The sequence below is a fragment of the Molossus molossus genome, unplaced genomic scaffold (genome assembly GCF_014108415.1).
Source record: "Molossus molossus isolate mMolMol1 unplaced genomic scaffold, mMolMol1.p scaffold_m16_p_18, whole genome shotgun sequence".
Lineage (NCBI taxonomy): Eukaryota > Metazoa > Chordata > Mammalia > Chiroptera > Molossidae > Molossus > Molossus molossus.
The window spans coordinates 9,685,689-9,923,321 of NW_023425353.1; the positions used below are offsets into that span (position 1 = coordinate 9,685,689).

The following is a 237,633-nucleotide window of genomic DNA, read 5'->3' on the forward strand; positions in this document are numbered from 1 at the left end:
TCTCTCCCTCCCCGCCTTGTCCCCAGCTTTGTTTTCCATGTCCATTGTTCATGCACACATGCATATAAGTTCTGTGGTTTATCTCTCCCCCATCACCCCTTCTCTTCTGGGGATTGTCAGTCTGTACCCCACTTCCACGTCTCTGGGACTACCCCATTCCTCAGACTGTTATGTTCATTATATTCCACAAATAAGTGAGATCATATGATACTTGTCTTTCTCTGTTTGGCTTGTTTCGCTTAGGATGATACTTTCCAGGTCCCTCCATGTCGTCTCAAAGGATAAGAGATCTTTTTTTCTTATAGCTGCATAGTACTCCATCGTGTATATGTACCACTGCTTTTTTATCCATTTGTCTACTGATGGACACTTGGGCTGTTTCCAGATCTTAGCTATTGTAAATAGTGCTGATATGAACATGGGGGTACATATATTCTTTCTGTTTGGTGTTTCGGGCTTCTTAGGATATATTCCTAGAAGTGGGATCACTGGGTCAAATGGAAGCTCAATTTTTAATTTTTTGAGGTAACACCATATTGTTTTCCATAGCGGCTGCACCAGTCTGCATTCCCACCAGCAGTGTATTAGAGTCCCCTTTTCTCCACACCCTCGCCAACACTTGTTGTTTGATGATTTGTTGATGGCGGCCATTCTGACAGATGTGAGGTGATACCTCATTGTTGTTTTAATTTGCATCTCTCTGATGATTAGTGATGTTGAGCACTTCTTCATATGTCTCTTAGCCATTTGTATGTCCTGTTTGGAGAGATGTCTATTTAGTTCCTCTGCCCATTTTTAATTGGGTTGTCTTCCTTTTGTTGAGTTGTATGAGCACTCTATGTATATTGGAATTTAACCCCTTATCTGATATATCATTGGCAATTATGCTCTCCCATACAGTGGGTTGCCTTTCCATTTTGATAATTGTATCTTTTGCTGTACAGAAGCTTTTGAGTTTGATGTAGTCCCATGTGTTCATTTTCTCCTTTGTTTCTGTTGCCTTAGGTGATGTATCAGTGAAAATTCACTGTGTATGATGTCCGAAATTTTGTTGCCTACAGTTTCTTCTAGGATTTTTATGGATTCATTAGTCACATTTAAGTCTTTTATCCATTTTGAGTTTATTCTTGTGTATGGTGTAAGTTGATGGTCTGGTTTCATTTTTTTGCATGTAGCTGTCCAATTTTCCCAACACCATTTATTAAAGAAGCTGTCTTTACTCCACTGTATGCTCTTGCCACCTCTGTCAAATATTAATTGAGCATATTGCCTTGGGTCCATTTCTGGGTTCTCTGTTCTGTTCCACTGGTCTATATGCCTGTTCTTGTGCCAGTACCAGGCTGTTTTGATTACAGTGGCTTTGTAGCATAGCCTGAAATCTGGTAATGTGATCCCTCCAACTTTGTTCTTCTTTTTCAAGATTGCTGTGGCTATTCGGGGTCTTTTTTGGTTCCATATGAACTTTTGAAGTATTTGTTCTAGTTCTGTGAAGTATGTCGTTTATATTTTGATGGGGATTGCATTGAATCTATAGATTGCTTTTGGTAAGATGGACATTTTAATGATGTTAATTCTTCCACTCCATGAACAAGAAATGTGCTTCTACTTTTTTATATCTTCCTCTATTTCTTTTTTCAATGACCTGTAGTTTTCTGCAAATAGGTCCTTTATTTCTTTGGTTAAGTTTATTCCTAGGTATATTAATTTTTTTGCCTCGATGACAAATGGGATTTTTTTTTTTTTTAGTTTCTCTTTCTGTGAGTTTATTATTGGTTGTATAAGAATGTCATTGATTTCTTGACATTAATTTTGTATCTTGCTACATTGCCAAATTCATTTATTAAGTCTAGTAAATTTTTGATGGAGTCTTTGGGGTTTTCTACGTATAGTATCATGTCATCTGTGAATAATGACAGTTTCACTTCCTCCTTTCCCATTTGGATCCCTTTTATTTTTTTTTCCTGTCTGATTGGCTAAGACTTCTAGTACTATGTTAAAGAAGAGTGGCGAAAGTGGGCATCCTTGTCTTGCTCCGGTTCTTAAGGGAAATGCTTTTAATTTTTGCCCATTAAGTATGATGTTGGCTGCAGGTTTTTCATATATAGCCTTTATTATGTCAAGATGTGATCCCTCTATTCCCAGATTGCTGAGTTTTTTTTATCAGAAATGGATGCTGGATTTTGTCGAATGCTTTTTCAGCGTCTACTGATATGATCATGTGGTTTTTATTCTTCATTTTGTTTATGTGATGTATCACATTTATTGATTTGCGAATATTGTACCAGCCCGGGGGGGGGGGGTCATTTTTTAACAGACCTTCAGGGGGTAGTGATTCAAGAGTCAGGAGTCCTGGGTCAACTTTTTCAAGAGCTCCCCCTCCCCCACCCTGCTTACATTTTATAGTCAAGGAACCTCTGTTTCCTTGAGTATAAAATGAGATATAATTGTACATACTTCATAGGATTATTGTAAAGATTAAATGAGATAATACTTGTAGAGTGCTTAACATAGGCGAATACTGGGTAAATATTAACTAATTACTATAATAATTTATTTTTACGATTGCTGCTCTTCTAACAACTATATCATGTTTCTTCTCTCTGAACCTGATGGTCAAATGAAGTGACGTGGGTTGCCCCATCTCAAGAATAGCCAGGGCTCCTTTCAGAACTAGCAACTATGGCTTCTAATCTCTCAAAGGCCATATTATCGTTTCAAAATCTTTTCACTGAAGTATAATATACATATAGGAAAGGAGTCATATCACAGATTTCAGCTCAATGAAATTTTGTAAACTGAACACACCTGACCCGGCACACAGACTAAGAGGAAAATGTCACCAGTGCCTAGAAGTCATTCTATGTCTCTTCCAGCCTCTGAACACTAACCACTACCCTCACTTCCAGTATCATTGATTTTGCCTGTTCTTATACTTTACATACATGGAATCATATAATATGTACTCTTTAGTATGTGGCTTTTCTTTCACTTAGCATTCTGTTTGTGTGATTTAATCATTTTGTTGTAGATAGTTATAGATCATGTATTTAATTTGTTGTATGGTATCCATTGTCAAATACATCACAATTTATCTATTCAAGTGTTCATTGGCATTTGGTTAGCTTTAGTTAGAGGCTATTACAGAGAATGCTCTTATGGACATTCTGATTAAGTGTCTTTGCGGGGGAACATACAATGCTGAGACCAAATCCATGTTACTTTTAGTGAAGAACTCTCCCCCCAACCCCTACCCCAGTCACCTGCTTCAATTGCTTTGCAACATGAAGAACTTCTCATGCCCAGTTGGTGTGGCTCAGTGGATTAAGTGTCATCCCATGGACCAAAGAGGTCCCTGTTTGATTCCCAGTCGGGGCGCATGCCCAGGTTGCAGGCTCGATCCCCTATAAGGGACATGCAGGAGGCAGCCAGTGGATGTTTCTTCCTTACATCGATGTTTCTGTCTCTCTCACGAATCAGTAAAATCATATTTTAAAAAGAGAACTTCTCAAAACCAAGGATCGTGGCCAATTTAAAGGAACTGATACCCTTCCCTGGCCTACCTGACACCCTCCTAAGCCACTGGCCAAGCCCGTGCCTCCTCGCTGTGTTGAACTACCACACTTCCCAGAACACTATCCCCGTGGCCTGCTTGCAGCGGGCTGGGACCTCATCCATCTACTCACACTCCACCTTTGGGGCCAAGGTAGCCCTTCCTCCCCTGACTGCCTTAAGAGAGACGTGATGGACCATAATGTCCTTCTCCATCTGGGGCCTGTGCTGAACTGACCCTACACACCTCTGCCTAATCCTAAATCAGGTATTTGGACAACCCAAAGTTTTACAGATTAGTGCATGCCACCTGAGGGTTGGGGTCGGGGGGTGGAGGAATTAGCTGGCACAGAGTGGCAGAATGGTGTGGGCATGAGCCAGAAACTTGATACCTTTGCCTAAAAAGGTAGAGTGCTGCCGGTTTAACTCAGTCATATAATTTCCCTTTTTGGGGAAGGTTGGAACTCAGCTTGAACTGGTCCTGGTTGAACTGCTCCCCAAACGGAGTCTGGTCATGGATGAAGTGTTACTAGCATGTGGTGAATGGTAGACTCACATATGTGACTTTGCCCAGGGTTCCATTAACTTGTGCCAGATAGGCAATTTACACATGTCAAACCTGGAATTAGCTGGGGAAGTATAGGATGGGTATTTGGCCCAGTTACCAGAATGTTCCGGAGAGAGCTAAATGAAATTAGGTTTGTTTTGTCCCTATATCTTAATCCATTTTGTCCTTCTTTGTTGTTTTTAGGTGGCCTTAAAATCATCTGTGACAGGTAGAATGGGGGGAGGCATGGGAAACAATAAATTGTATATGTCTTTGTCACGTTCTCCTGTTTATTTTGTATGTCTGGTGACCAAGAAGTAGGAAAGACAGTGGAGGAGTCTAGAAGGAGTGAGGTTGACTCTGGAAGATTTTTAACTGTGCAGGTGGACAGAGAACTAAGCCATACTTTAGTCTCTGACAAAAATAAACAAATAATTGAGCAACCTCGGTGGCAGACTCTTTTAGAGAATCAATTATGATAATAGCTGTCACTCATTTTCTAGGTGACCAGTGGTTATTTGGGACTTTTCTGCATGCGAGTGTCAACAGACTTTCTGTCAGCAGCCAGATAGGAAATATTTTAGGTTTTGTGGGTCAAGAGGTGAAATCAAGGACAGTGAGTAAGGTACTTATATAACAGAAAACAGATTTTCACAAAAAACATTTTTGTGACAATCAAAATTATATCAAAATATAATAATAATTGAGTATAATTTTTTTGTAATACAGGCCTACTAATAAGAAGCATGGAATTCTTTTTTTAGGGAGTAAGGATTAGAGTTACAGTTCCCTATCATCAGATGATTACAAATCTTCATCTCTAAAAAACCACTGTTGGCTCATGTGTACAAAACAGGTGGATGTGGTCTGCAGGCCATGGGTCTCCTTCCATTATTTCTGAGCCTTCTTATCACTCAGCTGGGCTGCACAGGACAGAGAAGAACTTACCAGTGGCACAAATGAGTTAGACATGTGTCCCTCTCCCTGTAAGAAGTTTAGAGGTGACTGTATAGGTTGGTCCAGCAGCTTCACTATAGCATAGTGACCCAGGTTTCTTTTTCCTGCCCTGCCCACCTTAGCATGTGGCTTCCTTCCTCAGAGTCATTCCATGGTCCCAGCCGCTGCCTCCACATCTGCATTCTATGCAGCGAGAAGAGAAGGGGGCCCGGCTAGGGTGGCTCAGTGGTTGAGCATCGACCCTGCACCAAGAGGTCCCCAGTTTGGTTTCCTGTCAGGGCACATGCCCAGGTTGTGGGCCCGATCCCCATTGCGGGGCATGCAGGAGGCGGCCAGTCGATACTCTCTCTCATTCATGTTTCTCTCTCTTCTTCTCCCTTTCTTTCTCTCTAAAATCAATAAAGAAAAAATATATTTTTAATTTAACTAGGTGAATTGTATAGTCTATGAATTATATCTCAATTTTTAAAAAAAGGGAAGAGAAGGGGGAGGAAGTACACATGTACTCTTCTTTTTAGGAGATTTCTCAAAGTTCCACCCAGTCCTACTACCATCCCCATGGCCAGACTCGGTCATAGGACCGCACATCTCTGCAGAAGAGACTGGGAATGCAGTTGTCTACTCCAGCTGCTAGTGTGCTGAGACCTCGTGGGAATCCTGCTGCTGGGGCAGGACAGATGTTGGGATGAGTGACTCTGCCATGTGTAACAAGCACGGAAAGTGAGTCTTGCATAGATTACAGTCTTCCCCAAGGCCTTGTGGTAGCACCAGGAATTTGGACCAGGTTTGCCCAACACCAGAGACTCCTCTCCTTCTCCCGTGTCTGTCCTCAAGCACTGGGAAGGGCAGATGTGAATAATATTAGTAATAAGGTGATGGGTGGCTTGTACCCTGGCTCCTTCCAAAGATGTTCCCAAAGTACCTATAACAAAAGGTCAAAAAGGTCAAACCACCATCCATCAGTGAGAAGCCCTGAGAAGCCTGAACCAGGACACACAGCTGCAGTTGAAGCCAAAATGGGGCCTCCTACTGCCCCCTAAACATGAAGGCATACGGTGACATTCTACCAAACCGTCTCTTCAATCACGTAGAACAGGACCCCAGTGCGTGGCCACCAGCGAGGTGTGCTTGCAGAGGGAAAGCGGCAGGCCCTGTCATCGCCCGTGTACCTACCAAGCTGCATGGGAGGAAGAATGTGGGAGCTAGAGAACAGTGTCTAGCTGTGTGGCCTTTTAAAGTGACTCTGCTCACTACTGTGGCTTAGAAGTTAGCCAACCGGCTTCATAGCTCTGTGTCCTTAATGGAAAGCTGGGAAGGTAGATATGAGGTTTGTCGTCTTCTATGCACCACTTATACTACACAGGACGTACCAGGAATGTGAAACCTCATATCTCTCTGTATGTATATGTATTTGTGTGTATATACATGTGTGTATATATGGGCCATATAGATATGAATAGCTATTAGAATGTTTCAGCGCTTGCTAAGTACCAAACCATTTATCTCACATAATTTCATAATAGCCCTTTGGGGTACCATCATCACCCCCATTTTGAAGATAAGTAAGTAGGCTGTTGAGAGGTTAAGTACTTTGCCCAAGACCGCCCAGCTGGCAAGTGGAGAACCTAGGTAGTTGGACTTGAGTCATCACTTTAAACTCTGATTCCTGACTATAATACTTGTCACCCTGTGGGATAAAAGCTATAATAGCATTTTCAACAAAGCATAAGGGGTTGCAACAGAGGGAATGATACATTTGACTTAGGGGAAGGATGGGGAAAGTCTCCAGGAAGTGGTGACATTTGAACTGGACTCAAAGAATGACAAGGGCCATGTGGGCGGGAAGAGTGGCGAACACTGAGACAAATGATTGTGGTCAAATGAATTACATAATATACTGTTATAATAACAGCCCTTGCTAGTTGGGAGGTGAGAACTGAATTCAGGGACCCTGTCTTTTTGTTCCCTTTGAATATTACCATCACTGTAAAAAGATCCCTGTTCCTGAGGGACTGCTTCAGTCTGGTCTGTCACACTGAGGGACCAGGAGCAAAGCCTCATGCCAGAGTATGACTTGCATCCCGTTGTGATGGTCTGGTGGGATCGAGTTGTTTGTTCCTATCTACTGTGCTCCTGACTTCAGTTTGTCTACACCTAGCTGTGTGTTAGTGTAAAGGAATAAAGTTCATAAATAAAAGAGGAGGTGAAAGTAGGGTTTAGTAATGAGGCTCCTGCTTAATCGCATCCGTAAGCTAAGGAAAGAGCCATTAAATATTTATTGAACTGTTGCATTAACATTTTCACTGTGCCCGCAGTGGACACCAGAACTCTCTGGAGAGTGCGGTAGGTTACCACTGAGCACGAGAAGAGAGCTGTGGCCGACTGAACCCTCTACTCTATTATTGCGTGCCTCCCTCCATCCCAGGGCCCCAAAGGACTGCATTAATATTCACCAGTGGCTCGAGGAGACTTGTTGACATTGAAGAGAGTGAGACAGTGGTGCCCAGGTGCTGACGGAGCACCGTGGACTGCTCTCAGGAGACAGGCTGGCAGGGCCCATGCGTGTCCCAGGCTGTCCTTTGTCTCTCCAAGACCAGTGTTTCTTGGGAGTTTTGTTTATGATTAGTTTAACCATGATAAACCACGGAAAGATGTAGGTCCTTGGTTCTTCTCTCTTTCTTCCCCCGAGTGTAAGGGATTCTCTGAGTGGGGCTGCATTGGTCTGGGTTCAAGTGCAGCCGGCAGCAGCAGACCCGGCCTTGTCTGGTGGCCGCCTTCCAAATAAGGCCTGCCGTAGGTATCGCAACCGCAGTAAGGCCTTCAGCCGGCCGGGGAGCCGATTATTATACATTAAAAGACAATTCATCATCTAGAGCAGTGAACTTGTGTGTTATTTTTAGGCCAACCTTTTAATTTATGTGGCATGCAAGAAGAGAGTTTCTCACGTGAACTTTAGAGGGTTCATGGAAGAATTACGGGGCGGGGGGGGGGGTGGAGTAGCAAGTGGGGGCAGGTCTCTGCACAACTTTATGGTGATCCCATAGATCAGTAGTTTTGAGCAAGGACTTCAGAGTCAAACAATTTGAAAGTTCAGATCCCAGCTCTGCCACCTCCCATTTGATGGTGTTGAGTGGGATACTTCAATGCTGACGTTTCAGTTTCTTTACCTGGAAATGGATTAATTATGGTCTACCTCAACAGATTTCTATGAGAACACAATGAGATAAGGCACATAAAGCCATCAGCACGATACTTGGTACATAGCAATCACTAAAAAATGGTAGCTGCTGTTATTATTTCTTGGACCTTCCATTTAACCTAGAACTTGTCTAGCCTTTGAGACTTTCTATAAGGCCAGATGGGATGTGAATCTTGGATAATTAGATTATGGCTATTCAGAACTGGACGGTACCAAGAAGAGGTCATCCAGTCCAGGGCTCTGTAAACTGGCCCTCCGGCCGAATCCAGCCACAGCCGTTTTCGTGAACAGCGGTGTGTTGGGAGCTTCCGTGCTCATGCAGGTGTGTATTGTCTGTGGCCACTGTTGCCCTGCCGCGGCAGCGCTGAATAGTTGTGACAGAAACTGCATGAAGGACGAGGCCCCAAAGCCTGAAACATTCACTGTCTGACCTTCTACAGAAAACGTTTGTTGCCCCCTGATCTAATCCACAGAGGTTTTACCCCTGAGAAAACCAAGGCCCAGAGGAGGCCAAGACTTGCCAAGATCTGCTACCGAGCGTTTCACGCAAACCCCTGATGCCCGGGCCAGCGCCCCCAGCATGGTGCACGCGGCCTCTTGCCTTGGGAGGGTGGGGTGACATGACGCACAGGGAAGTCTGTGCTGCTGTGCACTGGACACCATGCAGAAATGCTCTCGACCGGACAGGAGACCGATTCTGCCCCAGAGGAAACCACTGCTGGGAGGTGAAGAACCAGTATTGGAATGAGGCAGGACTGTGCCCACCACCGTCCCTGCATCAGCGGAAGGGGTCCGACCTCAAGCTCAGTCTTCTCCAACCAGTCAACCTGTGGGGGGGCAGGGGATGTGCTTCCGACCGGCCCCTCGAGTTTGTGGTTGACCTGGGTGGCATGTTCAGTGATGACCAAAATGAATTTTCCTGGGAGAGAAAGCTGGTCATGTTTGTTGGCCTTTTTTTGCCTCAGAGTGTGGCCAGGTGATGATTGCCTCATGTTTTTCATTGTTAAGTTTCCTGTGGAAGCACTTCACGTAATCTTCCCAACAACCTTTTAGGGTAGGAAACTTGCTGTCCTCATTTTACAGAGAAGGAATGGAGGCTAGGGGCCTTAGTTTGCTAGTTCACTGTCACAGGGCCAGTGGTAGAGTCAGGGTTTGAGCAAGCTCCATCAGATTCCAAAGAAAGGGAGGCACGTACCGGAGGAGAGGGGAGAATGTTGGCATAATGTATACGGTGTTTATTACTCTTTTGAAAGACCATCTTGGGTTGATTCAAATGCATTCTTAAACGTTTGCTACAATGTCTCCAGTATGTTCCCTTGAAGAAATATGAGTTCACCTATAGGAAGGTCTGGCCTGACAGGAATAAGTCATGTCTGCATGCAAGCCCCCAAAGACCAGAACAGAGCCTGGCACATGCTAGGAGTTTAGTAAACGCTTGTGTAGACTGGATGAACTAGAATTGGAGACGTGAAATGTTACTGGTTTAAATCACCAAATGTAACTTGGTCGCTGTGCAGCCAAAGAAATCCCAGGCTGGGTGAAGGAGTCCATTCACAGATTCGTAAACTGAAAGCTTCAGACTGTTGAGTCAGGATGAGCAGCCATGAGAAGCCGACACCAGATGAGCAGGCCCACGATCTCTGACAGTCGCTGCACTTCCGTCCTGTGGGCAAAACGAGCTCTCTGCCTATCCCCAGAGGACCTTTATTTTGTATTTATTTATTTTTTATATTTCAATTACAGTTGACATACAGTATCACTTCAGCTGTACAACACAGTGACTTAGGAAGTGATCGCCCTGGTAAGTGATCACCACCATAGTTCTTGTGGCTGCTTCTCTTCCGTCAGAGAAGGAGTGCTGAACGTAGACTTGAAGGGAGTGAGGCACGCTGATACAGTGGAGTGTCCCAGGCAGAGGGCTCCACACGTGCAGGGCATGACTGGTATGTCGAGGGACAGCAAGGAGGAGGACCCTGGGGCTGGAGCAAGGGTGGTGAGCTGGGGTGCGGGGAGATACCAGAGCAGGTCAGACTGCTATCCTGGAAAAGGACTTTGACCTTCACACTAGAAGGGAAGCCCATGCTGGCTCTCACTCACTACAGGAAATCAGGCCTCTCTCAGTTGCAGAGTTTGGATTCTTAAGTCAAACCAGTATAAGCCAAAAGGGAATTTATTGGCTCACGGAAATGAGAATTCTGAGGGGCGCAGCTTGTGTCAGGTACTGTTGGGGGAGTGTCCTTACACAGTATCAAGGGTGTTCTCCCTGCTCTCGCATGCACACTGCTTTGTAGTGGCTTCGTTTCTTCCCACCTGCTGTCAGGGAGGCCATTGGCTGTCTAGACAGCAGAGCCGTGCTCTCGGGGGTGAGGCTGTCACTCCTCCAGTGTCCTGATCAGTACCCTCCCCACCAAAACAGGTGTACTGATCGGCCCTGCCTGATGGCACACACTCACGGGCTGACCTCGGGCAGAGGAGGGCAATGGGGCATACTCTGTGTGGTTCATTTGGGTCATTTGCCCACCTGCAGGCAAAGTAAACTTGGCTTTTCTATAGCCCAGTGATTCCAGCCAGTGTGATCACGCTTCCCTCTCCCCTAGGGGATGTTTATCAACTTCTGGGGGCATTTTTGGTTTTCACAGTTGTGAGGAGGGGTGCTCCGGGCATTCTGTGTGTGGAGGCGAGGGGTTCTGCCAGGTCTACGGTGCACAAGACAGCCCCACAACAAAGAATCGTCCCGCTCAGAACATCAGTAGTTGAGGAACCTGATCTACCCCAATGAGAATGTAGCTCACAGGACAACTGTAATGTGGACCCAGTGATGGTCCAGCTCTCACGGCCTTCCACAGAACTTGCTGATTGGTGACACTGTGGGTGACAGGTAAAGCCCATGTTTGTTCTGGTGGTAAAGGGAAGGGAAACAGTGTGGCATTTGAAATTCCATGCTCAATTCTACCTTTGCTCCTTAATAGTTAACTGGTCTTGAGCATGTTGTTAAGCTTCTATTTACTCTTCAGGAAAATGAATGGAAAAAAGCCCCATGTCACCCAATGGCTGGGAGGTTGCATTCGAAGCTCCGTGTGCATGCAACTTACAAACTGATAAGCTGCAGGAGCGATGCATTCCAGGAGACAGGCTTCTGTGTGCAGGGCACTTCGCTTCACATTATGTTCCACAGAACAGCCGCTGCGCCCCCGGAGCAACCGCTGTAATGTGGGTGATAGGAACGTACTTGTAATACAAGGCAGCAAGTAGAAAAGGACCCCCAAAGGGGGAGGGACTCAGACCTGGACAGCAGAATGTTCCGGGATGGAGCAGAATGGATGAGCTGTAGGGTTCCAGGAAGAGGCTGAGCAGTCTCCAGGACACGGACTGCAGGCCGCACAGTCCGCTGTGTGATTTATTCACGAAGAGTCATCTTTTCCCTGAGCCTCCCTTCGACAAGACTGTCACTGGTTCGACGCTCAGTGCGGACACTGTTGTTTTTTTCTTGCATTGTTAATGTATTTATTTATGGAAAGGAGAAAGATTGTCAGCATTTTAGAAATAGTAAATCATATTGAGGAACAACTTAATATATTTGTAAATCCAAGGAATTTACTTTTAATCACAACCTTAAATAGTGGCTGTAGGTGAGGAATCCAAAAGGAATTTCCCTTAAGAGTTAAATTCTCAAGTTAGTTTTCAGCTTCACTTAAATTCTGTTACCAGCCAAGGTAGTGTGTTCTCGTGGTTTCTATGGAGTCTTCTGTTATTGTTTGATGCTGTTACCCAAGAGAGTCCATCAGGATAAAAGATTTGCCTCATTTGGCAGTATGGAATAGTGGGAAAGGGTCATGTTTTTACAAAGAGGTGACACATTATCAAATGAAGGGACAGATTTTCCAGCTGGATTTGTCTCATTGGCTTTACCTCTGGCTCCTCGGATGTGAGTGATGATTATCTGTGTGGTTCAAGTCACCACCTGCCTGACAGCAAGAAAACCTTGACCTTTTGCTGTTTATGTGAAGGACGTTAATTATTCGCCTGCAATTTACTGAGTTGTGGGGGTCCCTGCATCCATATGCTGGTTGCACATTAATTAACTTCTCCCTGCCCTTCCTGGTGGGAAACTTATTGGGGAAAGAAGACGATTTCCCCTTGGAGTTGACTGGCAAGGGTGTTTTTGGCCTAATTTTTTGCCGTTTGCCGGTTATTAAATGCTTTGCTTGAAATGAATAAAGAAGATTGAAGAGGAGTTGGGTGAAACCGTTTTCTGCCAAGACAGATCATTAGCAAGAACTTAGTGGGGATGACTCACAAAATTAACTGATGTTCAGCGAATTATTTCTAATGTGCATTTTAATTTTTATCTGGTAAGATGATGGCCTGCCTTTTTTAAAATTGAACCATTATGTACTCAGGTTTCCATTGCAAGAATTTTCAGTGAGTACAGTTTCAGTTACATAAGTTTTATAGAGAATAGCTGAGTCCAAGTTTTGTGGGTCAGGTGTACAGATCATGGAAGGCTGTCAGTTTTCCTGACCCGGCTGAGGAATGAATGGCTGATTCCTCTGTTGGTGATCAGCTGGTGAAAACCAGTCCAGACTTACAGTCACTTTTATCCCAAAATGACTTTACACAGCCACTTTGAGGCCCATTAGAAAATGAAATTCCATGCTGTAACTCCTAATTAAATTAATTTTCTTCATTAAGAATCAATTTAAGTTGTCAGCGCAGTGATATCTCCCACCAGAAGGCCTATCCAGGTAAAGGCTTTGCGTCTCAGCACATTGCTAAAGAAACTTTGGCGGGAAAACCGTTCATTTTCTCCTAGGTCCTGGCCATGGCCCAGGTTACTTAAATTATGACCTACAGTACTTAAATCTGTGCACTTCTTCTTTCGAGGTGGTGTCTTATTAAGTAAGGGGGAAACTTTCTGCCTTGTTCATAACTGCTGCAAAATTTTGCATAGCTAAACAATGGAATCAAAAGAATCCACCTACAATTAAAGCCTGATTCAGTAAGAAACAGGAGGTGTACCTGATGCAAGACAAAAAGATTGCAAAAATAAAACGTCTCTATTCCCTGAGGATAATAGTCATTTTGGAGTATTACTCTTTTGAAATCAGAACACTTAAAGGTAATCTGTAGCCTATAAATACATGGCCGGGTAATATAAATAGGTTGTGCCACTAAAAAGAAAAACAAAACCTCATTGGATCTTCTGTGCACATTGAAATGCATGCATAGTAATAGCTGCAATTATTAAACTATATTTTAGGAGCTTTCTATTCAAATGAGAAAAAAAAAAAGTGCTATAGATCATTAAAATGCATCATCTGATCAGGGAACCTAGAGAAAGATTCTGCCCAGCCAAGAAGCCAAGGGCCTAGGTGTGCCGCCTTGCCTGGTACTGCTAGCTGGCCTTGTGGCTGTAGACAAGTCACATGACCTACTGTGCTCTCAGGATTTTTATCTACAAATTGAGCTGTTCAAATATGTGATCCCAGATATGATTTTCATCAAATGAACTCCAGATAGACCCATGAGGACCTTCCTGTAAGTATTGATAAACTTGGAATGAGCCATGTGGACTGATCATGTCCCTTCTTCTTAGAGACCACTCGCTGTATTGGGGCAGGACAGCTCGGGGACACCTGAGCACGTTATGAGGGCACTTTCTGCCAGGAACGTTCCTGAAATGAAGGCAGGGCCATAGCATGAGAGAGTAAGACCTTTGACTGTAAACTTGACTGAGCTCTCCAGGAGTGCCCACCGCTCATGTGGAAGCATCTAATTCAGTGCTCCTCAGAGGGTGATGCTCCGTGAGCAGCAGCAGCCTTACAGGCTCAGCCTTACCTGGGAATTTGTTAGAAATGCAAATCCTAGGCTCCACCCACCTCAGACCCACTAAACAGCAGAAGCTCGGGGGTTGGGGCCCAGCAATCTGTTGAACAGGCTTCAGGAGATTCTGTTGCATACTTAATTTTTGGAACCACTTTACAACTGAACCTAGACCACAGGTGTCATAACCTGGAGAAACTATAAGATCTGAAAGGGGGGTCTATTCTAATGTTAAAAGGGGAGGGGGACAGGGGAGGCTGCAGGTTGGGTCAGGATTACCTGAGAGAGTCATAAAGTCTTCTCCAGCTCCAGAGCTGTTTTTAATAGTGTCACCAAGTTTTTAAATGGCAACTATGGCAATGAGGTGTTTCAAGGAAAAGAGGGGTACATAGGAGTAATTTTGTTTTTAATGATATTCTGGAGAACCCAAACTAATTGGAAAAGTCTCGGTAAAGTTTAAAAAGAGAGAACTTCATCTTCACAGAAATACCTAGGTTATTGGCAAAATGGAGAGCATGCACTAATTCACACACTTGGTCCCTTCACCCAAGAGCTCAGAGGCCAAAATTGGGTTTCAAACCACAGGATCTTCAGCTGAAGGATGCTCAGCTGCCAGGCACACTGGATTTGAAACTTTCTCAAGAATCATGCATTGGTACCCAAAGAGGAACCTCCCCAAGCCTCTCTGGATGTAAATGATGGCCCCAGTGTTGAAGGACAGTGATATCACATCAGAAACCCTGTAATCGTTCGGTGCATTTTCTTGGTCCGAGGAACACCTATCACCCCTTCAGGGTTCTCACTTTCCTTTAAGACCTTCTGTTGTGAGTGTGGACTCTGGTTCCAGATTGAAGCTGCAGTTGATGTGTAGGGCATGGGTGTCTGAGTGCTCTGAATGCTCTAGAAGTGGGATATGGCAACAGGAAGTGAGGGCTACTAGCATGTGTGAAGCCTTGACTACAGGAAGTTCTAATCCATTGTCTCCCAGGTTGAGAAACCCGGTATACGCCCAGAGGTGGCTTTCCTGGCTGTTCTCATTGACCCATCCAACACTTTCTATTGTGGAACACTTGAAAATACTAGGATTTTTGGCAGGACAGTTTAAAGGACTTGAATTGAACCTTTTTTTTAAAGTAAGATTTGGAAAATTGAAAAAAACATTCATTGTTATCTGTATAGTGAACACAGTTTTTCTCTGAGAAAAGCTAGCTTGAAATTGTCTTATGCGTCTTACCTCTTATCACGAACAGTGTACTTCATTGACATGAGGTGGCTAAATAACTTCATTCCACGTTCTTTAGGCAGGATATCGATGTTGCAGTGTACATCTTTGATTACAAAGATAGTGTACACACATTGATCAAAAATTGACAGCCCAGTTTTGAAAGATTCAGGATACACTGCTGTGTGCTATGACATACTGGTTGAAAACTGTATAGGTCTACTAACATCCTCAGTGTAATCATATATGTATATTATGTATGCAGTTATGTATATCCTTCTATTTTGAGTTGTGATCCACCTGAGTCAATGCTTGTGCCTTGGTCTTCCTGTATCTGGTGACCAAATGAGGCCAAGATCATGCTAATGTATTGTTTGTTGAAGGCATGTACGAATATATCCATCTTCTGTCTCTTTCTCTACATACCTCAATCACACACACACGTGCCCACGCACGCACATGCACAGGTGTGCACACCAGCCACATTCACTAAGTCCAGGGTAACTGAATGTCAACCCAGGCAGGAAGAGAGGGAGAGATCACCTAAATATGAAGTGATGATTATCCCCAACACTTTCAAGTGAAAGACTAATAACTGTACGAGTTACTATATGACTCCCTCCACCAGCTAGCTCATCTCATAGCCTCCCTTAAAATGACAAGGCACAAATAAATATACAAATTGCATATTGACATAGTGTTTTTCCACTTGAACTGAGATCCCAGGGTTTCTGACTGTGGTTACCAAGTGGTGACACAAACATTTCACTGAGAAAAATCAAACACCATGAGCTATTATTCCATGGGCAGAGTTGATTTCAATAGAATATAAAGGTAAAAATATTGTAACTTCCCAAATGCTAGAAAGGTCCTTGTAAGCCATACTGATTCTATATAAATTAAGACTTCTTTTCTCTTATTTGTTTTTCTTTTGTCTTGATTCAGTGCTCCATCAAAAGGATGGTGGGCACTTTCTGAAACACTCAACTTGTCCCTTTCCATAATTTGACTGCCACAAAGTGGAATACTCATGATGATGAGGTGAAAGAACATGGGTAGCAGAGAAATAACACATGAGGAGGCTCAGAGAGACCATTATATGGAGCAAAAGTGATCAAGGGCATTGGCCAAAAATGTGTGTGTGTTGGAGAATTCAACAAGGTCCTAATCAGGATTAAAAGCTCCTATTTCTGAGCCTCAATCTACTCATCTATATGACAAAGTGATTAAATGTGGCACCTTCTAATTCTGTTTTGCTTAATCACAGTAACTAACATTATTGCATTAATTATTGTGTCAGGCCCTCTGCTAAAAACATCTACATTGTCTCTCTTTAAAATTTGTTGTTGTTGTTGATTTTAGAGAGGAAAGGAGAGGGAGAGAGAAACATCGATGAGAGAGAACATGGATTGGCCGCCTCCTGCATGCCTCCACTGGGGATTTGGCCCACAACCTGGGCATGTGCCCTGACCAGGAATCAAACCAGTGACCTTTCTTGTTGCATGGCTCAATGCTCAACCACTGAACCACACCGGCTGGGCTGAATTTTCTCTTTAATCTGTCCCATTTTACACAGAAAGTCTCAAAGAGGTTGGATAATTCATCCAAGGCAGAGCTGAAATTCGGACTCGGTGTTTAATACCAGAATTGGCGAGTTCACCTCTCCCTTACAAAGCCCCAAACAGGCTGGAATAACTGACTGCAAGGTAGACTTTCTAAACTAGTTCTCGTGGGGATAGTTTAGTCTCCGGGGGGGCATTTGGCAACATCTGGAGACATTTTTAGTTGTCCCAGCTGGGGAGAGGGTGCTACTGGCATCTGAATGAAAGAAGCCAAGGATGCCAGGAAACACTGCACAGCAGGTGGCATGGGCCCTGCAACAAAGGATCATCTGCCACAAACTGTTCTATTGCCAAGGTCAGTCCTGCTCTAGACACAGCCTAGAAACACCCTCTTCGCCCTTTCCACAGAAGATAGATAAAGAGTGCCTCTCCTCAAGGGAGGCCACCCCTGTTTTTAGAGTCGTGCACACATGTGCATCACAGTTCACCCCACTCAGTACTCCACTACATTTGAGAGCCACGGGCTTCGGTACATGACAGCCCTAAGTTCAAATCCCTGTTCTTTTACTTCCTGTTTTTCTTTAGGGCCATCACCTGCTCTCTGAAGCGTCATGTTTTTCAACCCTCAAATGGAGAAAAGTATGCTCTATCTTGGGATGACTGGGACGTAGTAAGAGTTCAAGTATACATTATAGCATTCTCTCATTGTTGCCTCTCTGTCCTTTTACGAACATCTCAGGCAGCCTGTGCTCCTTTTCAGATGGCCAGGTATGCTCTTGGCTCCACTGTTAACGCTGGCAGAGCCACGGACTGTCACCTGGAGACTTGGACACACAGGGCACGTTGTAGGTGCAGTGCGCCCAAGAGAAGCAGTTGTAAAGTATTGGCACCCGTGCGAGTGAAGGGGGTGGTGGTAGAAGCAAAAGAATCCAGGACTCTCTGTCCCCAGCCAAGGCATCTGCTGGTTTTATTGTAGAATAAATCGTTGCTCTACACTGTAAATGGAAAATCAGCCTGTGTAACCCGTCAAAGAATCTTTGCGATCCTTTTGAACCATGCCACCCAGATGAGCTGAAGATTAAGGTATTTTCTTTCAAGAGACCTCTTCTTGGGTAGACAGGGTGGGAAAAGTTAAAGAAGGGGGGGTGAGGTAGGGGAAGGAACTTCCTTGATGAAAAGCCCCCCTCCACCCCCACCCCCACCCCTGAAAAATGTGTAGTTCCGAGTGCTGTGCCTGCTTCATGTAACCTAAGTTACAATGCAGGGTTCCAGCTAGACTGCTAAGGTGACATTAGATATGCCCTTTCCCTTCTGTAAGAAAAGATCATTATCATTATGTGCACATTATTTATTTATTTGGGTCAATGGGGGTATGGGAAAAAGAAGAAAGAAAACTGAAGGAGGGCGGAAGGCTCCAGATAAGACCCCTGATCCCTTAAGCTGCTTTCAGAAAAGAGGAGATGATTAGAAGTTGTTCTTGGCCTTCTGAGCTTCCCAAAGAGCCCTTCAGCGGATCTGAGCGAAATCATGCACGCAGAGGGGTCTCTCTGCGCTCTCTCCGTTTGTGCGGGGGAAGAGGACCAGCCGGTGGAATATTGGACCAGTCGGTGGAATATTAAAATATTTAATTTAAGGCAGAGTTTAGATACCTGAAGTAGGGGGAGAAATGCCTTTCAAACCCTGCCTGGCCAACTTGAAGATAGACTTTGGGATGATGACAATTAGGCCGCTCACTCTCTGTTCCTTGCAGGGCCAATCTGCTGGCTCGCCGTCCCAGCAGCCCCGGGCGGGGGGGGGGGGGGTGTGAGGCAGGGACGGTTTCTGCACTTGGACACAAGAGAGGCACAGTCTTGCTCAAGTTACAGCGTCAGGAGCAGATCAAGGGCTGGAGCCCCCATCCTGGAATTCTAAACCAGGCTTCCTACTACTGTGATAGTAAAGTTTAGAGGTAATCGAGATGTGTCCATAGTATAAAGTTCTGAAAACTGGTGAGTGTTAAAATACACATATTACATGTGCGTGTCTATATACAAACCATAGTTATGTCAATGTAAGTAGATGAATGAGAAAATGGGCAGTATAATGAATGTGAACTGACTCCGCCCCGGGATTTGAGAGAGAATAGGTAAGGTGAGACTGGAAAACGAGAGAGAGTGTGTCCCCAGCTAAAGGAGGGCTGTCCCATTTACTCCAGCTGGTCACTGCCTCTTGGGAACTTGAACTCAGAGAGGCCAGATTTTCTGCGGTGTTTTTGTTTTAGTTTTTAAGAGAAGCTGTGGCCGGCAAATGACAACCTGCAGGCCAGTTCCGCCTAGCACTGGTTTTGATAAAGTTGTATTGCAATAGAGCCACTCCCATTTGTTTACAGACCATGACAGTTTTCAGGCTACACCAGCAGAGCTGAGGAATTTCAATAGAAAGAGACCAAAGCGAATGGCCTGCAGAGCCTGGCACATTCTCCGTTGTTCCTTCACAGTTTCCTGACCGTGAGGCCCAGGGACACACATGTGGGTGAATCCACCTCCAGGCTGGACCCGTCAGAGGCGCATCCAGCCTCACTGGACACGAGTCTCTGAGAGAGGCACTGTCTTGCTCAGATCACAGCATCTCTTCAGCACTCAGCAGCAGTTGAGGGGGAATCACTTAGACCACAGGCTCTCAAACTTAAACCTGTAGGCAGAAATCCTTAGCAGGCTTGTGAAAACTGGGATAACCAGGCCCCTCTCCCAGATTCAGTAGGTCGGGGCGGGGCCTGAGCATCTGCATGTTCAGCAAGTTCCCTGGTGGAGCTGATGCTGCTGGTCCAGGGTCACACTTTGGGAACCAGGCACTCAGACACACCATGCTATTGGGGAGGTTGCAAAGCACCTGGTCTATCAAGAGGGTGAATCAGTTGACCCAGAAAGAGGAATGGATTCTGCAGAACCCCTAGAACAGACTCGCCGAGGCATTGCACAGCTCCCACAGGGACCATGAAGAATTCTGGATCCTCAGAGTCCTGCAGAGTTACTCTGTTTCCTCAGTTTGCAGAGCATCTCTTGGGACCCTTCCAGGACCAACTGCCAAGGGGCTCTAGCTATTTGTAAATATTCCGTATTTCCCATGTCCAGTAGTCCTGGAGCACCTTGTCCTCCCAACTGCTGTCCCTCCCCCTAGCCAGTCTCTTGGGGGTGTGACACACAAATGGTCAAAACCAAGATATCTTTTATTAAGATTAACCCCAAACTAGGATGGAATGGGAAGAACAGATTCAGCAAGCTAAATAAAAATTGTAAGAACAGCTAGAAATAGAAGAAAAAGGAAGTACATTCAGAGCTGAGAGGAAGGCTTGCAGTTAAAGTGATTTTGATTTCTCTGAGCCTCAGTTTCCTTAGTATCTATGGTAGGGACTGTTGGTGTAACCTTGAAGGGTTACCGTGAGAGTTAAGTTAGATGTTGTGTGTGGTAACTGTCCCCTATAAGTCTGGCTCAGATCTTCTCTCCACCTACATCCCTGTGGCTCAGCACTCCTGATGGCAGTCATCTCAGAAATCCCGAAGGGCTCCGTGGATCCCTTTGCAGAGTCTGTGGTAGCACCTGGTGCTCTGATCGGGCCCTGCTGGAGGCATCCTGTCTTTCCTAGGCAGCTGACTCCAGCCACTGGCTGACTCCAACCTCTTTCATTCCTGCTGTTTCTGGTTGCCAGTAATATGGCTCCCCTTGTCCCAGCTAGCTGAACCCCCTCTGTGTATCTTCTTTCTGGCTGGGCTCCTAATAGCCCTTCCTTCCACGCCACCGCAGCTGTGCTGAGTGGAGCAGCCAGCCTCAGCCCCAGGGGGCTCTGTGTGCCATTTAAGGGAAGAGAAATGTGGCTCCTGCCGGATGAGTCAGGGCTGCCACCTCAGAGGAGGGGTGCTAAATAATTCACACGGCAGCCTGCTCTGACATCCATGCGGGCCTGTCCCCTGGTGACCCCAGGATGCTCAGCAGGGTTCCTCCTGGCGGTGGTATCACGGGAGCAGGAGAAAAAATAAGGCAGCATGAGAACTGCCCGGGCTGTTAGGGACTCCACAGGCCCCAGGGCCAGGGAAGAACGCATCCTGGGTGGCCCAGCCGGTGTGCTGATGGCCACTCACATTAACCGTCCTCACTGTGCCAGGCGTGACTGATGGTATGTTATACTCAGACGCGATATACATTTGTACTTGGCAGTTTTACCTGTATTATCTCATACAATACAGAAAGTCCACGAGGCAGAGACTGTTAGATGAGGATCAGAGAAGCAAAATGACTTGTCCCACTTCACATAGCTCGTAATAAGGCGCAGTGTCAGGATTTTCCCTTGGACACGTCCCCACTGACGGTGCCTGTCATCCAGCTGTCCCTGGACACTGGGGAACTTTCCTCTCTCCTCCTGACACTGGCTCTCGGTAGTTCAGACTCCTGCATGTCAGGCCCAACACGACCAGCTTCTCTAAAGGGAGCGTGTTATGGTGTGTAAGTAAAGCTTTCCCACTGCTCATTTTGGCTGGAATTTCGAGTTCTGATACCTGTTTTTTGTAGTTTGGACCCTGCCTTGGCCTAGTCTTCTGCTGAGCAAGATGGTGGCTGGGAGGTGGTGTTCAAAATGATGGCTGTGCCCCAGGAGCGTCCTGCCTGAGGGAATTCACGTCTTCGGGTAGGACTCCCAGGTTGTCCTGCAGGGCCTGACTTAGCCCTGAGCTGAAGAGTAGGAACACAGGCCTGGAAGAGAATCATGGGCTAGAGCAGAAACAGGATAATGGGGTTTTGCCTCAGCCAGCAGGCCAGAAGACTCAGCTCTGTAACTCTAAGGAGGTAGTTTTGCAAAACACAGCACATGAACAATCTACTTTTATAACCCCCCTCTCCTTAGATGCATAGATGACCCCAGTGTAATGGATGAGCAGGTCTGTGGTTACTGTGCTGTGTGCAGAATGCTTTTTTTAATCCTCGCCCGAGGACATTTTTCCATTTTTTGTTTAGATAAAGTGGGAGGGAGAAAGAGAAACATCAACGTGAAAGGGACACATCGAATGGCTGCCACCCTCACGGCCAACCAGGGTCAGGGACAAATTGCAACCGAGGTACACGCCCTTAGCGGTAACCAAACCCGGGTCTCTCTGAACCACAGGCCCACACTCTAACCACTGAGCCAAACCGGCCTGGGCTATGAAGAGTATTTCAACTCATATAAAGTTATCACCACTATTTACACTTTTCAGAGGGATCTCTGAAGAACAGAGAGGTTAAGTAACTTGCTCAGTGACACACAGCATGAGCTAGAGCCCAGAATCAAACACAGACTTCCTGATTCCAATTCCAGGGTTAGTTCCATTATAGCAGGACTTAGATAAATTAGATGCCCTTTTAGCAAGCTATTTATAGATGTTAAAGAATATTTAAGACTAAAAGGAACAGAGGCAGCATCCAGCATGGTGGGTTGAGGGATATCTACGCCATAGCTACTCTTCTCATTCTCTTTTCTGCCAGTCACCTCCCTGATGACATTCATAGGTATGACAGTCTTCCAGGGTTGTGATCAATTTCTGAGGAAATTGCAAAAAAAAAAAAAAGTTATATGGAAATACAGAGCTGCAGTTATTCACAGTTGTCACCATCATCGGCCGTGGCAGTGTGTGGTCAGTCGTGGTATACATAGGACAGGCTGTGGGTCATGAGCGCTCCCTTCATTTAACCCATATTTATTAAGGGCCTACTGTGTGCAGACACTGTTCCAGGCTTTGAGGATTTTGTTTTTGAAACTGACAAACATTCTCCCTCTCCTCCCCAGAATGGAGCTTACCTTCCAGGGCTTCACAGGGACACAGACCATATAGCAACATGAGCGGGTGAAACATACAGTGATTTAAGAGCCCTAAGTGCCGGGCATCAGCTTCCACAGTGGCTGTGTAAGGAGCGTGGCAGACCCTTCCACCAGCGAAACACTCATTTCACTGCTGAAAAGTATTTATAGAAAACACTTAGGGTTTCCAAAAATTGTCCTAAGGTTACACAGCAAATTGAGAAACATCTGTTCAAGAAAATCTACTAAATCTTGGTAATGGCGAGTCTGTGGCATCTGAGACATACCACTCATCTCCCCCCTTTTCTCTAACACAGATCAGTGTGACAGAAACTCTACTCTGAGAGTAGGCAGCCAAGAAGATGGGGCTCCTTCTCTACCTGGCTCTCGGTCTAGCGCTATGGTTTCACCCAGGGAGGGGCCACTTCAAAGACTGGCAAGGCCCTGCCCCTGCAAAGGAGCCCCTACCTTAGGTCAGACTGTGGAGTAATCTATGCCTCAGGATACTGTTGGAAACAAGAGAACAATCAGCTAGCAATTAGTGGAGGGTAACATCTGGGTGTTAACCAATAAATACAGACCAGCCAGGGGCACAGGGAGACTGTGTTCCTATCCTCTGAGGAACCACTAAGAGGCTGCACACCGAGGGGAAACAGACTTCACTCAACTTGTCTAGCCATCTGCTAAACAAACAAGCAAACAAGAAGCTCCAGAAAAGGGAGGAGGGAGCCCAGTATTCATAATCGCAGCAATATATTATCTAAAATGTTCAGTTTTCAACAAAATAGTGTGAGTCATGCAAAGAAACAAGAAGTGTGACCCATACACAGGAAAAAGGTAGGCGAAAGAAACTGCCGGTGAGGCTGCCTGTCAGATTTTCCAACAACCTTAAAGCAGCTATTATAGATTCAAAGAACTATAAGAAGCTATCTAAAGAATTAAAGGAAAGCATCATGACAATGTCTCATCAAATAGAGACCATCAATAAAGAGAAATTATTTTTTAAAAGAATTATTAAAAGTGAAATTTTGCAGCCCTGGCTTAGCAGTCAGAGTGTCAACCCACGGACCAAAGAGTCACAGGTTCAATTCCAGTCAAGGACACGTACCTTGGTTGCGGTATGATCCCTAGCCCTGGCTGGGGTCGTGCGGGAGGCAACCAATTGATGTGTCTCTCACATCGATGTTTCACTTGCTCTCCCTCCCTCCCTCCCACTCTACCTGAAAATTGATGGAAAAATATTCTCAGGTGAGGACAAGAAAAGTGAAATTTTGCAGTTAAAAAGTAAAATAACTGAAATGAAAAACTCACTGGAGGGTCTGAACAGTAGTTCAATCTGGGAGAAGACAGAAGGAATCTGCAAACTTGAAGGTAGATAAATAAAACTTATACAGTCTGAACAATAGGGGGGAAAACGAAGAATAGCCTTTGAGAAATGTGGGATACCACCATCTTATGCATAATGGAGCCAGCTAAAGGAGAAGAGACAGAAAAAGGAGCAGAGACAGAAAAAGGAGCAGAAAAAAAAAAAGGATTTGAAGAAACAATGGCTGAAACTTCCCAAGTCTGATTAAAAATGTTAGTCTATACTCTAAATAAGCTAATGTGGTCATAAACTGAGACACACCATAGTCAAAATATTGAATGACAAAGAGAAAATCTTTAAAGCAGTACGAGAAAACAACTCGTCACTTATAAGGGAACTCCAGTAGGATCAACCACTGACTTTTTAGTCTTGGTAAAGAGTTTGATAGTTCCTTAAAATATTAAACAGAGTTTCCATGTGACTTAGCAATTCCATTCCTAGAAATATACCCAAGAAATATAAAAACATGCATCTTCACAACAACTTGTACACAGATGTTTATGGTAGCATTATTGTCAAAAAGTAGAAACAACCCAAATGTCCATCAAGTTGATGAATGGATGCATAAAAGGTATATCCATACAGTGGAATATTATTCAACAATAAAAAGAATGATGCTCTCATGCTACAACATGAATGAACCTAGAAATATTACACTAAGTGAAAGAAGCCAGTTACAAAAGATCACATATTATATTATTCCATTTACATAAAGAGTAATGAATGGGAAAATTTATAGAGACAGAAAGTATATTAGTGTTTGCCTAGGACTAGAAACAATAGAGCAAATGGGGAGTCATTACTAAGGGGTTTCTCTTGGTTTCGGTGAAAGTGTTCTAAAATTAGATTGTGATAATTGCATAACTCTATAAATATACTAAAACCTGTTGAGCCATACACTTTAAATAGGTGAACTATGTGATACGTAAGTTTTATCTCAATAAAACTTTTAAGAGTGCCAAGTGTGCCCAGCCAGGGTAGCTCACTGATTGAGCATCTACCCATGCACCAAGAGGTCACTGGTTCGATTCCCGGTCGGGGCACATGCCCAGTGGGGGCATGCAGGAGGCAGCCAATCAATGTTCTCTCTCATTGATGTTTCTCTCTCTTTCTCTCTCTCTCCTTTCCTCTCTAAAATCAATCAGTCTCTCTCTCTCTCTCTCTCTCTATATATATATATATATATATATATATATTTATATATATATATTTATATATATATATTTATATATATATTTATATATATATATATTTATATATATATATATGAAAAGGTGAGAGGGTGAGCTATGCTACTGTCTGCAGAAGGGGCATTTCAGAGGGAAGAGCAAGCGCAAAGACCTTGAGACAGATGGGTGCCCAGTGTTTGGGGACCAGTGCTCCAATGACAGCATAGCAGAGAGCAGCAGAAGAAGGGGCATAGATCTCACTCTGAAATGAGCAGCATTGTTGGGTTTGGAGCAGAAGCATGACATGCTCTAATGTTTGTTTTCAGAGAATCACTATGGTTGCAGTTACCAGGTGCAGGCAGAATTGATGGTGGCTTTTGTCACCATTCAGCAGAGAGGTGGCTTGGAGCAGGGTGAGAAGAGTGCAGGTGGTGGGGAGATGTTTGAGTCTGCATATGTTTTGGACTAGTTGAGGCTTACAAAATGTTCAGTGTACGTGGTCAGACAGCAAATGTGGCAGGCTTCGCAGGCCATGCAGTTTCTGTTGCAACTACTCAGCTCTGCTGTTGAAGCATAAATATAGACAGTGCAGCCTGGCCAGTGTGGCTCAGTGGTTGAGCATCGACCCAGGCACCAAGAGGCCGCCAGTTCGATTCCTGGTCAGGACACATGCCCAGGTTGTGGGCTTGATCTCCAGTGGGGGACATGCAGAGGGTGGCCAGTCGATGTTCTTTCTCATCGATGTTTCTGTATCTCTCTCCCTCTTTCTTCTTCTCTCTAAAAAAAAATCAATGAAGAAAAATATAATAAATAAGTAAATATAAACAGTGCATAGATGAATGGGCATGGCTGTATTCAAACAAAACTGTATTTGCAAAAACATGAGCAGACCGGATTCGGCCAGTGGGCTATGGTTTGCCAGCTCCTGGATTAGAGGTCGGGGCAAAAGAAAGAAAAGAATGAAGAGTGACTTAAGGAGTCAGTTCTTAACACTGGAAAGATGAAGCTGCCATTAACTGAAACAGTGAATAGTGCAGAGGGAGCGGATTTGTGGTGGATATAAAGACCTAAAATCTGGACTTATTAAATTTGAGAAGCCTTTTAGACATCCAAATGTAGACATGACACAGGCAGGTAGACGTGGAAGCCTTGAGTTCTCGGAAGAAGCCTGGCCGGGAGTCGTCAGCCAGAGGTGGTATTTAAAACCCTAGACCACATCAAAGTGAACGTAGATAGAGAAAAGTCGAGGTCCCAGCGCTGAGCCCCGACATTTCACTGTCAGGGAGATGAGGACGAACCAACAACAGAGCCTGCTGGAAGCTAAGAAAGTATTTCAGAGAAGTTACTTCTCACGAAATCATGTTGGAATACAAATGGGCAGAGGGATGTTCTTCCAGGAGGAACCCTGAATTCCCTCTAACTTCCAGATCAGAAAAATCACTGGCAGACTTTGTATTCATCGGCTGTCAGGTCTCCGGGCACTGTGCTCGTGCTGGGAGCAGAAGGGTGAGCCCAGGAGCTCTGCTCCTGCCCTCAGAAAGCTGCGAGGTAGAGAGCGATGACGACCGTGTTGTCACCAACACGCACGTGGATGGACCCTGCCCAGGCTGTAGAGCTATGAACAGGACACGATTTCTGAAGGGAAGGACACACCTCGCACTGCAGCAGCATGAGTTTTGTACAAAGGACTGACCTAATTGGAGGACCAGGACCCTTCTGCATTTCCCTCTGTTTTTTAATGATGCTATTTCCAGCATGCCACACTCTGATTGGGACAGCTAGTTTTTGAAAGGATGAATGAGAACCTTTGAGTTAGAGGAAGAAATATGGACTTTGTAATCAGACCCAGGACCAAATCTCGGCTGTGGGTCCTTGTGTCGTTCTTGTATTCTCCATGAACCTCCGTGTCCTCAGCTGTAAACTAAGGAATACTGAAAGCTAGTTTGGGATTTGGTGAGGACTAAAGCAGAGAAAATGCACAGCACACCTGAGATGTAAGTTCGTCCTGTTCCTTAAGAAAAACAGTATGTCAGTTTGTACATCTGTGACATTTTTTCTTCCAGGATAATTTTCCCAAGACAGGTATTTGCTGCCAATTGGCTGCTTTATGAGGCAGAGAGCTTTTTAGTCTTTTTCTAGGGTCTCTTCACTTGTCAGCATCCTCTCCTGAGAGAAGCATCCTCGGAGGTCAAATGCCTGCGTTTAGGAAGCGCTGGGAGACCAAAGCATCCCTGAGCAATTCCTGCTTGTTCTCCTGGCCCTTTCCATAGAGAAAATTCAGTTTTCCCTTCAGCTGTTTAATGAAAATTAGTAGTTCCCAAAAGCTACTATAAAAGTACAGCTTTCATTATCTCAAACAAAAGTAATGTTTGCTAACACATCATGTCAATTTTAACAACATTTTCATGGAAATGTGCAGTGGTAAGCATGTTTAAATCCCTGATGCAGTTTTTAATCTTTTTGGGGAGAGGAGCAAAATCTTTAGCATTCTTTCATTTTGATTTGCCCAGGGTAGCTTGTTTCTATTTCTCCTTTTAATCAATGTAAATAAGAGAAAATAAAAGGCTGTATTAAAATTTTGTAAATTTGGTGATGTATTGGGATCTAGGATAATTGAAATGCATGAAATGTGTCTGATTCCTAAGATGTAGGAAAAAAAAAAAAAAAAGCAAGGCCGCTTTTCTTGATGTAAAGTGTGCCGGATTATTTTACACGAGACATAGAAGGGCGCCCCCGGTCGGGAAGGCATTCATGATCATGGAATCTTCTACAGATGGGTGGGAAAGAAGGGGCCCGGAGGTGGGGTCGTCCCTCTGTCCGTCATGCCCCATGTTGTTGGTTCTGGTTGCACCTCTCTCTCTCCTTCCTTCTTTGAAAATCAAGTGGGGAGCAATAGTAACACCTACTCTATTCTAGGTACTGTACTTTATATAATTTAACTCATCTACTCTTACCCAACCCTTTGGTAGTAGATGTCTTCATTATTTTTATTGATTTTTATTTTTATTGGTTTTGTTTTGTTTTGTTTTTATCCTTGACAGTATTACAGATGTCTCCTATTTTCCCCCCATTTTTCCCCTCCACCCAGCTCCTGCCCACCCCAGGCCTTGACCACACTTATCTGTGTCCTTGGGCTATGCATATATAAGCCCTTCCCCATCCCCCACTCCCAAGGTCTGTCTTCTGTTCCATTCCTCCCTGCCTCTGGACCTATTTTGTTTGTCAGTTTATTTTGTTCATTAGATTCCACATATAAGTGAGATCAGGTGGTACTTGTTTTTCTCTGACTGGCTTATTTTGCAGCAGCATACTCTCCAGGTCTCTCCAGGTCATCTCAAAGGGTAAGAGATCTCTCTCTCTCTTACATCTGCATAGTACTCCATTGTGTAAATGTACCACAGACTTTTTTATCCACTTATCTACTTATAGACACTTGGGCTGTTTCCAGATCTTTGCGATTGTAAATAGCGCTGCTATGAACATAGGAGTACATATATTCTTTCTGATTAGTGTTTTGTGATTCTTAGGATATATTCCTAGAAGTGGGATCACTGGGTCAAATGGCAGTTCCATTTTTAATTTTTTGAGGAAACATTATACTGTTTTCCACAGTGGCTGCACCAGTCTGCATTCCCACCAACAAAGGGTCCATTTTATCCACATTCTCACCAGCACTTGCTGTTTGTTGATTTACTGCTGGTAGCCATTCTGGTGTGTGTGAGGTGACTTTTCATTGTGGTTTTATTTGCATCCCTCTGATGATTAGTGGAAGTCTTCATTTTTTGATGGAGGGACCAAGTCTTAGAGAAGGTGAGTTGCTGTTATTACCAAGGCCGTGAAGCTAGGAGATAACAGACCCAGATTTGAATTTAGGTCTTTTGTCAGGCTCTTTCGGTGACAACGCCCTGCCTGTGTTGGGGGCAGAGGATTATAAATCTGAACTGGAAGAGCAGTCAGAAACCACAGAGAGGATCTCCGTTGAGCATTTCTTTTCTTGAGGGCAGCTCCGCCTTTGTGGGTGCCTTATGGACCTTTACTTGCACTGTAGAAGTTCGCAAGTTTCATTCTTCTATATGGTTATGTGGGTTGATGTTGCTTATTAATAAAAAAGTTGATGAAAATCTAGACTGTTTTCTCCCTTTTGGGACAAAACAGATGCAACTTTGATTTGCAGTATTCGTTTAGGACTATCATTACTTCTTTGATGTTAGACATCCTTTTGTTTTAAGATATTATGGGTTTAGTAGATTGTGTTATTTTTTTAAAAAATGAACTTGCATAGCAAAAATTAAAATTAGCAACTGGGCTGTGGTAGACATTACCAAGGCTCCAAGTGACCCATGCCAGTCCTACATCTCAGCCTTCAAAAGTCTTCCACAGGTCCCAGGAAATCCCTCTTTGGTTCCATTAAAAAGTGTTTCTATGCCTGTCCTCACTGAAGCCTCCCTTCAGGAGGCCACAGTCCTTGTCGTCACTTGTCCTTGTCTTCTGGGAAGTAACCAGCCGCGGCTCAGGCCTTCCCCTTAATCCTCTAACAAGATTTTGACTCATGCCGGCTGGACGGGAGAGAGGGTTTGATTCTCCCCGCATGCACGGAGCAGGCTCTTCGTCATGACCTGCCCAGGCTGAGTTGGCCTGGTGCCCATGCAGACGAGTCTATTCATTCTGCATTTGTGAAAACACTTTTTTCTCATATTTATGTTCTTTCTCCTGCCTGCAACACCCTCTCTAGCAGCTAAAGTTTGACCTTGGCTATCTTAGCAGTCTTTTCATTTATGGTTTCTGGATGTTTCTTCATTATAAACAAAAAATTATTTGGGGCCTTCTACCTGACTCAAATCCGACTTTTCCTGATTTCTGATCTCAGCCACAATCAGTCTTGTCCCATGGACTAAGAGGTCTTTGCCCCTGTTCCTAAATACCGTATGCGGTTGTGGTCATCTTTGTAAACACCTTACTGTCATATCGAAATGGAAGTTCCGACGGTCAGCAATCGTATCCTCGCCTCCCAGCAAGAGTGTCCTGCATCCCAGAGATTCCCATTAAGTGTCCGAGTGTTTCATATGTAGTATCTGTTCTCCCCCATTCCCCACCCAAGAAGTTTGCTGTCACGAATGTGGTATTTCATCTGTTTTTGTGAAAATGGTGTGAGTTTTGCCCCTATTAGCCAGATCTCTGAAATTTCCAATAAGTAGTTATTACCCCACCTTGTCTAATACCTAACAGCACATTTTCAAAAAATCCTGACTAGAATGGGCTCCAGGATGAAGATGATTACCACGAGGGAGTATTGATCTATGATTGGGTTATTTCAGTGATCTGTGCAAGGGCGAAGCATAGATCTCCAGCTTCCCCGCTGAGCACAGTCAGAGAACACGCTGCCAAAGGACCTTGATGCCATGCTTTGTGCCATCCCCTCCTGACTACAATTAGACTTTTGAGAACGCTGCACCGGCGCTATCATAACACGAGTCACACTCTTCTCTAATTGCTTGCTTAATTGTCTTCCCCTCTTATTTCCAAGCCTTTTAAGGCATGGTCCATCTTTGTGTGGGTCACCATGATGTCCATCAGGCCTAACACAGTAACTCGCAAATTTTAGGAGTTCATTTAACAGGTGAATGGGTCCCTGAATGAGTGGATGAAGCACTCATGCCCCCCCGAAATCTAGTCCTCTCGTCTTGTAGTGCGGCTTCCGAGCAAGAGGCCCCAGTGCCTCTTGGTCATTTTTACTGCTTTCTTTCCCAGTTTCATAGCCGTTGAAGTGTCTGTGATGTCTCCTGCAGGAGGAGCGTGTCAGCAGCTCACCCACATTAGGTGGGATTTTGAACTGTGCCCTAGGACTGGGGATGATGTTGCAGTCTCCCACTGACCACTTCCTTCTCACCTTTTGAACGTCGTCTGGCCGGCCCGCTGATCAGTGCAGAGTCGACCGTGAAAGCACTCGCCTGTGCGAAGTGCTTCACGCTAGTTCAAACAGCCTCGCAGGGGTACACACATTATTGCTCCTGTGTTGTCCAAGAGAACCTAGAGTTAGCAAGTGTCTGAGCCAGGGTCTGCCCCAGGCAGCCCATTGCAGGTCCCCGGCCATCCTGTTACCTCGGGGGAAGTTGATAGGCGTGTGCCATGTCTATTCTGGACGAATTCGTCTCGTTCACGTTGCCTTCCAGCTTTCCTCTTTTCCTCTTCACTGACAATCGCTCACAATCTCATGTGATCATGCTGATGACAAGGAGGTCAGAGGGTAGTGGGCCCAGACGAAGAAACGGGGGCATAGAAAGTTGAAGTGATTTGTCCACGGCCACACTGGGGTCGATGTCACTGCTTCCCCTTGGCCATTGTGGGCTTCAAACGGTTAGGTATGGTTTTCTGTTTCTTGAAGGATGTTGCGGTCTGGTTGACCTAGCCACTTCCCCACGTGCTCTGAGTTCTGCACGACGGAGACCCAGAGCAGAGTATCACTCATTCAACTGCATTCTGTTCTGTGAATGAAAAGTAATAAAAGTTATTCCAGGTCCCATGTTTTTCACCATGAAAGGTCTATGAACCGGAGAGAAGCAGTCTGAAAGAAGTTATTAAGCACTATTAATACAATTACCTATAACAAAAGACACAATTTAACTTCTCCACATCCAACAAAAAAATTTGTTTGAAGCTTCAAGAGCTCCAGCTGGAAGGGCAGAGGCCATCAGAGTGTGTTCTCAGGTGGGGGTGTAGGCAAGGAGTGCTAGCTGCGTTGTCCTCAGGGCCGCTTCTGTGCAGAATGCAGCACACCTCTCTCCCGGCCCCAGCCCCCCCCCCCCCCCCCCCCAAGGAAGCCACTGCGCTTCTCATCACAGGCACAGGGGCCAGCATACTGGCTTGTGCTTGCCTCTCACCTGGCCCAGGATACTGCCTCAGCAGCAGCGAAAGAACAATTGATTTTAAACCATAAAAGGTGACCATGGGAATATTCAGAGGATAGGAACAGCGGCCATCCTAGTAGAAGGAAAGCTTTGGTGAATTTTTCTGACTTTGTCCATAATGTCAAAAACAGCTGTTATTACCCTGGCCGGTTTGGCTCATTGGTTAGAGTGTCGGCCGCAGACCAATGAGTCTTGGGTTCAGTTCTGGTCAAGGGCACATACCTTGGTTGCAGTTCATCCCCAGCCCTGGTCGGGGTTGTGCAGGAGGCAACTAGTCAATCTCTCCCCCTCTCTCCCTCTTTCCCTGCCTCCCTCCCTCCCACTCTATCTGAGGATGGATGGAAAAGTAGCCTCAGGTGAAGACTTGTTATTATGTACATTGTGTCAATCGTCACTACAGTTCCATTCAATATTTTTACTCTATTATAGTAATACATGAGCTAGGGGAGAGCAAACACTGCGCACAGCGCAGAGTAGGTGTCCAAAAAATATTTATTGAATGAAGGGATGGTACAGATGAAGACATTGAAGACCCCAAAGTTACTTTTCCAGGGCCACATTACTAGCAGAAAACTAAACCAAGATTTGAACCCAGGGCTAACCAACTCTATAGAGTTCTTTCTTCATGCTGCTTGGTTAGGCTCTTTGTTGGTGCAGAGAAATGGAGATTGGAGATACAGAGGTGTTTAACAAAACTCCAGGCTGAGGTTCAGGAAATGTGGGTTCTAGCCCATCCTTGCTGAAATCCTGGTGTGACCTTGGACAAGGCCCTTCTCCATTCAAAGCCTCAGTTTCCTAATCTGTAAAATGGAGAGATGGAAGCAGTGCTCCCTGAGGGTCTAGAGTCCTCCAATGCCCCAGGCAGATTTATGCTCTGTCATCTCCCATGTTCACTCTGAGCTGGGGTTAGGGATAGAAAGGGGGGGTGACTAACTCACCACCCAAGCATGTTAAGGAAAGTAGCCAAATGTGTTTTATTTCAGGGATTCACAAAAATTCAAGGACAACATCATTTCAAACTAAGAAACACCCTGAAATGAAAGTTGAGAAAAGAGAGTAGAGGCATTTGAAGGCTCCACAGAGCTTTTGGGGAAGGGGAAAAAAAGAGCTGATTTCACTCCTGGGTCGGTGCAGCATGTAATCTGAAACAGACACTCAGGTTGAAAGCTGTGCCCAGATCTGATACCCTGCACCCATAGCACCACTTTAAAAAGAAAAGAAATAGACGTGTATCTTTAACGCCTCCCTTCTTACACGTGCTATTTTCCTATGCCTTTGGGGGATGCAGAGCTGGAGCCTTTGCATCCAGCAAGGGCTTTCTTCTGTCGCCCTGGCTTGGGGATTATTGATTTGGAAGGCAGGGCTAATTTACATGTAAATAAATCTCAGCGCTGGGCAGCAGGGACAGGACGTCCAGATGCGGGGACTGACTTGCTGACGTCACGGCTCATTAGCATGCGGAGGATGCGAGCACTGCAACAGCGACTTCTCGGGCACCACACGCAGCTCTGCCGCCGACAGTTATTATTATTTTTTGGCCAAGCTGCACATTTCCTGGTTCAGCGTCTTGAGCTCTGCAACCAGCTGACTGGTTGCCCTGGGTCTGGCTCAGGATCAGTTGGTGACGCTGAGGCTGGGGTCTGAGACTTCCTGCAGATTGACGAAAGCGACGTTCTCAGGAAGACGATCGGATCCACAGGAAGGGTAGAAGTCACACTTTTCCCCCTGCCTGGTGGCTCCCTAGCAGGATTTGGATCCAGCCGTGCTGTTTTCTGTGAGTGAATGCTGAGCTGCTCAGGCTTGAGCCTGCTGCTGGCTTCAGGAAGCGTCCAGATTGGGAGAAGGGTTTCCAGAAGAAGATGCTTGGGCTGCCTGCGGTCCTTCTTGCATTCCTAGAAGCCAGACTCAGAGAGAAAGTGAACTGGGGCAACTGACAAGCTCAGAGGGTCTGGCGGAAGCTACGAAATTGGGCATTTCATCTTCCTTGGAGGTAGGTAAGGAATTTGCTGTAAATCACAAATTAAACGACAGTGTGTTCCCTAAGGAGGACAAGAAAGCTAGATCTGGAGGCTTTGCATTGGGGGAGGACAGCAGGCTTCCATTATCCTAGCTAGGTGGCATTTTTAGTGGCCCTGTGGCACATTTTGCCTTTCCTGTGCTTATTAGAAAGCTCAATTGTACAGTGACATGTCACAGCTATAGGGCTAAGTCCTATTGCTGTAGATTTAGAAGCAGCATCTCTCTAAAACAAGTGCAGCTATCTTTTTAAAAAAAAATAATAAAAGGGGAGAGGGTTTAAAAAGCAAACACCTGGGAGTGTTCTTGCACAGGAGTCATTTCCGCTCAGATGTCAGCAACCATTAGAACATCTGAGGAACGAGGACTTGGCCGAGACTTCCAGGTAAAGAAATGGCTCTCAAATTGTTTAGGTTTAATTTTAGCCGATGCTTTCATATCAGAAATGGTGACATAGCTCCAGAATGTGACTGCACAGCCTGGCGGAAACACATGACTCAGTGTGTTCTCTACATTGGGTCTCTTGCAGGAGTGTTCATAGTTAGGTCTCTGTCTTGGTTTCCTGAAAACCAATCGTAGCATTACTAATCTGCCGTGGAGATCCTGCGAAGAAATGCAGATATTTAATCCCATTATTGCAATGTGGTCTTAGAATATGCTGGGGTCCAACGGGACTTTTATGAACCATAAATAATCTAGGCTGGGCCAAATCATGTAGGGTTAGTGATCTGTAACAGATTTGATGCCATTGGCCGGGCCAGGCGTGGCTCTTGTATAACTTAGGCACAGAGATGATTTCCCCAGCGAGAGAGTTCTGCCTCTAGTCAGTGCACCCAGGACCACAGTCGGGGGAGGGCCCCAGCGTGCTGTGAATATACAGACACAGCCGTGTACCAGAGCTGCAGTTTGCAAGGCTGCAATTTGCTTTGCTTGAACATCATTTCCCGGAGAGTGTTTTAAACCATCTCAGTGAGACTTCATCTACCCGAAGCGGCCTGGCCCCCTTGCTGGAAGGCGCGCCGGCCGCTGATGGCTTTCACAGAGGGGTCAAGATGAGTGTTCCCATGGGCACAGAGTGAGTCACAACTTTGACAGAATTACCGTATTTTGAAATTTTGGATTTTAATGCCACCTCGAGGGCTTGTAAAGGTTTTGGCTTTCTGTCAAATTATTTTCTCCCTCGGGAATTCTTTTTTAATGTGAAAATTAAAGCACGTTGACTCCAGTCGGCACTGTTGTCTGTAAACAGTTGTAGAGCAGCCAGAAATCATAAAATAGCATGGGTTTAAATGGCAGGGTTGTGAAAGCTCACCACGCGATGAAGGGGTAAATGGAAATACAGGAAGGGAGATGTTTTCATGGAGGCTTAAAGAGTGAGAAGGGAACAGAGATTAGACAGAATGGGATGATGGTATCAAGGGCTCAGACTGTGGATTCAGAAAGAGCTAAAGATGCTGAGAGCTTTCCCTCTGAGCACTATTTTCTGGCTGCATACAGGGGAGAAGGAGAACCTATAGGCAGGGTGATAGGTGTAAGGATAACGAGAAGACATATGAAAAGCACCTGGCACAGTGCTAGCCACTCAATCAGTGTTAGCTGTTATTGATGTTGGCATTGTTACCTTTTCATCATGATGATTATATGCATTGTTGCTAAAAACAAAATAGTCTACTGAAAAGGCGATGGGTTCACATCCATTTGTCTGCAGAAAGGTCTCGCCAGCAGAAGGGGTGCCATCTCCAGTCACTCGTGTCCAGGTCCATTCCCACTCACAGGAACTTTCCACTCCGTCGACCGGGCTGACAGAATAAAGCGTATTGTCCAGGGGTACTGTACTTTGCAGAACTGAAAGAGACTGGATGATAAAATGAAAATCGTTTCGCCCAGGCACCCTGCGGGAAGCCCTCCTGTTTGGGCAGCTGACAGGTCACATGTCGAAAACTGCACGATCTGAACGGGAATCGAGGCATTTCTGGATTGCTGTTTGCATTTCCCTTTTGTTCAGACTTTGCGTCTGAGGGGCAGTTCTGTTCCTTCTTTTCAGTGTGGACTCTCAGCATTTTCTTCTCTATCCAGGGAGGCCTTTGAACAGGTGCTTTGCCTGCCTGCTCCTCAGAATTGATGCCACCATGTGGGTGACTTGTGTTGGTGGGTCGACTATTCAGGGAAAGGAGCAAGCCTCCCTGCCCACCTGCCCGTGACCCATCCTCTGCCCCTCATTGTGTCCCCTGACACTGTACGACTGCCAGACTTGTGTCTCTTCCTCCTCTGTCACCAGCATATTTCAGTCACATGATTCGACGGCTGTTTTTCCCTTTCCTCCCAACATCTTTCTTTTAAACTTAGGTGAAATGGAACTTTGATGCAGAGTCTGAAGGATAAACTAAAAGTGAATTAAAGGAACCCGAGGAGTCTAGCATAGAGTTCTTTCTCAGGAAGCTCAGTATTGGGACTTGATCATTTTTGGTTGCCGTTGGTTTTCAGTAAAGTTGTGTTTTTCGCGGAGAATGGCACTTATATGTTGATAATAGCCCACCTCCCTTGTTTCCTGATTGTATATGTGATCTTGAGAGAGTTACCTAACCTCTCTGAGCTTTGATTTCTTCACGGGGAAACTGGAAGTAACCTTCCCTGGACTCCTGGGGTGCTGAGAAGAGCCGGCAGCCGTGCCCCGCCCAGGTCCTGGTGCCTGCCCTGTGTGGGGCTGGCTTTCCTCCCGTTGCTGACTTTCAGATTTCCCATGTAATCCCAATCTGCGAACACCCGGGGGCAGTAGTTACAATGTTCATTTGACAGGAAACCGAAGACCAAAGAGGGAACATAAACATCACTGCCCTAAATGGCACAGCTGGTGACAAATCCTGTGCCCGTCTACTAGCATTGCCTAACCGGGCTGGGGTGGGGCAGGGCTCTGACCCCCCCTCTGCTGCCTTGAGTGAGCAGAAACCTCCTTCTTCAGAAGGCCCAAGCGTGGTCTGCTCTCTTCTCTTGTTTTCAAACACCCGAGTCAAATGCTGTGTCTCTGAGATGGGACTTCTGGGTGGCCCACTAGGACCTTTTCCTCGCCTTCTCCCATGTAATCAGTAGCTGCTAGCGATTGTGAATGGTCACAAACTAAGAAGTTTTGGCGTGGGGCATTGACAAAATCTGTTTTCTTCATTGATGCTCCTGACTGCCATTTGTTACTTTGTTCTTGCCCTAACCTGTAAAGATTTGTAATGAAATATTCTCGTTTTTATTGTACCTTGTTCATGTGTGTGTGTATGTGTGTGTGTGTGTAAGTGAAGCACAGGAGAAAATGTTGCAGTAAGATCACACTGAGTTTCCAACAGCCCAAGTCTCCAAATGTCCGCTGGGGCCCTGGCCAGCTGCGTGTAGACTTGGTTCTGTCTCCTCGGACGGCTGTTGGAGCAGTTCTTTGTTTGGAGTCTAAAACCCACAGGCTTGCTCATTCTCCCATTTCCCTGGGGACAAGGCAGAAGGAGAAAAGAAGCAAGGAGAGGGAGAGAAAAAGATTGGATGGAGGAGCTGGAGGAGGAGAGAGGGAAGACGGAGGGAGGAAGCCGCTGGAGAACAGCAGAGCCTTCTCCAATCACCGGGAAGGGCAAAACGGAAGGTTCGGGGGAAACAGCAACTTGGAAGACAAGGGCCTCTGTTCTCCTTCAGCTAGAAACTCCTCTCCTCTGCCCCATCTGTCCTACAGAACTCAGAGTGCAGCCATTTCAAACCCGCGGCCCTACACGTGGCTGAACACAGGGCGTGTTTCTGCCGGAGCGCCACAGGCCGTGTTAGAAGTGCGTTCATTGAAAAGCCCATTCTCCAGTGCCGTGTGGGCCTGCTTTCCTGGCGGGGGCGGGGGCAGCCTCCGGAGCACTCTGGCTCGAAGAAACGTCACGTTGGCTGAACCGAAGACTCGGTTTTCCTGGGAGCCGACCCAGGAGAGGAGCAGAACCCTGCAGAGAGCAGCGTCCCAGCATCCCCGGGGGCAGTGAAGGCAGCAGGGAAATCAGGCCTGGCCTCGACCGAGACCGTTTCCAGGGTCAGCCCCTGGGCGAGTGCGCCTGTGCGAGAAGGAATGACGGCGGTGTCTGATGTGCTCCTTCTCCCCGGTCCTGGCATCTGCGCTGCTGTGTGTAAACCACCCCGGGGCTGGGAGGGGCCCAGAGCTGGGGCCCAGGTGCAGCTCTCTGCCTGCCGGACAGATGACCAGCCTGAGTGGCCTCCACGCTGTGGCCTGGCAGTGCGCTGGGCCCAGGTCCCTAGCCCTCCTCGGCTCCTTAAAATCCACCCTTGCAAGTGCGATCCAGCCCCAGCCAGGGTTAAAAGTAACTGGGACAGGAATTCTTAGCATTTTGTTTCATTTGGGCAGGATGCCATTTTCCAGCTCTTTTCTTGGCATCCGTTCATCAGTGGGAGTCCTCAGAGATGCTTGTTCATGAAAGTTCCAGGACTCAGCTGAGAGGCAGCTCTGCTTTCTGTGGTCACTGGCAGATAGGCCTTCAGGGGAGCCCGTGTGTGTGTGCTTTGGGTGTCTGTGTGTCTGTAAATAGTCTGTGTATTAGTGCTTATGCAAGTGTATAGAAAAAAATAGTAACTGTTGTAGATTGAGCACCTACTGTGTGCTCGCTGATGAAGATGGAGAAACTAGGACTCCTAGAAGTTAAGTAATTTGGCCAAGGTTACAAAGACAGTAAAGAAAGAATAAAGCTGGGATTCAAACCCAGGGTGATCAGAGTCCAAAGCCTGAACTGTGTCCACCATTCTAGGGTTCCTTGCACTGTTCACTATAATATCCTCTCTGAATGTTTTACCTTTGCCTTCTATGGAACCTTCCTCTGAGAAATACCTCAGTATTTAGCTACTGAACTAAAATCCCCTTGATCGATCTTTTGGTAAAATTGGAAACATCTAGGAGAATATGTCAGGCATAAAAAGAACATATGGCTTCTTCACCCACAACTTTGAATGTGGCTTTTAGAATGGAAGGGGGAGGTTGGTTGGAAAGTCACGAGACACCCCGAGGTGAAGATGAAAAGCCGCAGACCAACGGAAGCAGCCCTTTGTTGGACAAGAGGCCACGTGGGACACCCTGCTGGGCCAAGCTGGTGGCCACGGCAAGCCAGCTGGAGTGTAGAGAAAGAGGCCAAGCTGGTTGACTCTTGATCTCCAGTTCCAGGCACGCTAGGGTCTAACTAGAATTCCTGTTTCCCCTGTCTGAGCCTCAGTTCTTCCTTTTCTAAAATAAAGGTCCTGAATCAAATGAACCCTAAGTTCTCATCCGGCACTGACCTTGGTAAGTGGGAACTTGAAGCATGAAGTCAACCCTGTCGGTGAAGACGTAGGATTTGCATCGTGGGCTGGGTGGGCAGCGAAAAGGTCAGGTTTTGTATGGGGACCTGACCTCTCTGTGTTGACATGAAAATCATTACCCTCCAGAGAATGACCCGAAGGTTTTTGGAAAAACACTGACCTTTGGATGTTTCAGAGGAGTGAAGAGGGTTTGATGGTCCCGCAGCATGTTGGTGCTGCTCGTGCCCGCTCAGAAGCCTCAGGGCTGTTGTGTGAGTACACACTCTGCAGAGTGCGAGGGACCAGGCTTCTCCAGCTCAAGGTGCACACACCTGCGGGCGTCGCTGAAACACTGCCGCTGCATTTTTGACAAGCTACTTCTTGATACTGATGCGCCCTTTCTCAGCCACCTTGAAAATAAGAATAGAGTGTTTCACATGGAAAGAAAATTTGATTCGATTCAGAGGCCCAGGTTCTAGTACTACTGACAATTTCTTATTTGAGTAATCTCAAAGCGATCATTTAGTTGCTCTATGACTCAGTTTCTCCTTCTGAAAAGTAATACAAATAATTAATAACTAACATTTAATGACTGCTTACAGTGTGACAAGCAGAGTATTCACTGTTCCTCATGATTACCTTGTGAGGTAGGTTATGTTATCAGCCGCATTCATCAGAAACTAAGCAATGAGGTTAAATAACTTGTCCAAGGTCACACAGCTAGTAAGTGACCAAGGTGGGATTTGAATTTATCCCACATAATTCTGGAGCCTTCGTGTGTGTGCATGTGTGTGTGTGTGTGTGTGTGTGTGTGTGTGTGTGTGTATTACACAGACATCATAAATATATTAACTTACAAATACCTTGGGGCACCTGAGATTATAAGAAATAACTATTTGCCAAATGAGGTTGTATTTTTTTCATTAAAAAAGTTGTTTTGGTTTATATAAATTAAAATAAAATGCTCTGTGAAGTTTTGAAGAACACAGGCATTGGCTCTGTTGTCTTGGATAGTTCAACTGAGGGAGAAGGTTAGCTAAGAGGAATGTTTAGAAGAATGGGAAGTTATGGTTAACTGAGTTTCTGGTTATTTAGAGTTAGATCCCTTTAGTTTTTTATCTTTTTTTTTTTTTTTTTTTAATTTTGACAATATATCTGATTACTTTTCTGCCTTAATAGAAACAGCAGGTTTACCCAACTGAGAGTATCTTGTGATTCAGGATTTGGCAGTATGTAAATAATTATCCTGAACCTGAATTCCCAGATGAACCTGCCTTGGGAGAGGAAGTCGTAAGTGGTTGATCCTTAGCATCATATGAGTTTGATGTCTCTCACCTCACCAGACAGCAGTCGGTGACCTTGCAGGATAAACAGATGTCCGCTTTCTTCCCTTATCCCCCCCTCCTTGGGATTCCCCCCAGAAGCTTCAGTTTAAATGGTAGGGAAAACCTTCTTCAGTGGGGAAAAGGATTCTTATTTGAATGTGTACCCATGTTTGAACTCCATTCTCAGAAATGTCCTGACTGTAGTATTAATTAGTATGGCAGAAACTGGCACCTTCATCAACAGGTCCTTGTCCAATGCAGGTGTCACTAATGACCACCACACTCTTTCGATCAAGACCCAACACAACCTCCGACTCCTTCTCAACCCAGCACTCAGGCAGCCTGTACCCATCAGTTATAGCTGGCCCAGGAGATTTAACCTGCATGCCATGTCTACCCTGGCAAACTTCCTAGAAGTTGATTCTCTGTTCGGTTTAGTAAATATTTATTAAACACTTATAAATTGCTTAGGCATGCTGAAAAGGAATTCTGTTTTCCACTTACTCTGCATTTATTTTTTTCTCCCCAAAGTGGATGACCTGCAGACTTATTGAAAGTTTTAGTTGACTTTTTCGTTAATTAAGGTTGTAATAGATTTTTTTTTTATTTCTCTGGGATATACATCCTGTTGTTCTGATTAATACGGTTCCTATTCTTAAGGCTCCTGTCGCTTTTCACTGCCAGTGATTATCCGGCTTCCCTGCTATGATGGTCCCAGAGGTGCCTCCTTTGCAAGGAGCTGTTCTCTGTCGGCATCCTCTGGGCAGTCCAGCAGCCATTGGCTGGGTGGTCAGTGCAGACAGGGTGGCTGCTCTTGACTCAGCAGCTGCGTGGCTCTCCCCTGACAGCTTATCCATCAAGATTCAGGAGCTCATTTAAATCACTGCTTAAGTCTGCTACTTGCATTTGAGTTCATCATCTCTGAAGTCGCTTAGAGAGCCTGTCAAGACTAGATGCTTGCCATGGATGGGAACGATGTACATTCCACCCCCGAATCTCCCCCCTCCCATGCTTCCTGTGCAGGTTGGACCAGTTTGAAACACCTGCCTCATAGGAAGCAGGGTGGAAATGCAAAGCAAAGAATTTGCGTGTTCCTCTCTCAACAAGAGCTTGGGTTCTTGCTAGAATGGCTTCTGAAACGTGAATGGGTGGAAAAGGACCTAACTGGATTTGGTCTGGTCAGACGAGCTTGAGCTTGCCTTCCTTCCACGTTGTCAGTGTGGCCGCCCGCACACCAGCGTGGTTTGCCTTCGCTATGCTTCGAATCGTTTGGAATCCTGTACCACTGAATTGCTAAGATTCAGCATCGTAAATGGTACCTCTGACATCTAATGTACTGTTTTGAATTTTTAAAAGAACATTGCAGAGAGTGAGAAATAGAACAGCTGCAAGCTACGAGTCACTGACTCTGGCCCTACGGGGAATGAGAGAGAAGACCCTTTACACGTACCGTTCTCTGAACCAGGGGGTTTAACTTGGAATCCCTGAGCATCAAAGGACCAGAGAAGAAAGACTGACGGACTTTTTAAAATTAAATGCACAATTCTCTGTGAATGTGTGTACGTTCATTTTCTTTGAGTGTCCCGGCTTTCATCAGATTCTTAAAGACATAAAGTCCCAAAATGTTAAGAGCTGCCAGTGGCTGGAAGATCGCTGTAAACGCATCCAGAAAAATCTCTCTCGGTTGCGTGGGACTGTCCTCCGTGGAAATAGACCTTCTCGATGGCTGCCCCAAGCTAATACCGACCTCTGTGAAGCTAGGGGGAGAATTCCCTGCTTCTCTTTCATTTTACAAATGAGCAAATTGAGGTCCGTGGTCTCAGATACCAAGGCCACAGGTGTACTTATTTTGTCCGTGTTTCAGATACTTTTGTATTATTCATTTAACAATATTTTAAACATTTACTTTGGGTTAGGTCAGGGGTTTTCAGTCTTTCTATATTCAAGGCATTCTTTCAAATATTGGACATTTGCAATACATGTGACAGAATTAAATTACACTACACTTAGGGTATGATTCTTGGTCATTCTCGACAGTAAACAAACACATGTCCTCTTCCCTAACCTTCCTTTCTGGCATACTTTCATTTAATCCAGGAAAAAAGGCAGTTTTTCTCCAGTGTAGTTTTTTTGTGGTGGTGGTGGTTTTAATCCTCACCTGAGGATATTTTCCCATTGATTTTGAGATAGAGTAGAAGGGAGGGAGGGAAGGGGGGGGAACATTGATGTGAGAGAGACACATCGATTGATTGCCCCCGGCATGACCCTGACCAGGGCTGGGGATCAAACCTGCAACCCAGGTATGTGCCTTTGACCAGGAATCTAACCCATTAACCTTCAGTTCTTGGGCTGACGCCCCAACCACTGAGCCAAACTGTCCAGGGCTCTTCAGTTTTGACGATGTACTACTGATCATGTAGTTGACTCACACTCTGCATTTTTGCATCAATGCAACAAAGTTATGCTTAATTATTGCAGAAAATAAATCATAAAAAATGTTACACATTGATCATATCTTGTTTGCATGCCCATGAAGGTTTAGTACCACCAAGCTAGATTCTGGGCTTGGACATTTTAGATTCAACAATCTTTAAAACTACCTATTGAATGCTCATTGTCCTAGATACAAGATAAGTTCCTTGACCTTACAGAATTTGCATTACAGTACGAAAACATAATACACACATCAATAAGTAAGATAGTTTCTGATAGTGAAAAATGTTAAGAAACAAATTTTAAGGGTAACAGAATAGATAATGAATGAGAGGAGGAAGTAGGTTATCTTTTATAGGGTTCTTGTTGGAGGTACCTTTGAGTGATAGCATGAATAATGAAAAGTAAGCCAGGTTATAAAGTGTGTGTGTGTGTGTGTGTGTGTGTGTGTGTGTGTGTGTGTGTGTGTGTGTGGAGGGGGTAGATATTCCATGCAGAGGAACAGCCACTACAAAGAACCTAAGGGAGGAATGGCCTTAGCAAGTTCAAAACACAAATGAAAAGTCAGTGAGGCTGAAACATGGTAGACAAGACGGGCAGTGGGACAGGATGCAGCTGGCGAGAGAGGAAGGGCCAGATTATCTGTCAGATGGAGTAGACCAGGGTTAAGGAGTGTGTGCTTCATCTAATTGCAAAGGCATGCCAATTGCACATTTGAGGCAGGATTTTTGAGTATTATCACAATTGTTTTAAAAACAAACAGCTGCCCAGCTGGTGTTGCTCATTGGATTGAGCGCCGTCCCATGGACTGAGAGTCCTGGTTCTATTCCAGGTCAGGGCATGTGCCCAGAATGTGGGCTCAGTCCCCAGTGGGGGGTGTGCAGGAGGCAGCTGATTGATGTTTCTCTCTCACATTGATGTTTCTATCTCTCCCCGCTTCCTCTCTCTCTAAAAAACCAATTAAAAAACATATTAAAAAATAAATAAAATGCAACAAAAGTTTAAATAGAGAAAAATAAAAAACAAACAGCTGGTAGAAAATAGATTCTAGAAGGGCAGGGTTGAAAGCAGGGAATTGGAAGGAGCTGGTGCAGTAGCCCAGGCAGGTGGTAATGACAAAATGGACTAGGGGAGTAAAGATATAGAAATGGTGGGATGAGGTGATGAAGAAATGACTGAGGCTCATCCCATGTACAAGGAAGTCCCAGTTTGAGGCTTGTGGTGTTCACTGTCTCCACTACATCAAGCGTGTGAGGGCACTGAGCTGGGGGAGGGGAGGCCTCTCGGGGGCTTATATCCTTCAACCATCACCTTGTCAAATCTGAATATAACAAATTTTAAATCATTTCAAAACCTTATTCCTGTAGACCATGCGAATTCAATTCATCAAGGGCTTTTTCCAACAGAACAGGAAACCAGGAAATGTTACTGTCTGTGTGTGCTCCTGTGTCCTCACTGATGCAGACCGAGGGAGCCAGTGTGGCTCATAACAAAACTGCCAGAACCTTTGCACAGATCCGGCTCGAGGAAGGGCGGCAGCATCTCGCCTTTCTTGGCCTGTCCCTGCTATGAGAAACCTATTTTGTTTTTTCCCTTGGACTTGGCTTAAGCCAGGTCTCTCCTGAAAATAATCTTTCCCTGTTGCGTCTAACTCAGTCTGAATTGAGAGGCTTCCTTCCCAGCATCAATTTTTGGTAAATACAATTTCTTGATGCTCTTATTTCCCAAGTCCGCTGGGGTTATCTTGAGCCTTTGGCTTCATTCACTGAGGAACAGGGGTTTCTGGGAAGTTTTTGCCTTGAGCCCTTCAGCACAGATAGTAAAGGCCCCTGTCAAGTTTTGAAGGGTGTGACCATTGCCAGAATCCCCACAAGCCAAGCCCCTGAGGGATGCTCTTGCCAGCTGGCCCCCGTCCACTCCAGAAATGGCTGGGTTTCAGTGTTCTCTGTGCATGGAGCTGGCGGAGTTCCCGCGGATGAAAGGCGGCCTAATATAAACTGAAAATGTTATTAATAAGCAGCCACTTAAGAATTTCCTATGACTTGTGAGTGATTTGGGGGCCTCAATGTGAACAGAGAGAGAGGCACAGCTTGTTTTACATGGATTAGGGACCAGAGCAGTCGAAGGGCCTCAGAAAGGCGCTCAGGTGTTTGGTGACGAGCTCTGGTCCAGCAGATTGGGGTTTGTGTTTTCCTTTTTATTGTCTCCTGGCTGTGAGAGCTTGGGTACGTTTCAGAAACTCTGTGAGCCTTGGTTTTCCCATCTTAAAATGAGGACATAATAACTTCTATCTCACACTGTGTTTTGAGGATGAAATAAAGAATACATGGAAAGTGTAACACGGAGGCCAGCAACCACTCAGGAAAGGTTTTCTTCAAAAGAGAAGTTGGGAAACTCCTACTCTGGAACTGGAGTCCAACCGACTTGACTTTCCCTGTCTGGGGGGAAACACAGTAGGTTTGAAGTTGTAGATGCTCCAGCACTTGGTGGTACAACCACAGCACGTGGCCTCCCTGGCTTCACCTTCTCCATCTGTAAAATGGCCATAACCACCCTTGCTCTTCTGATCAACCTTGCAGAGATTTCTGGCAATTTAAAGAACTGCCTGAATTAAAAGTGTGCGGTAAGCTCTAAAGTACTTGATTAGTCCTGGAGTCATTCATTTACTATCCAGCGTGTCTACCTTATTATATCTTGGTAAGGAAAAAAGGGGTTAATTGTGTGACCTTGAAATATTAAAAGCATGGTAAAAGTTTAGTAATCCTTTGGTAAGGATGGTAATCAGATTACTTTGCTCAGTGTAGCACACCCTTAATATATACTGTTTCATAAAGACGTGAAAATAACTTGTTCATCCCCTATTTTCCATTGGTTTGTTTCCATTCTAACTAAAAAAAGTGATTAGGGCCTAGAATGACTTCTAGAGAGCAAGAACCATGACAAATTGTATGTACTTGTTTGCTTTACTTTATATCCCTGCCCATAGCATAGGGCCTAGCCAGTGTAATCAGGTTTCACTCTACCAAGCATGCTGTATGTTTAAGTTATTTAATTCTAACAGCAATTCAGTAAAGTGGCAGAGTTAGGGTTCGAACCCAAGTCACGGTGCCTCCAGAATCTAAGGTGTTAATCCACTGCACTGTATATGCTGCCTTCAGTACTTGAGAGATATTTAATGTCTCAGATCTTGTCTACATGAGGTTAGCCAGCTTCTGCCACAAGGCAGGTGGAGACTAAAGTCCCTCAGCAGGTGGCATGGAAGAGAAAGAGAGAAAGGCAAACGAAGATTTTTGTGACATCTTCCAGTTCTTGCCTTGAAGTTTGGAGGTGGGGTGTTAAACTGTTTGCCGGCACGTCCTCAGAAGGGATCGTCTGCAAAGGAGGTGCTTTAGGAACTGTGCTAAGTGTCCCAAATGAAGCAAAGATGAGCACGCAGTAAAGTCACGCTGAGCCTGTGGGCAAAGCGAAGTGGAGGAGTCTATGCATGGGGGTAACCACCGTTCATCCACCTTGGCTTATTCTTAGCAGGACAGTGTGTCTGACAGCAGCTGAGGAAATCGGAGATTCTCTGGGTACACACAGCTTTTGGCAGAAACGCAGTGAGGCAGGTAGCCGCGTTGCCATGGAGACACTATCAGTGGCCAAGCTCTTCTGCTTTGCAGTACTTGGCTACTCATCACCATGCTGAATTAGCTAGCTGGTGTTTGGTGGGCAGATCGCTCACTGACTGTGAATATGTTTACAGTAAAGTCAAACTCCTTCCCATGGGTTATATGTGTCATCTCCAGCTGCCATCTTGTCACCATCTAAGACTCTTCTCATATCTTGATGGCACCATGTTCTCTCCCACCTGCATGCCTTTATTGACCTGTCGGAAATACCCTTCCTTCTCTTTCTGCCTCGTGACCTGCTGCTTAGCAACTTCCAGGTGCAGCATCCTAGGGAGGCCTGCCCTTACTTCTCATTAACAGGCATCTCTGTAGCACAGTGCTTGGCACGTGGGAGGTTTTCTGTCGGTCAGAGACCTAACAGCAAAGTCAAAATACGTTTCACTTTTGTTTGTTTTAATACCTATTTTCAGAAATCACAATGTTATGTAGAACTTGCAGAATAATATAAGGAATTCCATATACCCTTTTAGATTTCCCCATTAACATTTGCCACATTTGTGCTTCTATCTCTGTCTTGCTCTCTCTCTCCCCTCCTCCTCTCTCTCTCTTCCCTCCTACTCCACACTCACGCATTATTATTATTATTGTTGCTGAAGCATCAGAGGATAAATTACAAACATCATGCTTTACCTGTGTAGAGTTCAGCACCTGTCTCCTCAGAACCAGGAAATTCTCTTTAACAGCCCACAGTGCTCTTCATTTTGAAAGTCGTGGTCCAGCTCTTTGTGGCTATAACTTTGTGCCCCAGTGAGACAGGGACTTCTTACTGTTTTCTTATTATTTATTTTGTTTTAATTCTTTGCAACACTTACTGGAAGGCACAGCTCATAGATGTTCGGTGAACCGTTGTTGAATAAGGAAAGCTGCCTGCAGCAATGTGTTCGGCTTTCCCTTCTTCCCCTTGGCGCGCACCGCTCCAGCGTCTGGCCCATGGCTCCTGCCGCAGGAGGAGCTGCGGATTTATGCACGAGCTGACCTGTCTTGCACGTGGGGTAGGCCAGAGGCCCAGGGTGGTCCTTACCCAGTGACTGTTGGGATTTGGTGGGTGCGTACACCTGTGACCTTGACTCTTCAGTGGAACATCTCTGAGGAATGTTCTGTACCATCCTGTACTTCCTCAACTGAAACGAGTCACGGTTGCCCAGAGCTGCAGCCTCCCACTGCCTTGTCATATGTTGGCATCCTTCCCTTCTCCAGGTCCCTATCAGGACTTTTGGGGATTACCTCTCAGTCTTCTTTATGCTCAGATACCTTTTGAGGATCTGGTTCTGGGGAAACCTGTAAATCCAAGTATGGTAAGAGATGTCCAAAATAAGGAAAGTCATCCAGCAGGCTTATTTTTAAAAGAGAATGTGTTTCTACTGCTCAAAACTGGCAAGATAATTAATCTAAAGTAGGGCACTGTATATTTCTTAATTGAAGTATGAATTGACATATGAATTAGGAAAGGGAACACTGCCACTGAAAATCATCCTGCCCCAGCTTTGGCAGTGCAGGGAGAGAGAAGGTCCTCTTGGCGCAGATGGCCAGAGCCGCTGGAGCCAGGCGGAGGGCAGGGAGTTGGACAGACCAGGCGGCACGGTTTGGCTCTCAGCACACACCCGCCTCGTACCCAGCTGGCCTTGTCACAGTCTCCACCCTTCAGCTTCTGTGTTTATTAGGAAACCATTTTTCCTTTCTCACAGAGATAGAAATCTTGCTTCCAGACATGGCAAGTGTCAAGGTTCATGCCTGGGTCCCTCGTTCAGACTGAGTGTTTGCCAGAAATGGGAAAAAAACAAAATAACTGTGGCTGGGCGAGGGAGTTAAGGAGCCAGTCAGATGGCAAATAACAGGATATGCTGATGTCTGGGTATCAAAACAGAAGGGAATTCAGGAGAATGGAGGAACTTTCCTGTACCCACTAAGATGGCACCATCCTCTGAATTTTACATCTGTGCTGGAGCTTTGGGCCAGGCAGTGGCTCAGCCAGTTTGGTCACTGTCATCAATGTAGACAGTGATGGGAGAAGGGAGGACACACACCACCTCCTGAGAATGACTCATGCCCTGTTCTTCCCCACCTCACAGCCTTTGTGCTTGCTTTTCTTCTGCCCAGAAAATACACTCCCTGTTTTTCTCTCATACTCAGTCTTCTCATTGCAACTCAGATGTCACTTCAGTAGAGAGACCTCTCCTGATCCATCCTCAGTCCCTCTCTTCCTCATCTCGTTTGTTTCCATAATGACACTTATCCCAATCTATAAATGGCAAATGTATCTGTTTGTTTACCTAGCCATTATCTGTCTCTTCCACTCTACTCTGAGCTCCATGGGGTTGGATATTGTCTGTCTTAATCACTGCTCTATGCCCAGCATCTTAGTACAGTGCCTGGCACATAGTAGATGTTCTACCACTGTTGTCTACTTGGATGGTTGGTTGGTAGTTGAATGTATCAATAGATATGGATGGATGGATGGATGGATGGATGGATGGATGGATGGATAGATGGATGGATGAATGGATATGTATAAGTGGATGGATGGATGGATGGATGGATGAATATGGATGCATAGATGGATATGGATGGATGGATGAATGAATGAATATGGATAAGTGGGTGGATGGATGGATATGGATGAATATGGATGGATGGATAGATATGGATGGAGGCAATGATGGAAAGATGCACAGAAGAAAAGAAGAAAGGAAGATTTGGCCACTCTACTTAAAACATGGTAATAGAAATAGCACTTATTTTGGAATCAGAGGACATAGGTTCTAATTTGTATGACTTTAATCAAGTGGCTTATGAGTTCATAGTCCAAATTTTTATATCTGTGAAGTGAGGAAAAATGCTAATTTTACAGTACTGGTGAGAATGAATCAATGAAACAAACTATGTAAAAATAATATGAATATTATAAATCTTCCGTAAATGTAAGAAATTATGGTAATAGTAGAAATATAGCCTTCCCTGCCATCCTTCAGTATCGAAGCGCATGTTGGAGTGGGAGGCAGGAGCCCGGCCCTGGAGGTCACACCTGTTGTGTGGAGTCCTTGATCCACTGGGGACAGACTGGCACCTCTTGGAGCACCTCATTTCTTTCAGGCCAGCCCCCACAAATATATTTTTTGCCCTTCTCTCTGCCATTCTGATCCTCCTCTTGTGGTTTGGGGGATGGGGAAGGTGGAAGCTGGAGCCTATGTGTAGGTCGTATAGTCCTGTGACCCATGCAGTGTTGGAGAGGACAGCTTGTGTTCCTTTGTGATAGCTCAGTTTTGACAACTCTGACTTATTCACAGTGGGGGCAGGATTATCTCAGCAATATCTTAGGGCAGGTGGACCCTGCTTCTGGCTCTTACTGGCTCACTTAAGCACAGCAGAAGATGCCTTTTTGTTAAGTACAACCACTGTCTCCTTACTCGCTTACTTCCTGGCAGCCTGCAACCCAGTAAAAACTCTTCACCCAAAACCCTATTTATCTCCTAAAGCCTGGGAAAGGTGTTCCCAAAGGGCAGTAAACTAAAAAAAAAAAATGTTGGCTTATTTTAGACCAAATTTAGGCTGGTGCTTTGCATGGCATGTGAGAAGATGATGCTCTCACTGGAGGTCCACGGAAATGGGCAGCAGAGCAGACTGAGAAAGCAGACTCCTGCCCAGCCGCTCCTGAGCCTATCCTGCCAGGGCACATCCTTCAGGTGGTTTGAGGTGACGTAAGTTATTGCAGCGCTGAGAGTGTATGACTGATGTACAAAGACGCAATTCAGAGCCAAGGCATGGTGGTTTTAAATTATCTGTGCCCCATCTCTCCCCACTTGCACAGAAAATTGAAAGTCAATAGATGTTGAAATCTGGTTTTCAGATGTTTTTTATCTGAGGGACCTAACTTAACTCTGAGCTACCCATAAATATATATGCAATCCCATGTTGCCGGCATCTTCCAGGCTGTAAATAAGTTCTCTGATCCTGCTACAGGGAACCAGATCAGAACAGACCCACTTATCAGGATTGAATAATGCACATCTATTTGCTGAGAGCGTTGTGTGTGCACATGTGGGTGGCTCTGGCTCATGTCTTGTCATTCCAGGCCAGAGTCTCGTCTCTCAGTACTTGCTGATGGGGAATACATAGACTGAAGTCTGGTCTCCAGTTTCTTAACATGAGGGGGAAGAGGACTAGCAGCTGTTTCTGTTGAACAGGGTTATCTCTGGGACTGAGTATTTGGAAATGTTTTTCTTCCTCTAGCTTATCTGTAATTCCTGACCCTTTTCTGCATTGTGTGTTGCATTTTTTTTTTTTTTTCAAGAATAAGGAAGCAGTAACTTTATAATAAGGAGGAAAAGATTTCCTCTTTTCTTCTTATTAAAAATAAAAAGAGTTATTCCTTGCCTTTAGTGAACTGTAGTCATGGAAGAATTAAAATACCTGGGACACTCTGTTATTTAGCAAAAAGCTATGGAGGCGTTTGGTTTTTTTTAGCCCTTTGTCTTTAACAAAAGTGTGTTTTCCCACACCTGATCTCGGCTGCCTGCGGTGTTGGCACGGAGAGTCCAAGCGCTGTGCAGTCCTCCTCGGTCACTTGGTTTGTGTGGGGACTGAGCCACTCTAAGCAGTCTGCCCCTTGACCCTGTGCATGATGGCCATGGACTTGGGACAGAGAAGCCCATCCCACGGGAGGTGGAAGGCAGGAGGACAGATGGCAGGGCTGGCAGTGAGAGGCACATTCTGGTGGCCGGTGTAGTCCTGCCTCTCAACAGCACCTTTCACACGCATGCCCCAGTGGTACCCAGCTGAGTGACAGGTGAGCTTAGTGATGTAAGAGTTTAAGACATGGTGGTTGGGAGGAGTTGGCATAGATTCCCTGAAACAGTTTTTTAAAATCATTTATTTATTTATTTTATTTTTTCATCTTTATTGTTGAAAGTATTACAGCTGTCCCTCTCCCCCCCTCCACTGAAAGAGTGTTTTGTGTTTGTTTTTGTTTTTAATGTACGTTGCCCAGAGTTGCTGAGACTATCAGCTATGTGGGTAGAAACCACACTGGTTTTCAGACTATACTCTGCCTCAGGTGCTGCCTTCTGACTAGGACGCTAGCTATAGAAAGGTGTCCAAGTGTAGGTCAGAATCACCTGGATGCTGGCAGAAATTCACTGCCCGGGCCCTGCGTCAGACCCTCCAATCAAAGTCACTGGGGTGTGTCACTACTCCCGAGGCATCTCCCCAGAACAGTGGTTCTCAACCTTCCTAACGCCGCGACCCTTTAATACAGTTCCTCATGTTGTGGTGACCCCCAACCATAAAATTATTTTCGTTGCTACTTCATAACTATAATTTTGTTTTCCAGTGGTCTTAGGCAACCCCTGTGAAAGGGTCGTTCGACCCCCAAAGGGGACATGACCCACAGGTCCTTCTAGGGCCTAGAAGGTCTCGGCCACCAGATATGCACTTTCCCATGATGAGATCATTGTTTACATGCAGACTTTCATGATTAGGAATTGTCTTTTAAAAGCCATCGATAGTCTCTCTCTCTCTCTCTCTCTCTCTCTCTCTCTCTCTCTCAGTCTCTCTCTCTCCCTCATCTTTCTGTCATCTGTACTTGTGTCTGTAGAACCTTGGGACCTTAGGACCATGGAAATGCCTGGAGTTTGGGAAGGAAATTAGCTTGAGAGCAATTGAGTTCCGGTCTCCTTCCCTCACATCAACTTGGGCAGCTCTGTGTTATATATTGAATGTATTTCCATATATGAGTCCTTCTGGAAAACTTATTTTCCTCTCATTAAAATATGGGGAGCGGGGAGTGAAAGAGAGGAGAAAGATTCTGTAAAGGGACTTAATGATGATTGCAATCCCCTCCAAAACTAGAATGCTGCATTTTATGACTTGAACTTGTCAGAATCATGTGATAAAGGAAGATCCCTTTTTTGCCTTCATTCTATCACTTGTCACGCAAAACGAGTCATGATGGTTCAGAGTTTAGTGTTGTAAATAACCTGTCCACATCTTTTTATCATAAATCATTCCATATCATGGTATATAAGTTAATTGATACAAATTGTTAGTCAGCCTCCAAACAGTGTAGTCACCGGTGCAAATGACCAGACTTCTTTGAAATGGTTGGAAAGAGCCTCGGCTTGCAGGCATTGTATATTCCCTGGAAGAGCAGATTGTAGCTTCCGAATGTGGAAGTGAATGAATTACTAGCTGCAGCTTTTGTATGGGGGGTGCAGGGCTGTTGCTGGGTAGAGGGAAGGAAGAAAGGGGAATGCGGGATCTCTGCTCTCTGAATCATGCCTTATTCCTTGGAAACTTGTCATTCACAAACCCAATTATATGCAGGTAGAATGTCAACTCTGACAGAATGAAACCAATGCACACTTTATATGGTCGGATTTTTTTTAAATGAAATCCTGCTTTACTAGCAGGTTCTATTTTCATAAATGTCTATTTGAAGGGGGGGGGGGGGAGACCAAATCATATACTTCCCCATGCACTCCTCAAAAGCTTTAACCAGTGTGTCCAAAGAGAGAGCAGTTGGGTGTTGCTCTGTGCATTTCGCCAAGAGGAGGAGCCACATGAGGACCAAGAGAAATCGTCTTGGCTTTGCCTCTGACCCTCTGCTCCTTTCTGAGCATCTGGGCCTTGGGCTCCTCATTTGTAAACAGAGGTTATTAAATTAGTCTTTCCAGAGGCTGTGAGGGAACCACTCTGAGGTTGAAATTCTTTGCAAATAAAAGTGCCTTGCCACAGGAGTGCCTATTACAACTGAGGATGGAGGGCAGGCAGCTAGCAGGGAAATACAAGGTCCTCTGGTTTCGATTTACCACTTTTCTTTCACCACTCTTCTTTTCTTTCCTTTTAGGTCCCTCTTTGGTTTCGATTGTTTCTTTTTGGTTGATTTTTGGAGAAAGGGGGAGAGAGGGAGAGGGAGAGGGAGAGGGAGAGGGAGAGGGGGAGAGAGGGGGGGGAGAGGGAGAGAGAGAGAGATTGATTTGTTGTTCCACTTATTTATGTATTCATTGATTGCTGCTTGTATGTGCCCTGACTGGAGATCAAACCCACAACCTTGGCGTATTGGGACGATGCTCTAAGAACTGAGCAACCCAGCCAGGGCCTGGTTTTGATTTTTCTGAATGTGTTTGTTCAGGAGTAAAGGCTATTCTGTGGTTGGAATCAGGTATGCTGTCTATAGGTCATTGTTTTTGTTCAGGAGTCAGATAGATCCTACTTTGAATTCCCATCCCTCTTGCTCTTTAAGGCTTACTTTGAACATATTGCTTAACCTCTCTGAGACTTTCTCTTCTTCTCTGGAAAGTGGGGGTGTTATTTTCTTTCTCAGTGTGCGAGTCTGGACTCCTGTGTATGGCGTTTAAGAAAGTCCAGTGCTGCCCTGGCCGGTTTGGCTCAGCGGTTGGAGAGTCGGCCTGCGGTACAGAGAGACGCGGGTTCGGTTCCCGCTAAGGGCACGTACCTCGGATGCAGTTTGTCCCCGGCCCTGGTTGGTCGTGCGGGTGGCAGCCACTCGATGTGTCCCTTCACATCGATGTTTCTCTCTCTCTCTCTCTACCTCTCTCTCCCTCCCGCTCTATCTGAACAAAAAATGGAAAAATGTCCTCGGGTGAGGATAAAAAAAAAAAAAAAGAAAAAGAAAGTCCAGTGCTGTGGTTCTGCTCAGAACGCCCCCACCCGTCCGGGTTGCCCTCCTGCTCCCGTCCTGTTTCCGTAGCACTCAGCGCCTTCCACACGCAACATGACGGAACGATCTGCTATATCTATCGTTTACAGTATGCCCCCCCCCCCCCGCCCCAGGAAGGTAGGGTCCTTGAAGGCAGGTATCCCAAGGCCTAGAGCAGGGCCAGGCACACGGCAGGAGCTCGGTAGTTATCTGTTGAATGAGGACATAGGGCCCTTAGCCCTGTCCCCTGTGGTGTCCGTGCTTCTCAGTGAGACTGGTTCTGGAACTGGTTCTAGTTCTGTGGTTTGCTGCTTATCTTTTCCTTCTCCTGGAGATTTGTTCATTAGATCACATCCGTCCAGCAATAAATATTGTGCTCTTCCCTGCATTGCTGAATAAGTGTCACCGATGAATATTCTAGAACCTGAATTTGTTAAAAAAAAATTTTTTTTTTTAAATATGACTTTCTAATAAAAACTATTAGTCACCCAAGAACTTTCTAAATTTGCTTGAACACACTAAAACTTCTTTCTTAAGTCATAAACTGGCATAAAAAATTCAGGAGGGAAAAGAACCTGATGACTTCCCCAAAACCCCGACGTCTTCAAAGTAGCTGATTAATCCATCACTGTAAAGTGCGCTCTGACTATTTGTGAAGAGAAGAGCCAGTTTTAGGGTAAAGTGTCCGAGTGTGGAGGTGCAAACAGATCCGCCTGTGCATTCCCTCTGTGTCTGTCGGCCTGATGAACACAGGGAGTGGGAGGATCCGACAAACCTCGTTTGACTGGACTAAACTCAGTACGTTTAGGTATCAAAATTCAGGCACAGGACATTAATACAATAAAGACAAAAACCAACTGATCACAATAGATGCTTTAAAAAGCATTAAAAATCCAATACCCTTTTGTGATTAAACAAACAACAAAAAAAACATTCAACGAACTAGCATAGCAAGACATGCCTTCAGTTTAATAAAGGGCATGTGCAGAAAGTCCCCATGACTAATCATACTTGATGGCAAAATACTGGCTGCTTTCCCTTAGGTCAGGAGCCGGACAGGAGTGCCCACACTGCCACTTCCAGTCACCATTGTAATGGGGGGCCAGGACAATAAGACATCAGATTGGAAAGAAAGAAAAAACTGTCTCTATTCACAGAAATCCTAAGGAAAATGCACACACACTGTTAGAACTAATAAACAAGTTCAGCAAGATTGTATGATGTAAAGTCAGTGTACAAAGATCATTTGTGTTTCTGTACAGTAACAATCTGAAAATGAAATTAAGCAATTTTATTTATGATGGTATCAATAAAAATAAATGATTTAGAAATAAACTTAACAAAAGAACTTCAAGATATAATAAAAACTACAAAATAACATGAAAAGTAATTAAAATATACTGAAATAAATAGACATCCTTTGTTCATACATTGGAAGACAGTATTGTTAAGATAGAAATATTCTGCAAATTGATGTACAGGTTCAATGCACTCCCTATCAAAATCCCAACAGGATTTTTTTTCCAGAAATTGGCAAGCTAATTCTAAAATTTATATTTTATGATACAAATGCTGGGGATGCAGAAGAACCAAACAATTTTTTAAAAGAGGAACAAAGTTGTAGGACTCTCACTTCACAATTTCAAAATTTACTACAAAACAATAGTAAAGAAGACCGTGTGATACTGGCAAAAGGGTAGACATACAGGTCAATGGCATAGAATTGAAAGTCCAGAAATAAACCTTTAAATTTATGATCAAGATTTTTGAGAAGGATACCAAGACAGTTCAATGGGGGGAAGAATAGACTTTTAACAAGTGGTGCTGGGACAGTTGGATAGCCACAGGAGAATGAATCTGGCCTCCTGCTTCATGCCATATGTGAAAATTAACTCAAAATGGAACATAGATCCAAATATAAGAGCTAAAATCATAAAACTCTTAGATGAAAATACAGGAGTAAATTTTTTGACCTTGAGTCAGGCAGTGGTTTCTTAGATACAATACTCAAATCACAAGCAACAACAGAAAAAAATAAATTGGACTTTATCAAAATAAAAGAATTTTGTGCTTCAATAGACATTATCAAGAAAGTGAAAACAACTTACACAATGGAGAAAATCTTTGCAAATCATATACTATCTGATAATGGATTTGTATCCAGAAAATATATAAAGAGTGCTTACAACTTAATAATAAAAGAAAACTAACAATTTAAAAAATGGACTAAGGATTTGAATAGATGTTTTTCCAAAGAAGATATATAATAAGCACATGAAAAGATACTCAATGTCATTAGCTGTTAAGAAAGTACAAATCCAAACCACAGTAAGATACCTCTTCATACCCATTAGGGTGGCAACAGTCAAAAAGAAAGACAATCACAAGTGTAGCAAGGAAGTGGAGAAAATGGAACACTCATTCTTTGATGGTGGGAATGTAAAATGTTGCATATATATTTTTGGAAAAACAAAAACAGTTTAATAGTTCCTCAAAGTGTTAAGTTTAAAGTTACCATATGACCCAGCAATTCTACCCTTAGGTATCTACCCAAGAGAATTGGAAAGATATGTCCATACACACAAACAAAATCATGTACATGTATATTCAGAGCAGCATTAATTCACAAAAGTCAGGAAGTAGAAATGACCCAAATGCCCACCAACTGATATGAATCAACAATATATACAGTGGAATATTATATTGCAATAAAAGGAAATAAAGGTTGACACACTGTCCACGTGGATGAACCTTGAAAACATCCTACTATGTGGAAGAAGCCAGTTTCAAAAATCTACATATTGTAGGATTTTCTTATGTGAAATTTCCAGAATAGGCAAAACCATAGAAACAGAAAATAGATGAGTGGTTTTAGGACCTGGGGGAGAGCGAATGTGGGAAGTCTCCAATGGGGCTTCTCTGGGGAGTGATGGAAATGTTCTCAAACTAGATGGCGGTGATGGTTTCAAAACTTTGTAAATATACTAAGAGCCAGTGAACTGAACACTTTAAGATGGTGAATTTTATGGCATGTGAATTATGTCTTAACAAAGCTATTATGAAAAACTTCAGGCACATGTGGAGTTAGGGTTCCAGACTTCGCTGCCTTTATAAGGTGCTACCGGAACATTATAATCATAAAGAGGAGAGTATATGTATAACAGCTTATTTTCTTTAAATGTTCCTCCATTTCTTTCTTTTCTACTTTATTAATGGAAGTTAGAAATGCTTTCGTGTTGTTGACATGAACCTTTTTACTGTTCCATCATTTGTGTAGCCGTGGAAATGGAACAGATGGTAACCTTAAAGAGGAGTGTTCGATTTGGGGGAGAGATTTTGATCGTTGGCTGCTACCTTTTGAAAGAATGCACGTGCACAATACCCTTGCACATTAAAAGTAATGACCAGTGTAGGGAAGATTTGGGTCTCTAATTAAAATTTCAAACCTATGGGAATCTTTCATGGAGATGAAATGTCTTTCTTATGAAATCTTAGGACCAGATTTGTTTAGTGGGAAAAATATGTTTGCTCTTCTTAAAGAAAATCTCACCTACAGTTTTTTAAAACCACATTCATTTTCCAAGGTCTGGGAACCTTTTTAAAAAATGGTATGTTGTCAGTATTAGTTAAATCTACTGGTAATACTTCTGGTCAGCATGTGTGTTATGTCTATTTAATTACTGTGATAGTCAAGGAAATTGTGGTTGTGGTCTTTCTCCGGTGTTCTACCTAGAAAGATAAAAGAGATTTTGACATTCCTCTTGGGGTACTGATTTAGAAGGAAAGGTGGGGCTTCATGTTTAAGCTCCCTTAGCATGCTTACCTGGTGGTCTCTGACCTTCCACGGTGTTCCACATGCTCAGTGCCATGCCTTCTACAAAGACAGGCGTGCCATGCTACGTTCCTTTAGATGCTTTTGCCAAAAGCCAGTTGCCAAGGAATGTGTTTATAGTTTGGGATCCAAGGGCTGGGGACCAGCAGACCAGTTACAAACATGATTCTTTTGCCTTCTCTCACCTCCCGCCTTTGCTCCTTGCAGGAAGATCTGTCTGCACTGCAAGTGCCCTCAGGAGGAGCACATGGTGACAGTGATGCCCCTGGAGATGGAGAAGACCGTCAGCAAACTCATGTTTGACTTCCAGAGGAACTCGACTTCAGATGACGACTCAGGATGTGCCTTGGAGGAGTACGCCTGGGTCCCGCCTGGGCTGAAGCCTGAACAGGTACCGATCAGTTGTGGTTTGGCTTTTACCTTTGTCTTGCCCGTCCTGCCTCATTCCCGTCCAGAAGGAAGAGCTGGCGTGGCTAATTCAGGGAAGGGCTTGGGGCTCTATCGGTTGAAGATGTCGGAGGCCGCAGTAGAAAATGAGGAAGAGAAATGAAACAGTCTTGTGTGAGCCATTAGTCATCTATTTGGTATCACCATTAACTGTTAACAGAAGATCATCTAGAAATGTCTCAGAAATGTCGGCTTTGAGACATTAGATAGTGAAACTTCAGTTTTGGAGAGGGAAGGGAGTTCCACCTTGATCATGAATCTTCATGTTACGATTCTTTGTAAAACAGAGTGAGGAAATGTGGATTCGCCTGTTCTCCCCAGTGATATATATGTGCTGCGTTTAAATATTACGCTTGGCCTTGCTTTACAAAGAAAGACATTGGCATTTCCTGAAATATTTGGCACTACCCACAGGCTGTAAATATTATTGGCTCGATGAGATGAACTTAGTTTTTTCCGTTTCACTGCATTTTTCTCCGTGATATACAGCCTCTGCTTTGCATTTCTCAGTACTTGGAATTTTCTCTTCCATCAGCCTCATTGTTGGCTGAGAAGCCTTTGCTATCAGCTGGATATTTTCATGATTTTCTCTGTGCATCTGTTACCAGTGACGTGCTGTTTGTGTCCCCACCTGCTGCCGGTGGAAGTGAGCTTTTTGGGGTGCCGTGGGAATAAGAATGTCCTAAGAACCTCATGGGAGGATGAAGTATTGTAGAAAGCTTTATTTCTGTGGAGTTAAAACCCTGAGTTTCCAAGGTTCTATCTCCCTCTGTCCTGCCATGGAAAACGTCTCATTTGGTCGTCAGCAGGGTTAGATTCCAGCCATTGCCCAGAGTTTCTGCTCCATATTTGCACAGTCCACTCCAGCATCTGGTTAGCTTGTGTTCCCAGCTGCAGTCCATTGTGTAGGGTCCACATGGCCATGAGCCATGCAGCTTTGTGGGCCACATGGCTATGGAGGGAGCATGAGTGAGTGCAAGGAAGCAGAAGCAAAGCAAAAGGAACAAGAGAGTAAGAATGGGGGATTTTACCCTTTTAAGATTTCACATGCTTTCAGTGGTTTCACCCCCTAGCCAATTATCTTTGTTCCCAGGTTAGACTGAGAGGCCAGCACCTTTCCTATGTTACCCAGACTTCACTGCTCATACATCCATCTTCCCCTTTGTTGGACCCCTTCCCCCAGTGATTTGCAGGGAATAGACTGGTGGTTCCCTGGGGAGTGTGAACTTGCATCTTCCTGGTGAAGCTGCCCAGATTATCATGTTTATAATGCCTGGCCTCCTCTGTGCTCCTTTTCTATTATTAATATTAGCTAGCTAGTTATGACAGTAACACATCTTTAAGAGACAGGTTTACCAGAATCTTAAGTGTTTTACCACAGTCCCCTCCTCTGACACAGAAAGTTTCTTGCTCTGGAGATCTTTATGTCTAACAATGTTTTGAAGCTTATAAAGCCTTGAAATTTTATGTTAGGAATTTTAGATGTGGTCATGCTTTTAGAAGAAGTTCCTTTGATTAAGGAAGACCCAAGAATTCACCAACTTAAGAGTGGGATGCTGATAAGATCTCTTTGATTGGCCATTTCTCACTTTCTTCTTCCAATACTAAGGTTGCTTATTGGCTGATGAAATCAATCACACGGGCAGGATTTCTTCAGCCAGCAAAATATTGTTTAAAATTTTGAATTAGTAGTTGGGATTGGGGGAAGTAGAGGAGGACATAGGGGGAATATATGGTGATGGAAGGATACTTGACCTGGGGTGGTGAACACACAATACAATATATAGATGATGTGTTGTGGAATTGTACACCAGAAACCTATTTAATAATTTTATTAACCAATATCACCACGAATAAATTCAATAAGAAAATAAGATTCTAGAGCCATGAGGGAAAAAAAAAAAAACTTTTTTGAATTAGTTACTAATGCTAAATAAGAATGTTTATTTAAAAGTTCATGTTTATGTCTTGAAATTTTGAGAGTCTAAAAATCTTATTCCTGCCAGGGTTAGGGTTCCATTGAGTCAAGAGCTGGCCTTCTTTCTAGACAGTTTGCTCTCTCCAGGTCGCCCTAGTCTCCTCTGAGCCCACTTCATCCATTTGTGTTACCTTCCTAAACCCTATAGATTCTTCAGTTTTGAGATCTCTATTTCAATTCTTACCATGGAGAAAATATCTCAGAATAAGAACATTCATGGAAAATAATCTCCATGAGAAGTGAAGGGAATTCTGTGTTGTATATTAGTGGGAAGAAATAAGAGCATTTTCTCTCTGTTGGTAGGTTGTGGTTATATATTTTCTTCTGTTTCAGTAAGGATTGTATTGTTTAAGAAGAATGAGATATTTGAGTTTTTCAGGAAACTCAAATGAGGTGGTGGGTGACTGAGTATCTTTGTTTGACATCACCATTCTGTTCCAGGTACTTGAGCAATGAGTTTTCACACCTAGATGCATCTGTGAGCTTGTTTCATTTTCTTGCTAACCTCATTTCCAGCAGCTTCTAAGAGACCCATCTTTTTTTTTTTTAATTGCATTGGCCCATGTTTTATTTATTTATTTATTTATTTATTTATTTATTTATTTATTTATATTTTTGTTGAAAGTATTACAGATGTCTCTACTTTTTTTCTCCCATTGACATCCCCCTCCTCGCCCCCCATCTTTATCACATTATTGTCTGTGTCCATTGCTTATGCATATATGTATATAAGTTCTTTGGTTTATCTCTTCCTGAAGTTTGTCAGTCTGTTCCCTACTTCCATTTCGCTGGATCAGTTTTGTTCATCAGCTTATTGTGTTCATTATATTTATATTTTATTAGGTAAATATAGAGCCCTTCAAATAGCTTGAAGAAATAGTCTCTCTCTGAAGAACTAATACTTGTCTTTCTCTGCATCACTAATCATCAGAGAGATGCAAATTAAAATGACCATGAGGTATCACGTCACACCTGCCAGAATGGCCGCCATCAACAAATCCTCAAACAAATGCTGGCAAGGATGTGGAGAAAAGGGGACTCTAGTACACTGCTGGTGGGAATGCAGACAGGTGCAGCCGCTATGGAAAACAATATGGTGTTTCCTCAAAAATTAAAAATGGGACTGCCATTTGACCCTGTGATCCCACTTCTAGGAATATACCCTAAGAAGCGTGAAACCCATCTTTCTTTTGTTCACTTTGCTTCCTGCTAAATTGGGCCCTGAAATTGCAAAGTTAAGCTGTTTTCATTTTCCTACTTAAGTAGATTCTTCTTTAAGATGATCAAACATCAGTCTATAATGTTCAGATTCAGAAGATATTTTTTTTTGAGCCAAGAGAACAGACATTTGCAGAAGCTAGTTCTTGGTTAAATTCACCAATTTGAAAAGTGAGGCCACTTTGACTCATCCGAAATGAGCATCTTTGGAAAGTCTAAAACAACATTCTTTGATTTGTTTTGAAAGAAAATGATTAATGTTATTAAACAAGTGGTTTGAATTACATCAGATGAATGGATATTCCTATCGGTTACAATTCTATTGTTCTTTGAATAGTTTTCTCTATTCCCTTCACTCACTCAAACCTCTATGACACAGATGATTAGAAAGGGAAATTGTTCTTCAAAGAGAGACTGTCTCTTCAAGCTATTTCAAGGGCTCTATATTTGCCTAATAAAATATAAATCCATATTAAAGGTATTTGTTGCATGAAGGAAATGAACTTCGAATTTTTAAGTTATGAGATATTTTTTTAATTTTTTTTCATTGATTTTTTTTAGAGAGAGTGGAAGGCAGTGGGATAGAGAAAGAAACATCGATGCTGAGAAAGACACAAGTATGAGATCTTTTGAAGTTTATTACTGACAGAACTGTTTATAGATTTAAAGATTTTTTAAAACCTTATCCACTGTGTTCTAAGATTAGAAAAGTTTGGGTTCTAAATGCCTTTCACTAATAAAATCTCTGGTGTTTAATATCATGTTAGTTGTCTCTGGTTTGAGAAAAACCATTTTTCTATCAAGAGGAATTATAGTGAACATTAAAATGCTTTGTGCTGGAGACAGAACACCAGGCTAGGTGGGGTGAGAGTCACGTGCTTTCCTTTCTGTTAGAAACCTTTCGAGTCCTTGACTGTTGGCTTGGTTAACAGATCTTCAAGTGATACTCTTTATTATTCTGTTTCTTCTGAGAAATGCCTTCAATTAAATATAGTGCAAATGGCCCAGCTTGTGTGGCTCAGTGGTTGGGTGTTGTCCTGTGCACCTAGAGGTCACTAGTTCGATTCCTGGTCAGGGCACATGCCCAAGTTATGGGCTCGATCCCCAGTAGGGGGTGTGCAGGAGGCAGCTGATGGATGCTGATCTCATCAATGTTTCTGTCTCTCTCTTCCTCTCCCTCTCTCTCTAAAAAAAAAAAAATCAATAAAAATAAGAGTCACCTCCCATTTTGGGAGATGCTTTTAAATATGAGCATTTATTTTTTTAAAATCTAGTTGTAAAACTCAACTTTCTTAAAACAGTATGAAAAATAATCAATATAACAGATGATGCCAGAAAGGACAGGCACTGATCCTGTGATCTGTAATGACTGGCCTGAAAAGTAGCCAGGGAGGCCACTCAGATCCTGTGCCTTTGCTTACTCCGAGCACGGTGTTCAGTGTCGTCCAGAGAGCCTGTGGTAGCACAACAGAGAACTGCAGTCCTGCCTGACTGGCCATCCAAAGTCACCTGTTAGGATCCAGGTTCTTTTCAAACTCAAACAATTAATAATGTGCTCTGTCTCCTAGGGATGCCATGGATATAAATTTACAGCACACAATACTTCAGGAAGGACTTGAAAAATATTCAACAAGCTTATAAGGAAGGCAAAGGGAGAAAAGGGTTTCTCAATTTCAGCACTAGTGACGTTTTCTACTGGGTAATTCTTTGCTGTTGAGCCTTCCTGTGCGAGACTGATTAGCAGCACCCCTGGCCTCTACCCACTAGATGCCAGTAACATACACCGCCCCTTCCCCAATGCTGGGATTAGCTAAACATGTCTCCAGACATTGCCCAGTGTCGCTGCAGGGAGTGCAGGGAATTGAGTACCAATTCGATATTAAAACCTGGAGTATCTGTCAGCAAGATTCTGGTCCAATCGAGCCAAAAAAGGATGGCTCAGTTCAACAAACACTTACTGAACATCTGCCATGTTCTACCTCCAGCATGATAGCTGCTGCCCTGTAAGGAGGTCAAGTATTTGGCAGAGTGAGGAAGTGACGACCCCAGGCTGTGTGAGCAGAGGCAGTGCGCCCAGGGCTGACCTTGCCGTCCCAGTGAAGAACTGGGCAGGGCTGGGGAGACAGACGGCCACTCACCATTCGTTCTCCAAATCAGAATCGCTTTTTCCTATTTTAAAGGGAAGACTACATCATTAAAAAAGGAGAGAGAGAGAGTATATGAGCCACCTAAGAAAGCAGATAAAAATCACTCATAGTTCCACCAACCCATAAAATTTTTCCAACCTTTTTTGCATGTATAGAAGTATCTATGTATATAGTAGTACATTTCTGTTTCATTTGGGACAAAAATATGACGACGCTATCCACTTATTGTGATTTTTCTTTCACTTCATGTATTGTGAAGTTTGTTCTCCATCAGTATATTTAGATCCAGATTCTTCTTCTGAATAGGTGTGTGGTTCTCCATTGGCAGTTTCTAACCCGGAATGCTACCACCCGCCACTAGGGGGCATTTGGCTATGGGTGTTGAAGAAGAGATAGTTACTGTCAAGATGACTGGAGGACTCTACTACTGTTTTAATGGGTAGGAGCTTGGGATGCTCAACGCCCCGAAAACTACCATATAATCCTGCACGAAGGAGAATTGACCCCTCTCAAATACCAAGATCCCACACCAAGAGTGCCACCATTGAGCAACTCTGAGCCAAAGGTTCATTTTTGAACATGTGTTTTTTGGGCTGCCTTCCTCCATATCAAATCAGGTGACAGCAGCCAACCTCCCTGTACACTTGCCTGTTCCTCTCCTGAATAACAGTTCCTACAGGTGAGTGGTCCCCTGCAGAGCTCTTTAAGGCTTTTGATTTATTGTGCCCAACTGCCCTCCAGAAAGGTGGTCACCGCCACCTCCTCTGGCAGGACGGCTTTCCCTGGTACGTGTACGTGCATGTGGCTTTCCTGTTAGTTCTCGCTGTCCCACGAACGTCTGAAGAGGCCATCAGAGTGTTTTTCCTGAGTGAATGTCCTTGTCATCCATTTTTCTGGCACCCCACATGTCTGCGGAGGATTCTCAGATACAAATGTCCCCAAATCCTTGGTCATCACACATTGGTAGTTTTACCTTGACCTTAACTGTGTTTTTGCACATAAAGAGTAGTAATTAGGTTATTTGTCCAGAATTCTCAAGTTTCACTTCAAACTATCCCAGGAAGGATGAAGAGTAGATACCAGGAGTACTTGACCAGTCTTTAGCTCTCAGAGCATTCTGCTATAAGTGGCAAAATGAACCGTCCAATACTACCTAGAGATGGGGGTAATTAGTTGTTGAGCCCCATGAAAGACTAAATGACCTTTATCAGGGTGCATGGTATTCTGTATTTACACTCATCCATGAGTTCCCGGTAAATGTTTCTTCAAGGAGCCTCCCTGACCTCCTTCAGACTCCCAGCACTTGTTTATGGCAACCCCTGAAATTTCCTTTGTTAGCATTATCAGACTTCTAATTAGATCTTTATTGGTGTGGTTTTTTGTTTACTATTTGGCTGCCCCACTTTGTTTTAGGATCCAGGAAGCCCCCCAGCCCCTAGCACAGTGCCTGACACGTGGCAGCCATCCAGTAGATACTTGTGAAGAGCAGGCAGAGGACGGTTCCTCTGAAGAACAGAAATGTTCAGGGTTGCATCACACACAAAAGATAAAAGACTTAACTTTTTCTAAATAGAGAATTATTTCATATCAATTATTCCCACCCCTATGCTTCTCTTAAAAGTTTGCCTTCTAAGGAGATTCCCCTGACCAGCCCAGCTGCTTTCAAAGATGTCTGAGGTAGCAGAGGGGCAGAAGATGGGTGGCATCGTGCAGAGGACCTTGCTCCAACGTCAATGGCCACAGCACTCTCAACGCCAGGACTGGGGTCTGGAGCAGGGGGAGGGAGCTGAGGGTCTGGTAGACAGGTGCCCTTTGTGTTTCCACACCAGCGGACCGTGTAGGGCACCGTCCCAGTCTAGGGGGCTGTTGGGAGTGCCCTGGTGAGGAGGAGGCAGCAGTGCCCAGGGCGTGGGAAGAGCCTCACTTCTGCAGTCAGGCAGATCCGGCGGCTGCTCCACTCCTCTCTGACCTCAGGGAGGTTGCTCGACTTCCAGGAGCCTCGGCTGCCTCTTGGCAATGATGACGACCGTGGAGGAAATGATGCTCTCTTCAAACACCTATTATGCGCCCACCCGCATTTTAACTTTGTGTGCATTATTTGATTCTCATAACAACCATATTTGGTCATTATTGTGGCTGTCTGTTTTAGAGGTGAGTCATGTAAGGCTCAGAGAAGTTAAATAACTTGCCCAAGATCACACAGCTAATGAGCAGCTGGATGCAGTCCCAGACAACTGGCCGGGAGCTGATTCTGAGACCTGTGACCACAGGGCTGGGCTGGACCCAAGTGAGGGAGCATACGCGTACAAAGTCCTAGCGTGGTGTCTGCACACGGAGCTGCTCCGTAAACCGGTTGTTTCCTTACCGCCCTTCTTGGGGAGCTGTAGTGACACTGGTTCCTGCTGCCTGGTGGACAGGGAGGGGGAAACTTTTGGCTGTCCAAGAAGAGGAAGGTTAGGTGGGGATGGAGGAGCAAGATTAAGCATAGATGTAACAGGATTCTGGATTCCTTCTCAGCCTTCTCAACCGCTTTTATTAAATGCTTTTGAATTCTACTTGCACGGAGCCTTCTGTGCCCCAGGTTCTCTGGTGTGGGGTTTCTGTAAAGGTGCACCGACATTCAGGTGAAGTTTTGACACTGTGGAGCCAGAGCAGCTGGGACAGGGGCCCGGGCGGAGCCACCTGACTCGGACTTTGATGCCCGAGTAGACTTCAGGCTGGCTGCCCAGGAAGTGAGCTCTGCCACCCACCGTGCTGGCGCCCGAGTTCTCCCGCAGCCGCGCCGGCGCCCGAGTTCTCCCGCAGCCTTGCCGGTACCCGAGTTCTCCCGCAGCCGCGCCGGCGCCCGAGTTCTCCCGCAGCCTTGCCGGTACCCGAGTTCTCCCGCAGCCGCGCCGGCGCCCGAGTTCTCCCGCAGCCTTGCCGGCGCCCGAGTTCTCCCGCAGCCTGCCTGTGCCCGAGTTCTCCCGCAGCCTTGCCGGCGCCCGAGTTCTCCCGCAGCCGTGCCGGCGCCCGAGTTCTCCCGCAGCCTGCCGGCGCCCGAGTTCTCCCGCAGCCTTGCCGGTGCCCGAGTTCTCCCGCAGCCTTGCCGGTGCCCGAGTTCTCCCGCAGCCGTGCCGGCGCCCGAGTTCTCCCGCAGCCTGCCTGTGCCCGAGTTCTCCCGCAGCCTTGCCGGTACCCGAGTTCTCCCGCAGCCGTGCCGGCGCCCGAGTTCTCCCGCAGCCGTGCTGGCGCCCGAGTTCTCCCGCAGCCTGCCTGTGCCCGAGTTCTCCCGCAGCCTTGCCGGTACCCAAGTTCTCCCGCAGCCGTGCCGGCGCCCGAGTTCTCCCGCAGCCGTGCTGGCGCCCGGCACCCGAGTTCTCCCGCAGCCGCGCCGGCGCCCGAGTTCTCCCGCAGCCGCGCCGGCGCCCGAGTTCTCCCGCAGCCGTGCTGGCGCCCGAGTTCTCCCGCAGCCGCGCCGGCGCCTGAGTTCTCCCGCAGCCTCATAGCCCCCAGGCCTGCGGGGAGTGAGTCCCTGGGCATTTTCTGTGGATTACGCGGAGGGCAAAGAGAGCTATCCACCCAGAAGAACATGCTACAAGCCTCCCGTGGGGACGAACAGATCGGCAGGAGTGGCCCTGGCACTGGCCTCTGACTGGGCCACTCAGAGCCTCTTCAGCGCATCCCTAACATTCCAGTGGATTTCATTCCCCTTGATGAGGATGTAAGGAATGAATCAGATACTATACTGGACAATTTTGTGAAAAAGGAATAGCAATCAGTCTTTCCTCATTCATTCATTCACTTACTCAACTGATACCTAATGTGTACCTACTATGCGTCAGGCACTGTTCTAGGCACCAGGGATAAAACAGTTAACAAGATAATGGAGATTTCTGCTACCTTGTAGTTGTAAGCAGGATACTGGAGACATATAAATTAGAAAACAGCCAGGCCGGTGTGGCTCAGTGGATTGAGTGTCGTCCCATGGACTGAGAGGTCCCGGTTCGATTCCCAGTCAGGGCATATGGCTGGGTTGCAGGCTCGATCCCCTGTGGGGGGCTTACAGGAGGCAGCCCATTGATGTTTCTATCTGTCTTTCCCTTCTCTCTCAAAAAAAAAATCAAGAATATATTTTTAAAACAAGAAAACAAATGATCAAGATAATTTGCAGTTGTGATTTTTAAAAGAACGATGTAGATGATAGTGATAGAAACTTCTAGTGAACTCTTACATATACTGGGTGTTGTCCTGGGGGCTTTCAAATTGTGTCTCACATACTCTAGCCTATGAAGAAAGTACAGCAGCTTCAGTGGTAATGGCCCTGGACCCGGTGTTGGAGGAATTGCTAATTTAGACTGATTGGTGAGGGACAGCCTCTCTGGGGAGGTGGGATTTGAGCTGCTACTGAATGACATGAAGAAGCCTCCCATGTAGAGGTCTGGCTTGTTGCAGAAGCTATTCATTTGTGTGCTTGTCAGAAGTGACATGAACTCAGTACCAACTTTGTATCTATACAAATAATTTGGGGAGAGTGATGTTGGATGATCTGAGAAGAAATGAATGGAGCCCGTTCAGTGTCCAGTGCTTGCCAAGGCATCCACGGGCCTGCGGGCTGGGACGTCCCAAGGCCATGCTTGCCCCTGCAGGGCAGAGGAGCCCCATCATCCACTACCTTGATATTTCTGTCTGCAGGCGGAAATAAGGCAACAGAGAGCCCCATTTAGAGACCAAAAAGGTACTAGGATTCCATATGCCCAGTGCATAGCAGACAGTCCATATACGTTTGTGTCTGCTCCTGTTGTCACAAGCCCTACCTTCTGAACTGTGAGCCTGTTGGAGGGAGATGTGCATTGTCTTGTTCACACTATTGCTCGGTGCCTAAAATAACGTCTGATACATAGTACTCACTCAATAAATATTGCACAAATAAACAGTCACATTTATTCCTTGTACAAAATACCCCAGTTTTCCAGTGAATACCTTGCAGCTCAAGGAGGATCAGGAACTTGACCAGGATGCCACAGCTGGTAAGAGGCAGAGCCAGGACTCACACCAGCCCTCTGTCCCATCCGGTGCCCACTCAGACTCTTCCTCCTCCACCCGCCTCTTCATGGAGCTCCACCCAGGATAGCAGTTCTAAGGGAGCTGACTTGGTGTGTGTCAGGAGAAGGAGCATCACATAGGCTCTTTCCTTCCCAGGGGAAGGAAGTTTCTCCTAATCTCAGGTTGACCCCAGTGACTAAGGCTTCCTCTCTCCCCACCTCCAGCAGTTTCCCCATTGCGTCAGGAAGCAGCATGGCCCTGCCTTCCGAGGCTTCTTTTCCCATTAGCAGTTGTTCATCTGGCTCTTCTCACCCCCTCATGCTGGCTAGGAGCCCACATGGCATCAGCTGCATTTCCTCTACTTCCTCTGTGGCCCTCCTGGTCCAGGGTCATGTACCTGGGCACTCAACAATGGTATTTATTCCTTCAGCAAATATTTGTGGAGTGCCAGTTAGATGCCAGGCACTGGGGGACAGCTGTGAGCCAACAAACAAGTATCCCTGCCTTGTGGAGCTGACAGTCTAGTGAGGGTATTGTCAAATTAGTGCTTGAATGAACAAGACGCTTTCCGAGAGAGATGCATGCTGGGAAAGCAGTAAAAATGGGTGGTGGTGTGGAGCCAGGATCGGCAAACGTTTTCAGTAAAGAGGCAGGTAATAAATATTTTAGGCTTTGTGGGACACACAGTCTCTTATTGCAAATACCCAGCTGTGATGTGGTGTGAAAGCATCAACAGTACGTACATGAATGAGCATGACCATGTGAAGTAAAACTTTATACAAAATACGCAGCAGACCTGATTTGGTCCACAGGCTGTAGTTTGCCGCTCCTTGATTTCGAGAATCTACTTTAAAAGTAAAACACCTCTCTGGAGAGGTGATATTTGAGCTGACTTGCTACGTGGAATGATGGTTCAGTTCCGCAGATTTAGTCAGCTTAGTCCAGGGGTTTTCAGAGTGCATTAGCACCCGCAGCACAAGCATCACATGGGAACTTGTTAAAAATAAAGGTTCTCCGGCCCTGGCCCAGACCTCCTGAACCTGAGCTCTGGAGGTGGGCCAGCAGTCTGTTTCTGCAGGGCCGGCAGCTGTTTCTGCGGCATGCCCAGTGGAGAACTGCCATCAGGCAATGGAAACACCCGTGTTGGAAACAGATGGGGCCACATCTTGGCTCTTCCCCTTACCAGCTCTGCAACCTAGCTCCCCTGTAAAATGAAGAGGCTTATGCTCATGCCTAAAGCAGCTGTGAGAATAAACGAATTACTCTGTAAAGAGCCTAGGAGATGCAATAGGTCCTCATCAAATGGTAACTATGTCATCACCATCATCATCATTTGGGTCTTCAAGACACTGAAGCAGGTTTGCCATGGGAGTAACAAAAAAGTAACTTCCATTCCCAGAATCTTGCTCCTGACTCGCTTCCCCTGAATATGGCTTGAATACAAGGCTGTTTGTTAAAAGAGAATTCAAAATGCTTTTACAATTTTTTCATTGGTCTTGCTTCCTTGGCTGTGCTTGGCCTGTTCCAAAAGATGCTCTGTGACCATGAATTCAACAGCTGTGACTCACCGCTGGGCTGGGCCATAGTGCCAGGCACCCAGCTTTACCATCCACTTTCAGGCAGTTGGCAGTTTGCTCCTTTTTATATGAGAAGCTATTTATATCAAGAAAGACAGAAGCTGGCAAATGTGGGGGGAAGGAGAGAATGACAAAGTAGTTCATCTCTCTAGGCCTGCTGGGTGGTCTGGCTCATAGGGAGGGAATGCATAATCTAATAGCCCCTCCAGAAAATGCACCAAAACCATTATTAGACTCACCAGCCATTTGCAGTGTCATCTTCATTTTTACTCCGTCAGCTCATGCTGAGTTCCAAATGGATTTCACGGCTGCAGTGAGATGCACGCTTCTCCACCTGGATTGGATTAAATTTCTTCTAAGTTGCATCTCCTGTGTTAACCTTCACTGCCACTCAGCCCAGTGTTTTCAGTGCAATGCCAGAGATGAGTGGGGAAGGGAGGTAAGAAGGAGATAGGAGACCCCAAAACAATCTCCTGAACAGTTCTCGGGAAACCGGTCACATGAGTGATGTTGTTTATCTTGGCTCCAGAAATGCACTGAGTCATTGGATGGCAATGGGAAATATGCCTGTGTGTACAGGATTCAATATAACTGCCTGTTAATGAACTTGTTTTCAACGGAGCTGTCAGAGATGGGACGAGAACCCAGGTTCAGGCTTGAGAGCCTCTGCCAGATGAAGTCAGCAGCAGCGTGGCCAGATTCCACCGGCAGGGTCTTGTCAAGGATCGCGTGCAGAGCGTGAGGCCCAGAGAAGCCAAGGCTCATTTGCAAACGCAGGAAGGGAGACCTGCCATTGGAGTTCCCAGCTTCAAGACAGATGGCTTCACCCTTTACAGTGAATGAGTCTGGGATCCTTCTATTGGGAGTGGGCCCTGGACTTGGACTTCCTGCATGAACTCACAGCTGCACACCCTTTCTGCTGACGGAGCAGCCTACATGTGGGCTGGTGTGAGAGTTGATTTACTATCAAGATGATCCCTTCTTCCTTATGATTCATGAGATATTTTGAGTAGTTTCATAATGGTTGGATGAATCTACCATCAAGTCAAGTAATAACCTTCCTCCATTTATCCATCTATCTATCCATCAGTTTATTCATTCACTTGTGAGTTCAGCCATGTATTCATTCCCCGGTTATTTGTTAAGAACCCATGTGTGCAAGCCCTTATTCTGCATGTGATTGGTGTGGCTGTTTTCCAGGTTCCCTGTAAAACCGGAGCTCCCCAACCCCTGTCTTCCCACTGTGCTTTGTGTGGCACGGAGTTCATAGGCAGATGTAGAAGGTCTCCCTTTGTGGAACACCACACAGACTTCAGGCTTTGTGCTGGCCTCCCGTAGCTTCTAAGTACCTATCCTTCTGAGCTCATGGTGTTCGAGAGTATAAGCTTTGACACTGCGTAGCTCTGTGTTCAAACTGGACAAGTTAATCCACCTCCATGAGCTTTCATTTCGTCATTTGAAAATAAGAATGTTATTAACTAACTACAGTGTGGTTGTGAGGATTAAATAAAACAATACCTTAAGCATTTGACTTTAAAAATGACAGCTTTCACCCTGGATGATTTGGCTCAGTGGTTAGAGCATCAGCCCGCGGATCAGAGATACCCGGGTTCAGTTCCTGCTAAGGGCATATACCTTGGTTTCAGTTTGACCCTGGCCCTCGTTGGGGTTGTGTTGGTGGCAACCAGTCCATGTGTCTCTCTCACATCGATGTTTCTCTCTTTCTCTTCCCTCTCTCCTTCCCGCTCTATCTGAAGACAAATGCAAAAAAAAATGCCCTCAGGTGAAGATAAAAAAATAAAAATGGCAGCTTTTAGCTTTCTTTTATTATTTATTTTTTATTTATTTATTTATTTTTAAATATTTTTTCTTTATTGCTTTTAGAGAGAGAGGAAGGGAGAGGGAGAGAGAGAGAGACAACGATGAGAGAGAACATCGATTGGCCACCTCCTACGTGCCCTCCACTAGGATTGGGCCCACAACGTGAGCATGTTCCTGACTGGGGATCGAACCCGCAACCTCTTGGTGCATGGGTTGATGCTCAACCACTGAGCCACACTGGCTGGGCCTTTCAGCTTTCTTTTAAATAGCCAGCAACAACTCAAATATCCATCAGCAGATGAATGGATATAGTAGAATACTACTCTGTAATAACAAGGAAAGAACTCTTACTATTTGCAACAACATGAATGAATCTTAAAATCATTATTCTGAACAAAAGAAGCCAGGCCAAAGAAAAAGTATATATGGTAGGATTCTACTTATATGAAACTCCAGAAAATTTAAGCTAATCTGTAGTGACAGAAAGCAGATCAGTGGTTACTTGGGTACAGGGGAGGTGGGGAGGTGGGGAGGGAAGAGTTTCAAAAGGCCAGAGGAAACTTTTGAGAATAATAGGTGTTTTCACTGTCTTGATTATGCTGATGGTTTTGTGAGTACTGTATATGTGTATGTCAAAACTTATCAAATTATATACTTTGAATATGTGCAGTTTATTATATTTCACATACCTCAATAAAATGATTGATTGAATGAATGAATGAATGAATGAATGAGTGAAGTTGCTCTTCCACAAACAGGAAGGCAGGTCTCCTCTCTCATGTCAATGATGGAGTCTTCCTCAGGTTCCATGGTTGCCTCAGGAAGTCACCTAGCCTTTGGCCAAGAAGCACTGTTAGAAAGAATTGCTCAGTACTAATTATGCATAATCAAAAGGAGATTTGGGACAGAACCTCATCAACATCCAGATGGATGGCACTAAAAGACCATTTCCACAGACTGGCTTCTTCCATCATCTCTGTTAATTTCCTAGGACGTGCCTAACATGTAGTTGGCACTCGATAAATAGTGATGGTAGTTGTTATACTATAGCAATTAGAAAGACTGATTAAAACTCAATGATCAGATCTTGCAAAGGGAAGCTAATTATCCAGGCAGTTTCTGACCCTGCATTTCCTGAACCAAAAATATAAATTCACAAGCTCTCAGCTGGAGAGGGGTCAGGGCTGCCACATAGTTGTATGGTTTGTGCACTGCACGAAGATGCCTGGCCAAGGGGGTGATTGGAGGCTGACATTCACCTGAGCTCTGACGCCTCCCAAATGGAGGAGTACATTTTGTTTAACATAAGGCACCTCAGAGCTTACCTGGCAATGATGTAGATCTTATCTTCCAAGGTTGGGGACTTGCTTTTTCCAATTTGTAGTTGGGAGGGTATCTTTTTCTTATTTCTACAAAGGTAACAAAAAGTCTAGCAGCTACCAAGGAGAAACTGTAAATATTAGCTAGCCTAGCTCAATGATGACTTTTCATTTCTTACTTCCTTGCAATGCTGGGGTTCTGGGAAACCTTTTTTCTGACTCTTGACCAAGGGTGTTGGGGGAAAGGTGGGTCTCCATCCTCACTGGAATTGAGTGATTGGTACAAGGAAGAGGGTTTTGATTTTCCTGGTTTCGATGCTCCAGATTCTGAACATCAGATCCTTTTTTGTTCTCTCCTTCATCCTTCATGATTTTGCAAGTCATTAGAAGCACCAAAACCTTTGATAGAGCGGCAGGCAGGGAAAGGAGCTAAAATGCAAACCAACTAATTTTGCCAACCACTTGGCAACTGTGCTCATGTTGTTTGAGGGAGAGGGTCAGTCAAACTCTGTGGATAAGTTTGAGGTTGTGTTGTACATGGTTTTGAAGCAGCCATCCTCCCCTAGACCCCCTTGCTGTGTGGATAATCAAGAATTCATCTGGATGGTGAATATGACTTGAGTAACAGCTCTGCTGAAATACGGTCAGTGGGTGGTCTTTCCCAAGCATAGTGATTATAAGCCTTGGCTGTGTTATCAGATCAGACACCCTGGGGACCAGATCCAGCTCTGCCACCCTCTGTCTATGGTTATGATTGGAGCAAGTTATTTTACCTGGATGAAGTCATTCTTTCTCTTCTATAACATGCAATAGCAATTTAATGGTTCCTGCCGAATAGGGCTACTAATAGAGCCTGGCATGTCAAGAAATGTTAGATGTGATTACTGATTGGACAGCCAATTGGTATATGAACACTTTTCTTGGAAAGGCCCATCTGGGAAAACAAAACTGAGATCTAAGTCTGAAGCTCTTGAAGGAGGAGAAAACTATAGAAATAAGACTGTGGGAATCAGTCAACCTAAACCTTGTATTTTATATTTAAGAAAACAATTTCAGAGAAAGTATATGACTTGAACATTGTCACAAAGAGCCAGAATTTAGGAAACAGGGTTAATTTGCTGCACTATTATTCCCCTTGCAACATATAAGGCAAATGCCCAAGGACAAGATCAGGGGAATCATGGAAAAGGAGGTTTTCAAGTCCAGAATGAGCTGTGAGTTCGTCAAGTTCTGTTTCAGACACTTGTGTATCTGAGTGGCCTTGGCTAGGTTTATTAGCTCCTTCTGGCTTTGGTTCCCTGTTTGAAAATAAGGATGTGAAACTTGTCTTCCCAATATAAAATAAGAACAAACAAGGTAATGTATCCAAATCATTATTAAAAAGGTGATATAGTGGATGCACAATAATTACTATTCATGTACTCTATGGCCTTCATCATTTTTGTCCTTTGATCTTTCAATACCTGAAAGGCATCTTAAAATCTCTGATTATGTTTATAGATTTGTTTCTCCTTCCATTTATTTCTTTATATATATTTTGAGGCTTTATTTTTGGATGTCTTTAAGTTTATGATTACACTACATATAGATATGTATTTTTTTTAATCCTCATCCGAGGATATTTTTCCATTTATTTTCAGACAGAGTGGGAGGGAGAGAGAGAGAACACCGATGTGAGAGGGACAATCAACTCGTTGCCTCCCACACGACCCCGACCCAGGCCGGGGACCAAACCACAACCAAGGTGCATGCCCTTGACCAGAATTGAACCCATGACTCTTTGGTCCGTGGGCTGACACTCCAACCGCTGAGCCAGACCGGCCAAGGCCCTACCACTTTTTCTGGATTTTTTGTTTGCCATCTTTTCTCCTCTGCTTTTCCCTGTTTTCTTGACTACTATTTTTAGTGACGTTTTCCCAGTTTCCTTCATCTCCCTTTACCTGTTGGAGAGCTAGAGAACACGTTTCTGTTCTTGTAGTGGATACCCCCATTTTTAGCAGTCAGCCACACGGGTCCCGTACCCCTCTTCAAGCACCCCCAGCTTCCGCCAGCTGCAGGGCTTCCACCGGCTAACTGAAGGCCTTCCTTCCCCACTTCATCTGCCTTTAACAAGCCCCAGTTATTCAGTGTTTCTGTCTTCCTTCAAAATATGACAGGGACCCGATGTGATGTCCCTTTTAGGAACATTTCTTAGATTACTCATGAAAGATTTTTCCTCGCATTTTGAGTAGCCTGCTTCTCAATGGAATTCTGAGCCACCTTACCTGACTTTGAATTCAGATTTACTCTGGCCTAAGTAAATGTGATTTTGAATAGTTTCTCTTTAAAACAAAATCATCCCAATGTTAGGATCATTTCATGTCTTTGTTTCCTTCATTTAATAGAGATAACAACTAATCCCGAATGTCCCATTTTTATAGCCCAATTTCCTAAAAATGTATGTGTAAAATTAGAACTGTTTTTTTTCTTTTTCTTCCATTTCTTGCATATTTCCAAAAGGTTTAGAGGAGCTTTTGATAGAGTAAGTAAAACAAGGGTAAGGAATGCTGTAGGCAACAAAGAGAAAGGAGATCACCGTCACAGAAGACCACAACTAAAGGTTGCTACTGACCTGGGCAGGGTCACTGGCTGAGTGTGTAATGATATCTTCTGGTTTTTGGATGAGACTGTGATAGCATGTGGATAAGCATTGTTTTAAATAGATGTCAGAAATGTCAGGGTGCAGCAGAGTGCTGCCTGGACCTGCCTGTTTGTTCTGAGCCCAGCTGGTATTGAGTTCTCTTCTCTTGCAATTATCCACTAATACATTTGGTTGCTTCTCGGGCTACTTCAAGAGCAGTCAGATGACTGTCACGAGCTAGGAAGAGGTGCTACATAATGGGAATTGTATGATCTGTAAAATGTTGAGTTAATGCCCCGAGGCTGAAAATGCAGGAGCAATAACTTACCCTACCCGTTGTCAGGGGCGATTTATCGCACAGATCTTCTCGGTGGAAACACTCTGAACTCAGTTCCCAGGTCCTCTCATTTGTCACAGAGCCTGAGGCTGGGGCCAGAGTCTCCCCTGCATTCTCTAATTGTCTCAGGAAAGTTGCTTATAAAAGGATTTAAATGTAAGGATAGGTATATTGTCTGACTCGCTTTTCCCCCACTGATTTCACCGTAGTTTCGAGAAGTGTTACCGCAGAAGAACATTTGGTCCTAACATGATATAATAAGAATCACTCTCAACTAGTCAAATTCATCAAGACAGAGAGAGAACGGTGGTTGCCAGGAGATGGGGAATGGGAGTTCGTGTTTAATGGGTACAGAGTTTTACTTTGGGAAAAGAGAAATGTTCTGGAGATGGATGGTGGTGATAGTTGCCCAACAATGTACTTAGTACCATTTAAAAATGGTTAAAGTGGTCAACTTTATATTATGTGTATTTTACCACGAAATAATTAAGTACCTCAGATAGAATAAAATAAATTATTAAGATTAAAAAATACAGTCTCAGGAATTGAAGCAGTCGCTTCAAGGACCAACTACAAGGTCTTTCTTGAGCATGAACCTGAGCAGATTGAGTTCTCTTGCACAGACCTCACAGAAAAAACTCAGAGGTTGTCAAGCCTAAGTCAGCTCACATGACCCTTCCTGTGAAACACATGCACAGACGTTCAAAGCGCACACGCTTCCATATAAGGTGCTTGATTTCCACTTTCTCTGAATTCCAACTGGTCCATGTGTCTTTCATGATTAACAGCCACTCCAGTCTGTTTATTATTCAAGGTTTTAACAGGGATCACAGGCTTGAAGAATAAACTGTGCCTGCACTGGCCACGGACTCATCAAATGCTCAAGGCAGGGGTAGCCCTGGGACTGGTTTATGGAGATGGTGCGGTGAAGTAGGGAAGAGCGGGAGTCTTGAGGTCAGATCTCAGCTTAAATCCTGGCTCAGCCTTTCTCCTGAGCGGGTCAAATACACAGTGATCTAGTCAATCCTCATTTTTCCTGTATTCGCATATAAGCAAATTCACCTATCTGTCGAAATTTTTGTGTTACCCCCCGAATCAATTCACGGCACTTTCACAGGAGTTCCAGATGTGTGCAGAGGGGCTGAGACTTTGAATGGTCCCCCGTGCATGTGGCCAGTGGAGGTGAGCAAGGCGATGTTCCACTGTCATTTCATCTCCCACACAATAAACAAGTCTGCTTTGTCACCTATTTAGTGCCACGTTTTTCACATTTGTGCTTTTTGTTGGGGATTTTGCTCTTTAGCCCCTAAACTTAATGTTGAAGGGCAAGAAATCTTTGATGCCTCATGAAGAAAATAGGTGTTAGATAATCTTTGGTCAGCATGAGTTATAGTGCTGTTGATTGTGAATTCAGTGTTAATGAATTAACAATATATAGTAAATAGGGTGTCCTTAAATAGAGACGCACATCAAACAAGGACATGGATTCATCCATTGACAAAATGTTGTGACCAGAGGCTAGTAGGAACCTACTCCTGTATGTCCTTTAGGAGCAATGGTTCAACAGTCACTAAAACAGTGTTCGCTGTGACTTGGCAGAAAATATCTACCACGAATGACAAGAACCAACTGTATTTCCCTTTCCAAAAGGTGATCTCTTACTCACACATCACTTCATTCTTTCCTGCTGTGGTGAGAAGTAGGGCTATTCACAAATGATTGGCTTCCTCTTCTTCCAGGCACAGGGAGTGGGTAGGAGATTGTCATTCTCACCCCCATGCAAATTAGACATGGCCATGTGACTTGCTTTAACCAGTGAAATGTACACAGAAGTCACATGCATCACATCCAGGTAAAAGTGTTTCATTGCCAGTGTTCAGCTCCAACTTTTCTTTTCTCTGCTGATATGGAAACAGCAATGTACATGTAGTCTCCATCTCCCAGGTCTCTGCCTACCCATATCAGAGACAGAGTGAGTGAAAAATAAAACTGGTGTGCATAAGGGTTTAATAGACAGAATACATAAAGAGCTCATACAACTCAACAACACAGTAAAAACCAACACAATTTTTATTTTTTTATTTTTATTTTTGCAGTTTAAAAGGTCTCACATTTATTACTGAACCAATCTACTGCAGGAAAAAAAGAAAGAAAAGAAAAATTGTGCCTCCAATAATTTCCCAATGAAAATGCCTAACTGTCGAGACAGTAGTGATATTTTCAGTGATTATGGTAAGATGCAGGCAACCTGGATACAGCATAAATGTGCGAGCCATCTCTCATGTGTGATTCCTTATAGACCCAGTTTGGTTCTTCTCCAATGTCTCCTCTTGGAGTTGTGCCTGATTTTATTACCAGTTTTCATCCTAATCCATTGGGGAAATGGGCCGATTCTTCTTTTGTTTCTTGGCCAGGAACCTCTTGATCCTGAAAGTCTTGTGAGAAGACATGGCGAAAGAGAGTCAACTGCATGCACCATGATGGTGGAGAAAGAGAGGGAAGGAAACGGAAGGACCCCAACACGATTTTTAAATGGGCAAAGGACTTGAATAGACATTTCTCCAAAGAAGATATTCAGATGGCCAATAAGTACATGAAACGATCCTCAACTTGACTAATCATTAGGGAAATACAGATCAAAACAACAGAAAGGTACCACTTCACACCTACTAAGATGATAATAACTTTTTTTAATGGAAAATAACAAGTATTGGCAAGGATGTGAAGAAATTGGACCCCTCACACATGTCTATTGGTGGTGGGAATGTAAAACACCACAGCCACTGTGGGAAACAGTGTGGCTATTCCTCAAAACAGAATTACCTTATGACCCAGCAAGTCTACTTCTAGGTATACCCAAAAGAACTGAAAGCAGAGATTCAAACAGATAGTTGTGAAGCATTACTCACAATAGCCAAAAGGTAAAAACAACCCAAGTGTCCACAAGCAGATGAATGGATAAACAAATATATTGTCGTATATTCATGCAATGGAACATTATTCAGCCTTAAAAAGGGATGAAATTCTGACAGATGCCGCAGAATGAACCTTGAAAATATTATGCTACATGAAATAAGCCAACATGAAAAGAGTGTGTGATTTCACTGAGATGCAATGCCTAGACTAAGTTAATTCACAGAGACAGAAAGTAGATTAGAGGTTACCAGGGGCTAGGAGGAGGGGAAATGAGGAATTGTGAACTACTGGGTGGAGAGTTTCTGTTTTGGGTGATGAAAAGTTTGGAAATACAGAGTGGTGAAGGTCGCACCACAATGTGAATGTGATTGATGCCACAGTAGTGCACTTCAAAATGATTGAAGTGGCAAATCTTATCAGTGTTTTCCCACAATAAGAGAAATTAATTTTTTTAATTTAAAAAACAACTATAGTGCAAAGCTGGTGGCATTTTGGTGGTGTTTGTTTCTGTGGCATAATCTAGCTCATCCTACCCAACCTTCCTTCTGTCTGTTTCTCTAAAATGGCATAATATAGGACATTTAGAGCTTTATGGCTCTAACATTAGAGCTTTATGACCATATCTAACATTGAACCTGTAGACCAAGGTATAGCCTTCTCTGATCTTTTGGCCTCTCAAAATAGAAAGACGAAATTCTTGCAATTTTATCCTTGATACATTTGAAACTGAATGGGGCAGGCAGTGTAACCCAGTGAAAGTGGCCACAGTAGTCAGAGATACTTAACTTCGTAGCATATAAGTGAACTCCTTGGTTTCCATACTTTTCCATGGGTTCTCACCTTTGGTTATTTTAATGTGCAAAAATGAAACTGCCTAAAATGAACTGATTCCAAACAAACATCACCTGTATTTTTAAATGGGTTTCCAACAATGTCCTGTGATCAGCAAGCTCTATTTAATAAAAGAATTCTTCTTGGAATCACAGCATATCTGTCATTATGCATCACATTGGACAGTTAAAAAGTTGAATTTGTCCTAGGATTTCTTCTGTTGCTGCTTTCCAAACTTTCTTCAAAATGGTTTAATATGACATTGTGAATCTGCTTACTAATAATAGATGGGGGAAATGGACTAGTTATGTTTTATGTGAAGTATTGAATCAAAAACAATGATTTAACACAGGAAAGATACCATATCTTCTAAGGAGTTTACCTAGTAAAGAGGTAATTTAAAAATCAGATATTTACTGGGGACACACATTGCCAGGTGTTCACCCAATATTAGTGTCTCTTCCTTTCTTACAGACAAATCCTGATTTTATACAGGGCAGCAATATGTTTAACTAAGGATTCCATTTTCCAACTTCACTTGGAGCTAGGTCTAGCCAAGGTCTTATAAATAGAAGTTGTATAGAACTTCCAGGAAATCTCTTTAGATGTTATTGATCCAACTGGGAGATAGATCTTTTGTCCCTTCCCTTACCCATCTTCTTGCCTGGAACATGAACTTGATGGCTGGAGCTCCAGCAGCCATTTTGTGATTTTTGAACATAGATGCCATGAACACTTAGGGCATTGGTACAGAATGATGGCAAGAACCTAGATGCTTAATGGTTTTTACAAAATGTTACATCAACTCTAGACCACTGTACTTAAATTGTTACTAGCAGCCAATGCAAATCTTATCTCCAATGTTGGTACTTTCAGTAATACTACTAATATGACAATTATATACAGCTTTACAGTTAACAGTGTATTTTCATTCTATCATCATCTTTGACCTTCTCAATCCTGTGAGATGAGTGCAATTACTCTAGTCTTAGAGATGATGACGCTGATGCCCAGAGAAGTTAGAGAAATTGGCCAAAGTTGCAGACATCGTGTTTGTCATTGTCAAGATTCAAACATTAAACACCAAATGCAGCTTCTTTTTCCTACATTGTAGGCAAATATTAACATAATTGATGTTTGAGTAACTAGCCCAGAGTGGAGGATGTTTTTCATTTTTTAAGTAAAGAATCAATCACCTACTAGAATGCAGTTGAATCACATGCTAACTTTTTAAAAAGAGTGTTGTTTATTTAGGTTTGAGATGGGGAGTTTTGTTGTTGTTTTTCTTCGTCATGGAGACCTACGATATGTTCATCTCACATCCTTTTTGACTTTAAAAGACAAACCAGCCGATACATAAATGACTTTAAATCTTTTTTCAGTTCTGTTTTATGCCTAGGGATTCAAAAGGAAAGGAGAAGGGAAGAAGTGAAAAGATATATAAAGAGAGGACAAAATCTGGGGAGAGGGAGGGAACATGGAAAAGACTGGGAGACAGAAGCTGTAATATTTTGAAGTCTGTTGGCTGAGGTGGATAACTTGGCTTCCCGTGCTGTTTGCTAGAACCATTGGAGGCAGAGTAGGCAACACAGTTGCTATTATACCCTTTGCCAACAGGCTTGAGGTGTTGACAGCTCTTCTTTTCTTTTTACCTTTTCAAAGAGAGTTTGCTGAAAAAACTGACTATATAAGTTTCTGTTATCGCTGTGATCATACAGTATCACAAGATCCAATGAATTGGTCAGTTTTCAGGAATTTTGTAAGCCAGTTGTTAAATGCAGCCATTTTAAAAACTGAATTGTATAAACTTATAATTAAATTATATTAAAAGCAAAGGTAATACATAATCAAAACTCGTCACTTTGTAGTTCCTTTCCCGTATCTCACTATTCGATGCTGTCGAGGTCCTGCCCTCTGGTCTGTCCGTAGGGTGGAACCACTGCAGTGCTGTGCTCCTGTGCCTCGCTTCCCACCCCACTTCCGGGGCCGCACCTGGGCAGCCTGAAATCAGCCACAGTGGGAGTACTTACACCATCGCAATTGGCAAATGCTACAGATTTAGGAATTTAATCTATTGTTTTTTGAGCCTTGTAGTCTTTTTGTCTGCCTCTAATGGCTTTGGCACTATTTTAACTTTCATTCTAGTCATTTGCCTACTTGTCTTATACACTCTACTGAAACATAGCCTCCTTCAACCAGGAGTAGTTTCTTATTCATTTGTGGGTCCTTTCCCCACAAGCACTCAACAGTTCCTTGCGTATAGTAGACTGCTGTAGTCTGCTCTGGCTGCACTATCAGAATATCACGGACTGGATGGCTTGAAAAACAGAAATGTATTTCCTCACAGTCTTGGAGGCTGGAAGTTCAAATCAAGGTGCCAGCAGGGTTGGTTTCTGCTGAGGACAGTCTTCTGAGCTTGCAGACAGCCACCTCTTCACTGTGCATGGGCACTTCTGGTGTCTCTTCCTCTTATAAGGAGTCTAGTCCTTTCTGATTACAATCCCACCCTTGTGACCTCATTTAACCTTAATTACCTCCTTAAAGTCTGTCTCCAGATACAATTACATTGGAGGTTAGTGCTTTAACATGAATTTGCAATGGGGGAGGGGGCACAATTCAGCCCATGACATTGGCAGTTATGACTTATGCATTAGATTGCTTAAAAGCAAAGAAGTACAGAGCCTTCACTGTGTCGGTCTCTGTGCCAGGTACATTATATCATCTGAGCCTCAGAGCATTGCTTCAAGGTAAATACAGGGGTTGAGAAAGGTAGGTTTACAGTCATTCATATGGAAAAAGACATGCAAGTCATGATTCTATGATTTTATAAGAATAAACTGTGTTTTTCGTACTCATAAGTGTAAACCTACTTTTGCCTACCCCTGTATTGTTGTCCCCATTTTACAGGTGGAGATATTGGCTCTGTAGGAGATAAAGTAGCTTGCCCAACTATGTACAGATGGTAAGTGTTCAATTCAGTATACAGACCCAAACAGCGTGACTCCAGAGTCCAAACACTTAACCACTGTGGGAAATTGCCATCCTGCTTTTTTCATACATATGTATGTGTGTATTTTGTCTAAGGACAACATTGAAACTGTTACCAAAAAAAGTAAGCAACTGTTGGGTAATTTTTAGTAGGGCATATATGCGAATGTACAGACATTCTGTGAAGAGCGTTTTGGTAAAACTGGGGTGGGGGAGTCTTTATGTAACTGTAGCTTAAAAGAGAAGTGTTTAAACTCCGAGATCTTCCATTTCTGGGACCTTTTCTTTAAGACAGGATAAAATAAATAACTGTCAGATAATGCTCCAAACTAACTGGAAAATATGTTCTAACTAAACATTGAGCTTTAATATTCTAAATAAAAAGTTTAAACACTGAAAGGTTTGGAAAGAGTAAGCGTGTGAAAGAGAGCAGGCCCAGAAACAGAACAACTCGTGATTTAGAATTACAGTACCTGCTCAGGTCTCAATGTGATTATTCAATTTGTTCCAACAAAGTTGACTCATCTTGAAAGAAATTCTCTGGCTTCAAATACAAATGGGTGTTGTTTTGTCCCTTCCTCTTAAAGAAGCTACACTGACAGTTACTCCTCCCATTCACCCTTCTCTTTTAATCCCCTGTGTCCACCCCTCACCAGTAATCTCTGGTGAAAAGGCAAGTGCGTGGATGGAATGAAAGGGACGCTGCATGAGTTTTACTTTGGTTCATCCTGAAACCTCACCTGTGTATTCTCTTGCTTCACGTTCCTGTCCAAATCCTTTGTTAAGCCAGAAAGTCAGAAAGATGAGATTTGAATACAGCTTGCATCCATTCAACAGACATTTGTTGAGCACCTACTGTATGCGAGATCCTCTTCTGGGAGTATATGGTGAACAAAATCCCAGGCATTCGTATTCTACAAGGAAGAAGGAGACAGTGAACAAATAGATTATGTATCAGCAACTGGTAAATTCTTTGAAGAAAAGCAGGTTAAGGATTTATCAGCACTATTGACATTTTGGTCCAGATCATTCTTTATTGTGGGAAGCTGTCCTATGCATTGTAGGAGGTTTAACAGCATCCTTGGCCTTGACCCACTATATGCCAAAAGCGCGCGCGCACACACACACACACACACAGTTGTGCCCACCAGAAATGTCTTCAGACGTTGCCAAATATCCCTTGGGGGTCAACAGTAATCCCTGGTTGAAAAGCACAGGTCTAGAAAGTAAGAGATGGAGGTACTAATTTATTAGTAAGGGAAGACCTCTCTGATAAGGTGACCTGCGAGCCAAGACTGGACGCAGTGAGGATGGGCATCATGTAACTATCTGGGGGAAGAATGTTCCCAGCAGAGGACGTGCTAGTGCAAAGGCGCTAACATGGGAGGATACAAGAGGATGACAGGAAGTGATATGGTCAGCCAAGTCTTCGGGAGCAAGATCATGGTCCTACATTATAGACTGTGGCTTTGAATCAGAGGGGGATGGGAAGTCATCAAGGGTTTTGAAAAGAATAGCAACATGACCCTTTTTATATTCAAATAGGGTTGTTTTTGCTGCTGAATACGGAATCAACTGTGGGACCCAAAGGTGAAAGCCAGCATCCAGAGCAGCCATGCAGTAATCCCAGCAAGCACCTAGTCATGGTAGACGGTTGTAGAGCTGTGGGGCAGTGACTGGAATCTGGATATGTTTTTCATCGTTGGTTTGTTTTTTATTTATCTGTATTGTTGAAAGTATTACAGATGTCTTCCGTTTTCCCCTCATTGACCCCCTCCTCCCTGTCCTCCCTACCCCCTTCCCTGCACTGTTGTCTGTGTCCATTGGTTATACGTATGTGCATATAAATTCTTCCTGCTCTCCCTCCCCCCTTCCCTCTGAGATTCGTCAGTCTGTTCCCTGCTTCCTTGTCTCTGGATCGATATGTTTTGAACCTACATCTGGCACAGTTTGCTGTTAAATTAGACATCAGATGGAAGCAAAAAAAGTGTGTGTGTAGGGGAGTGGGAAGTGTTTGAAATACTCCTCTTTGAAAATACCCCAAGTGAGCTTTTCTATCTGGTTTTTGCTCCTAATCCTATGGGAGTTTAAGCATGATGGAGACATTGTTTAGACATTAGATTTTAGACTCTTATATTCCAAATTACTTCCTGAGTAAACCGATTAAAATTACAACGTGGGTCTCTTGGAGAAACAGAAAGGAGCCAAACTTGGTAAGATTTTACCTCTTAGATGCCACTTAGCAGCACTTCTCCCCTGTTGCTTGGGGAATGAAATTCTGGCAAGTGGGTCAAAACGAGCAAACAGGCCTCCACCCGGCACCGCCGGCTCACGGCTGCCGTGCTGCCCGATTGTTCTCCAGGACCCCATTTGGGAACTAATAGGCACTTTTCATAAAAACTGCCACATGCTGCAAATTCAGGCAGCATCTCCCCTTCCTCTGCAGCACCTGCCTTCCGAGACCTCGGGCTTATTCGAGATATTGCCTCCTCCTAATTGGAGGAGATTAACCGAGGTTCTAAACTTCTCAAACTGCAGGAGAGGGAGCATGTGAAATAAAGGCCCAATCTTCTAGTTAGTGTCTGGGTTAAGGTGGGCTTTTTATGAAACGTTCTAAATGTGTCAGCCTGCATTGCAGATTACGCTCCGGGAGTTTTGTGGGGTTTTTTTTTTTTGTTTTTTTTTTTTACCTTTAAACCTTGTGGAGTATGTTTGCTTCCCCTTAAGGCAGTGTTTCTGCTGGTGTGGTGCAAGAGAGCGATCCACTGAGAACATGCTACAAACCTCCGTGGGCACGAACAGATCGGCAGGAGTGGCCCTGGCACTGGCCTCTGACTGGGCCACTCAGAGCCTCTTCAGCGCATCCCTAACATTCCAGTGGATTTCATTCCCCTTGATGAGGATGTAAGGAATGAATCAGACACTATACTGGACAATTTTGTGAAAAAGGAATAGCAATTAGTCTTTTCTCATTCATTCATTCACTTACTCAACTGATATCTAATGTGTACCTACTATGCATCAGGCACTGTTCTAGGCACCAGGGATAAAACAGTTAACAAGATAATGGAGGTTTCTGCTACCTTGTAGTTGAGTGCTGGAGACATGTAAATTAGAAAACAGCCGGGCCTGTGTGGCTCAGTGGATCGAGCGTCATCCCAATGGACTGAGAGCTCCCGGTTCGATTCCCAGTCAGGGTACATGCCTAGTTGTGGGCTCGATCCCCTATAGGGGGTGTACAGAAGACAGCCAATCCATGCTTCTCTCTCATCAATGTTTCTATCTCTCTCCTCCCTCCTCTCTCTCTAAAAAATCAATAAAAACATTTTTAAAAATGCTGGATGCTGGGCTCCTTTTCATACCCAGGAGGGTGAAAATAGGAATAATGTTCAGTAAGGGCTTCACATGATTTTGGAGCATGCATGCTAACGTTTGAGAATCACTGCTGTATCATGTAGGAATTGCATTCATTGTCTCATAATCAAGACTATAAATAAAGAACAGTTTATTTCTCTCATTGGTAAAAGAAGTTCAGAGATAGGCAATCCAGGGTGGTATGATGGATCCATAGCATAATTAGAAACTTCCATTCTTAAGGTTACTTAATGGTACAGGGTGGCTGCTGGAGCTCCAGCCATTGTACTTACATTCCAGACAGGAAGCAGGAAGAAGGCGGAATGGGCAAAAAGGGCCTTTGCCAACTGCTTGGCATCCTTTGAAAGAACCATCTCAGAAGTCACATCCTTACATATTATTGGCCAGAATTTATTCACATGTCCACTCATAGCAACTAGCCAGGTGCAGAAATATTGTTCTCAGCTAGCCATATTGATGGTCAAAGTAGAATGATAGTATTCTTAAGGCAGAAAGAAAGACGGATGGTGGGCAGCCATATCCATCACAACTCTTACACCATCATGCCATGGTGCTGCGGAAAGACTGTTTAATTTGGAGTACGTTGTTTTTTATTTACTGTCAGTTTATTTTGGACCATGTGTCAGGTATTGTATGGAGAACAGCAAAGGAAAACATATTCAGCATTTCTGCAGTCAGTCATACAAATGTATTGGGAGTCTTCTATATCTGATTCTTTCTTTTCTCCTGTCCTCAGCCAGTCCCTTTTTTCTCGATAAGGAAGGCTAAGAATCCACCATGAACAGAGCGGGAGGAGGAGGAAGCCAAGGCCAAGGTGGCTCTGCTACTTCTTATTCTGTGACGTTCAGTCTGACAAGTGTAACATACCAACCTCCAGGGTGTGGGTGGGGTTCACAAGATGTGTATAGAATTCAATAAATAGGTACATTTATGGATCCTTTTCATCATTTAGACAACGAAGGATAGTTGAATCTGAGATCAACTGAGAAAGTCTGACTTCTTTGTTGGGTTCCCACTTCAAGAAATTAGGGATGCTTTTGCTATGGAAAGTGTTCCACCCAAAAATATGAGCCCTTTCCCTTAGAAGTTTTCACTCTTGCCAGAGCTGGTGGAGTTCCCTTGCTAAAGTGTTTACGTAGGTTTGGAAGGAGACACCTGCAAAACTGAGTGAGATTGCACACTGGACACGTTCTTTCCCCTTCTCTGGGTTTTCAGGATCCCTTGGAGCCACCTCCTGGGGTTGATGTGGAGGGAGAACACTTGGGTAACTCTCAGCCTCTCCAAGTGTGGTCCTGGACCACAGCAGAGGCATCAACTGAGAAGGGGTTAGAAATGGGAATGATCAGACCCCACCAAGGTTACTGAAATAGAAATGTGTGCTTTTGTTTGTTTGTTTTAATGTGTTTTTATTTATTTTTGAGAGAGAGAGGAAGGGAAAGAGAGAGAGAGAAACATCAATCTGGGCTTGTGCCCTGACTGGGAATGGAACCGAGACCTCTCAGTCCATGGGACAAGGCTCCATCCACTGAGCCCACCGGCCGGGCTAGAAAGGTGTGTTTTAACAAACCTTTCAGGTGGTTCTGAAGCAAGCCAAGTCTGAGACCCCCACTCTACATGAAGCCCTGGGCCCACTCTCTAAATCAGCACACTTTTCTCTGCAGTGAGGAGGCGGCCACTCCCCATCTGTGCCCAGGCAGAAGCGCTGTCAACGTGCAGACTCGCCGTCTCCCACTGGGCGCGCCGTGCTCCGCTGACTTGCTTTGCACACTGACTAAGTTCTGACAATCGTCAGACAGACTGAAGTCACTGCCAAACCTTCCTGTTGGCAGTAACACCTTCAATAAAGGCCTTCAGCTACTTCATTTTCATACGCCTGTTTATTGTATTCAGAAGGCTATTAAGAAGGGGGGCAGGGTGGAATGTACCTAGCACAGCTTCACCCAGGGCAGAATCGCAAGGCATCTCTACCTGGGAGTGTTTAAAGGGGCCAAAGTTTCTAGAACATTCAGCAGACCTGCTCTTGGAGAAGTATGCTCAGTACATCAGTAGACATGAGAGGAAAAATAAAGAGATCAACATACCAGGTAATAGCTTGGTAATGATCATCACTGACAAAATTGTATTGGTTTTGCTTATTTATTTGTAAGACTTAACAAGTGAAACATGTTTGGACTCCAGTGGGCAAGCTGCAGGGTTTCTGGGGTGGTGTCCTGTTTAATTTTTGGAGTGCCAGAAAGTGTACTGAACATTTGCCCTGAGTGCGTTTGGTCTGTATAGTGTCATTGCAGAGGGTGCCCGAGGCTACTGCGCAGCGTTTCTGTGTTCAGACAGACTGGGAATTCAGGAGAGTGGTTTCTCCCTCATTCCCTCCATCTTCTACTCCCCCTTGCTCGACAAAGAGCTTGGAAAGTCTTGATCATAACCAGGCGGAGACACGGAGGCCAGCGTGAGATGGGGGACTCGCTCCTGGACTTGAGCAGGTTCAGAGCAGGAACTGGTGAAGGGTCAACGCATTGTCCCTCCTCAGGGCAAGTCAGATCACCTACCGCAGAATATGGGGGTGGTTTGGTAGGTTGTTAACATTATCTAATTTATTTTATTAAAGGGGCATCTCAGTAACTAGGTAAGTTTTTAAGTCATCCACCAAATTATTGAGAAAATATTTTAGCACATTCCATATTAGAGGAATTATTGGAATACTGGTAGAAAGGACACATTTTCAGTGGAGTAATCAGTTGGCTTGAATTATAAAAGGCAACACAAGATGTCTGGCCAGGAGAAACAGCTGTGCTCCCAAAGAGCAGTCACTGCCTCTGCTGATTTAAGAATTCAGTCTTAGGCATGCACCCGGTGTTCAGTGCAGCGTTATTTACAACGGACAACACGTGGAGACAACCCGAGTGCCCATCAGCAGATGAATGGATAAAAATGGGGTGGTACATATACATAATGGAATATTACTCGGCTATAAATAAAAATGAAATCTTACTATTTGTGACAACATGGATGGACCTAGAGAGTATTATGCTAAGTGAACTAAGTCAGTCAGAGAAAGACAAATACCATATGATTTCACTTATATGTGGAATATAAGGAACAAAACAAATAAACAAACAAAAGAGAAACAGACTCATAGATACAGAGACCAGGCTGATGGTTGACAGGAGGGGAATTGGGAAGCTGGGTGAAAGAGGTGAAGGGATTAAGACGTACAAATTGGTAATTACAGAATAATCATAGGATGTAAAGTACAGCATAGGGAATATAGTCAATAATATTGCAATAACTATGTGTGGTGCCAGGTGGGTACTGGAAATATCAGGGGGACACTTTGCAAAGTGTGTGATTGTCTAACCACTATGCTGTACACCTGAAACTAATACAAAATAATATTGAATGTAAACTGTAATTGAAAAATTAAATTAAAAAAAAAAAGAATTCGAAGTCTTCAGGATGGCTCTCAGCATACCAAGATATGTACTAATCTCCCCAGAATCTCTGGAGGTCTCGATCGCTGCATGCTGGGGACTCCTTCACCCTCCAGTGTGAAATGTGTGGAACTTCTTTAATCCAGGTGTGAGCCTTGCCCAGGATGGGCAGTCAGGGTCTTTCTCTGGGGAGTTTGGATTTGAGCAAAGCACGTCAGTCTAGGAATCAAGGTGCATAAACTCAAGTTTTATGGGAAACCCTAAGCTTTGAGAATGTGAGCAGCAGATCTGCAGAGAGGAGAATAGAGGACACTAGGTGCAGAGAGATGAGAACCCCTGACTGATCACCTTCCAGTGGCAGGTTCTGTTTCCTCATGAGGCCCTAGTATACTGCTGGGTTTCTGGAGAAAACATCACACCTTTATAATGATTTGCCATTGTTATCTCTGACATTAAGCTAACTTAAAAAGCATTTTACTCCTTACAGCCTCCTAGGTTAGACTAAGATGGGGGAGGGGAGGTCCCCAGTTTTGGTCTCCCTATAAGCTGACAATATTGCCCTACATTTAAAAATGGGAGAAAGTCCAGGAAGACTCTGGGCAGTTCCATGCGGAGTATTCCAAGCTAGATAATATACTGATTGCTATGCATGCATGCTACTTATTGAGGGGCAGATGCTCTGCCTACACTCTCATTTCATTGCCCCAGTCTTATGGTGAGGCTTCTGGGCGGTTAATGGAACTTGCTGAGGACACAGAGATGGCACATGGTCGAGCCGGGACTGGGGCTGCGGATCTCCCGGCCATGCAGGGCAGACTCCAGCCCAGGCCAGCCATGGACATAGCAGAGAGGACTTGGCTCAAGGGGCTAATTCAGAAGAGCTCTCAGGGATGACTTTGTTTTGGGCAGTGAGTGAAGAGGGAGCTGTGTGAGTAAAGAGGGGTGATTGAGAAGGGGGTCAGTCTAGCTTGTTCGTGAGCAAGCATCCACAGTGATTCACGCCACATTCGCGTGTGTCCTTAACGTTCCGTAGCTTCCCGGGAGCTGTGAGAATGGCAGAGGGATGTTGCCACAGGCCTTTCCACAGGCAGCTCTTTGACGTGAGAGGCAAAGCCCTTTTCCAAGACACAGAAGTGGGGTCTGCTTTTCATGCCTGGCACTTACCTGAGGAGCCATATGGTACCCATCTCTGATGGGCTCAGCACCAGCTTCTAATTCCAAACTAACTCATCATCTGGGCTTTTATTTCTTCTCTGGGAGAGTGCTGGTAACCTGTGGGCGGCTGCAGAACCTGGAGCGGTTCCTTCCCATCCCGGGACGTGGCTTCCTGCCAGGTGCCCTTCGGGAGCAGTTGCAGGGGCCCCGCCTCCCAAAGCCAGCTAGTCTAGGACAAGAAGTCTGTTTATGGTTGCCTTTGGAATTTGATTAAGGGAATGATATGCACATGATGGTGAATGGTTACGATTATTTGTTACGAAAATAAAGATGGCTTTCCCATGTTTTTAAGGCCTTGTCATTGCAAAGCTTTTCTCCCTTCTCTTCTAACACTTACGACTTCGTTTCTGGAGATCAAAGTAGACACAGCTTTTGTAATTTTTCACCCCAGCATTTCCAAAACATGTGTGCGCATCCAAGACTCCTTAAACTCGGAGAATTAGACCAAGTTTATGGAGTGTAACAAACAGGATGAACTTAGAGCCCCTTTCTTCTCTGTTTTGTTGAATGAATGCCTCGTTTCAGAAGACCTGGTCAGGATGCTGCTGAGATAGTTGAAAAGTATTTTCCATGATGTCATCTGAGCTTGTGGGTCTGTCGTTGATTTTTGTTTGTTGTGTTGTGTTTGTTTGTTTTTGTCTCTCCTATATAATAGCATACATTCTGTTTCGGTCAGTTTTTCTTTCCCTAGTTTTACATTCATCTGGATGGTAGAATGTTTTCTTTTCACGGGCAAAATTAGATGCTTGGTGTTAGGGTTAACTGAGCCTTAGAAAGTACAAGAATCTGTCCTGACTGTCATAAACAGGAGTATTCTTGGATGTACAGAAATACTCTGATTAATGACGACTTTTGATGACACGCTCTGTATCCCGGAGTCAGTGGCTCTTTTTCTGACAGATGGGAGCTGCTTCCAGTCTTCACAAAGGGCGCGAGACCTGGAGGGCTTTTGTGTAGGTGGAGGCTGAGGGCCCTAGAGTTTGCTGAGTGCCAGGAGCTGGCTTTGAGTCCAGCGCTGCCAGGGCAGGCACTGGCACATCCCGAGGGCTGGGAGGCCTGCTGCGTGCTGGAGAAGACAGAGAAAATGGTAACGTCAGCTCTCGGGAGCCTGCGAGAAAGCCCTACCCTCCGGGTTCGCCAGCGTGTTTGCCGATTTCTCTTTTTCCAGGAGAATTTGCTGGCTTTTTTTTTTTTTTCTTTAGAGAGGGAGAAAGCCCCCAGGAGGTGGGGATTCCGGACTCTTTCTGTAAGGATGAATGTCTCTGCCTGCAGTGAGAAGCGCATGCTGTGCGTCCACGCGGGGTGGGGACAGTGGGGAGCAGACTGTGTCCTGCTGGGGAGGTCCTCTTCCCCGGAAGTGGGAACGGGCCAGTTACCTGTGCGATTTCCATCTGCAGGTTCACCAGTACTACAGCTGTCTCCCAGAAGAGAAGGTCCCTTATGTCAACAGTCCCGGGGAGAAACTGCGCATCAAACAGCTATTACACCAGCTGCCGCCACATGACAATGAGGTAAGGGGCTGGAGGGACCTTCCGAAGACTTGTCTTAGAACCTTCTCTGAATCGCTACCTTTCCACAATTACAGTGCTGTGATCAGTGAGATCTCCGAAGGAAAACTCTGGCAATTTAGCTCAGGTTTTAGCTTCCTTAATTAGAGCCAAAACAAACTGTCAGACACCTTCTGGAGAGTGTTACCAAAAAGCAAAATCTCACTATGGGCTGGATTCGCCCCTGCGCCTGGCGCTGCTAGCCCTTTGGGATTAACCAGGGAGCACTGAAATTTAAAGGGCAAGTCCAGGTGTTCTTAGTGGAAGGAGAATGCGCGAGGCTGGTTTCCTGAGCTTGTGAAACGATGGAGAGTCTCTGGGCCAGTTCAAACCCCGCCAAACTCTGTGACTCAAATCTTTAGCATCGTCTCATGTTAAAGGAGTGAGGCCATTTCCCATGCCATGCGGCAGCAGAATGTGTGTGTCCAGATTCACAGCTCTGGAAACCTGAGTTTTTGTCATTTAAAGTCCAACTTGCTAAGGTCATCCGCTGTACCCTTGAAAGTGTGGCTGGCGGGCTGTCCTTTGTCTAACGCAGACCCACAGCCCGGTAAGCAGGCATTTCTTACCTTTAAAGATAAATTGGTCATAGAGGAAAATTTGTAAATATGCTTTTAAAAGATCATCTCGTTTGAGGGGTTTAAATTTGTAAACTAGAAGTCAGTGTTTAAGTATCTGGTGTGTAAAAATAGTAATCTCACAGAATTGAATTGTCCACGGAACTCTGATTGCACTTTAAGCAAAAACATAATTTTCTGTTGAAAAGAGCAGTAACCCCTTTAGAGACGGAGACACCAGCCAGATCCCAGGGGAAATGACTGAGTGCTTTTTTTAGTCTTTACCTTCCCACATTTGAAAGAAAAAGGATAAATCAGGAGCCATCAAAATGAATGTGAATAAGTGGAGCAAAAGTGTATACACTAAAGCCACTCCTAGAAAGAGAGCCAGGGTTCCCTGTCCTATAGTTCATATCAGGCTTCATAAAAAAAAAGTATAAATAATGCTTTTGCTTTAAAACTGAACGCAAGCCTTGTAACCTGATGCCCAGTTAGCTAATTTGTAAGTGAAAATGCGGGTTTTTACAAGTAGGAGGGGTGTGCCTTTCCTTAAAAGCTTGTCCATAAAATGTCAGTGTTGTGACCATTTATTTGGGGCTGTTCAGGTCCCTGCAGCTCTCCCTGGGACGTCCACATGAAGGGGTTTCTTTTTCTTTTAACGGCTTCTACATGATAGACCTGATCTGCTCGTTTTTGCTTTTCATGGTTTATTCTGTTTAAGGTTTAACTGGTTTCATGAAAAGAGACCTTTCAAATGCCTTCTTCCTGTGGGTGAGGATTCCACACATGTGACCCAGTAGGCAGATTTCACCCATTTGACATGGCCCTTTGGAGAACAAAAGGTGATGCTAAAGTAAACATTTGATGGTTCTTTTTTTTCACCCAGAGAAGACCATTCTGATACCTACAGCTAGCTGCCTTGGTTTTCTAATTAGGATGCACCAATCTAGTTCAAAGGGTTCCCTGCAACCATCTGGATGACAAATCTTGAGCATTTCAGTTAACCTTTCTGATGCTCAGATTATTCCAAAGTGAGATAGGCGATGGGGTTAGGACAGTGTTTCCCAAAATGTGGTAGATGCGGGACTTTAGCTGAAAGACAAACAAGGCAGTAAATAAAATTGCACCACGTAATGAGAGAATCACTTCCTTTTCTATTGTATTTCATTCCTCGTGCTTGACCGGTTGAAGGATGAAGGGGGATTTCAGTCTGGTGCTAGCATTGTATCGTACTTCTCCGAATCCTCCGGGGTTCCACTTCGAAGCTGCAGCATTAGGAATGTGCATTTCAGGATCTCCCAAAAGCAGAAGCAGCCAGGGAGAAGCTGACAATGTGGTATTGTTCTCACTCTGTTTAGTTTATGGTCACCCTCTGTTTTTTACAAGTAATACTGATTTTCCATTTATAATCATAATATACTTTCTTTTTAAGTAAACATGTTTAAGTTTTTAAAAGAGAGTCCATTTTAAAACAGTATTACATAAGTAATAGCTTAAGACTATGACAGACCTCTCAAGGTGCACAGACATAGGGGAGATGGGAACACTGACCGAATGCCGTACCGTCCCTCCCGTCCTGGCGCGTCCGTCTGACGGGAAGGGGCGCATCGTAACGCAGGCGGACGCGTTACCCACAGCCCAGGCGCAGCTTTCCTCACAGAGGAGCAGGCAGGGACCCCCAGGAAGCAACACAGATACTTTTGAGCCAACTCTTCAGCCTCAAGCCTTTGTTCCCCACTTTCCCAATAATGAGATGGGAGAAGGGAAGCATGAGCCCGTGGGCCACAGTCTGGCTCTCTGGCCGGAAGCCGTCCATTGGTGTCAAAGACCAAAGACCACTTTCGTGGGCACGTGGGCATGAAAGTCCAGGACGCCACAATCGATGTGAAGATGCAGATCCATTTGAAAGAAGGAGGAAGCCCTAGATCGGGGATTTGAGTCTTAGTGTGTGAGCAGAATGGGGCAGGGGGGATGAGGAGCGGCCTGGGCTCCCGCCTGTAGTAAGCCGTCCTGGCTGTCGGCAGTCTCAGGTGAGAGTCACTGAGATGTCCCAAGTCCAGTGGTGGTGAAGTGCAGGCCAGGACCATAACCCAAACAGGAGCATGTTGAACGAGAAAACTGGGCCTGGGCTTCAGGAACCCTTGGGGGCAGCCGCGACCCCTCCACGCCATCCTCTGTGTCTGTTCAGGTCCGATACTGCAACTCCCTGGACGAGGAGGAGAAGCGGGAGCTGAAGCTCTTCAGCAACCAGCGGAAACGCGAAAACTTGGGCCGAGGGAATGTCAGGCCCTTCCCAGTCACCATGACAGGAGCAATTTGTGAGCAGGTGAGCATGCGTTCCGAGCGCCAGGGGGATGGCCCTGGTTCACTTTTCTCAGCGGCTCGCTTCACGGTCATTGTATTGAGTGCTTTGGGCCAGGCACTCTCCCGGGCAGGAGGTGTAGCAGGGAACAAAAAATGTCAGAGCTGGATCTTGCCATTGTAAGGACTTATGTTCTAGGGGCAAAGTCAGACAATAATGTAGGAAGTTAGAGAGAGGAAGAGCCTGGAAGACGCCCCCTTAGAAGGTGGCTTCTGAGCCAGATGAGCAAGAGCCGAGAGAGAAGCATGCGGCCTTGGGGGACGGGCGGTGGGGGCAGAGGGCACAGGCCGCCCAAAGGCCCTGAGGCAGAAGCATTTCTGTCCTGTTCTCCAAATGACCAGTTGGCCAGTGTGGGGGGCAGAGGGCACGGCGGAGGAGAATTGACCAAGGACCAGGTCCTGGGGAGTTATGTGTCCAGCAAAAAGAGTGAAGCCAAGGAATGACCTATAATGGATTTCTATTCTTAAATGAGTCCTTTAGGAAGTGGGGTTTGCCTTGACCGTGGGTCGGCCTCTTTCCCAGGATCATCCCAGGATTATCCCAGGACCCGTGACATTTAAAGGTGGTAAATGATCATCTTCTTGGTTTGAGGGTTCTTCAGCAAAGCCCATGAAGCCACTGCATTCTCCATGGGGCCTCACGGGGTTGAAGAGTCTGGCTTTATTTTTTCCTATCTCCTGTAGAGTGCTCAGGGCGTGGCGGAGGAGGGTTTCAGGGATAGCAGGACAGTGGGGATTGCCCTGGCTCGCATGGCCAGTTGGTTGGAGCATTGTTCTGCACACTAGAAGGTGGCGGATTTGATTCCCCATCAAGGGGGTGCCCAATCGATGTTTCTCTCTCTCTCTTATTCTCTCTCTCTCTCTTTCTTTCTCTCTCTCTCTTATTCTCTCTCTCTCTCTCTTATTCTCTCTTTCTCTCTCTCTCTTATTCTCTCTTTCTCTCTCTCTTATTCTCTCTAAGATGAATTTTTTAAACAAGAAAGAAAGCAAGCAGGGCGGTGGGAATCCAGCCTGTCTGCGTTCACCCTGCCCTCCTCTTAGATGCCAAAAGCCTTCCGGTGCTGAATGTCATTTTCCGCCCTGCTGCTCCTTGTACAGGCCCATCTAACTGCTTAAGCTCTGAAGAGACCCATTCAGGTGTTGAAGATATGTGAGCCGAAACGGTGAAGAGGAAGCGAGATAGTACCTGAGGGGACTGGATGCCGTTTGGGGGCTTGTGTGTGTGTGTGTGTGATGTCAGAGGGATAGAGAAGGTTCAGGAGGAGGGAATGACGACACTACTTAATAGGGGGGCCAGAGGGCCAGATTTTTGGCAGTGGGGTCTTCATCCTCAAGACCCACCCTTGAGATGCAGGTCATTGGTGGTTCAGATGTGAGATTCAGTGTGCTCAATTCAGAACCTTGGCCACTGTCAGGTCCTTCTCCGGGAGCCCGCCCAGCTGGGCTCACCTAAGACAGAAGGAAGGTTGGGCATTTTGTGGGCAGATTTCTAAAGTAGTAAAGAATCGTGATTCGAGCATGGAGGCCGAAAGACAGTCTGACTCATGTTTCTCCCAGATGACCTTGGCCATGTTACTTTCCTCAGTTGTGTCATCAGCAAAACAGGGGTAACAAATGCCTGCATCATAGAATTATGTTGAGATTAAATGGACTTCTATATCGTTAAAGTAATTAAACAAAGAGGCCATTAAAGTGAGGTGGCTCTAATACTTTGTATGTAGCCTACGTAAGCAAACCAAAACCTAAGCCAGAACCAATGTACTGGAATCCAAGAAAAGACCAACCAATCACAAACGCCAACTAGGCTTCCCCAAGTAAGGCAACGGCTTAAGTTACAGTCAATCAAATCCTTCCTTTCTTTGCTCCCACCTCTTCCCTATAAGAACCTCTCCCTGAGCTCCAGTCGGTGGAGTTCTGCTGACCACCTTCAGTTTGGTGCTTCCCAATTTGATTCAATATTTGCTCAAGTAAACCCTTGACATTTTTCATGTGCCTCGTTTATCTCTTAACAGTCTGCTACCCCAGTTCTTCTAATGTTATAAAAGGAAGGGTAGTACTTTTTGTAACATAATGTCTTTCTTTTGTCTAGTCACATATGAACGAGTTCCCAGAGACATTCCATGAGATCTTTACTTTTTCCATAAAGCATTTCAACCCATATGAGTTACATGAGGTGGGAAAGGTTTGGAGGAAGGTTTAGACATTGTTTCCAGAGCTCAGCCCCTCGTGTGGGGCAGAGTACTGGACCCTCAGGCTGGGAACCTCATGGCTAACGCCATGGTCAACAGAGAGCCTGTCCCTGGACCACTGCCTCATACTGTATTCCTCCCTCAAAGACCCTCAGACCATATTTGTTTGATCCCAACCCCAGCCATAAGCACAAGTTATCAGGGATTCTGCCTAGTTCCTTTCTGGATGAGGAAGGAACTTGGAATGTGAGTGAGAAGATAGGAGAGGGGAGAAGCCCTTTCCAGAGTCCGGTCTTAGAAGTGGTACCTTTTCCATCAAGATTATAGAAAAAGCTGGCAGAGGAAGCAGGCTAAAAGCATGCCTGAAAGACTTTCAGGGAAATAGCTAAAGGTGGGCATATTTTAATGAACCCACTGCCCTTATCATCCTACAGCCCCCTCCCCCACCCTCCGCACCCACAGCCTGCTCCTCCTGGTGTTAAACTTGGCTGTGCTCTGGATGGAGTTTGGAGGAGCTAAAAGATAATGAGACCTTCACTCTGTGTAAGTTTGCCTCCTGCCTGCGAGAGTTTTCCTTTCTTTCCCACCTTGGTGAGTCCTCATTTTCTCAGTTACTTTATCTTCGTCTTCCTTGTCAGCCCTACGAAAGGAGAGTGGAGAGAGGGCACCTATGTAAAGCTGGTAGCACAGGGCCTGGTTGGAAAATAACCCGCTCCGTAGTCAGCTGTTGGTGGAGGTGGTGGCGTTCATCACCTGTGATGGTCCTGAGAGGTGGGAGCCGGTGTCCACCTTTCCGTTTGTTTCACAGTGCGGAGGCCAAATCAACGGTGGGGACATCGCCGTGTTTGCATCGCGCGCTGGCCACGGCGTTTGCTGGCACCCACCCTGCTTCATATGCACCGTCTGCAACGAGCTCCTGGTGGATTTGATCTACTTCTACCAGGATGGGAAGATCTACTGTGGCAGGCACCACGCCGAGTGCCTGAAGCCGCGCTGTGCAGCCTGTGACGAGGTCAGTGCGCTCTCCACGGGGCGTAAGCAACACATTGTCCTATGGTTTCCTGCAGAGAAGAAGGCCACAGGCCACTCCGAGAGAGAGAGACAGACAGACAGACAGGCCCCAGGCATCCTGGTTGCTATCGTCCAGGACGTGGCCGCTTTACTGAATGCGGAGGTAGTCTCTCGGACATCCAGGCGGGAAGGCAGGCAGCTTCTGTAGCTGCGGAGACCACTGGCATTAGGTCAGTTCAGAATGCTATTGTGCAGCTTTAGATTCCAGCCCGAATCCCAGGGAGTGGTCATCAGTAATGAAGTGCCACTTACATCTTTAAAAGTTCCGATTTCCTGAGCTTCAAAGGGACAGATTGGTTTGAGAAGAGAAGAAAACTGGTAGCATTATTTAATTTTCCCGCAATTACAAAAGTTCTGATGAGGATTCAGGAGGCAGATGGATATTCCATTTGGAAACTCTGCCCCGCATTCTGAGAACTGGAATTTGCTCCCCAGAGGAAGAAAGCGAGGCAAGAACACCAGCCCAGGCCCGGTGCTTTCTCCCGCCGGAAGCACACCTAGGCATGATCTGGGAACCGGAAGAACAGAACACCTGCTTAACTTTAAAGGTTTGGAGCTTATAGCTCCATAAAAAATTTTAAGAGTTTGGAGCAGAAAGGGGAATGTTCTAAAGCTGACCATTTTTATGGGAATCATTTGGGAAAGGGTCTTGGACAGGGGTTTCCTCCTGCACAGAGTGGGTTTGGTTCTCTCTGACCCTATAAACAGAAATGTGGGATATATAAACATTGCTCCCTTTTCAGCCAGAGTTCACCATTACATGGGCATTTCTCCCTTGAAAACTGCCTAAGAGAGATTCACTTCTAGGAGGAAGTTGATGGCCTTAACTAATTTGGATTCTAATGCAAATGTGATGTTTTAGAGAGACAGGTAGCTGGGAAACTGAATTCGGGTCCAGCTCTGTGATTCTAGGCAACCACTTGACCTTCATGCCTCAGTTTCCACATCTGGAAACGCGTGCTCGTGATCAACATTATGCTATTTAATGGCAAACAGGGTATGATGATTTAAGTGCTTTGATGATTTTGTTTATTGAGATATTATTTGCACAGCGTAAGGTTCACCCTTTTAAGGTGTACACATTCAGGGATTTTTAATATAATCATGAAGTTGTGCAACCATCACTACTATTTAATCCCAGATCATTTGTATCGCCCCCAAAAAGGAAGTCTGTCTATTGGCAGAAACTTCCCTTTCCCCCTTTGCCCCTGGCAACCACTAATCTAGTCTCTACCTCTAAGGGTTTACATATTCTGGACATTTCATATAAATAGAATAATACAGTCTGTGACCTTGTGTGTCTGGCTTCTTTCACATAGCATGATGCATTCAAGGTTAGTCCATGTTGCAGCATGTATCAGTACTGTATTCCTTTCCATGGCTGAATAATGTTCAGTTGTGTGTATATATCACATTTTGCTTAGCCATTTTTCAGTTGATGGACATTTAAGTTGTTTCCACTTTTTAACTATTATGAACAATGCTGCTACGAACATTCATATACAAGTTTTTGTGTGGACGTATATTTTCCATTCTCCAGGAATGGAATTGCTGGGTCATATGAAAATTCTGTTTAATTTTTTTGAGGAAATCCAAAGTTTCTTCCAGAACAACTACACTTCACATTCCCACTGTCAACACCCGAGGATTCCAGTTTCTCCGCATTCTCAGTGCTTGCTGCCTGTGTTTTTGTTACAGTCAGCTCAGTGGGTGTAAAGTGGTTTTGATTTGCATATCCTTAGCGACTAATAATGTTGAGCAGCTTTTCATGTGTTTATTGGCCATTTGTGTATTTTTCTTCTTTGAAGAAATATCTATTTAGATCCTTGCCCCATTTTTTCCAATTAGGTGATTATTCTTTTCTTGTGGAGTTGTAACTGTTGTTTACATATTTTGGATATTAGTTTCTTATCAGATACATGATTTACGCGTATTTTCCCCCATTCTGTGGTTGTATTTTCATTTTCCTGATGATGTCCTTTGAAGCACAAAAGTATTTAACTTGGATGAAGTCCAATTTATTTCTTTTTTCTTTTGTTGCTTACGCTTTTAGTGTGTCATAACTAAGAAACCATTATCTAACCCAACGTCATGAAAATTTACCCTTGTGTTTTCTTATGAGCAGTTTATAATTTTTGGCTCTTTGGGTCTTTGATCCCCCTTGAGTTCCATGCAGTGTGTGGTGTGATCGGGGCTCTGACTCATTCTTGCCTGTGGACACCCAGTTACCCCATTTGTCGAAGAGACTATTCTTTCCCAATTGAATGTCCTTGGCATCCGTGTTTATAATTGGCCATAAATATTTGGGTTTGTTTCCTTCCTTCAGTTCTGTTCTGTTGATCCCCATATCTGTTTTCACACCAGTACCACACTACCTTGATTACTATAGTTCATAATAAGCTTTTAAATCTATGCTTTGAAATTTTAAAAACTCTGTGTTAAAGGTCAAAACACAAATGCTTCTGCGGGCTAGCAGATTTTACACACGAGGGTGGCTCTGTAAGGTAACAGTGAGTGGTGAAGAGTGTGACCCAACTGGAGAACTCGCCATTCACCTGGCCGGCAGCCCCTCTTCCAGCTCCAGCTACTGGGACCACGTAGGAATGTACACTGAGTGTTGCCAAATACGATATATTCAAAAGAGAAACCAAGATTCCAGGTGTTTGTGTGACATTTCCCAGTGTTCAAAAATACTGTGTATAGGCTAAACAAAACAGATATGTATGTTCAAAGTGCCCATGAGCTGTCAGTTTTTGGTCCTGCTTTACAGTTGAACATTCTTTCTCATTAAAATATGGTTAAACTAGCCCTGGCCAGTTTGGCTCAGCGGTTAGAGCGTCGGCCTGCGGTCCAGAGAGACCCGGGTTCGGTTCCCGCTAAGGGCATGTGCCTCGGTTGCACTTTGTCTCCGACCCTGGTTGGGTCGTGCGGGTGGCAGCCACTCGATGTGTCTCTTTCACATCGATGTTTCTATCTCTCTCTTCCTCTCTCTCCCTCCTGCTCTATCTGAACAAAAAATGAAAATATATCCTCAGGTGAGGATTTAAAAAAAAAAAAACTAAAAAAAAATATATATATATATATGGTTAAGCTAATTACAAGCCAGACCAGAAACCATGTTTAATTGTACTTTAGGCAAATCCAAGTGTGGGAGCTGATTTAGATATAGAATGAACATACACATAACCACTTTTGTTTAATAATGTGTGGGTGGGCCCTGGCCGGTTTGGCTCAGCGGTTAAAGCATTGGCCTGCGGTCCAGAGAGACCTGGGTTCGGTTCCCGCTAAGGGCATGTACCTCGGTTGCAGTTTGTCCCCGGCCCTGGTTGGTTGTGCGGGTGGCAGCCACTCGATGTGTCCCTTTCACGTCGATGTTTCTCTCTCTCTTCCTCTCTCTCCCTCCCACTCTATCTGAACAAAAAATGGGAAAATGTCCTTGGATTAGGATAAAAAAATAAATAAATAAATAAATAATGTATGGGTGGGCCTGCTTTCCCACCCTTCTGGTGTGGGCCCCAAGCTTCCCTCAGTGCATCTCGTGGCTGGGTCCTAACCATCTGGCTTCCCGTCTCCAGATCATCTTTGCTGACGAGTGCACCGAAGCGGAGGGGAGGCACTGGCACATGAAACACTTCTGCTGCTTCGAGTGTGAGACGGTGCTGGGCGGCCAGCGCTACATCATGAAGGAGGGAAGGCCCTACTGCTGCCGCTGCTTCGAGTCCTTGTATGCAGAGTATTGTGACACCTGTGCCCAACACATAGGTGAGGCAACGCTCGGGGCTCAGCTCGGTCCTGCTGGGACTGGACCTTCATTTGTCTGGTGTCTTGGAATCTGGTTGAAATGATGGAAACCCAGCTCATACTAGCTTAAGTGAAAAGGGGAATATCTCGGCTTATGTTACTATAAAGGCCAAGGAGTATGTTGGCTTTAGGTAGGGATGGATCAGAAGGTTTAAACAAAGTCTTTTTTTCCTCTGTGTCTGACCCCAACTTGTCTTCTGTTGGTATCATCTGGGAGCTAGCCGCCTTCTCACGGTGGTCAAGGTGACCCTCCAAAGAATACAGTCTTAGCACCTGGGTTCTGTAAAGGAGTGGGCTGTCTCTCCCAGTATCCAAGTCAGGCTCTCTGTATAGGAATCCCTTAGCCCTGGTTTGGTCACGTGGTCTGCTCTGGAAACAAGAGAATAAGGGATTCCTATTGGTCTGCCTGAGTCGTAGGCCCACCCCTGTGGTGGGGCTATGTGATGAACAGCCCCACTACCAAGGGGAGGGGGAGTGGTCTCAGAAAGAAAATCTAAACAGATGTCTTCCACTACCCCCCTGGAAAAACTCGAGTGTCAACAGAGGGAGGAACCAAAACAGTTTTCTTGGTAGGAAGGGATAGTCAAGAAAACCAAATGGTTTCTCGTAAGCATGTCTTTAAAAAAAAAAAAAAAGCTGACCCAGCCAAATACAAAGCAAGAGAACCTCAAATTACTCATAAGCTACAACTCCCCAATAAGTGGCAGATCAGAGATGATGAAAATCAGTTTCCCTTTGCCAACACTAACAATGCATTCACCCTCCAACTGTTCAGGATCATCCGTGGCTTCTTCCTTCAACGTGCCAGTCTGGCACCTTGAGAAAGAGTCGCCCTGTAAAAAGAAAAAGTTGGCAGTGGGTGAACTCTGAGGCCAGCAGCCTGGTCTTCCTGTGGTTTGTGCGATTCCAAGAAGTGGGCTCGGAAGCTGCCAGCGTCTTACCTGCCGTGGGTAGATGTGGAGATAGTCTGGGAGCCCATTTGCCCCACTTCAGAGATTTTATCAGGAACAGAGAGAAGTGGCTTTGTCTCCTTGGTTCATCAGAAGTGATTCAGTCAAATGAAAAATTAGCTAGTGATTTGGAGGGTGTTGATAAAAATCACAGCTTCGTGGACAAGGCACCTACATGTGCTGAGTGGTCCTTTGTTGCTGGGCGTCCGTCCCAAGCGACCTGCTTCTGAGGCCTTTCCGGGCGGGAGGCCCTGCTGTGCCCGCCTTCCTCCAGCAGCGTCCCCAGGGGGCCTTGAGTGATGCACAGATCCCCTTGCCCAGCCCCTAACCAGCTCGCTCTTGTGACCTGAGGCCTCAGCCAAGTCCAGCAGCTTTCGTTCTCACAGGTCGGAACAGTCAACGAGAATAAGCTTCCTTTTATAGTAAGAGTTGGGGAATGGGGACCTTGATGTGGACAGGTGGCTGGGCCCGTGAGGCAGGGTGGGGTGGACACTGTCAGGGGAGACAGTATGCTGTGGGCTCTGGGTCTGCTCCCTACGAGGGGCTGAGTGTGCAGAAAACTGCCCCAGCCGCGCTGGCCCTTCTCACGAGTGGTTCTGTGTCTCTGCCCCTTTCCACGGAGGCTTCAGAACGTCTCCAGAAACAGCCACCCAGAGTTTCGCTCAGTGTCACGGGAGAGAGAAAATCTGACCATCACCACAGCATGTCCACCTCAGAAAGCCTGTTTTACCTCTTTCTCACTTTGTCTAGTTATTCGAGAATGGTGATTGTCATTCCCTCTATTTTTCTCTTAAATCCATAAAAAGGCATTCATGTTTTACCAGAAGAGAGGACCTCTGTGGCCTACAGAATTATCACTGCTGTGCTTAAAATGCTGCCTCTGATTTTTTTTTTTGTTCTAAATCCACTTTCCTGTAAAATGTAATACCCTGCGACAGTGAGAGGGTATGATCTGTGTATCCTGCATACCACTGTCTCTGGGCGCTTTACTCTGTAGTCTACAAATATTCCATATTTATATAGCTGCTCAGCGCAGACCCCGCATCAGGCAGCTGTTGCTAGGGCAACGGTGCTTCTGCCTGCGCACAGCAAACAGTCCTCTAAGCAGGGCGGCTGGAGCTGCAGACATGGCCCTGGAGAGGTGCTCGAGGGCTCGAGGGGAAAGAGCACGCAGAGGTGGACCGGCAGAGCCCTTCTCCAGATGTGCAGAGTTCAGGAGCAGTTCAGGGCACCATCTGACTGTCGCTGATGTTTGTCAGGGACCACCTTCTGCTGCCTGCTGGGCCACTTTGTGACAAGCCTCCCCCCTCACTCCCCACCGGCCCAGCCTTCTGGGAGGCCCGTCCCCAGAACAGGGCCCCTGCTGCGCATCTGAGCGCCGGTCCCTCACAGAAGCGCGGAGAAGCAGCGGAGGAGGACAGGCGGGGACGGCCCTCCTGAGCGCCTGTGACAGGAAGCGGGGCGGCTGGGGACTGTGCTGAGCGGGACCCACAGGAAGGATCCAGGGCAGCTGGAAGGGCAGCCCGGGCTCCCTGGAGCAGAGCAGGAAAGCGAGGAGGGAAGACCAAGCAGCCCCAGAGTTCTCTCCTGGCCTGCGTCTGGGCAGGGCCCTCAGGTCCAAGGGGGAGACAGGCATTAAGACCTAATAAAAATACAAGAGCAGTGAGAATGGTTACAGCCATGGGGCTTAGCGCTCTCTGCATACTAACTCAGTCCATCCTCACAACATCCCTATGAAGTACTACAATTGTCTCCTATTTCATTATGGAGAAACTGAGGCACAGAGATGAAGCCACTTGCCCAGGGTCACACAGCCAGACAATGGCAGAACCAAGATTTGAACCCTGGCTGATGGACCTCAGCATCTTCACAACCAGCTGGAGTGGCAGGGCACTGGGATTTGAACCCGTGTTGGTCTGAGTCCGGAAGCCTCTCTCTTAACTGCTAGAGTGTTCTGCCCCCAGGTGCTCTGCCCGCTTCCTGCCAGGAGCCAGGATGGACTTGTGGGAGGAGCCTGCCCAGCCAGCTCTCCCTCCTCCTGGGAGTGCTGTGCGGAATGAAAGCCAGTGATTTCAGTCCCGCTGCCCTTGTGGCCCTTGTGACTGCCCCTGCCCCTCTGAAATTCCCTCTTCGTCCCTTAGGCCTGACTCCTAATGAAACCAAGCCCCTTAGCTTGGGGAGGAGCTAAGAGGAGAGGAGTGTGCCTTCTGCCTCTCCCTCCCTGGGCTCCAGCGACAACGGTGGGAGAGCACAGAGCAGCCCGAGCGGGCTCTGCTGTCTGCCTGTGTCCTTCTCTTCTCTCCGCCTCTCTGGACACGCCTCTGGAAGTTATTCCTGGAAAGGCTGAGTTAGATTCTCAGCCACCAAAGGGATCCCATTAGCACTGCCTTTCTGGAAAGATGTGCGTGGTCAGGCACCAGGAGCCTTGCGGAGGTGCCCCTCCCTCCCGCAGTGACTGCGCGGGCTTCGGGCGTCCTGCGCAGGCTGTCCCACAGGATGGGCCCCGCAGCTCCTGCCTTTCATGCTGCCAGTTCGGCAGCTGCTGTCAAAGGAGCGTCCCTGCGTCCCTGTCTCAGCAGCCCCAGGTGGCCTGGAGCAGTCCCATACCTACCCTGAACCCATCAGGACTGGGAGATACGTTTTCTACTGGCTGTTGCTGGGTCCAGGTGTAGCTTTAGCCCCACCCAAAGCGCATGGCCCAAGGGTGGCAGGGAGATGGCGCCCCCCGGGGAGATGAAGTCCTATAACCAGAAGGCAGAAGGGACTCCGAGAAGCAGGTGCGGCGGGGGCTCTGGGAGGGGCTCATACAGGTGTAAGGAGATGACGTAAACCAGGCACAGCCTTGGCACAGCCCTGGCACAGGACAAGATGTGTTTCTCCCTTTCCTGAAGAAGTTAGGCGAAGGGTGTGGACGCTTGTGGAGGGTTGATGTATCTAACAAACCATGTCCAACTTTTTCCTAACCAAGAGCAGATTTTTTCTTACCAAGATCTGAAATCCACGTTTTTTTCTTTCACACTGAGCTGCTACGGTGACTGCCCTTTGGCATGGCATCGAGTGGTGGTGGGACTCAATTCATCCATCAAGTCAGTGTATGAAGAGCCCCTACAGTGTGCCAGGCCATGCTGCGGGGATACCAGAGAAGCTGAATGACCCTGTCCTCACAGAGTTTCACTTGTAGTGGGAGAGAGAACTAACTGACATGCGCCTAGGTAGCAGTCCGCTGTCAAGCGGTATTAAAGCCGAAAGAAAAACGCAGCTGGTGTGGGCGGAGCGTGATGGAGAGCGTGTTGGTAGGATGGACAGGATGACTTCTCCAAGGAGTGGACCTGCGCTCAGACCCCTGAGTGAAGGAGGCAGTATCAGCGTCATGGTGAGGAGAAAGATCCTGGGTACAGAGTTTATCTGATTCCCAGCTGTTTTACATTAGGCTAGTTATTTAACCTCCTGTGCCTCTGTTTTCTTATCCGAAAAATGGAAATAATATTAGGAACCTCCCTCATACAGTGGAGGGGTTAGATGAGTTTACATATATGCAAAATACTTATCCTACATTGATGTCACTAATGTTGTTTGTCTGGAGAAGTGTGTCCCAGGCAGAAGGACTCTCGACGGGCCATTTTAATCTAGTTTCTTTACTCAAAGCAAGTGAGTTAAGAAGGAGCTGCTGATACAACAAGGAGGCGCTCATGACAGGAACTGAATACCATTTACTAGGGGCCTGGTCACTGATTTAACGACATTGTATTCCGCCACATCTGGAACCCTGAGCCACACCCGCATGCTGTGTGTTTCACAATGTAATGCAGTCGTCTGAGCAGCTCATCAGCCTCTTCTGTGTGTCTTCTTTCCGCAGGGATTGACCAGGGCCAAATGACCTATGACGGCCAGCACTGGCATGCCACCGAGACCTGTTTCTGCTGCGCTCACTGCAAGAAGTCCCTCCTCGGGCGGCCGTTCCTCCCCAAACAGGGCCAGATCTTCTGCTCACGGGCCTGCAGTGCGGGGGAGGACCCCAATGGCTCAGACTCATCCGACTCGGCCTTCCAGAACGCCAGGGCCAAGGAGTCCCGGCGCAGTGCCAAGATCGGCAAGAACAAGGGCAAGACGGAGGAGCCCGTGCTGACCCAGCACAGCCAGCTGCAGGTGAGCGCCAACCGGCTGTCCGCCGACGTGGACCCCCTGTCGCTGCAGATGGACCTGCTCAGCCTGGCCAGCCAGACGCCCAGCCTCAACCGGGACCCCATCTGGAGGAGCCGGGACGAGCCCTACCATTATGGGAACAAGATGGAGCAGAACCAGCCCCAGAGCCCCCTGCAGCTGCTGAGCCAGTGCAGCATGAGGGCTTCCTACAGCCCGGGAGGGCAGGGGGCTGGGGCCCAGCCGGACCTGTGGGCCAAGCACTTCAGCAACCCCAAGAGGAGCTCGTCCCTGGCCCTGAAGGGGCACGGTGGCAGCTTCATCAAGGAATGTCGAGAGGACTACTACCCGGGAAGACTAAGGTCCCAGGAGAGCTACAGCGACATGTCCAGTCAGAGCTTTAGTGAAACCCGAGGCACGATCCAAGTCCCCAAATATGAGGAGGAGGAGGAGGAGGAAGGGGGCATGTCCGCTCAGCAGTGTCGGACCCGTCATCCGCTCAGTTCCCTGAAGTACACTGAGGACATGACGCCCACGGAGCAGACCCCTCGGGGCTCCATGGAATCTCTGGCCCTGTCCAATGCAACAGGTAGGTTCTGTCCACCTGGCCATCAGACAGCATGGGGTGATCTCGGGGTGACCTGATGCCGGTCCAGGGTGTTCATGTTGTTCCTGCCGTGTGCCCTCCCCCAGCAGGTCACTGGGGAAGGCGCGCCCAAGTTTGCGATGGCGTCTGTGATTGGGTTGCCTGAGAGCAGAACCTGAGGCAGACGTTCGATGCCTGTGAAGTGGGGAGAGGGGCTTCCAGGGAGGGGGAGTGAGAGAGGCAGGGCAGGGAGGGGGGCAGTGAAGGCTGCTGTCTGGACTGGAGCCCAGCTTCAGCCCGACCCCATGACCCCACGGGGGCTCTGGAGGATGTTGCCACACGCAGTGGTTCCCTCTTGCGACACGGACTGACACAGCACCACCGTATCAGGCAGTCACTGGCCTGGCGCTGCTGGCGAGCGGCTGGGGGGTGGGGCACGGCAGCGCCTGTTGGCCAAAGGCAACGTTCAGGAGCCGGGGCAGCTGTGAGCTGGAGGCAGTCTCACAAACCGGGTGCTGCCTGGGGCACCCCTACTCCACACCCGCTTCCAAGGCTGTTCTGAACCCCAGTGTCGCCTGAGGGAGTTGGACTTCATGTGCAGATAAAGCAAAAAGAGGTGTGAACAGAGCTGAAGGGACAGGAGTGGAGAGGACAGGAGGACGAACCCGATGCCCGCCCTCTCCCCTCGACTGCCCAGCTGGTTGGTGTGCATGTGAAGACAGGTGGATGTCCTCTAGGATGGCACAGCTCGAGGGCCGTCTGAGGGCCAGGGCCGGCCGCAGTCCACAGCGAGATAAGTACTGAAAGGACAGTGTTAGGGACTCAGCAATTTGACAACATCCAGTGCATGTTCGCTGTGCTCATTTACTGGCCCAGCTACTGACCAGTGAGGGCGCTGCAGAGCCCGTGGGTGAGCAGATGAGCTTTGCTCACATCGGTCATGGTCCGGAAGGCACATGTCAGTCCACCGTGGTTCAAATACTCTGACCTTCACCACGGTTAGCTGAGAAGTACTGCTCCACGATGCCCTAATGCGTCTCCCTCGTGGGCTGGACCCGGTACAGCAGGGTCCAATAGTCAATGAGTATGGGTGGAGATTTGCTCAGCCCCAGATGCTTGCGGTTATTTATTCATTCAACTAACAGTGACATAGCTCTTACCAAGTGCCAAACGTTGTTTAAGCACTTTGTAAATGTTAACTCAAAGTATCACTACCCTATGAAAGAGGAAGACTATTAAATTCTCATTTCAGAGTTGAAGAAATTGAAGCACAGAGAGGCTTAAGGACTTGACCCAGCTTTTGAAAGACAGAGGAGGGATTTGAACTTGTGCATATGACCCCAGAGCAATCAGTGCTTTTAATCACACCAAGCTGCAACCTAATATGAGCCCATGCTGTTAAATCTCCCACTTGTTTCAGACAAGGTAGAAATGTGCATTTTGCCCTGTCCGGGAGGCTCAGTTGGTTGGAGTGTCATCCTGCGCATGGGTTTGCAGGTTTGATTCCTATCAGGGCACATACCCGGTTGTGGATTTGATGCCCGGTTTGGGACAGTGCAGGGGGCAGCTGACTGATGCATCTCACAGTGATGTTTCTCCCTTCCTCTTTCTCTGAAATCAGTAAAAACATATTCTTGGGTGAGGAATAAAGAAAGAAACACACACACACACACACACACACAAGAATGAGGCTCTCTTCTTGTGGAGATAGTTTTTAAAAATGTACAATTTTTAAAATGTGATATTGACATAAACTCTGCTAACAAGCAGAATATGTCTCTGAGTTGCAGGATGTCTACACAGTGTTTTTAACTGCTATCCCCCTCAAATGCTTTCACATCTGTGTTCCCATTTGTTTTAGGGGACAAATAGCATGTGTCCTTACCCCCGTGTTTCAGATGAAGAAAATGAGGCCTTGGTGACGAGGCACCTTGCCTAGTGTCACAGAAGTGACCAATTAGTGCAGAGTGATCATGGCCTGGCTTCCAGCCCAGTTTGTGCTATTCTCGAAAGATTTATGTACTATATTTAAGAGGCCAGGAGATAAGTAATTCAGCCTCTGAAGCAGTTTCTCAAAGTGGGACCCACCTGCATTAGAATCACTGACTGCCTGATTCAAACATAGGCTCCAGGGCCTCCCCCCAGATCCCTGCATCAGACCCGATAGACGGGGGGGCCCACGAACCTGCATTTTAACCAGCTCCCTACTGTTGCTGATGCCAATGCATTGTCTGAGAACAGTTGTTCCTGGGTTTTTCTGTTCTTATTTTTCTGTCCTCACACTGTGACTTACAAGGCGATCAGAAGATCTGGGGTTTGGAGCGTGTTGAACAGCCACATGGTATGCTTGAAGAACATATCGTCTCTGACCTTAAGAATGTGGCGGGGACTTGATCCCCGTGATTTTTTATGGCTCCAGGGGCAAAGCAATGAATGCCCCCAGTCTCAGAGTTTGGAAGGCAGTGTGGGCCAGTCCTCACAGTAGAATGCCCAACGTGGTAGCCACTAGCTGCGTGTGGCCGCTGAAATTTGAATGAATGAGAATTAAGTGAAATTAAAATTTCAGGCCATCAACTGCCATATTTTAAGTGCTCAACAGCAATGAGCTGAATTTCAAATTTCCTTTTATTTCTAACCAATTTAAATTTCGATAGCCACATGTGGCTAGCAGCTACCCTGTCAGAGGGCACAGACGAGGGAAGTGAGCAGTTAGCATGGGCTCGATTTTAACCCCACAGCTAGTCTCTTTGTAAGTTCTCAGAGGAGCACTGGTTTTCCGGATTCTGTTAATGGATGGTTTGGAGCACCAGTTACAGAGTCAGTCCCTGGGTTCAAATCCAGCCTTCTTCACGTAGGAGCGATGTAACCTGGAGTGGGTTCCTTCGGTTCCATTAGCTTCCATTTCCTCCTCCACAACGGTTAGTGACTAAAGTACGTCCTTTGTAGGGCTTTTGTCAGAATTAAAGATAATGGATTTAAACTCACTAACATAGTTCTTGACACCTGTGGCCCTCTGAATGGTTACCTGATACGTTTTATTATTATTATTTGTTTCTCGTCTCAAACACACTGGTGCCTAATTTGGGCCTCCAGACATGTCTTGGCTGCTGACACCTCCCGGCACTGCCTGCTGTGCAGGTCTGCATTGTTTCAGGTGGGAAAAGGCTCCCCGGGCTTCTCTCCCTCCCAACCAGCAGAAGACGGGCAGGAGGGACAGGGGACCAGAGAAACCCGTTCTGTGCTCCTGTGCTCCGTGGACCTGTCAGACACAGTAGCATAGTAGAGAGACGGTCACTAGTGTTCGAAACACGGCTTCACCATTTGTCCCTGAAACAGACCTGAGCAGCCCTCGCCCCGACGCCGCGCACGGCACACGAGGACGCCGTGTGGCCTCGACTGGGAAGAAAGCCTTTTTGTGGCCAACCCTCTGACGCATATGAATTTTGCTAGAAAACTCAGTAGTCTTTTGAAGTGTTCTGAAGTGAGTATCTCTGACTGCTAGAATCTCAGCTTGTGAGTAACATGCATGTCACAAAAGGCTTAGTGAAAACACCTTGATCCTTTGGTGAAAGCCAGATTTCAGGATAATGGATTTTTCCCCTTGGTCAGCAACTTATCTTATTGAATAAGTCTGTAGTGTTTAATCTGGCACGAAGCATAATCTTTCTGTGGGCACCGTTTTTCTTAGAGCAGACCTGGGAAGACAGATCGCTGCCGTGGCGTGCCAGCCTCGGACGTGGGCTGTGGCACCTCCTACCTTGGTCAGAGCTGGGAGTGCACCGGCCCTCCTTGAAACAGTCCAGCCCTTCTGCTCACAGGCAGTGAGTCAGCCGGGCACAGCTGCCATTCACACCAGCGCCACGTGGAGCCCAAGAGGCTCTCCACCCTGCCGTTCCCTAAATGAGACCCCAAAGCAGCTTGCAGCCTGGATGATCACATTTTGAAATGGTAGTAACAACATCAACAACAACTAATATGATCGGCTGTTTATCATGCACTAGGTAGAGTTCTGAGCACCTTATGTGAACTCACAGCATCCCTACGAGGTAGATAGAGATGTTAGACCCGTTTTACAGGTGACATAAGTGAGACACACAGAGGCCACACAGGTTGGAAGTGGAAAAGAGAATTCAAACATGGGTGTTCCCACTCCAGACCTGTGCCTGGCAGAGGTGGAGGATGATGGAGACAGTAACTGATGGTCATAATCATGATAGACCACTGACTGTGACCTGACATGCTAATGACTTCACGTGTAACTTTACTTTAACCCCCCCCACCAACAACCCTGTGAGATAAGTCTGATTATTATACCCATTTTACAGATGAGTGCACTGTCACCGCCCCACAGTCACCTCTGAGGGCCAGGACCTGAACTGGGGTGTAATGCTCTGCAGAACCTTTGTTCTTCCCCTGTCTGGTGTACATCCTCATGTGAAGGGCCATGATCACAGCTGGGATATTTGCACCATGACTTGATCTGAAGGGACAAGGACTCCTTTCCCTGTGACAGCCAGTTTGTTGATGTGTCCATGTGGCTCTGGCTGGGCTAGAGGGGAGCCTTGAGGGCACAAGTGCCCAGTGAGAGCTGAATGGCAGGAGGCAAAGGTGGCAGTCCCCAGATGATGTGCCTGGGTCAGAGGCAGGAAACATAAAGGGAACAAGTGCAAGTCCGGGGTTGGCCCCAGGCAGGGGGCACCGATGGAGAGTAGACCACGGCCGCAGTGCAAGTTAGGGTCAGTTCAAGTCACTCACTGGGACCAGGTGGACCATACACTTGGAATTGGGACTGGTTGCTGCCACTGGAGACTGTCAGCCGGTCCCTGGAGAAGGACCCTGGTGTGGAATGAGGAGGCCGGGAACATGGCTGTTTTTGCGGATCAGCCAGAGCCTGTGAGGAGTGGTTGGGCCGTGGAGAGCTGGCACCTGTAAGAGTGGATGCAGGTGTGGATAGGAATGAGGGAAAGAAAAAGATGTGTCTGTTCATTCATGCATTCAGCCCGCCAACCAGCAAATGTGACTTTAGTGCCTACTCTGTGAGTTACAGCAGAATGAATGAGTTGGAAACTGGACTTTGTAGTTTAATACCTATATAACCTTGGGCAGCTAGCTTATCTATTCTGTGCTTTAGCGTCCTCATCTTTGAAACTGAATGACAACAGTGCCTTGTAGTTTGTTGTGGAAATTAAATGAGTTAATCCATATAAAGAAGTTAGAACGGTGCCTGATACCCTCTAAGTCAGTGGTTCTCAGCCTTCCTAATGCCACAACCCTTTAATACAGTTCCTCATGTTGTGGTGACCCCCAACCATAAAATTATTTTTGTTGCTACTTCATAACTGTAATTTTGCTACTGTTATGTCTTAGGCGACCCCTGTGAAAGGGTCGTTTGACCCCCAAAGGGGTCGTGACCCACAGGTGGAGAACTGCTGCAAGTGTTCAGTGAATATTAGCTGTTATTACTATTAGTTGGTGCTATGGCCTCTACCAGGTGCTATGGGTGCAGTGCTGAGCCAAAGTAGACATGGGCCTTGCCCTCCTGTTTCTCACAGTCTAGTGGAGTTTAACAGATAGTGACAGTCTAATTGTATAATATAACATGGCATCTGTGGTAAAGTGGGGTTAGGAGGGCATACAAAGAGGGATATGGCTGAGTCAGGGAGCTCAGAGATGGCATCCTGAAAAAGCGATGCTTAAGGGATGTGAGGCAGAACATTCCAGGCAGCAAGAGTAGCATATGCAAAGGTCCTGTGGTAGCAAGTATAAGGAACTAAAGGAAGGCCCCATGGCTGGGTGGAGCACAGAGAGCAATAAGTGGGGAAGGATGGCATGGGTTAGATGGTGCAGAAGCATTCAGGATATTTTAAGGGTTTGAGCCTTTTCACTAAGTACAATGAAAAGCCCTTAAAGTTTCAGGATGAATGGGAGGGGGAAGTAACAGGATCATATCTGCATTTTGAAAAGATGGCTCCATCTGCTGTGTGAGGAATTGATTGATTGGAAGAGAGCAAGTGCTATGCGCAGAGACCCCTTAGGAGGCAGTCCAAGGCTTCGGCCAGGAAAGAGGTGAGGATGGCAGCGCCCACAGGTGTAAACAGAGTGAAGACTGAAACCAGAGCGTGGCAGTGACTTAGGAGAGGAAATTGGCAGAGGTTTCCCATGCCCCTGGGGGAAGGCTTCTTGGAGAAAAAAGAGGATGAATCTGAAAACAGAGAAGTGGGTAAAAGTTTGCCTACTCTGATCTCTGACCAGGCCAGCACCCACTGCCATTTGCCTGGATGCCAGAGGCGCTGCAGGAACAGAGGTGCTGCCCACTTGGAGCTGTGTTGCATTGTTGTGGCACGTCCACGCCTTCAACATGCATCACCTACACACCTTGTCAAGGAAACTCGGTTGTGCAACACCGAGGGGGGAAAGCGGGAGTTTTCAGGGTTGCTGGCCGACTGGAAAAGGAGAAAACAGCAGTGTGGGGATCTGGAACAGCTCCGTCCACCAAGAATGTCTGAAATGGTTTTTAATCCTTGTAATGCAGAACATTTCTGTAATTAATTTGGGGCAGGAACATTTCTCCTATTCTTCTGCATAACTTGGACGTCTATCCTCTAACCCAATTTCTTTCTTTAAACTGTTGGTTGAAGCCTCCTAGACAGCTAGCAGGCAGTACTTGAGTGGCCCCACCTCAGACCTCCTGGTTCACGCCCTTCACTGGGGAGGATGTGCCGCCCATCTGGTTATACAGATTAGAGAGCCGCCCTTCGCTTTGAGCCCTGGCCGTTGGCCCCAGGGCCAGTCTGGGAACTACTTGGCACATGCACAGGGATTGTCTTTGTTCCCAGGAATTACAGAACCCCTGTTTGCAAGTGTCATAATCCCAGCTCCAACTTGTGTAAACAAATAAGATATTTTTTAAATCCACTATCTACAAAGTTCACAGATTTTTGGTTCCAGGCCCAGCTGGGTGCAGGTGTCATCAGGACTGATGTCATCAGGACTCAGCTTCTTTCCCCTCAGATTTTGCTTCCCCCGCACGGGCTCCTTTCATAGGCAGGCTCTTCCCACAGGCTGCAGAGGGGCCTCTCCACAGCTCCAAGCCCTTAGCATCAGGTAGAGGGGAATGGGAACTGCTCTTTCTTAATTGTGTCACCAGAAGTCCCAGAATGAAGTCACATTTACCTGATTTGAGTCGCCTTCCAATTGTTAAACTAATGCCTGTGGCCAGGGGGATGATTGCTCTGATTGGCCAGGCCCCAGTCACAGGCCCATTCTGGGAACCAGAAAATGGGGTCAAGGCCAAAAAAAATTGCAGGGATTGAGATTGGATATGGGGGTGCACTTCTCAAAGGGAAACCAAGATGGTGTCTTCAAAGGAAGAGGGATTGTGCTGCAAGGAGGTAAAGCCACACACCTGGCACTGAGTGCAGGCATCCCACCCATCTGTGGCTGACTCCCCGACCTGGTCCCTTCTTCTAGAAGCCCCATTTGAACTTGACATCAAATGTCCACTCTGTATGGTAGCCATGGTTTTCTGGAGTCAAAGCTCTGGTCTTTGGGGCATGTACCTGTGGTGACTGTAAGGGGAGGATTTCAGACCAGCAAGGAGGTGTTTTGGAGGGGCAGGTTGGATGGATCCCAACCCTCTCCACTCATTTCTGAGGATGTGATTCAGGAAAACCTTCTAACTGGTCCCATGGGGTTATTTCCTCTCTGCTTCTCCAGGGAGCTCTGCCCTCTTGTGGGCATTTCATGGCTCTGAACCAGGTTCACAAGCACCAGATGAAACCAGCCAAGTGATAGTCATGGGAGAAGCTGTTCATCTCTCGTTTCTCTTCTTGGGTTCATTTCCTGGGTGTGTGGGGAGGCAGAAGACATTCTCCGAGCCAGGTCTCCGAGGCAGGAAGCAGTGGACAGACAGGACAGAGCCCAACCCAGAGAGGCTGGTGCACTGCTGTGACATGTCATGGTCTCGCTGACATATTCTGGGTTCAGAGAAATTTTCCCAGTGTCCTGGTTTTTAATAACCATTCAGAAGGCTTATTTATAACCTTGGGCACGAGCAGTCAGTCATCTGTGCTCAGAATAAGTAACCATGGTTGCTGACAGGAGAGAAAAGTTTGCTGATTTTATTCATTTTATTACTGAAAAGGCAACACTGGAAAAATGGGTGCAGGGTGGAGGCTGGTGGGTAATGAGCTCTCTAGACTGGTGCAAGATTTGATAGAGTAGATTTTTGAAGAATGTGTATACATGTCTCTTAGAACCTCTGAATTTGGGAATCTTAAAAGATGAAATGAGAAAGCTTCTGACCACTTCAAAATGGCTTTGAAACTCAGGTTTTTATGACTTTTGAAAAATATGGGCAGTTAGGAAAATGTAGAGGAGAAAAATTGAGAGAAAAGATAGAGGTAGGGAAACATATCCAAACCCTCACCACTTGAGTAGTGTTAATAGTTCAGTGAACTTTCAAGTTATTTTCCCCCTATATCCTGGTGAGGTTTTTTTCCCCCCCGAGTTTTGAACATACTGAATATTTCGTGTCCTGAATTTCTTCATTTGCATTCTGTCATCAGCTTATTTTCATAGCTTTTGTAATAATTATTTTAATGACTGCAATAATTTTCAGTTGAATGAATGTTACCATTGCTCTTGAACTAGACACTTAGGCAGTTTCCAAACTAATTTATATTTAAAGCTTGATTTCCTTTGACTTCCATCAACAAACTGTCTTTTTTTTTTTTTTTAACCCTCCCTTTTCTCATAAACATAATCAAACTTTTTAAATATTTTGGCTGAGTAGCTATCAGATTCTTGACCATTTAAACTTGGCCACCTGGAAAAGCATCTTTAGCGTCTCCCCCACAAAGTGTCCTGGTGGGATGTGAGGCCAATCAGCAGTTCTGTGCCATCCATCATTCGTCTTAACAGCCCCTCTTCAACCCACATGTGCCCTGCCTGCCAGGGCACTGGAAGTTCATGTGACTAAAACCCTGCTTCCTAGCACAAGCCCTGAGCCAGCATTTAGGAGTGTATTTCTCCATGTCAACTATCAACCAGCCAGTCTATCAACTAGAGTAATCCAAGGACCACGTACATTGTATTCATCTGGGGTGTCTGTCAACAATGCAGATTCTTGGGCCTGTCCCAGATTCACAAAAGATTCAGGGCTTAGACCTGGGAATTAGCATTTCTAACAAGTGCTGAGAACTCTGAGGCCCACTAAGGTTGAAGACCACTGAGCTAGAGAAAGATAGGCTCCTCCCTTATGACCACTCAGTGATCAACCATACTGTCATCTCATCTGTGTTAGAACTTTCTCTTCTCCTTGCCCTGAGTCCAGACTCCTGTTTAGACAAAAGAAAATTCGATTATGCTTGTCCTGGAAAACTCTGACGATGCCACTGACGGCAAATGGCTCTTAGTACAGTAAATAACATCTTAATGAGTTAAGAGCACATTGTCTGAAACATACGGATGGTGTATTCCTTAATTACATAGTGTGGGTTAAATATGGAAAGGGGTAATACTTGCCAAGTGGTTTCGGTATTATCACTGAATGCATTAGGAAAAGTGGATAGTAAAACACTCTAATCTTCTCATAGGGCGTTCCAGTTCTAAATTAATGTGAAAATCAAAAGGCATGAAACCAAATTTCATAAGAATTTGAGGTGGTTTGATGTGTTGTATGTTTAGAATAATTTTCACCAGCCCTCCTCATTTTTTTTTACCATCATCACCTTGAGCACACAGGTAGCTGGCTGTGTGTGTGCGTGCGTGTGTGTGTGTGATTTCCTAGCCTGGTTCTCCCAGGCATCTCCTCCAGCCTGCCCTTCCCACATCAAAACAAACCATGACATGTTTCTGGGAGGCAGCTGTCACAAATCAGGCTGTGCAAATAGGTGGGACACCATCTAGAATATAAAGGCTGGGTCTTACAACACAAAATTACTAAGAAAAAGCCTAGTGTTTTCTTTGCTGTAAAAACTTTTAACAGCTTAAAAATGTCATACTGAATTCCCCATCCACTCAGTAAAGCAGGCATACACCCCCATTCTTTTTCTCTGTTCCAGAAAATAGCCTTTCTAAACTCTTGGCTACCCAAGGGCTCGGTGTTCCAGTTTGCAGATTATCCAGCTCCTGTCTTCTCTTTTCTGTCTCATTTTTTCCACGCATAAGAAACGGGGGCAAAAACGAGTTCATTTTGCTCCTTGCACAGAGGAGTAGCAGTTGCCCTTCTGTGCATTTCTGTTCTCTGGGCCTTTTCTTGGAACAAATCCTTGACTCAGCTGCGTGCCGTCTAAGGGATTCTTCCTTCTTGGAGCCAGTCGTGCTGCCCAGTCTCATCTGCCTCCCCGAGGGTGTCACCAGTCCAAGGACACCTGTGGGGACTTACTTCCGATTCTGGTGGTGTGCTTCTGGCGAGAGTCCCTGGCCATGATTCTGTCCTGTCGAGCAGCGAGCCGTCTGGATCCTGCCAGGAGCAGATTCTTGATGGCTGCCTTTCAGACCAGAAGTGCCGGCTTTCAAAGGCAGAGAAGTCCATTTCAGGCTTTACTTGTGTCTTTTCCTTGGGAGCAGATTGAGCTCAGGGCTGGAAGGGAGAGGAGAACAGAACAGCCTAGAATAACTCATCCTTTGTATTTCTTTCTTTGGTTTTGGATGCAGGGTCTTAGGTGAAAAGACAGTGAGCATCTCTTTTTACTTGAGATGCTCATTTACTAGCAAACACTGCCCAGTGTGAGTGGGCTGGTCTGCCTCTGTGGTTCTCAGCAGGCGTGGGTGGAGGTGGGAGGGGGAGGGATTCTGCCACCAATGGGACATTTGGCAATGTTTGAAGACGTTTTTTGATTGTCCGTACTTGGAGTGCAGAGTAGAGGTCGGGGTGCTGCTAAACACCCTACAATACACAAACAGCACCTTCCCCCCAGCAAAGACTTGGCCAGCCCCATAAGCCCTCAGTGCCAAGGCTGAGAATAGGGTTGAGAACTGGAAACCATCAGTTCCCATGGAAACCATTCAGAACACATCAGAGGCGGGCATGGTGTCCTGTGCAGGGCCTGTCTGGCTGGGCATTTCAGGAGCCCCTGCAGCTGAAAGAACCTTCTACTTCTAGTTCTGACCACAGCGGCAGCGCTCACTGGGAATTGGTGTGTTAAGGTCAAACCTATCGAGTTGAAATCCCACCCATCTCTAGCAAATGGCTTAGAACTCGCAGGCCCTCAGCTTCCTTGAGAGTGAATGTCATGCCTGCCACACGCAGGTGTTGTGAAGCATGAAGTGATGTGCAGAAAGCACTTAATTGCATGCCTGGCACTTGGCAAGCTCAATATTTGAGAGTTATTATTGCTCTTATTATTAGGTACCCCTGAGTGCCAACCCCCTGCCACCTTCCTTTTAATTCTGTCTCAGTCCATTGCTCACTTACCAGGGAGAAGGAAGATTGAATGGAATGCAGGAATCATCATAATAGACAGGGATGGATGGGGCGGGGGGGGGGGGGGCAATGGAGGGGCATGAGGTAGGGCGGTTCTGGAGATGCCAATGATCCAGACCCCTGTGATGTCGCCCACCACTGGGAAACTCTGCCTAGGTGCCTAGGCACGCTTGCCTCCAGAAAGATGAGCCCTTTCTGCCTGAATCTCGATTTCCAACCTTGTCCCAGCTACAAGAGGCTCCCAGTATCTGCAGCTAATTATACCCATGTAACACCTATTAGCGCTAATGGGGCTGGGCCTGCCATGTGAGAAAGCCCAGCGGCTGCTCCCAGACCTCCACCTCTCCTGTGATGCCTCCTCCCCCTAGTATCAATTAACTTCTCAGATAATTCCCATTTGCCACAGTTTAGAGGAGTTAATTTGTTCTTTGAGTCTGAGGATGAGAAAAAGGTCTGCAGAGCTTAGGCCTTGAGCTGGGAAGACAATGGGAGGGTACAATGGAAGTTTTCCATTGAGATCCTTATCAGCTCCAGAAAGGAGCCCAGCCAAGCCCTTGTCTGCCCGGCTGTCTCAGGCTCGGCTCCTCTGCAGGGAGAGGAATTGCAGCCTGGCCCAGCTTTTCATCAATCTCTGCTCGATGTAACCCAGAGCTCTCATCCTTGAGTGACCAGTGACCAGTAACCAGTGACCAGCCAGTGTCGGGCTTTCTGTCACCTGAGCATTGTCCTTTGTGGCTCTTGTTCTGTGCAGGAGTAGGGCTGCCCAAGAAGCAGAGGCCTCTGTCACTTCTGCCATCTGAAGCCGGTGACTGTAGGGAGACTTTGTAGTAGGGACATATGAGCGCACACCTTTTATCTGGCAAGGGATGGAACACATCAGATTGGAGGACATTTTTTATATGAGCCCCAGATTTGCTGTAAAAGGACGATTTTGGACACTCTATGGATTCACAGAAGTGACATCCCCTCTACCCCCATTGTCATCTAGCAGCTGAACCCAAAATTCTCCTGGGAACACTGATGTAAATATCATTCACTGTCAGCCCAGCCCCTGATACTGGGAGCCTCAATTGCAGAAACTGCATGAGATGTCGCACTTCCCCCTTAAATCTCTCTCCTATGCTGGGTTCCTGGAGTTGCCATTTAAAAGGATGCCCTACTAGTGTGTCTCCCGCACCCATTCACAATCCCAGCAACCCTGTTTATCTGTTTTCTGTATCAGAGTTTGATACAAGACTTTTGGAAAGAAAAAGAATGGGGAAGAGAAAGACATTTTTAAAGTCTTGATTCTGAGTTGCTTTATATTCATTTATTCAACAAATATTTATTGAGTGCCCACCCTGTGCCAAGCACTCTGCTGCTTGCCAAGTGTACACTGGTGAATAAATCAGACCCAGCCCCTGTGTGGGTCAGGCCCCAGCAGGAAACAGATGGCACATTCAAAGGGTAATTAAAGAAAGCCTAGTGAAGGAGGGCCACTGGGCAGGACCTGGGGCCTTAGCAAGAGAACTGAAGCCAACCTGCAGCCTGACAGCAGAGGGAGCCAGGGTGATAAATACCTTGAGAGAGCTCACTCTCTGCTCTCTAATCTCCTCCCATGAATCAGACCCAACGAGGCGCCAGGAGGTAAGAGAGCCAGCCATTGGCACAGCTTTCAGGGAGACCAGGACGGAGATGCTTTGTAATCTCGCAGAGGCCAGCTTTATAAACACACATAAAGGATGGATTGTGATTAAGGGCCATGAAAGACATGAGCAGGGTGAGGCATGGAACACTGAGGGTTAAGTACATAAAAAGGATGGTCAAGGAAGCTCCTGAAGGGATATTTCAGATGAGAAGGACTTGACCTTGCAAAGGAGGGGAGGAGGAGAGGAAGGAAATTAAGGTTTTAGGAGTAGCATATGCAAAGGCCCTGAGGCAACAGAACTTGAAAGCAGGCCAGTGTAATGAGAGTTGTCAAAGGGGAGAGAGCTTTATTTAGAGCTGTGAAGCACTCACATTTTATTGCTGGCTCAAATTCCACCTCCTGGAATCCCTCTGAGAGCACTGTCCTGGTCCCCTATTTCAGTGGGGTGTCTGAAAGTAGAAAAAAGTCAGAAGAATGGCAGAGTAGGTTTAGGAAGCAAATGCAAGAGTACAATGAAGCATTAGGTCAAAAATATCATGTGTGTTGGGGCATGCAGGGGAAGAACATGCTGTTTAAACCAAAATGTTTTGTTTAAAAAAAAAAATCTGTGAACTCTTTCTGTTGACCTTTCTATTGCTATATCTTTTTTACCCTTCAGTGCTGATTTCTGGCTTGGTCATATCCTGGATTTCATATACATGGTACATTTGAATTTTACCCCAGGTGGCCTGGCTTAGCCGGTATAGAACTCTGATTAAAGCAGAAGCCTTTTCTTAGGCAAACAGTAAGCCTTGAACAGGTATGGCTAAACAAGTGCATGATTCATAAGTCCCCTTCTTTTCTTATTGCACGAATTAGCCTGTGTTAGCCATGGCAAGCTGACTCCGGGGCTCTCTGGATGTGTCCATTGGTCCTTAGGAGAAAGATTGAGTGGTTGTCATTTTTCCCAGGTGGATATTTCTATAACTACAGAAGGCTTTCTCCTACCTTCAAAGGCCTGGATCCTTCCAGCCTGCCTCAAATTCCTCTCTGAGGCTGAGGTCTGAGCTCAGCAGGAAGATTTTCATTGTTAGGGGGAAGTCATCATGACACATTGTCCTTCTAGAATCTCATCACAGTGTCTGAGGCAGGAGGTGAGACAGAGTTCACAATTTGGGACAAATTCAGTGACGGCTAAGCAAGACTTACAGATGTCAGGAGGCATCACATGTTTGAGCCCTTGGCTGCCATCAGCATTCTGGATGAGGGAGCCAGGATCTCAGGGGAATTCCTACCTCAGACTCAGAAGGTTTAGAGTGAATGCTTCCCTCTTATTCTAAAGAAAATGGGCACCAGGTCTCCTCCATCTCTGTTTAAGAGATAGTTAGTTTGGGCACCTGTTGGAAGCATGGAAGGTAGACGCTGAAATATTCAGACACTGGTCCTCAATCTTGGTCACCTGTGGATTTGTCCGGGAGGCGACAGGAATCTCGAAGCCTGGGCCCCACCCGAGATTCCAATGTAAGTGGTCTGGGCTTCGGCCTGGATGAGGGGATGTTTTAAGGCTCCCCGGTAATTCTGCAGAGCGGCCACAATTGAGAAGCACTGTATGAAGGCAAACCCAGATTCTCCCCCAGGTGCTTATGTTTCTAACTCCCAGGATGGCTTGTGGGTGGTTCTAGTGCCCTAGTTTGGTCCTTTCTTTCTGTCTGTAAAGTAGCGCACACCCTAAGGGAGCGAGCGCTCATTTGGAAGCATACAAGATGCTCTCTAGTAACATCTTTGCTTTACCTAATTCTGCCCAAAGCACCTGAAAATTGCCATGAAGGTGAAAATCTCCAGAGTCAGACAGACCCCTGTTCAACTCTAAGCTCTGTCTGTTACCAGCTCTGTGACCTTGGAGCAAATTACCTAAACTATTTGAGCCTCGATGTTCTCACCAATAACAACTCTTTTGTAGGGTTAAATGAGAAAACAGTATAATACCAGGATCCCAGAAAACACTCAAAAATGTTGGTGGTTTTCATCATCAACAGCGAGGGGGACTGTTCTTAAGACCCACGCGTTTTGATACGGACAGTGAAGGAAAAGTCCAGTGGACTACAGCAGACGCCGGCAGTCACAGCTCCTGCCACGTCTTGGCGAGGAGGGAACTAAGGAGCAGAGAGTTTAAGGACACAGCTAGTGAATGGTTGAGTGGGGTTCCCGTCTGCACAGGTGACCACTACTCTGTATTTCCCTCCATAAAGTAAAAGCTAATGAAAGAGCAGGAGGGGCTCTTGGTGACATCGGCCCTTAGTCTTGGCTGAGAAAGGGGAGTTTACACAAAGCTCCGGTCTTCCCCTGATGGAAGGGTATCCAGAGAGACATCCTCGGGTGAAGCCCAAGTGAGTCTGCCAACTGCCACAAGCACCTTGAAAGATCATCTTTTACCCGTTTTCATTGTTTGCTTCCTTCGTCACAGCTGTCCAGCCCAGATGGCACCCACAGCAGCCAGGGCACCCGCCAGCCTCAGCCCAAACCACCTCAGCAGCTGCCGTTGCAGGATTAGGGTGCCCCGCTGAGACAGGTCTGCCTCGTCTCTCCCTGCTCTTCGCTTTTCCTCCTTCTGGTAGAACATCCTCCAACTCGGCTTTCAACAGCCATGGTTCAGATCAGGGTTTCTCAGGTTCATTGTTTTAAAATAAGGCATGCCCCTTTTTGTTTAACAAACCAAACACGGGACCCTCACGCCCCCTCCCCACCAGAGTTTGTGATGGTTTGCACTCCCACGCCCTTGTCTGGACACATCCCCTGGACCCCCGCAAGGCAGTGACGATGTACGGTCCTAACAGCTAAGAGCTGTGTAGTGTGTTGAGGGACACTGTGCATCTACTAAGGTAGCTGTTTCTTAGTGAATCTTTATAATAACACTGCAGAGCAGATGTATCATATCCCTTCATCTCACAGACAAGGAGCGCAAGACTTGGGGGTGTAAGTGACGTTCAGGATCACAACGTGGCCTGTGGCCAGTGGCTGGAACTAGGGTCCCAGCGCCTGTGTCCTGTAGTTTTAACCATAACGCTGTGGTTCTCAACCAGAGCGATTTTACCGCCAGGGGACATTTGGCGGTGTCTGGGAGCATTTGAGTTGTCACAAGAGAGTGTGGGATCTGCTGGCATCTGGTGGGTTGTGGCCAGGGATGCTGTAAACATCCTACAGTGCAGAGCCCCACCCCACAGCAGAATTGCCTGGGCCAGTTTCAGGAGTGCCGAGGTTGAGAATCTCTGCCATGGCCCTAGACTGCTGAGCTACCTATTTGGAGTTTGTAGTGTGAAGACAATAGTCGCTTTGGTATTGGAATGCTGAATGTGCTGTTTCAGGGCCCATGCCCGCTCCCCGCTCCCCGCTCCGCGCTCTCCCACGAGCAGGGTGTGCCCAGCCACTCCACTCCCTACTTGATAATCCCCGGGTTTGACTTTGTCCAAATCACTGTGTCACTTCAGCAGCAGAGGATGAATCTGTCTTCAGACGTTTCTTTTTGTGGCGGAGAAGTTCCATGTACACGCTGTAAGGGCCAGGATCCAGCTGCTCCCGAGCCGAGAGGCAGTCGGGCGCTCAGTGCACTGCCCACAGGCTGTGGCACCCACAGGCCGTGCCAGCCCTTCCCTCCCTCCTCCTTTCTGCTCTTCCCTCCCCGGCCCGCGCCTTCTCCGTAGGCTGGAGCTCTTCCCGCGGGAACAGCCTGCGGTGCTGCAGGGACTGGAAGGGAGAGGGGCTTTTACAATCATGACCTGGGAGGAAGGCACCTGGAGACCTCACATCAGCTGTTCGGTCAGATGCTCCCCTTGTCCCCACACCCCTGTCGAGGCTTCCAGTGCAGTCGAGGCCTGCTGCCCTCTTCCTGAGGCTGTTCACTGGGAAACCCCAAGTCACCAAATGGGACCGAAAGAGAAAGGGTCAGGAGGCCAGGTTGGCCTTGGCCAGCTGTCTTCGGCATCGTGGTCAGGCGCGGCTCACCAGGCAGGGAGTGCTGCCAGAGGGCACAGCTGCCAGGCCCTCGGGAAGGACACTGCCCGCTCCAAGCTAGGCAGGTAGGACCCAGCTCTCTGGCCTGGGAGGCAGAGAACCTCTGCCTTCTGTTAGGTTAACCAGGATTTGAAGGCTCCCTCTGCGATCTGGGGGACCCCACCTCCTGCCATCCTCTCTAGGCCCAAGATTCCACCTTTAAAAAATGAGAATCACTATATTTGCTCTTGGGGGGTTCATGAGACTCAGTTAAAGCTGGATATGTGAGACTGCCCAGCGTGTGGGGCGGTGCTGGCTGGAGTTACCGCGGGGCCGCCGTGCGTGGGGGCCCTGCTAGAGCGGTATGTGCACGAGCTCGTGTTGTAGGGCAGGGTCTGTGCGCATTCCCGACGCAGCCTTCTCTTCCTCCTCCCTGCCCTGTCTTCCTGTAGCGCTCAGCCCCTTCGACGCAATGCATTGATTTGTTCACTGTCTCCCCCTTGTTGCCCCAGCAGCTGGAATGCTGCCGGACACAGAGTAGGTATTTGGTCCTCTGACACATGGTGGGCATTTATGAAATATTTGTTGAATGAATGAGCCTCCATTTTACAGATGAGAAAACAGAATCTCAGATCAAGAGATTTGCCCCAGAGCATGTGATTGCTGAGAAGCAGCCCTAGTCCAGAGCCCCTGGCCACGACGACACACTGCCTCCCGCAGCATCGTCTGGCCAGCAAGGATGCCACAGGAACATGTGCGTGTGGCTCCGGCCTGAACCCGGCTACGCGGCCAGCAGGCCTTTGTGTGGGTTCAGGGCTTTGGGGTGAAGCATGGCTTGGGATCTGCAACCACTTGCCCTGGTTTCTCTTGCCTCCCCTATGAGCACCTGATATTTTCAGCCACAAAACAGCTCAGAATAACTTAGTACAAGATTTGGGGAGGAATTTATCTTCTCTGCCATGCCTCACGATGTCCCAGAAATGATGGCTTTGTGCCTGCCTGTCCGTCTCCGTGGCAGCCCCAGAGAAGAGCCTTGCGTGCAGTTCCCCTGGGGGTAGCCAAGGTGAAAAGGGGTAAGCTCCCAACTTTCCCCATGTAATACTGTCTTGCTTAATTACAAACAAATTTTTTTTAAAAAAAATGAAAAGGCTATAAAATTATAAAATGACAAAATATTTTTTAAAAATTACTAAATTTGCCCTGGCCCATTTGGCTTAGTGGTTAGAGCATCGTCCCAAGGAAAGAAGGGTTGCAGGTTCAATTCCCAGTCAAGGGCACATACCTGGGTTGCAGGTTCAATCCCTGTCCCCGGTCGGGTTGTGCGGGAAGCAACCAATCAATGTGTCTCTTTCACAGTGATGTTTCTCTCTCTCCTTCTCTCCCTTCTACTCTATCTAAAAAAAAAAATCAATGGAAAAATATCCTCGGGTGAGGATTAAAAGAAAAATTACAAAATTATGAAACCATCTGTACAATTGAGATTGTCCTGTAATTTGCTTCCTTTGCCCATTAGATGACTATTTGTCTCTGGGAAAATAAAGATAGATGATAGATAGATAGATAGATAGATAGATAGATAGATAGATAGATAGATAGATAATTGATTGATAGATAGATAGATAAACACTGACAGATATATAAATACAAACAAAAAGTTGTCATTACCATTTTGCAGGGGTTTTTTTTACCTAAAAGTATACTTACCACTGTCCTCCACTGGTGCACAAACCACGGGAGCCGTGCGCACCACCATCCGGAGCTGTGTACTGTTTCATTGTATTATTCATTATCGTTCTTTTAACAGCCCCTATTGCTGGGCACTCGGATAGTTTTCAAAATTTTTGCTGTTAAATTCTGTTTTTTGAACATCTTTTTACTTGAGTTTGTGTGCTTATTCAAGTTTTTCTGCAGCAAAATTCTTAGCAGTGGGCTTTCTGAGTCAAGGGTCATGGCAGGTTTCTATAGATGCTACCAAACTGGCCTTCTCTAGGTGGTAACGTGTGCTTCCATCCAAAGACGGGGGCTCTGAGCTAGGCGCTCGGTAGAAGCAAGTCCAGCTTGGGGATGAGGACCGGCCCTGACACCTTAGGGTCTGAAGTGCTCACAGAGCAGAGAACAGCCCTGATGGCCTAGGAGTTGGAACCACACCAAGTAAAATTCCTTGCTCTCTACCAGTCTCCAGCATCCTGATGGGTTTCTCGGGTGCCAGCCATCTGAACAGTTTCCAGGGGAGCTCGGTTGCCATCCACCCTGGCCGGGTTGGCGCAGGGATCACATTTAGCAATGGGGCCTGGGAATTAAGTCATCAGTCTTCACCAGCCAAGATCTGGCGGGAAAGGTAACAAATTGCCCTGGAAATCCTGCGTCTGACAGCGGCTTCGGGCTTGGCGGTCACGGAATCCTCGCACCTGGCTTGGTGCTGGCACGATGGTTCCTTAACACACGGGTTTCCAGACCCCGAATTCCAAGGGTGCCTGCAAGCGAGGGGGCCGGTACGGGGGACCTGTTCACCTAGTCACGTTCACGTGACCTCAGAGCAGCGGGGTTTAATTTTTAAAGGCACCAAAATCAACTGAAGAAGTTGTTGGAAAATGCAGATTCTTGAGCCCCGTTCCCAGAAGTTCTGACGCGTCCGTCTGGGACAGGAACCAGGAACTTGCATTGAAACACGCCCCACGGGCCATTCCGACACCTGGCCCACCCTCCTCTACCCTGCGCCTTGGCTGCTCACTTACGACTTTCTGGGGCAAAGCAGCGGGCCTCACATGACCTACTGAGGCCTGGCGGCAGGTGAGGCCGCATGAAAGATGATGATGTCGACAAACCTTGCGTTCAGCTTTCTTCTTTCTATCAACAAACTGTACCCCTAAACGTTCCCTGACTGTCTAAGGATCCGCGAAGTGTTTTCATTCCTGACCCCGCTGGCAGCACCCCCTGCCTCTCCCCTCTCCCTGGCACCGTTGCCCCCGGGCTCAGGCTCTGCCAGGTACCTGTGCGGTACCCCACCCTAATCTGACCATGGAAGGGATCTTTCTTGGGTCATAGAATCAAAGTCCCAGGCTCTCACAGAAGTGAGTGCACATGAGCAAAGGTATAAACTTGCAGTTTTAGAATAACTAGGTCCTGGGGGTATAATGGACAGTTGGTGACTATAGTTAATGATGCTACATTGAAAGTGGCTGAGAAGACAGGTCTTAAACGTTCGCATCACAAGAACAGATGTCGTAACCGGGTACAGCGGTGGGTGCTAAGTACACTTACTGTGGTGATCATTTTCCAACACATACAAATATTAAATCTTTGTGTTGTAAACCCAAAACTAATATAATGCTGTCAATTATATCTCAGTAAGAACAAAATAATTTTTTGAACCACCCTCTTTCCACCAAAAAATCCGACTTTCGGCTGGGAGAAGCTGGGAGAGTCTTTGGTGGAGTTCAGGAGAGGAGAGGAGCTGAGGCTTGGAGAGGAGAAGTGATATATTTGGGGTTTTTGCAGCAGAGTTGAGACTCCGGGTCCCTTGCCATCCAATTGCAGATGCTCCTCGACTCCACTGGGGTCACCTCCCAATAACCCATCATAAGTTGAAAGTATTGTTAAGTCCAAATGTGTTTAGTACTGCACTGTGGAGTGTTGGTCGTTTACTCTCATGACCATGTGCCTGAGTGGGAGCTGTGCCCACTGCCGCTGCTGCCCAGCATCACGAGCGGGTATCTCACCACATACCATTAGGCCAGGGAAAATCAAAACTCAAAATTTGCAGTATGGTTTCTACGGAATGCATAAAGGTTTTGCAGCATCGTAAAGTCGAAAAATTATAAGTCAAACCATCGTAAGTCGGGGACCGCCTGTACCTTTCCCACTACTCTAGTAAACACAGTTCATAGGAAGTAAGCAATCCGTGGGATTTCACAAGTGAAAAATCAAGATTTGACTAAGGGGGAAGGCGAGTGGCCTGCCTGGTGGGGCCAGGACCAGGGAGAGGCCAGTGCTGTGGGCATGTGATTGAAGGGGGTGCCACAAAACCCAGGAATGAGGATAAGCAATATTTCAGTGCCATATTTCGAGAAGCAAAACCTATGCAAAAACCTAGGATTAACAAAATGTCAAATTTGTAAATAAAGTCAGGATTAGTTTGTTCCCTTTTGCCCCCAGCTCCGATTTCACTGGGCATGGCTCTGTCACAGTGACAGGGATGGAGACTGTAAGCAGGCATGTTCAGATTTTAATAGGAATCGATGTTGTCAAGCCAGTATTTCTCAAAATGTGTCCTTTTGAGTCAGGGTGGATCCAGTTGGGCAGGGGTTCTATTGTCGAAGTATTTTATTTCTGAAAATTCCTACTGTACGGAAGCCAGTGAAGGGTTTTTTTGTTTTGTTTTGTTTTTGGTATGTGCCCCTAGCAGGAATCAGACCCAGGAGTCTCTGGTCCGCAGGCCGACGCTCCAACCACTGAGCCAAACTGGCCAAGGCCAGTGAAGGGTTTTGAAAAGCCCTTCAGTAATGTCAAACTTACTGCAAACAAACTACAGAATTCTTTTCCGCACAATTCAGAGAGGATACTTTGGAGAAGCTTCCTTAACCCCCAGGCTGGATCCTGGGGCTGGCAAAGTGGGAGGGGAGAGCGGTCTGAGGGCCTTGGAGGACGCTGGGTTCTCAGCTGCTCCCAGGTTAGCAGCTGCGTCCCCATCTGCGCGGACCTGCGCTCTCCAAACCCGCATTGCCTCAGGAAGGTGGTGAAGGCACAGGCGGGCTGAGACAGGAACCGGAGATGAGAAGTTTCCATGGCCAGTTTCAGTGATTATGCTTTCCAAGAATCCAGTCCCAGCTCTGCTGGGTCCCTTGTCAGGAGCAGGGAATAGGTTGGGGGCAGCTCCGGTGCATGAGAGAAGGAGGGGACAGGACGAACAAAGCCGCACTTCCTTCTCTCCGTCTGAGGTTCGCTGGCTCCCTGGCTGAGGTCTGGGGTCCTTACATGCTCAGATACAGCCCCCTGGATGATCTCTGTGACCTCAACTTCCTGGAGACGTTAATGAGAAACAAGGGATGCCAGGCGTTGTTCCCAAATTCCTGAGCTAAAGAAAAGCACCCTGTTCCCTTGCTGTTCATGTGTGGTCTGTAAACCAACCACATCAGCATCTCCTGGGAGCGCTTTAGAAATCCAGAACCCCAAGCCCAACTCCAGGTCCGGGGATGCAGCCTTCATTCCGGAAGACCTGTGCCTTCTGTCGCTCTGCTCTCTGCTGCCAGCCCTCCTGCCGTGTCCTCTTGTCTTTCTGCTCACAGTACCAGGCAGGAGGGGGAGCTGCTGTGCTACTTTGTAGATTCTTCCCACTGTCTGTTACCCACTTCAGAAGTGGCATCACAGTGCCTAGCAATATGTATGGCACCACGCAGGAAAATGTTTCCAAGGTGACGAATAACGGTGAAGGACACGAAGAACATTGCTCCTGACCTCCCTGCAGCGGCGCTGTTCCGAATCCTCTGTGCATTGACCCACTGACGCTCACTCACCTTCACCCTGAGGAAGGAGCTTCTGCGGCCTCCACTTCCACGCGAGGGAACGGAAGCACAGTGCGGTTCAGGGTCCGTCCGAGGAGGCAGCGCTGGAGGGCAGGGCTGGCGCTGAGCTCCGAGCCCTTCCTCATCCCCTGTGCTGTCTCGGGGCTTCATTCATCCCGCCCACCAGCGCCGCAGGGACACCCCACCTCCCTCCTGTTCATCGCCCTGGCCTTGTCCTTGCTTCTCTTCTCCTTGCTCACGGCGTTCCAGGGACACACCCTCTGTCACGTAGAGCGCAGGGCATGTTCTCGGGCTCCTTCCGTCCTTCAGGCCTCGCCCTAATCACCAGTGCAGGGTTCTCTGCCAGCACTGTGCCCGGGGGGAGCCGGTCTTCCCTTCTGTCACAGCCTCGCGTGTCTCCCCTGCCTCGCGACTGCTGTCCGTGACAGCTGCCTGTCCGCGCTGACTGGGTCACACAGGTGTTACCCTCCCCGGATAGCAGCACACCCTGTGAGGTGTTCCCGAAAGGCCCTGTCCCGGAGGCCACACCGCCTGGCAATGGCAGGGCTTCGTCAGAAATCTGAAGAAACCAAGTAGGTGTCCGGGCCCCGGCTGCCCGCTCCCCACCCCTGGAGAGCCGTTCAGCTTCTGCCTGGAGGGAAGTGTTTCCTGCGCAGACACCCCAGGCGGCTGCTTGCTGACCGGGCCGAGGGAAGCAGCGTGGACCGAGCCCAGAACAAACCCCGGCGGACACTGGTTTGACCGCTGCACTTCCTCTCAGTTAGCAACGGGCCTGGCTCCACAGCCGCCAGGCCGCGGAGTGGCAGTCGTTAAAACCACCCCGCGTGTCTCTAAGTGTCGCTTCCTGGTTTGCCCCTTGACTCCCCTGCACACGTCTGTCTTTGGTGGGGTCACGTTTACCAGGAAGTTGAATGAGTGAATCAGTGATACAAGGCAGGAGACCTCCAGTCCCATCTGAGTTTTGATGTCAACCAGACTCGTCCTGGTCACTGCCTGGGTGGGTGGGAGAAGCGACTTTGGTCCTGGTGCCATGCCTGTCACATCCCAGCCAACTGGCTCAAAGACCAGTCCCTGGAACGCAGCTACCAGGAAACAGCCTCTAGGGTCGGGAACCGGATACAGCCATGGCCTTTGGAACCAGCTCGTCACAAAGACTGTTCTTCGGTTTGGGCCAGTCTCGTGGAGTGGCCAGGGTGGGAAATCCCTTCCCTGAGTGGGTTCGGTAAGCCAAGCCTGGGATGGAGGGGGTTCAAAAGCAGAAGTACCCACCTCACCCCCACCCCACCCCGGGGGCAGCTGCTGATGGAAGGAAGCGTTGCCTGCGTTGCCGGCACTTTCCTGCAGAGGGCAGTGTGGCCACAGACACGCGTGACCACAGGGACCACTAGATGGCTGGAGAGAGTAAAGAAGACACATCAAAGGTTCAGAAGCTTCCGCCAGAGGAAGGAAGACAGCCAAGGCCTCAACCACAGGGAGGTCTTGAAACTCACAGAGGGAAGAACAGGCTGTCGAGAGCGGGTTTGAGAGGAAAACACTGCGCAACCCCCCCATTTTGGAGACAGCAGTAGTGGACACGTCTGTCCTTCCCTAGGGAGGGGCGCCTGCCCTGTCTGGACTGGGTCAGGCTGGTGTTTGCGGGATGGGTGGGGCAGGCCTGACCCACAGCTGCTCCTGGAGGATCCAGAGCACAGTCCTCGCAGCCTGCTGTCGGCAGCTGCCCCAGGGACGGATCTGCTCGGCGGTGGTGCTTGGCCGGGCGATCTTGCCCCCAGCGGACATTTGGCAATGTCTGGAGACAGGATGAGTGTCACACTGCAGAGGTGCTACTGCATCCAACGGGTGAGGCCAGGGAAGCTGCTGAACACCTTACAAAGCACAGGACAGAGCCCACAACAGACTATTATCCTGCCCAAGAGGCCAAAGTACTAAGGTTGAGAAGCCCTGAGTTAGAGTGTTGAGGGTATGAAGCTGCAGTTTCCCAGAGTAGAAGCACCTTCCTTTTGAAGGACATTGCCAAATGTCCGCTGGGGCAACGTTTTCCCTCTAGCCCTTGAGGGCGCTGGGTCACCAGGGCTGCTCTGCAAACGTAGATTCGGATCCTGCACATCTGCTGAGGGTGCCGTCGCCGCCGGTCCACGGGCCGTGCTTTGAGCAGCAAGAACTTAGACTGTGGTCATAGTCCCCCCCTTCCTTCCCTTCTCCCTCTCTTCTCTTCATATCCCCACCCCCTGCCTTCCCTGTCATCCTGTTTGAACTATTCCACGCCCTGTCACCAAAGAACATGTGGTGGTGGTTAAACTCCACTGCCCAGATGATAGCTTCTCTCCAGCTGTTGCCAATTTGAAATTCAGGGTGTTGATCTTATCAATTGACTTAATTGGAAAAAGGATCCCAAGGGACCTGATCAAAGTTTTCCCCACACTGGCTTAAGCTGATACCCCAAAGACATTGTCTGCGTGGCCTGAGACACTTCCACAGTGTAGAGGTCACGGTTTTGAGATGCTCAAGCTTCACGACACTGTCATTTTAAACCAGAGCTTGGCTGAAAGGACATAGAAAGGACCAGAGAGGAAATATTTTGCGCTGTGTGGGTCATACAGTCTCTGTCACAACTACTCACCTCTGCCATTGTATCGGGAAGGCAGCCACTGACAGTGTGCAAATGAATAGGTACAGTTGTGTTCCAATAACACTCCATTTACAAAAACAAATAGTGAGCTGGATTTGACCCATGGGCCATATCTTGCAATACTCTATTCTGAACAGCTCCTATTTGTTCACATCTCTGCTTCAGCCCCCCAAAAAACAGTCATATAGGGAAAACCTTACTGAAAGGGAGCGAGATTGTCAGTGGGAGTTGCAAATGTCTAGAGGAGAGAGTAAGCAGATATTATTTCTTTTACTGCACAGAAGTGTGAAGTGTGATTGTGTTCTAAGTTGGCAGAAATACGGCTCTCTCTCTTCCTATGCCAATTGTTTTTTTGTTTTGTTTAGTTTGGTTTGGGGGGCAGTGAAGGTAGAAGAAATTAATAAGGAACAGAAAGATGTACCAAAGGGCTGCCATCACCATGAAGCTGCATGTTATTCTCTGGACTTGAGCTCCTGGCTTCTGCTCTTAGAACAAATGGGGGAGGGGGGCACACCAAACATTGCCTTTCTCTTCCATCAGACCCCAGCATTCTTTGAAGGCATTGCTTTTTCTTGCTGTCGCTGCTTCTGTGAGACCTCCTGTCTGCAGTGAGCGGACACTGCTCGGACAGAAATACAGTGCAGCCTTGGCTGCATGTTGCCAATGACAGTTTCTGCAGAGTCACAGGCTGAATTCAGCCCTGACCTCTGCTTGTTGGGGCAAGGCCTGTGGCCTCTGTGGGTTTCTAGACATTTGTGTAGCTTTTGGCCACACTGACCCCTAGGATAAGGACGAATCAAATCGAGGCCTTTACTCCACAGGCTCCACCTAACACCTCTCACAAAGCCTGCATTATTTGGAGTCAAAAAGCCCTCTTTGTCTGTTAATAAAACAAAGTTCCACTTGAGAGAAGAGCGACCTGGCATCCGTGCCTCGTGCTGTCCATGGGATCTTCTGCCAGGGGCACCGCTAAGGCGGTCATGTGGGCTGCAGCCAAAACTCCTTGGAGAACTGGGTTCACAGTCCCCACGTCCCCTCCACCCCTGGCTCCTGCATACATGCACACTCACACACACAGTGTGGTTGGGCAGCAAGGAAAGGAAAGTACATTTATCGCAGGATCGCGCAGTGGCTTTCGGGAGCCCCAGGTGATTGGACTATATAGATTTGTGGTGTTTTGGCACACGGAATGAGTTGAATTTCATCTGAGGAGCAGTCTGCAGCTGCAGTTCGGAGGCACAAGTTATTTTACAGTGGCTCATCAGTGGTGAACATTGCCGTGTGTGTGTCGCCCAGTGTGGGTCGTGTTTCTCAGATTCTTTCGTTCGTATGATCATGCATTCACCAAGTATTTGTTTGCCTTGTTGGCTGGGTATAAGATTCTTGGGACATACCCTCTTTACTGGGGATATGAGGCCTGGCATACTTTCCTCCAGCACATTGAATCCCAGGCATGGGGACGAGAGCCCGGCGAACAGGAGCCAGCCCCTGCCCTCTTGGAGCCTGTAGACTAATCCGGTCGATGGGACGGAAAGCAAAACCAGACAGATATACTCCCATTTTGATAAGTCTTGAAAAGGAAAGGTATATATTTCCTTATCTAACAATCACTACAGCTTTCAAGCTCGGATGCTATTGTGCCATTTTACAGATGCATCTTAAGAGGTTCAAAAGTTGCCGCAAGTCACCCAGCCGGGAAGTGGCTCTCCGGTTCTGCTCAGAGTTAGAGAGGAAGATGGGGTATCACGTGGAGGCGTGAACTGTGACTACAGTTCCATCTTGGGGACATGGAAGCTGCTTATTTAAATGGATCTCCAGAGCTATGATCAGTGAGGCAAGACATTTTTTGTAGATCAAGGAGCTAATTATAAATAATGTGTTCTTCAACTTTAAAACTGGAGAAGCCCCAGATGGTGGGCCATATAATGAACCACCAGAGACAATGAGATTGACAGGTGTGACCGTGCTATTTTTGTTCCTCAGGGTTGGAGTCCCACCCATCTGAATCACAGTCGCTTGTTCTGTAAGTCTGGTCTGCTCCTGGTGGTGGCTCTTTCCTGGCAGTGTGGAGTGTGAGGGTTCATTTATCTCAACTCCACAAATATTTACTGAGCGTCAGTGGGGTGCCTGCTCCAGCCAGGAGAGCATAATGGACAGGCGGGAACAAGACCCCTTTCCCACAGGCATTCATTCAGCTACAAACAAACACATTCACCAAGGAAAATAAGTCAGAAGGGACCTAACAAAAGGGCCAAGTGCTGCAGCATGACTGACTGGTGGGGGACAGCTTTACTACTTTAGAAAGAGAGATCTGGGCAGGCACCAAGGAAGAGGTGACATTTACGTGAGGGCCTTGATTAGCGGAAGTCAGCTTTGCAAAGGGAGAGTTTTCCAAAGGGCCCGGGATGAGCTTGCTGGTGTGTTGGAGGAGGAAGGATGTAAGTCAGGCTGAACAGGGAAGCGAAATCACCGTTTAGCCAGTGATTGTGGAGAGACAGAGGGCCCTGCGTGCTGCATAACAACTCTGGAGTTTGCCAATAATGAAATTAAATACAGTGCCACCCTGTTGAGATGCAGGTGCACACTTATTGCTCATCTATAGGCCATTTTGTTCATGTCTTGCATGCAAGAAGCCCCTGAAAAAAAATTCTGAATTAATAAATGAGAACAGACATTTCTCCTCGTTGGAGTGAGCAGGCAGCATTTCCAATCCCACCCACACAGTCGCCCCTCCTGCTCATAGGTAGTACTGACAGTCGAAGCTGGGCTTGAGCACAGGCCCTCCTGTTTTTCCAGAGCATTTGTTTAGTTGCGGGGAGGGAGGGAGGGGTGAAGTGCATCCCGAGATTCCCAGGATGCAGAAGCACCATAGAGGAGAGGGCAGGATCCCTCCCTGAGGAACTGAAGCTGCCTGTCTTCAGCGTTACCTCCTCAGTGAATCATGGCTCTCTTCACATGCAGGACATTCTCAAAGATACTTGCTTCAGAGCTTGAGACAGGGTCAGGAGAACAGCGTGTCTGGGGATGTATAGTACTTGCTAGATTGAAAATGCTGACCCTAATTCCACTCCAGGGCACAAGTAGACAGCTGGGCAAAGATTATTGCTCCTCCCTGTATAGCTTTTGCTTCTACATGTCACTTTGAAACATTTTTCCTTCCTTACTGAAGTTGATCTGCTCACGCTACTCATTCAGCATCTCAGGTTCTATGGCTCCTTCAGGTGGGGAAGGTTCTGGGAGCGATACACTGTATCCGCCAGCTAACCAGCAGGGAGAGCAGGAGTCAGGACCCGCTCCTTTTGTCCTGACAGTTATCCCAGCAATGAAATGAAAATAGATACATGGAAAGGCAGTGTGTTTGTCAGAGTACTTTCTTACTAGGCATCTCCTACATTTCAAATTGGCTCTTTAATGAGAACATTGCTTTATGTATATCTTATAGAACAGTGGTTCTCAACCTGTGGGTTGTGACTTCTTTGTGGGTCGAAGACCCTTTCACAGGGGTCGCCTAAGACCATCAGAAAACACGTATTTCTGATGGTCTTAGGAACCGAGACACCGTCCTCTATGTCTCTAGGCGGGTCCGCCCACACGCAGACACGCCCACGACAAGGTGAGGAATGTATTAAAGGGTCTCGGCATTAGGAAGGTTGAGGACTGCTGTTATAGAAGGTAAAGCACACAAGTGTTAAAATTACACCTCAGAGAAATTTTACATGTGCCTGTTCTTTTATAACCATCACCCAGATCTAGCTGGAGAACATTTCCAGTGCCCAGGGATTTCCCTCATCGCCCCTCCTGCTCTCCTGGCCTCTGTCACTAGCCTTAGCCTAGTCTTGAACTTCAGGTAATCATGGTGTGTTCTCCTTTATGTCTGTCAGCATTTTCTGTGGGATTCATCTATGTTGCTGGGTGTAGTAATTCATTCTATTGATGTGTAGTATCCCATTGTATCATGGTTTCTCAACTGTGGCATTATTAATATTTTGAGCTGGATAATTCTTTCTTGTGAGGACTGTCCTGTCCTCTGAAGGCTATTTAGCAGCATCTCTCTGGCCTCTACCCATTATGAATAAGAAGCATCTCCCCAACCCTTGTAATTTCCCCTGGAATTAAAAACTATGGTGTCACCTGGCTGGCGTGGTCCAGTGGATTGAGCCTCTCTCTCTCTCTCTCTCTCTCTCTCTCTCTCTCTCAAATCGATAACATTTTTTTAAAAACCATGGTGTCATATACTACAGTTTTTTAAATACATATTTTTATTGATTTTTAGAGAGAAAGGAGGGGAGGGAGAGAAAGAGATGAAACATTGATGTGAGAGAGAATCCTCAGTCGGCTGCCTCCTGCATGCCCCACTGGGGATTGAGCCCGCAACCCAGGCATGTGCCCTGACTAGGAATCGAACTGGTGACCTCTTGGTGCATGGGTTGATGCTCAACTGTTAAGCCACACTGGTCAGGCTATGCTACAATTTTTAAGAAACTTTTTATTTGGAAATAATTTCAAACAGTGAAAAGTTGCAAAAATGGAACAAATAATACTCACAGTGTATTCTTTACCTAGATTCATCTATTGTTAACATTTGCCACATTTTTAAAATCATTTTCTCTCTGTTGCCCACACACAATTTATTCGTGAACCATTTGAGAGCACGTTGCATTCACCTTGGCCATTTACCACTGTGTACTTCCACGTGTATTCTCTAAGAATAAGGATCTTCTCTAACACTATCATAATGATCGATTCACCACAATAAATGTAGCATAATACGTTTATCAATTGCCTATGTCCCATTTGTTGTCAGTTGATCAACAGTTATCCTTATAGCATTTATTGTGCTGCAGAACAGGTCCAGGATCAAGCATTGTACATGTCTGCCACGGTTCCTTAGTATTCTTTGGTCTAGAAAGCCTTTCTTGGTCTTTTTTGATACTGAATTTTTTTTTAAGAATGCAATTTATTTTCTTCTTAATTGGACATTACTCATTTGGAGGTCTGTCTTTCCTCCTGACTACATTCAGAATATGTATTGCTGACTGGAAGACATAGTGCCATAGTGTGTCCTTAGAGCATCCTACTCAGAGGCATGTGAAGTCCAGTTACACCTTGTCAGTGATGTTGAGTTTGATCTCCATTGTATAGTTACTAAATTTTCCCTTACAGCTAATAAGTAACATGTGGGGAAACACTTGGGACCATGGAAATATTCTGCTTCCCCTTTAAATTTAGCCTCGAAATTTAACATACTTTTTTTGGTTGTTGTTAATCCTCACCCAAGGATAATTTTCCATTGATTTTTAGAATGGAAGGGAGGGAGGGAAAGAGAGAGACAGAAACATAGATGTAAGAAAAACACATCGATTGGTTGCTTCCTGCATTGCCCCCACCACCACCACCACCGGGGCCAGGGATCTAACCTGCAACCCACGGTACATGCCCCGACCAGGAATCAAACCTGAGACCCTTCAGTCTGAGGGCTGATGCTCTAACTGCTGAGCCAAACCTGCCAGGACAGCATACTTTGACTCTTGCATGACGCAGTCTTTACCTATGAAGGTTACAAATCCAGCACTCCTGTCTGCACTCACTCCGAGCTTTCTACATATACAAGAGGCCACTCTTCACTTCTTTTATTTATTGAGGTTTTTATCTGTCATCAGTATGGATTCATGAATTCCTATTGTTTCAGTGGTTTATAAATCATTACTGTTTTAAATATTGTAATGCTCAAATTGCTCAGCTTTGGCTGGTGGGAACCCCTTGAAGTTGGGCCCTGTGTTCTCCTGACAAATTCCCATCTTTTTTTAAAATTTCTAATACTTCCTTACTTTTCGTCATAACAAGATGTTCCGGGCCCATCTCTTAATTTCCCTTCTCCTGTACTAGAATCGGCCATTTCCCCAGAGTCCTAGCCCCTTTTAATAGGGAAGAGTAGAGAGTACACAATTTATTTATCCTTTTCCTGTTGATGAACATTTAAGTTGTTTCTTGTTCTGAGATATTATAAAGAAAGCTCTTCTGCTCTTCTGAATATTCTTTTACATGTTTTGAACCTATGAACTGATTTCTGTTGAGTATGTAATCAGAATTGGTGATGGAAAGTCACAGACTCTTCACTCTGGTTTATATACCCAACAGAAATGAGGAAGTCTATAAAAAATGACACATATTCAAAGAAGCTTTTTTCATAATTTGTATGTGTGTGTACTTAGTTGTAGTAGATACTGATGAGTAGTTTTTAAAAGTGCTCATAATATTTGTTTATCAGAGAGCAGAAGGAGGTGGTTGGCCCCAAGAGGTGGGGAGGAGTAATCAGTGGTAGGGTCATAATGGGCCATAGCAATCCCAAGACATGTTTGTTGTCTGCAACCAGAAATGGCAAAATTGCTGATCCTTTCAATAGATAGATAACAAGTGAAAAAGTATGAGATTTGCCACCTGGCCCATTCCAAAGCTTCTCTTTAGAGCGCTGCTTAAGATGAGCCAATGGACGTGACTAAAGTTAGGACTCTCCTGCGACCTTCAACGTGGCTTTTGTGTCAGTGACACCAGTGACAGCACTTAGGGAACGCAGGTCCATTGCCAGGGGCACCTGCTGTTAGAGAGCATTAGGGTCTCCACTTTGTTTTTAAAAGTGCCTCCCAGGGGGAAGGATGTCTGTCCCCAGAGTCCCATTCACATCTCCTGCCTGCTGGGGGCCCATTTGGAATCCTGGAACAGTCATTTACTAAACAGTCTGGGGAAGTAAATTTCCTTCTGTCTACACCCAGGGAGTCACTTAGTTTTCAAGACATTTGAGATGGGGGCTGAGGGACAGCAGGCAGATCAGGAAACTGCTGGAAGCTAACAAGGGACTGAACTGGTCCAGTGTCATGAGACTAGATTCCAGGCTCGGTTTTGCCAGGGAGTGCTGGGCATGACCACCCTCCACAGCTCCAAGTCTCCTGGTCCGAAAGGTCTGCCCTAGTGCTGATGTGCTTCATTAGAATCAAGAGGGACTTGAAGGAAACAACACACAAGATAAACCCTGGGCTCTTAGTTTCTCTGATGAGCCTTTGGAGGAACTAAACCAGTGAAAGGCATGTCTGAGGATGCATTTTAGCCGGGCGCCCCTCTAGGTGGACACTGCCCACTCTGGCGTGGGGGAGCCTTCGTGCAGTGTCCAGCGGGACAGCATACACAGCGACCCTGAATGGATGACCATTCAGATGACCCACAGCGACAGAAAGCCCCACTGCTGCCCGTGTCTAACCTCCAGGGCCCTCTCCTCTCTCCCGCACAGGCCTTTCGGCGGACGGCGGCGCCAAGCGCCAGGAGCACCTGTCCCGCTTCTCCATGCCGGACCTCAGCAAGGACTCGGGCATGAACGTCTCCGAGAAGCTGAGCAACATGGGCACGCTCAACTCGTCCATGCAGTTCCGCAGCGCCGAGTCCGTGCGCAGCCTGCTGTCGGCCCAGCAGTACCAGGAGATGCAGGGGAGCCTCCACCAGCTCGGCACGCCCATCGGCTACAGAGACCTGCAGTCCCGCGGCAGGATGCACCAGAGCTTTGACTTCGACCCGGGGGTGGCGGGCAGCAAGCTGCCGGGGCCGGAGGGCGTGAGGATCCAGCCCCTGAGCGAGCGCACGCGGAGGAGGAGCACGTCCCGCGACGACAGCCGCCACTTCCGCCCTCACCGCTCCCGGCGGTCGCGCCGCTCCCGCTCGGACAACGCCCTGCACCTGGCCAGCGAGCGCGAGGCCGTCGCCCACCTGAAAGAAAGGCCCCCGCTGCGGGCCCGGGAGGACTACGACCAGTTCATGCGCCAGCGCAGCTTCCAGGAGAGCCTGGGCCCGGGCGCCCGGCGGGACCTGTACGGCCAGTGCCCGAGGACTGTGTCGGACCTGGCCTTGCAGAACGCCTTTGGGGAGCGATGGGGACCCTACTTCACCGAGTACGACTGGTGCTCCACCTGCTCCTCCTCCTCGGAGTCTGACAATGAGGGCTACTTCCTAGGAGAGCCCATCCCCCAGCCGGCCCGCCTGCGATACGTCACCAGCGACGAGCTGCTGCACAAGTACAGCTCGTACGGCCTCCCCAAGTCGTCCACGCTGGGTGGCAGGGGACAGTTGCACAGCAGGAAAAGACAAAAGAGTAAAAACTGTATCATTTCTTAATCTGATAGGGGTCAGGAAATGGGGGAAAGTGGGAGCTAAGAATGTAAATGGAGAAACTTGCACTGTTTTAAATTTTAAAGCGCTTTTCGGGGTGGCGACGGGGAAGAAGGGACATGCTCTCCGTGGATGAAGGCAAGGTTACAGATTGACTCCGTCGGCAGTCACCGTTCTTGGCATGTTGAATATTATTTGCACATTTCACTTTGGAAACGCGATAGACTGTGGAGGCCAGGGTTGGTCACCTCCCTCCCATCAGTGTGTTGATTGCCAGTCCTAAGATAGCAAATCGCTTCCTGCTCGCTTGTATCCTCTGGTTCTCTTACTTTTAGGACCCTTTTTCCAGTAAGTAATTTGTTTATTAGCCAGGACCCAAAACTAAGTTATTTACATGTCCATTGTAAATGCAATGTAAATGAGAGTTCTGATAAAATATTTTTGTATTTTGTAATATCAAAGGAATTTCTATATGGTAGACTCAGTGGAACCCGCATGCACACCCAGCATTGTCTTTGAGTAGTAGTATTCAAAGGACCACCTTCTTTTTCTTTTTTTCTATACAAAGTTGTTACATGTCAGTGAGACTTTTTTCATAGGACTTGATTCAATTTGGCTTTTTGTGGCTAAAAAAAATTATTATACCCAAAGCATTTTATGTCCTATTCCATCTTAAGGAGCCATCCTTAAATCTGCTCCCACCCTCAGTAGAATGTATTCTCTACAAAGTGATAGTCATTTTTTTAACTAGCAAACATAACTTTTGCCCATTAGAGAAACCAATCAGTGTCAGTCAAGTTCGGTGAGAAACGCCATCCCTGCTGGGAACATGGAAGTTGCTCACTATTGATCTCTTTCTTGGGGAAAATACAGTGACTGTGAGTGGTGCTGTTGTGTGATGTCAGCATGATGTTGTTTTGAATGTGGCATTATTTTCTGGTGCTCATGTTTCCTAGATTGTATTCTCTGCTTTCCTTTGCCAAGGCAGACGGCACAGCTGCCTTAGCCTGACAACCGGTTGTCCTCAGTGCAAATGAACTTAAGCATTAGACGTGGGCAGAAAGGTTCTGACGGGCTCTGGGAGAGGCCGTGTGTTCTAGGTGGTACGCGATGCGTGGAGAAGGAATAAGGTGACTTGAAAACAAAGCAGGTCAAGGGTAAAACAAGGAGAATAGGAAAGAAGGTCAGGGCGAAGAAGAACTTCTGGAAATGAAGTAGAGGAGCGGTGACAGCCACCTGGAGTGGCCCCAGTGCTTGTGGAAAGAATTCAGCTTAACACACTCCCTAACCAGAGTATCTGGTGACCCGAACGGTCGAGCTGCTCAGGAGAGTTCAGTGTAATGGTCAAGAAGCAAATGTTGTTGAAAGGAAGGTTTCCATTTGGAACTTCGGGGACCGCTGGTGAGACAGAAAATGGGCTCAGAAGTGAGTTTGCTTAAAGAAGACATTTAACGGTTGTGTTGTTTATAGTAAAATAAAACTTTCTACCTTGCTTCAGTTAAAAATGAAGCGCTTGCTTTTTCTTCCATTCTCCTCCTCCCCTTAATGGATTGCGGCAGCTGAAATAATCCATCGCAGGACCCTTTTAGTGAGATGTACTGTCCATGTGCTACACGGTGTATCTCAGTGGCCATCTGCCGTGGTGAGGTGAGCGTGGTCTCTTTTCAGTATAGTAGTTAATATTTTCTAGTATTTCTTATGGAGAGGATGTGAGAAGTGGCTTTTCAGACACCATGCCAAATGGGTCTGGGGAAAGGAAGGCTGTACAGGGCGTGGAAATGGCGCTCCATTCAGGATGTAGTAAAATAATTTGCTTTTCAGGTATTAATATGACATTTGTCATTGTCACTGAGTTAAAAATAAAAGCAATGCAAGTGTTGGTTGTGGCTGTTTTCCGCATGCTATCTTCATATCTAAATGCTTCCTTAATTATCCAAGCCTCTGGAGAATTAACTCTATTACATTTGTATAGTAAGTTTGTAAACTGCTTGGCAAACTGATTTTAAGAAATTATGTGCAACACCACACGACTAACGTGGCAGGTTTCTGGTAGAAATCAGGCAAGTCCAATTTGGATTTTTTAGTTCCTTGATCGATGAGAGTAAAAAGGCATTTTGGAAAAAGGAAAAAGAGAAAAAAGTAGATGACTTAACCTAGCAAAAAGCTGAATACAATATCTGTCCTGTGGCCTGGAATCCAATGAAAGAAATTCTCCTAGTAAATGTTGCTTTCTAACTCTGTCCTTTCCAGAGTACCTCATGCATTCCCCAGGTGAGGCTTTTACCCCATCAGCACAAAGAAGGTGGCCTAGAAGCTGGCAAAGAGCTAATGTCCAAAGGGACTGGTAGAACGAGCAATTTGAGATCTAGTTGCCCAGGGAACACCCAGCAGCCGCGCTGGTGGAGCCTGAGATGTAATGGATGTAAGCCTCAGGGTGGAACTGTCTACAGGCAACATCACCTCCATCCGATCAGCACTGCAGAGGTCTTCCGGCCCACAGCAGCCAGGCGCCTTCCCGGGAATGCCCACGGAGGACGGCTACCTCGCGGTGACGACGGAACCCCCGGTGGGTGCCCGGAGAGAGCAGGGTGTCGTTGTACGGGGAGCTCCACCTGTTCGTGATGACTTACCCATAACATCACAGAATCCCAAGTCCCCAAATCCCGTGCATTCTTGTCTGAGGCAAGCACTTAGGGTCCTTACCTGATTCCTCCGTCATAACCACCGACTCTTCTTGGTCAAGTTTCGTGTGAGTGAGGCCTGCACTCACCTCTTCTTAGGCCATTTCATCTTCAACAAATTGTTTTTATCAAAGTAATCTTTTCCCAGTTTCCTCTCTGCTCTAAGGCCTTCGAGTTGCGTTTGTTTGTTTTTCCACCTCTCCTCGTATTGGTCCTCTCCCTGTCTTTCGGTTAACACCGCAGCTTTAGAGTGCAGTTCGTGTCCTCTTTGCTGCTCAGCTCAGCAGCGTCGGAACTGGCTCTTTCCCGGGAAACTGAAGTCATTGGCAGTGTCCTGAATGGCCCTGCCAATACGCACCGCCCTCGAGACTGTGAACAGGTTTCTTACCAGGCTGGTGGCATTGAGCGTGGCATTCAGGTACCCTTCCTTCTGTGACATGGTTCTGGGATCTCTACAAACGTGAAGGTGAACGAGCTGCGGGGAACCAGGACTGTGCTGCGTGGTTCAGAGGCAGAGACTCCCTAGTGCGGTTTGACGGCTTCTTTCCGTCCTCATCTTGTGTCCTCCGGTCCTTCCTTTCCGCGCTCCGCAGGCCCAGTGACCATGCAGTTCTTATTTCTGATGCAGGACCTGGATGAACTCTTGCTCATCCCCTTTTTCTTTCCGCCGGACGCTCCTACACTGCGTCGAGCTTACACTTCCTTCCCCCCAGCCTTCTGCGTCTCAGGTCCCTCTCGCAATGAGTTCAGGTGGGCCAGTGATGGCACATACTTAGTACACACTCTGCAGATCGGGCAGATAGAACCAGTGTCACTGTGTACCTTCCAGAGAACATGGATACAACCTCAAAAATCTTGTGACACTCCAGCCGGCCAGAAACGGGTGATCAGAGCTGATCTTATTTGTCTGATAACACATCTATCTTATTTGTGAACTGATTCTTGTCTTTCCACCCTGGGCTCTTTTACCATTGGGCAGAAACAGTACTCTAGCCACTTGGGAAGCACCATTCATAAATAACTGTGAGACTCCAATTCCTGTGCCCCCAGATTGTGGATGCGAACGGGAGCTGGCTTCTTCAGGCTAAATGAAGACAAATCTCTCTGGCCTCCTTTTCCCTTCTCATGTTCTTGGCCAGTTATTATAGGCAGCCCCTGTCCATCCTCTTGCAGAGGTCAGAGAAGAGTCCATCCTGGTCTTCATCTAATTCCACCTTCTAACAAGAAATAACACAAGTATTTAGATTCCAAGGGGAAGTGTGTTCCTAACAGAAACCAGATGCTGACACCTAGGAGGGAGAGTCCATGGGAGGGAAGTGGAAGATGGAACCAGCTATCTGAGTATCTTGTGCCAGAAGAGCTGCTGTTGGTAACTGTTTAGCACCTTCCAGGCTCTGGAATGGCTCAGGATGGCATCCCAGGGTCGGACTCAGCCGAGCCGCCTCTGCCGTGGGGAAGTCTCGCGCGCTTGCAGGTGTGCGCACGCTCAGCACTGGAGAAGTAGAAGGGAAGAGAGCTCTGCCTTGCCTCCATTGGTCGGTCCCTCTGGGACCTGGCAGACACCAAAACTTGTTTGACCACTTGGAAGCAGTCACCAAGGTTAGGATCAAGAAAGGATTTGCTTCTTTTCTCATTTTCTCATAATAGTAGCCCAGTCAACACAAGACTCATAAAACATGACTCACTGTTGGGAGCTCTGCTATTTCGTAGGCTGACTTCCTGCCGACAAAACTACCTCCTCAGCAGGAATGAAAGAGGAGGGAAGCTCACGCAGTGTTAGGAAAACATTTCTGTGATTTTGATGATGAATGTTTAGGCTAGAACACTGTCGTGTCTATCCTGAGAGTTTTCTGAGACATCCCTTCACCCTACTGGGCAATTGGCCATTGATGTTCAGTAGGTCACTGACCAAAGTTTTCTGAATTTTTTGGAGAGAGTTACTCACCAGTGAGGTCTGTTCTTAAGCCTTTCTGGTGATTTCCATATTTTCCCATAAAGCGTTTTGGTTCTATTTATGGACCCAACATAACACTCTGTGGCCTACGAGTCCTCCGTTTTCCTTAGCAAATTCGGACTTGGGCAGTTTCCCCTCGCAAACACATTCTCTCCTGTGCAGGGTTGCTTTGCCCATCCCCTGCTTTAATTCCAAGTGCATACACGAAACCTCAGAGGGCCCGGGAAGGCGAGGCAGGCGGAGTCCTGTGTGTTTGTTAGGAAGGTCTGCGACAGGCCTTGGGTGTGGGCTCTGCCAGAGACTGTTGTGAACACTTTGCTTGAGATCCGTGCCCTGTAAAATGGATATGATGTTTTACTGATGTCTGTAGTACATTTGTAAACTTCCAATAAAATTTGAATAAAAGAAATGTTGCCATTCCTCCCTTGCTTTCCAGATTTTTTAAATCTTTGCCTTTGAGCATCTCATCCGAAAAGGGAGAGGCTGTATAAGTCTGGGCTGAGAGTTACTGTGCAAGATTAACCTGATTATTTACATCAGAACGTCTCACCCTCGGCCCTCCGGAAGCTTGGGCAGTTCATTCTTCGTGGCAGAGGACTGCCCTGCTTTGTGGCTGGCTAATAACACCTCTGACCCCTACCACTAGACGCCAGCAGCACCCCTCTCCCTGAGTTGTGACAACCAAGTGTCTCCATACATCACACCCATTAGGATGATTACTATTTAAAAAAAAAAAAACTAGAAAATGGCAAGTGTGGGCAAGGATGTGAAAAAATGCACTTTGGGTGGGAATGTAAAACAGTGCAGCCTCTGTAGAAAACAGTACGCAGTTCCTCACAAATGTAAAATAGAATTACCATGTGATCCAGCAATTCTGCTTCTGGATGTACACCCACATAATTGAAAGCAGAGCCTCAAAAAGATAGTTAGCTGTACATCCATGTTCGTATCAGCATTATTCACGATGGCTAAAAAGATGGAAGCAACCTAAATATCCATCAGTGGATGAGTAAACAAAATGTGATATATACAGAGATACATACATACAATGGAATATTATTCAGCCTTTTAAAGGACTTTTTTTTAAATCCTCACCTGAGGATTTTTTTTTTTTTTTTATCCTCACTCGAGGACATTTTTCCATTTTTTGTTCAGGTAGAATGGGAGGGAGAGAGAGGAACAGAGACAGAGAGAGAAACATCGACGTGAAAGGGACACATCGAGTGGCTGCCACCCGCACGACCAACCAGGGCCGGGACAAACTGCAACCGAGGTACATGCCCTTAGCAGGAACCAAACCCGGGACTCTCTGGACCGCAGCCGACACTCTAACCACTGAGCAGAACCGGCCAGGGCTGAGGATATTTTTTCATTTATCTTCAGATAGAGTGGGAGGGAGAGAGAGAGAGAGAGAAACATCGATGTAAGGGAGACACCTCGACTGGTTGCCTCCTACACGACCCTGACCAGGGCGGGGGACTAACCCGCAGCAGAGTTACGTGCCCTTGACCAGAATCAAACCCACGACTCTGGTCCTTAGGCTAATGCTCTAACCATTGAGCCAAACCAGCCAGGGCTAAAGGAAGGACCTTTTGACACGTGTTGCAATACGGATGAATCTTGAGGACATTAAGATACGTGAATTAAGCCAGTCACAAAAAGACCAATATTGTATAATTCCGTTTGTAGGAGGTACCTAGCATAGCCACATTCATAGAATGGGGTTGTCAAGGGCCGGGGGAGAGGAGAATGGGGAATTGTGTAATGGGTATAGCGTTTCAGTTTTTCAAAACAAGAATTCTGAAAATGGGTTGCACAACAGTGTGGATGTACTTAACACTACTGAACTGTACATTAAAATGATAAATTTTATGTTGTCTTTATTTTACCACAATTTAAAGTAATATCACCACCCATAGCTGAATGTCCCCTGGGGACAAAGTCACCCCAGGTTGAGAACCACCCGTTCAAATGCTTTGCCACCTTAGCATCTCTATTCCCTGAGGACTCTTGAAATTGACTCCCACCCGGGCCACACAGTCAGTTTTCAGTTATTCGCATGAATTGAAACCAACAGATGACCCTAAAATATTCGTATCTGCTGTTAGGCAAACCGTAAGTGGTCTGTCTAGAGAGCTATGTCCACAGCTGTGTTCTCGTTAGGGGATCATTAGTATGGTCTGGGAGCAGAACAAAGTAGCATGTAAATTAGATTTCCCATGTCTGATCCACACATTTAGGAATTGCTGGACACTGCAATATCATTCATTCATTCAGCACATATTTGTTAAGAGCCTGCTCTGTGCCAGGCACTGTTCTCCGTGCTTGGAATACAGCCGTGCACAAAGCAAACAAAACTTCTACCCTCCTTTAAGGGGCTTAAACACTTCGCTTTCCACTAGGCCAGAGCATGGAACAGCAGGTATTCTCATCCACACTGACCGTGAGGCCTTGGGAGATGGAGAGGTTACTCACAGCCTCTGAGAGCCTTTGGATGAAGACGTGGTTGTGCCTGGCCGCTCACAGGTCCTCGTGGGGGGCATGCCCCTCAGGCAGCCACGGTTATCCTGTTCGACCCCTTCTTCCTCTTCCTCAGCCAACGTGGTTGGCGTCAAGAATGGCAGCTAGCCAGCGACGTATAAGTGGCCTCACACCGTGGTACGCTGGACCAGTGAGAGGCCCCTTCTCGAGATCACAGACAGGGACTCTGGGAGCACTGTGTCAGTGGAAGCGGGGCTGGGGAGGAGCAGAGAGCAGCCGGAGGGAGGCCTGCAGCCATCCTGGTAAGGCGAGGGACGAGAGGCAGAAGCTCGGGTGAGAGCGAATCCAGAGTAAAGGTGGAGGCGAGCACAGAGATCTGAAATGGCCCAGAAGGGCTGGTCTCCGGGCCCTCCTCCCCTCCACACAGATTCCAGTTCCTGCCCCTCCAGGTTACCTGCGGCTTCGGTCCCTCGCACAGCCCTTCCCCTTTGTGCTCATGTATTGTTACATTACACACCTCCATAAACTCTTATTTGCACACAAGTGATCCTTGCAGCCCTAATTAAAACCTGAGGATGAGTTCTGAATGCCAGCTACCACAACTTTTACTAGCCTCATGCCCCTTCAGCAATTTAACCCCATCTCAGCCTCGTGCTCATTGTGTCATCTTGGGAGATGTCTGTGTCCTCTCTAAGCCTCAGTTTATCTATCAAATGGGAGAACAATAACTTGTGTGGATTTACTGGAATACTGCATGTGAATCTCAGTGCTGTGTCTGCCACTGTAAGAGCTCAAAAACATTATCTGTTGCTATTGTTTTATTATAGTTGATTATGATTATTATTATTATTTCTATTCCACTCAAAGATAAAGGGTGGCAGGAACTACATACCTTCGGAATCTGGTCTAAGAGTGCTCACTGTCCTTTCTTCTAAGGTAAGCGTTGACTAGGACTTGGAGACACCCCGGAGGCCTGGAGCCTCACCACGTTTAAGAAACGTCTGCAGAGCCTGTTCAACCACGCAGACCTCCTGGCCCTGCGCATCGAGCCTCTGGGTCAGGAGAGACTCTGCCTCTTTCACAGGCCCCCACTGTGTTCCGATGCTGGTCTGAGGATCGCACTGTAAGAAATTCTGCCTTGACATTTGCTTCCTTCCAGGTTTCTGGGGAAACGTATCCCCAAAGCCAGCCTCCCAGTCCCACTCACGGCAGGAGAATCCGCTTACAAGCCCAGCGGTCAGGAGGGAGATCGGAGCCTGGGGTTTTACTCCAGTTCTGGGGAGCTAGAGGTATAGTCACTTTTCCCAGGAGTGACAGTCTTCACACACACACATACACACACACACACACACACACACACACACAGTAGTTTGCTGCTGAGGAGAGGGAGGGCTGATCCCGACACGCCTCACAGCTGTGTTCGGACTCAGCGTTGCTGCCACTGATTCACAGCCGCTGGTTTGCGCCTTAGAATTACTAGGTAGGTCGTTTAAAATGCAGAGTCTCCGGCTCGCTTCTTAGGAAGTCTGATCAGCAGGTGTCCAGCAGGAGAAGGAAATCTGCAATTTCCTGAGGGCGCAGGGACCGGAGACCACCTTTTGGGGAGAACTGCTCTGAGCCTCTCTCACCATGGGAAGTCCTTTATTTTCTGTGAGCCCTTATGTGCTAAATGCATCCAGCCTGTTACCAAGCTTCAGTCGAGCAGGGTCTGCTTCTCAAATATTCATCCAGCATATGTGTATAGTAGACTCTGATAGACTTCTGACCTAGAATAAAAACATAAGCCCCTTTGTTCCCAACCTGTGATTGTATAACTTCTAAATACAGCGAATTTTGTCTGAGATGTCAAGACGAGAACCCAAGATAGAAAACTTATCAGAAGACGCTAAAGAGAAATAAAGACAAACACAGGCTGGAGACATGATCAAGCCATCAATGGCACGATCTCACCCAGCACAAGAGATGATGTAAGAGCTCTCTCAGCAAAGTATTGGCACATACTTGTTTCCCTGGGTTGGTGATTCCAGACTTAAAGCAAATCATCGAGGATCTTGGAAGGCTCTGTGCCATCAGCACACCAGTTCGCAAACGGACGGCACTAGGAACACCAGAAAGTTAGCCCAATAGCGTGAGGATTTGGGCCTTAAAAGGCACTGTCTTAGGCCAAGTCTTTTGGGATGTAAGTGGCCAAAACTTACTTCAAACTAATGAGCAAAAAGGACAAAACAGAGAGAGATAATTTACTCGCAGGACCTCGTGGGTCTCGTGAGGACGGCCCGGCAGCCCTGCCTGAGGACGGGCAGCGGGAAGAGGAAGACCACCCGGGCCTTGGAAGTACCCCTCCCACTTCCTACGTCTGTTTCCCTTCAATCGTCTACTTCATCTCCCTTCGCTTCTTCAGCTTTGGGGAGCTGTGGACGCACATGGCTCCTCACATGTACCCCCTTATTCTCAGGAAAGAAACTGATTGGCCCCACTTGGATCAGGTGCTCCTCCCGTTCTATGGACTGTTGGAAGAAAGGGGGCCGTTCCTGGGTGCTGGCAGGTGCTGTTCACATGGTGCGGAGGCTTCAGGCAGAGAAGATCACGGGCTGAGCAGACTCCCCAAAATGTATTTCCTGCAGGAACTGTCCTACTAACATCCCAAGGGGGAGAACCGAGCTTATTATCTGTGGCTGTACTGCTGAAGAGTTGTTTTCATTCTACTTAGAGCTGCATCCAAAGGAAAGTTTCCACAACCCCCCAAACCTGACTCCAATTGGCCCACTCTCAGTAAAGTAGTATATTCAAAGGAACACCATTAAGGAACCAAAAATATTATAAATCTATACTATTTCAAATCTGTACTGTAGGAGGAAATGATTTTTAAAATTTTTATTTTAGAGAGAGAGAGAGAAAAAAAAACATCAATGTGAGAGAGAGATAGCGATGGGTTGTTCCTGCATGTCCCCAATTGGGGATCAAACCTGAAACCTGGGCATGTGCCCTGACTGGAAATCGAACCCACAACCTTTCTGTGTACAGGATGATGCTCCAACCAACTGACCACACCAGCCAGGGTGGAAGAGATGAATTCTTTTTATTTTTCTTTATTGATTCTGGAGAGAGAGGAAGGGAGAGGGCGAGAGAGAGAAGCGTCCATGAGAGAGGCAAACGAGGCTATTTTGGGTTTGCGTGTGTGGAGAGATGGTCCCCTTGCTACAAATGCACGATTGCAATGGGCCTTGACACAGAAAAACCGCTACACCAGAACTTAGGAGACAAAAAAGTCTTGAGAAAAGAGGGGAACTGAAGAAGGGTGAGAGGAAGCTGAGGAAGGATAGAGCAGCCATGATACCAAGAAGGAACGAGATGGGTGGGAGCAAAACCTCTGCTTCAGTCTTTTTCCAGCTGAGGAATTAAAAACGGGTCGAAGAAGCCAGAACTGCTGCGGAAGAAATGGAACCTTCCATAGCAGTAAAGGAAAACACCGTGTCTGGGAAGATGACCAGGAAAATGTATTTAACTGTGAATATGAAGAAGATTTTGAAGTAGATGAGGAGAAACAAGATGCGAAAGCTAATAAAGAAGGACAGGCTGATGGTCAAATGAATGCAATGTCAAAGTCACCCTCGGACAATGAAAAAGGTCATTTAGACCCTGGAAACGGAAGTGGACGCTCGTCGCAGAAGGTGCCACCAGGTGCCGTGACGGTGTGAAACGAGGGTGGTGGACGCTCAGAGGGTGACGCGGACGAGGACAAACAAGGCAAGTCTCAGCTTATCGCACGACGTGGCTGCTGGACAAGTGTGTGTGCGCCTTTCTTTTCCTCACAGTTAGTGAGATCCGAGTGCAGCATGGTTTCAGAACCAGAGGGTGCCGATCGGTCGGTCTCCTGCAGACAGGCAGAGTGTGGAGGCCTCTTTAACCTTCCTCTTTCCTTAGCTTGCTAAGACTTTCCAGCAGGGTGTCAGGTAGTGACACATCTTCTGTTTACTTAGAAAATTATTATTTTTTTAATCCTAAACTATCCCCCTTTACACAACACACATACACACATGTACACACATGTATACGCACGCACACACCCTTTTATGGCTTTGAAAAAATGAAAACTAGCTTGGACTCAATTAAAGGAAAAGGTGACGGTTCCTGTCTTAGGTTCGCGGTTTTGTTTGTTTGTTTTTCACCTTACTTGAACCCAGGACACTGACAATGAGTTTCATGGACAGGATGCTCTCGGCAAAGGCCGCCTCTCAGTCCTCGAGCCTAAAATACCTGCGTGGTCGCGGGGAGCACAGCTCTTCTCAGGGAGAGGGACCCTCACACACTGGGGCATAGCTTAAAATTTTAAGACTTTTTAAAAGACTTTAACTCACCAAAATAATGTCCAATCGAAGAAAGAATCCATTTACTCTGGACTAGAGAATGAGATCACATTGCGATGATGTTTTAGTTACTCTTCATTTCCCTACCCTTTTCACCTCTCAAAACCTTTTCTGTATAAAATCTCAAAACTTCACATTTAAGGACTATATTAGAATATATATGAGAGTTAATTAAGTAATCGCGTAATCACCTGAGCAAATATTTAGAAAGAAAGAGAGAGAGAGAGAGAGAGAGAGAGAGAAACATCAATGAGAGAGAAGAACTTCGATTGGCTGCCTCCTGCATGCCCCCCACTGGGGATCGGGCCCACAACCTGGGCATGTGCCCTGACTGGGAATCGAACCAGCGACCTCTTGGTGCATGGGTCGACACTGAGCCACACCAGCTGGGCAGGAGGAGGTGAATTCTTTTTTTTTTTTTTTTTATCCTCACCCGAGGACATTTTTCGATATTTTGTTCAGATAGAGTGGGAGGGAGAGAGAGAGAGAGAAACATCGATGTGAAAGGGACACATCGAGTGGCTGCCACCCACACGACCCAACCAGGGCTGGGGACAAACTGCAACCAAGGTACGTGCCCTTAGCGGGAACCGAACCCGGGTCTCTCCGGACCGCAGGCCGACGCTCTAACCACTGAGCCAAACTGGCCAGGGCAAAATTTTTTTTTTTTTTTCATCCTCACCCGAGGAAATTTTTCCATTTTTTGTTCAGGTAGAGTGGGAGGGAGAGAGAGGAACAGAGAGAGAGAGAGAAACATCGATGTGAAAGGGACACATCGAGTGGCTGCCACCCGCACAACTGACCAGGGCCGGGGACAAACTGCAACCGAGGTACATGCCCTTAGCGGGAACCGAACCCGGGTCTCTCAGGACCGCAGGCCGACGCTCTAACCACTGAGCCAAACCGGCCAGGGCAGGAGGTGAATTCTTAATGCATAGCAAAACCCTTTAAATGCTCTCTCCATCGCTGCCTCTCCCACCACTCTGCACACGGATGCAGCTCCCCCTCACTCTCTTTCCTGCTCTCAACTGCCACCCAAACACACCAAGTGCGCAGACCTTTTCTGTCCCATTTCCCTTCTCCCTCACCTGCTCTTGATTATGTAAATCAAATCAGTCAGTCTGTGGGGTTTAGTTTTACCTCCGCTTCACCCACTACCAAGACTGTCCTGTGTTGTTTCTAAGAGTGGATGAATTTTGTCTCCCAAGCTGCAGGTGCCCCAGAGGTCTCTTCCTCTGACTCTGTAGCCCATGTGACTCCGCTCGGCTGGTAGCCTCATGCCAGGTAAGAGGATGCTTCTGGGAAAGCCACTGTGTCTGTTCTCATGGTCAAGGTCCACGACCTTTGTGGTAGACCAGGGCTCAGGACTGGCCCCTTCTATCTATCTTCAGCTAATTTTGTCTCTGAGACCCATCCAGACATGAACGTCCAAGCCACGTCAATGGGAACCACTGTGTGACGGACATATGACAATCAATGGCATGAAATCCAACCAAATTAACCTTTCTATTAATTCACCATTGTCTCGCCCTCGCACCCAGACCTTGGTGCTTGCTGTTCCATCCACTTACCACACTCACCCTCCTATCTATTCTGTCCCACTGTCCTCCACCCGACTACTTATTCTTCAGCTCCCAGTTTAAATATGCGTCCCCCAGGATGAAAAGTCTGCTCCCTGCGGGTTGGAAATAGGTACCTCTGCCTGGGCTCCCTGGGCCCCTGCGTTCTCCACCACCATCTTGTAACTGAGTTCCCTCCTCTCCCCCATCACAACCTGTGCTCCATGGGGCCTGGCATTCTGGCTGTCTTTCAGCACTGTTCAAAAAATATTTTGAAGGAAAAAGATACAAATATATATATATATATATTTGTTGAAGGAACATCAGAGGGGAGATTCCTAAAAATCCTGGTTCAGTAAATCAAAAGAGCGACAGGAGAGCACGCACCTAGCCTCTCACGCCTCTGAGAGTTCAGTTGGTTCCCTGCCAAACCCCAGCCTTCCTTCTAGTGAGAGGCTCTCCTCTGGGAGATGAGTGGCTACAAGGCAAAATTTCCCTCAAGCTCCCTATCAGTGGCTGTGGTGTGATCAAGTTTGCATTACTGAGTTTCCCCCAAATTGGTACTTTTTCAAAAGCTCCAGCTAAGCATAGTGTTTTCCAGTTTCAAGGAGTAACAGTGCACTTGGACTCCAAAATAAAGCTTCCAGCATTTCAAGTACTATCTCCCATAAATGCAAAAACCAAAGTCAAGTGTTCATGCCACTGAATTATAATCAGATGATTTATGATACCATGAAAGAATCCTCATTAGGAAATAAAGGATTAAGAATAAGCAAATCAATATCGATCTGGAAAATGCTACCTAGGAATAAACTTATATTAGCAAATGGAATAAATTATCATATTTTAACATGCTTCTTTCATGGGGCTACACTAATTGCACTACCATTGTTCATAGGAACACGTGCGTGAGCAAGCCAGGACAGAATCAGGGCACACTTAGCAGGCAATCGGAAGCCGTGGCTGAATTAGAAATAAATGTGATGGGACACTTAATAAAAACCCAGTGGTAGAAGATACACAGAGAAAAAAGTTGACACTTGCTACCTAGTAAAGAAAAGTAAATCTAGCAAAAGCAAACGGTTTTCTAACATTTCAGATACAATCAACTATATTTATTGTAAACAGGAGCCTCATGGACAAAGGTTCACAAAGGCATACATACAAAAGGCAGATAATGCTACTGCCACAAAATTTTTAGAGATATTAAAACCAACTTACTTATTCTACAGTCTAGAGCTTCGTTTCATCTCTTTTCACCAGAGTGGAAAGACAGACCATGTCACCTGAAAATATGCAGAGTAAGATTAAGTTTTCCTGGGCTATAAAAGAGATGGAAGAACTATGGATATACACCAAAGTCAATAATGAATTTCTCTAAGGACTTCCGGTCAAGATGGCGGCGTAGGTAAACACGGTATCGCGTCCTCCCACAACCACATCAAAGTTACAACTTAACTACAGAACAACCATCATTCAAAACTGCCTGAAATCAAGCTGAATGGAAGTCCTACAACTACGGAATTTAAAAAAGCAGCTACATCCAGACTGGTAGGAGGGGTGGCGGCGCGAGGGGTGGCAGTGGGTGCCCACGTGTGGCTGATAAAATCAGGAGGCTCCCGCGGCTGAGAAGGTCCTCCCTGAGGACTGAGGGGTCCCCGTCCCACACCAGGGACCCCGCTCAGGGTTCCAGTGCCAGGAAGAGAATCCCCATAACTTCTGGCTGGAAAAACCAGCGGGAACTGAGGCTCAGGGAGGCTGAGGCATCTGGAGCCCCAGGCAGCTCCTTAAAGGGCCCGCGCACGGACTTATTGGACTCTCTCCCTCTAAGCTTGGAGGGGAGGCAGCTCCAGGGGCGCCAGAGACATACAGGGAAGAACTGAGCTGTTTGGCACTGGAGCGAGGGCTGGAGAGGGGGCTTTCTCGGGGACAAGCGTGCTGTAAGAGGCCTTTGTTCCTTTGGTGAGCCCTTCCCGGCGGCAGAAAGCCGCCATATCTGGGACTCCAGCAACCTGGCTCACACTGGTAGCCCCGCCCTGCTGACTCCCTGAGGCCCCGCCCCGCCCCACACAACTTTCAAGCCCACTCAAGCTGTTGGCACTTGTTTAACCATTGGATTGGCCGTTCTTGGATCCTGCTTCAGGTTTTTCCTAAATTCTTTCAAACGAGCAGCATCGGGTCTCAGTGATCCCCATACCTCTCATTAAGTAATACACAGAAACAAACACAGGGAGGCAGCCAAAATGAGGAGACAAAGAAACAGATCCCAAATGGAAGAACAGAACAAAACCCCTATAAAAGAACTAAGCGAGCCCTGGCCGGTTTGGCTCAGCGGTTAGAGCGTCGGCCTGTGGTCCTGAGAGACCCGGGATCGGTTCCCGCTAAGGGCATGTACCTCGGTTGCAGTTTGTCCCCGGCCCTGGTTGGGTCGTGTGGGTGGCAACCACTCGACGTGTTCCTTTCACGTCGATGTTTCTCTCTCTCTCTCTCTCCCTCCCACACTCTATCTGAACAAAAAATAGAAAAAATGTAAAGGGAGATAAGCAACCTAACAGATACTGAGTTCAAAATACTGCTTATAAGGATGCTCAATGAACTTAGTGAGGGCCTCAACAGCATAAAAAAGGACCAGTTAGAAATCATGGATGCACAGTTAGAATTGAAGGAGGCATTAACTGAAATAAAGAATAATTTACACAGCTTCAATAATAGAGTACGTAAATCCAAGGAGCAAACCATCGATTTGGAATATAAGGAAGCAAAAAATCCCCAATCAGAACAGCAAAAAGAAAAAAGAATCCAAAAAAATGAGGATAGTGTAAGGAGCCTCTGGGACAACTTCAAGCGTGCCAACATTCGCATCTTGGGGGTGCCAGAAGGAGAAGAGAGAGAACAAGAAATCGAAAACCTGTTTGAAACAATAATGGCAGAAAACTTCCCTAACTTGGTGAAGGAAACAGACATACAAGTCCAGGAAGCACAGAGAGTCCCAAACAAGATGAACCCCAAGAGGCCCACACCAAGACACATCATCATCAAAATGCAAAAGGTTCAAGACAAAGAGAGAATCTTAAAAGCAGCAAGAGAAAGGCAGCTAGTTACCTACAAGGGAGTTCCCATTAGGCTGTCAGCTGATTTTTCAAAAGAAACTTTGCAGACCAGAAGGGAGTGGCAAGAAATATTCAGAGTGATGAAAACCAAGAACCTACAACCAAAATTACTCTATCCTGCAAAGCTGTCATTTAGAATCGATGGACATATAAAAACTTTCCCAGACAAGAAAAAGTTAAAGGAGTTCATCACTACCAAATCATTATTATATGAAATGATGAAGGGTCTTTTTGAAGAAAAAGATAAAATGTATGAACAAACAAAATGGCAATGAATACATATCTATCAAGAATGGAATCTACAAACAAAATGAACAGGTAGAACAGAAACATTCTCATAGATACAGAGAACATTTTGTTGGTTGCCAGTTGGGAGGGGGGTTGGGGGAATGGGTGAAAAAGGTGAAGGGATTAAGAAGCACAAATTCATTGCTAGACTGACAAACCTCAAAGGGAAAGGGGTTGGGGGGGGGGGGCGGGGGGGAAGAAATAAACCAAAGAACTTACATACATAACCAATGGACACAGACAATAGTGTGGGAAAAGGTGGGAGGGGGGCCGGAGTGGGGAGGAAGGGGTCAATGGGGGAAAAATGTGGAACATATGTAATACATTTTACATCCAACAATAAAGATTTGAAAATAATAATAATAATAATGAATTCCTCTGACCTAAAGAGAGGGGAACTAACTTCCTTTCATTTCAGAATTATTCCCAGATAAAGAGCCCAGGACAGAAATTGGCGCATTCGTCTGCAGAGTCTATCCTCTAAATCTCGTCTAGCAACTCTCTGAAAGCGGTTTCTCAGTTCTGCAGAATGATGATTCAGGGGGAATGTTGTGTGAAGAATGGTTGTGGCTGAGACATTAATGCTCACTGCATATCCATGTCTTCCCTCCCACTTCCCAGCCCCCTTACAGTTGGGTGGGGTCATGTGACTAGAGCTGACCAAAGAACCAAGGAGAAGGAAAGTGTCACTTCCAGACTAAGTCAGTAAAAGCCCCTAAGCACTTACCTACAATCTCTCATCCCATGCTGTGGTGACCTGGGTACCACAGGCAAAGATGCTGAGTCATTGGCTGTAAGCAGATCAGGTCCCTGAGTCACTGTGGGAGAAGCCATCCACAACAAGCTTGGTTTAAGCAATAACTACACCTGTGTTGTATTAAACTGGAGAGATTTCAGGGTTAATTTGTTGCTTCAGAACAACCCAGCCTAATGACTAATACATGTCGAAAATGACCTCTCAATGTTCTTTCTAGCCTAGACAATGTAGTCCTATAAGCCACTTGATTGCCATGAGAAGTTCTGAAGGCCAAAGGGCTAGTGCTTTGGATGCCGTTTCTTGGTGTGGTTGGTTTGGTCAACCGGTTGCTTTGGTTTGGTTCAAGTATTCCATTAGCTCCAGCCTCCAGCCATGTGCTGGCCTTCGAGGTCTACCTCTGCAGGACTGCAGCTCTGAGCCCACGCGCACCTGTTTTGCTTCCCATGGTAGCGACATGTGCTAAGCTCAGTCCGTGCCTGCACAGAGCAGGTTCCCAGTAAATGGTTAATGAGCAAAAAATAAATGAAAGAGCTAATTAAATAATTGAAGTGATGCATGCAGAGGTTACCTAGATTGCACAGAGCCCACCACCACCCCCAGTGCTGCCCTTGAAACACTGGGAAGACCCCCCCCCCCCCATGGGAAAACAGGCCTCTGAGCTGAATTCATTAGACAACATACTCAGGCCTCAGATATTTATTGAGCGCCAACTGTGTGCACTCCTCTAGGGTTGGGAGTGAAACAATGAATGTCAAATTTCCTGTTCTCATAGAGCTCTGCTTGGCTTTTCTCACATGTCTATTTTTTAAATTAAGCCAAAGTTTGACTTGCAAAAAAGACAAATTATAATTATCTAGCTCTCTGAGTTATCTGAGGCATGGCAGACGGTCCAAGCACCCCCAGGTGTGCCCTCCACACGTCCTGCAGGTCACTGACCTTCGGCCTGCCGCCACTCCTGCTGCTGTGCCTTGCAGACAGCCACCTCCCCGGCTCTGTGAGCCTGGGGGACTCCCCACCTCCCCACCTCCCCAGCTCTATGAGCCCGGCGGACTCCCCACCTCCCCAGCTCTGTGAGCCAGGTGGTCTTGAGCAAAGCTGTTTCCTTCTAGGAGCTTCTGTTGATCTGCTGCTGGGTCAGTCCTGTGGGTTTTTCTCATCAGTGGTTTTGGAGATGGCTCCACAGCCTGCCCTGTGTTAAACTTCCCCAGCCAGAGGCTCTGAGCTATGAGTGTCTTCAAAAGGGTCACTGCGTCTCCAGAGAAATTCTCCCAATGGTCCTAACTGAAGTCTACCCTGAACTGGCCCAAGGGTGGAAGAAAACAGTGGCTTCGTCCCTCTGGTCCTCAGGTGCTGCTGGCCACCACCCTGAGTGCAGCACTCAGAGAGCAGCAATGCGTGCACAAGGCTGAGTGCGCAAGGGCCCCCTGGAGTTATGCGACAAGGTGACCCTAAGCCAAACAGAGACCAAGAACTGACTCAGTAGGAGAAACTGGGACAGGTTTGGGCTTGCGCATAAACTGGGAGGGCCTGCAGCCATGACTGGGATGACCTGGCAGAGAGAGACCATGTTCCTCCCGCTGCTGTGGTCAGACGGGGGAAGACAGGAGCAGGGCGCTGGAGTCTGGGATACAAGGTCAGCGCACAGCGAGCTCTGAACAGAGGGGGCAGGGTTCCAGGCAGTGAGAATTTAAGACAGCGATTGCTTCCTTCGGCTTCATGGCATAAATATCACGTGGGAGCAACCAGGCAGGTGGGTGTGATTAATTCTTGGACATCCAGAGTGAAGGAAGAAGATGGGCTCCCCTGAGCTGTCAGGGACAAGGAGTCATTGTATTAGTGTGCATCAGCGTGGAGCATCAGTGTGGTGATAACATCTGTACACCTAGCTGGGGAATCAATATCCCAATTATCTGTGACTCTGTTGGCTTGTTGCCCATGGAGAAGAATGAAGTATTCAGATGGTTATGGATCTTAGGTTTGTTTACCTGTAAAAGAGTCTGTTGAGTTTTTTGAATATATTTGGTTCTAGTACGTTGGACATTGCCATGGGATGGATTTTGACCCTGCAAATGAGAACTTAATAGAGGGTCTTTACAGAAGTGATTAAATCAAAGAGCTCCAGGTGAGATCACACATGATTTCGAGCAGGCCATGAAAATCCAATGACTGGTGTTCTTATAAGAGAAAGGCGAGAGATGCACACAGACAGAGGGGAAGGCCATGTGGGGACGAGACTGAGATTGGAGTAGGGTGGCCACAGCCAAGAGGAGCAGGAGCCACCAGAAGCTGAAATAAGGAAGGGTTCAGAGGGAGTGTGGCCTGGCCGGCTCCTGGCTTTTGGACATCTGGTGAGAGAAAGAATTTCTGTTGTTTAGGCCCGAGGTCTGTGGTCATGTGTTACAGCAGCCCTAGGAAACTAACACAGGCATAGTCAGTGTTTGCTGGTGTAAAATGAAGGCTGCGTCTGGATGCTATGCCCCTTTCTCTAGGGAGATTGGTTCTAAGATTGAAAGCATGTGACTGATTCATTCTAAGGCAGTAGTTCTTAAACGTGGGCATGCATTGGAATCACCTGTCTTTAGAATAGATTGCTGGTGCCCTGGCTGGTTTGGCTTAGTGGTTAGAGTGTCTGCTCAAGGGCCGAAGGGTCATGGGTTTGATTCCTGGTCGAGGGCACGTAACTGGTTTGCAGATTCAATCCTTGGCCCTGGTTGGAGTTGTGCAGGAGGCAACCAATGTGTCTCTCTCACATCAACATTTCGCTCTCTCCCCTCCTCCCTCCCTTCCACTCCAAAAATCAACAGGAAAATATTCTCAGGTGAGGATTGCAAAAACCAAAAACAGTTTGCTAGGTCAACCACCCAGAGGTTCCAGAGTCTCTGATCCAGGAAGCATGGTGTAGGACCCAAGAATTTGAATTTCTGAATTTCTGACTGTTTCCAGGCAGCACTGAAGTGTCAGGGATCTCACTCTAGGGTCCCTTGAGCCAATGTGTGTGGCTTCCCTGGGGCAAAGGGGTGCTTCTAACTTTAGCAACTAGTGGAAATTCTGGGGAAAGAATCCCACTTGGGATAAATGGATGATGGGAAGAATATTTTATTTGCTGTGGTTTACAGGAGGTCAAAACTATAACTCAAACAAATACCATTCATTTATGAGCAGGAAGGATGCTTCCGCAATCAACCCCTGTCATTTTTTTTCAAATGTAGACAAGTCTGTGGATTGAGCCAGTGTTTCATGAGCAGCCCTTCTGGGGTCCCCAGGATGATCTCGGATCCATGGGGGAGTCACAGACTTCATTAGAACTGCAGGCTCACTAGTTACCAGATCTCTCTTGTACATTTCACTCCTCTCGGCCCAGCCTCTAGCTGCACCTGCCGCTCGGCCAGCCAGGTCACCCCAGGTGTCAGAGACCGTCGGGTAGACGCAGCCTGACAATGCTTCCCTCTCGGGTCTTGGCCCTGGGCCACTTGCCGTTTGCTTCCTGGCTGGGTTTTCTCTGAGTTCTTGCACACTCAGCCCAATGGGTGTAATGTAATAAGTCAATGCTTATAAGGTGCTTCTTGACAATAAGGAACTGAGCTGGTGGATAAATATTTCCCCTTTTCAATTCCTAGGTGGACAGTCTAGCTTTTCATTTACATGGCTTCACAAACTTCATTAGAACTGTAGGCTCACTTGTCATTCTGGATTATTTATTGCCCATCGATGTATCCAACTAAATAATGATTCTTAAAATAGACTTTCACTCCTTCCTGTTTATCCGAATCCCTCACTCCTGCTCCTTGGGACCAGTTCCCAAAGAAACCTACCTGCTCTCAAGACTCTGTTTCAGACTCTGCTTTCTAGGGAACCCAGGCTAAGACGCTCACCTGTACCCCCTTCCTCCCTTCTCACCTTTTGGAAGTTGATTAAGTCCAAAGATTCAAAGCACATATGTGCATAGGAAATTTGGGGCGCCAGCCAAAGGGGATGTGGCAGTTTGTTGGTTTCTATTAGGTAGCTGTGACACTAACACATGGAATTCCCATGAGTGATTCATGGACGACAAAAGCTGAAACACTCCCCACCTGCCACCTCCCTGGAGAAAGACCTTGGACTTCACTGACTGTTTTCCTAGAGGGCGCCCTTGACCAGCTCAGGCAGATATCAAACAGGCTTGCAAGGCCCTACTGCTTGTTTTTACTTAGTGATATGCAAACTGTGACTGTTTTAGCCTCTGAAACGCCTAGTTCTGTATTTGCCACACTGCTCTGTGGGCCAACTTCTTCAGCCAGGCAGCTTTTTTTTAATTGTGGTAAAATATATGTAATATAAACTTTATCATGTTAACCATTTTTAAGTGTATAACTCAGTGGCATTAAGTACATTTACATTGTTGTACAATCATCACCACTGTCTATTTCCAAGCTTTTTTCTTTACCCCAAATAGAAACTCTGTAATCGTTGAGCAATAACTCCTAGACCCCTGGTAGCCTCTAACCCAGTGGCTCTCAACCTTCCTAATGCCGCGACCCTTTAATACACGTCCTCATCTTGTGGCGACCCCCAGCTACTTCATAATTGTAATTTTGCTATTGTTATGAATCATAATGTAAATATCTGATATGCAGGATGTATTTTCATTGTTACAAATTGAACAGAATTAAAGCATAGTGATTAATCACAAAAACTATGTAATTATACATTGTGAAATATTTATTTCTAATTATAAATAAATAAAATTTTGTCTTGAAGCATGGTGTAGCATGGGTGACAGTCTTAATATAACAAGAGTAAACTGCATTGGTACATTTTGCGACAGTATGCGTAAAAAGCCAATGTCAGTGCAAAGGTTGAGATTGCTTCTTTCTCACCAGATCAGAAATTCTCGGGGCAGTCTTTGCAAGAGCACAACGAAGATCATCTTCCACAACAAGTCTAATTCTGTATTTAGACTTGATAACCAACAAGCTGGAAAACCCTGTTTCACAAAGATATGTTGTTGGAAATGGAAGAAGAAGGCGCAACACAGTCTCAGACAGAGCAGGATATGACTGCAAACACTTGATCCAGAATTTTGTAACTGGCATTGTAGAGAAATCAGTTCTCAGTGCATCACTGTTAATAAGTTCAATGAACTCCTCTTGTGCTATCTCAGGAACATCTTCAACTTTGACTGAGAATGAACTTCTGGCAAGTGCAAATGGAGTGTCAGGTAGATTTGGAAAGTACAATGAAATTTCATCTGCAAGCATGTGCAAGTGTTCTTTCACAGAAATTATCATCGTAATCCTTTTGTCTGGTTCAATGTCATGTTTCTCAAAGAAAGCAGATAAGGTAGGCAACGTAAATTTTATTTTCATCCAATTTTTTTTGCCAAAGCTGAAGTTTTATTTGGAATGACAAGATCTTTTCAGACAAATCGAGGCATGTTGCATTTGGTCCTTGCAGTGATAAATTTAACTCATTCAAGATGGCAAAGATGGCAATCAAATAAGCTATTTTCTGTAGTTCACTTTTATCGCTGAAAAGTGCTTCCAACTGCGGTCTTGCTTTCTGATTGAAAAATGTTTTGAGTTAATCACGAAGCTCAAAAAGACTTTTTAAAACTTTTTCTGTCAACAACCATCTCACTTCAGTGTGAGATAGCAGAGCATTGTTTGGCGCATCCAGCGCGTTGCACAGTTGCAGAAACAGTCGACTGTTTAAAGTGCTCGCCTTTACAAAGTTGACAGAACTTATGATGCTTTTTATTACTTCTTGTAACTCTTGTGGCAGTGTCTTCATTGCTAATGTTTGCATATGAACCATACAGTGAGTTTCGATGACTTTTGGTGACTCATTCAGTACCAAACGTTGAAATCCAGATCGACATCCTAGCATAGCTGGAGCACCATCTGTGCAAATACCATAAACTTCTTCCCAAGAGATCTTATGCTCTTTCAGAAATGAACCAACTGTGTCAAATACACCACATGCAGTAGTTGTCGTTTCAAGAGGTTTGCAAAAAAGAAACTCATTTTTAAAGTCTCCATCATTGATATACCTCACATAAACCAGTAACTATGTACAGTTTGCAACGTCTGTAGATTCATCAAGCTGGATGCTAAATATTGGAAGTGGAGCAGATTTAATTTCCTGGATTACCTGATCAAGAATATCAGCAGACATGTCAACTATTCTTCTGCGGACAGTGTCGTTAAATAAGAAAATTGCACTCAATTTTGTAAGAAATTCGTCTCCGATCATAACTCGCAATGGTGTGAGGTTTCATAGCTCTGGTAATTCTGAGTACCACCAAATATGAAGCTTCAACAGCTGCTACATTTTGATTGTGGTACTTGCCACCAGTGTCAAGTCTGGCTTTCTTGAGTCCATCAGCTTTGCTTCTAAAATAGTTGGTATTCTTGCCAGCAAAGCTTGGATGCTTGCTATCAAAATGGCGTTTTAGTTTGCTCGGCTTCATAAATTCGGCTGATAGAACTTCACAACAAATAACACATTGTGGTTTCTCAATTCCTGCTGTAATTATTGAGGTAAAACCATACTGTAAAAAATCCTCACTATATTTTCTTTTCTTAACTTTCTTCTCTACATGATTCATTGTCATAGGATGGTTTGCTAATGAAAATAATATATAATAGCTTTAATGATACAAAAGATGATACATGGCATAGTTTAGTCAATACAGTTCATTAAAGTCTCCTATGATTTACCATTCTGTGTTGTTGGTTTTTTTTTTTTTTTTACATACCTGTTACTGTCACAAGGGGGCAGTATTCACATCAACCGCAGCTGTATATAAAAAGGCTGATCAGCATCTAGATTAAGTTCCCATGGTACAGATATTTTGTTTTGCAGTAGTTGATGATTTTATAGTACATGATTTTACATTTATCCAGTAATTATAATTCATGAAGTGTCATTTTACTTCCAATACTGCTGCTTTCAACACAGTAGCTGCTTTTAACAGAGTAGCTGCTTTCTACACAGTAACTACTCTCTACACATGTGTGACTGGTCCGCAAAAGTACATTATGGTGCCAACCCTGTCACATACACCTGTATTTGTACAGGGTGTATGTGATGGGGTTGGCGCGATGATGTCATCCCGCTGGATACTCGTATGTGGGCGTGCCTGCATGTGGGTGAACCCGCCTGGAGACAGATAGAGGAACCGTGTCTCAGTTCCTAAGACCATCGGAAATATGTATTTTCCGATGGTCTTAGGAGACCCCTGTGAAAAGGTCATTTGACCCCCAAAGGGGTTGTGACCCACAGGTTGAGAACTGCTGCTATAGACTGTTTTCCGTTGCCTAGTCTTGATATGACATTTAAGTGGAATCATACAATGTTTGTCCTTTTGTGTCTGGCTTGTTTCACTTAACATGTCTGAATGCGGTAGCATGTATCAGAATTGCATTCCTTTTTATGGCTGAATAACAAAAACTTTATTCATTCATTCATCTCTTGATGGAGATTTTGGTTGTTTCTACTTTTTTGGCTTTTGTGAAGAAGCTACCAGGAACTGAGGGGGCACGAATGTCTGAGTCTGGTTTCAGTTCCTTTGGTGTATGCTGGCAGAATGACTGGATGCTACCGTTCTGTGCTCAGTTGTTGAGGAAGCACCACGGCTGTCCACAGTCGCTGCACCATCTTCCTTCCAACAATATGAAGGAATCCATTATTCCACACCCTTGCCAGCAGTGTTGTTTTCTTTGTTCGTGGTAGCTATCCTAATGACTGCCTGACCCTAATGGGTAAGAAGTGGTGTCTTATTGTGGTTTTGATTTGCCTACTGACCCACTAGAGAGGTCTAAGCACACTCCTGAGTTCCGCCTCTAGAGATTTGAATTGGCTCTGGGACTGGGGCTATAGACCCAGTACCACCTCTCACCCAGGAGAGAAATCTACTTATATAATTCCCCCAAACGTTAATCCAGTCTCTGCACACTTCTCATAATTTGGAACTTGCTGCTTTCTGGAGAAGCCCATTCTACTTGTACACAGTTCTAGGTATTTACCTCCTAACAGAAACGTGTGTACTCCATAGCTGTGGACATTGCTACGCCATGCATGCTTCCTTGGTCTGAGGTGCTCCTTGGCTTCGCCTGGTCCCTGCACCCCGTATCTCCCACATGTTCTCCTCCTGGAAGCTTTCTCAGACCATCCCTGTCTTCAGGCTGAACCTGGGAACCCCCTTGTGCACCACCGCATCCTAGTCTCCCTCTAACACAGTGTTTTCATGAGTACCGTGATTTCCTGTTTACCGCTCTGCCTCTGCCACTTCACCCGCACTTCCTTGAAAGCTCACAGCTGTCCCCGGTGTCTCCCCCTGTCCTCTGCCCAGTGCATGAGGCAGGCACTCAATGAACAGAGGGTGACGCGCTGTTTGAAAAACCAAAGTTCTGCACTAGACACATGGGAAAACATTTTGGGTATTCTTCAGTAGGAAGTTATGCTTGTTAACATCAGGAGGTCCTCAATCAGCAAGAAAGAGAGAGGATTTACTGAAACCTAGACAGTCTTCAAATCGGGTGACGGAGTCCCAAACCACTGAGAAATGTCATTTGTAAGCAAGGGAGCTGGGGAGGATCCTGATTCCTTTCTCCCGCCACAATTTCTCCAGAGACTTGCTGTGAGCACATACCTTTGCTCAACCCGAACTTTCTTTGTGCTTGAGAAAAATAAAGCACCTTAGGGTGTATTTAAACAACCACAGAGTTACATTTTCACTTGTGCATTTTACCTATGCATTGAAAAAAGCAATTAATTTGTCCCAATTAGAAGAGGACTTTTCAACTCCTGACACGTGTTTACGGAGCATCTGGACATAGCGTGATCAGCACCTGCTGTCAGGCTGTGAGACGCTCTCCACAGGTCTCTGCAGAGGAGAGACATAAACGTGCATTCATTTGGGGACATCTGTGCTGGGTCAAGGCACCCGGCCTCTCATGCTCCAGCACTTTCCCAAGTTCATCTGGACAGAGAGCGTCACCCTAAACTCAAGGTCTCACTTTAACTGGAGCAGAAGACAAATGTCAGCACTCGGGCCAGCACGAGAGTCTTCCTGTTCCTCTCTCCTGGCCTCCTGCACACACCGTAGGCCTGTGTGGAGTCACCACGCACATCAGGGCAGGGAAGGAGCGATCCGGGGCCTCTCCCACCCCGGCCGCAGACTCGCAGACGCTTTGGTCCACAAATTCCGCGGTCACCTTCAGCTTGCATTCCCGAGAAAGTCGCGTGATTCATCTTGAGAATTCCCGTCTTGGTTTTGCTTTGGTTTTGTTTTTTCATTTGCACGGCAGAGGTTTAAAGGAAAATGGTTTCCTCCAGTTGTGTTTATTTTTGTGTTGCTTTAGGTTGGAGCTAATGGAGCTGGTTTCGCAGATGTCCGCTAGTGGGCATCCTCTCCCTGCAAACTTAGGTACTGATGTTCCGTGAGGACGTTGAACTGAACTGGGGGTGGGGGCATCCGCTCCCCATCACCGCCCGCACCCACGAGCGGACCTGGGAAGGCTTGCAAAGGCTGTTCTCAATAAGGAGGAAAGAGAAAGGGGCCTCGTAGGCATCGATAAATGACTAAGTGGGCAGGATTTGATATCATTCTAGATTTGTAACTTTTGTGATGGGTTTGGGGAGGGAGGGTGGCTTGTGTTTTGCTAAGTCTCATGTAGCTCTTACTGGTTTAAGGGGGGGGGCAACAGACCCACTGACTCACGTTAACGATTCAGGCAAATGAGTGTTTGCCATGTGCCTCTGTTGGCCCCGGAATACATGTACCGGGGAGCAAGCCCATGTGTCCCCTTGTCCTCACTGCAGATGGTCTCGTGAGGAAGACTGGCCATTAGAGAGGGGCACACACATCAACCTGGTGTCCTCAGCGCTACTAGTGATTTTGTCATTATGCATTTCTATCTTCCAAAATTGCCCCTTTACTGCGCGAATTATCTTTAGAATATTTTTCTTGTTTTCATAGCTACTAATCTTTATTCCCTTGGGAAATTATTGGTACAATGGTGGAAATAAAATTTGTGAAAACAACTACAAAAAATGGTATCCTCGCCCTGGCCTATATGGCTCAGTTGGTTGGAGCGTCATCTCGTGCACAGAGCGGTTGTGGGTTCCATTCCTGGTCCGGGCACATACCCGGGTTGAGGTTCAATCCCTGGTTGGGGTGTGTACGGGAGGCAACCGATGGATGTTTCTCTCTCACATCGATGCTTCCCTCTCTCTCTCTGTTCTTCTCTTTCTAAAATGAATAAAAGCATGTCCTTGGGTGAGGATTAAAAAAATTATAAATATTAAAAATAAATGATGTCCCCGACTATGGGGAGCTCATGAGTGAGAATGTGGGCCCCAGAGCAGTGGGGGATAGAGAGGGGCTCTGACTGAGGCGGGGGGATGACCTGAGGAGGTGACATGTCAGCTGATGCTTGGCGGCCTCAGTCAGCTGGGGGCAGAGAGCTCAAGGCAGGGGCAGCTTGTGCAAAGGTGGGAAGGAGCCTGGCACAGTCGAGGGGCTGAAATCATGACGGCCCAGGTGGAGCAGAGAATAGAGCGAGAGGGCAGAGGATGAGACTTGGGGTGAGAACGAGGTGGGTGGTACCAAGTCACACAGGCATTTCAGGCTTTAGGAAAGCACTGGTCTTGTCCTAAGGACAATGGAAGACATTAAAATTGGAGAAGATCATATAATCCAATTTAAAAACAAGGGTTGTTTGGAGAATAAATTGTAGGAACAATAGTAGGAGCAGGAGAACAAGTCAGTAGGTGTGGAAGAGAATGTTAATTACCCACTTAATAACCATTATTTCTTCTACTACAGAACCCTGATTTTATCGTAGCTGGTGAATTGATTACATCTCCCTAACCCCTTTCAGCTGGAATTAGGCGATGAGATATAAGTCAAGTAAGTGAGGTTTGGGGTAAGACTTCTGAAAGCCCTCTGAGAAGAATCAATTCATGTGGGAGCAGCCGTTTTGCACTTCACCTCCTTCCCCAACCTGCTATCTAGAGTACAGATGTGATGGCTGGAGCTTCAGCAACTCTATTGGATCATGCAGCAATCAGACTTAGTACAAGGTGGTGGCAGAAGGGATGAAGTGAGAGGTAGTGTGAAGTGAAGGGTATGTCTAGGAAGTCTTCTCATTACAGATAATGTTATATAGCATTTGAAGGGCCAGAATGATTTGATCAAGTAAAGAAACATCAGAACAGCTACTATCAACATTTCTTTCTTTTTTTTTATCCTCACCCGAGGACATTTTTCCATTTTTTACTCAGATAGAGCGGGAAGGAGAGAGAGAGGAAGAGAGAGAAACATCGATGTGAAAGGGACACATCGAGTGGCCACCACCCACACGACCCAACCAGAGCCGGGGACAAACTGCAGCCAAGGTACATGCCCTTAGCAGGAACCGAACCCGGGTCTCTGTGGGCCGCAGGCTGATGCTCTAACCGCTGAGCCAAACCGGCCAGGGCAAACATTTCTTATTATTTTTATATGTTTAGTTTTGTTCTCATTTCAACATACACGAAGAATAAAGCCAGAGGTTGAAAATGGTAGCTTACAGTGAAGTATAGTCCTATGATATCTTCTATTTGGACAACACTTGATTTCAAATTTTCAAGCTTTAAAAAATTTCTACAAGAGTTCATATTAAAGTCTGGATTGGAGGGGGTTCTCTTGAAGATCTAACAAGATTGGGGCCCTATTTCTGCAAGGCAAGAGAGCTAGCGGAGTCCCAGGAGTAACTGCCCCACTTGCTGGCTCCTCGCTTGGCTCGCTCACTGCTGATGTTCCCCCCCGACCCCCCGGCCCCCTGGCCCCTGGCCCCCTGGCCCCTGGACCAAGGTGCCGTGCCATCATGACCAGCGGGAGGCTCCCTGGACTGACACTGTCTTGCATTAAGAGAATGCAATGCAGATAAATAAGGATCACCCCCCTGTTGATTTCAGGCTTGGGTTGGTGGGAGATGAGGTGCAAACCAGACTGGATGGCTGTGTGGGCCAAGCTATGAGGTTTAAACAGTTGCTGGCAAACCATGGGCGACCCTGGAGCATTTTGGACATGTGAAGCCCTTAATCAAGTATGATTTCAGATGTTCACTTTGAAAGCTGGGTGAAGGATGAGTTGGAAGAGACTGTATTTTTGTTGTAAATGAGTATAATTACCATTTTATTTATAGTTTACAAGTTTGTACATTTCTCTTTCATTTGACTTTCATACACTGCAGGAGTCAGGCATTGTGTATATTTACTTTAAATATCAGAAAACTGAGGCTCAGAGAGGAAATGAGAATTGTCCAAAGTCACACTAAGTAACAGAACCGTGACTTCAAGACCAACACCCAGGTGATATTTCTCCCAAAGGCCTAGTTCAAGAGCCAAAAAAAATAAAAGAAAAGAGACATTGATGTATTTTAGTAATAAATTAGCAATCAAAAAGAAATATGTATTTTAAAAATTGATTATGATGAAATGAGTATATTTCCTCATCCCGAAACCTACTTTTCTTCCTATTCATCTCATCAAATCTAAACGCACTGTCTCGGTCGCGATGGCCTTTCATTTGTCTTTTATTTCATTGTCCATGTATGTCACTTTTCAAAGATCCTCCCGCCCATTTTCCTTTGCTTCTCACTCTCACTTTGCTTTGCTTTCCTTCTCTGTCCCTGGCTTCTCCTCCCACTGGGCTCGCGCACACTCCAATATGGAAGTTTCATCGGCGTTTCCAATGTGCTCCCTGAGGCTGCCAACCCCTCATAGAGCCATGTTACTTCTCCCTGTCTCATCCCCTCCCCCCTGCGCCTACACACAGACCTAGGGATCTGTGAGTGGGACACACCTTGAGAGGTCACCCTGGATGCCAGGGCTGGCTGAGTCAGGCAGGAGAGTCAGAACCGCTCAGGCAGCCCTGGCCTCCACAGCGCCCCAGCACCCTGCTGCAAGGGTCTGTCCACACCAGCCGACCCTCAGGGAGTTTTCTCAACCACTCACCTAAGCCATGCCATGCACATTTGGCGAGGACAGTGGCCATTCACACCAGCCTCACCCTGTCTTCCCTTCCTTTCTAGAACTGGAAAGCTTGGCCGTCCCCATCCATACACACCCTCCACTGTGCTCCCCCATCAGTGAGACATTTGCCTCAGGAACCCACTCAGGACTCCCAGCATCAGCTGGCCATCTGGCATGACTGCTGCCTCCAAATTATGTTCCTGTCCGTGGATAAGAAAGTGGATTATCTCCAAGTGTCATCCTCTCAGTGAGAAGCGAGGGGGCAGAGTAAAGGGCACGGTCACTTGCTTACCTGGAAAAGACCAGGGACATCAGCTATGGCCCTTGCTGCTTTGTGATGCAAAGCCTGTGGCAGGTCTATTGCTGTGCAACTAAAAGGCCCTGAGGGGCAGCCAGGGCTCCCAAAACTCGAACAGCCACGGAGCTGACAGGCCCCAGCTTGGGGAAGGCCGGGCCACGAATGCCTCCCTGACCCATCAATGACCGCAGCTACAATTAAGATGCATGTCCTTCTACTTCTGGATGCCATGCGCTTGTTGGCAAATCAGTCAAGAATGAAAGCTAATGTTGAATGATTAGACCAAGCAAACCTTGTTGGGAAGGCAAACTGGGAGAAGCACAGTGTCTTGCTGGCCTCCTGTAGCACAACAGAATCGATGTCACTGCAGATAGCTCACAAGAATCTCTGTTCATAAACTCAAGAAATACAACTTTTCTCTACTTTCCCTTAAATCAGTGATTCTCAGTCAGGTGAAGTGTTGCTCCCCAGGGGACATTTGGCAATGTCTAGAGGCGGTTTTGGTGGTCAGACCTGGGGACAGAGAGGGATGCTACTGATATCTGGTGAGCAGAGGCCAGGGATGCTGCTAAACATCCGTCACGCACAGGACAGAGCCCACGCTCAGAAACCCTGCCTCAAATCAACGTAATTCCTCCTCCCAGCCCCCTGCTCTGCTTCTAAGATGATTGAAATCAGTTATTATTGGGGTTTTGACCCAGGGCTCCACCATAGTTCTGGGGTCTTGGGCTGAGCCGAGATTGGGTAGGGGGTGCTATACTGGAATGGGGAATATTTGAGGAGGCAGCCAAAGGTCCCATCTGCCTAAGAAAGAATGTCTGTCCCTGTTCCTGGAGCTCTTGTCTCCTCTGCCAGGTGTTAAGTAAGGTGGCCACGGCTCCAGGGCCACCGTGCTCTCTCCTCTCGCTTGGTGAATCTCTCGATTCAGCTTCTGCCCCCCGCTTTCGCTGCCACTCAGTCTCTGCTTGCACACCGCCTTTTCCTCTGAGCGCTGCGGAAATCTCCTACATTCTCCATGGGACAGGAAATCTTCCAGACCGCTTCTACTTTCTTCTTTGGCACCTACTTTCCTCGACCTCGCTGCTAGAACTAAGGGAAAGAGTAGGACAGAGGAGAGAGAAAAAGCAAACCGTAGATTAACATCTCAAAATACTATCCAGCAGTCACAAAGGGTATAGTGAGGTCAAATTAAATAGTTTCTGCCATCCTTGACCTGGGACGCTAGGCCTCCTTGCCTTCTTCCCGCAGCGCCGCCTTTCGCGCCGGGGGTCACAGGGAGCCGTCCGCATCGGTTATTAGACATGCTCACCTCGGTTGTCATCATGCTTGAAAGAGAAAGGCTTTAAGTTCTCAGCCCTGGAGAAAGTTTCTTATAAACATCTCCACATTGCCCGGCCAGTGGGGCTCAGTGGTTGAGCGTCGACCCATGCATCAAGAGGTCGCCGGTTCGATTCCTGGTCAGGGCACATGCCCAGGTTGTGGGCCCAATTCCCATTGCGGGGCATGCAGGAGGCGGCCAATCAGTGTTCTCTCTCATCGATGTTTCTATCTCTCTCTCTCCCTTCCTCTCACTCTAAAATCAATAAAGAAAAAAAATTAAAATAATAATAATTTTTAAAAATAAAATAAACATTTTCACATTGTCATAGAAAGAAAAGGCTTAATTTTTGAACTCTCACTGATGAGAACTGACCTAGCTATGCCAGAATGATCCTAAGAGGTTGCTTTGAACAATAAAAACTCCTTTCAGAGGTGATTCAACAGCATCTGTTAAAATTACAAATAAGCATTCTGTTAGACCCAGTGATATTTTTTCTGGGATTCTATTCTATAAAAATAAAAGGATTCTGAAACATGAGATTATAGAGGAAAAAAGAATATAGGAAAAAATTAAAAATCTATCAGTAAAGGAATGAACTGGGAAATGAATGATAGGATATGTGATGGTTAATTCTATGTGTCATTTTGGCTGGGCCACAGTGCCCAGATATTTGGTCAAACATTCTTCTGGATGTTGCTGTAAAGGTGTTTTTGGATAAGGTTGACACCGAGTAAAGCAGATTACCCTCCATAATGTGGGTGGGCCTCATCTAATCAGGTGAAGGCTTTAATAAAGCAAAAACTGACCGCCCATAGCAAGAGGAATTCTGCCAGCAGACATCTTTGTATTCAGACTGCAACTCTCCCCTGGATCTCCAGTCTGCCAGCCTACTCTGTAGATTTTATATTTGCCAAGCCTCTGTTATTGCATAAGCCAATTTAAAAAAAATAAAGTGACCACTTTATCAATCCATCTATTCTGTTGGTTTTGTTTCTCTGGATAACCCTGGCTAACATATCATAGACTATTGTGCACCTATGAGTTATGTTTAACCTAGAAATCTGGAGAGATTTCCATGATGCATTAAGAGACAAAAGCAATATATGGAGCTACATGTTGTAAAAGAAGCAACAGCGTGTGTGTATTAGCATGCTGTATATAAGCACAGAGATACGTGTGGAAGAAAACCTAAGTTTTAACAGTGGTTATCTGGAAGGGGAGTAGGGAGGTAAAATAAAAGAAACGAGTGAAATAAAAAATAGTCATCAGATAATGTCAGTGAAAGTTGTAGAATACTAAATTCTATCTGATATTATTAAAAATAAGAAAATACTAAATATCCCCATAGGCAGAGATTAGAAGTAAACATGCAAAATTGAAAAAATTATATGTTCTTGAACTGGGTCTTAGGGCCACTCTTCTGCTTGAATTTCTGATATTTTAATATTATAATAATTAATAAAAAATGGAGTCTTGGGTCCAGTTCCCAAAAATTTTGATTTGGGAAGGCAGGGAGAAGACTGGGGATGTGAGAATCAGTACTTTGTAAATAAAGTACTTTGTAAAGGAAGTGATTGTTGGTGCATGTGGGAACCACAGGTGTGGGTGACAGAACACTCCCACTCCCGCGAGAGCTCATTATAAAATGCAGAGAAGCAGAGAGCGTTTGCACAGACCACCTGCTGAGGACTTTGGGTGGGTGGGAAGGGGGCATCCCCCAGTGCTTCTGTTCTTGGGTCTTCTGGTGGTGCCCAGGCTGAGTCCTGAAACTTCAGGGAACTTCCTTCTACTCCATACCTAACCCAGTGCTGGAAGCTTGCCCCAGTATCACGAAGTTGATTGTCGTGTGAATTTCGGGACTGGGGGGAAATTCATCAACCTAAGCTTTTCTTAACACCCCAGACCTGAGATTTCACATCCCTCTGGCTTCCTCTTCAGGAATGACCTTGGCTCCTGGCAGAGAAGACAAACATAAGGCACAGATGTCCACACATTTATATTCCTACATCCTGTGGCCATAGAATTGACTTACCAGCCATGGCCATGGGGACTCGGAGAACCTGAGCATGTGACGTAAATTGTGGGAAGGAAGCAAATGACACACTCTTGCTTTGCCAAGTCAGAAGAGGCACTTGCACTCCTTGGGGGTGTCTCCCCTTCTTTTTCTTTTTTATTTCCTTCGTGATTTTTCCCCCTTTCCCTTCTTCCTTCTTTTCTACCTCCTTCTGCAGCCCCAAAGTGATTGGAACAGAGTACACAGAGTTGGGACTACACCATTTCAGGTTAGTAATTTCCCACTTCAGTCCCTGATTTAAAGTCCCAGAGAATCTCAAAGCCATTAACATCACCCTCATCAACACTCCAACCACCCATAACCAAGTCTGCTGCTAACTCAATTACTTATTGTTTCAAGTTTGGACATATCTGACTCTCCCCTGAAAACAGTGAAGGAGGGTTCTCATTTGAACAAGAGGGACACCCCAGGACCTTGGTTAGCTCCACAGCCAAGTGGCATGCCCCATCATCTCTCCTGCACCCCACTGGGAGATCTCATGAGCTGGGATCTCCCAGTGCAGGGAGGTAGGAGAAGGTGCATACCCTTCCCAGCTCTCGCAGGTCACACCCGCTCACTCACCACCTCTGCTCTTCCCAGTGAAACCTTTGCAGCAATGCGGATCTTCATAGTGCGCTGTGGTGACTTCAGGTCCCTTAGCTCATTTGATTCCACTAGTGGCCGCAGAGCTGTTGTCGGTGTGGTCCCCATCTACAGATGGTGGGACTGAGGCTGGAAACTAGTTGGGTGACCTCCAAGACCCAGCTCATGCAGAAGAAAAAATGGTACTTGAACCCAAGTCTGACTCCAAATTTCTTTTTCCCCAAATCCACCACACTGCCTTCTCACCTTACTTCAATTATTTCTTAAGAACACCCTTTTTTCCATTCCTTAAATATTCAGCCTTTAATCTTTGATGAGATGTGAAAAACATTCTCTTGTGATTGACGTGACGCGCGATGCGGGCGGTTTTATTTTTGTGTTTGCTTTCATTGCTAGCTGCTTTGCATCTGCCTGTTAGTCATTCCACGTGGGGTTTTCCTTTATAGTCTGCGTCGTGGCTTATTCAGGGCAGACGGTTTTACAAACGTGTTGGGGACCATGTGAACTGAAACTGGCAGGGTGTGTTCTCTCCCTCTAAGTGGGAATTATTGTTCTGGTGATGGGATGGTTTGTCTTCTTCGAGGACCCCTGAACAATGGGTGTGTCAACGCTGCTGAGCGGGCGGAGCAAGCACCTGAGGACAAGCGCAGAGCGAGGGGCGGCTCGTGCGAGGGTGTCGTTCCCAGTTAAGGAACATGTGCCGGGTTCAAGAAAAATAGAGCATGGACTAGATCCACACCCACGGGGAGGAGAGAACAACCTCACTGCTAGCAGAACACTCTGGGGCCTGGATTTCGTTCCTGAAAAAATGAGAAGGTCTGGGAATTGGACTCGTGGAAACATTTCCTAATAGAAAGCCCCAGTTATATTTTTCAAAGTATTTCCCGGGTGTCAGTATCTGGTAAGAAGTAGAAAACACTCAAGCTATGAAGAATGGAGGGGAAAAAGGCTCAATTTAGGATATTCACTTGGATGATTTTGATAATCTACAGTGTTTTGTTTGATTAAAAGCCAATGAATTATTATATAAGACTGATTATCCAGGGTAGAAACAAAGAAGTTGAAAATTTTCTTGGTGAACTGCAAGGATAACTGACTCATGACCAGAAATCTGTCTGATGACCAAATTCCTTCTGCGCAACCCAAAGTGTACTTGAATCTGACCTTTAGTTTAGCCTGTAGTTAAGGTCCATGGAGGGTGGAAACTGATCCCGCAGCCTTGCAGTGTTCCCTCTCAGCTGCAGGAAATATTCTTTTTTTTGGGGGGGGGGGGGTACGTGCCCCTAGTGGGAACCGAACCCAGGGCTCTCTGGTCCGCAGGCCGACACTCCAACCCCTGAGCCAAACCGGCCAGGGCGGAAATATCCCTTCTTGAAACACTGAACTTCAATTGTCTGTTTCCTTTCCTCCTCCTAAAACTCAAAAGCCTTGATTCTGTGTCATGGTCTTTCTTTAATGCCAAATTCAAACATAAAGTTGCTGGAAACATTGGCTGCTGCATGTGCAAATGAGCCAGTGAGCTAGGGCTGGGCTGCAGCCATTCCAGGGGTAGAAGGGAATCTATCTTTTGTCAAGAGGATGGACTAGCCTTGTCTTAAGAAGTGAGATGCCACGGTATTGTATGAGAAAGAGAGCGAGCACAGAAATGACCCTTATTAATCTGACCTAGGGGTGACTCTCCTTCAGACTCTTATCTTCCCTCTTGTTAGTGGCATTAACCACTTATAAGCAATCCAGACCCAGTGCCAGTTCCCTTCTCTGAGGGCACTGAAAGAGACCCAGGCTTCCCCTCTGTTTCATCAGAACTGGATGAGTAAAGAAGAGCCGTTGCATCCGATGGCTTCTGCCTCCGTGAGCACTGGGCGACCCTGCACAAGGGAGAACAAGGGCTCTCGGAGCTCCATCCGTGCGGAACTGACTGCAATGGAGACGGGCAATCAGCTTCGTGTAAATGAGTTGGTCTGACGTTCCCCAGGGAATTGCCCAGCGCATGTAAGCAGCTGGCAGGGCAAGTAAACAGCTACACGTGCCTGTCCGGTGTCAGCTGTGGTCATTGTCCAGCCCGCCCAGGGCTAGTAGGAGGCAGCGTCAGGGTTTGCTTTGCAGTTTGCGGAACGCTTCGCTGTCTGAGCTCACGGGATCGTCACCATAACGCTGTACGGTGGCGTTCTTCGCCCGTTTTATAGATGACGTTCTTGGGTCTTGCAAGAGTGTAGCATGTGCTTGCTCACATTTGCTCCGATAGAATGTGAAGAACTGTGTCTGCACCTCTTTCCCTCCTCAGACTGGCCACTTACACTAGTGTTCATCCGACACGGAAAGTCCCCGCCACTGTTGACAACGAGCGCCCCCGCCCCCACGTGCACGCTCGGGGATTTGACACAACACTGAGCAGACACTGTGAAAACACAAGTGCGTGTGCTTATGTGTGTGGCGGGGGGGGGGGGGACAGAAAAGTTCTGGAAGCATGTTCACATGACTGGTGACAGTGGCGACAGTTTGGAGATGCAGAACGGGGTGACCTTCACTGTCTTCTCTGAATCTCCTTCCCTCTCTCTCCAATTCTGCAGGCCTGCAACAGGCAAGAAGAATCTGGTTACCCTCCGTGTAAAAGGCCCCTGGCCATTGCCCCACCCACCGCACCGCTCCGGCGGGAGGCAGGCAGTGAGTCCAAACACGGAAAAAAGGGACACTGACTCCTGTGCATGTGCGAGGCCCTCCCATGGTCAGCCAGCTTGAGCCTCCCCGTCTGTGCGGGAAGGCAGAACCGGCCCTGGTTCTAGGTGACAGATCAGAACCCCGAGGGTAAGTGACTGAAGTGCCCTGATCGCAGATCACAGTGGGGCAGCTGTGCTTCCTCGATACCATGGCGCCCCCTGGAGACAAGCTGAATAAAATTCAGTGGAATATAAGATCCCGAATTAGTATCATTTGGTTCTGTTTTTGCTTTGGTGAGACCTTAGAGCTTAATTCCCCTTGGAGGAATTCATCCCCAGGGAGGGAAATAGGGGCCATTGGTTGTGTGATTTTGTTATTGTTCGATATAAATTTTATGAGCTAAATAGAATGTTTGGTAGCAAAGGCATTTTGAGGGAGAGTTGATGATGGCAGCTCACGCATCTCAAGCTGCCTCTCAGCCCCAGTGTTCCTTCCCACATCTCTGTCCCCAAGCCCTTTCCTGGCTCCACCCTTCTCTGAAGGCAGGAACTCAAAGGCTTCTGCCTGGGAGGGGCTGAGAGGCATCCCTGTTCCCAGGTAACACTTTCCTTCCCCTCCACACCCAAGGGTCACAATAAAGATGTCAACTGGAAAAAGAAATCCACTGAATTTTTACTAAACTACCTGACTGTTCCAGGAGGCTTTCACGCGAATCTTGGTTAAATGGTAATTGGACACTTAAAGAAAGGCCCTGCTCTCTCAAGTGAATCCACAGGTTTGTTAAAGACCAGGAGAAAAAATCCTCCAAGGGAAGGTCACCAAAATGTTCCCGGAGCCACTGGGAGGGGCTGGATTACTCGTGATGCTTCTATTTCTTGCTTCATAGTTTTCTAGTTTTTGCCAGATTTTTACAGTGAATGCATATTCACATTTTAGTCACAATAAAATATTATTTTTTTAATTCTGAAAAGTAGTATACAAAGGTCTACTCGCAGTGTTATTTATCCTCGCTATGTAATAATGTGCTTCCAAAATTACTGGGGAGAAATAGCCAACATGTTTATGTCTGCTTCTAGGTAAAAGCAGTATGACTGATTTTTTTCTTTATATTTTATATTGTTTCACATTCTCTCTAAGGGCCCTGTAGAGGACTTATAATATTAAACAATAAACATTTTTAAAGATTTAACATTTGATGAGGAGTGTGTGTGTGTGTGACATGACAGGGAGATTCTATTAAATTCCAAATTTTTGTTATTATTCTTATAGTTACGACATATTCCTTAGTTCCCTAATTGAGATTTCTTCAAGATATCTAATTTATACTTGGGGAATAAAATATCGATCTTTCAGGATCTAGTTCAAAAATGCCCTCATTTCTCCCAAACAGATTACGTTACTTTGAAAGGGGTGGGAGAGAACAGTGAAGAGCTGATCAGAGTGGGGTGCTAGCCACAGTTATAAGAAGCGTTGAACAGCCTTGCTCTGTTCATCCTGATTGCTTCGTTCTGTAAAGAAAGCCCATTCTGACCTGGCTGGGAGCTGTCCACCCTGGGAGTCTGCCCTGGGAATGCTGTCAGTTCTCCTTAAAAGAGAGCCGCCCACCCCCTTCATGGAAAGACTAACGACCTTGGAGTCCTGGTGGCGGGCACTGGCGACAGCCCGCATTCCCAGCCCAGTGACTTTCCTGTGCCTATAATCTGTAACCCTTTTTTTTTTTTTTATCCTCACCCGAGGATATTTTTCCATTTTTTGTACAGATAGAGTGGGAGGGAGAGAGAGTGAGAAACATCGACGTGAAGGGACACATCGAGTGGCTGCCACCCGCACGACCAACCAGGGCCGGGGACAAACTGCAACCGAAGTACGTGCCCTTAGCGGGAACCGAACCTGGGTCTCTCCGGACCGCAGGCCGACGCTCTAACCGCTGAGCCAAACTGGCCAGGGCTAATCTGTAACCCTTTTTCCCACTGCTTCTCCTTTGCCTACTTCCCCAGGTGGTACCCAGTATAAGCGCATGAAGGGAGCGGAGAGCAGATTCTTGCAGGATGACCTGGCTGCTCTCCCATACTGCCAGCAATATGGGAATAAACGCTCATGTACAGATCCAATCTTGTCTCTGCTTAATTGGCTCAAGTAGTGACAGGCAGCCCCATCCAGTCGTTGTCGGGTTTTAACTTCACTCACAAAACATATCCTGAGCCTCTGGACCGTGCTTGGTGCTGTTTGAAGCCTATTACCATCTTCAGATGTCACCCTTCCTTGGAGCACCCCAATTACCCCAGTGACCACAGTTACCCCCACTTCCTCTCTGGATGCTTGTCTCCAGGGCCACAGTCATCAGAGGGGTCCAGACACCAGACACTGCAAATCCTTTTGTGCTCTCCCTGTTTGGGATTTTCTCCTTTTCTTTCTTTTTAATGTGCTCCACAGCTGGGCTATTTTGATGGGGTCAGTCCTATTACCATAAATGAGAGGTCACACCTGGAACAACAGGATGACCCTTTGATTTAGCAATCATGGTCTAGCTCTGTTGTAAAATGGCATTACATGCTGTCATTGGAGGTGAGAGAGGAACCCAGATCAAGGAGGTCACACAGGAAAGTCAGCATTACCTTCCTAATTCTGTGAGTCGTCTGCCTCTGTTCACCATTGAAATTCTGACTGATTCCCACACAGCAGTCTTGCTGATGTCTCAGGCCAGCTGCATCTCATTTGAGACCTTGTTACATTAAATACTCTAGCTAAGGTCTTTGGCAAACCTGTGAATTAATCTATTATGCCAACTCATTTTTTTTTTTTTAACATAAAAAGAGTTCTGAATTTAGGGCTTGGTTTAAAACCAGAATTCTTTGCTTTAGGTTTGTTTTTAAAAAAGAAGAGGTATTTTTCCAGGACGAGGACTGTGCACGGCAGATGTAAATCAGAGCAACTTAGCAGCATAAAAAAAAGAAATCTGTTTATGGAGCTAAATATTCCTTCTTTGACACAATACAGTAAATGCAATATGGTGACAAACCGTTTAAGTAAATACCAGCTCTAATAATAGCTGCGAATCAATTGGAAAGTATTTTTATTATATGTGTGCTAGCTCCCCAGCCGTAGCCTTTATAAAGCACAACAAAACGTGTGATCACTCTGGCCCAGTTTCAGAGAAATGATTGATTGTTTGATCCCTGGAAGCATCAATGCCACTTAATGGGTCCTTAGCGCTAAGAATAATGAAGGGAGAAACCCTGCGTGTCGGCTGATAACTGTGGCTAAGGAGAGGAATTTGGGAGGGAAAGCAGTAGAACAAGCAAATGGGAGATTTAATTTCCCAATTAATCTCACTCTGCTGCTGACACGGTCTGGACGGCACCGAATACTAACAATCGGCGCGCCCACACTCGCGTCCCTCCTCTGCACCCGCCTCCGATCCATCTCTGTCAGCCTGTCCCTGTGGATCACGGGAGGATCCCCAAGGACCCGTGACAGCGAGGAGGAGAGAATGGGTCCCCCTACGTCTGCAGTATTCCTCTCGGTTTTCACCTGAAGGTCACCCGGAGGTGGGTGTTGGGATTAAAGGTGTTCCTGCAGTGGTTTTCAATATGCCCACACTCTCCGCATTCTCCTTGAAAAGTCAGCTTAATTCCTGTTCCCTTGAGTGCGGGTTGCACTTAGTGACTTACTTCTAACTAATAAAAATGGCAGAAGGGACGGCCTGAGGCTTCTCTCAGCAGTCCCGGGGAAGCCAAAGCCATGCTGTGAGGACACTCAAGCCATCCTGTGGACAGGCCTGTGTGGAGAGAGAGGAATTTGCAAGCAACTGACACCCACTGCCAACAGCCACACATGTGAGTGTCTTGGAAGCAGATACTCTGACCCTGTTAAGCCTCGGAGGACTGCAGTCCCAACCAACAGCTTGCTGCATCCCCAGGAGGGTGTCTGAGCCAGACCACCCTCTCAGCCCCGCTCTCTTCCTAAGAAACGGTGACATCATGAATGTTTGTCAACCGAACTGCTAAGATACTGTCCTTGATACTTAGAAGTTAGTTCTTCACCTTCCCCTTGAGAGCTAGACAATAACACATTCCTCTTGAGCACATTGATACCAATTTAAATCTTGGGCTTGTGTTCTGACTTACTGTGGAGATGTGTGTACCTTCGTGTTCACATACCTGGGTGGTGCTGTGTTCCCTAACTGCTTCTGGACCAAATTAATCACCTTTACACCTTTCAACCAGGTAATTGTCCCATGTCGGTTTCACAGACAGCAGCAATCATCTTGATTGCCTCTATAGATATTTCAAAAGTGGCCCAGAAGTGCCCCAGATGACAGACGTAGTGGCAGAGATGCCAGCATTCTGATTGGGTTGGTAACTTTAATAATTTACATGTGGTGGGTCTAAAACTGGGTTAGTAGCTGGCACTAGAGTTCCTCCTAAAAAGATAACTGTCTTGGCTTGGAAAAATACCTTGATGAGTCCCCAAGCGAAAAGATAAAGCCCTAAGAGTTTAAATTTTGCAAGAATAAAGGCAGCACTTGGCTAAGCACCAGTGGACATGGTGGTGAGAAGAGAAAGACCAGGTGACCAGGAGGGAAGCTGCGACTCCAGCCATGGAAATGGCCATCAGTCTTCTCAGAACAAGGTCTTCTAGCGTTAGACTTTCAGCAGTTTGAATTGCTGCAGTAGAAATCTCTATATAAATCTTCTCTAGACTTTCAGTAAAATGCTCTAGTTGGGTGAGAGATTCACTTAATAAAAATTAAGAAGAAAGAACTGACAAGATGTGAGAATGGATACAGGAGAGGATAAATTCCGAATTTAGCGACATCTTGGGGACAACACTGGACTTCTCAAAATCCATGAGAAGCAGGTCTGGTTCCAACAAGGTGACCTAGCTGACATCCGTGTCATGTGCATAGCTCATCTTATCAAGTGATGATCAATTCTAAGCTGGAGCTTTGCTCTTTGTCACGTGGTTTCCTTGGTTTGTATGTTCAGAGTTTCTTCTCTCCAGATGTGATGTTACTAGACTTAATTTTTCATGATTTTATCTAAAACACATACCTAGTGAATATCATCTAGTAGCGTGACACCTGTGTGTGTGTGTGTGTGTGTGTGTGCGCGCATTTCTTGGCTTTTCTAAAGTGTTACAAACTTCAATCACATGACAACTCTATGAGGTAGACCATATTACTGTTATCATTTTACAGATGAAGAAACTGAGACTTGATGAAGTTTCATAAATGTCCCAAGACACATAGCTAACCAACAGGGGGGTCAGCTGAACAGCCTGCACTGCTAAGGGCTGTGCTGAGCTACCTTCATACTGAAAAGGGGTGACATTTTGCCAAGGACCCCAGGAATGACAAAAGGCCTGATGACGAGGTGATGGGCTGGGAGTCAGAGAGAAAATAGCAGAGGGCCGAAGTGATTAGAACAATGTGTTATATAAACACTTGAACAGAACAGATTATTGTCACCGGGGCCATCTCGGAAGGCTTCTTTGAGGAGGTGGGGCTCGAGATGGAAGCTGCAGAATAGACCGCACTGCGGGAGGCAGGAAACACGGGGTGATCACAGCCAGAGAGGGGGCAATGATCTAGCTTATTTGCAGAAAACCGACCCATCCAGTGTGGAGGATAGAGGCTGGTGTGTTGGAAAAGAAGGTGGATAAAAAAAATGGCAAATTGCCCTGGCCGGTTTGGCTCAGCAGTTAGAGCGTCGGCCTGCGGTCCAGAGAGACCCGGGTTCGGTTCCCGCTGAGGGCATGTACCTCAGTTGCAGTTTGTCCCCGGCCCTGGTTAAGGTCGTGTGGGTGGCAACCAGTCGATATGTCTCTCTCACATCAATGTTTCTCTCTCTCTCTTCTTCCCTCTCTCCCTCCCGCTCTATCTGAAGATAAATGCAAAAGTTTCCTTGGGTGAGGATAAAAAAAGAAAAGAAAAGAAGAAGGGGTGAGTTTCATTGAACACTTTACAATATCTCCTTGTAGGAATTCATCACCCTATACACACAATGAAGGCTGCCCCTGACTTGCCCAAGTTCCACTGTATTTTACAAAGAGAGAGAGAGAGAGAGAGAGAGAGAGAGAGAGAGACAGACAGAGAGAGAGAGAGAACAACTGTAAGACAGCTCTCATGTTTACATTTCATCCGCACTCTCCACCCTGGATTTCACCATGGATCTGAGAAGGGAAAGTTTTGCCACGGGGAGGCCCATAGTTACAGTAAAAATTTCTGTGTAACAGAAAGTCTCTCTACCTCCAACTGATAACCCCTTATAAGATGTAAGATGCAAAATAAGTCAATACTGGAATCAAATTCCTACCCAACAAAAGAAGCAATAACTGGATTTGGCTTGTGTGTGCCTACATGCATATGTGTGGGTTTGTGGGTGTGTGCATCGCCCCAGTAGACACACACAGAAAAATACACAGACATAGAACACAAATACTTTAGAGAACTCCCTTTTGATCGTCTTAGTATCACCATGGTAACAGGAACAGAAGCAGTGCTCCTAATCATATAGGGAAAACCTGCCGTTCTGCTGTACACACTCGGGGAGAATTTCAGCCACTGTGTGAACCATCGCAGCATATGATGCTCGAATAACCTCATGGGCTCTGTTCATCTTTGCCTGCTTCTCATCTTTCTCATCTCTGCGGTGTCAACTAGCCTTCCCAGGACCTCAGCATCCCAGCTCTCATCCCTGTTCTTGCTGCTGAAAAATGTTTCCCCACAAGGTTCTTTTGGCCACTGTGAACGGGGCCTTTTCCCCCTTAGAGGACTTGAGAAATAACCTAAACAATTCTGCTATGCCTTAAAGTGATTTGAATTTATATATAACTTAAAAAATAATTTTTTAAGAACACGCTTCAAAATGCCACAGCGTTCTGTTCTGGAGTTATTTACGTACACACTCATGAATACGATATGTCTGTGACCTACAGACTCGAAATACCGAGTCAGAGGTCAGCTACCTCGGGCAAGGCTGCAGAAATGCCTACTCAGTCACTCCAAAGAAAATCAATCTGGCCTTTATTATTTTCCTTAGGAGAATTGGAAATAGCATTCATTAGAGAAATCCACTTCCCCCCAACTCCAAGGGGACTTCAAATTTTCCAATTGCACTTAAAAATTGTACCTTTGGTAACAGTTGTCCTAAGGGAGAGCTTTCTTTCAGTAACATTCAAATAATCTTCAAAGGCATCTGCTAAAACTAATATGAAAATTGCATTTTACTTAATAATTCATTCTTAAGTACCAAATCATTATTTTTGCTGGGCCATCTGTATACAGTATCATCTACATCTGTTCAGAACTTTTAAAAAGCCAATGATTGCCCTGGCCGGGTTGGCTCAGCGGTTAGAGCGTCGGCCTGCGGTCCTGAGAGACCCGGGTTTGGTTCCCGCTAAGGGCACGTACCTTGGTTGCAGTTTGTCCCCGGCCCTGGTCAGTTGTGCGGGTGGCAGCCACTCGAAGTGTTCCTTTCACATCGATGTTTCTCTCTCTCTCTCTGTTCCTCTCTCTCCCTCCCACTCTACCTGAACAAAGAATGGAAAAATGTCCTCGGGTGAGGATAAAAAAAAATAATAATAAAAAATAAAAAGCCAATGATTTCCCCCTGGCTAGTGTGGCTCAGTTGGTTGGAGCATCATCCCATACACCAAAAGGTTGTGGGTTGAAAGGTTGCCAGTTTGGTTTGATCCTCTGTCTGGGTGCTACTGATTGATGCTTCTCTCTCTCTCTTTCTCTCTCCTTTGCCCCCTTTTCAATAAGCATATCCTTGGGTGAGGATAAAAAATAAATAAATAATTTCCTATTTTGAGTTCCAGGAGGAGTCAGGGTAGGAACAGAGGGCAAGAACGTCCTTGTCATTGCGATGCTGTTTCCTCAAATACCAATAATCCTCACTACAGGCAGTTGTCTATCTGTCCGTGGATCTGGGACTTTGGGGTCCCTCTGCACACCCCAGCAAAGGGCTGTGTTACTGCAGCCTTTCCTGGTCTTCTCTGTTGCCATGTATTGTTCCAAAGCTGGCAGCCACCTCAGTGGACCCTCTCTGGACCCCCAAACCTGCTCCCTCCCACCCACCCTGGCTTTCTCTGTGCACTGCCCTCCTCCGGCTCCTTCCAGGTCTCCACAGTGCACCCGGTCCCTTAGCACTGCCACGAAGATCCTTCATCATCTTGTATCAGCCTCGTCCATGTTAACCTCACTCCTCACTCTAGTCCAACAAAAGGGCCCGAGGGCCAGGCTGCAGACAGGCCATGTGCTGCTGCCTCTTCTCCCGGCCCCCTCAGCTCCCTCCATAGCCGCGCCTCAGCGCTCCATCTCCTACCCTCCCTTCCTATAAGGCTCAGGCTCGTCACCCCGGTGCACATGCATGTGCTCTCACACACACACACACACACACACACACACACACACTTCTAGCTATCCCAAGGCCTGTGATTCTTTTTCCCTCTCATCTTTGAGACCACCTATTGTCTATCATCTGGTTCTTAGTAGAAGCCACCTTGAGCTGTTATATTTTTATTATATTCCTTAAGAGTGAGGCTCAATTTCTTTTATTAGGATATCCTTGGTGCCTAGGATATTGTGATGCAGGCCTTTGGTCCTTACTAAACATTTGCTGATGCTTATGGCTATATGACGGTCACAGCAAGAAAGAGCGAGAACACAGCCCCCGGGTTTGAGTTGGAATACGTGAACATAATGCAGCACCGGAAACCCACTGGGCCAGACTGCTTCCCAGCCCCTTTCCACACTGAGCCACCGCGAGCTCCTGACCCTCTGGCGGCTTCCTCGTGTGTAAAACAGGAATGAGGCTGCACCGACCTGGGAGAGCTGGGACGAGAAAGGTGAGCTGAGTCGTGTAACGCACTCTCGTGTGCGGGAGCTGGCCGCTGACGTCCTGGCCGGGCTGTGCACTCTGCCTTCCAAACCAGACGGGCTCTGGGCACCTCCTCTCCGGCACTGTTTGAGCTGGGTTGGCTGGAGGCAGGAGGATCAGGCAAAGCCTCTGTTGCTGGAGTGTGGGGAGTTGGTGGGTGGGCTGCCCCCTGTCGGGCAGGAGGTGGCACAGTGGTGCTGGGATGTGTGGGTGCTGGGATGTGGGGTGGGGGGGCTGCAATCAGTTCTGTGCACCGTGGCGACCCAGGGATGGCACGGATGTGAACAACTTTGGCTGTTAGTTTGGCCATGACTTTTACAGAACATCAGGGCTGATAGTCCCAGCAGCGAGCAAGGCGCCTCCTTCGGTTCTCAGGGCCGCTGTGCTTTCCATCGGCTCGGCTCTTCCTCTGCTGGGTCCCGGGCTTGGGCTGAGCTCCTGCTCTTCGGCTCATGTTGGTTTCTCTCCTCTATGCTTTGACTCCGCGTCCGTATCCCTGCACACAAAACGGGTTGTCAGTGTGCACGTCTGGTCCGGGCGCCGGCTCCTTGTCACAGATAAGCCCCGACACCGGGCCGCCGCCGCAAGCGGAGGCTGGTCCCTGCAGCCCGGCCGCGGACTGGCCGGCCGCCCCGTTCACCTTGCTCACTCAGGGACTGGCGGGTCCCGAGAAAGGGCGTCCCCAGAAAGTCTTTGGGCGGGAACTGAGGACGCCTGACCGTGTCCCTGAGCGGAGACCGGGCTCGGGCCCTGCCAGGTGCGATGTGTGCGATTATCTCCCTGAGACACAGGACCCGACCACAGCCCCACGCCTCACCTCACCCCACCTCACCCCTCACCTCACCTCCACTCCACCCCTCACCTCCACCCCACCCTACCCCCACCCCTCACCTCACCCCACCCCTCACCTCCACCCCACCCCCACCTCCACCCCACCCCCACCCCTCACCTCCATCCCACCCCACCCCTCACCTCCACCCCACCCCTCACCTCCACCCCACCCCTCACCTCCACCCCACCCCACCCCCACCCCTCACCTCCACCCCACCCTCACCCCTCACCTCCACCCCACCCCCACTCCACCCCTCCACCCCACCTCACCCCATGCCTCACCTCACCCCACCTCACCCCTCACCTCACCTCCACTCCACCTCTCACCTCCACCCCACCCTACCCCCACCCCTAACCTCACCCCACCCCTCACCTCCACCCCACCCCCACCCCTCACCTCCACCCCACCCTACCCCCACCCCTCACCTCCACCCACCCCTCACCTCCACCCCACCCCTCACCTCCACCCCACCCCCACCCCTCACCTCCATCCCACCCCTCACCTCCACCCCCACTCCACCCCTCCACCCCACCTCACCCCACCCCTCACCTCCACCCCACCCCCACCCCTCACCTCCACCCCACGCCACCCCTCACCCCACCCCTCACCAAGGCCCTCTGTTTGGATGAACATGAGGCCCCTAATGTGCAGCCTTTCACTCTGAATTGATTGAACTTCTTTTTTTCTCTTTTTCCTTAGGGAGAAAAACAATATCTCACGATATAACCCTTGCTTTACTATTTGATTTTTTGCTTTTGTGTGTGTGTGTGTGGTAGAAAGATGTATTGGTAGGTAGCAACGTCTCTGGCTTTGACTTCTGTTCCCTTTGATGGGGTGGGGAGTAGGTTCTTACCTGACTGCACCCTTTCATGATGGTGGCTGCAGAGGGGAGGAGACTCTAGACTTCTAGAGGGACCACATTCCTTATTACATAATTACAGATTCAACAGGAGGCCTGGAATTGACATCGTAGTAATTGTCTTGCTTTGACTCCAGCTGTTACTTTCCCAACCCGGGCATCCCGCTGTCTGCAGGGTCCTTGGCCTGGAGGCCAGGCTGCTGGCAAGTGGACCGGGCAGAACAGAGCCGAGCCACCCGTGCTTGTAGAGGACCCCGCAGTGGCCCAGCGCGCCCGGCCAGTTCCAGTGACAGCTGGTCTCAGGGCAGTTCCGGCCACAGCACAGTGCATCCTTCCTTCATTTGACTGAAGCAGATACAGTCGGTTTTCATTTTCTCTGACATTTATTATTTGGGGGAGGGACTGTCAAGGGAAGGAGCATTAGCCACAAATATGACAAGGTTAAAGGCCAACGGGTCTGGACTGACGCATTGTATTCAGACAGTTGACTTCCTGGCTTCATCAATCAATGTTATTGACTGGGCCGAGCTGCAGGCTGCAGGAATTTCTATAATGTGATTTAGTCTATGCCACGAAGTGCTGTGTTGGGGATAAACTATCTGAAGCCAATCGTCTGTAAGGAACATTTTGGGAAACGTTCTTTAATCTTAAAAATAGAACTTGAAGTATTTGCAGCCAGGAAAATGCTTAGATTCGTACAGGAGCCACCAGCTGTTCGTAAGACAAACAGAACTGTCTGCGGTCTCGGGCCCGCGGGCATGGGAAATGGCTCCCCCTCCAGCCCAGTCTGAGAGCCCTCAGGAAAGCTCTCCGGCCGAGTGGCCAGGCTGGGCACACAGGTCCAGTTTTCTCTTCCTCTGGCTCTTGCTCTGCTCTCCAAACCGGAGGAGTTCTTGGTCACAATGACATGTCCACAGAGGGATCCTGCCATGTCCCTCGGCTTCTCTCCACACTCTCAGAGGTAAATCTGCCTTTGCAGACTACTCCCTGGACCTGGGGCGGGACACTGAAGGCAGGAGGAGAAGGTGGAAAGATGTCATACAGGCAGAGTTGATCTATAGAACCGTGATTAGAGACAGAAGAAAAGTACGTGGGGGGAGGGGCGGGATCACACAGGAAGGGCTGAGAGTCATGGTTTGGTAGGTCTGTGGCTCTTGAATGGAGAAGGATAGAAAGGAGACTTTGAGAAGCTCGGTTCTGAGTTAGGAGTTAGGAGCTGATTTCAGACTTACCAGCCTCACAGGTTCTGAGGTAAAAGGGGCCTTAGAAATGATGGAGCTCAGCCTCCCATTCGATGCAGAAAACTCCTCCAGAGTGCTCCTCCAGAAGTGACGGGCAACGTGCTGTTCCGTGGGCACTACAGAGGAGTGGTAAGAAGGCGCAGCTAGAGCCAGACGGCCTCGGTTCGAGACCAGGGGCCATCAGTTACTGGTTGTGACACCTCACATATGTTATCGAACACCACTGTGCCTTAGTTTCTGTACCTATAAATTGGGGGTAGTAATAGTAGAAGGTTTTTATAAGGGTTAAATATGTATATTCCCTTATTTGTAAAGGATGTGTATCATTTAGAACAGTGCGTGGCATATAACAAGTGATGGATACGTGTTTGCTATTATTATCACTATTGCTAGATTGTTCTAGGTATAAGAAAGCTCTTTTTCAGATTAAGTGTATTTGGCCTCTTTTATTCTTGCCTGATCATCCCATTTCTCAGCCCTGATGATGCAGATCAAAGCTGCCCTGCCTTCCACTTGGGTTCCCTCCACACATCTGAAGATGATTATCATGCCTCTCTTTGTTTTCAACCTTATGTTATAGAGGAGAGCTTTTGCAAATGCTGTCCCTCCTGCCTAGAACACCTTTCTCTCACATGTTCTTCGTGTTCTAACTGCGGCTCCTTCTCCTTCAAGATGTCTCCCCTATTATGAGTGATTTATACCCTTTACCCATGTTCTCTGTGCATAAGTACAAAGATAGAAGAACGCAGTACAGATTCTCATAGCCACTTGTAGTGTTGCCATTTGAGTATACATCTTATTCTACTTGGTAACCCAGCACCGAGCACAAAACAATCATTGAGTGAATTAGGTGAGATACAGAAAATGGATGGGCATAAAGTAAAGGTCTTTTAAAAAACCCTATAGCATTTCCCTTTGAGAGTAATAGTAATTGGAGCAAGGAGACAGCTGGAGAGGGTTGGCCTTTTCAGACAACTGTAGAAAGCAGGCATGTCTGTAATTTCATTAACTGATATTTTTGTCCCTCCTGGAAAGGTTTGGGGGATTCTTGATTTTTGATTGCTGGGTCAGCTTTCAGATTCGACTTGGTTGTGCAGAATTTTACTAATGGGAGAACTGAAAAACAAAAGACAAAGTAGCAAGAGGGGTAAGTTGATCCACATGATAACAAGGCAGGAAGTGAAGATCAGAACTGAGGTCAAAGAGCACTTGGGGTCCGGACGTGGACACAAGGTCCTAGGAAGAGGAGCAGAGAAGACCGGGTTTCGGTCAAGTCGCCGGCAGCAATGTAAAAGTTTGAAAGTGGAGAGTCAATTAGAGAGACTTCATAAAGGAAATTTGCTTTGCACTAAAAATGTCCTCTTTTATTTAGTGTTTTCTTGTGAGACTGAATAAAGATTGCAGTGGTTTTTTATGTTCATTTTCCTGCAGACTGCTATTTCTTTGATATGACATGGCCCAGAGCCCCAGCCACGTGAGATCCCATTTGTATTCGGGTTGTGCTGGTTAGGCTGATTGATTGGGTTGGCACCACGATCCATGGGTGTCCCTGTTCTGTGGGATGGTGAGTGGCCCCTCACTAGAGCACAGGGCAGCCCTAAGGAAGAGAGCAGCTATTATATAGGGGCAGCAATGTTTACATCTGCTAATGTGTGAAGTAACCATGGGTGCAGCTCCAAGCAGCCCACTGACCACTGACAGTTTCCTTTTTGTATAAATATGGGCTGTTTCGCCTAACTTCCCAAACTGAGTCAATCCTTACAATCTTTACCTAGATACTGGTTCAAGGGGCAAATTATTTGAGGGTAAGACCAGGGGGGAACAATGCTGTTTGTCTTTTTTTTTTTTTTCATAAATGAATGGTAGAAATGTTACCTAAACTATCAGCATTCTTTCCCATACTGGGCTACTGATTGCCTCCAATATTTGGGTAAAATCTTTTATTCATAAATCTGTAGTGAAACCTCTGCCTATCCTTGGAAAAGCCCCCTGTCATATGTACAGTATGCCGGCTTTCCAAAAAGTAAGAAGATTAACCATTCCTATCAAATATTGGCCAAGAGTTCTTATTTTCAGGTTGCTATTTTAATTGTACAGAGAAAAGAAAGTCGACATTCTCTAGCTGTTCAAAGGAAATGTGATATATATATCTTTCCCAATAGGAAATCACAATGCTTTTAAGGATACCATCAACCAAAAATATGAAAGAAATTGCTTTATGGTAATACATGGAAGAAAGGAGGAGCCTTAAAAGCAATTCCCTATTAAACCATTTCTCAGGGGACACAAATTTCTGCTTCTGTTACACAAATCCAGTCTTCTTACAGTTTTCGAAGCTTGTCGCTCTTTCGAGGTTAAGCCTTTCCACCTTCATTATAGAGCACGTCACGTAAAAACCATAATTAGAAGCTTAGAATTTCATAGTTTATCCCCAGACAGCTCCATCAGAACTGGCCCCAGCTTTTCAGGAATAAGATCGTTTTGAGTTAATTTATTATTTGGCTGTTGGAACTATTTCAATTTGCTACCAAATCTTGACTTCATTTTACCATTAAATTTGATTTTATAAATTTGCGGAACGTTTTACCACATTCTCTTTGTTTATAAGAGACTAGAAGTCTGTACACTCACATGGTAACAGTGATTATCTCTGAAAGGCAGAATTACAGACCAGTTTAATTTTTTTCTCTTCAATAATAGAAAGAAGTCTAATGAGAAAAAATAAATGTTTTTTTCTTAAATAGATTATGAAACGAGACCGCCCTTGCGTTCCCAGGCCTCCTGGAGGCGTGAAGCTAGTTCTCGGCCATCACACACGTGCTCCACGTTGTAAAAGGACCGAAAAGGAAACTGAGCAAAAGGAGGGCAGACAGAGGATGAGAAGAAGTTGTGTTTGGAGACATGCATCAACTGGTTGAATCATCAGAAGTGTCTGAAACATTTGAAAGCGATGTAAGTTAGGTGGATGCAAATATTTTACCATTTTAGGTTCAAAAGCCATACTTTTATGAAAAACTTACTGGCAATTCAAAGTAGAAGTATTTGAACTACATTAATTTCCATTTCATAGCAATTGGCCCCACGTGTTGAAAGAGAAAAAAAACCCCAAAGCCGACTCCTTTTCTCTTCTCTCCGTCTCCTGCTCAGAATGTGAGCACGTGAGAGATTAAAATCCAACGAGTACGGCTGGCATTTCGGTAGGCACCATCCTGGGAATCCAGGAACGGCCGAGTGGGCGGTGGGCAGATAGATGTGGAGACTGAAATCTCCTCCTGTGGTCACTGGGTTGTCTGTGGAACCATGCCCATCCTCCGCTTCGGGGGGGAAGTCGTGCTCCCTCTGGGCACTGTGACATTTCATGACTTGTGCCTCTGACTTTGAGATGTCGCAGGGAAAATGTCATGGTGTAAGGGCATCCTGTCTCAGGGTGGTGAACATGGCCTTCTGAGATGCTGCTCAGTGAACACACACCCTGAGTGCTACTGACCTAAGGACACAGTACCGCTGAGGTCGGCGGAGGTCTCAGCAAGTGTGGGGGGTCCCATGGCGCTCAGGGACCACAGAGGAAAACCCAGGACCATCATCTGCTGCAGGCAACAGAGGGGATGCCGTGCGCTGTCAGCAGTGAATTCTTACTGGCTGGCCGTTGTTAATGAAGGGCGTTCCCTGGAGCCAGGACAGCAGGTATGTCCCCGGATGGAAGCAACTAACATCCTTACTAAAGGGATTTCCAACTAAAGGCAACTCACTTCAGAGCAGGCAAAATGCTCTACTTAAGAGTCATAATTGGAAGGCACTTTATCAACCTAATGATCAGGAGGATGCTGATGATTAGAAATGTCTGCATTAAAAACACTAAGTACACTTGCATTCAGTTCAGAGTTAAAGTGAAAATAATCAAGTTTTCATAAGATACAAAACTTAAATTCTGTGCAGCACTTTTTTTACTGGTGCTCCTGGAGCTCCGGCTCAGGTGGGGCAAGTGGAGACCAGTAAGCCCGGCTGTGCGCATGGCCACGCGCCCTCGGGCTGGGGAGCCAGTGACCCCGGGTCCGGGCATCTGGAAGCTTGCTGTCACCGAGACCCAGCACACACAGCCAGCGCGCAGCACCGCGGTGCGGGGCAAGGACCGCGAGGGAGCCAGTGGTGAGGTAGCATTTGTGGAGCAAACCCACAAGGTTCAAGTTTGCTCAAGTTCATCACGGCGTACAAAGAGAAGAATAAAGTGAGAATCAGAGACAGAGGAGGAAAACCAGACCTTGTTCTGGTCACAGTAAAGAATTAAGCTACATACTCCCCTCGCTCAGTGTTCCTTCAATTCTCCATACAGTTGAAATGAAAGTGGTATTTGGGTTCTGAATTATTGAGCTAATCACTTTCTCTAATTTGCTGTGAACACATGTACTTAGTCTTATTTTCTAAAGTAACTTATAATAACTTCATGCCTACATTAAGAGGTGTTGTCTTTTATTTGAACAGAATGATGAACACGTGATAGGCACGCATGGACTATTAGCACCCCGCCCCCTCCCACACCTGGTTACACTGTCCTGAGACAACGCAGCCGGGGCAGGGGCGGGGGTGAAAGGCTCGTGTATTTTCTAGGAAACAATAAAGCGGTCGCAGGAGAGCATTGGGAACCATGTGTTAATGTTTCAGGACACCCACCCTCTGTGTCAGGTACCAGTACTTCAAGATACATTTAGTTATTTATATTTTTAATCCTCACCTGAGGGTGTGTTTTTATTGATCTTAGGAGAAAGAAAGGGAGGGAGGGAGGGAGAGAGAGAGAGAGAGAGAGAGAGAGAGAGAGAGAGAGAGAAACATCAATGTGAGAGTGAAACATTCATGGGTTGCCTCCTGCACCTGCCCCAACTGGAGATCAACCTGCAACCTGGCTGTGTGCCCTGACCAGGAATTGAACCCCTGACCTTGGTTGGTATGGGACAATGCCCCAACCAACCAATCCCCACCGGCCAGGACTCAAGATACACTTAAAAGGGAATGGATAGGACTGTGACCAAGTGCATGTAGGAGGAAAGAGAGAGGAGCTGAGGCAGGGCTGGTTTTTGTCTCTTGGACAGAGTGGATGGAGAGGTCATTACCACAGTGAGGAACGCAGGTCGGCGGGTCACCCTTGGAACATGGACCTTGTGCTGCCCTCAGGGGTTGTTGAGCTACATGGGACTGTTTGCTCTGCTTTTTAATGAATGTCCTTGCTTCTTCCTTAGCTGACAAACTGCCGGCTGTCACTTCCTGCATGTGTCAGTGTGCCTATTTCTGGTCATTGTCCTCCTTCACTTTCTAATTTGCTGCTTCTGGAACACCCAGGAGGCAAGGTGGCTAGAAATGTATGTGAAACCGAGTCTATAGGGGTGCAGTGGTGGTCCGAGGGCATCCCAGATGATACAGTAGCAGGCTCTGCTGTCTCAGCTGCTCCAAGGGACTCCTCTCGTTTGAAACGGACTAGGTCGTCAGAGACTGGCCATTCAGGTAGCTGAGGAGGTGCCTATGTCTATTTGGAGCAATCATGAGAGCAGAACGGGTCCTAAGTCGCCGGTGACTATGCCTTTTTAAGGTAGAATTTTAAAATTTCCTGGCTGCCACGTAAGAAGTAACAGCTGGCACTCATTGGGCGGTTAGTACGTGTCAGGCCCCCTTCTGAGCACTTTGCTGTAGCATCACTTGGAATCGGCACAGCAGCACGGCAGCTTGGGCGGCGTGATTACCACCCGCTTCAGACAGGAAAGCTGAGCAATCCCAAGGCCGCGCAGTCCAGAAGCAGCAGAGCCAGGGTGCAGAGGCCGGGCTCTGCCCCGGAGCCTGTGTTCTCCAGGCTCCCCCAAGCGGGGCCCTGGGGGGAGGGCAGCTGACATGAACGGACTCTAATAACTGAATGGGATTTCGGACCAGCCAGCAAATTGTTCCTGTGATCCTAGGGCATAAGGACTGGAGTAGATTAGTAACACGACCCTGTGTTAATCCTGGCTTAGGAGCCCTGCCCCCACCTTCCTCTAAGTTCATGATAGACAAGCACCAACCACTGCAGACACAAGTGCAGTTCCCTGACTTGGCCAATAATGCAGAAAACCAAAACAAGGATGAAGCAGAGTTCCCAAGTTAGGGGCCGGGTGACAGCTGACTCAGGAACAATGGCCTCGGCTAATTCACGGAGCAGGGCGACTTGTGTTGTTCTTCCCATATTCTTTCCATCGTGTTATGCATTGAGTTGTGTTCCCCCAGATTTTTATGTTGATGCCCGGCCGGTGTGGCTCAGTGGACTGAGTGTTGTCCTATGGACTGAGGTCCCGTTTGATTCCCTGTCAGGGCACATGCGGGTGGGGGGGTGGGGGGGGTGGGGGGGGTGTATCGGTTCGATCCCCAGTAGGGGGCGTGCAGGAGGCAGCTGCTGGATGTTTCTCTTTCACATCGATGTTTCTAACTCTCTCTCCCTTACTCTCTCTCTAAAAAAATCAATTAAACATTAAAAAAAAAAAATTCTTATGTTGCAGTCCTAACCCTGGTACTTCAGAATGTGACTATATTCGGTGACAGGCCTTTAAATAGGTAATTAAGGTAAAATGCGGTCGGATGGCGGTCCCTAGAAAAATAAGTGGTGTCCTTAACAAGAAGAGATTACACCGTGGCAGGTTTGGCTCAGTGGTTACAGTGTCGGCCTATGGTATAGAGAGACCCGGGTTTGGTTCCCACTAAGGGCATGTACCTCGGTTGCAGTTTGTCCCCGGCCCTGGTTGGGTAGTGTGGGTGGTGACCACTCGATGTGTCCCTTTCACATCGATGTTTCTTTCTCTCTCTCCCACTCTATCTGAACAAAAAATGGAAAAATGTCTTCGGGTGAGGATAAAAAAACAACAAAAAAAGAAGAGATTAGGCCCAGCCAGTGTGGCTCAATGACTGAGCTTTGACCCGTGCACCAAGGGGTCTCCGGTTCGATTCCTGGTCAGGGCACATGCCCAGGTTGTGGGCCAGATCCCCAATGGGGGGCATGCAGGAGGCGGTCAATCAATATTTCTATCTCTCTCTCCCTCTCCCTTCCTCTCTCTCTAAAAATCAATAAGAAAAGAAAAAAATTCTCTTTTAAAGAAGAGATTAGGACACAGACACACACAAAGATGGGCATGTGACACACAGAGAAGACAGCCATCTCCAAGCCGACGAGAAAGGGCTCAGAAGGCACCAAGGCGCCGAGGCTGTCGCTGGGACTTGAGCCCCCAGAACGGTGAGGACAGCGTTTCTGGTGTTCAAGCCACGTCTGCGGCCTGCGTGGTGATGACAGCGTTTTGGAAACAGTGGTGCCGGTCGCACCACATTATGAATGTAATTAACGCCACTGAATTATGCACTTAAAGCGGTTAAATGTCAAATTTTATGTGACACATTTTACCATGGTAAGAAAATTTTAAAAAGTATACCTCGTTCTGGCCCAACTGGACCAACCGTTTCTTCCTGTCTGAACCCCCCGCCCACATTGGAACTTTATACAAGGCAGAAAAAATGCCGTCTCCATATCATCAACCATTTCTCAAACCCTGTGCGGCCTCCCGCTTTCTCCTTCTGATCAGTGAACTATGAGAATGAAAATGTAATGTGTCTGGTGGCTTTTATTGCTTTTGCATCACAAGTTTATAGGAACATTCTTTCCTTCACAGCGAGCACAGGCCTTCTGAACGCCCACAGAAATAGCAAAACAAGTTGATTTCATGGACTCGGCTTTCCGATCTGATGGTGTCGCGTGGAGTCTTTTCTCGAAGGAAGTCACCAATGGTCTGGACCGTCGCACCTCGAAGTGTAGAGTCTTATCTTCCCTGTTTCAAAAGCAAGCTGGCTGCTAGATTTTCTAGACCATGCACAAGACAAATATCTGAAATGTTTAGCATTCTGTTTCTTTTGCACCCCAAACAGAACTCTAACTCCCATTTCCCCCTCCCCCAAGTCCCTGATAACCTCTATTCTTTTTCTGTCTTTGCAAATTTGCCCATAGAATGAAGTATTTTTTTGGACCAGCAGAAAGTAAAACTGAGTTGGAGCCTGGATGCAGACTAATTCTGAATTGATTCACACTTGCTTCTATAAGCCAGCAAAGCCGCACGGTTCCGAGCAAGAAATACAACCTGTCAGAAAGCTGTTCAGGAATTCAGCCTGGCAGAGGTTGTGGAGTGGTTCTGGGTCCGGAGAGCAGTTAGAGGCTGTTACAAAGCTCCAGCCAGGGGTAAGGAGCATTTGGGATTGCTTCTGAAATGGAAATGATTTAGGAGACCTCTGAGGGAGTATAGAGGAGGAAGCCTGCTCATGATCTGGCAAAATTACCTTGGCAATAAGGGGAGGGAGGATGACAGGTGTTGTGAATTTGGGTAAATGGGTGATTGATTAATTTTTAAACTACACATTTTAATTAGGCTTCTATAAACAATCACAAAAACAGTTATTTAAATTATCAACAGAGTACAAGAATAAGGTCAGAATTAGGTGTGATATTTTTTAAGAAAAAACCCAAATCAAACAACAAAAGGATTTTATCTTCTCTTAAATGTCACAGTTTATCAGAAGAGAAAGGTGTAGGAAAAACTGGGGTAATCAATCAATCTAGAGTGATCTAAGGTGAGGTTTCAGGGGAGAGAGAGTGAATTAATTTGGGGCAGAAGTTAATTACTCATTATTCATGGAGGAATGACAATATGGTTAATGTTTGACAATAAACTAGGAGTGTGGATTCTGGATCAGGACTTCTGGAGTTCAAATGCTACTTTATTATGTACTAGCTGTGTGTCCTTGGTCAAGTTACTTAACCTCTCTGAACTTCTGTAATACAGAGAAATCATTGTATCTATCTCATATGCTGCTGTGCAGATTCATGATTTAATATTTGACGAGTTCTTAAAGAAGGACCTGGCACATAGTAAATGTTATATAAGAGTTTGGTGCCATCATCATTATTATCATCATCATCATCATCATTACACTAATTTAAACTAAACCAAAATAAAAATTTCCCTGGAAGTTTAAACAACTTAATTTACCAAGGAAATCAGAAATAAAGAAATTACAATGTCTTTGACACAGCCGTGGCTCAAATGTCTGCTTTCTTTAGTTTGAGTTAACCAACAGCATGGGTTTCTCAGGCCAGTGCTAATTAGTCACCTTTTGGTGAAACATATTTTTAGAAAACCTAATTGGTATCATCTTAGTCACTTTTAAAAATTCATTGACTTGGCTTATGTTTTTATTCTTTGCAAAAACATTTTTATTGAATTTATTGGTGTGACATTGGTTAATAAAACTATATAGGTTTCAGGTGTACAATTCTATAATACATCATCTGTATATTGATTGTGTGTTCACCACCCCAAGTCAAGTCTCCTTCCATCACCATTTAACTTGGCATTTTTCTAATGGAGGTTTAAACCTGTGTGTCCTGATGGGCCTGGGAGTTGTTTTCTGGTTTAATTGTTTTGTTTTGTTGCCTATAACATGTGATACATAGAAGGGGCTGAATCAATATGTGGTTGACTAAATGCAGAAAATAATACACTATTTGTATGTTTTAAGTAATCAACACCAGGCTCTAAAATTAGAAATAAAGATCTTTCTTTTGCTTCATTTTTTTTTCCTATCCTCACCAGAGGACATTTTCCCATTTTTTGTTCAGATAGAGTGGGAAGGAGAGAGAGGAAGAGAGAGAAACTTCCAGGTGAAAAGGACACATCAAGGGCCGCCTCCCACACAACCCCAACCAGGGCAGGGGACAAACTGCAACCCAGGTACATGTCCTAACCAGGCCCAACCCGGGTCTCTCTAGACTGCAGACCTACGCTCTAACCGCGGAGCCAAACTGGCCAGGGCTCTTTTGCTTCATTTGTAACTAAAATCAGGTAAAGGGCTCTGAAGGTCTCATTCACTATTTATGTATGTATGTATGTATGTATGTATGTTTTATTTTTTCCTTTATTGATGGGGGGGGCAGAGATAGAGACATGATGAGAGAAAGCATCCACTGGCTGCCTCCTGCATGGCCCCCACTGGGGATGGGGCCCACAACCTGGGTACCTGGGTATGTGCCCTGCTGGGAATCAGACCAGTGACCTCTTGGTGCATGGGATGACATTCAACCACTGAGCCACACCTGCCGGTCGCGTACTCATCTTCTAATGAGTGGATTTTCCAATGATTTTTCTCCTGTAAAATTTAGAAGATGCCGATTCGCTGTGCTTACTCTGAAGTGCCTCAGTCCGATACACCCTCCCCCTTGACCAGGCTGCTGGGCGCCTTACCCACGGACCCAGAATTGCGGATCACAGGACCGGGCTGGCGCCCAGCCGGCCAGGGGTCCTCTGCCCTCCCGCCCTGCGAGACTCGCTGGGCACTGCTGCCCTCTGCTGGCGCCCACAGCACTCCGTTTCCTTCATCGGGGCTTTTCAGAGGACAGGAACTGAGTGTGAACACCTCTGAAACCCGACACCCTGGAGCCCTCCCGCCTCCCCTTCACGCGCAGGCCCTGCAAGGAAAGGGTCAAAATAAAAGCAGTACTACCTGGTATAGATGAGCACTAGGAAGTCCAACACAGTTCTGATTTACTCCACAATTTGACCACAGCTCCTGCTTAAATGTCCACTATTTACTTTTCCAAATTTCACTTTCTCCAGCCTCTGCTTTGCTGAACCTGCTGGTGGTTGATACAATGCTTTTTCAGTGTGTCCAGGGTAGGTTTTTCAAGTTTATCTTAAGAAGAATTTGGAGTCCAGGTGCTCTGTGTCCTACTAGACTGGTGGCCCAATGTTACAGCAGTTTGTGGTTGTCTTAGACTCTTCTGATGACAAAAATCAGAGGCTCACTCTGTTTTTCTCTTTTAACATTTTATGTCCTAGGGGTTACCTTTGAATTTATAACGTATATATTGTCTCACCCCTTAGTCCCCTTTATCATTTTTGTTGTTAAATGATATCCTTTGATTTCTGGAAATCACCCCATATCTGCTCATAATTCCTTTTTAAAACTTCATAATACTCCATTGGGTTTTATGTGTCATAGTTTATTTAGCTAGTTTTCTATATTTGGGCATTTAGGTTGTTTCTAATATTGTACGGTTTCAAATGCTGCAGTGAGTACCTGGGCATGTGACGTTCTGTGGCCGGAGGTGTACCTGCAGGGTAGGCTGCGAGCATGGGACAGAGGGCCACTGCCTGTGCAGTCGTGCTCAGTTTTCCCAAGTCACTCCTACGGACTGTGAGTGACCAGCATTTACTGCAAGGACAGTTGTGATGAAAGAAAAGAAAGAAACACGGGATTATTAACCCTGAAATCCTGTCTTGTGAGTCCTCCGGAGAACAGGCTGGATGGCGAGGCGGGGGCAGGTGTGAAGGGGCCGTCAGAGAAGGACAGAAGCAGTAGCACAGACTGGCCCTGTAGAGGTGGTTCTGCTGCTGATCCTAGGGCTGACCTAGGTTCCTTCACCTCGGGTTGATGAATATTCATTCTGGTATGCGTCACTTCCTGTGACTTGCCTCTTCCATCTGTCAGTTTCTCCTCACATCACCACGTGCTCGGCAAGGCCAAGTCTGTCCTTCCCCGAGTGCCCACGCACCCGGCTGGCCCGTAACTTTCTGACTTCCTTAGGCTGCTGACCCTGCACAGCTGCTCTGCTTCATCATTATGGCCTCTGTGCCCACTACTGAATGGCGGTGCTCACCACAGTTTCTCATTTGAATTCTGAGAAGTAAAAGTCTAAGTGCCCCCATCTTCCCTTTGCGACAGAACTTTTCATGCCAGGGCGGCCCCCCCGGGCCACAGGTAGGTGCTCACCTGGTTCACACTGCTGCACTGGCTGTCATGTGCCCAGCTGCTCCCGAGGGCTGGGGGGGGGGGCACTGGAGGCATAACAGGTGACATGACTGATAGGCATAATTGAGCAATTTACCAGAAATGGGAGTTTGCCCCCTCTTATGACTTAATCTATTCTGGTCTCAATGGCCGCATGAGGCCACATGCAAAAAGATGCCCGCGTGTTCCCATGGCACTCTGGTTTTTAAACTCTGGTTTTTAAACTGTGACGAGGAAAAGAGGCTATAAAGCCTTTTCATCGCCACTAATTTGTATATAAAAGGAAGTAATTACTAATTGAACTAAGAAAGTTGTCACAAGATAATGTCCTTTAAAGATACCCTGAAGCAAGGCCATCATTTTTGTCTTGCCCTAAATGTCTTCTCACCAAAAAGTCTTCCCTTACCATGTCTGTCCCATTAACATGCTCACATATTTACTATTCTTGCCACTACTGAATCATTTCCCTAGTGGTTTGCTGTTTGCTTGTCTGTTCGCACCCCTTCTGTCCGAGAGCCTGGGAACTGGCACCAGGCAAACTGCTCAGCCGTTACTTCGCTTACCCAACCTAAACTCCCTCCCTGTTTCAGGAACTGTTTGCCCCAAACTCATAGATCAACTCCTGTCCCATTCTCCTGTCCTAGTCCAGGAACTGTTCGCTCCGGGACAATAGACTCACATTCCAGGGGCCCCCATGCGTAGCCCCTCAGGACCTAACCTAACAACAAGTTCCCTCTGCCACAGGCGCAGATATAAAAATCACAAACCCCAGCATCGGGCGCGGCTTCTCGGACTCAACCCCCCGAGTCTGTGAACCCGCCCGGAGTGTACCCAATAAAGCCTGATTTCTGCTTATTCGGCTGTTTGGCTCTCTGGTTTCTTCCCACCTCCCACCGGCGGCACCTGGCTACCTTACACCTTCCTCACCAGGACTTAGTGGCTACTAGTCTATCCTGCACCCATAGCACCTAGATTAGTGCTTGACACATAGTAGGAGCTCAATAATTATTTGTTCAGCGAATCAATATACTAAATAGTGGTGTTGCATGAAATATGTCACGCTGGGTGAGACACTGTATACCTCCTGCTGTGTGCAAATGGCTTCCAGTAATGGAAAAAGAAAACTAATATTGTTTACATCAATTACTCGCTTGATAACCGGTTCCAGGAACAAGAGTATTTTCTAAGGTCTCTTCTTCTTCCAAATTGCTCCTTTGCAAAGGTGTAATCTAGTAAGGGAGAAATGAGCATGCTATGTCGATCGATCATTATGCCACAATCGCACTGAACTTGTATGCGTGCCAAGCACATCCTCTGTGTAAAGTCTGCATCCTATGAGGTGTGATCAATATCTGCCCACCAGGAGGGACACTGGCAGGACCAGAGGTCCTGCACCCGCACAAACCCATCTCAGACACGTGCAGGGAAGCTGTCGTCAAGGCCTCTTACAGAGTCTTTGAAATTAAGGGAAAAGCTGCAAGTGCGTGTAATTAGAAGTGAGCATCGCCACAGTGAAGCAGATAAAGTTAATTACACAGTAAGAGGAACATTTTTTATGCAGTGGGCATGGAAGACATCACAGCAGCCTGTGGGGACGGTCCAGGGAGCTGAGATCTGCTCAGAATGAAAGAATCCAGCGCTGTAAAACAGCACATCCTTTTCAAAGCCAAATGCTCTCACATAGGAGGAAAGTACAAAAGCTGGAAAGAAGTAGGAGGGCCTGCTTGGTAGCATCTCTAAATAAAACCAGGCTGGAGGAGAAAGAGCTTATACAACAATACTGCTGATTAGAGTCACCATGCTGTATGTTACATACATGAAAGTTGCCAAGAGAATAAATCCTAAAAGTGCTCATCACAAGAAGAAAACCATTTTGTAACTTTGGTGACAGATGGTAACTAGACTTATTGCGGAGATCATTTCACACTGCATACAGATATCAAATCCTTGTGTTGTACCCTGAAACTACTGTAATGTAATGTCATGTCAATTATACCTGAATTTTCAAAAAAGGAAAGAGATTGTGACACTGATAATATATGAAGAAAGTGTGATTTAAAAATAAACCCTAGAATCAGAACAGATGAAGAAGACATACATTATCTGCTAAGGCAGCGGTTCTCAATCTGTGGGTCGCGACCCCTTTTGGGGTCGGATGACCCTTTCAGAGGGGTCGCCTAAGACGTAACAGTAGCAAAATTACAGTTATAAAGTAGCAACAAAAATAATGTTATGGTTGGGGGTCACCATGACATGGGGAACTGTATCAAAGGGTCGCGGCATCAGGAAGGCTGGGAAGCACTGCACTAAGGGGAGGAAACGCGACTGTTGGTGGGAGCACGTGGCTGAGTGCACAGATAGGGAATCACAGTGCTGTGCACCTGGCATTTATATAACGTTCTTAACCAGCATTAATTCAATAAAAAGGAAAAAAAGAAGACATGCATGTCCCTAGCGCACCATCGCCTGTTTCTATTACACATTTTAATTGCCATGGGACAGAATTCTACAAAGAAGATTCATATTTATTTTGCCTCCTACAGGCTACAAAGGCCTCAGACTTCAGGCTTAAAGAAAGGTCTTTGTAAAACTGGTTAATCCAGTCAACTCGAGTTAATGGCTACAGAGAGGCTGATGGAATGGGTGATTTACTGTTCAATAATGAGTTGTCATTATGGGACAAAGAGCTGCTTTGATCAAGCAAATCGCCACAACAGTTCAGGGTTCGATTGATTTCTCAGCAGTTAGTGGTAACTAGGGTGCTAAAAAGCAAAGGAAAGACAGATCTGACCGGAAATTAGTCTCCTCTGTGCTGCGTGGAGAGCCTGGCCGCGGGAGCTGAGCAGGGCGTCCTCGGAGGGCTCCCTGGCACCGGCACGGGTAACACCTGAAATCCCTGTACACTAGGTCCTCTGGCTCTTGCAACCTAAGTCCGGTTATGAATCTATACTAGGAGAATTGGGAGCCAGAATGTACCAGTCATATGTAATTTAAACTGCCTTCTCTGTATTAATGCCTATATATACAGGTTTCTCTTTAAACTTAATACTGAGTCCAATTCTTGTCACAAATCTGAATCTCTGATATGATCTTTTTTTTTGTCTTTCATTCTTTGCTGATGAAAAGAATCCTCCCCCTTTTGAATCAAGATAGTTCATGTCTTAGCTCTAAGTTTTATAACATTTGGATAATATTTATATTAGATTTTATTTAAAGCCGTGGTTCACTTGAAATAAATCCAAATTATAGAAATGAATAGTGTCACGTAATTACCTGAGAAATTCATCCTGACATAAAAAATGTGAAAACCAATGTGTGAAAAAGAATATGGAGCTATTTGCCCCATATTGACAAGTAAATGCACCCCAAGTGTAAAAATAAAAATGACTGCCGCATTCACTGTGATCAGTCCTTTATGTTCATCAACGAATTTCATTGATTAATTAATTAATCTGTAGAGTTAAAGTAATTCCTTAAGGGGAAAACCTCCACCAGCGATACAGGTTTCTAGAAACCTCCACAGTGAGCACTGCGTAGAAGAAAACACAACTCTGATGTATCCATAAAGAAGTACTCTATTTTAGGAGGCAAAGAATTTTATAGATGAAAAACTTTCAAAATTAGAAATTCAAAAGCAGAGTCCTAAGACAAAAAAAGTAGAAAAATGGCTAGGGGAAAAATTCGCAACACTTGACAAGTATTTAGTATCCTCAGATATAAAGAATGTTTACAAATCAATAAGAAAGCCCTGGCCAGTTTGGCTCAGCGGTTAGAGCGTCGGCCTGCGGTCCAGAGAGACCCGGGTTCGGTTCCCGCTAAGGGCACGTACTTCCGTTGCAGTTTGTCCCCGGCCTTGGTTGGTCGTGCGGGTGGCAGCCACTCGATGTGTCCCTTCACGTCGATGTTTCTCTCTCTCTCTCCCTTCCTCTCTCTCCCTCCCACTCTATCTGTACAAAAAAATGGAAAAAATATCCTCGGATGAGGATTAAAAAACAAACAAACAAACAAACAAATCAATAAGAAAAATTCCATAGCGAATTGAGAGAGCAAAAAAGGCATTTCATAAAGAAGGAATATATATGTGGTCAGTACAAATGTGAAAAGAAATTCAACATCATAATAATGATAGTATAAAGGAAAAGCAACATTGCTATTGTTGCCAAAGCTTAAAATGGTTGCTAAAAGTGTATCAGCAAAGAGGGAGACAGGCTCTTTGTTTAATATTGGTGGAAATATAAATTGCTATATCATGTTTGAAAAAACAATATATAATCCTTATATGTCAAAATATAAAACATGCAGACCCCCTTATTCAGCAACTACATTTCTAAGGATTTGAACTAAGAAATAACTACACAGCCCTGGGTGGTTTGGCTCAGCAGTTGGAGCATGGGCCAGCGGTCCAGAGAGACTCAGGTTCAGTTCCCGCTAAGGACACGTACCTCGGTTGCAGTTTGTCCCTGGCCCTGGTTGGGTTGTGCGGGAGGCAGCCACACGATGTGTCCCTTTCACGTCGATGTTTCTCTTTCTCTCTCTCTTCCCCTCTCTCCCTCCCACTCTATCTGAACAAAAAATAGAAAGATGTCCTCAGGTGAGGATAAAAAAATAAAACAAAAGAGAGAATCATACTCTACTTTAAAAAAAATAACTACACACGCGTGAAAATATATGCACGTAGCTGATCAACACTGTGGTATTTATAAGAGCGAAAAAAATGAAAATGATCCAAATTTATATCAATAAAGGATTGATGGGGAAAATTGGTACATAAAAATAATGGAATCCTATCTGGTCATTAGAGATGATGATATCAATCCATATTTATTGACATGAAAAGATAGCTCTAATATATGGTGGAGCAAACAAAACAGAAGTACAGGTATGATCCTATTAATATATCCAGGCGAGTTTCAGTGAAGCCACGTGTCTCTAGAATGTAAGTTCCATGAGGACAGGGTCTTTGTGTTCTTCACTGCGGTGTGCCTGGTGCCTACAAACAGTGCTTGGCACTTCACAACCATGTAATAATGTTTGTTGAATGAATGAATGAATGAATGAATGAATGGAAGATGTTTAGAAAATTCTTCACCAATAGCTTAACGTTGTTAGTGTAGTGCTAGTAATTGTTTCTGTGTTCTTTATATTTTCTCTACCATTTGAGTTGCCTTCAAAATGCTTATTTTATTTTTACCAAAACAGGTAAGATATTAAAAATGTGTGGTAATGTCTACTGCTGGTGAGAAGGTGGTAGTCCCAAATGTGTTCATTGGCTGTGTAAACTGGTCCAAACTTTTGAACAACCATTTGATATTAAATATCCAAAAATTGTAAAATGTTCCTTCCTTTGATCGATTAATCCTGCTAAGGGGAAAAAAAATTTGCAAACTACAAAATGACCGATGCATCCAACAGTGTTTATCTCAGCAAAATCACAATGCTGGCCAACCAAAGGCATCTCTAAAGTAGGGAAAAGAGTAAATTATGGTAAATCCACTAGATGGAATTTCACATAACCATTACCAATTCTGAAGCCACTGTAGCAACGTGAATAAAAAGAGGCTGAAGAGGCAGGGGGGCATGGGACAGACTGACATATCCTGTTTGTGTGTGTGTGTGTGGGGGGGGGGGCGGGAAGAGATAAACCAAAGAACTTACATACTTACACGCATAGCCCATACACAGACAATAGTGTGGTGAAGGCCTGGGTGCGGGGTAGGGGCTGGACTGAGGGGACTAAACGGGGGATGGGGTGGAGAAGGAGGGACATCTGTAATACTGCCGACAATAAAAAACATTAAAAGAGAAAAAGAGAGATTGAAATGCAGGCATACAGTGATTGAAATTATGCATAAACGACATGCTGCTGTTGCATTAAGCCTGGAATTCCGGGTGCCGTTCTAGAACAGCGGAAGGAACGTGGTTTGTAGAGCTACAGGTTTTCATTCAGACATTGCTACATAGTTGCTACATACGTTCGGTCGATCATGTTCCCTAACCTCTTTGTGCCTTAACTGTCTTATCTACAAACTGGGAAGAAGTTCAGGAAATGGAACTTTAAAGTTGGGCCCCACCTCGGGGACTCGCGGGATGGAGACACGGGACAGGGACCGTCAACTGCAGCTGGGGGCGGGCGCGCGGGCCGGGCGAGGCGTTCCCGGAGGCGTCCAGCAGGGGACGCTGCAGGTGGAGGCGGACCCGGGACCGGAAGCCGGGCTGGCGACGGCCGGGCGCATTCCGCCCGCTTCCGTCGCCGCCGCGGCCGTTGGTCCTCGCTGAGTCGCCGTCTGCACTGAGCCCCTGCCGCCGCCGCCGAGATGCCGCTGGAGAACCTGGAGGAAGAGGGGCTGCCCAAGAACCCCGACCTGCGCATCGCGCAGCTGCGCTTCCTGCTCAGCCTGCCGGAGCACCGCGGGGACGCGGCCGTGCGCGACGAGCTGATGGCGGCCGTCCGCGACAACAGTGAGGCCCGCGCCAGCCGAGTCAGCGGCCTAGGCCTGGGCTGGCCCGCGCCCCGCGCCCGCGGGGCTTTTCCCGACGGGGCTCCGGCCCCCGGGACCCGCTCGCGGGTCCCCGAGACCAGGCCTGGCTTCTTCCACCCTCAGGGCCTTTCTTTTGTTGGGGTGACTTTGGGGACCCCCACCTTGGTCTCATCGGGGTCTGCCCGCTGTGGGCCCTTCCCCTCTGAGAGCAGCTTGCGGGGAAGTCCTGGGGCATTGAGCTCCGTGCCAGGCACAGGACAGCGGCTCATGACTTACTGTGGGTGGCGGTGGTCCTGGGCTGGGGCCGGGCCGGCGGGGGACTGGGCTTTCCGGCTGCAGGGGAGGTGTGGGGCGGTTCCCTAGCCCTGCGGAGCAGTCTTCGGCACTGGCCTGTGATACTTTGACAGGCGTGTCTCAGTGTGTGTGTGAACGAGCTTTCCCGTTCCTTGCCCGAAGACTGTCTTTGAACACAAGTCGCCAAGAGGCAAACCGAGGATTGCCCCTCACAGCCTAGCAGAGGTTGGCAGTGCCGGGGTTGACCCTGGTGCAAACCTGCCAGCAGCAAGCATTTGCGTGTTGCCCAGCCCTTTACCAAGCGCTGCCCCATTTCTTCCTGGTCATGGGTAGGAGGCTGGTGGGAGAAGTGGATGGACACTGACTTCAGGGTACAAAAGGGTCCCATTCATAAGTCACCTCCCTCTTTTTGGCTCTCAGACATGGCTCCTTATTACGAAGCCTTGTGCAAATCCCTTGACTGGCAGATGGACATGGACCTGCTCAATAAGATGAAGAAGGCAAATGAGGAAGAGTTGAAACGTTTGGACGTGGAGCTGGAAGATGCAGAGAAGAATCTCGGAGAGAGTGAAATCCGGGATGCAATGATGACAAAGGCGGAGTACCTGTGCCGGATAGGTGACAAGGTGAGTAGAGATGGTTCTCCCTCTCTGTCTAGTCTAGAATGGGCACTGCTGTAGGTTAATAACGTCTTATATTTAAAATCATCTTCCTTTTAATAAAGGTACGAAGGTAACATGCTTCCCTGAACTAGTGAATCAGTACAAAAATGAATAAAGAAAAAGTAGTATTGCTATGCCCTTTTTATCACCCGCCCCACAAATAGCAGCCAGGTGTATTCTTCCCCATCTCTCTTCATACCGATAAAAACATAAGTAAACAAGCAGAGCGTTTTGTTTTTTTACTGCTTTTACAAAATTGGGACCATTCTCAGTAGTTAACTTTTCTCACATATCTTGGTGGGGAAGCTAACCAAATAAATAAACTCATTACACAAGTAGTAAGTAGTCTTCTCATAAGGAACTAAAACATTATAGTTCATGTTAAAGCTCTAGTTGTTCTTTTCCTTATCCGTACCTCCTAAAAGATAACCTTTTTAGTTCTTTTATTGTTCATTTACAGGCATGTATATATACCTGTGGAGATTAGGCAGTATTGTGTTTAAATTTTAAAAAATAAACAGTGTATTCTTATTCTTCTGTTTACTTTTTTCATTCAGCATTATTTTTGAGTGATCTTTTCAGGTTCATGTACATAAATATTGCTCATTCCGGTTTATTGCTAGCTAAGTCCATTGCAGGGCTGTGCCACAGTTTACTTAGCTATTCAGCTATTGATGGACATTTATGTTGTTTTCAGCTGTTACAAGCTGCTGCTGTAAAAACATGCTTGTATATGCACCCTTGTGTATGTATACTAATGTTTCTCTAGGGTATATTCTGTGAAATGAAATTGCTGGGACAAGGAATAATTTTTATCTTAGTATGTGTGGCCAGTTCTTCCGCAAAGCAGCCTGCCTGATGTATTTTCCACTATTGGTGCATGAGAGATACCCAACAGTATTGGATCTTTAAATTTTTTTTTTAATCCTCACCAGAGGACATTTTTTACATTTATCTTCAGGTAGAGGGGGAAGACGACAGGGGGTTAGAGAAACAGAGAAACATTGATGTGAGAGAGACAGACACATCGACTGGTTGCCACCCACACAACCCCAACCGGGGCCGGGGACGAACTGCAACCAAGGTACATGCCCTTAGCAGGAACCGAACCCGGTACTCTCTGGTCCGTGGGCTGACGCTCTAACCACTGAGTCAAACCGGCCAGGGCTGGATCTTTAAATTTTTTAAAAATTCAGTCATTGTATAATAGTGGTTAAGAGGATGGTCTTTGAATGTCCTTAATTTCAAACATCGCACCCTGAGTATTTAGATGATAGATGGTGGTCTATATATAATGATGGTCTTTTGGATCACAGAGGTTCTATTTCCGGGTTCCACGGTTATGATTTACCGGACCCTCAGTTTCCTCATCTGTAAGATAGGGATAATGATAGTTCCTACTTAAGAGGATTAAAGATAGAAGTAAAGAGCTTAGACTAGTACCTGGCACAACGTGCTGCTTAAATGTTAAAATAAATTTAAAACACGTTTTCTTCTTCTGGTTATAAATTTAAGAGTTGGTCATGGTAAAAATTTGGAAAATGCAAAACACTTAAAAATGAGCTAATGGTTTGTGTGGGTTTTTTTTAGGTTGTGCGTCTGTGGTTTGGTTTTAAAGAGGATATAATTCATTATTACATATAAATGAGAAATATATAGTCATGGAATATTGAAATAAAGTTGGAGAAAAAGGCACTGCAAAAATTCAGGAGTAGAGAGAATAGAGTAGTAGTACTTTTTGGCTTGTTTTATTTTTAATGTAGGAGGAAATGGAAATAGGTATTACTTTTCAGATGAAGATTTCTGTGAGTTGAAGCGATTAATGTTGGCTTGTTTTTCCCTCATCCAAAGCAGTCTTTCTTTCATTGGCTTCTGGGGATGTGTTTAGTCTCCCACTGTGTAGAGGTGATACATCAGGGCCACAGCCAGTGCTGAGATGGCCGGGACCACCCAGGTAGTTGACCAGCTAAGATTAGTCAACTGTAGTAATAAGATTTTTTGAAGGCTTGGTTATTTTTGGTCTATCATCTGGCTGCAGCTCCCCAGTGATATATGTTTTAGACAATTCTCTAGCATCTGGGGAGGCCTGACATCCTAAGTGTTCAGTAGCATCATCCAGCTTGCTGTCAAAACACTTCTTTCCTATCAAGGTGCTCCTCCTAAAATTTGGTCAAATGGTACACCTTGTGGTGCCGGACCAGCCAGGTGCTCTTACAGTGGTGGTTGTACATCTGGATCTCTTCCAGGACGTAGTACTTGATGGCCTTGTCCAACAGCTTGGCCATTTTGGAACGCAGCGAGCTTCAGGCCGCACAGACACCGCCCAAGCCCACAGGAACACGGTGCAAGTCTCAGTGAGCCAGGGCCAGGACATCCCCTGTGTCAGAATGAGAATGATTTTGGTTCAAGCCTTGAGGAATTTCAGTGAAAACATGCTTGAATTGATATCAAGGAGGTTATAAATTGGTGATGTTCTAATATTGTACGTTTTTCAAGTAGCATTATTCTAAAAAGACAAAAAACAAAAAAACACCTTTTTTTTTTTTTTACTTCCTGTTTGTTCATTTATTTTTAGAAAGAGAGAGGAAGGGGGAGAGACAGACGAGACAGAAATCAATTTTTGTTGTTCCACTTATTTATGCACTCATTAGTTGATTCTTGTATGTGTCCTGACTGGGGATCAAACCTGAAATCTTGGCGTATCTGGAGAACGCTCTAACCAGTTGACCTACCCAACCAGGGCCCCTCCTGTTTACTCTGGTTTGTTTATTTACAATTACTAAATAATGGACTTAATGGATTTTTATGATTGACTCTGTTACCCCTGATTATAGTTATTCTTTATGATGCCCAGTTTGTTACAAAATTGTTCGTGGAAGCTCCTTCAAGAAGGCTTCTTTGTGTTTGTGACATGATCTCAGTCATGCAGCAAGATGACAGGCTCACCTGTTATTTTTTCTCTCTGAATCTGGAATCATCTATTTTTCCTAGGATCCCTGGTTTCTTTTAGAAACCAAGATTTGAGTGCTTGGTGTGTCCATTACTTTCCTGCCGGTCCCTTTTATAAATTTATGAGGCTTAACTAATAATTACATAAAACAAAGTCAGATACATACTAGAAAGTAACAAGTATAAATACGTGATTTTATCCATGTTGATGTTTTAAAGCAATGCTACATTTACTGCTGGATGTCTGTGAGATTCCTGGCAATTTTTTTTTTTAATCCTTACCTCAGGATATTTTTCCATTTATCTTCAGACAGAGTGGGAGGGAGGAAGGGAGAGAGAGGAGGAGGAGGAGAGACGAGAGAGAGGGAGAGGGAGAGAGAGAGAGAGAATGAGAGAGAATGAGAATCGGAAAGAAAAAGAAACATCGGTGTGAGAGAGGCACATTGATTGGTTGCCTCCCGCACGACCCCGACCAGGGCAGGGGACCAAACTGCAACCGATATGCACCCTTGGACGGAATCGAACCCGCGACTCTTTGGTCCACACGCCGATGCTCTAACCCCTGAGCCAAACCGGCCAGGGCCACAATGCTACATTTAAATACTCAGTTGTGTTCTAATACTCATTGACTAAGATAAAATTTTTATTACCCTTTAAGTGATACAAATGATAACTTAGAGTAATTTTAAAGTAGTGTTGTAACAGTTAAGGAGAAAAAAATTGAGTATGTGGGAAAAAATAGAAACAATTGTGAATAAGTTATGAATGTTTTTCTATATTCTAGATATGCTTGGGCATGTCCGATGTGTTTTTTGTAATTTATGCAAGTGGAGAGAATAGTATAATGAACACTTGTGTGGTTATCACCCAGCTTCAACAATTAACAATTCATGGCCATCTTATTTTATCTCTATTCCTATCTATACCACCCCATACCCACCCCCAACACATTGTTTAAAAAATCCCAGACAGCTGGGAGCTTTTGAAACTTTTTATCTTTTCTCACCTATTGCCTTGGTTCTCTTGACAGGAGGGTGCTCTGACAGCCTTTCGCAAGACATATGACAAAACAGTGGCACTCGGTCACCGACTGGATATTGTGTTCTATCTCCTTAGGATTGGCTTATTTTATATGGACAATGATCTTATCACTCGGAACACAGAAAAGGCCAAAAGGTAATTGTTAGCAGTGGGGATATATTCCCTCTAAATTATGATGCTGTAAACAAAAGATTAATGTAAGAAATTTGTCTATTTCCTTTTTACTACAATTACTAAATTTGATCAAATAATTGATATATTTAGTGAAATATTTTCTTTAAATGTCCTTTTGGTTCGAGTAGTTAAAAGTTGTTTTCTCTTTGAAAATGATATAAAAAGTTGTAAAAAGTGGCGTTGTCTTTCTAGATTATGACCTTACTGATTTTTATTTTATAGCTTAATAGAGGAAGGAGGAGACTGGGACAGGAGAAACCGCCTAAAAGTATATCAAGGTCTTTATTGTGTGGCTATTCGTGATTTCAAACAGGCAGCTGAACTTTTCCTTGACACTGTGTCGACCTTTACGTCCTATGAGCTCATGGATTATAAAACCTTTGTGACTTACACTGTCTATGTCAGTATGATTGCCTTAGAAAGACCGGATCTCAGGGAAAAGGTAACCCCTGAAACTTTAATAATTCATATTTAAAGATGATTTCATGCTTTTCTAACTTACATAAAAACTGTTAAAGCGTTTTTTGTTTTGTTTTGTTTTGTTTTTTAATTCCTAGGTTATTAAAGGAGCAGAGATTCTTGAAGTGCTGCACAGCCTTCCAGCAGTCCGGCAGTATCTGTTTTCACTCTATGAATGTCGGTACTCAGTTTTCTTCCAGTCATTAGGTAAGGACAGAGTTACTCATTTTGATTATCTGTCTTCATCTTAATCCTGATCCTCTTGTCAGAGAACCTAAGGTGACTTTTCACATATGTGAAAAAAAATAGTGGGCAGATAGCTGTAGGTTTTTGATCAGTATGGCTAACACTTTTGTCCATTTTGTGATCTGTTTTTATACAGCTCAGGAGATAAGATTAATGCTTACATTTTTAAAAGATTATTAAAAGAAGAAGAATGTGTGACAGAGACCTAGTGGTTCTCAATGCCAACGTACTTAGTGACTGGCCCTTTGCTGAGCCGGTTCAGAGGCTTAAGGTGGTATAAGACAGAGTGGACAAATGTTTCTAAATACTGAGTTTTATGGGGAAGTATGTGAGGGAACCCTGAATTTCCTAATGGGTTGATGTTAATTGGGTCTTGAATTCAACAATGGGTTATTCTTTATGCAATAGCTAGAGCTTTGTGCTGATCTGCGGATCATTTTCAAGGGCTCTAGGTTGAGGAAATACTGTGTTGAAAATACTTGTGGTGGTCCTCCAAAGCTAGTTCACAGTGATCCTACCTTACATAAATTTGCTTGTTTTTCTGTTCCCAGCCAGGCCATTTGGTTTCCTATCGAGGAGCACAGATTACTAAGATGATAAAAGAATTAATTACCTTGCATCAGGTCAACCCAGGGGTCCTTCCCAAATGTTTTTCCTAAAACTTAAAGAACTTGACATTGACATACTTCTCTTGTTAATGCTACCAATTTCAGAAAGTATTTGGTTAACTGGTTAGGTACATTCACAAAATTGGGGTGGGAGGCACCACAAATGATGATGGTTCTGTTTTGGAGTGGGTTTTGGCCCAGTGTTGATGGAGTACTTTCTCGATGCATACATGTTAGGCAGCTTTATGAGAATTCATACTTTTTAGCTCATGTAATGTGGGAACGGGGATTTTCAGGCATGCTGACTCACTTGCTCGGCCTTGCCTTCTTGTGTATACACAGATGCACTTGCCCACAAGGTTGTATCGCAGAATTGCTCTTCTCCTTTTCTCATGCTTGTGGCTCTCCGGTCACATGTGGAGCTTTTCTCTCTCCAGTCAGAACAAATACCTTCTCTGCCCTTGTTTTATGCCCCTTCCTCTTCTTACTGAGATATAAATTACATACCATAAAATTCACCATTTCAAAGTATAATTCAGTGGTTTTAGTATGTGGACAAGGTTGTGCAACCATTACCACCAATTCCAGAACATCTCCATCACCCGAAAGGAAACTTAGGCATTAGCAGTGACTTCCCATTCCTGCCCCCAGCCCCTGGCAACCACTAATCTTTCTGTCTCTGGATTTGCTTATTCTGGACATTTCATATATGGCCTTTTGTGCCTGGCTTCTTTCACTTAGCACAGTGCTTTCATGGGTCATCCATGTTGTAGCATGTATCATATCAGTGCTTTATTTAGTTTTATGGCTGAATGGTACTCCATTGAATGGATGTACCATGTTTTGTTTATCCATTCATTAGTTGATGGATATTTGGATTGTTTCCAGTTTTTTGGCTGTTAGAAATATGCTATAATGGCCTTGGCTGGTTTGGCTTAGCAGTTAGAACCTTAGCCTGCGGTCCAGAGAGATTTGGGTTCGGCTCCCGCTAAGGGCATGTACCTCAGTTGCAGTTTGTCCCCGGCCCTGGTTGGTTGTGCAGGTGGCAGCCACTCAATGTGTCCCTTTCACATCAATGTTTCTTTCTCTCTCCCTCTCTCCCACTCTATTTGAACAAAAAAATGTCCTCAGGTGAGGATAAAAAAAAGAAATAGCTATAATGAACATTCATGGATAAGTTTTTGTGTGAACATGTTTTCGTTTCTCCTGGGAACATACCTGGTAGTGGAATTACTGGGTTATGTGGTAACCCTTTGATTAATGTTTTGAGGAACTCTTCCAAAGCAACTACACCATTTTAAGTCCCACCAGCAATGTGTGAGAATTTGGATTTCCCCACCTCTAATACTTTTTATTGTACCTTTTAATTATAGGCTCTTAGTAGGTGTGAAGTGATACATTGTGATTTTGATTTGTATTTCTCTGATGACAAATGATTTTGAGCATGTTTTTGTGTACTTATTGACCATATATTTCATTTTAAAAACTCAGCATATTGTTTTGATTTTATCCCCCCTAGAAATTTTTATTTATTTATTTTTATTCTCACCCGAGGACATTTTTCCATTTTTTTGTTCAGATAGAGTGGGAGGGAGAGAGAGAGAGAGAGAAACATCGACATGAAAGGGACACATCGAGTGGCTGCCACCCGCACAACCAACCAGGGCCGGGGACTAACTGCAACTGGGGTACGTGCCCTTAGCGGGAACCGAACCGGGGCCTCTCTGGACCACAGGCCGACACTCTAACCGCTGAGTCAAATTGGCCAGGGCCCCCCTAGAATTTGTCTCTTCTGCTAACTCGAGTTATTGGGAGCAGACTTTTATGTATTTTTAAAAATATTTGTAGTGACCCCAGCACCAGCACAGCCTTGTATCTTATTGACTGCTCTGTGTAAATGTCTGTTGCGTTAATTAAATCAATAATTTAAGAGAGCCCTGGCCAGCTATCTCAGTTGGTTATATAACCATTTTAAGAGTGATGTCATGATATGCCAAGGTTCGATCCCCAGCCAGGGCATATACAAGAAACAACCAATGGCCCTGGCCGGTTTGGCTCAGCGGTTAAAGCATCGGCCTGCGGTCCTGAGAGACCCGGGTTCGGTTCCCGCTAAGGGCATGTACCTCGGTTGCAGTTTGTCCCCGGCTCTGGTCAGTCGTGCGGGTGGCAGCCACTCGATGTGTTCCTTTCACATCGATGTTTCTCTCTGGTTCTCTCTCTCCCTCCCACTCTACCTGAACAAAAGATGGAAAAATGTCCTCGGGTGAGGATTAAAAAATAAAGTAAAAAACAACCAATGAATGCATGAATAAGTGGAATAACAAATTTATGTTTCTCTCTCTCTCTCTCTTCCCTCCCCTCCTTCCCTCCCTCTCCCCCACTCTCCCTCTCCCCTAAGAATAATAATAATGATAATAATTTAAGAGAAAAGTAGAGAGGTGCTATCCTAGTGTAATGAAATTGGTGACTTTTGGAAACCTCTGAATGGATAGGGCATTAACCTCCTCCCACTCTGCCCATCGCCATTAGCAACCTTCTATTTCAACACTTTTGGGTGAAACTTTTTATCTTTTATAATTTTATACATTTCTCAGATATTTTAAATAAGACAGGATAGTTAAATTTTCTTTACATGACAGAGTTATCTATTTGTATTATTTATTCTCTGTTTTTGTATAGTGAGACACTAGGATTTATTTGGTCTTGAAGACTATTCGCTTTTCCAAATATTCATAGACTGTGTGCTTTAAAATATTTCATATGTAAAAAGAACTAGCATTTGTTTTGGGGTAATACCCGATTGTTTTTAAAAATTAAAAATAAACTGAGAACGTGAGAGATATTGTATCCCAATCCTATCTGCAAATTCATACATACATTTACTCCCATATAACATTCTTCCAGGATGAACATTTTAAGATTTTGTTATATATCCTTCCAGACTTTTTACTCATTTATATATACTTTAAAAAACAAAACAATGCAAAAACAAAACAAACCAAAAAAACCCCACCAAGGTTCTATGTACACGTGGAAAAATTTCAGACATGGTATAGAAAAGAAGGCCTCTACCCTATGATTGCCAGGCTCCGTCCCCTAGAGTCCGTTGCTGTTAGCAGGTTTCAAGTGTGTCCTTCAGGAGCAACAATATCCAGAGCACATGAAACACCTTTAAACGTGTGGTTGTATTTTACATGCTGTTTTCTAAGTAGCGTTTTTTTCTCTCCACAATATAATGTGTTTATATTTTCATGTCACTATACAAATAGGTGGTGATTGAGTCAGTATTTTTTTTTTGTTAGTCCTCACCTAAGGATATTTTTTCCATTGATTTTCAGAGAGTGGAAGGGATGGAGGAAGGAGAAGAGAGAGGGAGGGAGGGAGGGGGAGAGAGAAATATCCATGTGAGAGAGACATATTGACTGGTTGCCTCCTGCATGTGCCCCAACCAGGGCTGGGGATCAAACCTGCAACCCAGGTATGCACCTTTGACTGAGAATTGAACCTGCCACCCTTCGGTGCACGAACCAACACTCTAACCACTGAGCCATGTTGGCCAGGGCAAGTCAGTAAGTATTTTTAAGTGGCTGTCATTTGTCAGGCACTGAGTATGTGTGTAGTGGCAGATAGTGCAGGTCTTGCGCTTTGTAGCTTCCATTTGTTTAAAGGACCTCCTAATACTTTATTGTATTAGATGTGGCATACTTACCCTCTGATTAAAAGTTAGGTGTCCAATTTTTCCGTTATAAGCAAACTTGTTTTGAACACTCATTTACAATTCCTCTCTCCCACTTCTGCTTGTTATTTCCTTAGGAAAAAATTCAAGAAAATGAATTTTGCGAGGGATGAATACATTTCATCTTGATCACTGTTGTCCTCCAGATACATTATGCTGGTTTACGTGAATACAGTTTCTGCTTCTTTACCTTAACATCATTTGAGAGAGTGTCCCCTCCCCCCATACCATTGGCCAATTTGAGAAGAGAAAAGTAATTTTATTGATGTTTCATGCTTTTTTTGTGGCCAAGGGTAGTTTTCTCATTGTATTTTTTAGTCTTACATGGCACATAAAAGATGAAGATTTTATGTTGTAAAACATTCTGTCTGCTTTTGTTCTGTCGGTTTTCTTTGCCATATTTTTTTCCAACTTTATTGACATATAATTGACCTATAATAGTGTGTGAGTTTTAGGTGTATAACAGTGGTTTGATATTTTTGTATTTTTATTAGTGAGAATAAGCATCATCATCTATTTAGGGCCATTGATCTCCATGTTGCTAAATTGTGTTCCCTCATCTGCTTTGATGTTGACTATTCTTTGCTTCTTGCCATGACTTTATGGCTTCATCCTTTGTTAGATCTCAGTACTGACTGCCCTAGACTTGGTTGTTGCCCTTTTCTCTGTCTTCATTCTGTCATCACATACTTCTAGATGGTATTGATTCCCAAATTCCTGCCTCCAGCTTCAAACTTCCATTGAACACCAGACCAGTGCCTCACTGTTTCCTTGATATCTTCACTCACTAATAGGTGAATCTACTTGAATACTGCCAGCAAACCCCTCCCACCCCACACTTCTTCCAAAAAAACCACCTCCAAAAACAAAAACAAAGTCTGTTCTCCAGGGATTTTTATCTTGTTCAAACCAGACACACAAGTATATTCTTGATTCTTTTCTCTCGCTTACCTTCCATATCCCTGTAGCTGTCTCCCTGCTACATTCTGAATCTGTCTTCCTTTGTATTCTTGAGCTTAGCCAGGCTCTTCCTGCCTTGGGACGTTTGCATCATTTACACTGCTCTGTGTCTCCTGCTGTCTGCTTGGCCAGTTCCTCAGAAAGGTCTTCCCTGTCCACCCCAGTCCAGAGGAAGGCCGCCTAGTCGCACTCCATCATGTCACTCTTCTTCACAGAATTTGGTAGTCGCTGGAAATGTCTTGTTTATTGGTTTCTCTCTCTGCTATTTGAAAATCTAGTTTCTGTGGCAGCAGGGATCTTGTCTTTTGATTTACTGCCATATCTTCACTAGAGCAGTGATAGATTATAGTTATTCAGTAAAATAACTTGTACTTGTGTGGCTTGCTCATTAATATCCTATGTACATTTTACTGTTAATTAATCTTTTTCTAGGTGACTTATAAGAGCTCTTTATAGATTAAGGCTGTTAATTTTTATTGTGTTATAAATATGTCCTCTATCTGTTTATCGGAAAGGCAGAGTCTTCTAATTTGTCATCTTACTCATCGCAGCTGTCGTGGAGCAGGAAATGAAAAAGGACTGGCTCTTTGCTCCTCATTATCGATACTATGTGAGAGAGATGAGAATCCACGCGTACAGCCAGCTGCTGGAGTCCTACAGGTCATTAACCCTTGGCTATATGGCGGAAGCCTTTGGTGTTGGTGTGGAATTCATCGATCAGTAAGTTTAAATAACATGTTCATTTATTTTTAAAGTTACCCTTTGATGTATGAATTTGTACATTTTCTCCCTGTTTACATTGCTTCTCTCAATTATACAATAAAATCTAAGAATTTTTCTTAAATTATTATCAAAACAGTTATAGGTGTCATCCCTGCCTTCATGATACGCCCCTTCTATTAACAGTTATAGGGAGGCTAAGTGATTTTGCAAAAGGTATTAGACTGTCAGCTGTTACCAAAGTAGTCTTCTGCTCCTTCTTTCTGCACCACACTGCCACGACAGGAATGATGCTCAGACCTCTCTCATATTTCATATTAGGTCATATTTCCTCTGGTAATGCCTTCCAGTTTTTAGGTTGCTGCAATTCTGGTCAAATCAGTTGTTAAATATGGGGCTTGTAGCTTTTGAATGAATGATTTCTCAAATACTTACTAAGCCATTGCAGCATGGTTCGCGTTGTTTTAGGTCCCTGTGGACTTTTATTCTAGTTGTAGAGGAGAGACGGCAAGTAAGCAAATACATTTCTAAGGTCATTTCACATAGAGATAATAAGATGGAATTGAAAGGTGTGTGGCTGCAGCAGTGGTGATGGGAGGAGGATAGGAGTTGTGTTGGGCCTGGTATGCCATAGTATGGAGCTTGGGTTTTTTTTTTCCTCTCACCCCAGGACATTTCTGCATGTATCTTCAGATAGAGCAGGAGGAAGAGGGAGAGAGAAACATTGATGTGAGAGAGACACATTGAGTGATTGCCACTCACACGACCCCAACTAGGGCAAGGACAAATTGCAACCGAGGTACTAGCAGGAACCGAACTCAGGACTCTAGAGTCTGCGGGCCAACGCTCTAACCACTGAGCCAAACTGGCCAGGGCTGGAGCTTGGATTTTAATCTCAATGCTTCGAGGAGCCATTGAAGACGTCGAAGCATGGGAGGGATGTGATTTCATGCTGTCTCACATGGACCAAGAGAGTGGCTGTTCAGTACTCACAGAGATGTTACCTGGCTTGGACGAGGGCAGTGGGAGTGGAGTTGACAAAGAGACATTCAGAATGTGCTGTCTTTTAAATGTTACGGTGTAGTTTTCAGTGGTCCACAATGCAAAAAAGTGGTGTTTATATACTTATGTTAAGTGAAGCTGCATTTCACTTAAATAAGACCTTTTTCTTTTAGTGATTTTTTTCCTGAAATTTTATGAAAAATTTCAAACATGCAAAAAATTTTGAAGAAGTGCACAGTGAATTTCCATATGGCCTTGATTCTTTGATAACATTTTGTTATATTTGCTTTATTCACATATTTTTTAACTATTTCAGAGTAAGTTTCAGGCTCCTGTTGATTTTATCCCTAAACTCTTTAGCATGTATATCAGTATTTGTTTATGGGCTGGTTTATTTTGAGGTAATATTTGCATTCAATGAAATGCACAGATCTTAAGTGTAACTCACACTCCTATGGGAGCCATCACCAGAGATACCCTCATTCTCTTCCTTTAAAGAAAAAAGGCAGTGATAGTATTTTTAACAATTGTTTTAACAATTATCCTTACCAAAGTAGAAGGCTGGTATCCCCAGGTTGATTTTGTTGTTTCATTTCTGAATTAACTAGTAGTTTGTAAGATTTGTCTGGTAACCATGTGAGTTGGTTACTAGGATGGGGTTGGCCATTATGAATGGTTTTCATGAATCAGTGGCAAGAGTGAGCAAGTGCATGAAAAGGGGGATTGGCCTGTCTTATTCTATCTGGTCCATGGACCGACGCTCTAACCGCTGAGCCGAACCGGCCAGGGCGGCCTGTCTTACTCTAAAATGCCTGCACTAAAGAGGTGCATGGCCTTGGTCAGGTGCTGTGCCCCCTCAGTTTCTTAACTGTGATACGGAGGTGATAAAGCCATCACTATCTGTGGGCAAAACGAAGCTCACATTCAGTGTGGTATCTGAAGCGGGACAGTGCCGTTTAGGTACGGTGCTGTTTTCTCTAAGTCATTACAGTGACATTGGAATTTAAGGCAGGTAGCACATTTAAAGGTAGGTGGTATTTGAATTGTTTTTTCCTTCATTTTCTAAGACCAGCTCTAGAGACAAAGGTTGTACCCCTCAGTTCTAATTGTTGTTACCTAGAAAGGTCTTGTTTTAAATTTTTGTGGTCTCTGCTTCAAGTCTGGATTTTTGTGAAATTTTTTTTTCCTTCTTAAAAACTTATTTTAGGTGAAATCTTTTTTTTCCCAAAGGGCTGTTTTAGTAAGTTTGAACAGTAATTCAACATCAATCTTCCATTTCCAGACTCAGTAAGATACTGTTAGAAAAGGGAAGGGGCCATTAGTTGCGTAAACACTAATTCTGTTGACACGTTTAAGGTTAGAAATCATGTCCATGGGTTGTGTTCCACAGTTTTGTTGGTAGGTCTTTTGTTTGAAACATATTTATTCTAGAGGTTCTGTTTATTCAGTAAATCCTCAGTTCATCATTACTGGCCATCTGTGTATGGGGCACCATGCTGAGGGCCTGGAGCAAAGCAAGGCGAGGGAAGATGAGTCAGCTCGGGACATGTTTGATTAGCACGTTAGGAAATGAGAAAAGGGTAGTTTGGATCTAAAGCAGGGAATGTGCCAAGTTAGGGGTGTAGGAAGTAAACTTTGTTGTAAACCAGAAAGGGTCAGAATGAGCACACCTGCAAATCAGTGTTTGCTCCAAGTGCCTGAGTAATGGACTCGTCCACAGACGGCTTCTTGTGGGCATTTAGACTGGATGTCATTGCATATTTAGGCTTTTTATAGGAAGTGGAGGCACAGCAGGGCTTTCCAGATAGAAGATATTGCACAAATACATTTAGGGATGTGTTTGAGAAATGAGTGGCCTAGTTGTACTGGGTGGAGTGTGTGGTGGGATGTACAGGGAAGGTCACTGAGATAAGCCTGGAAGGATACTAGGTTGCATCTAACGTGGGGTCTCCAGTGCCACACTAGGAGTCGGAGTGTCTTCGCAGTTTTCATTTACCCTCCTAAGCTGGTCTGGTGGTGATGGGCTGGAAAAGAGCAGCTGGGTTGTCAGCAGTCAGGCTCTAGAACGGTTTCTCACCTTCTTAGTGCCGCAGTTCCTCACGTTGTCTGTGGGCGTATCTGCGTGTGGGCGGACCCACCTGGAGAAGGATTGAGGACGGTGTCTCGGTTCCTAAGACCATTGGAAATGTGTGTTTTCCGATGGTCTTAGGTGATCCCTGTGAACGGGTCGTTCGACCCCCAGGTTGAGAACCACTGCCCTAGAGCTCAGCAGAGGGCATTCTTGAGTTAAGAGTTTACTTGTAAGTCAAATCCAGTGTTTTTCTCTGTATCTTGCTGCCTGGTACAGTGATACCTCGGTTCTCGAACGCCTCGGATTTCGACCAAATCGGTATTCGACCAGGAGATTCGAGAAACTTTTGTCTTGGAATCCGAACAAATATTTGGAACTCGAACTTCCGAGATGAGCTGAGTTGAGCCGAATGGCGTTCATTGGGCCCAGCGCGCCTTGCTCGCGTCATCAGTGTGAGTGCAGAGAGAGAGTCACGCTTTGTGGAGAGAGTCATGCTTTACACTGAATTTAACCCTTAGACATACTGTACACTTTTATTTCTTGTTGAGACTTATGTTTTTCTACATATTATATACAAATTAGGCCAGTAAATAGGCATTTTCTGGGGCTTGGAACGAATTAATCCAGTTTCCATTATTTCCTATTGGGTTTCATTGCTTCGGTTCTCGAACAATTTGGTTCTCGACCGTCCTCCTGGAACGAATTATGTTCGAGAACCGAGGTATCACTGTTCTTGTATCTTGTTCCTAAATCAACATCAAGATGCTTCTTTAGAGGTTTTCTTCCCTGTTCTATAGATTTGGGTAGGAAAGAGAACTGGTGATGATTAAACTTAATTGTGTAGTTTTCTCTGTGTACTTCAGTCCCAGAGTAAGAATTGCAAATGGGTTTTGCAGCTGTGGTCTATAGGTGCAATGTTTTCCTGGAATAGGAATATAAGTGAGTTCAGAAACAAGGCTGATCTTGTTTAATTTTTAGATTTTACCTAAAGCGACTCAGTTATATAACTCAAAAACTAGCAATTGAAAGACAGAATGGACCTTGTAAGCACCTGGATCAAAATACATTTAGATTGAATTGTAAAGCATGCTTATAAACATGTTACAGTTCTTGCTAGTTTAGGATAACCTCTAGCTTAAAAATCTTCAATAGCATAACTTAATTTGAGGCGTGGTGGGTCTTTCACCAGTGACTAAGCAGTGGCAACTAGTTATGATACTGATCGTTTCTTTCACAGCACAAATCAAAGCAGCACACTCTCCACACTTCATCTAATGGTAGTGCTTGTTCTTCAGTAAGTAGAGGCTTGGCGTTTGCTCTGACCTTCAACAGTGCATTAGTCTTTGTTCTGCCCAATACGGTGGCATTTCATTGTAGCTTTAATTTGCAGTTTTAATGAGTGAGATTGATCTTTTCATGTAAATCCTTAGCCCATGTTTTAATGAGTCATTTGTCTGATTTGAAGTATTTTCTAGTTTATACTTCAGACGTCTTTTATCCAGGTTTTGATTTTCAGGTTTTGGTGGTAATGTCCTAGGTAGAAATTCTTTTCACACAATGAAGTTTATCAGTTTTTCTTATGTGGTTTCTTAGGCTCCCTCAACACTATTTATTAAGCCAACTTTCCCCATTGATTTTCATTGGCACTTTTGTTAGAAATTTTATTCTTTTTTTTTTTTTTTTTATCCTCACCTAAGGATAGTTCTCCATTTTTTGTTCAGATAGAATGGGAGGGAGAGAGAAACATCGACGTGAAAGGGACACATCGAGTGGCTGCCAACCAGGGCCGGGGACAAACTGCAACCGAAGTACACGCCCTTAGCGGGAACTGAACCCGGGTCTCTCTGGACCGCAGGCCGATGCTCTAACTGCTGAGCCAAACTGGCCAGGGCAGAAATTAGATTCTTAAGATTTAGAGTCTCTTTTCTGTTGGTGTTTATGTGCTTAGATGAAGATGTTTTGGTATCTGGGAGAAGAACCTGGTACATAATTTTTATTTGAAATCTGATTTTTCTTGATTAGAGGACTTGCTATATGAATCTCTAAATTTAACACAATTTTACTACAAATAGATTTTTATTTTAAAGGAGTCATCTTTCCATTTATTCTCTTTAGTAGCATAATAGAGCTGTCTTCATGTAGCTTTTATACATTACTAAGCATTTAATTTTTTTCCCGTGTCATAGTGGTAGGCTGTCTTTGGAGAGTTTCACTACTGATGCTGGTTTTTGAGGTATATGTGTAGCCATTTGTTTAAATAGCTATCTTAATTATGAAGTTTGGGTCATGAGTGGATATAGACAGTCAAATACCTTTCCACATTCACCACAGGTAAACGCATCATCTTTGCTTTTCTGGTCCTAGTTTATTGTAGCATATTATTTTTTCCCCTTCATGCACTGAAGGATTTTGAAAGTCCTACGACTTACCTGTTCCTTAACAGTTAAGTTGAAGGAAACTGGGCCATTTAATAAGTGCCCCCAACCTCCTGGTAATCCTGTTATGTCTAAAGACTTGATGTGAATGGTTTCATTCTTTGACAGCTAGGCTCCATCTGAGTATGAGCCTCTAGGGTCATGTTTATTCTGGCAGATGACTTAATCTTTGGGGATAATCCTGTAATACACCAGAGATCTTCTCAACTACTACATATTCAATAGCTAGGGATTGAGGGGAACTAAATGTTACCTTGTAAGATAATTGAACCATGTACTTAGTGCACTCTATACTTTTCTATGATTCCTCGATAAGGTGGATGCTAAAGGCTTTTTTTTTCCTCAATAGGGAACTCTCCAGATTTATTGCTGCTGGGAGACTGCATTGCAAAATAGATAAAGTGAATGAAATAGTGGAAACCAACAGGTACATTTTAGTTTGTGTATAATTTGTAATATTCCCCATAATAAGGGACACTGTTATTTTCCCATCACCATTTATCCCCCTTCCTGCAGTCACCACACTGTTGTCTGTGAGTTTTCTTCTTTGCTCAGTCCCTCCACACTCCTTCCAACTGCCACCCCCACTCCAGAGCTGTCTGCCTGCTCTCTGAGTCCGTCTCTGTTTGCTGGTAGTGCAGTTTGTTCAGGAATTCCACACATGAGTGAAATCATATGGTACTTGTCTTCCTCTGACTGGCTTATTTCACTCAGCATATCTCACTTAGGGAACTTCTTAAGTGCCTTCTTTTAAAAGTAGGTCACCTATTGTTACAGAGTAATGTGACTAGTAAATAATTCATTTTTTTCTTGAATTTATTTATAGACCTGATAGCAAGAACTGGCAGTACCAAGAAACTATCAAGAAAGGAGATCTGCTACTAAACAGAGTTCAGAAACTTTCCAGAGTAATTAATATGTAAAACCATGTAAACAAATGATTTTCTTTGGAGATAAATATTTGGAATTTTTATAGCTTACTTCACTATGTGCCCAGTTCAACTGTATAAAATAAATACGGTGTTTCTGTCCATTTACTTTTTTCTTAATCATATCTACATTAAGCATTGGGTTCTGTAATGTTAAAACATTGTCACCTTTATGTAATTTAAACCTCTCTGGTTTATGGTATAATGGGTTACAAGTAGAAGCTAATGGTACCTGAGTTCAAATACTGACTGCCGCCTCCTCGGCGAAATAGGGAGAATTAATGTAAGCCCATCATTTCTTACCTTTAAGCCTCCTGAATTTTAGAAAGAAAAGTACATGCTATATATTGTAGACCAAACCAGAGTCTCCCACTTAGTGCACAAAAGACATAAGATACATGTGTCCTAAGCTTTCCATCAGAAACAGGTAACCGCAGGAGATGGAAAGTTACTCTTTCGGAGGCTGCCATGAGCCCGAGTTCCAGAATGAGCCAAGGCAATCTCGGTAAACACGGGTATAAAAGGCCTATACAGATATTGGCAAACAGAACCATAGTAATAGCGGTGAGGAAAACAAAGTTGTTCCTTGTTTTTTGTTTCCCCAATTACAATATAAACTCTGAATTCGATGGGGATTAGTGCTATGAATAAAGAAATATAAAACCTGATAAAGGAGACAGAGTGAAATAGGGTATGAAGGGCTGTCTTCTGTGGGGTGTCATAGACGGCCTCTGGTAAGGTGACATTTCAATAAAAAGGAGGGAGGGAGAGACCATGCAAAGGGGAAGAAGGATGGAAAGTCTCACTGGAGGTTTCAGCAGAGTAGTGGCCTGATTTGACTTACCCTGTGTCACTGGCACACAGCTGGGGGGGGGGCGGGGGCATCAGATAATGAGGGCATGGACTGTAGAGGCAGCTGGATACGCTGAAAGACTGGAATGGGGGAGAGGAGAAAATTAGTCCAGGATGATCCCAGGTTTTCTGAATGGTAACCCGGACAAGAGCAGTTTTGGTAGAGGTGAGTTTAAATGGTGGGAAATGTCATTTTATTGTAAGAGGAGGGAAGCATGAGGCTATTTTTTATTTAAGAGCATGTTTATATGCTGATGGGAATTATTAAAATATTAGACTGAAAACAATTTGATAGTATTCAACATTCATTTATGATAAAAAAAAAACGGGTAAATTAGTAATAGACTTGCAAATCCTGCTTTAATGCAAAACTGATACTTCTTGGTGAAGTATTAGAAGCATTACCTTAAAAGTCAAGACTGGCTGTCTCTATTGTACTGAAAGGGCCACTGATTTGCCAGGGAGCGGTGTGACCGGGGCTATGCTTCGAAGGCGTTTCCCTGTAGGCCTGCTGGTGGCTGGGAGGCGGGAATGCTGGCTGTGCCTAAGCGTCTGAGCGTGTGCTCTTACAAGGGTTCTAAAAGTGTTAGTATAAAATCCTATTAGCAAGGATCACTGTCATTTCTTGAAGAAACTAAGAATATAAGTGCCCTTTAACAAAACCCACAACCCTATGATCTGTTAAATGTTGGCACTGTGAACATACTGTGTTCCTTGTGTCCATTTAAAAATAAGCAGAATTCAAAGAGAGCAAATCGACGCACTGCAGTTCATGGTAGAGGGAAAAAACTAGGATCGAAATGTCATTTTCTTGCCCAGCCAGTGTGAATCAGTGGATTTGAGCATCAGCCCATACACCAAAGATTGGTTCAATTCCCAGTCAGGGCACATGCCTGGGTTTCAGCTCAATCCCCAGTAGGGGGCGTACAGGAGACACCCAGTTGATGTTTTGTCTCCCATCCTTCCTCTTAAAAAAAATTAAAACATTTTTTTAATGTCAGTTTCATAAACAACCCTTTCCCTCAACTCCCACCTATCAAACCACTTGCACTGAAGTGATCATAGAACAACTATGGCTTTTCAGTCAAGGCTTGGACCTGCTCTTGGTCTAGAGCAGAGCGAAGTCTCCAAACGCTTCCTTGCTTAAAATGGATGTGACTTTATTATCCTTTTACCATTTTAGCCCAACAGGTAAGTGATACTAAAAGAAATAAACGTTGTCCATTCTCCATGCAAGATGGGAAACTAAAAACTCCAAAACTGCTAATGGGAGAAAAAGGAGGAACATCTGTAACAAAAATAAATTAAAAAAAAAACAAAACCTGCTGCTAAGTCAAGTAGAATGATTTATGATGAAGTAAAGAATACAACTTTGAGGAGTGGGAGTCAATCTTTTCTTTTTCTGAAAAATAATATATGCTCATTGCAAAAGAAATGCAAGCAGCTGAAGTGGAATCGCCTTGAAGTTCCACCCTGCAGAGACGGCTCCTGTTAACATTTTGATGAATATTCTCCATATTTAGTCCTATGTAAATGTAATTTTTAATACATACTATTCAAGAGTTATTCTATGTAACTATAAATCCGAGTAGAATACTGTTAAGCTTCAAATGAACAGTTTGGAGGTGAAAATAAAGTTGGAATCCAACAAATCTTTTTCTACATGAGGCCACATGGTATGAGAGAAACAGCATGAGCTAGGAGAACCCAGCTCCGGTCCCAGCTCCTCTCACACCAGCCCCGATCCTGGGAGAAAGTACTCTCATCTCTCTGAAGTACTTCCTACTTGTGAGGCTCATGTAGGTGAAAACACTGCAGGACTACACTCAGAAGTACTTGTCAGTACATTAATATGGGTGTTGGTAGACAGCTCCTGTCTCATAAGATGACTAAGGCCCCCTAAGCCAACTTTTATAGGATAAACCAATTTAAATATTTGATCTTATTAAATTGACTTTTTAAAAAATCCTCACCCAAGGATATTTTCCCATTTATCTTCAGATAGAGTGGGAGGGAGGAAGGGAGAGAGAAACACTGATGTGAGAGAGACATTGAAGACTAGTTGCCTCCCGCAGGACACCCTGACCAGGGCTGGGCACTGAACCGCAACTCAGGTACACGCCCTTGACCAGACCAAGGGCCGACGGATGCTCTAACCTCTGAGCCAAACTGGCCAGGGCTATTAAATTGATTTTTTTAAAGCCAAATGTATGTTTGTTGTGCAACAAGACTAGACAGAACGCAAATTACAATCCTTGGGTCTCTGCTGTTTGGCCAGTTAGAGTTTTTTAAACCTGATACAAGGCCTATCAAGGAAATTTTCGCTCTAGAGCCTCATTGCCCAGTTTGCAATACAAAAGGCTGAGAACTAAAGCAAGTCAGGTGCCAAAGGAGGCTTCCTGATGCTAGAGTTGCAAACTGGTTTCCTATGGGGTGCAGCTACCCTTCCCCAAGATGTTTTCTTTTTTTTTTTTTTATGTGGTATGTGCCCCTAGCGGAAACCAAACCCGGGACTCTGGTCCACAGGCCAACACTCAACCGCTGAGCCAAACTGGCCAGGGCCCCAAGGTGTTTTCAAGAAAATAATTTATGGCCACTATATAAAAACAGACAATTAAAAAATCACCTATCCGCTGACTGGAAAAATAAGACAGATGGTCTTCCTCTGGGCTCCCGCTCTCCATCAAGCGAACGGCTGCACGTGTCCAACCTGCAGCTGGGCCGCCACCACCTCGCCCTCCTGCTGGCCCACTGGCAGGAGTGGTTTCCCCAAATCCCCACACTGGCACTAATCGTCCAGGAGAATGGAGCCAAAGAATTCTTGACCTTCATCCTACTTCTGGTAGCTTCCATTTATGTAGCTTTTTTTTTTTTTTAAGTCTTCACTTAATTTTCTGGTACAAAGGGTACAATATGAAAGTGTGATTATCATCAAATAATTTTATTTGCTAAATTATGTAGAGCTAAAACACTTCATTGTATTGGTGAATTTTTAAAAATCAAAGTTGGAATTTCATCTCGTCACTTTGATAAACCCATCTCACTCATAATACTGTCCTAGCATGAAACTGAGTCACTGGAATGAACTATCTTTTGTGACTGATTTTTAAAACATTAATGCCAATTTCTCTTAGTAAAATTTGATTGTGCATCAATTTTACCTATTTGATAGGAGATAAATATTTAAAAGCTCTGTCAAATTATGATCATCTATTTCCTGTATTAGAAATAACAGCTTTTGGTCAATTTTTAATTTGCTAACTAGCAGGCTTTTAGGAATAATACTGTCAAAAAACCATTTTTTGTTGTTAAGTATCTGCACCTAACTTTAGCTGCCCCAAATGACTTACAGGACACCGCTCTCAGCTGTTCGCGGAGCACACGCACTGCGATGCGATGCACACGTCTGAGTTCATGACTGCACACAACTGGTCCTTACGTAACCCAACCAAGCACTAACAGTAATTGACTGACAGATTGCTGATCATTAGCAAATCAACTGCATAATTCTGAATTAATCCTTGATACTGTTTTAACCTATTTGTAAAAGGATTAACACATGAAATGTTTCCCCATGATTGTGGAGAAAGGGAGGAGGCAGTGATAATCAATCACTTAATGCTATGGAACTTGGGTACTGGTAGTGGACCTCATACCTCCACGACGGCCATGGGAGTCAAGCTGAACCTGTCTGGAAAACGTGGAAAGCTCTAATAATCAGTTTGGGTTTCAAAGCCATAGAGCCACAGGTCTGCATTATTCTGTGTTTCTGAAGACCGACAAGATATGCGGCAATTTGGTCCAGGCCACTGTAACTTGGAAGTAGGTGGTCAAGGGGAGGTTTGCCCCTTATCATCAGACCCTCCTGTGATGGCAGTTTTCCTTGTACAGATTGGATGTAAGAAATAAAAAGTGACAACTGGCACTGAATGAGCAGCTATAACAGCTTTAACTCAGCTATTATCTGCCATAAATCTGAGACTGCCTTGGGGAAGTGACCACTTAGCCAACACTGCCCATAGATGGTGACCTGACAACTTTGCCAACCCTTTTCCAATTTGGTTTTTGAGGACCCTGCTTCTCAAAACCTGGAGGTGAAAGGCTGTTCGTTCATACACACCTCGGGAACTTGGGGCCAAGCAAGAGGAAGTGCACAGCCCCAAGTCCCCTGCTTTCTCTCCTGATCATTGTTTCTGCCCTCATTCAAAATGCCTTCTCTTTGAAGCTGCTCACCACCCAGAAACACCAGCCGCTCGCTGTGCCCTCCCTCACTGCCTTCACCTTCCCCAGCCCGCTCACCGCAGGCCCGAGCAGCTGGCTCCGGCCTCCAGCCTCAGCTGGTTGGGGATGGGCCACCTACACAGCAGGGGCCGCTTCACGGTTCTGTAGCCTCACCTCCGGTGCCTCTTCCTTCCCTCCCCTGCCGCGGCTCACCCGGACTCAGGAACCACAGCTTTAACTCTGCAAACGACACCTGGAGCTCCACCCCGACTCCAGACCCCGTTCCGTTCCCTGACCGTTCCTGGAAGTGCTATGGCACTGTCCTAACACTGGCCTCGCCACTACAGGCCACGTGGAATTGACATGGACTTGCTCCGTGACCTTGAACCAACCACCTGACGTGTCTAACCACACACGTGCCCTGAAGAGGGCTCCGCGGCTGCCTGGAGGGCCGCACCTCACACGCCAATGTCCCAGCCATCTTCCTTGTAACGTTTCCACTCGACCAACACTTGCTCCAGTTATCCTGGGGAAAGCAGCAGGACAAAAAATAAAAAACCCTGTTACCTAAGTGGGTTGACACGTAGGATGGAGTCAACTGTCCACATTTCTAACTAACCCGTCTCCAGTCCATCCCTCCGTCGTCCGTCTGGTCTTCGCCCTTTGCACCCGCGGTCCATCTCTACCCGAGCACCCTCTCCCTCAGGGTTTCAGCTCGGGCTCTCTGCCCGTGGGCCATGGAGGATGGCTTCCAGTTTGTGAGATCCTGGAGATGGAACAGAGCACGTGCTGACCTACGCCTGGAACGGAACCCCGGCTCGTCCCACTCGCCGCATGACAATTAAGAAGGGGGTCCAAAGAACTGTGCTAAGAAAGGGCAGGACTCAGGCTTCTTCACATCAGTGGAAGGGTAAAGGGAGAGGCAAGAGGTGACTGACGGACCACAGACAGATGGGCTCCGGCAGGGGTCTGAGCAAGGTTGTGAAACTTTGTTCTTAGTCTTTTGACTCGAGTTGATGTGAGTCCCATCACGAGGTTCTTGCAAATCTTTGATAAACAACCATTATTTTTGTACATACTTCCCTTATCTCCTTCTGAGAGGCACTCTCTGGTAAAGCACTGTTTCTGTAAAACTCAAGCCACAAGCAGAATTCCTCTAAAGATTAGCATGTCTATATGCAAGACGAAGCAGGAGCTACTATGCTGGAAGCCAGGGGACAGAGCAGGCTCAAGCATGGTGGACTCAGAGGCCAAGCATTTCACTGTGACTGCCTTTGTCAGAGAGAATCCGTAAGTTCTTGCATGTGAATCTTGGAATCTGCGACAGAAAAAAAAGGCTCTCTTGCAAGTGCATGATGAACAGAGGCCAGCCTCAGGCACGCCTTCCGCTCATCAAGGGCAAGTTCAGTGGAGCTGGAAGAGGGAGACGGCGCCCAGGGAAAGAGGCAGCCCGAGCTCTTCACCTGGCACCGCGCTGCCCTGTTCTGGGGAAGGAAGCGGACACAGAGCCAGCAGGCAGGGTCTGTAAGTGGAGCTCTGGAAGGACTGGTCAGTTTCTACAATCAGAATATGCTTTCTTGGACCGTGTTTGGGACTCAGAAGCTTAGGCTGTTCAGCCACCATTCTTCACTAGTTAAGAATACCAGCACTGCCCTGGCCGGTTTGGCTCAGCGGTTGGAGCGCCAGCTTGCGGTCCTGAGAGACCCGGGTTCGGTTCCCGCTAAGGGCATGTACCTTGGTTGCAGTTTGTCCCCGGCTCTGGTCAGTCGTGCGGGTGGCAGCCACTCGATGTGTCCCTTCACATCGATGTTTCTCTCTCTCTCTTTGTTCCTCTCTCTCCCTCTCACTCTACCTGAACAAAAAATGGAAAAATGTCCTCGGGTGAGGATAAAAAAAAAAAAAAAAAAAAAAAAAAAAAAAAGAATACCAGCACTTTCTTTGTGTGAAGAGACCTGCCTTTAAAAAGGTATATTCACAACATTTTAGTCAAGCTACAACAAATTTGGAAAACCTATAGGGGAGGGATGAATATAAAATTTCCTTTTTTTCCTTTAGAGAGAGAAAGGGAAGAGAGAGAAACATTGATGTGAAAATAAAACATTGATTGGCTGCCCCCTGCGCGCCCCCCATGGGGGACCAAGCCCCCGCACTGGGGTCAAACCCACAACCTGGGCAATCGGGGAACCAGCAATCCTTTGGAGCACAGGATGATGCCCAACAACTGAGCCACACACACCAGCCAGGGCTAAAATTTCCTCTCTTTTATCTGTTTCCTTTGGCCTTCGAATTGCAGATTACTTAAGTGGGGATTTGTCCCTACTTGATTAAAGATTGAGTGGAATTCTAAAAAAAAAAAACTAGAAAAAAGCCTTGGCTGGCATGGCTCCGTGGTTAGAGCATTAGTCTGCACACCAAAGGGTCTCGGGTTTGATTCCTACTTATGTACCTGGGTTGCAGGTTCAATCCCTGGCCCTAGTGGGGAGCATGAAGGAGGTAACCAATTGATGTTTTTCTATCACATCAATGTTCCTCTTTCACACACACACCCTCTCCCTCCCTCCCTCCCTTGCTCTCTAAAAATCAGTGGAAAAAAAAATATATCCTCAGGTGAGGATTAATTAAAAGAAAAAAGAAAAAAAAAAAGTTTAAGAACCACTGATATAACAGACCAGAATTCATAGCCAATATATGGCATATTAGGCACTCAACTAGATAAGCATTATCTTAATATAACAACAAGACAAAAATCAATAGCTACCTTTAGGACCTCATTCACTCCCATCTAAAAGTGAAAGACAGAAACAAATGGCAGCGGAGTGAATGGAAGCTACACAGACCATCTCCCAGGACCAAACTGGAATTACAATAAAAATAAAGACAAATCATCAGGAAGGGGCAACCGAAAGGCAGCTTGGAGGACCACATAACCAGGGACACTGACTCAATCCTGGTAGGCTTGCGAGGACGCGAGAGGGGGCCGGGAGCCGGGGGTCCGCAGCGGCCTGGGCGGGGACCAGGGGACATGGCTGGAAGCTGCGCCCTCGGGTTAAAGTCCCAGGTGGCTCCACGGCGCAGAGCCGGGACAGAGGCTAAATTGGCAGCAGCCACTCACTTTGGGCTCCGGCAGAGGGAGGGCAGACTGGACTGGAACTGTGGGGACACTGGGGATTTGGAGGGTGCTCAGAGCTTTTGCTGAGTGCAGCCACGCAGGACTGTGGCCATCTTACTCCTTCCCAGGGCCCTGGGGAGAGGCGGCGACCCCTCCCTCAGAGATTCAACCCCACCCTGTGGGCCATGGAAATGCTAATTGAGGCCCATTAACAACCAGCAGCTGCCCCACCCTCGGGAAATCCTCTTACACTGAGCACCTGAGGGAGTTTTTCAGTCAACTCAGAAACCAAGGTTCTTCAGGTGACCCCTACTAATAGCCTCCAGGCAAAAAAGCTAGAGGATAACTACCATTCTCTGGGCTAGCAACTCTAACCAGGAAAGTTAAGACTTGACAGTGGTGTTTAAAGTGGGTCCTCCCTGCCTCATCCAAACCCAGGAGAGGGAGTCACAAACAGCAGAACACCAACACTCAGGGAAAATTTGGCAGCCTCCAAAGCCCACTGTGATAGCCAAAATGGTGAAAAACAGAAACAAAAGCCAAATGAAAGAACAAGAGACCTCTACCGAAGATGAGATAAATGAGGTGCAGTTAGGCAAGTTAACAGAACTAGAATTCAGAGCCATGATCTTGAGGAAGCTCAACAGCATGTGTAAGGACATGAGCACCATGAGTAAAGACATAGAAATGTTGAAAATCAACCAGTTGGAAATTAAAAACCACCAAGAAGAAATGAAGAATGACATATCAGAAATAAAAAACACATTGGAAAGTCTAAATAGCAGAGTAGAGGAAGCTGAGGACTGGATCAGTGAATTAGAAGATAGGGTAGAAAAAATCAACCAATCAGAAAACCAAAAGGAAAAAATAATTAAAGAACAGAAAAACAGCGTAAGAGAACTGTGGGACAACTGGAGACGTAATAACATTTGCATCATAGGAGTCCCCAAAGAAGAAGAAAATGAACAAGGGTTAGAGAATATATTTGAAGAAATCGTGACAGAAAACTTCCCTAATTTGGTGAAGGAAGAAGGCATTCAAATTCCAGAAGCATAGAGAGCCCCAAGTAAGAAGAACCCAAACAAGCCCACACCAAGACACATAGTAATCAAAGTGCCAAAAATTAAAGACAGAGAGAATCCTAAAAGCAGCAAGAGAGAAGCAACAGGTTACCTACAAAGGAACCCCCATAAGGCTCTCAGCTGACTTCTCACAAGAAACACTACAGGCCAGAAGGGAATGACATGAAGTAATCAAGATCATGAAAAACAAGAATCTGAATCCAAGACTACTCTACCCAGCAAGGCTATCATTCAAAATAGAAGGTCAAATAAAGAGCTTTCCAGACAAAAAAAGTCTAAGGGAATACATTAGCACCAAACCAGCACTGCAAGAAATGTTAAAGGGACTGCTGTAATTAGCAGGAGAAATGGGAAGAAAAATAGAACCACACTAAACAAAAATGGCAATAAATAAGTACATATCAATAATCACCTTAAATGTAAATGGATTGAATGCTCCCATAAAAAGACACAGAGTAGCTGATCGGATAAGAAAGCATGACTCATCTATATGTTGTTTAAAAGAGACCCACCTCACAACAAAAGACTCACATAGGTTGAAAGTGAAGGGATGGAAAAAAATCTTCCAAGCAAACGGAAAGGAAAAAAAAGCTGGGGTAGCAATACTCACATCTGATAAACTAGATTTCAAAATGAAGGCCATAATTAGAGACAAAGAAGGCCACTATATAATATTGAAAGGATCTATCCAACAGGAAGATATAACCTTGATAAACATATATGCACCCAAT

General features: G+C 45.9%; 2 protein-coding genes and 2 pseudogenes across 2 annotated transcripts; 2 read left to right on the top strand and 2 right to left on the bottom strand.

Annotated features, from left to right (window-relative positions):
• The first annotated feature begins 33,604 nt into the window (after nucleotides 1–33,604).
• PRICKLE2 (prickle planar cell polarity protein 2) lies at nucleotides 33,605–143,741 on the top strand. The gene is made up of 8 exons (XM_036267357.1): nucleotides 33,605–34,092; nucleotides 58,530–58,713; nucleotides 92,962–93,075; nucleotides 95,857–95,994; nucleotides 99,027–99,230; nucleotides 102,865–103,051; nucleotides 107,897–108,769; nucleotides 141,221–143,741. The coding sequence occupies exons 2-8, from the start codon at nucleotides 58,570–58,572 to the stop codon at nucleotides 142,093–142,095; spliced, it is 2,535 nt and encodes an 844-aa protein (XP_036123250.1). The 5' UTR covers nucleotides 33,605–34,092; nucleotides 58,530–58,569; the 3' UTR covers nucleotides 142,096–143,741.
• On the bottom strand, nucleotides 79,038–79,263 carry LOC118633444 (annotated as a pseudogene).
• Nucleotides 143,742–209,106: 65,365 nt separating the features above from the next.
• Nucleotides 209,107–227,736, top strand: PSMD6 (proteasome 26S subunit, non-ATPase 6). The gene is made up of 8 exons (XM_036266684.1): nucleotides 209,107–209,332; nucleotides 210,067–210,272; nucleotides 214,288–214,433; nucleotides 214,695–214,914; nucleotides 215,030–215,138; nucleotides 221,033–221,201; nucleotides 227,059–227,136; nucleotides 227,536–227,736. The coding sequence occupies exons 1-8, from the start codon at nucleotides 209,188–209,190 to the stop codon at nucleotides 227,630–227,632; spliced, it is 1,170 nt and encodes a 389-aa protein (XP_036122577.1). The 5' UTR covers nucleotides 209,107–209,187; the 3' UTR covers nucleotides 227,633–227,736.
• Nucleotides 212,056–212,643, bottom strand: LOC118633115 (annotated as a pseudogene).
• Nucleotides 227,737–237,633: the final 9,897 nt, after the last annotated feature.

Excerpts from the sequence above, each read along its gene's own strand:
- PRICKLE2 (XM_036267357.1), top strand. The coding sequence starts at position 58,570 with ATGGTGACAGTGATGCCCCTGGAGATGGAGAAGACCGTCAGCAAACTC. Across the intron at positions 93,076-95,856 it reads TGCCGCCACATGACAATGAG|GTCCGATACTGCAACTCCCT; the intron begins GTAAGGGGCTGG and ends GTGTCTGTTCAG. Across the intron at positions 95,995-99,026 it reads CAGGAGCAATTTGTGAGCAG|TGCGGAGGCCAAATCAACGG; the intron begins GTGAGCATGCGT and ends TTTGTTTCACAG.
- PSMD6 (XM_036266684.1), top strand. The coding sequence starts at position 209,188 with ATGCCGCTGGAGAACCTGGAGGAAGAGGGGCTGCCCAAGAACCCCGAC. Across the intron at positions 209,333-210,066 it reads GGCGGCCGTCCGCGACAACA|ACATGGCTCCTTATTACGAA; the intron begins GTGAGGCCCGCG and ends TTTGGCTCTCAG. Across the intron at positions 221,202-227,058 it reads GGTGTGGAATTCATCGATCA|GGAACTCTCCAGATTTATTG; the intron begins GTAAGTTTAAAT and ends TTTCCTCAATAG.